We start from the raw sequence: 288,358 nt of genomic DNA, 5'->3' as shown, positions 1-288,358 counted from the left end.
GATAAAGTAGCGTAACAAGAACGGCTGGAGGTCAAGTCACTGGGTGGGTGTCCGTGTGGGGTAGGTGTGTAGGTATGTTGATATGTACAGTATAGCTAGGTATTATATAGAGTAATGTAGGTATGTTTTATGTTATGAAAATAAGGTAGTGTGTTGTGTACGTGTATTGTGTAAATGTATATGTATGTGTTTTATATGTTAAAAATATTTAAATTTTAAAAAAGGAAAGTGCGGAGGAAAGGTAAGCCCTTAGGCACAAATGCCTTTTGCTAGATTGCACCCCATATCTGCTTAATGGGATAGGCTTCTAAACATGAACATGGTCAATGGAGTAAGAGATTGCAGTCTTGACGACACAGCCTCCTTTTCCTGCACACACAAAATCCACATGTGCCTTCTTTTCTGGGTTGAGGCTATATCCCTCAACAGAGCTCAAATTATTTACTTCATTGGCCTAACGCTCCTGTTATAAAGGCCTTGCAAGGTCACCATTAAGCATTCTACCCTGATAGGTGCACAGGGGCTCCCAATTGGGCACAGAGGAGCAATTTTGCAGCATATCCATTAGACTGTGAGCAGGTGCACCTTGTAGTGACCATGACACACAGATCCAGAAAGCTCTGTCCTGACTGCCAGGAAATTGCCAAGTCGAGACCTTTGCACTGGGATATAAAGCCCAGAATGGCTTGGGACTCAGGTACCTGAGAGAGCATCTCCAGGTTGTTGTTATTATTGGCAGAAGATGTCCCTCAGCTTGCCCTTGGTAGAAGCCAGGACACGGGACTTACTCAGTGCTTTTTTTCTGGGGGTACTCAAAGGTATGCAGTATCACCATCCTTTTTTTTACTAGAAGAAAAACACTGGTTAAAAATGTGGCACTTGCTGTAACAACTTCATGGGGAATAGCCCTGAACCTACTAGTATAGACTGCAACAGTATTCTATTCACATGCTCTGCAGCAGTGAATCGCAGTCTTCCAAAGCAACTACTCTATTCCGAACTAAAAAATGGAAAGCGTAATGCTGGTGGTCAACAAAAGAGGTTTAAAGACTCTCTCAAGGCAAATCTTTAAAAATGTCGTATAAACACTGACAACTGGGAAACACTGGCCTGCGAGCGCTCCAGTTGGAGAACAGCCTTTACCAAAGGTGTCATGGGCTTTGAAGAAACTCAAACTCAGGACGCAAGGGAGAAATGTGCTTAGAGGAAGGCACGCTTGGCCAATCCACACCGTGATCAGCTCCCGCCCAGAAACCAATGTCCCCACTGTGGAAGGACATGTGGATCCAGAATTGGCCTCCACAGTCACTTAAGGACTCATTGTTAAAACAATGGAAGACAATCTTACTCGGCTACGAGTGATCGCCAAAGATAGACTGCAACAGACTTGTATTCTATTCACATGCTCTGCAGCAGAAAATCACAGTGCATGGCTGTTGGGCACAAAGGAATGAGAGCCAGTGTGGTTTAGTGGTTAAGAGCGGTAGTCTCGTAATCTGGGGAACCGGGTTCGCGTCTCCGCTCCTCCACATGCAGCTGCTGGGTGACCTTGGGCCAGTCACACTTCTTTGAAGTCTCTCAGCCCCACTCACCTCACAGAGTGTTTGTTGTGGGGGAGGAAGGGAAAGGAGAATGTTAGCCGCTTTGAGACTCCTTAAAGGGAGTGAAAGGCGGGGTATCAAATCCAAACTCCTCCTCCTCTTCTTCTTCTTCTTCTTCTTCTTCTTCTTCTTCTTCTTCTTCTTCTCCTCCTGCATCATGCATTCACTAAACATCTACCCCAGAGCTTTCCAAACTGTGTGTCGCGACATGTTAGTGTGTCGGCTGCAGTGTATAGGTGTGTTGCGCAAACGCTTCTCATGGGGCTGGAAAGGGGTTAGTTTGACCTCTAGTTTTCTAGTAAAAATGAATAACTGTGTCGTGAAACGATGCACGCCCAAAAAGTCTGTCGCCAACATGAAAAGTTTGGAAAGATCTGATTTACACAGCTCTTTTCTTAGGCTGCAATCCTACACATGCTTACCTGGAAGCAAAGCCCCACTGGAATTACTTTAGTGTAAAGAAGTTGAGGGAACATTCTTTCATATGTGGTGGACTTGTAAAAGGGTAAAAGAGGATTGGGAAATGATCCATAATAATTTGGGGGGGAATGTTTAAAAGTACTTTCCCCCCCAAAAAACCAGAGTCTTTTCTCAAAGAAACCACAAGACATTTCCACAGGCAGTGGCAGAGGGGCAGACACAAACACCCAGCTGGCATACAATGTATGGGAAAGGTCACCCTAACTTTGCCTTTAGTTTGGTCTGAAGGAAGAGGGACCACTGCCAATTTTTTAGGCCTACCGAAAGGATGACAAAGAAAAGGTTGCGATAACCCAGGATGATTTTCAAAACTAGTCAGCCTAAACTACTTATTTGCTCTCAGTTCATTGATTCTTTTGCCCTTGTTTTTTTCCCCTCTCTCAACAGGCTTCATGTAGAATTATCACTAAAGTATCCCTGGGAGACCTTGAGAAATACATTGTGTTCAGTCTTTTTCAAAAGCATAAAAACACTGGATTCTTTGTCAGTAAACACAGCACTGGAAATACAAGTGATGGGACTTGTACTCAAGTTTTGCCAAGCTATTTTACTTCCTACCGTCAGAAGAACAACATTCTCTCCAAGCACCCAAAAAAAAGAGAGAGGGGAGACAAAACACCATCACTGCACAGCGAATAAAAACATTTCGACCTTGAATGTAGATTTTTGGAGATGTTACGAAACTAAACCTTCTCTGAAGTATTAAGAGCATAAAACATGTCCAGGCTGACTTCTTAAGATTGTGCTTTCTCATTCTAGTGACTGAACGTGTCTTAAAGTTTTAGAAAGCGTTTAGATCCATCATGATTGGGAAAAGAAGTATCCAGGAAGTGGATATTTGAGTGCCTGTTTGAAGTCATAGTAGTGAGTGGAGATGATGACCTCAGACAAAGCAAACTGAAGGTCATCGTTTTGCTCAGTCCGGCAAATAAATTTCAGTTGAGAACCGGAGACCAGGGAGAAGATAAGAGAAACAAAGCATGTGAGGATTAGCACACAGCTACTTTCTGGCTGCGGCTCTGTTTTAAATTAAGTGACATCACTAAAGGAGCAGTTGAAATATTGTATTCCTCCTTGAGGAAGCAGAAGCTGTATTAAAAAGGTCATGCAGCACTTTGAAAACTTGAATCTAAACATCTTTTATTAAGGTACATTGGAGTCTCTCCCCTTTGCTAAGGAGCTCTCATACAGATGACAGATATGAGAGAGAGAGAGAGAGAGAGAGAGAGAGAGAGAGAATTTCTCAGGCCTTCCCGGTAGTGGCACCTGCCCTGTGGAAGGCCCTCCCAGCAGATGTCAAGGCAATAAACAACTATTTTACTTTTAAAAGACAACTGAAGGCGGCCCTGTTTAGGGAAGTTTTTAATGTATGATGCTGTATTGTTTTTAATATTCGGTTGGAAACCGCCCACAGTGGCTGGGGAAGCCCAGCCAGATGGGCAGGGTATAAATAATAAATTATTATGATTATGATAGATATAGATAGATCATACAGCTTTCTTTACATGTTGCACTTAACACTCTCTCTGCACACATACAAGTTGTTGTTATTTTTGTAAAAGAGTGTATACTTGCTGATTTGGTGTACACGGACGGTACACTTGTTGTTACTTGTAAATAACTGTGCACATGTATAGCCCAACTATTTGTGTGCAAAAGCACATATATTGTCCAGTCATTGAATGCAATGTGGGAGCACCCTGATCAAGATAAGAAATCAAGAAAGATATCTTTCAGTTCACACATTCAGTTGTGGACCAGACCATTGGTGGAGGGTTAATGGGGAGGGGCTAAAGGCAACATATATTTAAGCAGGGGGACCAAGTTCAGACATTTGAGACACAGCTTTCCCCCAGATGAGTGTATTTCAGGGCTGAATCCCAAAGCACTTCTTGAACTGAAGCCTCGGCTGCTAAGTCAGTCATGTGCTCCTGAAATAATTTAGCCTACACGTATTTTTGTGAGACAACCTCAGGCAACCTCTGAAGTCCATTTGACCTCTCATAAAAGCTCATTTTTAGCCACTCATTGCTAGGATGGTTCCTCTCTACACTCAGGGAATATACATACAATGCAGGAGCAATATTCCGGCTTTCCAAAACAAACTGGAGCTGTCAGCTTTTCTGAGGGAATCCAAACTCTGTGCTCCACATTTCTAAAGTTGTGCTCCCTTGCTAAATCCTCAGATCACTTGCTGCACATTGGAATGAGAATGGCATTGGAAATATGGAGATGGAAATACATACGGCTTTCTTTCATACCTCACAGCATAGCATGCCTCGCTTTCTTATGTTAACTACTGGTAAACAGATCTCTACGAAGGGCCTCGCCACATTCGGACATCCCTCTGCTCACAAGACAAAAATAATGAGGCCGGCTGCTTTTTGAATTTGCAGCTCTGTGTGCTTGTGGACAGAAAGAACTTTCTGTTTTTCAAGAAACGTTTCCCAGAATATTTGCTCAGCACCGGGAGTTAGCTGAACCCCTGTGTGTTTCTTAAATATGGAAGGAGGACAAGAAGCAAAAGATATACCAGGAGCATAAATAAGTGTGGTCGTGTATCATTATCCTACATAGCTATTTTGCATGCTGTCCTGACAAGAAAGCATGCTGCATTTTAGAATTTTGCCCTATCTGAAGCAGGCTGTAACTCCAGAAAAGGGATTAGGATAGAGACAAAAATAAAAATAAAAATAAAACTACAACAAAGCCATAGAGACCTTTCAGATCTCCTTTCTGTTACTTTTTGTTCCTGGAGGTCCCAGCTGAGGTATAATACAGACCACCTAGTCATTTTTCTGTGCTTCCTTTGTTTTTGTTTTCTCCCACATATTAAGAAGCCAGTGCAAGTATCCCAACATGCAAATACATTTTCACATTACCTCACAGAACTTCTTAATGGTGCTGTATGAGTCATGAGAGGTAGTGGCTATGCTTTTACAGCCCTTGAAGATTGTTTTTTAAACAATAATAGGCCAAAGGTTTAGACTGAAAATATAATCCATGATTCATCAGCATCTTGAGATACACTCTCATTTGGGGGGGGGGAGAGTTCATTTTGGACGCCGCCCTCCAGTTTTTTGCATTTCTTGTAACACAAGGAGAAGGAACATGGGAGCTGGTCCCAAATAACAAAACCACAGAACCACAGCTCTTGATGGATCTCATTCAGATCACACCTAAGAAGCAGCCAAGAAGCTCTGAAGAGTTAGTGGATTTTTTTCCCTGATTTATTGCTGTTAACTAATTGTATTTATGGTTTAATGTAAATATGAAGACCTCGTGTCCCAGGACCAGAACACAGCTGAAGATGAGAGGCCAAGAGCTGCAGAAAAGAGGCTGTGAGACATTGCCTGCACCCCATCCCAGTGGTGGAGGAAGCCGCTCGGGCGCTTGGGGCGGCACACCCAGGGAAAGGGCAAGCCACCCATAGGTGCAGGGTGCACCGTGGGGCGTCTGGAGTCTGCCTGCCTCCTCCCACTCAGCCGCCCTACAGCTGGGGGGAGGCAGCGGGCAGACTGTTTAGGCAGCACAGAGCCAGCGCATGCCCAAGCCACCATGTCACTCCCAAGAGAGGTGTGTGGCTTGAGCACACTGCAGGCCCCGTGGTGAGTGCTGCCTGGCATTTTGTCATCCCCCTCAGTGGTGACACCCGGGGCAGCCCGTCTTCACCACACACCCCTTCCTCCGCCCCTGCCTCATCCCCAAGGAAGCACCTTCTTTTCTGGGTTGAGGCTATATCCCTCAACAGAGCTCAAATTATTTACTTCATTGGCCCTATCAAGCTCCTATTATAAAGGCCTTGCAAGGTCACCATTAAGCATTCTACCCTGATAGGTGCACAGGGGCTCCCAAATGGGCACAGAGGAGCAACTGGCACTCTTTCTGACTAGATTCTTTGCTTCTTTCCTGACTGCCAGTAAGCTGCCAAGTCCGAGTCGAGACCTTGCCACTGGGATATAAAGCCCAGAATGGCTTGGGACTCAGGTACCTGAGGAACCATCTCCAGGTTGTTGTTATTATTGGCTGAAGACGTCTCTCAGCTTGCCCTTGGTGGAAGCCAAGACAGGGACACAATGAAGGGCATTTTCAGAGGCAGCATTCCATTTATGGAACTCCCTCCTGGAGGATATTCAGTCTGTCTCCATCACTGATACTTTTAAATACATTTTTGTTCATCCAGGCATTTGGATCATGCATGGTCCATGTTAGGAGAGCAATCCCATAGGCTATTACTGCCTCTGTTGCATTGTGTTGTAAATTGATGCTTTTATGCTTTACTGCACATGGTTGTCTTAATGTTTCCTTTCTGAGGCCACCTTATTGGAAGAAGGGTGGGGTACAAAAACATCAAATAAATATAACTGAAAGTGAGCTCTGTTGGATAGTCTCCTGACTCAGCAATGAACTCCCAATATGTCTCCTTCCAGGCTGCAACCTATATGATGAGCTTAAGGGTTTATCACTCACATTCAGGCCTCCATGACCATATATTGGCCAGCCTTGTGCAGTGAGTCCCCTGTTCCTCACAATACCCACCAAGTATCATAATAGTGCTGTCTTCCAGGAGCTTTTGAGGATTGGGCTAAAGTTGAGCAGAACATAGCATTGCAGCAATTACCTTTCTTTTCGAGCTTTTGATAATTATCTTGTATACATTCCAGAGAGGTGGCCGTTTTAGAAGAGTGGGAACACGGAAAGAGCTTTGTGGTGCCAGTGACTGCAGCTTTATCCTTACATCTTCAAAGCTGTATAGCTCTTGTTCCTGTGTGAGTTACCCCACACTACATAGATACCTGTATAAAGAAACCATTACTGGTAGCCTGAGGTATGAGATAAAAGCATTCCGCCTGCATTATTATTAGATTTCTTACCAGCCTTTCAACAAAAGGTTGAGAGGGAAGGGTTACAACAATAGAAAAGATACGCTCTTGGAAACAGTTAAACAATTTAAAATCAAAAGATAAGGGTGAGTCCTAAGAACATGCATCTCAGGTGTCAAAAGAGGTACAAGTTCAGCGTATGGCAGACAATGAAGGCTGAACCTTATCTTGGGACCAAGGTAAACAATATCAGGGAGCCCCTGGAGGAGGAAGTGTGGGTTCTCCATCCTTCAAGCCTGTTGAACATTTCACTACATGCATCAAGACTGGGTTCTAAGTCTGACCAAAGGACAGATACTGCCTTGTTCTACTGTTCTTTGTCATTTTATGGAATTTGTTAGCCATGTTGTACTACAGGTGAGAAAGGTGGGGTACAAAACAGAGTGGAGAAATTGATAGATAGACTGTTCCAACTTGTGTCTGTTTGTGTGTGTGTAACTTCTGATATCTTATCTAGGGCAAACAGAATATGAATTGATTGACCTACTACCTACAGCAGCAGGTTCAGCTCTACCACAATGTCTTTCCATTCTTTTTTCCCCAAAAGCAAAATTGGCAGCTTCAATAGTCAAGAATCAGAAAATCTTCATTCAATGACTCCTTTTTCTTTGTCCTAAGTAACAGTATCTCGTCATATTAAATACAACCATGATGGAGTTTCTCACCAAGGCACCAAGATTCTTTCAGCTCCTGAAAACTTAATATTTCTTCACCAGCATCCTTTGTGTTTCTTAATTAGCAGGCTTGGGGAAATGACCCAGAAAGAAAGAAAAATGCCCTGTGGCTTTTGCAATCTAGTTATTGGACATTCATGCCACCCTAGAATTCAGTATGTTCTGCTTCTACAATGAAGATCGATATACGTGGAGAAATGAATGAGGCACAGAACTGCTCTCAGTGGAGTCTGCAAGACCACTTCCTCATAGGAAGTCTTGCCTGTTACATATTTCTCCAGGACCTCAATAATACCCCCCTTGGAGTCAATCCTGTATAGTTTTGTTTGTTGCCCTGGAGGGAAGAATCATGTGATGATGACAAATGCTGTTCGTGGAGCTCAGTAAAGTGATAGGGCCTTGGATAACCTTCTGTGTTTTCAGAGAGTAGAAACCTGATGTTGTGGTAGCCTTATCAGCTGCTTTCTGTTCAAATCCCCAGTGGAGGACTCCTTTAGAGAGCTTGTTTACCAACACTGGATTGAACAGAGTCAGTACGGCTTCTTTCTATGTGCTCCACACTTCAGTACGAAATGACAGAGTGATGGAGGCAATTTGCCCTCTAAAAATTCCATGCAGAAATATTGATGCATGCCACACTTTGCATGCCAACTACAATCCTCACTGATGTGGCTTCACTTTGTTGTCTCCTTCTCAAAGCCCAAAATATTCCCTTTGGCAAGTCTCCTTTATCTGCAAAACATTGTTGTGAGGGTAGGAGTGGCTGAGAGCAAAAGGCTTCCCCCAGGCTACAGAGTAAACAAATACACAAATAAAAACACTGCTTATTACCATGTGGTTATGCAGATATGTGTCAAGGTTTTGACCGTTTTTTTTTGATGAAGGGTATTAATGAGGGAGGGGAGGGTAAAAGCATTGTTCTAAATATTTCAAATCCATTCCTGTAATATGTAGGAATATACTCTTTGTTGCACCAAAAGACAATTACTGTCCAAAGCAATGATTTCCTTTTAATTAAACAATCTCACCATTTTGCATTTTTACAATTCTTTTGAGGGGCCCTTTCAGTTCCATCTTCTGTTCTGGAGATTAAGTTTGTGTTGTGCTGGCATTCTCAAAACCTTTATCAGTGGATTCCTGCATCATTTGGGGACATCTCTCAATGCTTTGAAGTCATGCATGTACCCACTAAGCACTTTGAAGTAAACCTGCAAACTTCTATTTGTATGTGTGTAGGATTTGTGTGGGATACATTGTTTTATATTATATTATGATTCTAAATTGTTGTAAGCCATCTCCAATACAGTGATATCTTGGGTTAAGAACTTAATTCGTTCTGGAGGTCTGTTCTTAACCTGAAACTGTTCTTAACCTGAAGCACCACTTTAGCTAATGGGGCCTCCAGCTGCTGCCGCGCCGCCGCCGCACAATTTCTGTTCTCATCCTGAAGCAAAGTTGTTAACCTGAGGTACTATTTCTGGGTTAGCAGAGTCTGTAACCTGAAGCGTATGTAACCCGAGGTACCACTGTATTGCATATAGGTACTAGAAGGATGGAATAGAAATATCTACACAAGTAACATCAATTGACTACAAATAGGCTCACTGAAGATAAGGAACATGACTAACTTAAAGGTAAATGGACCCCTGATCATTAGGTCCAGTCGCGGACGACTCTGGGGGTGTGGTGCTCATCTCGCTTTACTGGCCGAGGGAGCCGGCGTACAGCTTCCAGGTCATGTGGCCAGCATGACAGCCGCTTCTGGCGAACCAGAGCAGCACATGGAAACGTCATTTACCTTCCTGCCCCCTATTTATCTATTGCACTTTGAAATGTTTTTGAACTGCTAGGTGGGCAGGAGCAGGGGCTGAGCAACAGGAGCTCACCCCATCACGGGGATTCGAATTGCCAACCTTCTGATCAGTTTAACCCACAGCGCCACCAGCGTCCCATGACTAAGTTAGGTCCATTAATTCCAATGGGTCTTCTATGAGTAAAACATAGTTGAATACCACCACTGTAACTATTAGTCACATAAATTCTTAAGAGTTATTATATTTTAAAGTGTAAAATTTGCAGGGTTGTTTTTTTTAAAAAAAGGTTTCTTTGGTGTGTCAAAGCAGGAATTTAAGAGATGAGTCAAAAGGCAAATGAACAAAGGAGTGGTTATTTTCTTTTTAAGTCATTGCTACAGTTCATCAAATACCCAAGAAGAATCATGCTATTTCAAAGCACTTTAATAAGCCCAATAAACTCAACTGGGCTGCACCAGGAGTTAATTTCAACTCAATATGCTGTGATGCTCTCCTTTATCTGGATAAAAACACAGTTCTTGCCAAACATCTGTGAAGGAAGTGACAGGTAACTGGTGCCATATTAGCATTCATAACAACCCTCAGAGTACATCTATCAAATGAAACTTTGAGGCAGGAAATACCTGTTTGCACTGCATAATTGTTTCCTGTGGCATGTTTGCTAGGTTTTTGCGCAGTTAAACTCTTTTCTCTTTATGACCACCACATAGAGACTGCTTCAAATGACCCCATGTGGCAAGTGTTACCACACAGTAAACAATTTATGTTTGGTTTAGGAAGGTTATAATCCAGACATGTGATCTTTGCCTTGGCTCCTAAATTGTACATCCATAAAAGGAGGAAGGGGACATTAATACGGCTCCTCCATCTCCCCACCACATAAATCATGTCATTCATGCCTTAGGGACCTGCACCTCTCAGGAGCATATGGGGGGCGGGAAGCAGAGGGGATTAAAAACCCTGTTCTGTGGACGCAAACTCAATTCCATTCCAGGAAGGAGGTTTAGCATGCATCTTCAAATCCCCATTATATTAAGAGATGATGCGATTCCTCTCCCCATAGTTCCCCAAACTGGTTCTGTCCTTTACCCCCCTGGCTTGCTGTAGTGAGAACTCCAGAAATACCACACATCAGAGGGAGGAGAAGCTAATCCTATGTATATGCATTGCCATAAATTAACTCGCGGGAGGCCAAGAGTCACAACAAGCTTAATCTCTGCTGAACTGACAGTCAGGCAGGAAGTCAAACTGCAAAGCTGGGAAGAGTTAAACGAGGGGCAAAGATCCTGTGAACCTCCATTTTTCGATGGGCTCCAGCTTCCATCAGCCTCAGCCAGCATAGTTCACGACCAGGGGTGATGGGGCTATAGGTCAACAACATCTGGAAGGCTACCAGTTCCTCATCCTTGAATTAAAGGAGCAGTGCAATGCAGGTGACACAGGAAGAGCAGCAGAAAAAACTGCAGATGCTTCCTATTCCATTGGATGAATGGGTTTAAACATAAAAAGTGAATCTCTGGGTTGCAATCTGGCAATATGTCCCCATGCCCATATTGTTACAGGTGCACACAGCGTAGAGAAAGCCACATTTTCTACATGGGAAACAGCTGCTTACAAATGGCTCACATAGCCATCTTAAGGACTGGTTTAAAGGAACTACAGTGGTACCTCAGGTTACAGACGCTTCAGGTTACATACGCTTCAGGTTACAAACTCTACTAACCCAGAAATATTACCTTGGGTTCAGAACTTTGCTTCAGGATAAGAACAGAAATGGTGCTCCGGCGGCGCTGCGGCAGCGGGAGGCCCCATTAGCTAAAGTGGTGCTTCAGGTTAAGAACAGTTTCAGGTTAAGAACAGACCTCCAGAATGAATTAAGTTCTTAACCTGAGGTACCACTGTACCGTGTTTTCTAAACTAGCTCTTAGAGATTTCTGAAAATGACTCACTAAATATAATGTTTTTCATTTCCTCGCATCAGCCTTCCTCAACTAGACAGCCTGCATATCATTATTTTTTACTATGACTTCCACTGTGCCTGACCATTGGCCATGGTTGCTGGGGCTGATGGGAGTTGTGGGAGATTGCCCTCCATACAAGGAAGGAGGACTTCTTATCCCCCCAACAGGTGGGGACAGTTAGGATGAGTAGAGGGGTAGAAGCTACAACTGGATTTTCTTGTGATGCTGCAGACCATCAAAAGAGGCTGCAAATCATTCAAATAGCCTTTAAAGGTAAAGGTAAAGGTCCCCCTGCCGGTACGGGCCAGTCTTGACAGACTCTGGGGTTGTGCGCCCATCTCACTCTAGAGGCCGTGGGCCAGCGCTGTCCGGAGACACTTCCGGGTCACGTGGCCAGCGTGACGAAGCTGCTCTGGTGAGCCAGCACCAGCGCAGCACACGGAAATGCCGTTTACCTTCCCGCTATAAAGCGGTCCCTATTTATCTACTTGCACCCGGGGGTGCTTTCGAACTGCTAGGTTGGCAGGCGCTGGGACCGAGCAGCGGGAGCGCACCCCGCCACGGGGATTCGAACCGCCGACCTTCCGATCGGCAAGCCCTAGGTGCTGAGGCTTTTACCCACAGCGCTACCCGCGTCCCTCATAGCCTTTATGTTTTCCCTATTCACATATTAGACAGGGGAAGAGGGGCAATGGCTAGGATGCATGTGGAGATCTAGGTTGTAGTGCCTTGCGCTCCAAGAAGGAAAAATGAGATAAAAAGGAAGACATGAATGAAATCCTGTACAAGCATCAAGGATGGACCATAGCTCAGTGGCCGAGCACATGCCGTTCCTGAGAACACTTACTTACTACACTTTTAAGTGATCGCTGATCCATGGCCATTTGATGTACCTTTGGGGATAATTAATTTGCTGGTGAAGAATTATCATTGAAACAGTTCATAATCCTGGAAGAACTGTTCTGTCTACTAATGTGCTCAGAGCTCCCTATTGTGACGTTCAGAACACCCATCATCTCACTGTGGAAAGGCATTCTGCCTCCGTTTCAGTGATCTTTGACGGTGATTTACCACTCCTACCATTCCTGTTCATGGAACATTTCTTTGATTCTTATTAATTTGTGACTCCATGCACATATTACATGCCTTCTGTTTACGAATTTTGAATCAGTATAGTGTTGTAAAAATATTGTCAGTATATTATTAGCTGACGTGTTGCTTGTTGTTGTTCAGAGCGTTCTGTTTTGCAACGCAGGGGGTTTTCTTTGGTGTTCCTGCTAACAATACAGTGGTACCTCGGGTTACGTATGCTTCAGGTTACATACGCTTCAGGTTACAGATTCCGCTAACCCAGAAATAGTACCTCGGGTTAAGAACTTTGCTTCAGGATGAGAACAGAAATCGTGTTCCGGCGGTGCGGCGGCAGCAGGAGGCCCCATTAGCTAAAGTGGTGCTTCAGGCTAAGAACAGTTTGAGGTTAAGAATGGACTTCTGGAACGAATTAAGTACTTAACCCAAGGTACCACTGTAGTAGGTCCAGTCCCTAGAATTTCCACCTAGGTCTGGGAAAGAGTGTCTGAAATGCTGGGAACCTGATGAAGACAGCGTGGGTAATACTGAACTAGAATGGCCTCACTCTGGTATATAAGGCAGCTTTTGATATTCTTAACCATCAGTTTATTCTGGCAAGGCCCCTATGTCTCTAACTGTAACATAACAGACATTAATGAAGAGATACCTTTGCCTTCTCCACGCTGGGGGAAAGTTCACTGGTTGAATTGCAGCCTGTTCTCCAGCTGTTGAAGGTACAAAAGCGTTGCTGGTAGGAAGCCGCAATCCTATGAATCAGCAACAGGCTGGGGTTTTCTGGAAGCCAAGTGTTTGCTGATCATTGCCCTGCCGTTGTCACCCCTTCCAGAAGCTAGCTGAAATAATTATAGTAGCAAAAGTGGGAAGGTGTCAAATGCTCTTAGAGTTTTTGGCATATTTCCCCCCATCGGCCTGATATATTCGGAAACCATATCTGGTAGGGGAAATGCTCCTGGAATAAAATAGAATTGCTGGCAGCAGCACACATGGAAAGAAGAGGGCTCTTAAAGGCAATTATGTTGCATAATTGCCCCCCAAAGAGGAATAAAGAAATTGCCGTTTCTCTGCCATCCGTTCTAGGACTTGCTGTGAAGAGCAGGGGGGAGATTTATGTAAGTGCATTTGGTAGATGTGAATTTGTGGTTGCAGTCTGTTTCTACTTCAATAGACGAGGGGGCTACGGCTGATTTAAACCAAACGCCATTCAGCTAAAATGACAAAACATTTTTGTCACCGCTGGGCCAGGCCAAAGCCTCACCTAATCTAGAATCCTGTTGTCACAGGAGCCAACCTAATGTCTATGGAGAGTCAACAAAACCGGGCCTGAGCACAGCCATGCTCTCCTCTCCGGTGATTCCCAACAACTGATATTCAGAGATATCTTGCCTCTGATATAGGAAGTAATATAGCTATCGCAGCTCATAGCCTTATCCTTCATTCATTTCAGCATTGCTGCAATTGCTGGGACATGGATGAGATGGGGCAAATTGCTCGTTTCTGATGGAAAGAACTAGCCCATGTTGTCTTGGGGCCTTTCCTTGCGGGGCTCCTGAAGATTTTGGAGAATGGATCTCTCAAAGTTAGCCTGGTCCTGCATAGAGCTTATGCAAAAGCCACACCGCAGAGAAGAGGATATTTCCATGATGCTTGCCTTGCCTTACACAGACGCCTTGGGCGAACAGTGCAAATTGTTTATGTGAAGACTTGTTTCCATATATGAAAGCAAAATGTTGCATTATTGTTATTATTATTAATTTATGACCCTGTAAGTATCTCCTCCACCATTGCTACAGTGTTAACATACTGTTGTACACCACCCCAGTATGAGATTCAACCCCGGTGTGAGATTCCTAGGGTTCATGTTTCCTTTGGGATGAGGGGCTGTGGAGACAGTGGTATCTTTAGCACAGGAGTAGGCAACCTAAGGCCCGGGGGCTGGATCTGACCCAATCGCCGTCTAAATCCAGCCCGCGGACGGTCCGGGAATCAGCATGTTTTTACAGCGGGTGGCGCTGTGGGTAAAAGCCTCAGCACCTAGGACTTGCCAATCACATGGTCGGCAGTTCGAATCCCCGCGGCGGGGTGCGCTCCCGTTGCTCGGTCCCAGCGCCTGCCAACCTAGCAGTTCGAAAGCACCCCCGGGTGCAAGTAGATAAATAGGGACCGCTTACTGGCGGGAAGGTAAACAGTGTTTCCGTGTGCTGCGCTGGCTCGCCAGATGCAGCTTGTCACGCTGGCCACGTGACCCGGAAGTGTCTGCGGACAGCGCTGGCCCCCGGCCTCTTAAGTGAGATGGGCGCACAACCCTAGAGTCTGGCAAGACTGGCCCATATGGGCAGGGGTACCTTTACCTTTTAGAATGTGTCCTTTTATTGAAAATGCATCTCTGGGTTATTTGTGGGGCCTGCCTGGTGTTTTTACATGAGTAGAATGTGTGCTTTTATATAAAATGCATTTCTGGGTTATTTGTGGGGCATAGAAATTTGCTCTTTTTTCCAAAAAATATAGTCCAGCCCACCACATGGGATGGTGGACCGGCCCACAGCTGGAAAAGGTTGCTGTCCCCTGCTTCAGCATATTTGCTTTACAGTGGTGCCCCACAAGACGAATGCCTCGCAAGACGAAAAACTCGCTAGACGAAAGGGTTTTCCGTTTTTTGAGTCGTTCTGCAAGACGAATTTCCCTATGGGCTTGCTTCGCAAGACGAAACGTCTTGCGAGTTCTTGCGAGTTTGTTTCCTTTTTCTTAAAGCTGCTAAGCCGCTAAGCCGTTAATAGCCGCTAAGCCGCTAAGCCGTTAATAGCCGCTAAGCCGCTAAGCCACTAATAGCCGTGCTTCGCAAGACGAAAAAAACCGCAAGACGAAGAGACTCGCGGAACGGATTAATTTCGTCTTGCGAGGCACCACTGTATTACATCCTGAGCCTATGATGGAGGCGTTCACAGAATCAACACCCCAAGTGGGCCCTGCTTCTCCCATAGCTTCTGCCTTGGTTTCCAACAGAAATCAGGCATGTTTCTGCCTCTGTGGCTTCCCAGCCTGCAGCTTCTAGCTTCTTGCTCACCTAACTCAACTCTCCACTCTGCCTTTGCCTTTCTAACTATCAGTGAGTCAAAGGAGAGCGGCCTAGCCATTTGTCATCTGGCACAGAAACACTTCCTTTGATATCTTAATGACCCAGGACCATCACCTCACCAGGAAGCTAGCCTGGCTATTCCATGAATTGAATCCATGCTGGATCCAGGAATTAGAAGGCGGCTCAGGAATACAGCCTGCCCACACCAATTCGTAACAATATCCAAAGTTGCAAAGTTGCAGTGCGTCAATAGGTTCAAGGAGGAGTCATTAAGTGAGTGACAGCCACCATGATGCAGTCCAGGGATAGGAAACCTGTGGCCGGTGGCATAGCATGGGGGGAACCACAGGGGCTGTTGCCCCGGGTGCAAAATTATTAGGGGACGTAAAATCGCAATACCTGGTGCTGCCTCAATACAGCCACACACTTCTGTCACTGGGCTCCATTGAAAACAGCTCCTCCTTGCGAAACAGAAAGTGGCTTCTCCAGACAACGGAACAACTATTCTTATCTCTGCGGCTGTAATCTTCTGGGTGAGGCAGTTGAAAGCACACGCGTACTCCTCCCATTTCCCTCTCATCCACCCACCCTTCCCCACGGCCCTGAGCACTGGCAACCCCTGATACGCCACTGCCTGTGGCTCCCAAGACCAGTGGTCAGGGATGATGGGAGCTGGAGTCTCAACATTTGAAATCCTAGTGTAAAGGGTTGGATTTGAACTAGTGAGAGTGCAGTTCGAATCCCCACATGGTTATGAAGCTCTCAGGGTAGCACTGGGCCTGTTACTATTTCTCAGCCTACTTTACCTCATAGAGTTGTTGTGTGTGGATTGTGGGGAGCAGGGAGAACAATGTACATTGTTCTGAGTCCCATTTGCATAAATATAATATGTAAATGTCAAAAAAAATCTAATGAAGAGAGATTACATTATGTATCACTGAGTCTTGATACATAATGTGAGCCCTGAAAGTGTGGCCACTATAATACATGGATGCCTTGGGGATCAAAATCTCTGGTAAAGTCTCTCTCTTTTTCGTATGAAACAAGGCACTATGTGTTTTAAAGCCAAGCAAGACAACCTGGGGGTTTTATACGGTTAAAAAACTATGGAGTGAATTTAGGAGACTGATTTTTAATTCTGAAGAGAACAGTCTGTACTACCCTATAACATGCACCTATAATTTAATTGTTTAGTACAAGTCATGCAGACATGGTTGTTATTATTTGCTGCTGTTGTTTTTAGAAGTTTGAAATAATGTGCAACTTTGCAAAAGACAATGTGAAGGACAGAGAACATATGGAACTCCCTGTATGAGGGCAACTGAGGTTGTGTTTCCATTGGGAATCCCAGTTTCCTCACCGCCAAAGGCATACATCCTTCTGAACACAGTTGTGTGGGGTAGATTTTGTCCCTGATTGATAGAACTGATCTAAAAAGCCGGGAGTGTTGTGGGTCTGGGAGAATCCAGTGGGACTTCCTTCAAAATATAAATAAATGTTCAGGATGCTGCTGCTGCAGCTTGAGGAAGGCTGCTGTACTGGAACATCAATTCTGCAATATATTTCAGGGGTGGAAAGGGGCCCCAACCCTAGCAAGTTTGGGGGCTGATGGTGGTTTTACAGTAATACAGTCTCTATTATTATTATTATTATTATTATTATTATTATTATTATTATTATACCGCCCTATACCCAGGGGTCTCAGGGCAGTTCACAGAATAAAATCAAGATATGAAACCATAAAATACATAATAAAAATAAAAACAACAACCCAATAACACCCCCCCACACACACACACACACACAGAAAACACATTTTAAAAGGGCATAGGAAGTTAATCGGATCAACCAAAGGCCTGGTTAAAAAGGAATGTTTTTGCCTAAAGGTGCCTAATTAAACTCTCCAAAACAGAATTGATGCTTTTGAATTATGGTGCTGGAGGAGACTCTTGAGAGTCCCATGGACTGCAAGAAGATCAAACCTCTCCATTCTTAAGGAAATCAGCCCTGAGTGCTCACTGGAAGGACAGATCCTGAAGTTGAGACTCCAATACTTTGGCCACCTCATGAGAAGAGAAGACTCCCTGGAAAAGCCCCTGATGTTAGGAAAGATTGAAGGCACAAGGAGAAGGGGGTGACAGAGGACGAGATGGTTGGACAGTGTTCTTGAAGCTACCAGCATGAGTTTGACCAAACTGCGGGAGGCTGTGGAAGACAGGAGTGCCTGGCGTGTTCTGTTCCGTGGGATCACGAAGAGTGGGACACTACTAAACGACTAAACAACAATAAAACCATCCAGGGGTCCTTTACCTTTACTTTTTTTCCCAAAAAGTAAAATTTCTGACATCCGCAAAGTTGAGCTTTCTTTACAAAGACCCTAACCACAGCTCAACCAGCCTTCCTCAACCTGTTTTGGCCTGTAGCTTCTATCTCCACTGACCATGCTGGCTGAAGGCTGGAGGAGACAAACTTCGCCATTCAGAGGGTCCTGGTGAACCATGGAAGAGCGGCTTGCGAGAGCGGATGAGAGCGTCAACAGAGATAGCCAGCTTTTAAAAAACCAGGTCAGGATTAGAATCTAGATAGCAAGTGTGTGCACATGCGCACAATTTAGACCAACGTCAGAAATGGCCAAGATGGCTGTCAGGTATACAGGCCAGGGAGCTGGAATGCAAGATCAGGGATACAGGGCTCACTAGCAGCAGTGAATTGCAATTGCATGGGACAGGAACATGACTGATGGATGGTGCTCATGCAAAGGGCGGAGTCTAAGGTGGAGAATTGCCATGCCCAACAAGGGGAATTGTACATAGAACTGGCCAGGCTAGTATCTTAAGGGTTAAAAAATGCATTTTGCTGGTAAAGACCTACAATCCTTAGTATTGCAGCTCTTGGCTTTTGGGCTCAACATACCTCTTAAGGCTAGCAGCACCTGTCTGGAAAGGCAGGTGTTGTTATGCTAAATACCAGAATAATCTGCTGGGGACAAAGAATTCCTCCTTAAACTGATTGTCTTTAAAAATGTGGGGAGAAAGTGAATAGTATAAGCAATAGATTTTATCAGAGTTTTTGCCTGCTGTGCACACCCGATCTCCTTTGTGGGACAGTGGGAGTGTATTGCACACACATGAAAGCAGTTTTTCAAAGAGACATTATTCTCCGGTGAGTGTGTCATTCTTTTACAATCCAAAAGCGTGCAAGGTATGTGGGTGGATAAAGGAAAAGCACATGCCTGTGGGAGGAGCTTGTGATTCCTCCGGAATTGAACAACCACCAATAAACCTGCTATGGAAACTCAACAATGAAAGGCGAACCACACGATACAGCAGCCTCCCTTGAAGCATTTGACAGCAGGTGAATGCTCAAATTCTTGCATGGTCCTAATAATAATAATAATAATAATAATAATAATAATAATAATGGCCATTTTAACTCTGCTCATAGAAAACCAGCATGTTAGCATCCTTGACACGCTAGTTCATTATATTCTGGGAGTAATCAGAAAATAGATCCTTCATGCCCCTGCAGATTAATATGATAATGGAATCAAAGATTTGTCGTGTTGGAAGGGACCCTGAGGATCATCTAGTCCAACTCCCCTGCAATGCAGCAATATGCAGCTGTCCCATATGGGGATCAAACCTGCAACCTTGATGTTATCAGCACCATGCTCTAACCAGCTGAGCTATCTGATACGGTCCAGGAACAGAAGCCTTGTGTTTGGCTTTCAGAGCCAATGGTATCTCCAGTGCTGAATGAATCAGTTCACCAATACTGGAGAATAGCAAAGTTGAAACGACATGTTCCCAGAGAGAAAGTGAGTGTGTATTTGTATTTAGAAGAGAGACTCAGAGCTTAATTTAGCTATGAGGCGCACTGGGTAGCCTTTGATCTGCCTTCCTGGATTGTACTGAAGATAAATGAAATGAGCCCCTTTGCAGATTGGCGTGTGTTAGGGGTTATCAACCCATTAATGCTTCTGTCCGTAAATTATTTCCATGTATTTATTTATATTATATAACACAATTATTTGTATCCCATCTTTCCATCAGCAGGCGCCCGAGGCCTTGATCTTGAAAATATGAAAAGTGAAATCACTGGCACATTTGATTACACCTCAAAGAATAAAATGAATTTATTGCACAAGCCTCCTTTAGACTGGTTCTTGTGGGGTTTTGCCACAGCTACTTTAACAGATTCACTGGATTTAGGACCCCATTTGTACACAGGCTGTTGACCTTTGTATGAATGCATCCATGCAGAGTACAATGCATAGATACTATCCAGACCCATCTCATTCCTGATTATATAGGTCATTAGACAGGCTCCCAGTAATATTATATATTCTGAACCTGAGACAGTATGTAATCTGACTGCACTTCTGCTGCTGACATTTGATGACCAGGGGATTTGAGAGCTGGGAAGCCATGAACTTAGTGAACCTAGCTTGGTTTCTTTCATGTGCCTGACCATAGCCCTCTAGCATACATCCAAGTGGAACAAAGGGACTTTGCCTGAACATGCACACCTTAGGATCAAACATGGAACTTGTGTGCATGTGTTTACATATATACATGCCAAATGCATAGCTGTCAACTTTTTCCCTTTTTTTAAGGGAAATTCCCTTATTCCGAATAGGATTCCTCGCAAGAAAAGGGAAAAGTTGACAGCTATGGCCAAATAGGAAGTGGGTGGCACTGTGGTCTAAACCAGTGAGCCTCTTGGGCTTGCCGATCAGAAGGTTGGCGGTTCGAATCCCTGCAACGGGGTGAGCTCCCATTGCTCTGTCCCAGCTCCTGTCAACGTAGCAGTTTGAAAGCATGCCAGTGCAAGTAGATAAATAGGTACCACTGCAGCAGGAAGGTAAATGGCGTTCCTGTGCGCTCTGGTTTCTGTCACAGTGTTCCATTGCGCCACATGACCTGGAAAGCTGTCTGTGGACAAACGCTGGCTCCCTCGGCCTGAAAGCAAGATGAGCGCCGCAACGCCATAGTCGCCTTTCACTAGACTTAACCGTCCAGGAGTCCTTTACCTTTTACCTTTACCTACATGCCAAATGAGAGCAGGGGGCTTGCAACTATGCGCACATATGCCCTATTTTATTCTACCCCTTTGGGGGACATATGGATGTGCACCTGGCTAAGATCATATTTGTGACAGCTACCTGCAGAGGTGCAGCCTTCAGTCTCTAGCCCACCATGTGCAGACTTCCACACTGGTGCAAAGACTGAATGTTCATAAACAGTGTATGGCATGGGTAGGCAAACTAAGGCCCAGGGGGCCAGATCTGGCCCAATCGCCTTCTAAGTCCGGCCCATGGACGGTCCAGGAATCAGTGTCTTCTTACATGAGTAGAATGTGTCCTTTTATTGAAAATGCATCTCTGGGTCATTTGTGGGGAATAGGAATTTGTTCTTTTTTCCCCCTTCGAAATATAGTCCGACCCCCCACAAGGCCTGAGGGACAGTGAACCAGCCCCCTGCTGAAAAAGTTTGCTGAGTCCATAGCTGTCAACTTTTCCCTTTTCTTGCGAGGAATCCTATTCAGAATGAAGGAATTTCCCTTTAAAAAACTTGACAGCTATGCTCTGGACTATGGCATCTAGCTCCAGCAAAATGAGGACTCCTGCTATGCAGAAAGTTGCCCTTATCTAGAATAGGATATGCATATGAGTAAACAGGATTACTTGATTATATCAGATGCTGGAATGGGAACAGCACACCCAAACTGAATGCCCATTCACATGCATTCAAACACAGACCAGGGTGAATTTGCAGTCTGTGTACATTCCAAGGTGCCTCTGCATACACATTCAGGCGCAGCCCTTTTGTTTGCACACAACTAGAGCTGCACTGGAGTCGGAATGCCTGAAAATTCCTAGGCACAGAAGAAGTCTATTCCCTGCAATGGTCTCCTTGGAAACCAAGCACAGCTCAGAACATGGTAGAACTTCCAGCATCCTAACACAGTCAAGCACTGGCCATCATTCAAGTGGTTAAGAAATCCATATTGTTGGGGATAATTCAGATGGAAACTTCCAGGTGTCAAAAAAAAAAAGGGCTATTTATGTATACCACTACTGCAGCCTGTGTTTTGTTAGCCCAAAAATGGAAAACGAGCAAAGTCCCATCTAAAGAAGAATGGCAACTTAAACTGATGGAATATGCGCAGCTTGCGAACTTAACATATAGAATAAGAGAACAAGAAGAACATACATTTAGAGAAGATTGGAAAACGTTTATTGAATATATGGTGGGAATTGTGTACACTTGAAAATGTTGGCAGCATTAAGATAAATTCAACAGTGTAAATAAGTTTTGATGGATGTACTAATGGAATACTGATTGGTTTAGTCTATGTAAAATATGCAGGGATTTATGTTATGCAAAATGAAACATGGAAAGAGAGGAAGGGAAGTCATTGATACTTTAAGGTTGTATGGCTGAAAACGGGTCCCAAAAGTCACAATGCAGTGGTGGGCCCCATGTCTTTTAACAGGGGTTGGGTGCCAAATCCACCCCCCATTTAAAATTAGTCTCCTTCAGAACAACTTTGCAATAGCATGGTGAAGGAACCATGACCTAATATTTGGGGAGCATTGTTCACCTTGTTAATGTTCTGTCCTATGCAGAAAGAATGGCTCATCTCAGCCTAGTTGGAAGGGAGGACATAGTAAACACAGGTGGAACCTGGGTGTGGTATTTCAGTTCCAAGAGATACTAGTGCCTCTGAAGGACCAGTTGCCATGACCCAAAAAGGGTGCCTACATTAGCTTTGCCATACCATCACCATTCCGAACTTGTTATTGGAATTGTGCCTGCCTCCTAGAATATTTCCCAAATATGTGCAGCTGAAGACTGTATGAGCCCACCCTCTAGCATGCATAGGCTAACTAAAAATTAAATCCCTCTCCTATGGATCTGCTTAAGCTACAGGAATGCAGTTAGTCTTGCACCCTGTCCTGTGAAACTCAAGCTACATTGCCATCATTATTTGGGCAGGGTGGTGGGTTTGTCATGTAACGTACTACAGGCTGGTGTAGTTATGTATTAAGTATTAACTGGATTTTGCCTTTCCCAGTTGGATAGCAAACCATATTTCCCCAACTACTAAATGCTAATATGAAAGGTCATCTGCAAGCATTAGAGTGGATTCCTGCAAAAGTCACAAATACATTCAAAGGTAGGCTATATAGTACAGGCTTCCTCAACCTCAGCCCTCCAGAGGTTTTTGGCCTACAACTCCCATGATCCCTAGCTAGCAGGACCAGTGGTCAGGGATGATGGGAATTGCAGTCTCAAAACATCTGGAGGGCCGAGGTTGAGGAAGCCTGCTGTAGTATGTGAGTGTGAAAGCCAGCATGGCATAGACATTCAGTTGAAATTTATTATTATTATTATTATTATTATTATTATTTACTTATACCCCACTCATCTGGCCAGGCCTCCCCAGCCACTCTGGGCGACTCTCAACAGAATATTAAAAACACAATAAAACATCAAACATTAAAAACTTCCCTAAACAGGGCTGCCTTCAGATGCAGGATGCACGTTCGCAACCCACAGCATTTGCAACCTGCAGCAGCGCATCTGCGCACACATGGGTTGCGATTCGGCGCTTCTGCGCATGCGCAAAGCGCAATTTAGCACTTCTGCGCATGCGTGACTGCCGAAACCCGGAAGTAACCCATTCCGGTACTTCCGGGTTTCGGCGGTCTGTAACCCAAAAAAAGCAACCTGAAGCGTCTGTAACCCGAGGTATGACTGTACTTGTTTCTTTCCTTGACATCTGATGGGAGGGCGTTCCACAGGGCGGGTGCCACTACCAAGAAGGCCCTCTGCCTGGTTCCCTGTAACCTCACTTCTCGCAGTGAGGAAACCGCCAGAAGACTGTCGGCACTGGACCTCAGTTTCCAGGCTGAACAATGGGGGTGGAGACGCTCCTTCAGGTATGCTGGGCCAAGGCCATTTAGGGATTTAAAGTTACAAAAGCAATAGCCACCATCCCCAAATCAAGATGACACCCAAACACAGATCATCTGCAGAGATTGTCACTATTACAACTGACACATTCGGTTTGGGGCATTTTTTCTAGAGCAGTGTTTCCCAACCTTTTTTGGGCAAAGGCACACTTGTTTCATGAAAAAAATCTCGAGGCACACCACCATTACAGCCCCGTGACGTCAGCGCGCACCGTCACGCCGGGAGGGACGCACGAAAGTGTAAGTTTCAATTTTTTCCCCTCCCCCTTGCCTTCCTTCTGTGTCAACCGCCAAAAAGCCAAGAAAAAAGCCAAGACTTTAGGGCAGCAGGTCGACACGGAAGAAGCTCCTACCTAAGGACAGGTGCGACGGCCGTGTCCTCTTCTGCCACACTTGGCAGCCCTGCCTCACGGTCGTGACTCCCACCCTGATTTCTCCCCGCAGGTCGAGCGGCACAGGCAGCCCAATGTGTCCAGCCCAGACACAAGCCCCGCTTCCCCACTCAATCTAGAGAGGACCCAGGGTAAGAGATCTGATGAGCTTCAGGGATAGCACTACAGAAAGCACCTTCATACCATTATCTGGAATTCTGAACAAGCAAGTGTGTCGTAGGATTAGGGCGCGAGTAAAATTTGGAGTGAACTGTCTGTAAAAAATAAAATAAAACATTGGTCTGAACTTGCTTCATTCTCTGACCTATTTTACAGGGCATCTTGCAATGTGTCTGAAACAATGTCACTTCGGGGCAAATAGTGCCTGGAATGTTGTTTTGCTTTCCTGCTTAGAAGAATGAAGTGTAACTTTTCTCTTGACAACTATAACTTGTGTACACAACAATTTGGACAAAGTGGGCAAGTTAGTTCTCTGATTATAATACAATATGCCTGCTTTGTTTTAGGGACTTGCTTCCATCTTATCGGCTCAACCGTTTATTAAGTTATTTGAGGCCATAGCTTATAGCCCATGCTTTGCAGAAAAGTTATTCTAGGATAGCCCGGAATACTGCCTTGTTTTCATGTGGTCCTTGGCTGAAGAACTGATCAGGTGAAACGTGCAAGGTTGCTGAGAAAGAGAGCTCTGCACATTGCTTGAAAATGCAAAGAGGACCTCTTTGCACAGAATACTCTCCATTTCTTTAGATTAAAAATCTAACACCTAATGCATGGCCTAAACTAATGAATCGGATGCAATCTTAAGCATGTTTATTCCAAAATGAACCATAAGCCCAGGAAATACCTGGTACTTAGCAGAAAAGGCTTTCAAATGATTTCAAGCCTCAACCTCTGTCATTTTCGAATACAGTGGTACCTCAGGTTACGTCGTTCCGGAGGTCTGTTCTTAACCTGAAACTGTACTTAACCTGAAGCACCACTTTAGCTAATGAGGCCTCCTGCTGTCGCTGCGCCGCCGGAGCACAATTTCTGTTCTCATCCTGAAGCAAAGTTCTTAACCTGAAGCACTATTTCTGGGTTAGCGGAGTCTGTAACCTGAAGCGTATGTAACCTGAAGCATATGTAACCCGAGGTACCACTGTGTAGCCGTTGACACAAAGCTCAGACCCTCCAAAAGTTCCTAGTTTCCAGGGACATCCCAGATTTAGAGAAGCTGTCCCGGTTTCTGATTTGATCCTGGAATGTCCCACTTTTCCTTAGGACGTCCCTATTTTCATTGGAGAAATGTTGGAGGGTATGAAAGCTCTACACAGAAAACTTGATTCAGTAATAGTTGATTACGACGTAGCTTGAGCACTTGTGTCAATTATCAACAGAGATTTCATTACAGCAAAGTTATTTCACTGATGTAAATAACTCCTGTTGCCATCACACATCCTTCGTATGGCATAGCTTCAGTAGCAAGTGCAGCAGAATGCGTTTACACAACCAACTTTTGCCTATAAGTTGTTGTGTGTATGATGAGGCCGTAGCCGACTCTTGTTGTGTCAACAGCAACACTGAAAGGTTTTGCATGGTCAGTGCCTCCTGCCTCTGCCATACCTTATACAGTTAAAGCAAATACCAAGAGGAACTATGGAATGTCATTCACATGACCACGCTTAGAAACAGAATGTTTCAAATTCCATTGGCTGGGCAGCAAATTATCTTTGTTCCCAAATGCAACCAGCCTTTCAGCTCTGAGCACTAAACAAAGGCATGGGCAGCAAGTGATATCATAATGTCTCAGATGCCTGTATCACAGTGTTCTCGTGCTGGACTGGGTGTGGAACTAAAAAGGCAACGTGTGTGCTACCAGTTCCCTTACAGGCATCGAATGCCACTTATGCCTTCGACAATATTCTTAACGCTGCCACTTGGCTGTTCTTTTCCTTCTGCAGCAAGACTTTACAACAAATGAATTATTGCAGACAAATGTGGCTATCCGATTCAAAACCAAGGTGAAATGCAAACTGGCTACTTTTTTTGCCAGAAATCCGAGTGACCACACAGACTACTTTTAGCAACATTTCCCCCCTTCCTTCAGAGAGGGAAAAAAAACCCCACTGTTTTATTCATTGAAATAGTGCATGTAGACAATTGGGAAACTGAAATGACAGCTTCTTTTGTTCCAGCATATGGCAGACAGACAAGAAGCCGACAGCTTGAGGCAGATGCAAGCTATTGGCACTCCATCTGCATATTTCCAATGCAATTGTGTCTGGGGTTTGAGGCTGAAAAGTCTGGATCTTAGAAAGAAAAAGAAAAAAATCTAGACTTGTACAGGGTAGAAAGTGACTGAACAAAATGTAACAGTCGCTTGTGAAATATATAGTTTCTCCCAAAACTTTTAATCATAGCCGTTGAATGTTAGAGGCAAGTAGCTTTGATACCAATGCTAAGCATCTGAAACTGTACAACTATTTTTGTGGTTTTTATTATTTCAGCTTTTAAATGATCAGCTGCCTAGGAACATGTGCTGTGTCTTTTTAAGTGCATGACAAAAGACCATTGCCCAGAACAGAGCTTATTAAACATGCAGCTCTTCAGTCTTTCAAGCTGTTGCGATAAACAGCTGTTGCCATGGGTTGGGTGAGAGGTCGAGTCATTTCAAATAGAAGTCATAGACCCTTTTGTCCAGCCAGCATCAGTGGCTCAGATATTTTCAGCTGATAAGAGATCTGTGGGCCACTCACATTGTAGTTTCGACCAGTAAATTTTTATTAAGCTCAAGCTTAAACCATATGCATCTTTTTGATGACAAACTTGCGTAAACCACAGAAAGGCAGCCCAGGGAAGTGTGATGATTTCTATGGCATACACATCAACCGTTAAGTGCCTCTGCCGGCACATGTTGTAGATAAAGCCACACGCAACTGTAAAGAACCCAGGCAACTGTGCTTAAGTCCACTTCAAGTGCACGTTACTGTGTGTTAAGATTGTGACCCAAGCATTGCTCCCCTGCAGTACCTTTAAGATGACTTCAACAGCCCTCTCCGCATTCTGTTTACAGCCCATTTATATATTTTACTCCACTGACTGTTGTTTTGGATTCTTCCCCCACCAGCTGGCAAGCAAGACCACCACCACAAGAAAGTTGGTTATCAAAAAATTTATTACAAATGTGTTAAGAATTTCAATAGCAGCATGAATTTCAGTTTAAAAGAATTATTGCAAGATTGGTTATCAATGCAGAATATAGTCCAAAAGACCTCCTCCGGTAGCTCAATCTGCATCAAAATCTTTGCAGAAATGCAATCGTACCAATGTCTTTTAAAAGTCCAGTCTCTTGGGGAAGGGGCTGGATGACCCCCGCCAGCAGTTTCTTGTCCATACCTTGTCCATTCCTGCCCTTTCAGCTATGTCCAGTTTTCAACTTTCACTCTGGCCTTCTAACATGAACATTCCACCTGACCTGGAAACCTGCCACAGTTTTTTTCCCCCCACTCTCTTTTTCTTCTGCTCCTAAAATAAAAACTGCAGTACTTCTTCAGCTCCACAGATATGCCAGCTTCTCCAGCGCTGCAGCATAGCAGAGAGACTCACTGGTGGTACAATCCACTCGCCTTTGCTTCTCTCTTTTTTTTTTTCTCCCCACAAGAATCCACCACGTGCTGTGTCTGAGCGACTTAATCCAAGCTGTTGACCGGGCTAATCTCCAGAATCAGCCACTCGCTGGGTTGCCCAGATGTGCAGCTCCAAGGTGATAATGCAACAAAAAGGTTTCAACCTCTCCTGTGCACCGGCTACGTCAACACCGTCACCATCACTCGGGCAGGGTGATGTTGGGCACCCAGTCGTTGACATTTCGACTCTCTTCGCAGAACAAGTTCAGCTTGTCTAAGGCTGGGTCTTTCCAGGCATCCTCATTGGGATTCTGCAATAAAGAGATCAAAGATACATGAGTGAATATCACAGTCCAAAACACAATACAGCAGGAAACTAAATCTGCTCACTGCTATGGACAATAAGGCAGGCTATATATATATGTCCGAAACTGCAACAACTACAGCTACTAAATCCTGAGGTACCAATGAAACACACTTTATGAGATGTGCTTCCTTGGGAATGGGCCACCGGCAGAAGCACTGAAATCATGTCAGTGGCAGCTATTTGCTGGCCTAAGGTTGCTCTGGCACTATTTTGCTATCCAATGTGCTGCCTCAAAGAGATTCACAGGAGAAAATCCTGCCCGATGCCCAAGCGTTAAAGACAGGCATGGCATGCTATGGTACTGCACAGAATAAAAGTGGGGCTTGCCCCTTACATGGCGCTGAAAACTCACCGTGATGAGGATGCAGTGAAGGTCTCTGGGCTCCCCGGCCTCCTCGCTGGCGCCCACAATCGCGGCCAGCTTCTGGATGTCGTTCACACGCACAATGTCAATGTCGTTCTCGCAGCAAAAGGCTTGGATGAGCGTGAAATGGATCTGCAGGGCGATGTCGCCCTCGTCTTCCTCGTCCGCGGCCAGCACGCAGAAAGCGACCGTGTCGGGATCACTGCAGAGAGAGGGAGGCTTGCGATTAGCCACTTTAAAAGCGGAGATTCTTGCAAAAAAATAAAGCGAAGAGCTGTGCACTTTCTGCACTCTCTTCTTCCCGCCCGGATTCCCTCCCTTTTCCCGGTGTTGCGCAAGGCATGCAAAACAACAGGCGCGGTGCAAATGCCCAGATACTTACACATTCATCAGTTTTGCGGATTCGTAGACGCCCGCGGTGAGGCAGCCGCGGCGCTGCGACGAGACCAGCAGCTCCTGCAAAGCTTTGCCGGCCTTCTGCATCCGGTTGCCGGTGGCGGCGCTGCTAGAGCTACTGCAAACGACAAGAAGAGGGCAAGTGCCGTCAGTCGCGGGGAAACCTTTCCTGGCTTGCATTCCCAGCCCTCCATCCATCCGCGGTACCCAACCCGCGCGCCCGCCTCCCTCCGCGCGAGACCCTTCCATCATAAGCCACCTCAACCACCACCCCACCTTCCCCATCCCGGGATGAGCCTCTGCCCGGCGGATAGTTACCTGTCGCTAGTTTCCGGCATCGTCTCCTGCCCGTGAATTTCCTCCAAAGTCATAATGGTCCGAGACAGGCAAAAAGCGGCAAGCCCCAAACAAGAAATGTTTCAACAACAGCAGCAAAAAACAGGCACCCAAAAAGTATCCACACAAAGGAAAAGGTTCTGCTCGGCGGCTGAAAGATCTCTCCCGGAGAAAAAGGAAAGCGATCGGAAAATATAGACAGCTAAGCACCGAAGCTCTCCGATCTCTGCTCCCTCTTAAAGTCCCCAGCGAAGTGTGAGCTGCCAGGAGCGCCGCGCGCCCTATTTATACGCTGCGGAGCTTCTGTGCCGGCAGCTGCTGGAATCTCGGCGGCGCTGATTGGCCAGGCTAGGGGTGTATTGTTATGCTAAGCAGGCGCTGGGGAGAAGCCGGCTCGTGCCAGGAGGCCACGTGGGAGACCGGGGGGGGGGGGGAGAGAAAGAGAGAGACCGTAGCCGTGGGGTGGAGGGGGACGGGGCGAGGGGCGAGAGGGGGATTACAATGCCTCAAATCTGCCACTGCTGCTTTTGTTGTGATGTTACTAGGCAGACTGCAGAGCCGGCGTGCTTGATCTTTTAAAAGGGGGTTGGGGAGGGGGGATGTTGCTTCAGTTGTGCATCTTTTTTGGAGGGATGCATATACATATATATATAGCTTTTTGCAAACTGTTGAAACAAAGAGAGCTTAAGCATCGCAGCAACTCCACTTGTGCGCAAAAATATAAGGCCTCGGCGAAATCATTTTACTGAAAATGCACCCCCAATGTGGTTTCTAGGAATCGCTCCCCCTGAGTTTCTACTTTTGCAGCTCACGACTGCCGCGCTATCTGCTTGAAAGGACTTTGGCCTTATTATTTTCATTTCATTTCTGCAGAGCGGACCCCCCCCCCCTCCCCAAGCGTGCCTGGCTGCCAGCAAACAAGGCACAAAGCAGGGGTCCTGCAAAGTTCACCCGGGCGAGGGGGGGCCCCGTCCTGCGCCTGCCTCCTCAGCTGCTGCGCGGAGCAGATTGTGGATGGCACACGCTGCTCGTTTGCATTTCTATGGAGAGGCGCACAATAGGCGAGGTCTGGCGTGTGGCAGTTTGGAGCGCACACAATCGGCGCTTTCTCCCCATTGCTGCACTGTCCACCTGCCACTGGGGCGCGGATTTGCTTTTGGCCGAAGGCGGCGGCGAAGAGGGGGGTGGGCTGGGGGGTGGCACACACAATGGCCTGGCTCTCTTGTGTCGCCCAATCTGTTCTGCTGATGAATGTCTCCACTGGCGCACGCTTCCAGTGTGCAATTGAATTTGGAGGCTTTCGAAGCACGCGATCGTCTCCTTTTCTCCAAAGGGGCCCCCATTCTTCCTTTGTTTTAACCCTTCCGAGACGCTTCGCTACATTGCGGGACACTGCCCCGGCGGCCTAGGCATGTGGCCAGCTTGGCCAGGCCAATCCGGAGTCATCAGGTTTGTGCTTGCTCCTGCCTGGGAGGTGCAAATGACCAGCAGCGCCCAGCTCCTTCTGACTTGCGCCACTTTCCCCCCTTGGGCACGCAGACTGTGCATTGCATTGCTCATAATTCCCCTTTCCAGTCAACCGCGCGTAATGTTTATTTTCTTCTGCTTTAAAATTCGGGCATCCTAGAATCCTCGTGGTGTTTCTCTTCCCCCTCGCCCCATGCGTAATTCTGGACGAGGAGCGCTACCTACTGGATGCTGACGAGCATCCTTACGGGTATACACTGCCGTGCGGGAAGATCCAAGATTTCTAAGCGGGGAGCGGTGGGGCCTTGCAGAACATGCTTGCAAGCCAAAGAAAGGGCATGTGTTGCGCGCTAATCCCTTTGCAAATTCTCTCCCCTCTCTCGGGAAGCCTGAAGCCGGCTTGTCCTGGCATACAGAGGCAGCTGCTTCTTGCATATTTTACTCTTTGAAAGGAGCCCGATGGTACTTGGGTGTGCGCCACCTTGTGGCTTCTTGGTGCTTTCAGCAGACCTTCCAAGTGTCCCTCTTTTCCCCTGATTTAGAAAAGTCCGTTTCTGATGTGATCCCGGAATGTCCCGCTTTTCCTTAGGACGTCCCTATTTTCACTGGAGAAATGTTGGAGGGTATGGAGTTATCCAACCCCTGAACCATCTGAAAGCAGCCCTGTATAGGGAAGTGGTTTTTTTTTAATGTTTAATGTTTTATTATGTTTTTATATATGTTGGAAGCTGCCCAGAGTGGCTGGGGCAACCCAGTAAGATGTGTGGGGTATGCATAGTAAAATCATCATTGTGGAATAAAAAGGTAAAGGGACCCCTGGCCATTAGGTCCAGTCATGACCGACTCTGGGGTTGCAGCGCTCATCTCGCTTTACTGGCCAAGGGAGCCCGCGTACAGCTTCCGGGTCATGTGGCCAGCATGACTAAGCCGCTTCTGGCGAACCAGAGCAGTGCACGGAAACACCGTTTTACCTTCCCGCTGGAGTGGTACCTATTTATCTACTCGCACTTTGACGTGCTTTCGAACTGCTAGGTTGGCAGGAGCTAGGACTGAGCAACAGGAGCTCACCCCGTCGTGGGGATTTGAACCGCTGACCTTCTTATCGGCAAGTCCTAGGCTCTGTGGTTTAACCCACAGCACCACCCGCATCCCTATTTTCATGGGAGAAAGGTTGAAGGGTATATTCCAGTTTTCTTGTGAGCCAGCTGCTTCCACACGCATACGAGCTTTTCCCCTTCTTTTGCAATGTCCACACGACGTTGTTGCCATCAAAATGCCGCCCTCCATTCCTCACTTTCTGCAGAAAATCTCAGGCATAAAAAGCCCTTCTGCCGTCAACAAACTTGCAATACCTGGATGCCTTGTTTACATTATTTTACCCTATGGCACCAGAAAGTAAACAGACCCAGAAGCACTTTACTACACACGATTGAACCACATGTTGAAACAGAAGTCAGCTAACTTGATCACATTGGAGCTTCATGCTGGAAGATTTGATCATCCATCTGAATCATGTGGCATGCACAGCAGCTGAGATAAATCTGAAAATGACGTAGGCATGGAACTCTGCAAATCTTCCATCCCTTAACTCTTAACAGAATAGAAAGCTCGCAGCACATCCAATGGCACTGTGTCACAAAAGGAAGTGCATTACATTTTCAAGGAGCTTGTAGGCTGTGGGCAAACATCCATATGCCAGGCTTCGTCATTAACAGGTTCATATCAGTCGACTTTGGAATTTTCCCTCGGAATTGAAAAAACACACACATTTCTCCCATTTTCATGTAGGAGTAAGATAAGGACATGTATCTTCCTTAAAGTGACTCAGTTGCGGAGGGAAGATCTTGTTCGATCTTGGAGCTGGCGACCCCGGCGTGATTCGAACAGATTGGAGCAGTTCAGCACCTCTTTCAGGGCTTATTGTAGAAAACTGCTGATATGGAATTGGCTACTTCCGACATCAAAAAAACAAAGATCATGGCCACTGGTTCCATCACCTCCTGGCAGATAGAAGGGGAAGAAATGGAGGCAGTGAGAGATTTTACTTTCTTGGGCTCCATGATCACTGCAGATGGTGACAGCAGCCATGAAATTAAAAGATGCCTGTTTCTTGGGAGAAAAGCAGTGACAAAACTAGACAGCATCTTAAAAAGCAGAGACATCACCTTGCCGACAAAGGTCCGTATAGTAAAAGCTATGGTTTTCCCAGTAGTGATGTATGGAAGTGAGAGCTGGACCATAAAGAAGGCTGGTCGCCAAAGAATTGATGCTTTTGAATTATGGTGCTGAAGGAGACTCTTGAGAGTCCCATGGACTGCAAGGAGATCAAACCTATCCATTCTGAAGGAAATCAGCCCTGAGTGCTCACTGGAAGGACAGATCCTGAAGCTGAGGCTCCAATACTTTGGCCACCTATCAGAAGAGAAAAGTCCCTGGAAAAGACCCTGATGCTGGGAAAGATGGAGGGCAGAAGGAGAAGGGGACGACAGAGGACAAGATGCTTGGACAGTGTTCTCGAAGCTACCAGCATGAGCTTGAGCAAACTGCGGGAGGCAGCGGAAGACAGGAGGTCCTGGCGTGCTCTGGTCCATGGGGTCACGAAGAGTCAAACACGACTAAACGACTAAACAACAACAACTTCCGACATCTTTGGCACATCTAGCCAAGAACCAGCTTGCATTTCTGCATTGCGTGAATTGATTTTCATCTTGGCCTTTTTGCACATTGCCCTCAGACATTTCGGAGAAGGGTGTTAAGTAAAAAATATCGGCATGATCTCGGCAATCTGCGTGTTTGTGCCTATGTAGCCAAAGGCACCAGCCAAGCAGGAAGCCTGGATAGCTCAACTGGTTAGAGTGTGGTGCTGATAACTCCAAGGTTGCAGGTTCGATCCCTGTATGGGACAGCTGTATATTCCTGCATTGCAGGGGGTTAGACTAGAATAGATGATCCCTTTCAACTCTATGATTCTATGATCAGCAGGATTTTTTGGGGGGGGACCCCAACGTTTGCAAAAGTACAAAACAAAACAAAAGCTGTGAGAAGATGTCCTCAGAGGAAGAACCTCCCCCCCCCTCAAAAAAGAGAACTTAATAAGAATAAGTTGCTCTTACTTTCTGGGAGGGGCAAGGTGATGGGGAGGGCAGAATGGTTGCGTGTACACTGGTGGCAGTGCTGGATTGTGCCCACTGGTGCACCAGCACCACGCCACCCTCTGGGAAAGCCCACCTGTTATTCCCAGTTTTCCAAGGCATACGGGACATGTCCACTGGGGCCTGAGCATGCCTAGTGACCACGGAAGGCTGTCTATTAGAAGGGTCATTCTGCTGCTCTGAGATCCCGCTGCAAACGCTGCACATACATAGAATCAAGAGCAGATTGCTTTGGCACCCAAAATCCTACACGTGCCACTCCCCCTCTTGGTCAGTAAGAATATGATATTAATACCTTTGATCACTATTCGTTGCCCCCTCGTGACAGCTGCCTAACGGTAGGGCCAGCTCTTTCTTCTGCGTCGACGCTACAGATTAGCTGATGGTGGATTCCACTTCAATTCAGAATTGGTCAGCAATAAAGTTATTGTACGGACATGGCCAGAGTCTGCTCCTCCAAGTTTCTTTTTTTATGGCTCCTCGTAAAGCAGATTTCCAGCTGCTCTTGTGAGTAGCAGCTCCTCTGTCCTTTGCTCATTCTTCTTTTGTAAAAGGCACATCTGTAGAGGCGAGCTGTGTGCTAGCGATTTTTAAGGGCAACAGAATCCATTTTAAACCATTAGCAATTTAGACCCATTTGCCCTCCTTAAAAGCATTCGCTCCTAATTTTAAACCTGTCAGAGCGAAAAAATTCTTTGATTTATTTATTTAAAAAGGAAAGAAAAGAATGGAGGAACTGTTACTGATCTTTGTCCAAGTAATATTTATAACAGAAGGATGCCCTCTTGAGGACAGAATGATAATTAACCCTCATCTCGTTTTTAGTGATATCCTCCTTCCCCTTTCTCACATATTGGGGTACCCGGTCCTGGCATTCACACTTGTGGGACTATCATGGGGGTTCCTGTTGGGTGTTTGTGTCTGACGCTCTGAGAGAGGGGCACTGTTAGGGTTCTAGGCAAGATCTGCTCACCAGGTGGGGTGGAACTGAGAGCACTAACCTTGCAGAAAGGAATCTCCTGCAGCCAATCGGAAGCCATGGAAGCCCCGTCGGATGTTCAGGTTCCAAAGAACGTTCGCAAACTGGAACAATCACTTCCGAGTTTGCAGCATTCAGGAGCCCAAACGTTCAACTCACAAGACGTTCGCGAACCAAGGTACGGCTGTATTGGTATATATTATTTCTAGGACTTCTGCAGGCATCCAAATTGTTTTCAACAGATGGCCACTTTTGCATGGCTTCAGCTATGTTACATGAACATAGTTTTGAATGTACACTTCCTATTTCAGCTGGGGAAAACCCCCTGAAAGTTAAGTGATCTGTGGATTAATAGGTTAGGGATGTAATCCAGCATTATTATCACTTTTTTCTGCTGGGATAGTCTTTTTAATGGGTCATGGTTTTTCAATATGCATTCTGTCATAATGAAACAAGAACTTTCTCTGTGTGTTTTTTTAACCCAGATGCTGGCGAGATGTGTGGCCCTGCCTGATTATAGATGGCCTCTCTCTCTCTCTCTCTCTCTCTCTCTCTCTCTCTCTCTCTCTCTCATATCTCCAGAAGACACTCACTAATGGAACTTTTATGGCGAGAGATGGACCCAACTGAGCAAACATAATGTGGTGACCTTTGCGAGCTCACTTTTGTGTCATCTGTTTTAGGTCAGACAAAGCGCACGCTCTCTGAGCAATCTGCCAGCTGCTCGGCCTAAAATCGAAGTGTGCCTTTCAAATCAGAGCCGCCACCCTTATTTTTATTTATTTCCCAACTGTCGAGCGAGGGAGAAGTCCAACACATTGCCTCATTTAGCAGTTGTAGCTAAGGCGGAGTGCTCTCTTTAGCTGAACTACTGGATGTGGCATAATTCGCTGTCTGTTATCCTCAGTGCTGTGACTGCTTTGGAGGAGTTCATGACTAAACATTAGAAAGCATCAGAAGCCCAAGGGCCAATGCACGTGTCATGGTACCCATTTTAAGCCAACTCCTAACAGCTGCCTATGCTGGACAAAGAGTAAACTGGAGCTCAGAACCAGACACTCCAAGTGTCCCTATTTTCCAGGGACAAACCTGGATTTACAGAAAGCAATCCCAGTTTCTGATTTGATCCTGGAATGTCCGACTTTACCTTAGAACGTCCCTATTTTCATTGGAGAAATGTTGGAGTTATGCGACCCCCGAGCCAGGCAGTGTGTCTCATCTGTCCTGAATCTCCCATTATTCCACTTCACTGGATGATCTCAGAGAGAGAGAAGAGCTATTCACACCAGGCATCATTTTATAAACCTAAAAATTATATAAACTAAATATTTCAGCCTTTTCTGAGCCATTTTGCTTGTTCATTTCTGAACCTTTTCCAGCAATATCTTTTTTGAAAGTTGGCCTGTGTACGCACAATATATTTAAAGCACATGATGTCGTTGTCCCCCCAAAGAATCATGGGAACTCTAGTTTACCCCCACAATTCTCAGCACCTTTCACAAACTTCAGTTCCCAGGACTCTTTGGGAGAAGTCGTGTGCTTGAAATGTATCGTGTGTGCACAGCCACCGAGAATGGAACTGTGCACAGCGTTCCAAGTTTGGCTTCACCATATACTGTACAGTGGTACCTCGGTTTTCAAACGTAATCTGTTCCGGAAGACCATTCGACTTCCAAAACATTCGAAAACCAAGGCACAAAGGGTGCTCTGTAAATTCAATTAAGATAATTGGGAGGGACTCAGCGGAAGCCGTTCGACTTCCAAGGCACGTTCAAAAACGGAAGCATTTACTTTCGGGTTTTCGGCGATCGAAAACCGAAACATTTGGCTTCCGAGATGCTCAGAAACCGAGGTACCGGTGTATTGGAATAAGGGGCACTGCAATGTAGACAGGTTTTCTTCCTTTCCTAATAATCTCTAGCATGGAATACCAGGTCACACATGATGTGTGGGGAAAACATTTAAAAGTCATTTGCCTTTCGAAAGATTTAGGCTGGAGATGCCAGAGCATTATGGAGAGGGAACGGCCTTCCTGGAGGGCGCTGATGACTGCTCCTATCCCTGGCCTGTCTCTGGCAATATTACCAGGGTCTGTTGCTCCTTGAACCAGCTGCAGCTGGTGTGTTTGCTGGCTTGCAGAAAACTCATCTGAAGGTGAGGTCGCAGGTGTTGCTCTAGGGAGTGAGGAGGGTTTCCTATCACAGAAGCACTCCGTTTCATGGAATGTGGCGACTGCAGAAAAATATTTGCTTGTCAAGAGTTCAAGGAGATCTTCCCAGAATGAGGACAGAGGGGATAACCAGGTCAAGGAAACAATGAATGAACAGCCACGGCAATGCTTCAGAAAAATGCAGCGAAACATTGCTTTAAAAAATTAATTCTTCTTTGATTTCTATCCTTTTCTAAGTTTAAAAGCTGGTAGAAAACAATCGTCGTTCTGTTTAAACTGATGGAATATGCGCAGCTTGCAGACGTAACGTATAGAACAAGAAGAACATACATTTAAAGAAGGTTGGAAAATGTTGAATATATTGGGAAAAACTGTGTACACTTGAAAATGTTGGCAGCATTAAAATAAATTCAACAATGTAAACAAGTTTTGATGGATGTATTAATGGAATACGAATGGTTTAGTTTATGTAAAATATGCATGGATTTATGATATGCAAATTGAACCATGGAAAGAGAAGAAGGGAAGTCATTGGCATTTTAAGATTGCTTAAGGATTTTTTTTAATTGTAAAATGGGAAACTTAATAAAAATTACACACACACACACACACACACAATTATCATCATTCATTGTTTTTCTCTATCTCAGGGTCTATATCTAATTTGATCACCATCTCTTCAGGTGCAAATTATCCATGGGTAGACCTCTTCAAAAAATTGGATTTAGGTGTTGATGACTTTGAAGAAAGATTATAACGTTTATTTATTTCTACACACTCCTTTTGTATCCTGCCTTTCCTCCAAAGATTCAGCAAATATAGTTCTCTCCACCAACCACTGCTCCACTGTCTCTTCATGGCAACTCTTGAGCTACTTTTGGCTAAGAAATAGCAACTGCTCCAAGATGCCCCATCCATTGAGGTTCATGGCCAAGTGGGCATTTGGACATAGGTCTCCCTGGTTCTAATCCAAGCATTGCACGGCAAAGAATAAATTCAAGAACTCTTGATTCGTGCACTGGGCTAGATCCATACTTGGTCATTCTTACAGCAGTGGAACTTAGGTTACTTGTGAAAACCATTGGTTTTCATGGGTCATGACTATCCTAAGTCCCATGGGATGCAGGTGGTGCTGTGAGCCTCTTGGGCTTGCCGATCAGAAGGCTGGCAGTTTGAATCTCCATGACGGGGTGAGCTCCCGTTGCTCTGTCCCAGCTCATGCCAACATAGCAGTTTGAAAGCACACCAGTGCAAGTAGATAAATAGGCACCACTGTGGCAGGAAGGTAAACGCTGTTTTCGTGCGCTCTGATTTCCCATTGTGCCAGAAGCTACTGTTAGATCCATCATGAGACGTCTGACAGCTTCTAATCACAGATACCAGCAGCCTTCAAACAAGCAAACTTGCCTTATCATCGCTCCCTAGCATCCCACTGCCAGAGGATTGCCTCCTTCCATTCACCAGTTTGCCTTCTCCAAGTAGAAGAAACCTGGGCAGTGCTGAATGTCACATCCATTGCCAGGTGTGTCCTACTGGAAATAAAAAAGTGTTTTCCCCTTGGCCTGCCCTTATATCCACTCAGTTAGCAAGGGCTTTTGTGACATCACAAGAAAGCCACAGCCAATGGCAACAGCTGGGGAGGCATCATCTTCATTGCTTTGAGCCTCACAATGGCGGGTGGAACTATTAGTGACTGTGTGCTTATTTATTCAGGACAAAGGTGGAGCTATGGTCTAAACCACTGAGCCTCTTTGGCTTGCCAGTCAGTAGGTTGGCGGTTGGAATCCGCACCACCGGACAAGCTCCTATTGCTCTGTCCCAGCTCATGCCAACCTAGCAGTTCGAAAGCACGCCAGTGCAAGTAGATAAATAGGTACCGCTGCAGCAGGAAGGTAAACAGCATTTCTGTGCACTCTGGTTTCCGTCATGGTGTTCTGTTGCACCAGAAGTGGTTTAGTCCTGCTGGTCACATGACCCAGAAAGCTGTCTGTGGACAAACGCCGGCTCCCTCAGCCCAAAAGCAAGATGAGCGCTGCACCCCATAGTCGCTTTTGACTGGACTTAACCTTCCAGGGGTCCTTTACCTTTTTTGAAAAAAATCCCATTGATTTCAGTGCATCTCCTTTAAGGCTGCGTTCACACTAATCCACTGGTAGCAAAGAAATGTCATTTGTCTTAATTCAGAATCATTCATGCTCATCCTCAACATGCTGCTTTCAATCTAGATTGATTCCACAAGGAAAAGTTACTTGACGAATGTCTGAAAAAACTCTGTTTGATATTCATGCCTTTTATTCAGGTGAATGAAGAAGAAAATGCTCATTGTAATCTTGCAGCATGCTGCCACACAAGATCACTCGGCGGCTGTGGGTACATTCCGCATTGCTAGACAGACACGCTGCGGCGTAATGCCAAATCAATCTGCAATGAGCTTTTATTTATTTTTTTGAATGATGCCAGGTTCTCAAGAAGCACTTTTCTTTTTTTACAGTTTTATCATTGCTTTATTTTATTTTATTTTAATTGGTTTTCACATATTACATTACAATACAGGTGTACCAAAGCCAACATCATTTCTTCCCCATCCCCCCATACATTTACATTTCTATTTCCTCAATCCATCATATTATTCTTTTCTCCTTCCTCCCACTTCCCTCCGCCCCCACTCGATTCCCTCCACATTATACAATTTACAATAATCTTTGCATTCTACAATCTTCTCAAATCATCTATATATTCTTATTATCTTTCCTTACTAATTTTTCTTCCATCCAGTACTTCACATTTTAATCTAGGCATATTAGCGTATCATTTTTTGAGCAATATTTTGCCAATATATTCAGGGGCAAATCTTTTTTGCAATAGATCTAGATTGTGTGTGTGGACTACATAGCCGGGGGGGGGGGGGGGGCGGAGTACCCAGTTGCCATTGATTCTAGAATAAAAAGCATGAAGATGTTTGAACTCCTGGTACAGAAAGTAAGTGTTGTTGGACTTCAGTTTCCGTAATCTTTGACTACTTGCCATTATATGAACTGGATTCCAAAAGCATCTGGGGGACCAAAGTTTCCCCATTCTTGAAGCAGGATTTAATACAATAGTTGTACAGTATATCCATATCCCTCCTTTCAGGGCCTTGTGAAAAGGGAAAGCCATACAAAAACGACACCTAGTGGTCACACTGGGAATTTCCTGGAAATTACTGTGCCTCTCCCTACCTGTTTGAACTTTTCACCCAGAGAAGATAAAACGCATCCATTCTTAAGGAAATCAGTCCTGAGTGCTCACTGGAAGGACAGATCCTGAAGCTGAGGCTCCAATACTTTGGCCACCTCATGAGAAGAGAAGACTCCCTGGAGAAGACACTGATGCTGGGAAAGATGGAGGGCACAAGGAAAAGGGGGCGACAGAGGATGAGATGGTTGGACAGTGTTCTCGAAGCTACCAGCATGAGTTTGACCAAACTGCAGGAGGCAGTGGAAGACAGAGGTGCCTGGCGTGCTCTGGTCCATGGGGTCACGAAGAGTCGGACACGACTAAACAACTAAACAACAACAACATTCAGAGTATTATTGGACTGCTCATCAGATGCAACCGCCCACTCCCATCCTTTTAGTCCATAAAGTGGGGAGGAAAGCATTTTATAAAGCAGGAAAGAAACCATTTTTAACGTTTATCAGATGTCCTATCAGGAATCTAAGGGCACTTCCAGACTGGTGTTCTGTTGCACGTTTATACAGCAGGAAGCATTTTAAGCTGTTAGTGTGGATTTAAACCAAATTTGTGGATTTGTACTGAACCATCAGTGTGGATGTGAACTAGATATTCAGTGTGGATGTGAACTGGACCACCTGCTTCTCTTCTCACTATATAATTCTTTTTTTTTTTTTAATTGAATTTATATACCGCCCTAAATTTTTTCGTTGGTCATCAAGACTTCATTATCATTCATTAGAGTCACTCAGTTCAGATACCGGTAGAGGCCTCCGCTTACGCCGCCAACACCTCATAAAATGTGGGAATTTATCACCCAGCCATTCAAGTTTCCTCTTGTCCAGTCATGAATCTCTCGCCAGTCTCTGATCCAGAACTTAACCCTTGCTGTCCCTGTGGAGCTGCTGGCTCGTTTGCTGCCTCTTCCTGTTCCTCTATGCCTGAAGACACTGCCCTTCCTTCACCAGCTCCTCCAGCTCCCTCCCCCTCAGGCACAGTGTCCTCTTCTTCTTCCCTGAAGTTCTCTCCCACATCCGGGGAACTCGAACTTACTGACTCAGCCCTGACACCATGGCAGGTTGCCAGGATTGGATAAGACAAGGAAAAGTCCTTGCCAAGTGCTTTTTATTCAATATTCACAGAGAGAGGTTTGGAAAGGCAGCCTCTTGAAATAATGGTGTCTCCACTGTTAGGAGTTCAGCCTACACTCGAGTAGGACCCTGGCAGAGACACATGCCTGACTGGCATGTTCCCTCCCGCCTGGTCAATCGTTTGGAAGCTTCAAAAGCTTTCTTCTGCCCGAACATCACAGCGACCGATGCCAACCGACACCGGCACACTTAGGGATCCGCAGAGTTTGCGCTGTTGCGTAACAGACCTCAGCAACTCAGCATTTTGGCTAATCTACTTTATTTACATATAAACACTCACGGAGCACTGCAACATGGCTCCCTCTCTCTCTAGCATCAGACAGCAAAAAGAAAAGAACAAAGGACAATAGTCCACGGAACACAGTAACGCAAACATCCTGTCTCTGTCACTTCCCACTCTGTGGAGTCAAAACATATACCATCATGTGATAGACAACAATCCCATGACTGCAATCATGGAGCAGGAATTCTAACATCCACTCCCTTCCTCTCTCATGTGTCTCAGCTACCGGTGCTGAAAAGTGCCCTCTGCCTTTGAGCTCCCTGCTCTCCTACTTTCAAGGCTCGCCAGACAGGGGGTCTGGAATGCTTTCTAAAGACAATGAATCTGTCAGCTGTGCTCCCTCTGGTCCTTCTTCTTCCTCCTCTCCCATTGTTTCCCAGCTTTCCCCCTCATCTGCCTCTGAGCTGTGACCTCCCTCAAACCCCTGTTGTAATTCTGAACTGTCTTCTTCTTCTCTGGAAGGGTCAGGCTGAGGAGGCAGTCTCCACCGTCCCTCCTCTACCCAGTCCCTGACAAAGGAACTCTGGACTACGGTACTTCGTCAGGCCTGGTGTCAAGGTCAGAGTGAATGCACGCGACTTTGCCCTCAAAGTGTTTTACAAATGAATGAATCTTTATTTGCGTCAGCCATCAGCCCTAGCAATAAAATAACAATACAAAGAATAGAAATAAAAAGTCCATTACATAAAACACATTTTAGGGTTTTGAATCAATAGTCAAATAGTGGCTCTTATTCTGATTGACAGGACGCGGATGGCGCTGTGGGTTAAACCACAGAGCCTAGGACTTGCCGATCAGAAGGTCGGCGGTTCGAATCCCTGCGATGGGGTGAGCTCCCGTTGCTCGGTCCCTGCTCCTGCCAACGTAGCAGTTCGAAAGCACGTCAAAGTGCAAGTAGATAAATAGGTACCGCTCCGGCGGGAAGGTAAATGGCGTTTCTGTGCGCTGCTCTGGTTCACCAGAAGCGGCTTAGTCATGCTGGCCACATGACCCGGCAGCTGTACGCTGGCTCCCTCAGCCAATAAAGCGCCGCAACCCCAGAGACGGTCACAACCGGACATAATGGTCAGGGGTCCCTTTACCTTTATTCTGATTTCCCCAGCTAAAGACCTTGCAGCCTTGGCTGTCACCTGCTCATCTTGATCTGCCAAGAGAAAGGACACTGTGGCAGTGGTTGGGCGGCCCAGAATGGGCAATAAAAGAGGAGTGATAATCTTATTCCTCAAGTCTTTATAAAGAGTGCAAGCCAGAAGGCCATGTGCCACCGATTCGGTACTGCCATCTCCACAGGGACATAAGCGTTTTTCGTGTGGAATCTGTTGGAATCGTCCCTCAAACGCATAATGGCAGGCTTCATGGTAGTGATGTTCTGAGGCCTGGAGCTTTCATTACTGCACTCATCACCCTGAAAAGGATCGCTGGACACCTAATAGAGAATGCAAAGGTGGCTGGCAAAGCAAGACTTTCTTCGCTGCCTCCACAACCACACAGAAAATATAATTATGAGTGAAGACTATAATTACAGCAGCAGAGTTTCTACCTTTATAAAGTGTGCCTTTAATGTTACAAGGTAGTAATTAAGCATTCAGGTTCACTAGAGCACTTCTCCAGGCTAGCTGGGGCCTGTCTGGAGACAGATTAGCCTCTGATGAATTGGGGGGGGGGGGGAATGTTTAAAATATCTTTTTCTAAAAATAACCCCAAAGCCCTTCTTTTAGGAATTTTAGGTGCCAAAATCCCAGTGGAGCAGAAAATACTATTTATGTATGCGACTGTGTGGATTATTGACCCAGAAATGGAAAGAAGATAAAGTCTCAAACAGAGAAGAATGGCCGATTAAATTGATGGATTATGCCGAAATGGCTAAAATGATCAGGAGAATCAGAAATTAGGAAGACCAAAATTTTAATAAGGAATGGGGGAAATTTATAAATTTATCTTAAAAACCATTGTAAAAATCGTTAGTAGGGTTGGAAGGAGGAGGGAAGTCCAGGAGGTTCGCTGGAATTTTGTTTTTGTGATGTATGTTGGATATGTGACTGTAAAACTTTGATTTGAAAAACCAAATAAATAAATAAATAAATAAGTGTGTGATGGATCAGCCTTGATTGCCCTAATCCAGGGCTTTCTTTTCTGGTAGGACTCAGAGGTACAGAGTACCAGCACCTTCCCCCAGCAGAAAAATACCTTGTGATAAAATAAATGGCAGGTGAGGAGAGTAAGCAAGTGGCCATAGCTAAAAGGGGGGCTGTGAAAAGCAGGTGGCCGAGGCGGCAGCCGAAAGGAAAAGGAGGCCCTTGTTTGGGGCTGCTCTCAGTCAACAGGTTGGGCCGTTCCCCCTTGGCTGCCCCGCAATGCGCTCTCTGGACACGCTGTCTGCTGTGCCGCTACTTCGTTGCACCGCGAGTGGCTGGGCAGCAAGCGCATGCGCTGCATCCCTTTCGTCTCTGCTCGCTCTTTCCATGTCTGTGGGGCAGGGCAGTGTGGAATGTAATCCATAGGTGCAGTCAAATGCAACATTCCTTATTTTCCTAGAGTGGGCACAGGCAAGGGGGGCACCCAGTTGGTGTAACTTCCTGTTCCGCTGACTGGAGCACCCTCCCCCTGCATGTGACCTGGGAGATGGGCGTGGCTCTGGCTGACTCCAAAAAGAGCCTCATTTTCTCACTTGCAGTCTTGTTGTTTTTCTCTTCTCTTCTCTTGCTTGCTGATCTTTTGCTGCCATTCTGCTCTCCTGATGCAGCCATTTTGTTGCATTAATGTAATTTTGCTGTCTGCTGGCTCTCAGCCACCAGCACGTGAGTTCAGTCTCCCTATGAGATAAACTCACAGTTTCTTTGTGTAACTACCAAGTAAAGCCTGCCTTTCAAGGACCATATCGTGAACTGAAATAAAGTGAGTAAACTTTTTGTTACTTTACTCAGAGAGACTCTTGTGTCTTTATTCTTTTAGGAGGATCACAGGGGACACCAGGAAATAATCTTAACTAAGAGATTCAAACGAATCTGCAAACTAGCTTCCAGCTATATTGAGGGGAATTTGCTCTGCTACATCACTTCACTAGTGTGAGTGAAGGAAGGATAATACTTATTCAATATATCGTTTCCTACCATCCTTAACATTCCCACAGGCAGGGGACAGAGTGGGGAGAGAGCCAGAGCAGGAGGAGGCAGCTGCCTCTGTTGCTAGAGAAAAGAGGCATTGAGTGTCGCTGTGATGGCCTGGGATTCGGACTCAGAGGCTGAACCTGACGAATCCCAGCCTGCACAGGAGTCCCCGCCTCCAGAACCAGTTGAGCCGGGGCTGGGGCTTGAGCCTGGAGGGTCCTCACCTGTGCTGGATCCTCAGGTGCAGGCACCAGCTGAGTCTGCTCTGGCTCCTGAGGTGATGGAGGACCCATTGCCTGCAGGTGCTCCACTCTCAGCCCCATCAGAGGAGGCTGAGGTTGCCTCTGGGTCCGGTAACCCTCCAGCCTATCCTGAGCTGCAGAGGCTCAGGGCAGAGAGGCGGAGGGAACTAAGTCCCCGCAGGAGGAGTGCTCGCCTCCAGGCCAGGAGAGGCGAGTCACCAGAGGATCGGGGCTGCCCTATGCCTCGGGGCAGATAAAAGCCAGCCAGCCCCAGTCCCAGGTTGCGTGAGCAACATTGTTGGTAGCCTGTTCCTGCCTGCAACCTGTCCTGCTCTTCTGCCAGAGTTCCTGACCTCACCCGACTCCCTGCCTTGGACCCAGCTTCAGCTTTGACAGCCTCCATACCGCACCCTCGACCTTGGAGTGGACCCAGACCTCGCCACACGGTTAACCCTTGGGACCAGCACAGGCGCTGATCTCCTGGTGTGGAGCCCTCTTCCAAGAGAGATTCAGCAGGCCCCCTCACTTTTGTTTTTCAGGCGTTTGTTGGATCATTATTATTTTTTAATGCCCATGGTGCAAATGTTTAGGCTTTTTGATCAGCCAATCATTTTAATGATTGTTGTTAGATTTATTCTTTATTTATTTTATTCCATGAAACGTATACGCTGCCTGATTGTAAAAAAAACACAACACCCCAAACCCTCAAAGTGGTTTACAAAAAGAGCAAACAATAAAACTGAGAAAAATCCGGGACCGTACTTTAAAACATACAAAGGTTAAAATAATAAAAGAGAGCTAAATCACTATATGTACAGTATTTGTGTGTGTGTGTGTGTGTGTGTGTGTGTGTGTGTGTGTGTAAGGTAAAGGATCCTTGGACGGTTAAATCCAGTCAAAGGCAACTATGGGGTTGCGGTGCTCATCTTGCTTTCAGGCTGAGGGAGCTGGCGTTTGTCCACAGACAGCTTTCTGGGTCATGTGGCCAGCAGGACTAAACCACTTCTGGCTCAACAGAACACTCTGATGGAAACCGGAGTGCATGGAAATGCATTTTACCTTCCCGCCACAGGGGTACCTATTAATCTACCTGCACTGGTGTGCTTTCGAACTGCTAGGTTGGCAGGAGCTGGAACAGAGCAACGGGAGCTCACCCCATCACATGGATTCGAACCATTAACCTTCTGATTGGCATGCCCAAGAGGCTCATTGGTTTTGTACAGCTAAATGTGATGGAAAAAGCAGTGGAAACATCACACTGATTCGAACCACCAACCTTCTGATTGGGAAGCCCAAGAGGCTCAGTGGTTTAGACCACAGTGCCACCCGCGTCCTGAATAAACAAGCACACAATCACTGATAGGTCCACCCACCATTGTGAGGCTCAAAGCAATGAAGATGATGCCTCCCCAGCTGTTGCCATTGGCTGTGGGTTTCTTGTGATGTCACAAAAGCACTTGGCAACTGAGTGGATATAAAAGCAGGCCAAGGGGAAAGCCCTTTTCTGTTTCCAGCAGGACACACCTGGCAATGGATGTGACATTCAGCACTGCCCTGGTTTCTTCCACTTGGAGAAGGCAAAGTGGTGAATGGAAGGAGGCAATCCTCTGGCAGTGGGATGCTAGGGAGCAAGTTAGCTTGCTTGAAGGCTGCTGCGGACGTCTCATGATGGACCTAACAGTAGCTTCTGGCACAACGGGACACTGTGACGGAAACCAGAGTGCACAGAACACCGTTTACCTTCCTGCTGCAGAGGTACCTATTTATCTACTTGCACTGGCGTGCTTTTAAGCTGCTAAATTGGCAGGAGCTGGGACAGAGCAGCGGGAGCTCACTCCACTGCGGGGATTCAAACCGCCAACCTTCTGATTGGCAAGTCCAAGAGGCTCAGTGGTTTAGACCACGGTGCATCCTGTGTATTCTGTATCGCATCTAGTTATACTGTATGAACTGGCAAGATACAAACGCTTTTATAAATAAATAAATGTTCAGGGGTATTCCTCACCTGCTGTAAATAGATCCGAGTTGCAGCAAGGCATTCTGTACAAAATAAAAATGCTGTCGGTATACTTTTCACCATTAGATGGCGGAGGAGCCCCAGGATTTTTCTCTTGCGAAAATTCATATGACCACCCATTGTGCATTGTTGGCGCCCTAAAGCAATGTCGTTCCAAATGAAGACTTGATTCCCTTTTCCCTTCCTAGCACCTTCAATAAGTGTTCAAAATATTTAATACTGAAATAACAACAACAATAACATTATTATTATTATTATTATTATTATTATTATTATTATTATTATTATTATTATTATTTCCCCCGTCCATCTGGCTGGGTTTCCCCAGCCACTCTGGGCAGCTTACAGCATATCTTAAAACAAAATAAAAACATCAAGCATTAAAATAAATAGATCTCCCAAATAATCTTGGAACCATTCAAGGCTTTCACTGATTCATAAAAATAGGGAGACCTAACCAAAGGGCATGGGCGTAGCCAAGTGGGGGAGGGCGTAGCTGTCCCCCCCATCAACAAAAATCAATACAAATGCATAGCTAACAGGGGTTCTGCCCCCCCCCCCCAACAAAAGGCCTACCCCTCCCTAACAAAAATCCTGGCTACGCCCATTGTCAAGGGGGAAGGAATTGTCCTTCAGTAACATCTGGATTGGGACGCGGGTGGCGCTGTGGGTAAAAGCCTCAGCGCCTAGGGCTTGCCGATCGAAAGGTCGGTGGTTCGAATCCCCGCGGCGGAGTGCGCTCCCGTTGCTCGGTCCCAGCGCCTGCCAACCTAGCAGTTCGAAAGCACCCCCGGGTGCAAGTAGATAAATAGGGACCGCTTACTGGCGGGAAGGTAAACGGCGTTTCCGTGTGCGGCTCTGGCTCGCCAGAGCAGCGATGTCACGCTGGCCATGTGACCCGAAAGTGTCTTCGGACAGCGCTGGCCCCTGGCCTCTTGAGTGAGATGGGCGCACAACCCCGGAGTCTGTCAAGACTGGCCCGTACGGGCAGGGGTACCTTTACCTTTACCTTTAACATCTGGATTCTGCATCCTAGATAATGATGGATTGCCATGTTGGTTGGGGCTGATGGGAGTTGGAGTTCAGCAACGCCCAGGGGCAAAACATCCTCGCCCCTTTTCCGTACAATAACAGGACATTCATTTTGTCGTCCATTTTGTAAACATATTGCGGTTGTTTGAAAGTTGTGCAAGAAGTTAATCTATTTTGTAAAGCATTGCTGTTCTTCAGATGCACACAAAAATGAAACGTTTTGTACGTGTTACAGATGTTTACCTACATAATTTAATCAAATGGCATTAAATCAGGCCAAATAGCCAGGATAGAAATCTTCTTGCCAGAATTCGTTCCCCCCCCCCCAAAGGAATCTCTGAGCAGTTTTCTGACACATTCCGCCAAAGCCATTAGCAGGCTACTCACATCCCAAGAGCAGTCAGAAAGTCTCAGATCCCTACAATTAGACGTAATCAACAGGTTTTATGTTCATAAAAATGTCTTAATGATTCTATGATTTCATTCTTTTGTTCTTGCAAGCCCAGCTGAAAATTATGTCATGTTATAAGATTATAAATGAACAGGAAAATGTTTTAATGTCTTTCAAGAACTTGTTTTAAAGCGGCTTTTTTAAAGAATTGCATGTTTTAAAACACAGCCCATTGTCTGGGATAAAAGTAGGTTGATAAACAGCTATCATTATATTGTACAGTTTCCATTTTAAAAAAATTAAGAAGTCCCTAACTGACAAGATGCATAACATTTGGCTCATTTTTTAAGGCGTCCCATTTTTTTGTTTCTGCTGTAAATATTCCCAATGCCCTTCTATCCACTTATCAATGAGACATCCATGTTTATAGTGGAGCATGTAATTCCCCAACCTTCACTTTCACCTGGGAATCCAGTTAATCCAATTTCTGTCCACTACAGCAGGAGTGAGCAACCTGGGGCTTCCAGGTGTTCCTGGACTTCAGCTTCCAGAAGCCCCAGCCAGCACAGTCAACGTTCAGAGATACTGGGATATCTGGAGGGCCACATGTTCTGTATCCTGCTCTGCACAGCGGACCACAAACAGTCTTTTATCATGGAAAACTAAACAATCCAAGCATTGACTTAGGCCTAGTCGGCAGATATAGGACTGCTTCTACATGAACATGAACATGAAATTTATTACGGTCAGAGACCAGCTTGTGAAACACAAATGGAACTACACTCGCAATAGCAAAACAAACATTTAAAACAATATACAGTGGTACCTCGGGTTACATACGCTTCAGGTTACATACTCTTCAGGTTACACACTCCACTAACCTAGAAAAAGTGCTTCAGGTTAAGAACTTTGCTTCAGGATAAGAACAGAAATCGGGCTCCGGCGGCATGGCAGCAGCGGGAGGCCCCATTAGCTAAAGTGGTGCTTCAGGTTAAGAACAGTTTCAGGTTAAGAACAGACCTCCAGAACGAATTAAGTACTTAACCTGAGGTACCACTGTACAGCAATGGATTTTAAGTTTAAAAGTGTGACAGGCATATAAACACATAAAAACTTTAAGACAGACTACCTTAGAGAAATGACCCAGAGTCGACCGTGGATCCGAGTTTGGGAATTTTCTTAACAAACTAGATTGAATCAGGGGATGGTCTGCGCCTACAGATCTGTGCTCAGAATCTGGCGACAATCCGGGTCGTCTTGTGGTCTTTGCCTAACAGGAGAAGATCGAATTTTTGCTTTCCCGGGAGGTCAGCAAGCCTCACCAGCAGGGGGTCAATGGTTTTTCTAGTAGCCTCATCGTAAAAGGGACATCTATAAAATATGTGTTCAGGGCTTCCTATATCCCCCAATGGACAAGTGCAAATTCTCTGGTCATATGGGACTTTTTTAAAGGATCCTTCCAAAACCAGCGAGGGCAGAGCCGAGCTTCTGGCAAGTGTAAAAGCCCTTATTGCATTTTTGGATACAATAACAAAGAGATATGCTGCTGGAGCAGCTATATCTCTCTCGATTTCTACAATTTTCTAGTCGGGGCACCTTAAGCAGTTCTACATGCTCCTGTGAAGGTAGGAACCATAGACACTTATAGCATACAAAATCTGCAGTAGCTTAGTGTCATTTTAGCACAGAATATGAACCTTCAGACAGCATATAGTTACATCACTCCATAGAGCAGTGGTTTTCAACCGATGTGCCGTGGCACCCAGGAGGGACTTGAATGGTGGCAGACCGTCCCAGTGTCCCTATTTTCCAGGGACAGTCATGGATTCCTTAAGATGTCCCTATTTTCATCGGAGAAATGTTGGAGGGTATGTGATGGTCAGGGTGCCTCGAGGAACACTGGTCCCCATCCCTCTTCCCTTCCTTCCCTTCTCAGATTTTTAAAAAACATGGCTTCCAAGACAAAGCTGGAAACTCCGACAGAGAAAGAAGATGTGCTTCTGGCCCTTGTGGCTTGCACTCTTTATAAAGACTTGAGGAATGAGATTATCACCCCTCTTTTATTGTCCATTCTGGGCCGCCCAACCACTGCCACAGCATCCTTTCTCATGGCAGATCAAGATGAGCAGGTGACAGCAAAGGCGGCAAGGTTTTTAGCTGGGGCAATCAGAATAAGGTCCACTATTTGACTATTGATTCAAAACCCTAAAATGTTTTGTTTGTTTTTTTTTTCTTTAAACAAATACAGGTAAATAGAAGCAAGCAAAATTACAAAAGAGAAATCTTTAATAACAATAATAGAAAAGGATACAAAACTACAAAAAATATCAAAATACATGGCATAAAACATGAGCTATTATGGGAAAGAAAAAAAGAAGGAGAAAATGAAAAAAAAAAGAGGTTAAAAAAGAGAAAAACGAGCCAAAACACAAGAAGGCTCATCTATTGTACACTTCCGTCAAGGTCATGACAGATCACTATTCTTATCAGTTCTCTCTATCTGCATTCCAGAGAATCCCTCCTCTTGGTATCAGGGAACATTTCCCTATGCAGTATTCTAAACATAACCAGGTCTTTATTGATGAACCCTTACCCCCAAAATAATTATTTAAACATTCCCATTCTTCTTTCACCATATTTTTAGGTTTATCTCTTATTGCATCTGTCAGCTTCACGAGCTCCAAGTACTCACACAATTTGACTACCCATTCATCTTTAGTGGGTATATTTTCAGCTTTCCCGTGTTTTGCCACTATAACCCTTGCTGCTGACGTCGCATACATAAATAACCTGATTTTGCAAAACCCTAAAATGTATTTTATATAATGGATTTTTAAATTTCTATTGTTGTTTTATTGCAGGGGTAGGCAACCTAAGGCTCAGGGGCTGGATGCAGCCCAATTGCCTTCTCAATCTGGCCCATGGACGGTCCAGGAATCAGCGTGTTTTTACATGAGCAGAATGTGTCCTTTTCTTTAAAATGCATCTCTGGCTTATTTGTGGGGCATAGGAATTCATTCATTCCCCCCCCCCCCAAAAAAAATATAGTCTGGCCCACCACATGGTCTAAGGGACGGTGGACCAGCCCACAGATGAAAAAGGTTGCTGCCCCCTGTTTTATTGCTATGGCCGATGGCTGACGCAAATAAAGATTCATTCAAAGAAGAAGAAGATGCGCTTCTCTACTTTTCCATGTATCTTGGTGCTATGTGATGCTGGTCGCCTTTGAAAGAGTGCTCCCTGAGTGTGCGCCTCTCTAGCCCATCTCTATGATCCTGGCTGCTGAGGGGAGCCTTGATTCACTGAGCCACTGCCCATTGAGGCTGTTTAGAAATCCTGCTTCAGTTTTAGTTTATTGGGTGCCACCTTACAAAAGCAACACTGAGCATCACACTGAGTGTGAGTGTCTGGAGGCGGTTGGAGGATGGATGGCGGCTAACAGACTGAGGTTGAATCCTGGCAAGAGAAAAGTACTGTTTTGGGGGGGCAGGAGGTGGGCGGGTGTGGTCCTGAATGGGGCAACTGTGCCCCTGAAGGACCAGGTGCGCAGCCTGGGAGTCATTGTGGACTCACAGCAGTCCATGGGGGCGTAGGTCAATTCTGTGTCCAGGGCAGCTGTTTACCAGCTCCATCTGGTACGCAGGCTGAGACCCTATCTGCCCATGGATTGTCTCGCCAGTGTGGTGCATGCTCTGGTTATTTCTCACTTGGATTACTGCAATGCGCTCTACGTGGGGCTAGCTTTGAAGGTGACCCGGAAACTACAACTAATCTAGAATGCAGCAGCTAGACTGGTGACTGGGAGAGGCCGCCGAGACCATATAACACCAGTCTTGAAAGATCTACATTGGCTCCCAGTACGTTACCGAGCACAATTCAAAGTGTCGGTACTGACCTTTAAAGCCTGAAACAGCCTCAGTCCAGTATACCTGAAGGAGCGTCTCCACCCCCATCGTTCAGCCCGGACACTGAGGTCCAGCGCCAAGGGCCTTCTGGTGGTTCCTTCACTGCGAGAAGCCAAGTTACAGGGAACCAGACAGAGGGCCTTCTCAGTAGTGGCACCCGCCCTGTGGAACGCCCTCCCACCAGATGTCAAAGAGAAGAACAATTACCAGACTTTTAGAAGACATCTGAAGGCAGCCCTGTTTAGGGAAGCTTTTAATGTTTAACAGACCACTGTATTTTAATACTTTGTTGGAAGCCGCCCAGAGTGGCTGGGGAAACCTATTATTATTAATTATTATAATTATTTATTTATTATTATAATTATTATTAGCAGGGCGGTGAATGGCTCGTAATTTTAAGAAAGCCCATTCAAAGCTGTGCTGCTTAAATTTTAATATTGATTGACTAAATGACAAAACAACACAAGTTTTTACCAGGTACAGGGGATTCCCCACATGTGTGCAATTGACATGAATGCTCCCACTTACACATATGCTGAAAATGGCACCCGAAAGAGGCAGGGGCAGAACGGGGGAATCCCCACTTACGCGTGTTCAAGTGATGCAGTGGCCCAGAATGGAAGTCCCACCTAAGTGGGGGTTCCCCTGTATTCCACAGGGGAGCTGCAGGGAAAAAAATGTGGTTGGTCAAGTACTCAAAAAGGTTGAAAACCTCTGCCATAGAACATAGAGCACACAAGTGTGACTTGATGTTGGGCACACCATGGAAATTTTACATAAACAATCAAGGCTTCCAGTGAAGTGGGAAGGGCATAGGGTTGCCATATTTCAAAAAACCACTGATCCTCTTAGGCTTGCTGATCGGAAGGTTGGCGATTCGAATCAGTGCGATGGAGTGAGCTCCCATTGCTCTGTCCCAGCTCCTGCCAACCTAGCAGTCCGGAAGCACGCCAGTGGGTTTGAGCCCCACATTTGGGAAAAGATTCCTTCATTGTAAAGGGTTGAACTAGATGACCCTCAGACCCTCATGGTCCCTCCCAAACTTGATTCCCTGATTCTCTGATTCCATGAAACCAATATCCCCCCCTCCCCTGGGTTCCATCTGTTCATGAATATCTACCTTTCACACATCACATTCGTCCACATGCAAACACCATTCTGCCTCAACCACATTTGAAACCTCCCATTTACTCACACAAACATATACCAACCGACATCCAAAAACATGACACCCATTCATGTTCGTGCCCTGGCTTCAATCCACAAATATCCACTGGCTTCTGTTGACTGTCTTCCAAAAGTGAACTTCGACCAGCCAACATCTACAAACATCAGTCTGCTTTACCCTTGTAGCCTCCACTGACTTCTGAATCCACCAACATCTGCCAGCTTCTCTTAGGTCCATCATCAGACACCCACCAGCTTCCAACCATGGATACCAGCAGCCTTAAAGCAAGCAAACTTGCCTTATTATCGCTCCTTAGCATCCCACTGCCAGAGGATTGCCTCCTTCCATTCACCACTTTGCCTCCTCCAAGTGGAAGAAACCTGGGCAGGGCTGAATGTCACATCCATTGCCAGGTGTGTCCTGTTGGAAATAAAAAAGGGCTTTCCCCTTGGCCTGCCTTTATATCCACTCAGCTGCCAAGTGCTTTTGTGACATCACAAGAAACCCACAGCCAATGGCAACAGCTGGGGAGGCATCATCTTCATTGCTTTGAGCCTCACAATGGTGGGCGGACCTATCAGTGATTGTGTGCTTGTTTATTCAGGACACGGGTGGCACTGTGGTCTAAACCACTGAGCCTCTTGGGCTTCCCAATCAGAAGGTTGGTGGTTCGAATCAGTGTGATGTTTCCACTGCTTTTTCCATCACATTTAGCTGTACAAAATTCCCCCCTAATGCTGTTTTTACACCTGAAAACCAGGACATGTTAGGAATTTTCCTGATGTATGGCAAGCTTACTAGCAGTTGTCATATCTCAGGGTTGGCACCCTGCTTCAGGACTACAGATATAAGCACCCAGTTCTAACCCCAGAGCTACAGCTGAGGATGCAAGAACCAGAGGGAGACACAGGAGCCCCTATTTTAGACTGGAACTCCAAAGCAGCTTCTCCATTTCTCACCCCAGGTAGGGAGAACACTCATAACCACAGCATGTATTTCTGAGCATAATTCAAAGTGTTGGTGTTGACCTTTAAAGCCCTAAACGGTCTCAGCCCAGTATACCTGAAGGAGCGTCTCTACCCCCATCGTTCAGCCCAGACACTGAGGTCCAGCACAGAGGGTCTTCTGGTGGTTCCCTCGCTGCGAGAAGCCAAGTTAAAGGGAACCAGGCAGAGGGCCTTCTTGGTGGTGGTGCCTGTCCTGTGGATCACCCTCCCGTCAGTTGTCAAGGAAATAAGCAACTACCTGACTTTTAGAAGACATGTGAAGGCAGCCCTTTTTAGGGAAGTTTTTAAGGTTTGATATTTTATTGTGTTTTTAATATTCTGTTGGGAGCTAGCCAGAGCCTTCCCAAAACCCTGGATTGCAGCTGCCAGTCAGAGTGGACAGCACTATGTGCTGGAGTCCGGGGGTCAGCAAACTTTTTCAGCAAACTGTCCCTCAGACCTTGTAGGGGGCCAGACTATATTTTGGAAGGGGAAAAAATGAACAAATTCCTAAGCCCCACAAATAACCCAGAGATGCATTCTAAATAAAAGGACACATTCTACTCATATAAAAACATGCTGATTCCCAGACCGTCCGCAGGTCGGATTTAGAAGGCGATTGGGCTGGATCAGGCCCCTGGGCCTTAGTTTGCCTACCCATGTGTTGGACCAATCGTCTGACTTGGTATAAGGCAGTTTCCTCTGCTGTTACTTGCTTGCAAGCAAAGGTGGATGAAAACTCTCTGCAGAGTTTTCCCTCACCACGTGGGATAAACAGGGATCAAGGTGGTGGGGATGGAGGCATTGGGGGGTAGGAGCAGTGTGTGCAGCCCCACAATGAGGCTTCCTGCTTAGGCACAATGCCTGAGCAAAGCTTTCTTGCAGACTTCAGTCTTAAATCTTGGGGTAGCTGGTGCAGGTCCTAAGCAGAATGCAAAAACTAGAATAGGAGCCAGCAGGTATAAACTTGCCCGAGGCAAACACACTATTTCTTGGAAGCAACAAAATATTATAGTTCCAAGACAGCCAGGTACCAGGTTCTATCATTAAAATCATTTCCTACCCCACCCATTGGGTGTCCATCGTGTTAGAGCCAGACAAAATGCAATTAAAGTATTTATTGCCTGAGGTGTCGGCCACACTTTGGCTAAGTCAACCAGAAGTGTGTGTGTGTGTGTGTGTGTGTGTGTGTGTGTGCTGAGATTTGCTGATTCTGCAAGGTCTGTTTCCCCCTACCAGTTGCTAGAAACCCAGTAGGGCTAACAGAGGAGGGAAGATAATATTGGAAAAGAAACTGATCTTGCTGTAGTTGACAGCATGAGATATATATACATATCTCTATCACAGAGACACACAAAGAGAGAAATAAAAGGAGGTTTCTCATCTGTCATAGCAGGTGCAGTTTGATGGCAATGAAAGGTGTTATAATGACTGCTCACAAATAACTTAAGTGACAGCTCTCTGTATTTATAAAACTACTTCTGTGCCACCTTTTGGAGCACAGCAACTCACAAAACCATAAAGCAATTAGAACTAGCAAAGGCAGTTTTAACATTAGCAATGATAACAAAGGCCAGTTAAAACAAAAGAAAAAGATGAGAATTAAGCAGAGATGAAAAGGTGAGTGCAGTTAGAGTGAAGAACTGGGACAAAGCACGTGAGAATTTATTATGGACGAAAAAGCAAGCCCTCGCTGTTTTAACAGGGTTCTGTAAATCTAGTCTAGACAAAGCTCTCAACATTATGCTGTAAAAATAATCCCATAATGGCACAGGATCAAGAAAATTCTTTAATGGGCATTTTCCATCTCTCCTTTTTGGTGACTCTGTGTTTTATTGTTACAGTCCATTAGGAGGGGTGGGGAGAACCTTGCAAAACAATGCATGTAAAATGTATGTGTGTCAGCACATATGAATGCTTTAAAAAATACTTAACATTTATTTTAGGCCAATATTTGAATTTGATATATGTTTTGATGTTTTGTTTTGGTTTTTTTAAGGAGAAGAAGAACAAGGCTTCAGCAATGAAGGGATGTCTCTCCAGAAGTGGATTTTACATTGTGATTATATAAAGTGCAAAAATTCTGTTTATATACTATTTTGTAGATGTTCTGCTTCCCGTTATGGAACCCCTAAATCAAGCATTTGCTTAACTGGAATGTTTTATTTGTGATGTTATTTAAAATAATATCGAAAACCAAAAAGGTTTATAAACAAGTGAATGGATGCATACAGCGGTACCTCGGTTTTCGAACGTCACCGTAGATGACCATTTTGGTTTTCAAATGCCGTAAACCTGGAAGTAAATGCTTCGGTTTTCAAACACACCTCGGAAGTCGGACATGCTGTATTGAGTTTTCTGTACTGAGGCTTCCATATTGAGTTTTCTGTATTGAGGCTTCCGTATTAAGTTTACGGGTTTCAAATGTTTCGGAACTCGAACAGTCTTGGGAAATGGACTTGGAAAAGGCAGCCCTTCAAATAGAAGACACCTTCAAACACAGTGGTACCGAGGCTCTCACACTTAATCCATTCCAGAAGTCCGTTCCAAAACCAAAGCGTTCCAAAACCAAGGCGCACTTTCCCATAGAAAGTAATGTAAAACTGATTAATCCGTACCAGACTTTTAAAAACAACCACTAAAACAGCAATTTAACATGAATTTTACTATCTAACAAGACCTTCGGAACAGATTAAGTTTGAGAACCAAGGTACCACTGTAGTCAATTTCTCATCTTTGTTGATGTTCCTTTTTGTATATATTCAGACTGAAGGCCTTCTCTGGTTTCTTAATCCCCCTGACTGACTACCCATATTCAGGCTTTTTTTTTGTTCCATTTCCTCTTTCTGCAAAGTTAAAGACCATGTTTTGGGCAACATAATGCCTAGAGAGATTTTCCTTTTTAGCCAACAACAACTTTTATATTACAGAGTTCTGGATCCCTTGGTTATTTTAGCAGAATCTTGTGGTTGGCCGTTTCCCCTTTTTGTGCTTCCAACATTTGCTGCTTCCATCTGTCCTTGCGTGTTGCAGGAAAGGAGGGTGGACTCGCTACAATTTCCACGTTCTCTTGGAAACTGCTTATCTTCCTTTCCCCCCTTTTTAAAATAGGTGCGATTGAAAGGTCAGACCCACGGCTGGTATAAATGGAGATTTGCCGGCATGGAGTCACATGGATTTCCATTAGCAAAAGATCTATCTGCCTTCTTGCAATTAGCCTAATAGAATCAGAGAAACGCTAATAGACACTTAGGTCATCATGCCCATCCCCGAGGGACCGAAGCCTGACTTGCTTTGTGCAGCCAGCCACCAGCCTGATTTCAAGCAATTGCAGGCATCCTCGTTCTGATCCGCTTTGCCTCCTAGCCTTTGATTTTGAGTGAATAATTTATGCTTGCTATATTTAAAGGAGGCAGAGGCTAAACCCGCCCCCCCCCCCATTCACTGAATTTGCAGACTGAGCAATCTTTGTATCAGAAACCTCCTCTCCTCCCAGGGGGAAGGAAAGTGGTTATTACCCACCAGATGACAGCCTTGCACTGACTGCCTTTGCAATGTAGTTGTTTAACATTGCAGGGTTCTAACTCTCTCCTAGCATATATTTTGGTCCCGCGTGCAGGTTATAATCATGTTAGCAAAGACAACTGCTTGCTGCTGAGGCACTCCCATCCCTGCCTCTGATCTGTGTCGGATGCCATCTGGTACCATCTGCAGAGGCCAAGTTAACAAGGCCAATTGCATTGCCTTGCATGCCACAGCAAGAACGGGGGATAGTTAGGCACACATTCCCTCAGAGGTGCGGAATTGCTATTGTAATGGTTGAGAGCCTTTGGGTATGACATCGAGTATGATGCCTGGGTAAAACTGCGGAATGAGAGTATAAAATTTACAGCATGTACCACCTTAAGAGAAGGGACGCGGGTGGCGCTGTGGGTTAAACCACAGAGCCTAGGACTTGCCGATCAGAAGGTTGGTGGTTCGAATCCCCGTGACGGGGTGAGCTCCCTGCTACTGCCAACCTAGCAGTTCGAAAGCACGTCAAAGTGCAAGTAGATAAATAGGTACCGCTCCAGCGGGAAGGTAAATGGCGTTTCCATGCGCTGTTCTGGTTCGCCAGAAGCGGCTTAGTCATGCTGGCCACATGACCTGGAAGCTGTAGGCTGGCTCCCTCAGCCAATAAAGCGAGATGAGCGCCACAACCCCAGAGTCGGCCACGACTGGACCTAATGGTCAGGGGTCCCTTTACCTTTACCTTTACCACCTTAAGAGAGAATACAATGAGAATGATGTATCGCTGGTACTTGACACCTGTTAAACTAGCGAGAATGTATAGAATGAGTAGTAAGACATGTGGGAAATGTAAAGATAAAGACGGAGATTTTTACCACATGTGGTGGACATGTGAGAAAATGAAACAGTTTTGGGAACTGATTCATAACAAACTGAAAAAGATATTTAAATATACTTTCCCGAAAAAGCCGGAAGCTTTTCTGCTAGGCTTGATGGGAGAGGAAATAGAAAAAGTAGGTCAAAGGTTATTCATGTATGCTACGACTGCTGCTAGAACTTTGTTAGCCAAAAAATTGAAAGTATCAGAATTACCAATATTAGAGGAGTGGCAGACAAAGATGGTTGACTATGTGGAACTAGCAAAACTGACCTGTAGGATCTGAAATCAGGAGGAAATAAAATTCCAAAGAGATTGGAGTAAATTTATAGAATATATAACTGTAGAAATTTGAAGACTCTGGCAGGAATGAAATAAATCTTATGACGTAGATAGGATTTGATACAATAAGAAACTGTGTAAAAGTAACTGAAGTAAGAAAGCCTGTTGAAGGGAGGGAAGGAAGTCAACGCTCAGCAGAGTGTGGGGAAAGAATGTGGAGAAATGACTGTTAAATTTCACTGTATTTTGTTTGCTTGTGTTAAAGGAAAAACCAATAAAAAGCGTTTTAATGGTTAAGAGCCATGCTCTGGACCAAGGGAGGTGATGGTGGGTGGAAGAAAATAAACCATCCCCAACGTAACAGAAAAGACTCTTCACGTACGCGACAACAGCTGCACGGATGCTATTAGCCCAGAGATGGAAAGATGAAAGGGTCCCTACCAGAGAGGAATGGCAAATCAAGCTGTTAGACTGCGCCAAAATGGCAAAACTGACTGGAAAGCTCAGGGATCCAGGAGACAAAAGCTTCAAGAAAGAATGGGAAAATTTTTATAATTGATTTAGGAGACCACGGTAAGCAGATGAAAACATTAGCAGGATTTTAATCTCACTTGTAATGTAACAAATACTATGGACGATATGGTTAGATTTAAAGTAGAGATTATGAAATAATATGCGTTTGAAAACGTTGACAATGGAGAGGACCCATAGAGGGAATAGGGGGTGGGGGGTGGAGTCCCGAGATTCAGAAAAAAACTCTCCATATGGATATTTACTTGATTTTGTTACAAACCTATTTTTGTAAACTCGAATAAAAATGATTTCAAAAAATAAAATCAACCATTTTAGATATGCGAGCTGATTTGATGGATATGGTTCAGATTACCAGCTATCCACAAAAGTGGGGTGGGGATGGAATTCAACTTAGCACGCCTAGGACACCCCATAGAATACGAAAGATGGACAAAACTTTGGAACAAGGACATAAAATTTTCAGCCTGTGTCAGACTTCGGGAAAATATGGAAAAGATGATGTACCAGTGGTACATCACCCCAACAAAATTAGCTAAAATGTATAAAACCGGGGAGAAGACTTGTTGGAAATGTAAGAAGAAGGAGGGAGATTTCTTTCATATGTGGTGGTCCTGCGAAGAAGTAAAAAGGTTCTGGGGGTTGGTTTATGATGAGCTAAAAAAGATCCTAAAGTATACCTTTCCCAAAAAGCCCGAGGCATTCCTTTTAGGAATGGTGGGGGAAGAAATTAAAAAAGACGACCAAACTCTCTTTCAATACGCAGCAGTATCCGCAAGGATACTTTTAGCACAGAGTTGGAGAACAGCTAACATTCCAACGATTAGCGAATGGCAGACCAAACTAATCGAATATATGGATATAGCAATGATGACACAGAAGATCAGACAACAGGAAAATACCAAATTTATTAATGATTGGAATAAATTTCTCTCATACATGGAATCGATTTTGGGAAATGAAAAAATCACAGTAGGTATATTATAAAAACCGTGAGGTAAGAACAATGATTAGATGAAGACACTGCTGAATGTATTATTGAATTATCGCTCGCGTCGTGGTGGTGGGAAGTCAAATAATGTAATAGATCTGTACAATGTTAGAGTGTATAAGCAGTAAGGAATTTAATTTTGGCTTTGTATACTTTTCTTTTCCTTTTGTTTTTGTTTTTATGGATGATGTATATATGTTTTTTTTTTAACTGTTGAAACATAATAAAGGTTGTTTTAAAATTAAAAAAAAAAAAAAAAGAATTCAACTTAGCACGCCCAAATCATCAAGTGAAGCTTTTCAATACAGTGGTACCTCTGGATGCAAACGGGATCTGTTCCAGAGCCCCGTTCGCATCCTGAAGCGAACGCAACCCGCATCTGTGCGTGCGTGGGTCGTGATTCGCCGCTTCCGCGCATGCGCATGACGTCATTTTGAGCGTCTGCGCATGTGCGAGCAACGAAACCAGAAGTAACGCGCTCCGTTACTTCCAGGTCGCCACGGAGCGTAACCTGAAAACGCTCAACCTGAAGCACATTTATCCTGAGGTATGACTGTACACAGAGGAGATGAGCATTATCACTGGTTAATATCTCCAAATTTGCTCTTACTCATGCAGGGTGCGGTCTTACAGATGCTATCACTGCGGGCCGTATTGTATTTCATTTGATTTTGTGGTCTTAATGATGTCTTACTGACATACGCTTGTTTTATTACTGATGCTGTTCACCGCCCTGGGCTCCAGATTGGAGGAAGGGCGGCACAGAACGCAAATCGATATGCAAATCGAACTGGAAGCTGCTGTTAGAGGCAGAAGAACTGACTGTGGAAAAAATAGATTCAGGTAGGTAGCCGTGTTGGTCTGACATAGTCAAAATTTTTAAAAATAAAATAAAAAAATTGTCCAATAGCACCTTAAAAACCAACTAAGTTTGTTCTGGGTATAAGCTTTCGTGGAAGGCAGCACATTGAGCCCCATAAAATGGAAGTCCATCAACGTATCTGAAGAAGTGTGCATGCACACAAAAGCTTATACCCAGAACAAACTTAGTTGGTCTCTAAGGTGCTACTGGACAATTTTTTAATTTTTTAATTTATTGTGAAAAAATAGTTGGCAACCCTAGGTACCATTGACACAAGGTGCCATAGTGATAAAGGCAGGGTATATTCTGTATTTTCCTTATGCCATTATTTGAAAAAAAAAAATTATAAGTTAATAAGTGCATCACAGGATTTAACAGACTGTGAAGTTGGCTGTGCAAACCTGTACATGCATACTTAGAGCTAATTGCCACTGAGTTCAATGAGATAATCATATATAGGACTGCAGACTAAAAACTATTATGCGACAATATAATACATATGTTGTATTCTGTTAATTGCCAGAATATATTTCTTACAGATGAAGGAATAGGTACAAGAACATTTTCAAAACGATGGATTTAATGCTTGAGGTGTGTGGTTGTGGTTGTTGTTGTTGTTTTACATAAGCTTGTTGTTGTTTAGTCGTTTAGTCGTGTCCGACTCTTCGTGACCCCATGGACCAGAGCACGCCAGGCCCTCCTGTCTTCCACTGCCTCCCGCAGTTTGGTCAAACTCATGCTGGTAGCTTCGAGAACACTGTCCCACCATCTCGTCCTCTGTCGTCCCCTTCTCCTTGTGCCCTCAATCTTTTCCAACATCAGGGTCTTTTCCAGGGAGTCTTCTCTTCTCATGAGGTGGCCAAAGTATTGGAGCCTCAACTTCAGGCAAAATACTATGCATAATTGCTGGAGACTAAAGCCCACAGGACTCAATGGGACTTATTACCAAGTAAATACACAGAGGCTTAGCCTGTTTTGTTTTACAAACTAACAGTGGAGGACTACACTCAGGTTACCGAAAGGCAAAATAAATAACAAAGCCATGAGGAGCATTTGAGGAAATTCAGAGTTATTCAAGTTAAAAGGGCAATTACACACACAAACACGCCCATCCTTTAGTCTGGCATCTGAGTGTAAGCACCCGCTTTCCCTATATTGCTATGGACTTTTAAACAAGATTCTTCCATTTGCTTTGAAGAAAACAGTTTTATAACTCCCTAGGCCTGACAAGGAAGTGAGTTCTTCAGTAACGATTTGTCAATTGCTTTTGAAGTTCTTCTTAACCTTCCCTCTTGTGTGAGAGATTCCATTTCAAACTAGGGGGGGGGGGGTTTGGTGGAAGAATCCTGACCTAATTTGTCCCACACAACCCTCATCAGAAAGAAGGAGAATCTTTTCTTTCATCTAGGGAAAGTTACCTGTCCATTGTCCCTGTCTTTCTTTCTTTTTCTTTTCTCCCTGTACATTTTAATAAAAATGGGTTTGTTTCATCATTCATTTCAATTAGGTTTCTTTTTGCACATTTTCAATTGGCTAGAATCCAAAGCTCTCCCTGTGGAAGAAAAAGGCGCTTCCATTTGATCTGGCATGGATGAGGAGAAGCACTGCTGATTTCCATCTCCCAGCTGCAGCCTCTTCAACTGCACAAGCTACTCCAAAGGATCTTTCCATTCAAGTGGAGTCTTTCTTTTGGGGGGCTGCTTTTGAATTATGGTGCTGGAGGAGACTCTTGAGAGTCCCATGGACTGCAAGAAGATTAAACCTCTCCATTCTTAAGGAAATCAGCCCTGAGCGCTCACTAGAAGGAGAGATCGTGAAGTTGAGGCTCCAATACTTTGGCCACCTCATGAGAAGAGAAGACTCCCTGAAAAAGACCCTGATGTTGGGAAACATGGAGAGCACAAGGAGAAGGGGACGACAGAGGACGAGATGGTTGGACAGTGTACTCGAAGCTAGCAGCATGAGTTTGACCAAACTGCGGGAGGCAGTGGAAGACAGAAGTGCCTGGCGTGCTCTGGTCCATGGGGTCATGAAGAGTCGGACACAACTAAACGACTAAACAACAACAAGCCAGAGAGTAATAAACTACCTCTTCCTCTTTGCATGAGCCAGAACCAGGCAGAGGGCCTTCTTGGTGGTGGCGCCTGCCCTGTGGAATGCCCTCCCATCAGATGTCAAGGAAATAAACAACTACAGTGGTGCCTCCGGTTACAAACGCTTCGGGTTACAGATGCTTCAGGTTACAGACTCCGCTAACCCAGAAGTAGTACCTTGGGTTAAGAACTTTACTTCAGGATGAGAACAGAAACCACACTGCTGCCCTATTAGCTATAGTGGTACCTCAGGTTAAGAACGGATTCAGGTTAAGAACGGACCTCCAGAACAAATTAAGTTTGTAACCAGAGGTACCACTGTATCTGACTTTTAGAAGACATCTGAAGGCAGCCCTGTTTAGGGAAGTTTTTAATGACCAATGTTTTAATGCAATTTTAATATTTTGTTGGAAGCTGCCCCGAGTGACTGGGGAAACCCAGCCAGATGGGCGAGGTATAAATAAATTATTATTACTATTATTATTATTATTATTATTATTATTATTACTACTACTACAGTGGACGCTCGGGTTGCGAACATGATCTGTGGATGCACGTTCACAAGCCGCAGTGTTCGCAACCCGCAGCGGTGCGTCTGCTCACACACAGTTTATGATTTGGCACTTCTCCTCATGCGCAAAGCATGATTTAGCGCTTCTGCACATGCGCGACTGCCAAAACCCGGAAGCAACCCGTTCTGGTACTTCCAGGTTTCGGCAGTCTGTAACCTGAAAAAACGCAACCTGAAGTGTCTGTAACCCGAGGTATGACATTATCATCATCATCATCATCTTTCAATTTGCACAGAGGAATTGAGGGATCCAAGTTGTTCTGCTTTGGTATAATTTTCCAAGGCTTGTCAATATGTGGTTTCAGCTTGCCTTGGCCAAGTGTGTGTGCGTGTGTGTGTGCGCGCGCACGCATGACTTTAAATGTATAGCGTATACTTGCAAAACATCCTGAAAGCGATACCCTTACTCTCTCCATGCCTTGATGTCGCAGCTGCATTCATTTCTCTAGCAGGCTCCAGATGGCAGAGGGGGGAAATTGAGTACTCCATAAAATCCAGAGCACTTGGAAAGTAATGACAAACAAATTACCCGCAACTCGTTCAGTGCCTATGGATTTGGGGAGAAGTTGCAGAAATGTGCAGCATTCCTCTGGTGGTGAGGTGTTTTTTAAAAAAATGTCTCTTTGAGACTCCTCTGAACACGTTCCACAGCTGATCATTAATGGCCCCCAAAGGCGGTGTTTTTGTACGTTCTATATTTGTCTCTTTCTCAGAGGCAATATTTTTCACCTCTGTTTTATTCATTATAAAAGCCAAGCCAGCATTTGCTTGTATACTTCACCCTTCTACGGTTTCTTCCCTAGCCTCAGGATATTTGGTTTAATTTAATGTGAAGCTAAGCTTAATTTACTGCTGAGAATTTCAAGACGTTTTAGACAAGAGATGTGAGCAACTTGTGAGGGCTGCAGATTTGTGTCTTTAAATGTGAAGGGAGTCTCAAAGAGTGAGGAGAAGGGAAGAGGGGAAGCTCACTTAGATGAAGATGTAATTTATTTATTTTTAAGCACCTGTGTTTTCTTTATTGTAACACCCAACACATTTGGAATATAACTACTTGTCATCATCACAGGCAGTAATCACTTCATGTCTCCAGAATGAGGATTTTCTTTCACGAGAGCAACTGACAAAGGAAATTTAGTAGGGTAGCAACGACTGCTACCTCAGGTAATGATTTAACATACTCAGAACATGTTAGGTGTGGTAAATGGGGTGCTTTTACAAAAATTTCCTCAGCTCTTTTTGTGGTTGGGGGTCTGAATTGTTGTTCTCCTGAGTTCACCTGAAATATACTCGGAGTCGAGAGTGGATTTCATGCTCCTTATTCAGCTCATAGTGGTGAGGAGGAATGGAAGTTCCCCCACAATATCTGCTTTATATTCATTATTTACACAATGGGCTGCACGTGATTGGCTAATTCCGGGATTCACCTGTAGGCCAATCAGGTTGCGGATTCACTTCCACCTGGAGTTGGATTGGGTGGCTCCTGCGGACCAATCATACTGCTGCTTTGTTCTAGGACCAAGTAGACGGCTGCATTCTGAATCCTATTGTTCTAGGACCAATCAGACTGTTGCATTTTGGATCCTATTCAACTCAGTACATAACATCACCCAACATCCATCACCCTTAATTTCCCTCTCACACAGCCCCTCCTATTGGAGTTTTAATGCTAGCCAGGCTCGCTTCCAATATTTGAGACTTAAATTGTGTATCTCGATTGGGGAAGGGCTTCAGGCGAGGAGGAGGCTGGAGGAAGGTTTGGTTTTTAAAACTTAAAATTTACTTTTAAAGCCATTTCAGATTTCACTGTTGGGATTTGACCTTGAGGCATAGTAAAAACCTTCGTTTTGGTAATGACTTTTAAGACAACCATCTTACCAATTTGCTCAAACCTTCTCAGTTTTTTAAACCCTCCCAAATTAACAGGGCCTATAATTAAGAGTGTTGGGAGGGAATAATTTGGAAGGCTGCAAATTCTCAGTTGTTGTTTTTTACAATGAAGCGTTAATTGAAAGAATTTATGTGGCAATTTCCTGCTTAAATTCATTATTTCCTAGGTATAATGATAACCAATTAGTCTGTTTTGACATTTAAAGATATTACCTGAAATGGGTTGGTAATTGTGCTTTCAGCCCAGGAATGGATGGATTAGGTTATCTCCACATTATCTTTGCACATTTTCCTTCACCAGTCCATTACTTCCCATTTCAGCATCAATCTGTGATATATATTTTTAATCTGTATGAAAATTTATATTTAAGTGTACATTTTTTAAAAAGTATTTTATCTCAAAATGTTTAAACCCGGAACTGTATTCAGAGAAGTATGAAATCTGAAGGCTACCAACCAACCAATCTGCGCATTAGTCGGGTTAGTAAAGATAAAGGTACCCCTGCCCGTACGGGCCAGTCTTGCCAGACTCTAGGGTTGCGCGCTCATCTCACTCTATAGGCCGGGAGCCAGCGCTGTCCGCAGACACTTCCGGGTCATGTGGCCAGCGTGACGAAGCTACTCTGGCGAGCCAGAGCCGCACACGGAAACACCGTTTACCTTCCCGCTAGTAAGCGGTCCCTGGGACCAAGCAACGGGAGCGCACCCCGCCGCGGGGATTCGAACCACCGACCATGCGATCGGCAAGTCCTAGGCGCTGAGGCTTTTACCCACAGCGCCACCCGCGTCCCATTAGTTGGGTTACTTCATATTGAAATTTGCAAAGATCAAATTCCTCAAGCATTCTTATCTCTGCCATCCTTCTTTTTGCTGGTATACGCACTGGGACACTGGTTTTGTATGAAACCAATTTTGAAGTTGATGTAGGATTCAAAGTCAAAGCATGTCCTCCATGCCAAAGCCATAGTAACCACCGAAATTTTAACTAGATCAGAATCCAGTGAACAGCTAGATGGCAAAGATAATAAATAGCCAAGTCCTCCCCTGAACTAGATGTTCAGAGGTGTACTCTCTCTAGATTCGGAGATTCCATCTTAGCTGTCAAAGCGAATGCCTTTCAAGAGACATAACCCATGAATCCATCTACTCCATTTTAAAAGCCATCTAAGCCAGTGTCCATATCCACATCTTATCGCTATGAATTCCGTGAGCTAATTGTATGTTGCCCAATCATGTAGGACTGTCTCCAATGAAGACATTCTCTTTGCGCCGAGGGCTTCTGCTTGTGCAATGGGACTTCCTCTCCCCACCTTCCTCCAATCTGCTCCAGATGGTTGGGGAAACCTTCACAACAACATCTGAAAGTATGCAAGAGGAGGAGAAGGGGAAGGTCCATTGCAAAACTGGAAGTCCTTGTGCAAATGGGAAACTTCATTGGGAACAGCTCTTGATTTCTTGTGCATGCACTAAGCTAGTGGTGTCCAAACTTTTTTCAAAGAGGGCCAGATTTGATGAAGTGAAGGGCCATGGGGGCCGACCAAAGAAGAGTTTGGATTTGATATCCCGCTTTATCACTACCCGAAGGAGTCTCAAAGCGGCTAACATTCTCCTTTCCCTTCCTCCCTCACAACAGACACTCTGTGAGGTGAGTGGGGCTGAGAGACTTCAGAGAAGTGTGACTGGCCCAAGGTCACCCAGCAGCTGCATGTGGAGGAGCGGGGAAATGAACCCGGTTCCCCAGATTACGAGACTACCGCTCTTAACCACTACACCACACTGGCTCAAAGGGACAATGGCTGGTGTTAATTCTGAACTTTTCCTTTGACTAAAGGCAAAGGCAAAGGTAACCCTGACCATTAGGTCCAGTCATGGACGATTCTGAGGTTGTGCGCTCATCTCGCTCTGTAGGCCAAGGGAGCCTATGGAAGAAGAAGAAGAAGAGTTTGGATTTGATATCCCACTTTATCACTACCTGAAGGAGTCTCAAAGCGGCTAACATCCTCCTTTCCCTTCCTCCCCCACAACAAACACTCTGTGAGGTGAGTGGGGCTGAGAGACTTCAAAGAAGTGTGACTGGCCCAAGGTCACCCAGCAGCTGCATGTGGAGGAGCGGAGATGCGAACCCGGTTCCCCAGATTACAAGTCTACCGCTCCTAATCACTACACCACACTGGCCAACCAAAGTTGTTGACTTTTTTTAGGATTGAAGTTGTTGAGTTTTTTTAGAGGATTGAATTTGTTGAGTTGTGTTTTTTTTAGGATTTTACCCCAGGAAATAAACTGCCACAGGGGCCAGATTAAACCAACCGGTGGGCCGGATTAGGCCCCCGAAACAGACTTTGGACATGCCTGCACTAAGCCTACTGCCAATCAAAAGACTAGGGAGCCCCAAGTTCTGATAGTATACTCTGAAAAGTACTAAAATTCTTGTGCCTCTCCCTTCACCTCAATGGAAAGACAATGGAAAGACAGCTTCCGACATGTTCTGTGTTTGGAATGATTCTTGATCATTGAATGAGGAAGCCTTTCTGAGCGGAGGACTTTTGTATATACACATTAGATTACCTGAATCCACAAGGAACTCATAGACCAGGGAGGACATGGGCTGTGAACAAGTCTGACAAGCTATTTCAGAGCTAGCAACCCAACACTCATCAATGAGCATCGTCGTGCTTTCTGCACGATCTCTCATTATGAAGACTTTCGGGGTTAATCCAATAGCACAAAGTGAAGAAGAAAATGTAAGACACCTTTTGAGCAGGGTCAAGGTGCAATGGAGACAGTACACACTTGATTTCACCCACAAATATCCACTATGGGTTTTTCGTTGCCCCACAAGTTTGACAGAGGAAGACAGAGAGAGAAAGACATTCCTCAAAATATGATTGTGGGTGTATTTGTCAGCATAGGAATGCAATCTAACTCTGCATCAGTTTCCAGACATGCAGCAGAACCTACAAGCTACAGATGCTTCAAAGAGGCACTTGTATGAGGGAAAACTGTACGAGTGGCAGGCTTGTCCTTTCCTCAGGGGCATAACACAAAAACATGTGATGTACTAAACCTGTTCCTTTCAAACAACTGGCTTCTTCTGTATCTTTCTCTCCCACATCGTTACCCCTTTCCCACACCCTTTTCTTGTTTACACCTATGTTCTGGAAAAGCAGCCTGCTCCAAATAGGTTGAGCAAAAACAGCAGGAGTTAAAATACACCCAGAAACAGAAGCTCCTTGCAGTTTGGGATGTTTCGTTAAGGTGATGGGGATGAAAATCTTCTGCTGCCTTTTGGAGGGGGGAGGGCAGTGCCAGATTTACATATAAGCTAAACAAGCTAAAGGGACGCGGGTGGCACTGTGGGTTAAACCACAGAGCCCAGGACTTGCCGATCAGAAGGTCAGCGGTTCAAATCCCCGTGATGGGGTGAGCTCCCATTGCTCGGTCCCTGCTCTTGCCCACCTAGCAGTTCGAAAGGACATCAAAGTGCAAGTAGATAAATAGGTACCGCTCTGGCGGGAAGGTAAATGGCATTTCCGTGCGCCTCTCTGGTTCGCCAGAAATGGCTTAGTCAACAGTGTTTGTGTTGGCTCCTATGATGTACATATTTTGTTATGTGCAAATGGCTTTAGATAGCTATTAGGTCCATAAATTACCATATAGCACATAAAGGTACCCCTGCCCGTACGGGCCAGTTGTGACTGACTCTAGGGTTGCACGCTCATCACGCTCAAGAGGCCGGGAGCCGGCGCTGTCCGAAGACACTTCCGGGTCACGTGGCCAGCGTGACAAAGCTGCATCTGGCGAGCCAGCGCAGCACACGGAAACGCCGTTTACCTTCCCACTAGGTAAGCGGTCCCTATTTATCTACTTGCACTTAGGGGTGCTTTCGAACTGCTAGGTGGGCAGGAGCTGGGACATATTCAGCACCAAAAACAGCGACAATTTGTTGTTGACAAATGACAGCTGGACATATAAAGGGCCCCATTACCTTCAGTAGCTTAGGGCCTCATCAAACCTAAAACCGGCCTGGAGGAGGGGAGGAACAATACCTAACATTTGGCTGTGCAACTGAAGCACACCATAAGAAGGGCCCTTTTGTACAAATATTCTGGTTTGTCTAAGCGTTGACTGTGTCTTAGTACACGGACCTAGCTTCCAGCAGTGGACACTCCCAGCCCAATTGGGAGGAGATTTGAATTGGACCTGGGGGCTTCTACCTGCAAGCAGATGAATGTATAGCTATTATTTGTTGCTCAGGGTCCAGGTGTTGTCTCCAAATGTTGCTTTCCCCCCCGCAGAGATTTTGCTTTCACTGTTTGAAAACTCTGTATTTTGTTCTTGAAAAAGTATAAGTCGTCCCTCAAATAGCATATCCATTGCTATTATTACCGCTGTGTGGAATGCAAGTGGTTGCACAACGGTCATGGGTAACTATGTGCTATGGTGTAAATCAGGGTTTCCCAAACTTGAGTCTCCAGCTGCTTTGGGACTACAATTCCCATCATCCCTGACCACTGGTCCTCCTAGCTTGGGATGATGGGAGTTGTAGTCCAAAAACAGTTGGCGGCCCAAGTTTGGGAAACTTGTAAATGGAGACAAGCAATGCAAATACTCCCTACCAATTCCATGCTTGTGCCATTTGATGATATTATTTTTATTATTATTATTAAAAAGTCTTTAGAGGCAAAACTCTTCCCCATTGTATTTCAGGGGCAGCCAACTGATGCTCTTCGGAAGTTGTTCAACTCCCATCAGTCCCCGCTAGCATGGCTAATGGCCAGGAATAATGGGAACTATTGTCCAGTATTATCTAGAGGGTACCAGATTGTACTGGACTGCTCTTGACTGGATATAATAATGACTGCCAATACTTTCTTTTTTTAATGCACTGTCACCCAGGGGTTTGCTAAGCTGAAGCAGTGCACATAAATGTTTAGAATAAGCATTTCATAACCTCTGCAACGTCTCATTCTTCCACGAAGTTTTTCCTTTGTGTTTGCTTGCTTTTAAATTTATTTTATTCCAATGATTAAAATGGGTTGAGCGGCAATACCTGCCCACAGTCTAGGCAGCTGCATTTTTCAAAAGCAAATAGGGCGTTGGGGACTATTGTGCAGCTTGGGCGCAGACTCCCTGATTTTCTGGATAACCACTTAAGTGATTTGAGGCCTTTTAAGCAGCCGTGGTTCTCAAATCAGGCAGGTAGCAGCAGATCTCTCTGTTAAGTAATCTGCCTCTCTGTGCAACAGAACCATCCTAGTGAAAAAGGCACGAGGAGTTTGCAAAGATCATTTACTATAGATACACACACAAACAGAACAGTTTCACATGTCACTTTGATTCACAGCCAGCCACCTGCTTATGGAAATTCCCAATTTGCACCGGCAACTGTGATAATATCTCCCAGCGATTAAGAAAACAAGAGAGCGCACAGCTCTCAAAACAAGAGGCCTGTTTCCATAATGGAATTCATGGGAGTTTCCCCATAAATGATATTTAATTGTTCTGTGTTGTTTTGCTGCTGTTCTGGCATTGCGGCCCGCATGTATTTTCAATTCTACATTTTTCTTTTCTGGCACAGAGTGGGTCTCTGAGTGCTGCGCTTTCTGTATGTAGATTGTGTGTGGTCCGCTGAGGATTATGTTCAAATCAGAATGTGGGTGAAACTGCTACGGAGATGAAAAAATCCTGCAACACTGAATATTTAGGATGCTGTCTAACAAAGAGTGATGGGTGAGGAGCCATAGCAGGGCTAGGAAACTAGAATAAAAAGGTGCTGTTGTTGTTTTTACTTTCTTTCAAATAAAAAGGGCATAATTTGAGTGAGGGTGCCTGTTAGATCAAAATAAAGGGATAAAAATGGATTTGTGTTACAGAAGGAGGAGGTTGATGGCTCCCAGCCATTATGTGCATATTCCAGACACTCCAAGTGTCCCTATTTTCCAGGGACATCCCTGATTTAGAGAAGCCGTCCCAGTTTCTGATTTGATCCTGTAATGTCCTGCTTTTCCTTAAAGGTAAAAGTAAAGGGACCCCTGACCATTAGGTCCAGTCGTGACCGACTCTGGGGTTGTGGCACTCATCTCGCTTTATTGGCCGAGGGAGTCGGCGTGCAGCTTCCAGGTCATGTGACCAGCATGACTAAGCCGCTTCTGGCGAACCAGAGCAGCGCACGGAAACGTCGTTTACCTTCCTGCCGGAGCGGTACCTATTTATCTACTTGCACTTTGACGTGCTTTCGAACTGCTCAGTTGGCAGGAGCAGGGACCGAGCAACGGGAGCTCACCCCGTCACAGGGATTCGAACCGCCGGCCTTCTGATCGGCAAGTCCTAGCTCTGTGGTTTAACCCACAGCGCCACCCGCGTCCCTGCTTTTCCTTAGGACGTCCCTATTTTCATTGGGGAAATGTTTGAGGGCGTGGAATTATGCAGCCCTCGAGTTGTCTGAAGGCAATCCTGTACAGTGGTACCTTGGTTTGGAACCGTTTTGGATTACAACTGTTTTGGATTACAACCACATCAAACCCGGAAAACCGTGTCCCTTTTTTTTAGATTACAAACCATTTTTTTTGGAGGTCCCATTGGCAAAAGCACACCTTGGGTTACAACCTGTTTTGGTTTACATCCGGACCTCCAGAATGGATTATGGTTGTAAACCAAGGTACCACTGTACAGGGAAGTTCTTTTTAAATGTTTTATTACGTTTTTATGTATGTTGGAACTTTCATGCAAATGAGGAACTGGGAACTTGGAAGCAATTCCACCATTGTAAAATAAGTGCATTTCCTAATACTTGAAATGAATCACCAGTCAGTTCCCAGTTGGGATATAAGAAAGCATCTGTTTCCATTCTGCCCTCCATTTGCATTGTTTCCATTCCACTGCAGTTCGTCTTCTGCCAACAGTTTGTTGTACTGTTTGCTGTAGCGAAATTATGTAACTTAGATAACATACCTACGGTCATTAATTGTGTGAATTACAGCCGTCACATTGCCATTATGTTATTCTACCCCGTTCATTTCAATGCAAAATACACGTCATTCAAATGGGTGGGAGTAATCAATTACCATATTTTTTTTGTGTATGACACGCACCCTTGTATAACGGGACAAAAAAATTAGAAAATGTGCGGCAATTGCCTGGAGTTGTTGAGCTTTCTTGGGGGAGGATTGCCCCCCTCAGAACTACCCATGTATAAGACAAGAGACAAGGTCAGTTTTTAAACATTAATTTGGCATCAAAAAACCTTGTCTTATATATGGAAAAGTATGGTACATATCTATTGTGGAATAAAAGCAACAACAAGAGTGAATATGGATCATATTTGTTGCATTGATTTCTGCTCCAGACACGTGACAAATATAGTAAGCTAACATGGGGAATTTCCACTTCTGTTTCTGTCAGAATTTGCCAACGTCCCTAGTTCCCAGACATTTGTGTGTTGTGGTTTTTAATGGCTTCTGAATGAAGGATAAGACAGCAATGACATTCTGACAGGCTTAAGCCAAAACACTTTTATTCAATAGAATAAATGGTAATAATGTTCTCCCTGTTCAAACTGTAGCCATCTGTTTTTGTATTATATATCTTACATATGATTACACAATATATATGATTATATATATCTTATATATGATTACTCAAATGTTCAAGTGACATAGACTGCTTTGGGCAGGATGAGAAAGCAGCTAATTCTCTGCTAAATGTAGAACAATTTCACTAATTAATGCAAATTTCATACAATGGCCCTATATAAGATTATTATCATCTTCCCATTACAACAACAACTGTCTGTTTCAGGGTGTTGAAATGGTTTTTATTTCATCACCAGCCTCACCCTCCCTCTTTGTTCTTTCAACATTTGATATTTGGATCACAAACACTCAGTAACATCATTGCAGATTTATAGTTCAGACTTAATAAGACAAAATACCTGCTGTGCACATATGGATGTATCTTGTGTGCCCATGTGAAGGCAGACTGCTGGTTGGCACAGATTTCAGCCATGTTGAGCATAACTATTTTGTATGTTGTTTTGCTGTGAGGAAAGATCTAGGCCTTAGAGGGAGACCAAATGTAGGCTGATATTTTTACATAAGCTTCAAATCAGTCTTCAAAAAAGATTAAACAGTTCTTGTTCGGAGGAGAAGCTGTTTCAGATGTCGCCACACCCAAAGGCCAAAGATGGTTTATTGGCAATATCCCCTGCACTTTGGGCAAATTGGATGCCACACACGTACACACTTGTGAAATACCTGCTGCGAAGCAGGAAAGACAAGTCATGTTAAAGAAATGAATTCCAAGGACAAGGATGATCATAAAGAGATGGGGGGGGGGGAGAGAGAGATATCTTGAGGTACAATCCCAAGGGCCATAGGATCTGATGGAACTGCTCTACATCAGCAGAACTTGAGATAACGCAACCAGCATAACAGTTATGGCAGCCGATGGGTTGAAGTGAGATAGGGGTTGCACAGGGGAGAAGAACACATATCACACATCACACCCTATATCAGAGGTCTTCAACCTTTCTTGAGTCCACAGCTCCCATGACCAACTACATTCTTCCTGTGTTACCCCTGTGGGGTTCAGGAGCCCAGTTATGTCACCCCTTGCCTGCAGAGCTGGCAGCCCTTCACCCTTTTTTGAACAACCTCCCTTGTGGTGGGTTCCTTCAGCCTCCTCTCCTCTCCCTTTTCCTTGGGAGTCCACCAGGCTGGTCTCTGAGCCACCACCCCCTGCCCCAAAGAGAGGTGCATCCTCGCACTGCCCCACAGGAGCCTGGGAAGAGGATGCCGTGAGATGTGGTACGCTATTTAATTGGGAGCAGATAGCGGGGTGAGTCCAGCTCATTATTAACTGGTGGTTAGTGGTGGGTCCGCTACAAAGGGCCAACCAGGAAAGTCATTTGATCCAGGGCATCAAGCCCAAAGAGGGCCTCCGTTTTGGAGACTTGCTAATGTTTTGACATTTGAAACGTTTCACAACTTGCTTTCATGAACATCAGACCCAATTGTGACACACTCTGTCGGCTTAGCGCTGCAAATTCAAACAAAGAAGACTTATGCTATGGTAAAAGGCATTTCTCTTTCGTTAACCAATTACAGATTTGTCACATGAGCTGTGGCCCTGCACGAAAGTGATGTTTTCCCCCTCAACAATTAGTACACTTGCACAGAAAAGTTGTACCCTCTCTATCTCTCTCTTGTGCCTTCTTTTGTTTTGTTGAACAGAAGTTATTATATACAGATATACCCAATTTTTCCCCAGCCACATTTGCTCCCCAAATCACCTACAGTGTACCTGCACAAAGGTACAATATAATTAGGGATATGTTGCTGTATGTGTGCATAAGCAGGGAGTCAGTCTTTTTGTATCCTGGGATGATACACAGTCCAGGTTCTTTTCTCCAGAGGGAGGAGACCAAACTACATGGATCCAAACTGCAAGAAAGAAGATTCCACCTAAACATTAGGAAGAACTTCCTGACAGTAAGAGCTGTTCAACAGTGGAATTTGCTGCCAAGGAGTGTGGTGGAGTCTCCGTCTTTGGAGGTCTTTAAGCAGAGGCTTGACAACCATATGTCAGGAGTGCTCTGATGGTGTTTCCTGCTTGGCAGGGGGTTGGACTCGATGGCCCTTGTGGTCTATTCCAACTCTATGATTCTATGAGACATAAGGAACTGCAGATGAACTCAGGGATTGGCTGAAAACAAAGATGCCAACCCACAGAAACAGCAGCTCGTCTGGATCTGCTGTGAATTAATCCACTTAATTTTGAGAACAAAATCCAGAACACTTTTAAGGGAGCAGGCAATCCTCAAGCTGACGGCAACAGTTAAAAAGCTTCTCTTTCCATATGTGTTAGTCTAAACCCAAACCAAATGGGAAAAAAATATTGGGATTAAGCTCTGAGATGCAAAACGTTTCTCAGGTGGAACAGAGTGGGTTCTCCTTCATGGAGAGCACGTGTTGCGGTGGGAGCAACCATGACATCCCCTGTTGCGGGGCGGGTTAGTTTGGATGGCCACGAATTTGATTGGGCCCCTCCATTGTTGCTGGGGGAAATTTATTGTTGCAATTTTATTGGATTGATGGGGGTGCTATATAGGTCCCTGTCGCAGCGTTGAGCTTCCTCTTTTCACTGCACACATCGGATTACCTGCCCACCCTCCTTTTATTTAGGGTTGTTCACGCTGACCTTGCTATGGCTGTCATGGAGTCATCTGCTTTGAAGCTGGTGCCATTTGGGTTTTGCCTACTGCGTAGCAAATCGTCACAACTTGTAAGGTTGTGGTTAAAAGTAAAGGTAAAGGGATCCCTGACCATTAGGTCCAGTCGTGGCCGACTCTGGGGTTGCGGCACTCATCTTGTTTTATTGGCCAAGGGAGCCGGTGTACACCTTCCGGGTCATGTGGCCAGCATGACTAAGCTGCTTCTGGCGAACCAGAGCAGCGCATGGAAACGTCGTTTACCTTCCCGCCGGAGCAGTACCTATTTATGTACTTGCACTTTGACGTGCTTTCGAACTGCTAGGTTGGCAGGAGCAGGGACTGAGCAATCGGAGCTCACCCCGTCGCGGGGATTTTAACCGCTGATCTTCTGATCGGCAAGTCCTAGGCTCTGTGGTTTAACCCACAGCGCCACCCGCATCCCTAAGGTTGCGGTTAGGCATTGGTTAATTTTTGGTTGGTGGAGGGGATGTGGTTGGCTGTGGCTGCCCCTCCAATGCTGTTGCTGCAAGGGTATTCCATTAAAGGAATCCAGGGGCTCGCCATCCTCTTGTCTGAATCCCTGGCAAAGGGCTAGGGCCACGCAAGAGCCCCTGGGAGCATTTGGGGAGAGGGGAGAGCCTGGCACCCAGCTTTATTCTCCCCCCAAAATTGTTTAGCCTTACTGACTTGCCTTACTGTGGTTGTCAGTTCTGTTCCTACCTCTAAGTGGGAACAGATAGTTGCTGACCAATGCCTAAGCAACCACTCACATACTTTAATTCAATAAAGTTGTGGCCAAAATTATGCCAAAACCAAAACAAAAAAATGATGTGTGAACTGTGTTTTTGTTTGGGGGTGTCTTGGGGGTCCTCAACACGCAACTACATCTTCTGTTTACTGCCATCCTCCTTTGATCAGGAGGCAGAACTCTTGGTGAATTAGGCATTTTGATGTAAACTCCCCCTTGCCCCCAGCAATCTGCTTAGCTTCTGCTGTAGTGAGGAAGAGATAAACAGAGCATTCAGCAATGTTAGACATGACTCAGGCCGTAATTGTGGATGATATGCTATCGTGATATTATACCATAGACCACCTCGGGGCATGGAGTGATCAGTTCTTAATGACTGCATGGTCCTTTGATGCCCCACGAAATGGTAAACGGGACTTTTGATAGAGCACGTAACTGGCCCCATGAAATATAGCGACTGTCTGCAAGGAAGCAACATGCCGGTCAGCTGATTCACACACTTTCATATGGAGTATGATGCAATGTGCAGCATTTAACAATCGCCCTTGCTTTAGACAAAATAATCATTCTTTGAGAGCGAAATTTCAGTAGCATACCAAAAGTCAGGATGTGGCATGTAAAATATCCGCTGGGCTTGGGTGTCTAGTCAGGGTATTTACAGAGGCTATAATATAATTCTGACATGAGAGGGAAAGGGTGGGAGGATGGAAGCAATGGAAGAATATTCAGAATATTCAGAAACAGCGGGAGACAGGGAAGGCCACAAATAAGGGCTTCGAATTGCTGTTTTATTGTATTGGCATTTTGAAAATCAATGAAATTTGGAAACAGGGAGGAAAAAACAAACAGTGCAAATAGCTGGAAAAACAAAGCCCAGCAATTGTTCACTTATATAAAGGAAAAAATGGTTGCTGGCAGCTATTATATCATTGGCAAACATTGCTTGCTTGTTACAGTGCAGCTGGGTTATACAAAACACCCTTATTACAGATGACAATTCAGGGTTGGGGCATTGGCAATTTAAAAAAAATCCTTATGAAAGTTGTGGCATATTATTTTATTTTGTAAAATTAAATGGGTGATTTTCAAACCTGTTTGGTTTATTTTTATTAACCTATTTCTTCTTTATCTTTGTTTATGTATTACAATATCTATCTATCTATCTATCTATCTATCTATCTATCTATCTATCTATCTATCTATAGCCTCATTTTTTCTTTTTCTTTTTTAAAGGCTGCAAAATACACATAGTCTCTGCAAGAAATGGAACCTGGCTCTCTGCTGCCTCCATGCACAAGCTACGTGTGACACTTTGAGTTCTCTGAAGGAAGAAAGGTGGGAATTTAGACAATTGTCTTCTGGAGGGAGTCTTGAATAAGTAAGGGTTGTCTCAAACAACAGCTCTGAAGCATAAGGGCTGGGAATTGATGGGAGTTCCTTGCAATTGGGATACTGTGATTTCCTTCCACATATCTCATCTGTGGCTCTAATATTTGCTCTTCCTGCTCCAAGGCACTTAAAGGTAAGGACCTCTGGACAGTTAAGTCCAGTCAAAGGTGACTATGGGGTTGCGCAGCTCATTTTGCTTTTCAGGCGGAAGGAGCTGGCATTTGTCCACAGACAGCTTTCTGTGTCATGTGGCCAGCATGACTAAACCATTTCTGGCGCAATGGGACACTGTGACAGAAAGTAGAGTGCACAGAAATGCCGTTTACTTTCCCATCACAGTGGCACCTATTTATCTACTTGCGGTTGTGTTCTTTTGAACTGCTAGATTGGCAGGAGCTGGGACAGAGCAATGGGAGCTCACCTTGTCATGGGGATTCAAACTGCCGACCTTCCGATCAGCAAGTCCACTGATAGGTCCACCCACTGTTGTGAGGCTCAAAGCAATGAAGATGATGCCTCCTCAGCTGTTGCCATTGGCTGTGGGTTTCTTGTGATGTCACAAAAGCACTTGGCAGCTGAGTGGATATAAAGGCAGGCGAAGGGGAAAGCCCTTTTTTATTTCCAACAGGACACACCTGGCAATGGATGTGACATTCAGCACTGCCCAGGTTTCTTCCACATGGAGGAGGCAAACTGGTGAATGGAAGGAGGCAATCCTCTGGCAATGGGATGCTAGGGAGCAAGTTTGCTTGCTTGAAGGCTGCTGGTATCTGATTGGAAGCTGGCGGATGTCTCATGATGGACCTAAAAGTAGCTTCTGGCACAATGGGACACTGTGACGGAATCCAGAGCACACGGAAATGTCATTTACGTTCCTGCCACAGTGGTACCTATTTATCTACTTGTACTGGCATGCTTTCGAACTGCTGGGTTGGTAGGAGCTAGGACAGAGCAACGGGAGCTCCCTCTGTTGCGGGGATTCAAACCACCGACCTTCTGATTGGCAAGCCCAAGAGGCTCAGTGGTTTAGACCACAGCACCACCCATGTCCCTTTTACCTTTACCTTTAACTTCCAAGGCACTTACTGCCTGCCCGTTCCTAAGCATTCTTGGCCATCCACAACCCTGAACATTGCGGTTGCTTACCATGCCAGGTAAAGATTCAGCTGTGGGAAGAACTACAGGAAGGCAAGCTAGAAGACAGGAGCCCTCCATTCAAACATTGTTTTCAAGCTAGGCGTGTAATAATCCTGCCCTATGAGACAATCCTCACAGGAATTCGGTTTCATGGTTCAATGTAGTAAGAAATTCTACTTCGCTCCCATCTCCACATTGACGATGGTTTCATCATTTCTAGCATATGGAAAGGCGAGGCAGCACCGGATAACTAAATAGAGAAGAGAGTATGGGAGAACTGGACCTGGAAAATATGTGAATTTTCCCAACACATTTTTATCAAGAATCTTCAGCAGGAAGTACCTTGGTATGTTGTAATGTTGTGTCTTCATCTAGTTAAGCAGCTAGAGCATTTTGTTCAGGATGCGTTCTCCAGGGAACATTCATTTACTTACGAGAATCATAACATGTATGAAAACAGAATTACTCATAAGGACACAACACGACCCCTGCTGGATCAGGCCAGTCACCTATCTAGTCCGGCATGGAACTGCATTTGCCATTTTACTGCCCATTCACATTCACTCAGTTTGGAGAGATCCTTTTGGAGAACTACACATTCCATTTTCATTTTAGCCATCCTAAACAATTTTGGTATCATCAGCCAACTTGGCTACCACCTTGCTTACCCCTATGTCTATATCATGTATGAAAATAACAACAACAACAACAACAACAACAACAACAACAACAATAATAATAATAAATTCCCCAGCCACTCTGGGTGGCTCCTAACAGAATTTTAAAAACACAATAAAACATCAAACATTAAAAGCTTCCCTAAACAGGGCTGCCTTCAGATGTCTTCTAAAAGTCAGTTACAGTGGTACCTCGCAAGACGAATGCCTCGCAAGACAAAAAACTCGCTAGACGAAAGGGTTTTTTGTTTTTTGAGCTGCTTCGCAAGACGATTTTCCCTATGGGCTTGCTTCGCAAGACGGAAACGTCTTGCAAGTTTGTTTCCTTTTTCTTAACACCGTTAATACAGTTGCGACTTGACTTCGAGGAACAACTCATAGAACGCGGTGTGGTAGCCTTTTTTGAGGCTTAAAGACTTTGGTGATTTTTGAAGCTTTTCCAAAACTTTCCCGACACCGTGCTTCGCAAGACGAAAAAATCGCAAGACGGAAAAACTCGCGGAACAAATTAATTTCGTCTTGCGAGGCACCACTGTAGTTGTTTATTTCCTCGACATCTGATGGGAGGGTGTTCCACAGGGCGGGCGCCACTACTGAGAAGGCCCTCTACCTGGTTTCCTGTAACCTCACTTCTTGCGGTGAAGGAACCGCCAGAAGGCCCTTGGAGCTGGACCTCAGTGTCCAGGCTGAAGATGGGGGTGGAGACGCTCCTTCGGGTTTACTGTTCCGAGGCTGTTTAGGGCTTTAAAGGTCAGCACCAACACTTTGAATTGTGCTCAGAAACGTACTGGGAGCCAATGTAGGTCTTTCAGGACCAGTGTTATATGGTCTCGGTGGCTACTCCCAGTCACCAGTCTGGCAGCAGCAGTCTGGATTAGTTGTAGTTTCCAGGTCACCTTCAAAGGTAGCCCCACGTAGAGCCCAGTGCAGTAGTCCAAGCGGGAGATAACTAGAGCATGCACCACTCTGGAGAGACACTCCGCGGGCAGGTAGGGTCTCAAGCCGGCGTACCAGATGGAGCTGGTTAATAAGTACGGGTCCGCTTTCTGTCATGAGAACTGTCCATTAATTCCTACTGTCTGCTTCCTGTTTGTTACTTAACCAATTCCGAATTCACAAGAGGACCTCGTCTCTTATTCCATGACTGCTAAGCTTAATCAGGAGTCTTTGGTGAGGGATTTTGACTCACAGTCACACCAGTTACAGCTGACCATGAACAATGAATCACCTAAAGCTTTAGTTAAATAGCCTGGTGATTTAAATTATGTGAAGGTTGGCGCTTTTCTTAGCACAAGCCTTGCAACATTTTTACAGATGAAAACGGGCAAACAGTGAAGCACAACAAATAAAGAAATTAACTCCTGAATAAGCGTTCAGTGCTGTTGCCCTTTTACGGTCAGGGAATTTGGATCTGGGCGATCTTCCTCTCCATGATTAGAAGGGCTGTGATCAGTATTTGGGCCTAGCATGTGACAACTTGTAAGTCTAACAAGCGCACAGAGGAAGGTAATCGCTGCTTGTGCAACTGAACTTGTTGAGCAAGTCACATTTTTAATGGCTGACCCATAAATTCTGTATGAATTTCCAAGGCCCTTTTCTCTTCATTTCCTATGCATGACTGAAAACCACTCTGCATTTTATGCCACAATAAAATGCTCTTTTATACTTTTAAATAGCCCGTTATCAAAGGACATCCCTGATCTCTATCCTTCCAGTCTATTCTTTATGAGTCTGTGTCTCATTCTTCGGAAGACAGAGCAGAGTTCCCAGCAGAGGTGTTTGTTGAAAATGTTTATTCAGAAAAAAAGGCACCCTTCGCCAAACTACCTGGTAGCCTTTTGTTCAATTGATGCTTGAGAGGTAATCAGATCATCCACGATTGTTTGCCCTTTTGAAATAACAGAAATCCAATAGGAGCAAGTGGAGGGAACGTTAAAGTCTCCCTACACAGCGGGTAATAATAATTTAAGAAACAACCAAAAAGCCTGCGAAACTCTATCCTTCAGGGAAGGATGACCTGGTTTCGCTTAGGTAAAAGGGATTCAGTTAACGGGGCAGCAAGTTACATCAGGTCTTCGCATGCATTTATAAACTGAGAAGGACAAAGATCATAGGCAAGTGAAATCCTGCCAGTAAAACAAAGGCGAGTTAAGAGAAAGGAACAGATGAAAAGGAAGTGTCTCGTTTCTCATTTCATTCATGGGATTATTTTAGACGATAACTTCTTCTTTTGTGGTTCAGCGGTTGGCTGGACAGATTCATTACAGGAACTCAGCTTTTGCAACAGTTCAAGCCCTAGTCAGTGGTGGCTGGTGCCCCATGGAACTGGGAGAGAAAGCATGGGAGTAGGGCTGCCGTATGTCCAGATTTTCCTGGACATTACTGGGATTTCAAAGTCGGAAGTGACGTCTGGGGGGATATTTCCGGAAGGCAGCGGGTTGTCCTGGATCTTCGCATACAGAAAATCATGTAACGGAAAATCACGGTTTGTTTAAAGTAAGCTCAACAACTTTCGGGTTTTCCTCTAAAAAACTCAACAATTTTGGTGGTTCAACAATCTTGGGGTCTTGGTTTTTACTTTACAGCAACACTAAGGTAGCGCGAGAGCCAATGACAAGCAGAGGCAGAGAAAATCCTCCTCCCTACAAGAGCAAAAGTGAGATTAAGAAGGAAAGATGCTAACAGCCACAGCCTCACAGCTGGTATAGAGGCAGGGAGGTTGGGACTGGCTGAGAGCAGCCTGAGGTTGGTGGAGCAGTGCCTTGCTCACCCGCAATTGACTCTAGGGAAATTAGAGAAGCAGCTGCAAGAACGGTATTACACAACACACTTTTATTTCTCTCCCCGTTCCATTCCTAAGGACTGCAGCACCAGTAAAGAAATGGGGCTTGACTGCTATGTCAGGGCACTCACAAACATGCTTAGCGTTAGTTACTAACGCCTTCGGAATCAATCCATCTTGATGCAAAGCACCGTTTCAATGCCTTGCAATGCAGAAACGGCCTAACAGTCTGAAAGCAATAGAATTCATTACTGGTTATTATGAAGTAGCAGAACATAAGTACATACCCTCCGACATTTCTCCCATGAAAATAGGGACGTCCCATTCCATACTGATAATTTTGCTATTTATACCTCACACATCTTACTGCGTCGCCCCAGCCACTCTGGGCAGCTTCCAACATCTATAAAAACGTAAGAAAACATTAAACATTAACAAAAATCTTCCCTTTACAGGATTGCCTTCAGACGGCTCGGAGGTCGGGTAACTCCAGACCCTCTAACATTTCTACAATAAAAATAGGGAGGGAGGCGCTGTGGGTTAAACCACAGAGCCTAGGACTTGCTGATCAGAAGGTCGGCGGTTCGAATCCCCGTGACAGGGTGAGCTCCCATTGCTCAGTCCCTGCTCCTGCCAACCTAGCAGTTCGAAAGCACGTCAAAGTGCAAGTAGATAATAGGTACCGCTCCGACGGGAAGGTAAATGGCGTTTCCGTGCGCTGCTCTGGTTCGCCAGAAGCGGCTTAGTCATGCTGGCCACATGACCCGGAAGCTGTATGCCAGCTCCCTTGGCCAATAAAGCAAGATGAGCGCCGCAACCCCAGAGTCGGCCACGACTGGACCTAATGATCAGGGGCCCCTTTACTTTTACCTTTAAGGAAAAGTGGGACATTCCAAGATCAAATCAGAAACTGGGATGGCTTCTCTAAATCAGGGACGTCCCTGGAAAATGGGAACACATGGAGGGTCTGTAAGTAGTAGTACAGAAAGGAGTAGGCATATATATTGAGGCAATGGACTCTTACGTAACAACAGTGCTTAATGTTGCCATGACAGCAGCAAGATTCCTAATTAATGTTGCTCCTGCTAAATGACAGCTTCAGGATGTCTTGGTCACACACATTTTAAGGGAAGCAGAAACCACAGAGGGACTGCAGGCTTTCCGTTAAATTTCCCTTTTTGTACCATCTCCCATGGTGCACCTCACCCCATCAGTTCTGGCATTTCTTATCTTCCATGATTGTCCTGATCTTGGGCCTCAGCCATCCCAAGTGTTGGTGTCAGGCCCTCTCAGAGGGCCCCCACCACAATAAAACCAAAAAAGGATAAAATACGTAAATGAAACAGAGTGGGGAAAATTGAATTATCTTTTTAGGAAATACGTCCCTGGCCTTTTTGTGTGCAAACACACTAATTATTGAGGGAAAACCTCAGTTTTATGCAATGTTGCTGTTGATAATAAAGCATATGACAAGAAATCTGTGTCAGTTAGCAACAAGAGTCATAAAATTCTCTTACCAAAATGCACCTCTTACTTGCTTCAATTTGCAGCTCTGAGCTGAGAGAGCATGTCACAATGTGGTCTGATGCTCATAAAGACAAGTAGTGAAACGTTTCAACTGGCAAAAAATTAATGTGGCTGAATCTGAGGCCCACTTTGAGCTTGAAGCCCCAGGCCAAATGGCCCTTCTGCCCCCCCCCTTTCTCCATCCTTGCTTTTCCAGGTTGTCCCATTCATTGCAGTGAAGGCAGCCGGTCTGTATGCTTGCACGCCAATGCGTGTGCAGGTGGTCTGACTGCTTCTGTTGCACTAACTGGGGCAGCCCCCATGGTTAGGAGTGCAGTGAGCGACTCATGCAAGCAGTGTGGGATGAGCTGCCCATTCACAGGGGCGGAGGAAAGGGGTCGGCAGGGGTGCCTCCCCCTGGGTGTCATCACTGAGGGGGGTGACATTCAGCGTGCCACCCGCCGGCAGCTCCCAAGCCTTCCCTGAGCCATCAGGGGGAAGGGGTGGAGCTGTGCCGCCTTGCCATAGCTGTCAACCTTCCCTTTTTTTTGCAGGAAATTCCCTTATTCCAGAGTCATTTCCCGCTGCTATCCCGGATTGTTAGATATCCCATAGACTGCCCCTGGGACAGGTGAGGCTGCTGATCCTTTATTTTCAAATCTGAAAGTTGACAGCTATGCGCCTTGCCGGTGGCCTTCCCCCCTTCCCCCTTCATTTTGACAGCTCGGGGGAGGCTTGGGAGTCGCAGGCGGGTGGTGCGCCATTGCCCCCCACTCCTGGGCTGCTTCCTGGGGGGGGGGGAGTCTCCTCTGAGCTGTCAAAAGGAAGAGGGAAGGGAGGAAGGGTGCTGGCAAAGTGGAGCGGTTCCCTCTTCCTCTGCACAGGAAGCAGCCCGCCGTGGGCGGCTTGCTCCGCCCCCATGGGCTGCTTGCCCCGCCCCCATGGGCACAGCATATGCGCCACTCCAGGTGCCGGGGCAGCTAGCTCCACCTCTGTCCATTCTCACAATACAGCAAGAACTACCTTGCGATCGAGGCAGCTCCAGGTGTGCTTCAAGGACAAAGTGACTGTGGCTCCATTCTGTCAATTGACAGCTTACATTTTGTACTTGCTGCTCCTGTGAATGAGCCACTGGCTAGAGAAGGGAAGGGGAAGGCCATAAACGGTACAGTGTTAACATGAGAATAAGAGCAAAATCGCAGTTCCTCCAGACCAGGGGTCAGCAAACTTTTTCAGCAGGGGGCCGGTCCACTGTCCCTCAGACCTTGTGGGGGGGCCGGACGAATGAACGAAAAATGAACGAATTCCTATACCCCACAAATAACCCAGAGATGCATTTTAAATAAAAGCACACATTCTACTCGGGTAAAAACACGCTGATTCCCGGACTGTCCGCGGGTCGCAATTAGAAGGCGATTGGGCCGGATCCGGCCCCCAGGCCTTAGTTTGCCTACCCATGCCCCAGACTGTCAGCGTTTTGCAAGAGGGATTGAAGCGCATAACTGAACTTTCGGTTTGTGCAATTAATTATGCCCTCTGCTAAAAATGGCAACGTAGCTTCTTCATTCACTTAGGAAACTGAGCGAATGTGTCACTTAGGGCCTCATTTACCAGCATGGCATTTGTCAAGGAATTACAAATTTGAAATTTTATGCTCGTCAGGAACTTATATGCTAAGCTTCTTTCTTTTTTTCTGGTCATGCAAAGTACCTGGTTCTTTCACATCATCATCCTTGATCTATATGCTTTTTAAACAGTGGTGCCTCGGGTTACATACACTTCAGGTTACATACGCTTCATGTTACAGACTCAGCTAACCCAGAAATAGTACCTTGGGTTAAGAACTTTGCTTCAGGATGAGAAGAGAAATCGTGCTCCAGCAGCGCGGCGGCAGCAGGAGGCCCCATTAGCTAAAGTGGTGCTTCAGGTTAAGAACGGACCTCCGGAACAAATTAAGTACTTAACCCGAGGTACCGCTGTATTCTTTGTCAGCAATGCCATCAGACATTTAGGGGCACCTCCCCCCATTTACAGGTGTATTTGGCAACATGCCATTGATGCAATAATAGTTTTGGATTGATATTGGAGTGTCCACAGATTATTCCAGTTTATCTGTTGTTTTGTGGTGATGTTGCGTTGTCACCACGTTTTTGCCACCTGGAGGGGCACCCCTGAAATCTAACGCAACCAAAAGGAGAACGAAAAAAGACCACCGCAACATTTGCAGCAGAAAATGTCACAGGATTTCAGAAGGAAGCTACAAGCCATGAACTGACAGGAAATGAAGCAATATGTCCACCCCGAAACACATGCAGGAGCCAACAGTATTGAAAGTGGGAAGGTGTATGACTGTCCCAATACCATCTGAGCAGAAATGAGAAAGCCAGTGTGGTGTAGTGGTTAGGGTGTCAGACTGGAACCTGGGAGACCAAGGGTTCAAATCCCCACCTGGCTGTGAAGCTCACTGGGTGAGCTTGGGCCAGTCACTGCCTCTTAGCCTAACCTACCTCATAGGTTCCATTGGGGATTAAAGGAGCAAGGGGAGAATCATGTACACCACCTTGAACTCCTTGAAGTCAAAGGAACTATATAAATGCAGAAAATAAACAAGTCAGGGGGTGGAATGAAGCGTGGAGTGGTCGAGATGCCTGTGACAGTGGGGCCATATGGCCAATCCCAACCCAGTTGCTTTGACAGAGTGAAGATGGGCTTCATGATGGGCTTTGCTGTTGATATGGCAGCAGGTGCACTGTTTGGCACATTATCTTGTCTCAGGTTTGGCATGAGAGGGCGAGAACTGATGGGTGGTGTTGGCAAAACCATGATGCAGAGTGGTGGAACTTTTGGGACATTTATGGCAATTGGCATGGGAATCCGCTGTTAATGTTACTTTTCTATCACGAAGACCAATACCCCTGCAAGTTGGAACTTCTGCTATGTAGTAGAATAAAAATCTCTGCACCAAGATTGAATAATCCATCAAAAAAATAAAAAATAAAAAATAAATAAACAAGTCAGAATATATGCAAAATATAATACAGTGGTACCTCTGGATGCGAATGGGATCCGTTCCAGAGCCCTGTTCGCATCCTGAAGCAAACGCAACTCGTGTCTGCGCGTGTCGCAATTTGCCACGTCTGCGCATGCGCGTGACATCATTTTGAGCGTCTGTGCATGTGCGAGCGGCGAAACCTGGAAGTAACGCTTTCCGTTACTTCCAGGTCGCCGCAGAGCGCAACCCAAAGCTACTTTAACCCAAGGTATGACTGTATAATCTTGTGGGGACCTGAATTGCTCTTCCCTTTTGCAAATACATCCGTACCTCGGAAATCAAACGCCTTGCGAGACGAACGTTTTGGCTCCCAAACGCCGCAAACACGGAAGTGATTGTTCCGGTTTACGAACGTTCTTTGGAACCCGAACACCCGTCGCTGCTTCCATGGCTTCTGATTGGCTGAAGGACTTCCGGAACGGATTCCGTTCGACTTCCGAGGTACGACTGTAAACAGTATATGCAGTCCCTCCTGCAAAAAGCTTTCTACCCTCAGTGCTGACTAAAGTTAACTTGCGTGTTTCCTTGTGCTGCTCTATGTTTAAATTTTTTAATTCATAGCTCTTACCGTGTGAGAGTGAAATGATTTTTGTGCGTGAGTAGGAACAGTCCTTACATTTCACTTTAATTCTATTTTCTGTTCTTAATTTATTTTCCTTCTGATGTTGTAGAAACACAGTATTTAATTAAAAAATATGTATGGGGGGGTCATGCCTTGGGGCAAAGGACTCCTCTGAACGCAACAGCAGATATGTTCAAACTGAACCAGAGTTGAATATTTGTTTGAGGTACTTATTCATGTCTACTTAAAAGGGTGTGCTTGGCTTCTAATGGTGTTTAATTACGTCTTGTATGATTTGGTCTCAAAACCACTCTGCAATAGCTCCTACCGTAACCTAAATTAACCAAGCTAACTTCAAGACCATGCGTCTGGATGACTCTGCAAAAAGAAAAAGAAAAAAAGAAAAAGCAGTGAATGACTGGTCTTCAGCCTGACCGGTCTGCTCTAAATTCTAGCCGTGATTAATCTTCCCACAAGCTTTGTGGTTTGCACATAAATATTTGGTAGTCAGTTCCACGTCACACATTATGAGCGATCTTGTCACTACTCACAGGACAGAGGCCGGCTGAGTCACAGAACAGAAGGGCCAGAGAGGCATGTTTGGATTTGATGTGCAGGATCGCAGCGCTCAGTTTTCTTTTAAGGTGCAACTCCTGACTGTACGAACAGACAAGATTCTGAATTAGTTAGGCTGTGCCAGCAGAGACCCTTCCAAAGAAGAAATTACAGCAACACAGCCTCAGGGCACATATCGACAGACACCGTTTGCAGATGTTGCAACAGCAGCACACCTCACTAAGTGCACCCTGGCATCTTCTGCAAACTCTCGTTCTTGCTATAAAAACACTAACAGTAATCCTCATGACACAGGTGATGTTAATTTGTTTTTCTATCATAGGAAGGGCCGTACGGCATGTGACCTACGAAGCTGAGCACAGGCCATCAGCTACATCTGCTGAAAGGTGGGTTTGGTCCCTGCCTAGGGCTGGAAAAGATAGAGGTTACCACAAAAATGTGGCTGGTTTTGTACCTTCAGCTTGGCAGGCAGGTCACATGCTGTCCAGGCCTGTTTTGCATCCGCCTCTCATGCACGATCGTTAGGCATCTGCAGGGTTTGCAATTAGCCAGGCGCATTTTGCACCTTGCTTTGGACCGCTTGCAACCAAGTGAAGATGCCTAGGGATCAGGATGGCTCCTGATGTCTCCACCATTTGGAGGTGCATGCCTGAGGATCTTTGGATGTTGGACTCTTTTCACACACTAACACCCCGTTCTGTAGAATGCTATCTGTTGTATTCTATCAGAACTAGCTAGAATCAATCACAGTCAGAACATCATTTGACAAATAAGACTTTAGAGCCATCTTGCCCCCAAATGGCAACGAGACATTCTGTTTCGGCGACTGCAAGAGGGTTTGGATTTGGATTTGCAACCTTGGTTTAAGTAGGGTTGCCGTTTTCCAAAAAAATGAAAATCCGGACACAAAAGTTGTTGAGCAGATGTAACTGGGCATTGCAAGTGTTTTAAATGGCTGGTGTTTGGTTGATTGCAATCCTCTTTGAGAGGCAGTCTTACCTGAAAAACAGTACAGAAGTCTTTTAAGTGAATGAATGCACACATAGAATCATAGAATCATAGAGTTGGAATAGACCACAAGGGCCATCGAGTCCAACCCCCTGCCAAGCAGGAAACACCATCAGAGCACTCCTGACATATGGTTGTCAAGCCTCTGCTTAAAGACCTCCAAAGAAGGAGACTCCACCACACTCCTTGGCAGCAAATTCCACTGTCGAACAGCTCTTACTGTCAGGAAGTTCTTCCTAATGTTTAGGTGGAATCTTCTTTCTTGTAGTTTGGATCCATTGCTCCGTGTCCACTTCTCTGGAGCAGCAGAAAACAACCTTTCTCCCTCCTCTATGTGACATCCTTTTATATATTTGAACATGGCTATCATATCACCCCTTAACCTCCTCTTCTCCAGGCTAAACATGCCCAGCTCCCTTAGCCGTTCCTCATAAGGCATCGTTTCCAGGCCTTTCACCATTTTGGTTGCCCTCCTCTGGACACGTTCCAGTTTGTTAGTGTCCTTCTTGAACTGTGGTGCCCAGAACTGGACACAGTACTCCAGGTGAGGTCTGACCAGAGCAGAATACAGTGGCACTATTACATCCCTTGATCTAGATGCTATACTCCTATTGATGCAGCCCAGAATTGCATTGGCTTTTTTAGCTGCCGCATCACACTGTTGGCTCATGTCAAGTTTGTGGTCAACCAAGACTCCTAGATCCTTTTCACATGTACTGCTCTCAAGCCAGGTGTCCCCCATCTTGTATTTGTGCCTCTCATTTTTTTTTGCCCAAGTGCAATACTTTACGTTTCTCCCTGTTAAAGTTCATCTTGTTTGTTTTGGCCCAGTTCTCTAATCTGTCAAGGTCATTTTGAAGTGTGATCCTGTCCTCTGGGGTGTTAGCCACCCCTCCCAGTTTGGTGTCATCTGCAAATTTGATCAGGATGCCCTTGAGTCCATCATCCAAGTCGTTGATAAAGATGTTGAATAAGACCGGGCCCAAGACAGAACCCTGTGGCACCCCACTAGTCACTCTTCTCCAGGATGAAGAGGAACCATTGATGAGCACCCTTTGGGTTCGGTCAGTCAGCCAGTTACAAATCCACTGAGTGGTAGCATAGTCAAGACCGCATTTTACCAGCTTCTTTACAAGAATATCATGGGGTACCTTGTCAAATGCCTTGCTGAAATCAAGGTAGGCTACATCCACTGCGTTCCCTTCATCTACCAGGCTTGTAATTCTGTCAAAAAACGAGATCAGGTTAGTCTGACATGACTTATTTTTCAGAATCCATGCTGATTATTGGTGATCACAGCATTCCTTTCTAGGTGCTCACAGACTGTTTGCTTAATGATCTGCTCCAGAATCTTCCCTGGTATTGATAAAATAATACATCTTAGTGGTTCTTAGTAAGAAATCTAAGTGGTGAATAGTTACGGTATATAGCATATTGCCTTCCTTTAACTCATTTAACATATTGCTTCCAAAATAATGTTGTGTAAGGCTGCAATTCTAACCCCACTTACCTGCGAGTAAGCTCTACTGAATTCCATAGGACTTACCTACTAATAGACATGGTTAGGCTGATGATGCAAATAAACTTTTTACGAGAGTGACAGGATAGGTGTTATCATTCGGGATATTTCTTTTCTACTTGAAGCAGTGTTTGAAACGCCCATTGTTCTAGGAGCATTTTGCAACAGGGAATCTCATTAGTGTGAGCAGTTTCTGAGCTCTGGGCACAGTACCGTGCCTAAGATTTCAGATTAAAACTGTGCATTGGAAGGAAAAGGGGACCTTTTTTCTGCCTCCCCACTTCCAGCTACTCTGGAAGAAGACTGAAGAAGAGACCCTCTTAAGAATATTAGGGGGCTAGGCAGAGGAAGGACTAGACCATGTGAAAAATGAAGATAATATTTTAGCTGCAGTTCATTCATTTTCAGCTTTGTATTCTTGTTATAAAAAAGCGTGCCTAGACATTCCGTTGTTGTGCCCAAAACCTTGGTTTAAGGTGCTATTTAGCTCCTAGCTTTCATATCTCAGTTTCTAATGCTGTCTTGAAGTAAATATCTAGCATTCAGGAAGGGAGCAAGAGACCAACAGGGCAAAAGACATTTATTATTGCCTCCTAGTTTGCGATCCACTTTTAAAATTCAGGTGCTTTGAATTACTATAATGCTTTTTAATAAAAAATGCAAATGTCCACTGTTTTTCAAACACGCCAACTTCAAGCTCTGCAGCCAAACTAGGCATCACTGATGCTAGTATTTTCTCATATTGTGGAGGAGAAAAAAAAGTAGACACATATATCAGCAGTTAAGTAATCTATAATGCAAACCAAGTGGCCATTGCAGTCCTGCAAAATGAGCATGATGGCGATCGATAGCTCATCAGCAGATCAGCAAAAACATCTTTGGTCATAAACGTAGCATCTCACTCTGCTGTTTCCTACCCACGTACTGTCTGCCCGTCTGAAGGATGTAATTCAGGTTCTGTGAATAGGGCTTCCATTACAAAATGACATAGATTGTAGCTGGTTTGCTCTGACGTATCTGCAGTCTGCGGAAGGAAGAGGTGATAAACTGGTTTCCCCGTTTTTTCACATGGACAAATTTACATGGATACATGCTGTGAAATGACACTGATTATTTTTCTCTCTTCTAATTTCTGTGCTAAACACTCATTTACAGGCCATTTATTTACAAGTTTCTGCACAAGTGGTCCAATCGTTTAGAACAACACAAAACACCCACAATGACATGCAAAATTAAGAATGCGATTAACAGCAAACCCCCGCAAAAGATGAGCTTTATTTATGATAGCAATCGTCAGCCCAGTGCAATGATTCCTGAAGATACTACCAGCCCCTGTTCTTCTTTATACTAATAAATGCTCAACTATCCTGAGCTGACACAGTCATATAATCATTCATTGACTGATAAACACAATTAGCAGCAGCTGCATAGAAGAGAGGCTGGCTGTATCATCCTTTAACTGTTTCCTTTCTGAAAGTTGGAAGAGAGTTAGGTGTGACAAAGTGATGTATCCCTTTATTGTGCATGAGGGACTGAGGGAAAAGTGCATGAGCAGAAAGCAAGGCAGTGTGGTACAGTGGTTAGGATCTGCTGGGGAGTCTTGGGTCAAATTCCCACTCAGTCACAAAGCTCACCTTGCCTCTGACATTTCTTTTCAGCTTAATACACCTCACAGGGGGGTTGTGAAGATAAAAGGAAGGGACAACGGTACCCAACTGAGCTCTTTGGAAGAAAGGCAAATAATAATTTATTTACTTTATTTCATAAAATGTATACACTGCTTGATTATAAAAAGCAACAGCCTCAAAGTGGTTTTTAGGTAAAATTCTAAGAAATTGCTTGAGAGCCGGCAAAACTACAATGTCCAGATTTTTCTGTCTTCTGGTTTCCAATACTGTGATTTGAAACTAATGCCAAGGGCAGAGACCAGTGGTATTTCAAATTGTTTTGCCCATTTCATGAGCTTTCCACACTAAAAGGTATTATTTGAATATAAGGGGATAAAACTGCTGATTACATTGGAATTGACCCACCAAAATGAAAGGCTAAACCATTAATCAACTATAAAAATGAATGTATTCCCTAGAATGTTATTTTTGTTTCAAACAATTATGGTGATTGACAAGACAGATTGTTTCAATGCATGGCAAAAAGATATTTCTAAATATATTTGGCAAGGGAAAAAACTGAGAATAAAATATAAAATATTGATAGATGCAAAAGAGAGAGGAGGTTTCTCCCTGATGGATATGAGATTATACTATGAAGCATCTTGTCTTTGTTGGTTGAAGGAATGGATGACATTGGAGAATTTACATATTCTAGAATTGGAAGGTCATGATAAAAATTCTGGTTGGCACATTTATCTATGGTATGAAAAGGTGAAAGTACATAAAGGATTTACAAATCATATAACTAGGAAAAAATTGTATAGAGTATGGGATAAATACAAAAATCTATTAAGAGGTAAAAAAGCCACTTTGACTCTCACTGTTGAAAGCTATAGTGGTAAAGCAAAAGAATATGATAGAAGGGTGGACAACTTATAGAAATTTAAGTAAAACAAGAGGGAGGAGTGTATAAATTAAAAGAATTTGAGGAATTATCAGGAAAACTAACAACATGGATACAATATCATCATTTGAATGAAGTATTTAAGAAAGATAGGATACGAGGGTTAGGGGATATATCACAACTGGAGAGAGACCTGTTGGAATGTAATGTAAAAGTGTTGTCTAAAATGTATAAGATACTACTGGAATGGGAGACAAAGGATGAGCAAGTAAAATCCTCAATGATACATTGGGCAATAGATATTGTTCATAATATACATATGGAAGCATGGGAACGATTGTGAAATATGGATATAAAATTTACAGCATGTTACGGTCTAAGAGAAAATTATATGGAAATCATATATTGATGGTACCGCAGGTGGTGCTGTGGGTAAAACCTCAGCGCCTAGGACTTGTCGATCGCATGGTCGGCGGTTCGAATCCCCGCGGCGGGGTGCGCTCCCGTCATTCGGTCCCAGCGCCTGCCAACCTAGCAGTTCGAAAGCACCCTTAAAGTGCAAGTAGATAAATAGGGACCACTTACCAGCGGGAAGGTAAATGGCGTTTCATGTGCTGCGCTGGCTCGCCAGATGCAGCTTGTCATGCTGGCCACGTGACCCGGAAGTGTCTGCGGACAGTGCTGGCTCCCGGCCTATAGAGTGAGATGAGCGCACAACCCTAGAGTCTGGCAAGACTGGCCCGTATGGGCAGGGGTACCTTTACCTTTACCTTTTTAACACTGAGCAAATTGGCAAAAATGTATAAATCCAAATCAAAGTTGGAAATGTAAAGAGAAAGGAGGTTCTTTTTTTTATATGTGGTGGTCTTATAGTAAGGTTAAAACTTACTGGGAAATGATATATAATGAATTGAAAATTAATGGATAAACCAATATTTTGCAAAACACAAAACAACCACCACCCATACTTGCAATCAAATCCTACCTAGAACAACCAATGGGTGTGATGATACATCTTTAAATTAGTTTTGCTTCATGCCTCCATCATTATTCCTTTCATCACTATCCTCTCTCCTGCACTTCATTTCCTTCAGTTTATACAAGAAGTTAGACAAAAAGAGCAAAAGTTTTTTGAGACCTTTTATGTGGGGTAAATAATTTGCATGGCTATTTTACTTCTGAAGCAGGAAAGGGACACACATTAAAATGCAGAGTGTTGCTCAATATAACAACAAAAAAGTGGGATTCTTACACCTCCCCCTTACGAAAAACAAGTCATCATCAAAATGATGAACTGTTTATGGAAAACTGGAGGCCCTTTTTTTACTATCTGCCACAGTATTTTAGTGATATCGTGAGCAGGATTCAAGATAAGAGAGGCAGCAAAAAAGATGTTCAGAAAGACTTTAGCAACAAGTATAAATAAATCAGCAACCAAGGATAAGAATAAAAACATCAGGGTGAGAGGGAGGTGAGAAGTCAAAAATAAAAACAAAAGTGAATGCTATATTGCTATGGTTCACCATTGGTGGTCCAGGGGGTCTGTGACACCCTTCACATAACAAAAACTACCATAGAGTTATCATAAATTTCAAAAGTAGGGAGTCCATGGCTTGGCTTTTGAAAAGCAGGGGATCTGCAATCCTTAGCTAACTGGGAACCACAGGTATATTGTACGCGAAGTAAACTGGTTAAAAACCTTTGAAAATTTAATAAAAAATATTACAAGAAAAGAAAGCCACCTCGGAGCTTTGCGGCATCCATTTACACCAGTGGTTCCCAACCTTTTTTTGGCTATGCCCCGCCTAAGCATCTATAAAATCCTGATGAACGCCCAGGGTTGGATTTAGGTTCGATGAGGCCCTAAGCTACTGAAGGTAATGGGGCCCTTTATATGTCCAGCTGTCCTTTGTCAACAACAAACTGTTGCTGTTTTTTTGTGTTGAATATATGCTATACGGTAATTTACAGACCTAATAGGTATCTAAAGCCATTCGCACATAACGTCTATTTTATCCAAGTAATTGTTGAACTGAAATACAATTAAGAAGTATATTAATAGTGAAATAATTATTAAGCTCTAACTTAAAATGATTTTTTATTCAGAACAAAATAATGCAAACACATTGGCATTTGGCAATAACAAGTTCCTTTAGAAACACAAATTACAAAGACTCATAATCCAGTGTCTAGAAACTTGCTATAACATGAAATAATAATAGCAAAGCAGTGATATATTAGTTAGCAGGCGGGGCCCTTTACTTACACCATAGGAGCCTACACAACACAAAACACTGTTGCTGTATGTTGGTTTTATTTGTTTTTATTTTGTTTTATTTGTTTATTTTATCTGTTTGTTTGTTTGCTTTATTTATCTTATATTTTGGAAACGTACATCCATTTTTTTTTCCTTTAATTGTTTTGGGGCCCCCAAGAGAGTGGGGCCCTAAACTATAGCTTGTTTAGCTTATACCTAAATCCGGCCCTGTGACAATAATAATTCTTATTATTCAAAAAGTGAAGTCCTATTCACGTGGAGGATGCCTAAAAGGCCATTCACTGTTAAATAACTCATTCTCTGATTGCCCCCCTTTAAAAAATCAAATTGCTCCCTGTGGGGCATGTGCCCCGCGTTGGGAACCACGGGTTTACACCCTGATGTTGCCCAGCAGCGTTGATGCAACCTGTTCCAAAGAAAGGCCAGTAGCACGCGGACAGAAAATGTGGAAATCGGTGTGTGTCCCAATCTTGGAGGGCTACGTGTGTTTTGTATGTTTTACGCCTCGGACGTCCAGGTTTGCCTCTGGCTTCCGAGAGGAGGGCGCATGTGGCGAGGTTGGGGAAGGCGCACGTGGAGAGATTGGGGCAAACGAAGCGCCTCCCTGCCGCGGCGGGCAGAGCAACCAAACGCAGGCAGCGCCGCCGTGCGCCTTCCCTTTCTTCCTTTCCCCGACGAGCTCCAAGCTTTTGAATCTCCCCGCCCCTCGACGCCGGCCGGGGCACCCCCGGCCCCTTCCCCTGGCTGGCTGGCTGGCTTGGCTGGCTGCAGAGCAGGAGCGCGCCTCGCCGCTGCGCTGCCGCTGCTTCTCCTCCCTCCGCCGCCATACTGCGGGGCAACCCAAACTTGTTACACACTGGCACCAACTCCTCCTCCTTCGCTGGCCGCCCCCGTTGCCATTCCCATCAGTTGCTGCTGAGCGCGCAGCGAAGGGCCCGCGAACCTGTTCCTGGGGATCAATGCAACAAAATAGCAGAGAGGATCAAGAAGTTGGAGAGCAACAGCAGGTAAAGGGCGCTTGCTTCTTTTTTCTGCATGCTGCAGCGGATCGCGGGAGGCGGGGAGGGAGGAGGAGAAGGGGAAGGAGAAGGCGGCGTGCGGGAGGAGCCGCCGCCTCCGTCTTCTGCAACCCCCTTCGGATCCGCTGGAGGATCTCGGGCTCGGAGGAAAGAAGCGCTTCTTCTCCCTTCGCAGGTTTGCAAAGACGGGGCTTTTTTGGAGAGAGGAGGCGGTGGTTTTTGCGCGGGGAGAGGGCGGCGCTGGAATGCGACTTGCGGGGCTTTGCTGGTGGGAGCGCAAGGGCGAGCTATGGACGCCGGTGGTTGCTGGAGGAAAGGCACTCTCTCCTCGCTGTGTTTGTGTGTGTGTGTGCATGCGTGTGTTTGGGGATAGGGCGAGCGGCGAGCCCATCACCATCGTAATCGCTGCAGTCATAATTCTTCCGATCGGGAGGCGGGGTGGTGGTGGTGGAAAGGACCGGGGCTGTGCGTCCGGGGCTGGCGGGCCCCGGGAGGACTTTATTGGGGTCTCGATCGACGCCGCTTGCCGCTCCGGTGGGCGCGCAGGGAGTGGTGGGCGCCTTGCCATCGCGGGCTGGGGGAGGGATACAGGGGGGGAACTGGCGTGGCGACGGCTGCCTATCTCCAGACCCCCCCATACGCTAAAAAAGCTAAACACGACCCCAAACCGTTTCGCCGTCCAAAGGTAACATGGGTTTGGACGCGGCGAGAAAGAGACGGCAGCGTGGGCTTGCTCGTTTTGGACGTTTTGCATTATTTCAGCGTTATTTCGCTGCATCGCTTCCACCCAGCGGCTCCCCGCTCGGGCGCTTTGCAGCCGGAGTGCATGCATGCTTGCATCCTCTGCAACCGGTGTCTAACATGTTCACCTGCCTGCGCAGACGCTCCGGTGAATCCGCCTCGTCTGCCCGACGCCCTCTTAATTTATTTTTTTTATCAATGGGGGCAACGCAGCCTCTCTTTGTGTGCAGGCTTCAAGGGAAGAGGTGGGCTTCCACTATTGCCCTGTCATGATTTAGGGGGCTGCGTCTGTGTTTCTTCCGCCTGGTGGTGGTGGTTGGTGAGGACGTTTAAAAGGTCTTTTTTCCCTGTCTCCCCGGTGAGATTTTACATAAGGCTGAAGGGAAGGGAAGGGGCCTTTTGCAATAACGGAGTTGCTGTGGAAAGAACTGAAGGAAGGAGGGCGTGGGGGAGAGAAGAATTAATCTGCTAAACTTTTCCCTGGAAACGGATGCAATATCATTAGCTTTCCATTTTAATCCGGGTTGAGTGGCTGCTGTCTTGCCCCTATCATTAATGTTTATATTTATGGGGAAATAAGTTGCCACTAGCTAAGGGAATTAAAAAATAGCCGCTGCTTATGGGCCCGGACTGACCCAGTGGAAAATAACCAGTGATGCTCTGGATAGTTTCAAAAAACAAAACAAGAACCCCAGTGCGGTTTGACAGGTTGATAAATTTCCTCTCCAAATCTGTTGACAAGTCCTCCCTCAGAAAGCTACTTCCCTGCGGCAGTATAGAGTGTTGTACATCTTGTTCAATGGAATAGGGGTAGTAGAACTATCCTCCTGAAACTGGGGTGGGCAAGGAATCTTGAGTCTGTGTGTCTTCGGGTCATGGACAGAGCATTTTGGAGAAGAGGATGTTGAGTGGGACCGCAGTGCACCTGTTGTCTCCATGCGCCTGTCCTCAGTTGGGCTCTCCGTGATTGCCAGTGTAAACATGGAAAAGATACAGGAGCTGCCCCCCCCCCCCGCTTTTTGATAAATCTAACACTGCAGAGAGCTCCCTGGGGGCTATTTCTGAGCTTAAACCTGCATGTGTATTTTCTTAGCATTAAGTCATTCAAAACTTAATTCCGTGTATACATACGTTTTTCAAAACATTATCTTTTGACCTTAATGGGTTTTAAGACAAACCCTTTTCAGTGAAGCCGTGTTGTTGTTGTTTTAAAGGCATGGGCTGAGATGACATCAGGTGCCCTTGGGCAGTCCCTCATTCCCTCCAAACTGGTTCGAAGTGGGATGCTTCTCTCCTGCTTTCATGTTATTTGGGACTGTGGTCTGAAGATACCATGCAGCTTTCATGTGTAGCTTTCATGTTGGGGTTTTGTGCTTCACAAATGGGTGTGCCCGTAGCAGAGTAATATTACACAATTTATTATTATTTTTAAAAAAACACCACAATAAAAGGGATGCATGATAAAAGGGTTTTAACAAGTGGTTGGCGCTATTATATGCTGTTGTGCCATGGGATGGGCAGATGGTGAGAGAACCTTCTTGACAGCAGCTTCAGAGGACACCCAAAATTCACTGACTCCGCAGTGATACTACTGAGTGACAAGAATAACATTGGGCGGAGAGTTCCTCCTTGGAGCCCTTTTTCCTATTAACATGAGTTTTTGGGATAGTACATCTTCCATCTTAGTCAGGTTTAGGGATAGGCGACCTGAGCTAGGGTGCTGTGTTTGTGGGGAGAGGCGTGGGGCTGTGTTCTCACCATTCTTCTCAACAGCCGAGACCCATAGTGCAAACCATTCACTGGCAGACCTGGCGACACGGACCTGCCTAGCTTGGTTTTTATGTGTGCAAATTTTGCAGGGTCGCTGTGCACTCACATGATGTGCATGTCAGGTTCATGCATGCAAAATTATATTAATGAGGATAAATCACCCAGGAAAACTGTGCATCAGAACTGTGAAAAGGGCTGCAAATGCAACAAAAAAAATGGTATTTAAAAGTTGAATAGGTAGAGGAGGAACCAAACTCCTTGCATGGGCTCAACGTAGCCTCCACCCTTTTCAGTAAAAATCTAAAGGCTGTCTGTCTCCTACACTTCTAGAGATGTATGTACACATTATTTTCCCCAAGGATTAGACTATTTCAGCCAGCACTTCAAATCCCTGCAGTCTTATCACCTGATGGTCTGTCTGTTCAGGTGGGCCTGATAGTGGAACAGTACAGTGGTACCTCAGGTTACAGATGCTTCAGGTTACAGACTCCGCTAACCCAGAAGTAGTACCCCGGGTTAAGAACTTTGCTTCAGGATGAGAACAGAAATCGCGCGGCGGCAGCGGGAGGCCCCATTAGCTAAAGTGATATCTCAGGTTAAGAACAGTTTCAGGTTAAGAACAGACATCCAGAACGAATTAAGTTCTTAACCCGAGGTACCACTGTAAATATCTCTCTTGTCTATGTAATCCAATTGCAAACTACTTAAGAAATTGTAGATTACCCCATGCAATTATCCATTGCTGCTTTTCTTTCCATTATCTTATCCCTGCTCACATTTTCCTCTGATTTCTATTTGGACTGATTTTGCATTTAGCTTGTGCATATAAAGTTCTTCTGTGCAGTGAAGGAACAAGTCAAAACGGCACTTCTGCTGAATTTTAATCGGGTGCATTTTTTAATTAAGACGTCACATAGCCTTGTCAGTACTAAGCTTTCTGCTTTATCTGAAAGGCAGTGATTTTTCATATTAGAAGGCTTTGATTCTAGGTAATAGCAATAGTGCCCTTATGAATGAAGAATGTTTTTGGATTGAAACTAATTTTTGCTGTCACTGTCAGTTTGGTCATGTCAGAAGGGCCAGCATGCAAGTGGTTCTGTTGTTGCAGAGCTGATTTCCCGACTGATTTGATAAGAAGGATAGTTTTCCACTATGAGGGGGAAACCAGAAAGGCACAAGTTGTGCTGCGTTCCAAAAATGTAAGACAAATGAAACATTTTTTGATTGAGAAACAAAGCTTGCCCTGGACATTGAAAGAAAGATGCTGTTCTTCTGCTATTTAGTCACAGACCATGCCTTATTCCCTGATAATATTCTCTGGAACACAAAAGGTATTGCAATATTGAAGCTTCTTTAACTTCTTGTTGTCCTACAACATTGCATTCCATTCCTTAATCAGATTTCTCTGTGCTGTTTCCAGCAATGTTATGTTTGAGAGTAGCACTCAATAGAAAAATTACCCTCCCCCGTCATGCTTCAAATAGCACCAGGCCCATGGGTAGTGAAGAGAGGGTTAAAGTGAGCTGTTTGATTTTCTGAACAGGAGATTAAATAAATCTCCTATTACAAATGCTCATAGATGAAGAACAAAATACCCTTCCTTTGTTTGCAGATCCATTTTCAAGATGCAATATCTAATTCTCTCTCTGTCCTCCTTCCCCCTTGTGTATGTATGGTAGCGAACTTAATTGTTATTCAGTAGGCATCCAACAGAGCGGACGTCTTAAATCATTAGCATGAGTTTCATCAGAGCCAAATCCAGGGGCTTCTGGAAGTTGGGCAACAAATCACCTACCTGTTGATTTACCTGTTGACTAAGTCTGCAGCTGTGCAGCGCAGCGAAGGTGCAGTTTATGAAAGTTTCATGTTTTTATTAATAGGCACCTAACGCACATGGGACGCGGGTGGCGCTGTGGGTAAAAGCCTCAGCGCCTAGGGCTTGCTGATCGAAAGGTCGGCGGTTTGAATCCCCGCGGCGGGGTGCGCTCCCGTTGTTCGGTCCCAGCGCCTGCCAACCTAGCAGTTCGAAAGCAACCCCGGGTGCAAGTAGATAAATAGGGACCGCTTACTAGCGGGAAGGTAAACGGCGTTTCCGTGTGCGGCTCTGGCTCGCCAGAGCAGCGATGTCACGCTGGCCACGTGACCCGGAAGTGTCTCCGGACAGCGCTGGCCCCCGGCCTCTTGAGTGAGATGGGCGCACAACCCTAGAGTCTGTCAAGACTGGCCCGTACGGGCAGGGGTACCTTTACCTTTACTTTAACGCACATGGATTGTGAGCTAGAGACTGATTGCATGGTTTGGGGATAGGATGTGCTGCTTATGCACGGCAGTTAAAAAACTCTGGTTCCCATAGGGTGATTGTACAGAGGCTGCTTATTTTGCAACCTTTCCGATGTTGGTGCAGGAAGGTTCTGCACCAGTTGTTTTTTTTCAGAGCCCATGTTGTGTTTCTAGTTGTTTAACGCACTATGGCGCATCCTGTGAACTTCAGGCCTTAGGCAAGCAGGAGAGGGAAAAGTATATGTCACAGTTTGAATTGTGCCGCCCTTGTGAGAAAGAAAAGTGGTTGCGATCGAGATACGGGAGCAGACTTGGAAGGTAGCATTCTGGGGATGGAACCTATTTAACTTGGTTCTCAAACTTAATCCGTTCCGGAAATCCGTTCCAAAACCAAAGCATTCCAAAACCAAGGCACGCTTTCCCATAGAAAGTAATGCAAAATGGATTAATCCGTACCAGACTTTTGAAAACAATCCATGAAACAGGAATTTAACAGGAATGAGTTTTTCTATCTAACGAGATCATTGAGCCATAAAATGAAAGCAATAAACAATGCACTGCAGTCACACAATCAATCAGTAGCTGAACTGGGATTCACACAGTCACAAAAACAAACAAAAAAGAGCCGCAAAAACAAAAAAACGCAAAATAAATAGCAGAAACACACAAACCTCAGCGTAACACTCAAAACGGAAGCGTAATGCTCAAAACGGAGCACATTTGGCTTCTAAAAATGTTCACAAACCGGAACACTTACTTCCAGGTTTGCAGTGTTTGAGTTCCAAGTTGTTTGAGTACCAAGGTGTTTGAGAACCAAGGTACCACCCTATATGACTTCAAGAAGATTTCATAGATGTTCCAGCTACTTTATTACGATGGCTACGGTTGCAGTCCTAATGTGCACTTAGGTGGGAGTCAGACTAGTTAGAATCAGAAGGCCTTTATTTTGAGTCACATGTTTCAGATTGTACTGCATAACTGAAATCTTAAGTATGCTTATTAGGAAGTGAGCCATACGGACCTCGGTGGAATTTACCTCCAAGTATATCCCAGGCTGATTTACGGTTTGGACTGACTACCCAAACAAAAGTGAAGAGCACTTGTAAGGACTGTTCTGGTGTAAATACATCTACAATGGTACGTCGGGTTACATACGCTTCAGGTTACATATGCTTCAGGTTACAGACTCCGCTAACCCAGAAATAGTACCTCGGGTTAAGAACTTTGCTTCAGGATAAGAACAGAAATTGTGCTCTGGCGGCGTGGTAGCAGCAGGAGGCCCCATTAGCTAAAGTGGTGCTTCAGGTTAAGAACAGTTTCTGGTTAAGAACGGACCTCCGGAACGAATTAAGTACTTAACCCGAGGTATCACTGTACCAGCATTTGTAGAAGTCAATTGCACCCCACCAACACTGACTCAGATATATAAGCTAGGTGCCAAATGGCTCCTTTAACCAAGGGAACAGTCGCCAAAACAGAACGTCTGGTTGCCATTTTGGTGCAAGACTGCTCTACAGTCTTGTTTTTCATATGATGGACTGACTGTGATTGATTCTCAGTTAAACATCTGGATAGTTCAGATGACAACCTCAAGCTAAGTTAAGGGTTTTGAGAACCTAAAAGAAGAAAGGCCACTCAATTCAGGGACAGTTCCCATATATATTGTCCTATTCCTCTTTTTCTTAATGGTGACTGCTCCTGCTCGGGTTGCACAGAAAAAGCGTTTTGGTTCCAGAAATTCATTCCAAATGTGCAGATAAAATATAACGGATAGAATTCTACAGGATGTGGTATTAGTGTGTGAAAACAGTCCAGATTCAAGGATCCACAGGCATGTAGCTCCAGATCAGTGTTAGAAACTGAACTATGAAAGTTATATGGCACCTTAAACCCAAGTTATGGGCACAACAATGGAATGTCTAGGCACACTTTTTTATAACAAGAATGCAAAGCTGAAAATGAATGAACTGCGGCTAAAATATTATCTTCATTTTTCACATGGTCCAGTCCTTCTCCTGCCCACCCCTCTAATATTCTTAAGAGGGTCTCTTCTCCAGTCTTCAGAGAGTAGCTGGAAGTGGGGAGGCAGAAAAAGATCCTCTTTTCCTTCCACTCTGCAGTTTTAACCTGAAATCTTAGGCACAGTACTGCGCCCAGAGCTCAGAAAGTGCTCTCGCTAATGAAATTCCCTGTCTCAAAATGCGCCTAGAACGGGGATCAGCAACCTAAGGCCCATAGGCCACAAGCAGCCCATGGGGGTCGTTTAACCAGCCCATGGGCCCCCGCTGCCCACTTGGGGACCCTTGGTCGGTCGGCTCCCGTGTGCCGCGATAAATGGGCGTGGAGTAGAGCGGGGACCGCCTTCTGTGACGCTAGCCGGCTTCCCATTGGCTCCAGGAAGCTCCTGAAGCCAATGGGAAGCTGCGCACGCCTCCTCCACGCCAGAAGGAGCGCCACAAATAGCGTTTGCGCATGCATGCACGTTCACACACACACACACACTCCAGCCCACCACAGCGTCTGCGGGTCCGTGAACTGGCCCAAGCCACAAAACTTTGCCAACCCCAGGCCTAGAACAATGGGAGTTTTAAACACTGCTCCAGATGGTGGAGATGTCAGGCGCCATACTTGGTCACAAGTACAGTGGTACCTTGGGTTAAGTACTTAATTCGTTCCGGAGGTCCGTACTTAACCTGAAACTGTTCTTAACCTGAAGCACCACTTTAGCTAATGGGGCCTCCTGCTCCTGCTGTGCCGCCGGAGCACAATTTCTGTTCTCAACCTGAAGCAAAGTTCTTAACTTGAGGTACTATTTTTGGGTTAGTAGAGTCTGTAACCTGAAGCGTATGTAACCTGAAGTACCACTGTAGTCAAAAGCCAGGTGCAAAATGCGCAGGGCACCTGGCTAATTTTGAACCCTGCCACTGGCAAGTCTTCCACAACTCCATGTTCCAGGAATTGGATAGTCCTCAACCGTGATGAGATGTGAATTGCCATGAGGTGTTTGGGTGGCTGTCCTCCTTAGTTTGGGGTGTGTGTGTGCTCTTTTTAGTCATACAGCTCTTAGGATCAATTCTCCTATCGGAATGGCTGGGAGAGCAGAAAAACTATGAAAAAAGGTGATCGTTGTCAAAGTGGCTAAGCCAAATACTTCTGAAATTCATAACGCCTCGTGTTTTGCCCAGAACCTATTTATCCTGCTTTGCATGGGAAAAGAGTCTAGAGGGTGAGAAAATAACATTTCATAACAGAAAATACCCATTTGTGGTGGTGTAAAGGGAACTGTTGGAGCTCAATAGTATCCCACATGTTTACGCAACCCCTTTACAAACCTGAATTATTTAAGCCTTTGCAGCCTGAAGTCTGATACACTTTGTCTGCATTGCTCTTAACTTCATTATAGATCAAGCACAGACGTCGCATGCTTTCTTGCGCTGGACCCAGCGCTCAAAACTTCCATTGTTCTACGTGTGTTTTGCGACAGGGAATTTTATTAGTGCCACCAGTTTCTGAACTCTGGGTGCAGTACGGCGCCTAAGATTTCATTATTGGGGGTGGGCTGTATACTTCCGGGTTTTGCCACATGTGCAGAAGCGCTCTATTGTGCCGCATGCGTGCGCAGAAGTGGCGCCTCTAGATGTGGACTTTACGGGGTACATACGGACCCCCGGAACGAATTAAGTTCATATCCGGAGGGTCCACCGTAATATTTCAGCTACAGTTCATTCATTTTCAACTTTGTATTCTTGTTATTTAAAAAGTGCACCTAGACATTTCTAGGTTTAAGGTGCCATTTAGCTCATAGCAGGGGTCGGCAAGGTTTACCTTACCTGGGCCGGTTCACTCCAGCGGATATCCCTCTGTGGGCCGAATCACGCCTGTGCGCGCCTGCGATTTCAGGCGTCTGTGCAGATGTGATTTTTGGCGCCGTGGAAGTGAGTCCCTGTGCCGTGCTGTGCCGGCTTAGTGCAGCGCGCGGGGGCTCACCGAGTGGGTGGCTCGGTTCGGGGGCGCCTTGTGGGCCAGTTAAACGACCCCCATGGGCCGCTTGTGACCCAAGGGCCTTAGGTTGCCTACCCCTGGCTCATAGCTTTCATATCTCAGTTTCTAACACTGCCTCAACCATTTGTACCGTGTCCTTTCTTCTAGCAGATCAGGGTGACCAGGTGACAGCAAAAACTGCAAAAAAAAATAAAAAATAAAAAATAAAAAATAAAAAAAATTAGCAGGGGCAATTAGAATAAGATCTATTATTTGATTATTGACGTAAACCCCCAGAATGTATTTTGTATAGTTAAGCTTTTACCTCTGTCTTCAGTGCATTGTGTTTTATTTTATAGCTATGGCTAGTGGCTGATGCAAATAAAGATTATTCTGATTCTGTAGAGGCAAATAGGCGGACTGAAGTTTTGCAAGTATTTTTTTAAAAACATGCTCACAAAATCCTTTTAGAGATGTTTCTGCAACCCTAAAATACATATAGAATTACAGAGTTGGAAGGGACCCCGGGGGTCATCTAGTCCAGGGGTCAGCAAACTTTTTCAGCAGGGGGCCGGTCCACTGTCCCTCAGACCTTGTGGGGGGCCGGACTATATTTGGAAGAAAAAAAATGAACAAATTCCTATGTCTCACAAATAACCCAGAGATGCATTTTAAATAAAAGAACACATTCTACACATGTAAAAACATGCTGATTCCCGGACCGCCCTTGGGCCAGATTTAGAAGGCGATTGGGCCGGATCCGGCCCCCCAGGCCTTAGTTTGCCTACCTATATTCTAGCACAACATTTTCAATGCAGGAAATTCTGGAGTATCCCAATAGATGGGTGCGGGTGGCGGTTCTTTCACGCGGTGATAATGGGGCACTCAGATTTTATACCGCCCACGCCAGCCCTATGGAAGTTCTTTCCATGTGGAAAGTCCCTAATGTTTGTAGTGGCCAAAGTGCCGAAACAACTACTTGTGTGTTAAAGGCTTTCTCAAGTGTTCCTGCCTTGCAGAAGGAAAGTAAATGAGATACATGGAAGTGAGTCCAAACTTCTGTGCCTGCTGAGCTTAGAGCCATTGGCAGCACCCTTGCAAACAGATAAATATCTAACTGCAGAATTGCGTTTTTGTTTTGAAAACGGAAAGAGACAGTTGTTAGCATATAGGCTAGCATGTTTAATTTTTAAGAACTTCACTGAAGTATTTCAAAGTATCTTTAATCGTATGCATACCATGAATTGTGCATGTGTTGATCTAGTTTCTCCTAGGGTTGGCAACATAGCTATTTTGAGCAGGTTCTGTTGGCAAGGCGCTGTTCTACCACATCCTGCCGGGGCTACAAGTGCCAGGGGATGTTATGGTTTCTTCTGTGTACATTCTTGGAAAGATGGAGTCTATTATTATTAGAGACTACTGGTTGCTGTTAATCCTTAAGTAGACATACACTTTTAAAAGTGTGTTAGGATAAGTTTCCTGAACTCAGAGGCATTTGATTTCTGCTTAGGCAGCACGTGTTTTGAACCCCTTTCAACAAACGTCAGAATATCTGCCTGCCTTCACCCTTAGGTGGCCAAATACTGTTCTGCTACCTGGACTAACTGAGCCATAGAAATTCCCCTCATCTTTGCTTATTTGTTCCTGTATTGGTTAGAAAGGCATAATTTCGACAGCTGTTCCTAGATTTTCAGGTTTTTCCGTAACTAACTTCTTGTCTTAAGTAAAACTGATTTATGACTTTAGAGGAATCACATACGAAAATCCCACACTACTCCTGCCCAAAGTATTTTGCAAACACTCTTTGGGTTAGGGCAGAGCTCTCCAAATTGTGTGTCGCGACACGTTCGTGTATCAGCTGCAGTGTGTGGGTGTGTTACACAAATGATCCCTGTGCGTTAGTTTAACCTCCGGTTTGCTAGTAAAACTGAATTACTGTGTCGTGAAATGACGCATGTCTAAAAAGTGTGTCACCAACATGAAATGTTTGGAAAGCTCTGGGTTAGGGAAATACTGACCATTTAATGTTAGTAGCCTTTAGTGTTGTAATGTCTTGCCACAATTTGTTTTTTCTTCATCTCCTTTTTGCATGAAAAATCGACTATGCATTACCACTTATTAAGCTTGCAGGTGACATGCTGGCGGTTCTAATAAATGTGTGGCTTTTTCTGGCTGCCATCTATACCAGGTATAGATGCATCTATACCAGCGGTCAGCAGACCTTTTCAGCAGGGGGCCGGTCCACTGTCTCTCAGACCTTGTGGGGGGCCGGACTATATTTTGGGGAGGAGAAATGAATGAATTCCTATGCCTCACAAATAACCCAGAGATGCATTTTAAATAAAAGAACACATTCTACTCATGTAAAAACATGCTGATTCCTGGACCGTCTGCGGACTGGATTTAGACGGCGATTGGCCTGGATCCGGTCCCTGGGCCTTAGTTTGCCTACCCATGATCTATACCAGTGTATCTCCATACTGTGACATTCTCTGGCACAAAATAGTCAGCATAGTAAAATGACGCGCGATGTTGGAAAACCGAACATTTTATGTAGTTCCAGGTTTTGTTGTTGCTGTGGCCATATTGTGTTGAGCACTATGGGTAGCAATCAGTACCTAAAAAAATTCAGAATTGAATTCATTCCCGCTCCTGCCCTCCTTTCTTGTTAAACACACACAAAGAGTAGCTGATGTCAGGAATATCTCACCCTGCTAGGATTTTCTACCCATACCCATACTTGTTGCTTTGTTTTGCTGTATTGAAAAATTGGCCTTTGCCCACAGCTAACATGCTCCTAATCCAATAGCTGACAAATATCAAACTTGCGCCAACTATAGATTGGCATTTGTAAGATGCTTGGCTGCAGGGTTCAAAACTTATCGGGCACATTTTGCACCCAGCTGTCGCCCACTTGCAACCAGATGAAGATGCCTGGGAGCCATAACGTCTCTACCATCTGGAGCTCTGGAGATCCTTGGATCTTGCCTGTTTTCACACACCAACAACATACCCAGTAGAATTCTACCCGCATTAATTCATTTGCACAATCAGAACGAATTTCAGGAAGCCAAAAGTTGTGTTGAAAAAATATGACTTTCAAGCCGTCTGGCTTCAAAATGGCAACTAGACATTCCATTTTGGCGACTGCAACCCTAGTTTAAGGAGCCATTTGGCCCCTAGCTTATATATCCGAGTTTCTTTTTTCTTTTTTAGTATTTTTATTAAACAATTCAACGTAACAGATTATCAGCCCAAATAATCAATTATTTCCCCCCCTTTTTCCCGCCCCTCCCTCTCCCCCCCCCCCCGGTTTCTTTACACATATTGTTTTCTGCATGTTATAAAATTATACATATCCTTGCCTTGTCTATCATATGTTCAACTAACAAATTTGTGGATGTTTATTCAAAACCTGCCAGGAGTCCAGATCATTTTGTTGTCTTTTTAGGTAATTTGTAAAAAGTTCCCATTCTTCCTTGAAGTCACAGTTGTCCTTATCATGCAGTTTGTATGTCGATTTAGCCAATTCCACATAGTTCATCAATTTTTCTTGCCATTGTTCTTTTGTTGGGATTTTCTCATTCTTCCATCCTTGTGCTAGCAAGACTCTTGCTGCTGTTGTAGCGTACATAAATAAATTCTTTATTTTTCTTGGCAGGTCTTGTCCTACAATCCCTAATAAGAATGCTTCTGGGTTTTTTTTACAAAAGTCATTTTAAACATTTTTTTCCAATTCATTATATATCATTTCCCATTTTAAAAAAACTTCTCTACATTCCCACCACATATGATAAAAAGTAGCTTCTTTTTCTTTACATTTCCAACATATACGTTACCCGGTTTTGTATACAGTGGTACCTCGCAAGACGAATGCCTCGCAAGACAAAAAACTCGCAAGACGAAAGGGTTTTTTGTTTTTTGAGCTGCTTCGCAAGACGATTTTCCCTATGGGCTTGCTTCGCAAGACGGAAACGTCTTGCAAGTTTGTTTCCTTTTTCTTAACACCGTTAATTCAGTTGCGACTTGACTTCAAGGAGCAACTCATAGCACGCGGTGTGGTAGCCTTTTTTGAGGTTTTTAAAGACTTTGGTGATTTTTGAAGCTTTTCCAAAGCTTTCCCGACACCGTGCTTCGCAAGACGAAAAAAATCGCAAGACGACAAAACTCGCGGAACGAATTAATTTCGTCTTGCGAGGCACCACTGTATTTTTGCTATTTGTGCTGGTGTGGTATACCATCTGTACATCATTTTCATATAATTTTCTTTCAAGAGAGAACATTCTGTAAATTCAAGATCTACCTTCCCCAGTTTTCCCCAGTGCTCAAATTGTATATATAACCGAGTTTCTAACACTGCTTGGCTGTAGGTAGGACAAACTACCTACATATAGTATGCTACTTCCAGCTCCTAGATTTCCCACAGGGCAGGGATGGTAAACCTGCAGCCATGATGTTAGATTACAACTGCCATCAGCTCAGTTGGCATGGTCAGTAGTTGGAGATGATGAGAGTTGCAGTCTACCCCATCGGTACTGCAGAGACACTGTAAGGGTATCTTAGTCTTAAATGCTCCTGCACTCCTTCTCAGTAGTATTCCCTGTTTGTCCTTTCAGTAGTAAACCTGAAGGAGCGTCTCCACCCCCATCGTTCAGCCCAGACACTGAGGTCCAGCTCCGAGGGCCTTCTGGTGGTTCCCTCACTGCAAGAAGTGAAGTTACAGGGAAGTAGGCGGAGGGCCTTCTTGGTGATGGCGCCCGCCCTGTGAAATGCCCTCCTATCAGAGGTCAAGGAAATAAATAACTGACTTTTAGAAGAAATCTGAAGGCAGCCCTGTTTAGAGAAGTTTTTAATGACTGATGTTTTAATGTATTTTTAATCTTTTGTTGGAAGCCGCCCAGATTGGGGGGGGGGGGTATAAATAAATTATTATTATTATTATTATTTCATAGTTAAAATCTTATCAGTGCCTCAAATAAGCCAAAGTGAATAGACAGTTTTTGCAACCTGACTTGCGGTTTGTCTTAAGGCTGAAAGGCAGGTTGTAATTTCAAATTTATAACTACAGAAACACACACACGTCTTATAGCTACAAGCACCCTGATGGCCTAAATCTGATAGACTTGCATATAATGAGTCATACAGATTAGAATCATGCAAATCAAGCTATAGTTTAGATAACCTATTAAAGACAAAAGAGCAGAGCTGTATTGTCTGGGGTTTTTTTTTTAGCTGGCACCTCTAACCTTTTTTTTCTGTGTGTGGTTTATCAAGGAAAAGATTGGTTTGCCTAACACTTTCCCTTGCTTTTTTTCTTTTCTTAAAAAAACCAAGCTTCTTTCTTAACACTTCAGTAAATAGGCGTTTTAAGCCGCTCCTCTGAGACTTTTTCTAACACTTCCTCAGCTATCAAACTTTCTACAGGAAGTGGGTGTGGGGTGCAAACAACCTTCAAAAGGCAGTGAGTTCTGCCTTCTGTTGTTTAATTGCTCTTTTTATGAGCTTCACATCCCTCTGGCAAAGGGGCTCAGTCCAGTTCCTTCGCTGTCTCACATGCAATAGAACGCCAGTTATTTTAATTGTTTTATTTACAGTGGTACCTCGGGTTACAGACACTTCAGGTTACAGACTCTGCTAACCCAGAAATAGTACCTCGGGTTAAGAACTTTGCTTCAGGATGAGAACAGAAATCGTGCTCCGGCGGCAGCGGGAGGCCCCATTAGCTAAAGTGGTGCTTCAGGTTAAGAACAGTTTCAGGTTAAGAACGGACCTCCGGAACGAATTAAGTACAGTGGTAACTCGGGTTACATACGCTTCAGGTTACAGACTCCGCTAACCCAGAAATAGTGCTTCAGGTTAAGAACTTTGCTTCAGGATGAGAACAGAAATTGTGCTCCGGCGGCATGGCGGCAGCAGGAGGCCCCATTAGCTAAAGTGGTGCTTCAGGTTAAGAACAGTTCAGATTAAATACGGACCTCCGGAACGAATTAAGGACTTAACCCGAGGTACCACTGTATTTCAAAAAAATGCTTTTCAGAAAACTATGAAAAAAGTTATTGCCGTGGGCACGTTGTTTTGCACAAAGCAATTTGGTTTTTGTTTATTTATTATTTTTAAAAACATAAGCTTGAGGCAGCCCAGAGCAATCAACAAAGAAATGCAAAGTATTTTGTTTGGGACTTAGGAGCTGGTTCACAGGTGTGTATATCAAAACAAACATAGGGTCAAAGTAGGGATGCTCAGGCCTTCAAGACTACCTTTTGCCTCTTCTGTTGTATTTTTGCACAGAGATTTCAGCACCATTTGCTCTCCGCTGCACCATGTAGCCTACTGTAAGTTAAGCTCATTGCAGAAGCCCGGCTTGGTGGTGAATGAAGAAGACCCTGTGTAAAGAGCAGCTCTTAATTTCTCAAGGAGCCTTGGCTGTCCAAGACTTTGCTGCCATGAGTCACGAGGCTCTTCAGACAGGTTGCTTTAAGATGCCCATTCAGTTCCCTCCAGGTGTGCAAATCGGGTCCTCCCTTAAAGAGGGAACGTATTGCGGTGAGACCTGGACAACCGACACCCTGTGTTGTGGGTGGGTACAAGTGGTCAGCCACAACACCCGATTGGTAGGTCCCTCGAAGCTGCGTGCTATCTTGCCAATGGGACATAGTCTAAATGGTTCAAGGGACCTATTTATGCCCATGCACGTGACCCAGAGCTTCCTCTTTCGGCACATGCATTCGGAACACCCAGCAACTCTGACCTCCTAAAGAAAAGCTCAACAACCTTGGCCCATCCAAAGACAATGGGTAGATCACCGCCAGTTTTCTGATACTGTGAGTAGATCACAGTCTGTTGGAAGTTGGACGTCCCTGCTATATGGTAATTTATGGACCTAATAGGTATTGAAAGCCATTTGCCCATGTTGCCATGCAACCAGTCCATGCAGAATGTAGGCACACTATACATTGGTACCTCGGGTTACATACGCTTCAGGTTACAGACTCCGCTAACCCAGAAATACATAGACCAATAATTATGAAATTACAGTGAGGTTTCATAAGTTAACTGTTTATATTTGGACAACTTTTCTGCTGTACTTTGTTGGAAGGAGTAAAACAACCATTTCCTTAATAACAATTTAAGCAATTTATTTCACTGAAACAATAACTTCATAGCATATGTATCCATGTTTACTGATGTGTAACAATAATGGATGTGTAACAATTTTTTTAAAAAAACTTAGACTGAGTTTTAGTACACATGAAAAATCCTTATTTCCTGATGAATAGCCTTTGGACTATAATGTAACTTAAATAGAAAACTATCTTTAGAAAGATGTTTCCTCCCAAAGTATTTTATTTTTAAAATCCGATTTAAATTTTTATTTATTTATTTATTTTTAAAATCATTGATTTTTATCCACCCCGGTAGAAACTACCCTACAGAGGTGAAGTTTACCTTTGTTGCTCCATGCACTGTCTCTGTCCCAGCCCATGTGGCCCTTGGAAGCTTGCCCAGAGAGAATTCGGCCCTCAGACTCAGAGTGTGACCCCACCCTTGTACTATGCGTCTTAAGTGATTTGATCCTGTGCTCTACTGTCCTTGTTCCAGTCATGGAACATGCCGTGAAAATGTAACAGGGATTTCAGTGCATACATTAAATATAGGATGGGGAGAGGAAGGCAGGGATGTGTACATTTTCTTTCCTTAATGTAACTAACAGCAGTCCTCCTTGAAATTAAATTACTCATTTTCATGTTTCCAGGAGCGAACCCACGGTATGTACATATCGAATGGCATTAATTCTACTTAAATCTTCGTTATAGAGCCGCTGGACTTTGACCTTAATGCTCCGCTTAGCCCCCTGGCAGGCAGACAAAACAACTAAACTGAAAGCCTGAAATTTGAGTGTTCGAAATCCTATTTCGGATGATGGGTGTAGTAGCTCCAGAGAGCTAGAGGAAAGGAGGCGTGTAAACAGTTGGCTATAGCGTGGAAGAGAGAGAATCTAATGGCAAGTGTGCCTGAAGGAGCGTCTCCTTCTCAGTAGTATTCCCTATTTGTTTTTTCAGTAGTAAACCTGAAGGAGCATCTCATCCCCATTATTCAGCCTGGACACTGAGGTCCAGCGCTGAGGGCCTTCTGGTGGTTCCCTCACTGCGAGAAGCCAAGTTACAGGGAACCAGGCAGAGGGCCTTCTCGGTAGTGGCACCCACCCTCTGGAACGCCCTCCCACCAGATGTCAAAGAGAAAAATAGCTACCAAACTTTTAGAAGACACCTGAAGGCAGCCCTGTTTAGGGAAGCTTTTAATGTTTAATAGGGCATTGTATTTTAGTGTTTTGTTGGAAGCCGCCCAGAGTGTCTGGGGAAACCCAGCCAGATAAATTATTATTATTAGGTAAAGGTAAAGGGACCCCTGACCATTAGGTCCAGTCGTGACCGACCAACTCTGGGGTTGCGGCGCTCATCTCGCTTTATTGGCCGAGGGAGCTTTCGGGTCATGTGGCCAGCATGACTAAGCCGCTTCTGGCGAACCAGAGCAGCGCACGGAAACACCGTTTACCTTCCCACCGGAGTGGTACATCTAGACTGGCAGGAGCAGGGACCGAGCAATGGGAGCTCACCCCGTCGTGGGGATTTGAACCACCGACCTTCTGATTGGCAAGTCCTAGGCTCTGTGGTTTAACCCACAGCGCCACCCGCGTCCCTTATTATTATTATTATTGTTTTATTGCGCTTTTGCTTTAATGCACTTGGTAGATATGGCTGCCTATGAGAGCGCGGATGCAGCTGCTCAGGAGCCCAGTTATGTCAACCCTAGCTTGCAGAACCGGCAACCCCTCTCCCCTTTTCAAACACCCTCCCTTGTGCAGTGTTCCCTCAACATCCACTCTTCTCCCCTCTCTTTGTGAGTCTTACGGGGCAGCCGCCGCCACTGCCTCTGGTTCTCTGAGCTGTCTTGCCGCCCAAAGAAAGGTGCCTCATGAAAGTGAAAAACTTCTGGGAAATGATATATAATGAAATGAAAAAGATGTTGAAATATACATTTACTAAGAAACCAGAAGCATTTTTACTTGGCATTGTAGGGGAGGATATTAACAGACAGGATTGTAAGTTGTTTTTATATGCAATGGCAGCAGCAATAATACTATTGGCACAAAAATGGAAGCAAGAATTGTCGATGAAAGAAGAATGGCAAATGAAATTAATGGACTATGCAGAATTTGATAAATTAACAGAAAGGATTCGAAATCTGCGGGATCAGAGATTCTTAGAGGACTGGAGTAAATATTTGAACTATTTGAAAAGCAATTGTAATAAACAGATTACGCTAGTAGGACTGCAAGAAGTTCTGTAAGGAGCACTTTGTGAAATATTGCCAGGAAGACTTTGAAAAGAATTATCAGTTAATGACAATTAAAAGTAATAGAGAAATTAAGAAATGCAGAACAAAGAAATGTGATTTCCGGCGCCGCGAAAGCAAGCAGAAGGCCATGTCTTTAGTTGCCAGCACCTCTGCTTAGGTCTGCATAAGACCACTGTGCACTCAATTTATTTGCAAGATGAAAGCAGACTCATTTTTATAGTACAGTGGTACCTTGGTTCTCAAACGCCTTGGTTCCCAAACACCGAAAACCCGGAATTAAATGTTCTGGTTTTAGAAAGTTTTTCAGAAGCCAAACGTCCGATGCGACTGTCGGCTATTGTTTCGGAGGCGCCTGCACCAATCAGAAGCTGCGCCTTGGTTTTTGAACATTTCGGAAGTCAAACGGACTTCTGGAACTGATTAAGTTTGGGAACTTTTGTTTTAGCTATTTATTTTGCGTTTTTGTTTTTGAGGCTTTTTCGGTTAATTTGTTTTTGTGACTGTGTGGAACCCAGTTCAGCTACTGATTGATTGTGTGACTGTGGAAATGGATAAAAGCCCCCATCCAAACAATGACTATCATAAGTGCAAGTAAGGAAAAAAAATTATTTTAATTTTTATCATCTACAATACTGTCTTATTTATTTTATAGTACAGCACATTGATTATTGCTTTCATTTTATGGATCAATGGTCTCATTAGATAGTTAAATTGCTGTTTTAGGGATTGCATTTTTAGGGATTGCTTTTAAAAGTCTGGAACGGATTAATCCATTTTGCATTACTTTCCATGGGAAAGCATGTCTTGTTTTTGGAATGCTTTGGTTTTGCAATGGACTTCTGGAACAGATTAAGTTTGAGAACCAAGGTACCACTGTACAATGACAGCCCTTTCTAGTCTGTTGTCAAATTTAGGAGTTCCTACTCGCTTGCACAGATTTGGCCCAGTCATATGTCTTGTCTCAAGCCCAGCCATGCCATACTGGAAGTATATTTGCTCATCTTAATTTGTGTCTTCCAGTTCTCATTTGTGGTCATTGATCGTTTTTTATGAGGTGTTTCCTTGTTCTGCACATTTTACTATTAGTGGATGTTTGCCAGTGAAACAAGTGTCTGCATCATCCAGATTTTGCATTTATTTTTCCTACTTTAACACGATAATAGGAGGAAATGTTCAGATATGGTTTCTCAAGGGACAGCTTAAGAACAATGCTGTTGTGCTGGAGGAGCAAGGCATCTTTTTCTACTCGATCCCTGTTTTTCTTATCATGGCGGTTCTTTGCAGTTCATAAACCTGGAATTATTGAGTACAATCGGGTTGTTTTTCAATTTCTTCATCATTTAGTTGTGGGAAAAATAATTTTCATGTATTTAATAAGCAATTCCAGTCTAATACTCATGGGTGCTCTTAAGTATTTCCAAGAATTAGGTAAATTATTTTCGGCATATCAGATCAGCTTCACAAGTAATTGAACCAGATATACCATAATACCTCAGTGAATGTCCGACTCGTCTAGCGTCCATTCCGGCAAACATCCGCGGCAAACCCGGAAGTACAGGAACGGGTTACTTCCGTGTTTGCCGCATGCGCAGAAGTGCTAAATTGCTCTTCGCGCATGCGCGGAAGCGCAAACCGATCCATGTGCGGGTGCAGACATTGTGCTTTGCCCTGCATCCTTTTCAGCTAGCGGCTGGGGCTCCGGAACGGATCCCGGTCGCAAAACAAGTTACCACTGTATCTGAAATAAAAATCAGCAGAGGAAGATTTTGGGAGAAATTAGACTCATTGTAGCCGGAACACTGATGCTGTTACGTAACACTGATGCTGATGTTACCCATTCCTGCTGGAGTTCCCACATAATTTCTCTTCTTAAAGTGAATTCAGTTTGCAGTAGTTTGCCCTAACTGGACATCAGTTCACGAATACTGTATTAATTGAAGGGTATTTGCTATTTAGACTATAACTTGCTCTAATTAACTGATTGCCCAGAAATCCTACCCGGCTCCTACTCATCTGAAATATTCAGTTCTGCATATAGGTCACACCTAAAAATTGGTACTGGGACTTAACAATTTAAAATGCATTTTCTGTGCTGCTTTCCAAGTACTTAGAAACCATTTTTTGTTCTGTATATGTATTAAATTCTGTGTACATTAAACATTTTCCTGTATTTTAATATTGTTTACATGTCACCCCTGGTTTAGACTCTTATACAAATCCTGCATACATGGCAATATATTTGCCAGGTGGGGCACATCACATTTTGTTGCATCACATTTCTTTCTCACTCTGCAATCGAGTATGAACTTGCATATATTAGCATGGATTTCTGGCAATCCTTGATAACTAGCTTAAAATGGTGAGCTGTCTTACGAATGCTCGGTAGGTTTTTTCTTTCATTGCTTGTTGCGTTGTTGATTTCCCTTCCTGGAGGTGAATACAATGCTAAGGATTCATTTGAATTCTAGACACGGTAGTTCCATGTCACGGAGCCAGGATCCTTCCCCAAGGGAAAAGGTGAAAGTGCTTCCCATCACTCACCTTCCCTGCCAGTGATTAGGGACTGACATTGACTACTTCCAGTGGGAGTGCCAAGGAGTCATTTTCAGCCAGAAAGAGGGTAATTGTGATACAGTTCCTGGGAGGGGGGACGACGAGAAACTGACAGAATGAAGACCAATTAAACTCTTTATTCCCTTCCCTACAGGAATACAGCGAGTCCCATAATAAACCACTCTCTGATCTTCACGGTGAGTAGTTTTATGGTTACTTCCTGCAATCTTAGGTTCACTTACTTCTGCGCTGAACTCAATGAGACTTACTCCGGAGTTAAAAGAGAGAGAGCGCATAGGATTATGCCATCGGCCTGTGATCCTCGATACAGTCACTTGTAATAAATGCCCCTTGAACTCCACAAGACCTGCCACCAGGTAAAAACGTACTTTGGATTGGCAAGACCCAGTGAGCGTACGGTTATTGTATTTACTTTTAAAATTATTGATGGCTCGCCAGATATTGCGTAATAATATGCAAAGCGGAAGCAAAGTGCTGTTGCCCTTACGGATTCACTGTGTGTTTTCACCTTCCTTTCCCAGCGTTGGCTTTGTTTTGTTTTAAAGAAAGTAATATTGATCTCAAATCCAGTTTAGGCTGCATGGGATTTAAAAATGCGGCTGGCTTTAGAATGCTGTCATTCTTCTCTCAAAGGACTTTCCACTTGACAGCAAATCTCTCGCCGTTGCCTAGAACCACGGAAGGCGTTTTTTGTTTTTTGTTTTTTGCTTCAGACTGTGTAAACAATAGTGTGAGACCCTGCAGTTTCTTACTGTACGAGAAACTGAAGGCATTGCTTATTTGCGTAATTCTGCTTGAGCAGAGCGATTGCAAGAATCTGTTCCTTTTTCTGAAGAACCGAATGAGGCTTTGGAAGCAGGCAGCCATATGCAAATCAAGGATACAAGGTTCAGTGCATTCCAGCACATTTAAGAGTCCCTGCGTGACTTGCTTTGCACTCTTGAACTACAGTAAACAAAACAAAAAAAAAGCATTAGTTTTAACAAACTTGTAATCCCATACACACTTACCTGGGAGGAGCCTCATTGAACACAGTGGGGCTTACTTATAAGTAAACATGCATAGGTTTTCACGGTCTGCTCAAGCATGAAAAACGTGCCTACTAAATGGATATGGCCAAAAAAACCAAAAGTCTTACAAAACAGCTGGGTTTAGATGGATTTCATTTTCAATTACAAAGATTCTTCAGAAACAGGTTAAGATGTGTTTGTTACTTGGTCTGCATACATCTTTAAAAAGAAGGTGTTTCCTTCCTAGTGTTTTTATCCTTCATTCGTCAGTGATCTTATCTTCCTTTTTATTCAGTAAAGCGTTGAAGAATCTGTGTCAGTGTAAACTAGTCTGTGTTGAGGAGCCACAAACTGTGACTAGAGGGAGGGTTTGAACTGAGCAATTCTGTACAGTGGTACCTCGGGTTAAGAACTTAATTCATTCTGGAGGTCTGTTCTTAACCTGAAACTGTTCTTAACCTGAAGCACCACTTTAGCTAATGGGGCCTCCTGCTGCTGCCGCGCCGCCGGAACACGATTTCTGTTCTTATCCTGAAGCAAAGTTTTTAAACCTGAAGCACTATTTCTGGGTTAGCGGAGTGTGTAACCTGAAGCGTATGTAACCTAAAGCGTATGTAACCCGAGGTACCACTGTACTTGCATTATGCTGGGTCCATAGATAAGTGTAGGGACAAGCGTGGCGTTGTGGTCTAAACCACTGAGCTGCTTGGGCTTGCCGATCAGAAGGGTGGTGGTTCAAATCCCCATGACGGGGTGATCTCCCGTTTTCTCTGTCCCAGCTCCTGCCAACCTAGCAGTTTGCAAGTGCGCCAGTGTAGGTAGATAAATAGGTACCGCTGCGGCGGGAAGGTAAATGGTGTTTCTGTGCGCTCTGGTTTCCGTCACGGTGTTCTGTTGCACCAGAAGCGGTTTAGTCCTGCTGGCCACATGACCTGGAAAGCTGTCTGTGGACAAACGCCGGCTCTCTTGCCCTGAAAAGCAAAATGAGCACCGCAACCCCACAGTCGCCTTTGACTGGACTTAACCGTCCAGGGGTCCCTTACCTTACCATAGATAAGCCATTGTTACACTGGCAGAATGGCCAGTGAATCCTATCCCTGGAGTGGAGCAGGGAAACATCCGAGAAGAAAATACAAAACTAGAAAAACAATAGATATGCCTTCAACATCCCTGGAAGAGCCACTACAATTCACACACAATCCACATGCATAGGCAGCTAGTGATTTGTAGCAATTGGGACATGCTCCTAGCAGGCCTACAGTGGTACCTCGGGTTAAGAACTTAATTCGTTCTGGAGGTCCGTTCTTAACCTGAAACTGTGCTTAACCTGAGGTACCACTTTAGCTAATGGGGCCTCCCGCTGCTGCCGCGCCACCACCGCACAATTTCTGTGCTCATCCTGAAGCAAAGTTCTTAACCTGAGGTACTATTTCTGTGTTCGCAGAGTCTGTAACCTGAAGTGTATGTAACCCGAGGTACCACTGTACTTGCATCACAGCACATGTAACATTGGCCAGGGGTCCCTTTACCTTTACCTAAGTGTCACGTGGACAGAAGCCACAGGAGGAGCCCTAGTCCAATGGAACTCTCCCTGCCTCTCCCTGCAAACATCCTGGAACAGCAGGGCTTTCACACATGTACTTTGCCTTCAAACATTCAAAGGAGGGGGTGGAAGGGGGAGGTGTTGGAGTGGAAGGCATGTTCCCACCCATTAGCAGTGGGTTGAAGAAGAGACACGGGGGGGGGGGGATTTTGAAAGCCTTGAGAAGGTACACCTTCAAAAGCGCCCCCCCCCAATGCTTCTCCTTTCTGCATTGCCAGGGGTTGGGCCGTCAGTTGTGCGGCAGGAGCTCACCTTGTTGGAACATAGAAGCAACCAGCAGCCTCACACACAAAATTGGGATTCCTGGAGGGCCATGTTTGTTCTGCAAGCCAGAGGTTTTCCCATCCCTGCTGTAGGACCTAAGAGCCCTTCAGCTTGCAGAACTTGAGAATAGGACTTCTCCCAAAAATGCAACGGCATTAAAAAATAATAATTGTCAGATGATGTCTCTAATCCAGGGGTAGGCAAACTAAGGCCCAGGGGTCGGATCTGGCCCAACTGCCTTCTAATGCGTCCTTTTATTTAAAATGCATCTCTGGGTTATTTGTGGGACATAGAAATTCGTTCATTTCCCCCCCAAAAATATAGTCTGCCCCCCCCCCATGGTCTGAGGGACAGTGGACCGGCCCATGGCTGAAAAAGTTTGCTGACCCCTGCTCTAATCCAAAACGGAAAAAAGATGTGAAAACCATAATGAATAAAATCTTAATCATAAATCACTTTTCTCCATGTATCAGGACATAAATGGGTTGTTGCTGTTTTAATAGAGGAATGTTTATAGGAACACGTGAAAGCTTTTTAGGTTCTATCCCTCTATTAGGCAATTATTGCTGTTAATGACTGTCAATCCGTCCCCAGCCTGTGTAGCAAGCTTTGAGTAGCTAGTCTTCTATCCTGTGGGTCTGTGGGAAGTGCTTCTACTGGTTTATGTGGCAGCTCATGCAGAGCTTGCAGACGCACACTGAGTAACCAGTGTGAGCCTTTCTATTTTTAAGCGTGTTAATTTTAGTACACCTTCGTTTATATGTGGCTTGTTGAAATGTATCTCTAGCAGCGGGGCTAAGCCTGCACAGCGATGATACTAATCGCACAGGTAGAACTACTTAGAAAAATAAAACGCCATCCTTTGGGGATGAGGCGAATAGAGTATTCTAACGAAAACCGTTTTCAGAAATAAAATTCTGCATAATTTTGTTTCTTGAAACACTGTGACTTATTATGAGCTAAGTGTGGTGTCCTTAAAAAAAAAAAAAGCTCTGTACGTTTCAACAACTGCATGGCAGGCAGAACTTTATTCGGAGATGCCGTGATGAAGAAAGCTTCATTAACTTAAATTCTGTCTTGATCAATGGCATTTGTATGTGTGTTACTTCCCCTACTCTTTCACATTTCCTTAGGAAGCCCTAGCAGCCCTCAACTTGATTTTAAATCAATCCAACCCGACTATAATTCAGTTAAGACATTTGGGCTCTTCTTTGGGTATGTGACATTGGCTGTTAGTGCAAATGACACAAAAAAAGAAGAGTCGCCTTTTGTGACACATGCACTCCCCAGCCCTTGTGGAGAATCTAGATTCATCTGTATGCCAGTTAAAAACTGGACTACTTAGCTCTTTGATGGACTGTATTTGATTAGGCCAAGGTATTCGGGCTCAAGTGTGGCTCACTAATATTTGTGTGATCATTAAGCAGTAGGCAATGCAAGCCCTGTTCACTTCGTACATGTATTGAAAGCTTGCGGGCAGGGGAATGCGTTCTTGCCTGCTGCTCCTGACAACCACTTGTTCAGTAGAAGGTGTGAGAGGGCTCTGGGGACATACAGCTATGTGTGCAGAGGTTCTTCCGCATGGTTTGGAATCTGCATTCTCAGGTGTACTGAGAGCACACACTCCTATACAGTGGATGCTCGGGTTGCGAACGTGATCCATGCGGGAGGCACATTCGCAGCCCGCACCGCTTCATCTGCGTATGCACAGGTTGCGATTCGGTGCTTCTGCGCATGCACAAAGCATGATTTATCGCTTCTGCGCATGCACGACCGCCAAAACACGGAAGTAACCCATTCCGGTACTTCCTGGTTTTGGTGCATCCGTAACCCTAAAAAACGCAACCTGAAGCGTCTGTAACCCGAGGTATCACTGTAATTCATTTTATGCCTTCTGCTGAAAATGTGGAAAGGTTGGGGTCCAGTGGTTGTGATCGTACTTCTCCCTCTACGTATTAACTTGTTTAATGATGATGATGCTGATGATAAGAAGAAGAAGGACCCCTGGATGGTTAAGTCCAGTCAAAGGTGACTATGGGGTTGCATCACTCATCTTGCTTTTCAGGCCGAGGGAGCCAGTGTTTGGCCACAGACAGCTTTCTGGGTCATGTGGCCAGCAGGACTATACTGCTTCTGGTGCAACGGGACGGGACACTGTGATGGAAACCAGAGTGCACAGAAATGCTGTTTACCTTTCCGCCGCGGAGGTATCTATTTATCTACTTGCCCTGGTGTGCTTTTGAACTGCTAGGTTGGCAGGAGCTGGGACAGAGCAACGGCAGCTCACCCCGTCATGGGGATTCAAACCGCTGACCTTCTGATGGGCAAACTCAAGAGGCTCAGTCGTTTAGAGCACAGCGCCACCCGCGTCCCCTTGTTTAATATGCACATACTCAAACCGGGGCTACGAAAAGAATATTGGGTGGAGGGGCAAAATAGGGCAAAACATGGAAGCGATGCATTTGTGAATTATGAACCATCTCTGCAGAAGGTGAGCAAATTACATCCCTTAGTTCAGAATATGTGTCTTTGTTTTTTGGGGGGTGTTTTGTTTTTTTGCTCAGGTGCCTTGCAACAGTAGCATTACAAGGGAGATATGAGTAAGGGGGACTAACAGGAAATAAGTCATTTTCCTGTCTGCTTCACGGTGAAAGCAAATGTCTCTGTCCTTTATTGTATTGCTTAGTCACACAATATTACCTGTCCAAAGGGATGAATTGTTTTGATTTAAGAGGCTGGTATCCTGAGGGTTTGTAATGCCTGTGGGCATGCAGTCTTCTTGATAGCTCATAGCTTTTGTGAATAGAGAGAAGTTGATTTTCACCCCAACATCCTGCCCCCAAGCAATTTTAAATGAATCCCTGTCTCGTGATGAATGTGTCATGCAGCTGTTCCATCTTTCTGCCTGAAAGCCATGAATATAGTTGAAAACTGCAGGCTTCAGCATGTGACCTAATCCTTTGGAGTCGCAGACATTTTATAATCCTTTTGAAAGTCCTTAGAATTTGAGTTATAGCATTTGTGCTAGGGTGATGATTTATAGATACGGGTGCACCTTGTTAGAGAAAACAAACATAACACCTTGTTACCTTTCCCACTGCAATACTTTTTTCTTCAACAAATGGGGTGCAAAGACAGGATTAATCTCTTCAGGAAAATATCGAGCATGTACATCAGGGGCCAGCAAACTTTTTCAGCCAGGGGCCAGTCCACTGTCCCTCAGACCTTGTGGGGGGCCGGACTATATTTTGAAAAAAGAAGAACGAATTCCTATGCCCCACAAATAACCCAGAGATGCATTTTAAATAAAAGGACACATTCTACTCATGTAAAAACACGCTGACCATTGGCGGGCCAGATTTAGATGGCAGTTGGGCTGGATCCGGGCCCTGGGCCTTAGTTTGCCTACCCATGATGTACATCATTTTAGAAGAATGTTTAAGTTGCTACATGTGGCTTTGTCAACAGCAATATAGACACTTCCGTGTAAAGTTCACCTGCACAGAGAATAGTGTGGATATTTCCCCCCAATATGGAGATTAATTCCATGTTAGAAGCAAACACCCAAATTCATACAATGAGTCTGCTGTAGAGTTGGATGATGAGATGAGTGTCCTAGGTTCAGATCTAGCTCTGAAAGTGAGCCGCAATTTTTAACCGCCCACCTTATGCTAAAAATGGGATAAGCTGTCCTTACCTGCGAGCTGGCTGAGTGAGTCATAGGGAATTCCAGTTTGAGTAAAGGGACAGCCCCTTAAGTCTCTCTGACTTACTTTTTGGCTTATATAGTTTGTGAAAACAACAAAAATATACAAATATTGGGGGGAGGAATCGAACAGAAGCTATGTATCCTATCAGCCAGGAGGTAAAAAAAACCCTAAATATACACACAAAAGAAAACCCCGGGACAGCGACAAAACCCTTTTCTTTTAATAGATACCCGTTGAAGTTTCTGCTAACTATCAGTTGCGAACTGCAAGATTTGCAGTGGCTGCCCAAAGGTTGAGGTACATTTTAATGTAAAGATGTACTTGGGTTGATTCTGTTCTTTAATATTGGATTAGTTATATATATATATTCTGTGGTTGATATGACCATGATGGTAGAAACAGCAATAAACTGTGACAGTTACTAGCAGTAGTGGCCCTTAAATATTTTTCACTTGTTGGATTTTCTAAGCGTCCTGTAAGTCAGGGAGAAAAATGTAAATTTAATTCTTCCACCCAGGGGGAAAAATAATAATATTTTCAGCAGTCTAAATGGGCCAGACAGCTTGCGCACTGGGCATTTTATTATGTAGACAGAGTAGCCATTGTTCTTCCCACGACGCCTGTGTTGCTTCAGTCTATATCAAATAATGCTCCCAAGAAGCATTGTGAAAGTAATGATTCCCCTTTGAAAGAATCCCCAAACTTTGGGGGGATTATTCTATCATTTGGTTTAAACAGGACCAGATGGGCTTGTAAAGCACAGCATGCCAGAGCGAGATCCAATAGTACATGCTGGCTTTGGTTATGAAAATGGCTTGTAAAATACTGCTCACGTTGTCGTCCGATCACGTTAGCTTCCATTAGTGCAGGCGCGGAAGCAGCTAAGATCTGGACTGCATTTTGTTTAGCTTCTCCTTAGAAAGCCAAGAGAATTTTGTTAAAATCAGTACTGTCTAAATTAATACTGGCCTCCTGAGATATTTTTCCAAGCCAAGAACAAGGAACTCAACCCAATGGGTTTATTTGGAAGCAAAATCCCATTTGATCTTACTGGTTCTGCTTTCCAGTAACGTAGCTGTGACCCGCGCCCCCCCAAAACCCCCCCTACAATTGACTTGTAGTTCCATTCCATGCTGGGAATCAGGATGTTAAATATTGGTTTTAATAACTTGATTCTAGCAGGCATTGGCTGAGGCCAAACATCAGGGGTTGTCTTCCTTTCTGGATGAATGGGCACATTTTGAATTTCGATAAGAGTTCTGGAGGCACCAGTCAAAAAATGGCTGCCATGGAAGGGATGTGCATAACACAAAATTGCGGAGAAAACCACCCCAACAACTTTGTGCTTACCATGGGGAGTCAATTGTGTCCTGCTGGTCCTAGGTAAAAATGATAAACAACCCCTGGATGATTAAGTCCAGTCAAAGGTGACTGGGGTTGCGGTGCTTATCTCGTGTTCAGGCCGAGGGAGTCGGTGTTTGTCCACAGACAGCTTTCTGGGTCATGTGGCCAGCAGGAGTAAAACGCTTTTGGCGCAACGGGACACCGTGATGAAAGTCAGAGTGCACGGAAACACCGTTTACCTTCCAGCTGCAGTGGTACCTATTTATCTAGTTGCTCTGGTGTGCTTTCGAACTGCTAGGTTGGCACGAGCTCACTCCGTCGCGAGGATTCGAACCACTGACTTTCTGATCGGCAAGCCCAGGAGACTTAGTGGTTTAGACCATAGCACCACCCGTGTCCTGAATGAACAAGCACACAATCACTGATAGGTCCACCTGCCATTGTGAGGCTCAAAGCAATGAAGATGATGCCTCCCCAGCTGTTGCCATTGGCTGTGGGTTTCTTGTGATGTCACAAAAGCACTTGGCAACTGAGTGGATATAAAGGCAGGCCAAGGGGAAAGCCCTTTATTATTTCCAGCAGGACACACCTGGCAATGGAGGGCACTACTGGAAGTCTTCACAGGTGTTATGTACAGTATCTGGTGCCACGATCTGTCTTCCAGGTTGAGGTCACAGCTCCTTGCACTGTGTCCTGAAATCTAGCATCAGTGCAATGAATTTGTGCAGGGCACATGGATGAAAGTACCGTATTTAATGTTGCCTAAGACTGGTGTTTCCCAGTAGTGATGTATGGAAGAGAGCTGGACCATAAAGAAGGCTGATCACCAAAGAATTGATGCTTTTGAATTATGGTGCTGGAGGAGACTCTTGAGAGTCCCATGGACTGCAAGAAGAACAAACCTATCCATTCTTAAGGAAATCAGAAGAACACTGGAAGAACAGATCGTGAAGCTGAGGCTCCAATACTTTGGCCACCTCATGAGAAGGGAAGACTCCCTGGAAAAGACCCTGATGTTGGGAAAGATGGAGGGCACAAGGAGAAGGGGACGACAGAGGACAAGATGGTTGGATAGTGTTCTCGAAGCTACCAGCATGAGTTGGACCAAACTGCGGGAGGCAGTGGAAGACAGGAGTGCCTGGCGTGCTCTGGTCCATGGGGTCACGAAGAGTCGGACACGACTAAATGACTAAACAACAACAACAAGACTGGTGTGGCTCTGTGATGCCTTCATCACTTCTCCTGCTGATGTCTCTCTGTTCGGACTGCAAGTACTTTTGACTGGCAATCAAGGCTTTTCTCTTAGGCCTAGGAAACTTGAGAAGCTTGCATTCGGAGCAGAGTTGGGCAATCTGTGGACCAAGAGTTGCACGTGGCCCTCAGCCGAATCTCATGTGTCTGGGGGAAACTGAGGAAGGGAAGTGGCTTCAAGGAGAGCCGAAACAGAAGGACTGTAGGAGGAGGAGGGAAGCTTTCTGCAAGGGCAGAAAGGGGAGGCGGAGGCAAGAGCCAGGCAAGGAGAGGGTGGAAAAAACTTGTTTGTGATTCTGGCCCATTCACTACCATAATGACAGGTTACCTTTGAAGTAGGTGACCTTAGAGAGAAATACACTTCCTCACCTCTTCTTGGGGGGCTGTTTTGAGGAAGCTTGCATGAGTGGTTCTTGAGGAGTTCTTGGAATTAAAATATGAGAAGACTTGTTGTTGGGGAAATAAATGTCAGTGTGGGGCTGCCGTTGCCTGCTTTCCTTGGAAATAAAGAGGGTCTGAACAGCTTAGCTCACTTAAAAGGAAGTTGCTTTTAAGTGCCATCAATGCAAATAGGACGGGAATGCACTCTGAGTTAGGCCATTTATAGGGAGAAGCTCTGCCAGAGTGCTGTTTTTGTGGAAAGGCAGGATGTAAATTGGTGTGAAACATACAAACATTTTTCTTCCTATTGCTTGCATGCTTTTCCTGTTAGACTTTCAGCCTTCCTGTTAGAACATTGGCACTGAAAGAGAAAGAATATATGGTGTGAGCCAAATTGATTTGCTTCTAAAGCAAAAGCATTCAGCTATGGCTTTGCCACTAAGAGGTTTTTATAGAGAGTAAAATAATGTCTCTGCCTTCTCCCTCCAGTTATTTTTTTTTAATTTGCAAAACAAGTACAAACTATATGCTGCAAATAGTCTCTGGCTGATTTCACACAAAGACTGTCAGGCTTCTACCAGGGAAACCTGGATTCAGACACCATCTGGACCTTGAAGTTCATTGAGTGGCCTTTGGAGCAGGGATAATCCGTAGTAGTATGTCTCTCTAGTAATTTTACTTGTGCAGATACAAGGGAAAACACATAGGTGCCCTATTACCAATTTCATACTAAAAATGTAAACCTGCCTTTGTGTTCTTCAATTCCTGCTTCTCGCTGCAGCACTTATCTGAATGGGAACTTTATATTTTTCCTTGGGCTCTTTGGCTGAAAGTTTGGGATCAAAATGAGACAAATGGAGGAAAAGTCATGTTCAGATTTATGTAAGAAAGGCAAGACAGAGCTGTTCCACCAGGCCTTTGGCCAGGGCACAGCCTGACTCCCTCCCTCGTCAATCTTCGCGGAGCTCTGGCCCAATGGTTGCCAGTGGCTTGAATTAATTAATTTTATAATGAATGATTTTAGAGTGTTGTTTATGCTGTATTTTTGTACTGTTTTATTGTTGTTAGCCGCCCTGAGCCCGGCTTCGGCTGGGGAGGGCGGGATATAAATAAAATTTATTATTATTATTATTATTATTATTATTATTATTATTATTATTATTATTAGTGAGTCCTGTCAGTTTCTGCTTGTGCAACGAGCCCCTGCACACCCCACCCTGAATTTGGCTTGAGGGGCTGGGGAAATCCATGGAACAGGAGAAGGGATATGGGGATATTGTTCCATGTGCTATCGATCACCTTGCATGGTTGAATTCCCCTTAAAATTCTTATTTGTGATAGTGTATGTCTAGGGTAGTTTACAGAAGGATCAAAACAGCATAAATGTGAATGGGGAGAAACAAAGTTGTAGTGCGCTAAATAAAAACAGCAGCATAAATAGCAGTATTAACATTGCATCTAAAATAGTGTATTTGCCTGGTGCTGAGGGCAATAAAACAGGTGCTAGATGAGCCTCACTGGGGTGCTACCACTGAGAAGCCCCTCACTTCTCAGGGTAGCCACTAACTTTACCTTGGACAGCAGGAAAAGCTGCAGGAAGAGAATATATTAATGGAAGGGAAGTATATACAGTCATTCCTAAATGGGCTTCCGAATGATCGAAACCCGGAAGTGTTTGTGTTTTTGAAGGTTTCTTTGGAATCCGAACGTCCGTTCCTGCAGCCAATCAGAAGCTGTGCTTTGGTTTCCAAACAGTTTGGAAGTCAAACGGACTTCCGGAACGGATTCCGTTCGACTTCCAAGGTACGACTGTATGGAGAAAAGTGGTTCTTCAGTTGTCCTGGTCCTAGGCTGTGAAGGGCTTTAAACATCAAAACCAGCACTTTGAAAGCAATGCAGTTTACATCTTACAGGTCACAGCATGCAGTCCCCGTTAGTACTGAATGCAGTTTCTAGATTACCAACATCTCTAAGGCAGTACTGCATGTAACATATTGTAGTAGTCTAACCTGGAGGTTACCAGAGGGTGGATAACTGAGACCAAGTCACCTTTCTGAAGCTCTGCAGAGTTTACAGTGCACCTTCAGAATGGAATCTATATATTAAGACACATGCCATCTTCAGGCTTCTTCGTAATATTCACGCTTGACAAATACAGTGGTACCTCGGGTTACATACGCTTCAGGTTACATACACTTCAGGTTACAGATTCCGCTAACCCAGAAATAGTGCTTCAGGTTAAGAACTTTGCTTCAGGATGAGAACAGAAATCGTGCTCCGGCGGCACGGCAGCAGGAGGAGGCCCCATTAGCTAAAGTGGTGCTTCAGGTTAAGAACAGACCTCCGGACGAATTAAGTATTTAACCTGAGGTACCACTGTATTACCATCACAATTCTATTCTTATCACCGTTGCCTTTGCTTCTCACAATTTTAGTGTGAGAGGGATTCCTGTGCTATCACTGCTGAACAAAAAAATATTTTTCATTTCCCTTTCTAAAGATATCTGGCAGTGCCCTAATGCTGGATCATATCCCGTGTAAGCTTGTGATGCATATAAAACCAGACTATAATTTGAAGTTACATTAGAAAGCCCTGGGCTCACACGTTCCTTCAACACCCTTTCCTCCCTGAAAGTTTAGCGCCTTTGCCCTTAGAGCTGAATTATTATTAAACTGTGGTCCATCCGTACCGGAATCCCAAACCATGGTTTTTTTTAATGGTGTTTGCAATTCTGCCTTGGAGGGTGAGCGCAAACTCATTTGCTCATTTGAATGTAAGGACAAAATGTTGGTTTCTGATAAATGGGAATTTGGTGAGCGAATCTGTGTGCTGGGTGGGGACAGACGGAGTCTGGGGTCCAGAGGCGATTGGTCATTTAACACCAAAACCATAAAAAGGGGGGGGGGGAGCAAAAACCCTTGCCCAGATCCCTTCCAGTATCTGAAGGAAATGTGGATTTTTAATGGCAGAGGGGGAGGGCGTTAAACTGTACAATAACTTGTACAAGATGGAAGACAAAGAAAGGGTTCTCTAATATTTATCTGAGGCTGACATCCCTTTTTAACTGACACTCTGTTGTAACAGAGCCTTTATAATTTTCCAGTCAGTAATTTCTGAAGCTAGCACTTTAAAGCTTCAACTCATGCAGCTCTGACCTGCTGTTCTAATGGAGAGTGGTTTTCAACAGTTTTTAAAAATGTGTAATTTCCCTCTAGGTTGAACTTGTCTGTTTTTAATTTGCAACCTTTTAATCTAATTATCTGTCAGCCTGCTGGCATCAGCTGTCCTCTCCCCGTACGGATTTTAAAAGGTCATGATCAGCGTTCTTAATTTCATATGGAGTGGATTTCTAAGATCCTAGTGGCATTTCTTTGTTTAGTCATATTCCCATTTACTGCTGTTGTTGAACAATAGGAATTCATACTCAGCAGTTTTGTTGCTGAAAAGCTTGTATTATTCATCTTACTTGCGAAATGATTATTCTTTATGGTAAAGCTTTGGGATTAATCTCATGTAAAGCTGGCACTCTCCAGAAAACCTTAAATTCAGTTAGTAGATGTAGAAATGTATTGCGCTGCAGTTAAAAGGTGATCCTGAAAGTCCCCTTTGTGTATTCTTAAATAACACTGTTTGGCACTACAGTCCTGTGCATGTTAATTGTGATAATTTCCAAGGAAAAGGCTTTCCAGATGCTCTCCAGATGCTACTATAGACTCTCATCATTCCTGACCATTGGACTTTCCCTCTCAGTAGCATACGGAATGCCCCAGGTTCCCCATCCCTGGTCTAGCAGATAGGTGTGACTCTGTTTAGGATTGTACATGAGAAGCTCAGACCTGTGTAAGTGCCTGCAGATGGCTTCTCTTAAACTAGCAGGCATTTTGTGTGATCTTATATAGTGGTGCCTGCCAACCTAGCAGTTCGAAAGCACCCTCGGGTGCAAGTAGATAAATAGGGACCACTTACAGAGCGGGAAGGTAAACGGCGTTCCGTGTGCTGCGCTGGCTCGCCAGATGCAGCTTTGTCACGCTGGCCACGTGACCCGGAAGTGTCTCCGGACAGCGCTGGCCCCCGGCCTCTTGAGTGAGATGAGCACACAACCCTAGAGTCTGGCAAGACTGGCCCGTACGGGCAGGGGTACCTTTACCTTTACCTTTATATAGTGGTACCTCGGGTTAAGTACTTAATTCGTTCCGGAGGTCTGTTCTTAACCTGAAACTGTTCTTAACCTGAAGCACCACTTTAGCTAATGGGGCCTCCCGCTGCTGCCGTGCCGCCGGAGCACAATTTCTGTTCTCATCCTGAGGCAAAGTTCTTAACCTGAGGTACTATTTCTGGGTTAGCGGAGTCTGTAACCTGAAGCGTATGTAACCCGAGGTACCACTGTACAGTGGTACCTTGGTTTCTCAAACATCTTGGTACTCAAACAACTTGCAGCCCAAACACTGCAAACCCGGAAGCAAGTGCTCCAGTTTGCGAACTTTTTTTGGAAGCCGCATACGCTCCGTTTTGAATGTTATGCTTCCGATTTGAGTGCCGCACTTGCGTTTTGAGTGTTACTCTGAGGTCTGTCTGTTTTTGCTATTTACTTTGTGTTTTTGTGGCTCTTTTTTGTGTGTGACTGTGTGGAACCCAGTTCAGCTGCTGATTGTGTGACTGCAGTACATTGTTTATTGCTTTCATTTTATGAATCAGTGGTCTCATTAGGTAGTAAAAAGCATGTTAAATTGCTGTTTTAGGGGTTGTTTTTAAAAGTCTGCAACGGGTTAATCCTTTTTGCATTACTTTCTATGGGAAAGCGCACCTTGGTTTTGGAATGCTTTGGTTTTTTTAAAAAAGATATTTATTAAGGTATTTTAAGAAAGATACATAGAAATACATAAAAAGTAAAACAATACAAAACATAAAACAAAAAGAATATAGAAAACATAAGAATCCCTTTAAAGTTCTAAATTTCTTAACCCTGTTTCTTGGCTTCCCCTCACCTCCCTTCCTTGTGTTCCTGTTTACCATCAGCGTCAGCAAATTCCTACTTCCTAATCTCATTGTCTATTAAAATATTTAAATAAATCTCATTTCCAAACTTTCATCCCTATTACATCCCTTATTGCATCGTCTTAACTTATTCACTAATGCCCTATTATTTTATATCTCCCATCATTTTAACATTGGTTTTGGAATGCTTTGGTTTTGGAACGGGCTTCCGGAACAGATTAAGTTTGAGAACGAAGGTACCACTGTACTGGTTTCTTGTTCTTCCTCCCTTGCTTGATTTTCAGGGGTTGCTAGTTCAGTGTGGGGTTTGGCGCAGTTTCCCACTGTGGATGAGATAGTGTGGCATGGCTTTTATGTGCCGTCTGGGCTAGAGGCTTTTCCACATTCATCGTTGAGCGCATTCTCACATTGCACCCCATGTGTGGTGCAGGTTGCAAATGGGGCAGAATTAAGCTACTTGTCACCGCTGGTAACATCCAGTAGCGTTGAACGTCTTGCTGTGCCCTGCGGGCCACAGGAACTGGATTTGAGTAAGCTTTCAGTTATATAACAGCTCTTGGGTTCCACAGGGTTCTTAAAGGTAAGAACTGTTTGGTTGTGGTTCCCGCAAAGAACAGTGCAGGTTTGTATACCTATTGTTTGCAGGGAGCAAGGGACTTATTGGTGGCAAGTCTTGGCCTCATCGCATTTGCCACATTTACACTGTAAGATGGCAACCGGCACCACATTTCCCTTACACAACGACCTGCCTTTCCTTTCAGTTTGGGAACATATTGCAGAGGTCAGGGGAATCCATTCACACTCATACGTTGCTACGAAGTTAAACGATAGGTGTGGTTAAGTGTCTTGCTGACATTTACTGCAGGTAAAAAGGTAAAGGTACCCCTGCCCGTACGGGCCAGTCTTGACAGACTCTAGGGTTGTGTGCCCATCTCACTCAAGAGGCCGAGGGCCAGTGCTGTCCGGAGACACTTCCGGGTCACGTGGCCAGCGTGACAAAGCTGCATCTGGCGAGCCAGAGCCGCACACGGAAACGCCGTTTACCTTCCCGCTAGTAAGCGGTCCCTATTTATCTACTTGCACCCGGGGGTGCTTTCGAACTGCTAGGTTGGCAGGCGCTGGGACCGAACAATGGGAGCACACCCCGCCGCGGGGATTCGAACCGCCGACCTTTCGATTGGCAAGCCCTAGGCGCTGAGGCTTTTACCCACAGCGCCACCCGCGTCCCTGCAGGTATCAGCACATTAAATTTATCTTCAGAGTGGAAACATCTGACCAGCCCTTTTGAAACGTACTTGGCTGATATTTGTGTGAGGTGATCCTTTCCTACTCACTTCATGTGAGTATTGTTGGATGTGCGTAGTAGATTTGCATAGGAAATCTCTGAAAGTAATTACAGGGCCACGCAACTTTTTCTGTTGGCGCATGCAAGGCTGAGACAATGCTTCTTCTTACTTTCTAAAACGTCTGCCATTGTTTCACGATTCTGGCAAAAAAGAAAGAAAGTCGGAGACATAATTAGCATGGCTAATCAAATAGGAAAACAATGCCAGAATGAACTTAAGCTTGTCATTTATGTCAGAAGGTGGGAAAATACCGGTTAAAGCGAGTCCTCTTTACTCCAAGAAATGTGTTTTGTGTCCCTTAATAACTTATAATTTGCAATAGGTTGGACTGTATATTTGAACTATGGAGAAGAAAATACTTAAAAACAACAACCCTCTTTTCCATAGCTAAAACGGTCAAATGTTTAGAACCCTAATAATGCATTCTAAAGGATTTATATATTTATTTTATACATACATACATTTATATCCCGCTTTTCCTCCAATAAACTTAATTTCCCCCTCCCCATATATCCTGAAAACAATCCTGTGACGTAGGTTGGACTAAGAGACAGTGACTGGCCCAAGATTTAAACATGTGGTGATGCTCTGCTTTTGCAACACACTGGGTTGAGTCGCAATGGTGGCAAAATGCTGCATATCATTGTGTTGCATGTGGGACTTGCTTCAGTGCTGGTGTAGCAGCTTCTTCTGGCAGCCCTGGCCAAGGGGGATAGTGCAGATCACCTTTAAAGGCCAGCCAGATCTTTTAGCAAAAGCCTACATTGGTCTCCATTTTGGGAGAAGACTTTAGAGAATGATAGTTCTTGCAGGAAGATCTAGGACGGGCCTAGATGTCTACAGTGGATGTCTCCTGTTTGCACTGTCATTGCGTAGTTATATCAGTTGACCAGCTACATTTTCCCTCTCCCAGTCTTCTAACAAAATGTTTTAGAGTTTTGTGATGAAACAATACTATATGGTGCTGGAAGGAGGTCCCATACCATGGCACCAAGCAGAGAGTCTCCAGTGAGGAAGGGCTGTAGGTCAATAGTAGAGCATCTGCCTTGCATGCAGAAGGTGTCAGGATCAATTCCTGGGCGCCTCCAGGTAGGACTTTTGAGAAACCCTGCCTGAAACCCTGGCGAGCTGCTGGCAATCATTGTAGAAAATACACTGATACCTTGGTTTACAACCATAATCCGTTCTGGAGGTCCGGTTGTAAACCAAAACAGGTTGTAACCCAAGGCGCGCTTTCACCAATGGGGCCTCCAGAAATAAAATAAAATGGTTGTAATCCAAAAAAAGGGACATACACTTCAGGGTTTGACGTTGTAATCCAAAACAGTTGCAAACCAAGGTACCACTGTACTGAGGTACAGTGGTGCCTCACAAGACAAAATTAATTTGTTCCGCAAGTCTCTTCGTCTTGCGAGTTTTTTGTCTTGCGATGCACGGTTTCCCATAGGAATGCATTGAAAATCAATTAATGCGTTCCTATGGAAACCGCCTTCAGACCAGGTCCGGGGACAGTCTGTCCCCCGACTTCTTCTGAAGGCTGGGGGGGGGGGAACAAGGGCTTTTCTTCCCACCCCCAGCATTTTAAAAAACCCCGGGACAGCAGAGGACTTCTCCGCTGTCCGGGGCGATCTTAAAATGCTGGCGGGCGGCATTTTAAAATCGCCCCGGGACAGCGGAGGACTTCTCCGCTGTCCGGGGCGATTTAAAAGCCCCTGGGAAGGCAGGCAGGGGGGACAAAGACTTTTGCCCCCCGCCAGCCTTCAGAAGAGGTCCAGGACCTCTTCTGAAGGCGGGCGGGGGGCAAAAGTCTTTGCTCCCCGCCCGCCTGCCTTGAAAAGCCTTCCGGGACAGCGGAGAAACGCAGCGCGTTTCTCCGCTCTCCCGGGAAGGCAGGCAGGGGGGAACAAAGACTTTTGCCCCCCGCCGGCCTTCAGAAGGTGTTCCTGCCCCGCGGCCCGGCTTCGGAGGAGCCTTCCGAAGGTGGGCGGCGGGAGGAGGTGTTCCTGCCCCACCGCCCGGCTTCGGAGGAGCCTTCCGAAGCCGGGTGGCGGCGGGAGGTGTTCCTGCCCCGCCGCCCGTCTTCGGAGCATCCTTCCGAAGGTGGGCGGCGGGAGGAGGTGTTCCTGCCCCACCGCCCGGCTTCGGAGGAGCCTTCCGAAGCCGGGCGGCGGCGGGAGGTGTTCCTGCCCCGCCGCCCGGCTTCGGAGCATCCTTCCGAAGGTGGGCGGCGGGAGGAGGTGTTCCTGCCCCACCGCCCGGCTTCGGAGCATCCTTCCGAAGGTGGGCGGCGGGAGGAGGTGTTCCTGCCCCGCCGCCTGGCTTCGGAGGAGCCTTCCAAAGCCGGGCGGCGGCGGGAGGTGTTCCCGCCCTGCCGCCCGGCTTCGGAGGAGGTCCGAGGACAGTGGGGAAGACGCTCTGCGCTTCCCCGCTGTCCCGGAGATTTCCCTATGGGCTTTCTTCTTGCGAAGCAAGCCCATAGGGAACTTCGTCTTGTGAAGCGCCTCCAAAACAGAAAACCCTTTCGTCTAGCGGGTTTTCCGTCTTGCGAGGTGTTGGTCTTGCGGGGCACCACTGTAGATGGACCATTGTTCTGACTTGGTATGGGGACACTTCTGTGCTAAATTTGCTCCACAAACCTTGCCGATTACACCTCTGTAGAGCAAGGGCATCTTCTAGGCAGCCACAGCAATCTGAATATAGCCAACACACACAGCAACCTGAATATTGATCTCAGAAGTTGGTTGAGACAGGCCAGAGCTTGTATGACGGTTAGCATCCAAGTCCCGTTCGCCGTGCAGAGCACCTTGTCTCGAACCGTAGCCCCACAGACCTGGCCTCACCCTGCAGCAGGTGATCTTGCCTTCTGTAGTTCAGTGGTAGAGCATGCAGGCGCTTCCAGAGTCCGTTCCTGGCATCTCCCTGTAGGACTGGGAAGGACCCCTGTCTGAATGCCAGAGAGCTGCTTCCAGGCATTGTAAACAGAGCAGAGAAAGATGGACCATTGGTCTGACAAGGCAGCTTCTAATGTTCCTTTTATTTTCTCCAGCCCTTGACCACCTCACCTGCCTGCCTTCGAAGAATGTCACCTATCTCATGTCCGTTTGCGACTTGGCACTAGAACTGGACTTCCAGTTGTGCATCATCTTGGAGCTTTGCCAAGGCCCGACACGTTTTCTCTCTCTCGCTAAAGGTTTTTGCATTATTTAGCTTGCTTTTTCCTAGCCACCGCTTCCTCTTCTGAGACCCCGAGAGCTCTCCTGTATACTTGCTCGTGACACACAAACCATTGCAGGGCTCCTTTCTGTCTTAAGAAATAAATTAGTCCTGTGGAATCCTTTGCACAAAACATCCTGACTATGTGCAAAGCTTGTCATTGCCACTTTGGACATTGTGGCACAATATTTGCAAGGTATGTGTAAAACGGATTTGATTCACAAATCTAAAATTGCTGGGAAATAAGCCACTGTTTCATTTGGATTCAGAAAGCCCTCACTCGACCTATTTTTAAAATTCTTTTTTTTCTCCTTTTGCATAACCAATCTTTAAACAGTTCAAACATTAAGATTGGAGCAGTTTACTTTAGCATAATTTTAGTCAAATTTCCAGCCACGCAAATAGACCAAAGGATATTTTATAAAGAAGACTTGGCTTTCAGAAATGGAAATTCCTTTTTAAAAAACCTTATTAATATTTATAACTAATAATTAGATGCTACAAACCTCATTTCATAAGTGAGATGGCCACAAATTCCTATGTACAGGCAAAAGTATTGCTGATAAATTACAGAGTTGGGATGTTTCCTTTCCCAGTTACCATAAAAATGCCCTGTGGTGTTACGTCTCATGAACAAGAAATACTTCGGCACTTTAAATCTTAAGTGGTGAACCCCAGGAGACATTTATACTCTAAAGTATCCCCTTTCACAGCGGCTTTTTGTGAATAAATTAGGTATTTCTGTGCAATTTACCTTGACAATTACTAGAACAGGCAGCTGTATTGAAAAGGAAATTCCATCCATTTCATTATAAGTTTCAGAAAAGAAATGAGCTTAATTGCTCAGGTCAAATTGCTTATTCGGGTTCCCGCCCCCCCTTTCTGTCAGAGGAACATGCAAGTGTTGTCAGAGTTGGGGTGTGTGTGTGAGTCCTGATACATTTTGTTATGCATTAGCCTTGTCTTGTGGGAAATAATGTTGAAATGAAAGGTAGGGGGGGGGATTCCCCTCACCTTTCTCCCCTAAGAATAGATAGAAAATAAAATTCCTCAGCTATAACCTCAAAGGATTACGACCCAGTTTCTTTAAAAGTCTATAATCTTTGCAAAAATGGTGCTGGGAAATATACAATACGTTAATGCAAGCAGGTCTTAAGGCATTTTGAAAAATCATCATTTCATCTCCATTGTGGGCTTCCAAATGCAGTAGTTCAAAGTGGGAGGCTTTAATATTTCACAACCTTTTGGCCTTCCTCAGTCTTTTATTAGCAGTACAGTCGTACCTTGGTTTTTCAAACGCCTTGGGAGTCGAACGTTTTGGCTCCCAAGCAATCGAAAACTGGAAGTGATTGTTCCAGTTTTCGAACGTTCTTTGGAACCTGAACGTCCAACGTGACTTCCATGGCTTCTGATTGGCTGCAGGAGCTTCCTGCAGCCAATCGGAAGCCGCACCTTGGTTTCCAAACATTTTGGAAGTTGAACGGACTTCTGGAACGGATTCTGTTTGACTGCAGCCAATCGGAAGCCGCACCTTGGTTTCCAAACGTTTTGGAAGTCGAACGGACTTCCGGAACGGATTCTGTTCGACTTCCAAGGTACCACTGTACATGCCTAATTTATCTAGGAGGATAACCATTTTCAGATATCCATGCAGACGTCTGCAGTGTTTAGGTGATTAGTAAACACTATTTCTGAATGAGTCACACTTCGCTATTCTGACTGCCAGCCTGAGCTTAAAACACCTGGAGTTAGTCGGTCCACCCGACATGCCAGTAAGAAGCTATGTGCTGTTTCTGCCTGTCAGGTTTCCTGACCGAGACGGTGAATCATCTGCACTGCCCCACTTTGCAAATTTACACCCGTAAAGGGTCAAACAGGCATTGCATCAGAATGGAGTCTTGGTGTGGTCGTGCTTAAGAACTGTTTCATTGGGGCAATGATGCTTGAGCGTTGAATCACAAGGTTCAATTCCTGGCATCTCTTGGTAGGGCTTGGGAGAGAATCCTGCCTGAAATTTCGGAGAGTCACTGCCTTTCAGTATTGTCATTGCTGAGCTAAATAGACCATGGTCTCAGTGAAATGCCTTTTCCCGTGTCCACTCTTTGTCTGTCTGGGACACACCTGAAAAGATACGGGGAGGAATTTAATGCCATGCTAAGTTGATGGTTAAATCGGCACAAGCATTTTGGTTTGCCAGATGAAACGGCCCCTCTCTCCTGTTCTGAGGGTTCTCGCAGAACCCCTGCCCCCAATTTCAGGGGCATCATGGAGAGAGGAGTGGAGAAAGCCCCATTGTGCACACAGAAGACCTTGTTGAGGGCTTTTGCCGACGGGACTCTTTAGGCCATGGGTAGGCAAACTAAGTCCCAGGGACTGCATCCGGCCCAATCGCCTTCTAAATCTGGCCCGCAGACTGTCCAGGAATCTGCGTGTTTTTACATGAGTAGAATGTGTCCTTTTATTTAAAATGCATCTCTGGGTTATTTGTGGGGTATAGGAATTTGTTCATTATTATTTTTTCCAAAATATAGTCCGGCCCCCACAAGGTCTGAGGGACAGTGGACCGGCCCCCTGCTGAAAAAGTTTGCTGACCCCTGCGTTAGGCGAATCCCTCCCATGACTTCTGATGACACAACCGCCCATTTTGCACACCAGATTCCAGTGGTTGTGTCTCAGTAGAAAAATGTCTTTAAGGTGGCAATCATGTGTCCGTTGTGGCATGAACTTTTGTCACGTACAATCATCTCTGTCAAATTGAAAGCCACTCCCAGACTGTTCCTTGCAAGGGTTGTGCCATAATAAATGTGTTAGCCTTTAACATGCCACGGGAATCTTTGGTTGTGTAACATGCTCATTCTTTTCTTACTGTACAACCATCTGAGTAGTCTAACGCCTTGGCTATATTTTTGCTTTAAGAGGCGTGATAGTAGATTCAAAGAATCTTTTGAATGTGCCTAGCTATCATGTGGGACGCGGGTGGCGCTGTGGGTAAAAGCCTCAGCGCCTAGGGCTTGCCGATCGAAAGGTCGGCGGTTCGAATCCCCGCGGCGGGGTGCGCTCCCGTTGTTCGGTCCCAGCGCCTGCCAACCTAGCAGTTCGAAAGCACCCCTGGGTGCAAGTAGATAAATAGGGACCGCTTACTGGCGGGAAGGTAAACGGCGTTCCGTGTGCTGCGCTGGCTCGCCAGATGCAGCTTTGTCACGCTGGCCACGTGACCCGGAAGTGTCTCCGGACAGCGCTGGCCCCCGGCCTCTTGAGTGAGATGGGCGCACAACCCTAGAGTCTGTCAAGACTGGCCCATACGGGCAGGGGTACCTTTACCTTTAGCTATCATGTTGTGGTCACTTGGAAAATAAGTGGGGTAACCCTCAAATAGTATTTTTGGTTTGGATTTATGACGTATATAAGACCAGACAAGCATCAGTGGGTTAAACACTCTGAATTGCAGTGTAGTGCAAAGGGCATTGCTAGCACATCGTTTCCATCCTATTTTGTGGGGAGAGGCTGTTTTTGGACATGATGAGGCTTGACTATATGCAGTGAGAAATGCCTGGAGGGGGGGGAAAAATAACGCTCTTAAGGCTGAATATGTGACGGTGCAACATTTTGAACTTTGAAGTGTTGTGTGTGACCTGTGTGATAAAACCAGGTCTGAAAGACGAATAATGTTGAGACTTGCAGAAATCAGATTGCATGCTCAAAGTGTTCAAACTTGCAGTTTTGTGGCGGCTCATCAGAGGCCGATAATTTGTATTTGATTCTGTGCCAAGCAGATTCCCCCCCCCCCCCCGGAATGAAATCCACCCCATACAGAACCACTAGGAACTTCTCAGAGCTAGCATTTGGACAGGGACAAAAAGGAAATTTGTTGGTAGTTTTGAGCCTCAGGAATAATACCCTAAACCAGGGTGGGGAACCTCTGGCCCATGGGCTGCCAGGCCTCCTCATTTTGCCCAAACCACACCCCACATACCCAGTGCTTGAGACCATACAATGACGACCAGCTGGTGGTTGGGTCTTCACAAGCCCCTTTCAAAGCGCTGGGCAAGTTAGTGCTTTGAAAGAGGTTTCTGAAAATACCTGAGGGCAAAAAAGGCCCATCCGTCTGTCACATTTCTCCTGCGAGAGGTGGGGGAGCTAACATTATGCCCCACCCAGACCAGAAAGGTTTCCCACCCCTGTCCTAAACAAATAACTCTAACCACCAAGCCTGACAGTGTAGACTTGCATGTTCATTCTTGATTTTGCTCAAGTATTCTTACAAGAAGGTAAGACATGGTGTGCATCCAGCTCAAGTCATGTTCGGAGCAGACCCACAGAAATAAATGTATCATAAATCAGTATGATGAACTATAGAAGTATGATATAGTTTACTTACTTTGTGTAGAAAAGGACATCTTCATGCCCTGCTACCACAAAGGGAGTCAACCTGCACGGGCTGAGGGATTTGTGTGTTGGTTACATTTCCATGCCCCCAACCCTCAAGAGAGCATGTCGCCTGAAACCCTGGAGAGCTGCTGCCAGTTAGAGTAGACAATACTGAACTAGATGGCCCAATGATAATGACTTGTAAGGAAGTATTCCTAACGTAGACACAGCCAGAGGAGCCCTGTGATACGCTCTGTTAATGCAATGATAAACACATCTGGGCGATTGCAGGTTTGAGTCTCTCTCCAATGTGCAAAACATCTTACCTCTCCCACCGCAGGCATATGACTATACAACAGCAACAAGCAAGGAACGCTGTGGTTCCTACTTTCATTTACCCACCCTATATTCAGATTCTCATATATACACACTAACACCCAATTTTATAGTTGGACATACAGTGGTACCTCAGTTTAAGAACAGCCCTGTTTACGAACTATTTGGTTTACGAACTCCGCAAAATCAGAAGTAGCGTCCCGGTTTGTGAACGTTACCTCAGTCTAAGAACAGAACCTGAACCAGTGGCGGGAGGCCACATTAGGGAAAGCGCATCTCGGTTTAAGAATGGTTTTGGTTTAAGAACGGACTTCCGGAATGGATTAAGTTTGTAAACCGAGGTACTACTGTATTGCAAAATAGGAACAGACATGCTCTGGAGGTTCTTAGGAAATTTCCCGGCTTTCTTCAAGCATAGTTTCCTCTTGACATCTGGACAGAAACTGTGGTTTGATTTCTGAAGTAGAAGCCAAGATATGGAACCAGCAAACAATCCTGCTTTGTAGATATAGATTAAACCCAGTTTACAATACTTTGGCCAGCTCATGAGAAGAGAAGACTCCCTGGGAAAGACCCTGATGTTGGGAAAGATGGAGGGCCCAAGGAGAAGGGGACGACAGAGGACGAGATGGTTGGACAGTCTTCTCGAAGCTACTAGCATGAGTTTGACCAACTGCGGCAGGCAGTGGAAGATAGGAGTGCCTGGCGTGCTCTGGTCCATGGGGTCACAAAGAGTCGGACACGACTAAACGACTAAACAACAACATGGTTTGGTCATAAATGGAAATGGAAGGTTTCCATGAATAAAAAGAAGATGCTCACCTCTTAAATTGTGTTCCTTAGCTGTGTGCATTTTAAAGCATTCAATGAGAAGCAGAGGCCCTGAGCTTGTATTGTACAAGGTTCTTGCCACTATTCTGCGGGAGCGATGTGCTTAGCAGGCTCCTAATTGGATCCCACTGGTGTTGCCTGTTCAGTAATCCAGATAACTGCGGCCTCAGTATTATCAATATTGACATTATAATAATAATAATTTTAATAATAATTTATTATTTATACCCCGCCCATCTGGCTGGGCCTCCCCAGCCACTCTGGGCGGCTTCCACAAAAACCAAAAATACAATAAAATCACACGTTAAAAACTTCCCTGAACAGGGCTGCCTTAAGATGTCTTCTGAATGTCAGGTAGTTGTTTATCGCTTTGACATCTGCTGGAAGGGCGTTCCACAGGGCGGGCGCCACTACCGAAAAGGCCCTCTGCCTGGTTCCCTGTAGCTTTGCTTCTCGCAATGAGGGAACTGCCAGAAGGCCCTCGGCGCTGGACCTCAGCGTCCATTAGTGCCTCTAATGTTTTTAGCTAGGAGTTCTGCAGCAGTGTAATTTGTCTGCGGCAGTATATTTTACAACTGTACTTCAACTCACCATTCCAAAGAAGAAAAATATGGCATACGTTTCTTTAAATTAAAAAAATTCCAGTCTCTTTCCCACTTAAAAATAGTGGGATGGGGGGAGTAAAATGTTGCTCCCCCCCCCAACTTTCACTTCTGTACTTCCAGGAGGTTTTGAATTTACAGAAAAAAGAACTTCAGGGATCATTATAGATTCCATTTATTAACCATACCCTTGAATAGAAGCAATCATATTTCGTATTGTTTATTCCCAGATTAAGTGAGTATAGGATTGAATCATTTTGCATTCAAACATCTAAATAGGGCATGTTTTGCTGATGTTCCTCCTCTTCTATACAGTGTTTCAAACTGGAATTCAAACTTCACAGCACTATAGTTCCTCCTGAATTTGTTTGTGCTCCTTCAAATAGTGTACCACTGGGCTTCAAGTAGTCTTAGGAAGAGTAGCGTTGTGGTGGAGTAAGATGGCTGACTCCCTTTAGGAATCAACTTGCATGCTTCCCCTCAAGAAAAATAGGAAGAATTTAAGGTTCATTTTCTGAAGCAGATTCCCCTTACCTTTCAAGGTGTGTGTAGGGCAGGTTTATCTTCTTGAAAGTGCTGTTGTATTTTGTTCAGATAATAGAGCTTTTTTTAATGGGGGGAGACATCTATATAATTCTGAAAATGCAAGTACATGTGGAAAAGCGGCAACAGGAAATGTCAAAGGAAATTATTAATGTACCCAAAAAAGACGGAATGAATTGAATTTCTGTTCTGCCTTTCTCTTATGCTTTTGTCAAGGGTGGAAAATTAATCTTCCTTGTTCATACAAAGGCTGCTTTCATTTAAATCAAGAGAAACATGAATGGCTTTTAAGGAGCAATTAACTTTCGCTATCACTTAACTGTTAATTTGCTTTAATTAAACAAAATCAATATCCTTAATGTTTTGCTGCTTACAGGAAGCAGGCTCTTCGGACAACCTGACCTTAAGAACCTCTGCCATCTTCCTCCTCCGTATTTATTTATTTATAGCTTTGGTTCATGTGTCCGGAGAAGGAAAACCGAAAGCTATCTTTGTAGCTTCTTTAGCCAAGCAACGCTATGTCTTGCTCTTCATTCTCTCGTTTCTCTGGAAGACTGCTGGAAAACAGGAATAGAAAGCGAGGCATGCCCAGCAGAAACATTTCACGACTTTTGTTTCTGAAACTTGAAATGTGACTCTAGCACCCATCCACAGATAAATGCGAAAGATGCACAACTTTAGTGCATCCAGTGTTGAGCGCCACTGTGCGAAGGGTGAACAACTCCAGCCAAATATAGCAGAGCATCCCGTTCCACGCTTTACAAACAGCTGGCTTTTCCTGTGACTGTTATTTATAAATTGTATGTATGATTGTGTGAGTGTGCTGATATTATAATGTATTTTTTACCTGCTTATGCTTTTATTTACACTGTAGGTTGCTCTGAAACCTTTGTGTAATGTGCCAAATAAATAAACCCAGAAGCTCAGGGCTGTGTGTCACTCCAGTTTTGCCTTGGCTCTGTGGTGAAAACTGACCAGTGCCAAGCATACTTGTGCATGTGTGTCTGCCCATACAACAGAGTTAAAAAAAAGTTGGTGTATTGGGGGGAAGAGAACGAGGGCACCATGCAGAGAAGAAGAGTGATGACCGTGAGTGACTTGTGGCTTAGAATGCAAAATTGGGAAGAGTGGAGCCTCTTTCTTCCATTGCACCGATTCACATGGGTTGTGCAGTGTGAAAGGAGATAATGCATTCTGACAGATTTATTTTTGGCTCCTTATCCCTGGATAATTTGCCAGGGAACAGCTTCTCTGTTTTCCCAATTGTTTTGAATTTCTGCTGAAAAGCCTGGGAGCTGTGTGTTGTGTGTTGGAACATACTGCTTGCAGTTTTGTGCATTTGCTGATTGTAAGTGCCAACAAGAGCACCGTGAATATACTTACTCCTTTCCCTTGCTTCTATTATGTGCATTGCCGTTAAACTTCCAATTACTGATCTGGCGGTGTTTATTGTGCTGCAAACGATTCACTCAGGAACATTCCTTCCATGGAGAGGATGAAATTATTGGGAGGAAGTGACTTGTATTGTCTTCTCCACCTCCAAGGAAGCAGGAGTTGATGGCAAGTCAGATCAATGGTTTTCAGCTGTGCGGCGGGCCTCACTGTTTAGCAGTGCTTGTTGTTGTTTAGTCGTTTAGTCGTGTCCGACTCTTCGTGACCCCATGGACCAGAGCACGCCAGATACTCCTGTCTTCCACTGCCTCCCGCAGTTTGGTCAAACTCATGCTGGTAGCTTCGAGAACAGTATCCAGCCATCTTGTCCTCTGTCATCCCCTTCTCCTTGTGCCCTCCATCTTTCCCAACCATTAGGGTCTTTTCCAGGGAGTCTTCTCTTCTCATGAGGTGGCCAAAGTATTGGAGTCTCAGCTTCAGGATCTGTCCTTCCGGTGAGCACTCAGGGCTGATTTCCTTCAGAATGGATAGGTTTGATCTTCTTGCAGTCCATAGGACTCTCAGGAGTCTCCTGTAGCACCATAATTCAAAAGCATCAATTCTTCGGTGACCAGCCTTCTTTCTGGTCCAGCTCACTTCCATACATCACTACTGGGGAAACCATAGCTTTAACTATACGGACCTTTGTTGGCAAGGTGATGTCTCTGCTTTTTAAGATGCTGTTTAGGTTTGTCACTGCTTTTCTCCCAAGAAACAGGCGTCTTTTAATTTCGTGGCTGCTGTCACCATCTGCAGTGATCATGGAGCCCTAGAAAGTAAAATCTCTCACTGCCTCCATTTCTTCCCCTTCTGTGCTACCACCATACAAATGTATAGTAACAAATAATTCAGGAGTGGGTCCTAAAGTACCTGTTCGAGTTAAAGATAGGATCCCGATTCTGAAAAGGTTGATGGCTACAGAGTTTATTGTTGATGGGGAACCTTGGGCCCGTGAGGGGCTATTTACACCTCCCAGACCTCCAGTTCCTCTCTTTGCATGGAAAAGTCCAAACCATGCCCTGTCCTTCTCAGTGTTAGAAATACAGATATATAAGAAATGCAGGTATATAAGGAGCCAAATGGCTCCTTAAATCAAGGTTGCAGTCATCAAAATGCAATGTCTAGTTGCCATTTTTGGGTAAGATGGCTCTAAAGTCTTATTTTTCAAAGGAGTCAGTGGGAGTCAGACTAGTTAGAATCAGAAGGCCTTTATTTTGAGTCACATGTTTCAGATTGTACTGCATAACTGAAATCTTAAGTATGCTTATTAGGAAGTGAGCCATACGGACCTCGGTGGAATTTACCTCCAAGTATATCCCAGGCTGATTTACGGTTTGGACTGACTAAAAAAACAAAAGTCAAGTGCACTTGTAAGGACTGTTCTGGTCTAAATACATCTACCAACATTGGTGTCAAATGCACCCCACCAGCACTGACTCAGATATATAAGCTGGCTCCTTTAACCAAGGTAACAGTCGCCAAAACAGAATGTGTGGTTGCCATTTTGGTGCAAGACTGTTCTACGGTCTTATTTTTCATATGATGGACTGGCTGTGATTGATTCTCAGTTAAACACCTGGCTAGTTCAGATGACAACCTCGAGCCAGGTTAAGGGTTTTGAGAACCTTAAAGAAGAAAGGCCACTTGATTCGGGGACAGTTCCCATATATATTGTCCTATTCCTCTTTTTCTTAATGGTGACTGCTCCTGCTCAAGCTGCACAGAAAAAGCATTATGGTTCCAGAAATTCGTTACGATTGTGCAGATAAAATATAACAGATAGAATTCTACAAGATGGTGTATTAGTGTGTGAAAACTGTTGAGATCCACTGATCTCCAGATGGTGGAGATGTCAGGTCCCATCCTGGCGCCCGGGCATCCTCACTTGGTCACAAGTGGTCGAAAGCCAGGTGCAAAATAAGCCTCTTGCCTGGCTAATTTCAAACTCGGCTTCAGGTGCAAGGCAGGCAAAGCCATGACGCCAAATTCACAAGGAAGAGCAGGGACCGTTTAAATGCACTCCTAAGAGGATACAGGTGGTGCTGTGGTCTAAACCATTGAGCCTCTTGGGCTTGCTGATCAGAAGGTTGGCGGTTCGAATCCCTGTGACGGGGTGAGCTCCTGTTGCTCTGTCCCAGCTCCTGCTAACCTAGCAGTTCGAAAGCATGCCAGTGCAAGTAGATAAATAGGTACCACTGCAGTGGGAATATAAACGGCATTTCTGTGTGCTCTGGTTTCCGTCACGGTGTCTCGTTGTGCCAGAAGTGGTTCAGTCATGCTGGCCACATGACTCGGAAAGCTGTCAGTGGACAAACACTCCCTCAGCCTGAAGCAAGGTGAGCGCCGCAACCCCATAGTCACCTTTGACTGGACTTAACCGCCCAGGGTTCCTTTACCTTTACCCTTCATCTGCTTGCTGCAGTCTGAGATGAGCTCTCCAGATAATGTTTTCACCAACATCCGCCAGCTTCTGTTAGGTCCATCATGAGATGTCCACCAGCTTCCAACCATGGATACCAACAACCTTTAAGCAACCAAACTTGCCTTATTATCGCTCCCTAGCATCCCACTGCCAGAGGATTGCCTCCTTCCATTCACCACTTTGCCTCCTCCAAGCGGAAGAAACCTGGGCAGTGCTGAATGTCACATCCATTGCCAGGTGTGTCCTGCTGGAAATGAAAAAGGGCTTTCCCCTTGGCCTGCCTTTATATCCACTCAGTTGCCAAGTGCTTTTGTGACATCACAAGAAACCCACAGCCAATGGCAGCAGCTGGGGAGGCATAATCTTCATTGCTTTGAGCCTCACAATGGCAGGTGGACCTATCAGTGATTGTGTGCTTGTTTATTGAGGACACAGGTGGAGATGTGGTCTAAACCACCAAACCTCTTGGGCTTCCCAATCAGAAGATTGGCAGTTCGAATCCCCGCGATAGAGTGAGCTCCCGTTGCTCTGTCCCAGCTCCTGCCAACCTAGCAGTTCAAAAGCACACCAGTGCAAGTAGATAAATAGGTACCTCCACAGCGGAAAGGTAAACAGCATTTCCATGCACTCTGGCTTCCGTCACGGTGTCCCGTTGCACCAGAAGCTGTTTGGTCCTGCTGGCCACATGACCTGGAAAGCTGACTGCTTTGCCTGAAAAGCGAGATGAGCGCCGCAACCCCATAGTTTCCTTTGACTTTACTTTACTAACCAGGGTTCTTTTACCTTTACCTTACTGCCGAGTGAAAATTGCATTGCAGTCTGCTTCTCATACTGGTCCTGTGTGATATATCGATATATCACCCAGGCCTAATAATCATACTTTCCCCCATGGACTCTCAAAACATCCCTCACCAGCCTTGAGGGATATCCATCACCAATTAGCTGCAAGCCTCCAGAAAAACTAGTTTTACCAAATTATTCCCCAGAGACCGGCTAGTAAGCAAGAACAGGTCATGACCTACATAACACCCCACATAAAATTCCCATTGTTTTGCTATGCAGCACACTGCTCTGGAGTGGTAACCTATACATTCTGCGCTTTCAGCATGCAGTACTGAATAGATGTAAGTTAATTAAAAAGATGTCCCTTTAAAATTTTCTTTCACAAAGCAGCCACAAAGCTGGGTGGGTTGGTGTGATGTGACCTCGCCAGGAAGAAGTGGAGAAAGTAGTTTATCGCTAGGCAGAAGGAGAAGAGAGAGGACTGCTTCTGGAAAAGCACCAGCAAAAGTTGGGGAAGAAAGCCTGAGGAGAAGATTTCTAGTCACATTTACCTCATGCCTTTGTGGTTTGAGAAGGGACACCGAACAAACCAGAATTAAGCCAGGATGCTCAAATGACAAACCATAGGTAAAGGGTCCATTAGGTCCAGTCATGGCCGACTCTGGGGTTGCGGCGCTCATCTCGCTTTATTGGCCGAGGGAGCCGGCATACAGCTTCCGGGTCATGTGGCCAGCAGGAATAAGCCGCTTCTGGCGAACCAGAGCAGTGCACGGAAACACCGTTTACCTTCCCGCTGGAGCGGTACCTATTTATCTACTTCCACTTCGTGCTTTTGAACTGCTAGGTTGGCAGGAGATGGGACCGAGCAACGGGAGCTCACCCCGTCGCAGGGATTTGAACTACCGGCCTTCTGATCGGCAGGCCCTAGGCTCTGTGGTTTAACCCACAGTGCCACCTGTGTCCCACGACAAACCATAGCTAAAGCAAATTTGTAAGCTAACGACCAATCACTGTTTCAAATTGTGGTTTGTTGCAGAAAAGCAAGCCATAGTTTGAATGTCCAAACCTGCCCTGGGTAACTAACCATGGCTTAGGTGCAAATGTCGCATATGGGAATTTTTTCCAAGTAAATATGACAGGATTAAGCTTTAAGAGCCCACCCATATGGGACACAGGAGATGTACATTCAGGATTTTCTGTGTGGATTAAACTAATTAGTGAGCCCATGGAGATAGAGAAAGTTTGTGCTTGGGAAGAGCATAATTAGTCTTTTGTCCTTTTCCCATTCCAAAATCCCTCCCCAAAGTTAGTTACAGTGACTTTTACTGTTTCCCCTTTCAGAGGTGGTTCGTTACAGAGGGAGAAACCTGTCTTTCCCCCCTTGCGGAGCTCATAAAAAGCTTGGGGCAATTTCGACTGGGGAAAGGGTTGCCAGAGTGGCACCTCCTCATTCTTCAAAGTGGCTGCCTGGGGATAATAGCTAGTAAAAACAACAGCAAAGCTAGCTACCCATGGGAGATCCTGCTCACAGAAATAGCCAGTTGAGTGGCTCGCCAGTAGCTGATGTGTGGCACTCGAGTGAGGAGAGTGTATTCCCGCTCTTAGCTTTTGGCATCAGGAGGTGGCCGCGCAGAAGCACAGCAGCCGACAACATAGCAGTTCCTGGTTGCTGAACGGATAGTTGCCCTGCTGAAATCAGCAGCCTGCGCAGGGCTAAGTGTCCACTCAGCAACTGTGTGCAATAGATGGTGCTAATTGTGGCCCACCAAACTGTTTCAGCTGCCACCACTGCTTATGCTATGTCTTGTTCAGCCCTAAAATTAGTTAAGTGCAGTGCCTACATTGGTGCGTAACCTTTCTGTAATAAGAATATTTATTTTAACCCCAGTCGAGAAACCCACAATTTATATGCTCCTGCAACCGGGGGGGAGGGGAGGAGGGTTGTGGTGGGAGCAGTATAGAAAGCAATATTTTGGTGCCTGCTATTGAAAGGGTAGAATTGTACTGTGCATATGCAACGAATTCCATAAACTCTTTTGACCCAGACGCCACATGAGCTACTCTTGCTGCAGGAGGCTGTGCTTAATTACAATCAATAAACTCTACGTTCGGAGAAAGGAAAACGACCTTGTGTTGGATAGCTATACCACTGACCCCATTATTACAAAATGACCCCATCATCACCCAGATATCTTTGGATGCCTAGACTGCTGGCGTCTGTCATCCTTATTAATGTTAGGTCTTTTAAAACTGCAATTTTAAAAAAAGATAAAATGTTTTAAAGTGTTGATGTTCGCTTTGATATCTATTTGGGTGTATTTCTTTTCCAAGGCATTGAATAAACATAATCAGCGCTAATATATAATCAGTGGACTGCAGTGCACAGATTTATTCCCTTGAGCTGAGAACAATGGTGGGGTGTCAGCAGAACAATGCTCCATTAATTTCAATGAACCTGGCTCAGGTCCAATTTATATTTGCAGGTGGACTGCATTGGGGCAGAACCTCGTGGACAGCTGTTTCTGTAAAGCCGTTTCCCAAGTGGGTTATATGCTTTTTAAACCTGCCAAAGCCACCACTAGTTTCAACAGTTGGATCTGTGTGTGCTGCTTGGGGAGAGGTACTTCACACACACACACACACACACACACACACACACACACACAGAGTTTGTTGTGCAGAGCTGCTGCTAGTGGCTTTTCAAGCGTCCACCCACATTGCTGCCTGCAAATTGGGTTACAGATGCAGTCACAAACGATTTAGAATTAAATGACTAAGCCTCAGATTTCTGCGCAATCCTCTGGTGCAGCTGTGAGGACGGTATTGAAAGCTTTCACGTCTGATTTCAATTAACTGCAGATTGCATCATGTCCAATTCCTATAGTCAATTTTAACTGTGGTACAGTCGTACCTTGAAAGTCAAACGAAATCCGTTCCTGAAGTCCTTTCGACTTCCAAAATGTTCGGAAACCAAAGCGTGGCTTCTGATTGACTGCAGGAAACTCCTGCAGCCAATTGGAAGCCACAGAAGACCCGTCGGATGTTCATCTTCCAAAAGAATGTTTGAAAACCGGAATAGTCGCTTTCGGGTTTCGATCGTTCGGGATCCAAAACATTCGAGAACTAGGCTGTTTGACTTCCAAGGCACGACTGAATATTGAAACAAGCCAGCTTCATAAACCACAGCTTGAAGTTGATTTGTTTCATAAACCAGGGGTAGGCAGAACTTGTGGAATTCATTTATCTTTACTAGAATCCGAAGATGGTTGCAAAATAGTGACTCAGGATGATAGATAAACACTTAGAATTGGGGAACAGGGTGTCTGAATATATGCTCAGGCTAGGAAATTGTTTTTGGTACCAGAACTGAACTCATATAGGCTTCTCACTTTGTGAATTGTTTGCAGTTTGGAGGCAAATGCTCGTATATAACCTGAATTTAATATGTACATAGCATGATCGTCCTCGTCCTTCTCGCTTTTTGTGTTTTGGAAATCTCATCTAATAAAGACTGGTAGCCTCGTTAGACATCTGGGCTGAATTACATCTAACCAGCTTATCTGAGCAAATGTTTCCACCAGTTCACGCAGTGGAATTCTAGCTACAAATCAATGGCATTCTCCTACAAAGATGAGCAGCTTACAGTGGTTATGATTAAACAAATTCACTCTGCTTATTCTAACTTTTGGCATCTGCCCACAAATGCAGAGAGAATTGCCATTATGTAGGCTCGTGTTCGGTTGTTTATAATTCTGGAAGTAATTTGTGTTCTGCATTTGAGTCTGTTTGGGCAGTGGTGAAAGAAAGCATTTTTTTGTTTCAACTGGAAATGCAGGCTGTATTTTATATGCATCAACCACTGAGCAGTTCTTTTTGATATGCATACTAATAAAATTTCATTATAGTTTAGTATTATATTCTAATTTCTGAAGAGTTCAGTGGCACAGGTAACCTAAAAAGTCACGGAAACTTTTCAAAATATTAGGTGGTTTGCCTTAAGTCCTTGCATACCAGATACCTAGGAATCTCTTAAAATTTTCAGGCTGCACTGAATATGTAGTTTCCCTGAAAATAATTGTTGCATTGTAAGCTGTTAAATATTTTATAAATAAACTTGTTCTTACATTCCTGATGAGCATTAGCAAAAGAGCTTTCTTGATCATACAACCTGTTTCAAATCCATGAACAAACATCGAATTTCATAAACGTTGACATAAGATACTTTTTCAGGGATACCACACTTGGTGATTCAAGATGCCTTTGTTTGGTTTTGCTGTTTATTCCCTGCTAAAGTATGTAATTATAATCAATTTATTTGGCTCTGTGTGACAATAATTGGAAGACAATGGGGATTTTATGTTGCTGGCCCTGACCCCATGCTTCTGGAATTGATTTCAACTTCTGAATATACACAAGCGCCCACACAACCATGTCAGTTGATGCAGCATCTAGCCAGCAGTGTGACCTTTTCTCATCTGAATTTTAGGTACCTTTGTGCAAAGATATCAGTGTTAGAAACCAGTACGAATGACTGGACAGTAGCGGCTATTTCAGGAAAAACACAATTTGTCACTCTCTAGAAGTGTTGGAAACATGATATTTTGGATCAAGAAGGAAGCAGCTGGTTACCTAGCAGAACGAATTGAAATGAAGAGGTGTGGCAGGCAGACTGAATGAATCCAGAGGTTTACTAAACTTCCTAAGAATTATGTAGCGAAGATTCTTTTGTGCTTGCATAAATTTGGCTCTGCGTGGAAGTAAATAAAGGAGATCGTCAGGCTAACATGGTTATCCCATACAGTTGGATAAATTGCACATAGAATGCACATTATTAATTGTGCATTTAAGTTAGGCGTTAGCGAATGGCAGCCTCTGGGTCAAATGTGGTCTTCAAAGGAGTTCTGCCAGTCCAGATGCCAAAGTTGGCTAGAGTTGGTACTTAGTTCTTTTGCCATGGCAGCGAGCCCTTTCCAAAAAAAAAGAGTTGCTGTCGAGCAAAACTAGTTTTTCACTAGGGAAAATACTAAGTGCTTGATGCAACAGTCTGGTATTTTTATAATAAAATTATTAAATTCAAATGTCCATGTTGCAAGTAAAGCAATCTCTTGCACTTTTGTTCCTATTGTTCTTCTGCTGCTTGGCTTTCCATTTGACACTTCCTTGGTCATCTTTTGCTATTATTTCACTTCGCCTTGTGTCTTAGTTTCTTTCTTTTCTGCTGTAGGCTACATAACAGTTCTTTATTTCTCTCCTTTAAAAACTTCCTGTGATTTGATGCTTTCACTTCTGATTCTTCTTTATAGGATTCCTCCCTTCCCCCCGTGTGTGTTTTAAGAAAAGCAACAAAAAATGATATTCTCGCCCATTTGGAACGGCGATTGCTTGTTTTAATAAAGGTGCTGTGATTTATTAATTACAGATTACCTTTGCAGAGTCCAATCTTCCCTGTCCAAACTTCCCTCTTTGTGTCTCCTCATTACTTCATTTGCCAGCAGTTAGCCTCTATTGCAAGTGCTATACAAATAATATTTAACAAACAGTGATGTACAGTTGAAACATTTCAGGTGCCTTATTTATCCACATTAAAATATCCTTTTAGTAACAATGATTTGTTGCCAACTGCAAATACAGTGTTAGTCAAAGCTTGGCAGTTTCGAAGTTTCTAGCTTTTCAATGCACGTAACCCCCCCTCCCCAAAAAGGGTAAATTAGATTACTTTCTGGGACATCAGATTTTTTTCCTGATGCAAATCACCCTAGTTTTCCACTGCAAAACTTCTTTTCACACATCACTGATAACAATAGTAGCAGTGGTGATGTGGGGGTGGATTTATTCCTTGAAGTGAACTCCCCACTCAGAAATGAGTCACTTTCTCCTGTGTAAAAGGGAGACAAGCTTCTGTTCGCAGCTCGAAGGAAGTGTGAATGAAGCCAGGAGCTTTGCAGCAGGAACCATTCGGTCTTCTTGTTGTGAGATACTTTTTCCTTCGAGTCCCCTGAAGAGTTCTTTTTTTTTTTTTAAAAAAAAGAGAAAATTCTCTTATTGATATAATGGGAGATTCTTTGCTGGCTAAGTGGCTATAATTGCCTGGGTATACTTAAAGGGCTGCCATTCAGTGCTAGAAGGTGCCTTTTATGCGGAAGATGCTATTTTGGTCTCTGGCAACAGCGGCAGAGCATACGCCTTCGCTGTCTGGGACAGACATGTGGGGCTCACCCCCGAGGGGTATGGGGTATGGTTACCAGACGTCCCTGTTTCACGGGGCACAGTCCCCAGATTTACAAATCTGTCCCTGGACAAAATCTGTCCCCGGGATGTCCCCGGATTTATATTTTAAGTGATGTAGATTTATTAGTAGGGAATGACTGTTGTGTGACTGGTTCAATGGCACAAGACACATCATAGGGGACTTCCGGCGAGGCAAAATGGCGGGCGCCACGGCAGTGGGCAGCTCCTGAAGCCAGCCAGAGCCAACTGCGCTACCAGGCTGGCTCCAGGCTGCTGATACTGCCGCTGCCATTGCCAAGGGGGAACCGGGGACGCCCAGCACGTCAACTGGGGGAACCGCTGACCTCCCCACCATCGTGGCGCGGTGACTTGCTTCCGTGACACCGAAAATCGCATATGCACAGACACAGATGCTGAAAATTGCGGGCGGGCGCATGATCCGACCCATGGAGGGATCTCTGTGGGACTGATCCAGCCCAGACAAGATAAACCTTCCTGACCCCTGGTTTATTGCTTTCATTTTAGGGATGGATGGTCTCATTAGATAGTAAAATTCATGTTAAATTGCTGTTTTAGGGGTTGTTTTTAAATGTTCGGAATGGATTAATCCATTTTGCATTACTTTCTATGGGAAAGCGTGCCTTGGTTTTGGAACGCTTTGGTTTCGGAACGGACTTCCAGGACGGATTAAGTTTGAGAACCAAGGTACAGGATCTTGGGGGGGTAGAAAGGCTGGGGAAACTTCTGCCTGGGCCATGGAGCGCTGCAGTCAGTCAGTGACCTCCCAGTGACTTGCCCAGGGCTTAATACCTAAGCTGGGATTTAAACTTCACCCTCCCTGATCGAAGGCCAGGGCCCAGTGTAATACACCACACCCAATCCGGTTACGGGGACCGTGTGTGCAGCATCCTTTTTGTGAATGTGATAGCTCATCCAGAGGATGATCTCTGCACAGGAACTTGAATGAACGGAACAAAATATTAGGGCCCTGGATTGATAGCTTGCATTTAGTTTGAGCAGATAGCTTTTAAAGTGCGAGTAGCTGGATCGCCATCGCTAAGCTTAGCTTGGCACCGCCACCTTTTGCTTTTAAAAATGCGGTGTCAAGCCACATTAACAAATGGCCTCCAATCCTGTCAAGGGCATGCTGGAAATCTTGAAAATGGGGGTCGTTGTAAGTGCAGCAGCGTAATGGCTAGCAGTCAATTTGCCGTGATGCTGAGGGCAGGCTTCTAATCTTTTAAGCAATATCGGAGCTAAAAATAACTTGTTTTATTTTAATTTTTAAAAATGAGTTCAAGCTAAAAAGCTTAATAGCAGAATACCATAAATACTTAAAGTCCCCCCCCCCCTTCCCTTTCTTGAGCAATATATAGAACATTAGCTTAGTTCAGTCATGGAAGAAATGGTTTATTATGACAAAAACCTTACACATGCTGTGAGGTGTTCAGAACAAGCAGCTCACCAAAAAGGTTCTTTTGGTTCCTACAGGAGCTACAATGCATTTATTTCAAAATCTGCCCTCAGGGTGAACCTAAAACTAATAAAAAGTTTTTGTGTGTGCGCGCTCTCTCTCTCTCTCTCTCTGTGTGTGTGTGTGTGTGTGTGTGTGAACAAAGCTAAAATGAAGCCTGTGTTTTAAAATGATTTAAACTTCTGCCTAATAAATGATAATCGACAAATGAGCCAGCGGATGAAAGGTTTCCTAGCAACAAGTGCTGGGAGAAATGGCAGTCTGGATTTGGCTGGTCTTTGTTTTCTAGGTTGAGTTGGTGTCAGAGCCCAGTTCATGTGGGAAGCTGGTTTGTTTGCAACTAGTGCGAAGAGAAACACGGCTTGTTGCATGTGGTAATAAGGCATGCCAATGGTTTGGGGGGGGGGTTATGTGACATTTCATGTGATTACTATAATTAGGCCAGCTAATTCATGTAAAAGGGAAATAGACATCTTTCTAATATGCTAAGAAGTGCTGGTGTGGTGCTTTTTTTATTCCAAAGGCTCCTTGCATCTGCTTTCTGATACTAGGAAAAGTATTGACCTGAGTCCTTGGGGTGGAGAAGACTTCAAAAGTTGGAAGGCACACATTTAAAAACTTGTCATAAATTTATGAGGTGGTTTGAAGCTAGTTCATTATTAATTTCGCTACTTGCATTTGTAAAAAACACCTGTTACACCTATTCAAAAGACGAAGTGCGCAGTCTGGTTTCTCATGCAAAAAACATTATCACGAAATTTAAGTGTGGCGCAATTCAAAACACAAATCCTTCATTTCCTGACTCTTTAGATATGTCTTGACCTTGCTGTAGAAACAGGTGTTTGCAGATAGCAGCTTCTATATGACATCATCTGGATTCATAATTCCGAGAAGAGGGATTTGAGGGGAAGCGTTAGCAGGATACGAAACAAGGAGTCTTCTTTTTCTCTCCTACACTACTCAAATTGGACTGGGAAAGGATGAGACTCTGCACAGTGGCAGCCAAGGCTGCTCTCCACATGTCCCGGCCTCTTGCTGAGAAGGAGAAGGTCAAGGTAGCAGGAGCTATTCATGGTGCAGACTCACTCAGCAACAGAACCAGTCCTCCAATGCGCATGCACCCAGCTCCCACAACCTTCCTTGACCTTTTGGTTAGCGGCAGCGATGTGTGTTGTTGGGAAGGCAGGAGAGCAATGCAGGATTCCCTGGTCCTGAATGGGGTAACTGTGCCCCTGAAGGACCAGGTGCTCAGCCTTGTGGTCATTTTGGACTCACAGCTGTCCATGGAGGCACAGGTTAATTCTGTGTCCAGGGCAGCTGTCTACCAGCTCCATCTGGTGCGCAGGCTGAGACCCTACCTGCACACGGACTGCCTCACCAGAGTGGTGCATGCTCTAGTTATCACCCGCTTGGACTACTGCAACGCGCTCTACGTGGGGCTACCTTTGAAGGTGACCCGGAAACTGCAATTAATCCAGAATGCGGCAGCTAGACTGGTGACTGGGAGTGGCCGCCGGGACCACATAACACCGGTTCTGAGAGATCTGCATTGGCTCCCAGTACGTTTCCAAGCACAATTCAAAGTGTTGGTGCTGACCTTTAAAGTCCTAAACGGCCTCAGTCCAGTATACCTGAAGGAGCGTCTCCACCCCCATCGTTCAGCCCGGACACTGAGATCCAGCGCCGAGGGCCTTCTGGCGGTTCCCTCATTGCGAGAAGTAAGGTTACAGGGAACCAGGCAGAGGGCCTTCTCGGTAGTGGCGCCTGCCCTGTGTAATGCCCTCCCAGCAGATGTAAAAGCAATAAACAACTATTTTACTTTTAAAAGTCATCTGAAGGCAGCCCTCTTTAGGGAAGTTTTTAATGTTTGATGCTGTACTGTTTTTAATATTCAGTTGGAAGCCGCCCAGAGTGGCTGGGGAAACCCAGCCAGATGGGCGGGGTATAAATAAATTATTATTATTATTATTATTATTATTATTATTATTATTATTATTATTATCCCAGCCACGCTGTCCTGCCGGCCTATTGACTGTTTGCGTGTCGAGGTCCCCAAGCCACCCCAGCCACACAGAATTTCTGTTTAAGGTTTTGGCATAATTTTGGCCACAACTTTATTAAAATACAAAATTTGAACTGCCAACCTTCTGATCGGCAAGTCCTAGGCTCTGTGGTTTAACCCACAGCGCCACCCGCGTCCCTCATGCCAGTTCATGGCATAGCGCAAATGAGGAAACATGCAGGCTCTCTTGGAGAAGAGATAATGATCACTTTGCCCTTCCTCAAGTCATTCTGCTGCTGAGCTGGGCTCAGCCATCACAAACCACAAGCTGCAACCAAAGGGTTTTTACAGCTCGTGATTTGACTGGGAGAGCTAGCCTAGGTTTGGACAGCAGCCAAAGCCAAACCATGGGTTAGGTCAGCACAGCAGCAGAAGAGCTAAAGGACGAGAAAAGCAGCCATTGCCTCCTTTCTGGTAGGCCACATATTTGCAGTTTACATGTGACCTGAGTGTTTTTGCTGTGCTGTTTTGTTTCTCACTTTCTCAAGCAAAACTGGACTGTGCACCTTGAAACTTGAAGCTCTAGTAACCAGATCTGCAGAACCTTCTGAGTTTGTGTTTGTGAGTGCGAAAGAATAGGCTCAGTACCTGTCCCTCCTAGCAGAACATGGGATCAAGGCTATCAGCACCCTTCTATGATGCATCTGTGATCAGTTCTCAGTTTTCTTTTCCCCTCCCTGTCTTGCCATATCACTTTATGCATGAAACACACACTTGTAAGCATGACTCTTAATAGTTATGGCAGCAGAGTTTTGGGATATGAAAATTCTTTTTATCTCCTTTTCATATGTGCCTCTTTTTTATCACCAGCTTGTCATAAATGGCTCTTCGCCCTGTATTTCATTTTGATTGGGTGGGGAAAAGCTCTTATTAGGCTTGGCAGGAGTTAAAATCCATGTAACACCAATGAGGCTGCTGTGCAAGTAGAGCTTCCATTAATCCCCACGCAGGCATGCGCTTGCACAACTTGATATGAAATTTGAAGTGCATGTATTGAAAGATCTGCACCTGGGTTTGTGAACAGAGAGTTATATGGTACAAAAATGCAGTAGATTTCTGATACCCAGTTATTAGCATAAAGGTCAAAGTGACCTATACTTCATGCCAACCCAAAGCTTTGTGTGAAGGAACAAACAGTCCTGTCTAAAAAGTGTTTTTCTACGTTACTCCTTAATTGAACTGATGCATTTAAAACACGACCCAAAAAGTATTTATAAGACATGGCAGTACAGGTTTGTTTCACAATTTGCTCTCTGTGATTCTGTTCTGCTCTGGGCCTGCTGCTAAAAAATAATGGCGTTGAATTGCGTAACGAATCCCCACAGTTTATACAGATTTCCTTTCCACTCCCTACACACACACACACACACACACACACACACACACACACACACCAATTGCTGTTGTAAATCATTCCTTTCTTTTTGCAGATCAAATTAGCTGAGTCAAATTAGCTCCAGTCCTAGGCACCTTTGGACTGTAAGCTGCTTGGAGCCAGGGACCTTGCTCCAGTGACATGGGACCTAAAATTTCCCAGAACTTTATTTCTTTAGGGAAATCTTCCGTTTCTATATGTTCATTAGTAACAACCAATGGATGCCAATTGTAAATAAATATTAGACAAGTTTGACCATTTCACTGGTTGTTTTTTTAAGCTTTGTTCACTAAACACAAATGCATTAAACATTCTAAATCATATCACTTTTCTGATGCAGACTGAAACAAACAAATAAACAAATGTAAATTACCTTCAATTTGCACAGGAAGGCTTTTTGGCAAATTTTGCAATTCAAAAATTTCCAGCAAACTCACATCACTGTTTAACTCTTGTGTTACTCTGCGGTGTTTAAAATGCTGCAGAGCAAATGTATGGCTGAATGCCCCAATCTAGGTGCAATTACAGTGGTACCTTCTGATCGGCAAGCCCAAGACCACAGCGCCACCCGCGTCCCTTAAAAATTCTTTAGGCAACCTTAATGTACTTACACCGAGAGTCCCATTGGAAACCAATGGAACAAGTTAAGCTGTGATTGAATATACATGCTTTTACTTTCAGTAGGACTTATTCACCACCATTTTTGGCTAGACTGGGACCCATAACAATAATTTAAAAAAATGAAACAAAGTTAGCACACTCAGGAGCACTACTTCACCCTGGTTGTGGCCAGGACAGCACCGTTTGACAAAAGAAGGCACACTCATTTATTTATGTATGAGGAAGAAGGGAATCTCTTAACGGTTGTGTTGCCTGCCAGTTGCCGCCCTGTCCTAGGACCTTACTAAGAAAAAGAACAAACATGGGACATGTAGTCAAAGCTATGGCAGTAAGGATTTCTGCACCGCACAACAATTTTGCATGACTCTGAATCTGACACTTCCCATAACCAACCCACAATGTTTGCCTTGCACGATGTCTCAGATGTGTTTGTGGTACCACAGATGGAGAATTTGTGCCGGCGTGTCAAGCCTTCTTAATTATTTGTTCAGTGGCCATTGGATTGATTTGGAAGACAGGTAAAATGCATTAAAATGGTTTGGTCACTCAGACATAACTCATTCCTGTTTCTGATCTGGGCTCCCTTTCAAAGCACAGGCTGTTAAGTGAACCCCCCAAAATCAAAGTTTTTTGCTTCTGAGCGCTGATATGTTGAGTTGGCTGAATGTGGCTGAATTAATGTTTCCAGAAGGATTTGGCCTCAAGGGAATTGTTCATTCTTACTTCATTGGTAGCATTAAATTTGATTGTTATATAATGTGTATTCATTCTTTGGAGATATTAGAAAGACAACAGGTTTGCAGCTTTTCCTGAACGTTCCCCTGTATTCTGTTTAGCAGTAGTCTTTCCCCGCTGTTGTTTGTTTTTATAAGGAGGGCGAAGCCTCCTCAGGGTGCTTTTCCTTTTAGTTTTCTTCCTGTTCTTTGCTTTTGCCTTCAGAAAAAGATACAGAGCTTTTTTCTGTGGAAGGGAGGATGAAAAACAAACAAGGAGGCAGATCTTCAAAACTACCTTTGTTTTCTTTTCGTGATTGCCACGATGCCACACAAACTTTTTAATATAGAGAAGAATGTTCTTGCTAAGTAGTCATATTCCATCATGGAAGGTTGGCACAAGAAAAGAATGCAAAACATCCTTGTCTGTCTGTCTGTTGCCTTTATGTAAGGTGGACACGAGGGCAATCTCTGATGATGTTCTTGGGCCGCATACCAGTGGGTTCGACTTGTGCTGATCATGGGTGAGGCCTGTCAAGGAAGGCATGTACGGAAAGAATAAGGTTCATTTGAGCACATTGATTTTAACGGGTCTGCCGTGTGTATGACTGCCACATACCATTGAGTACGTTTTTGTGGAATGTGGCGGATGGCGGCGAAAAGAGAAGACGTATGGGGGCGAAATCCTGCCTGCCCAGAGTCTCTGTCTGAATCTGCCCTACTTTTCTGCCAATGGAAAAAAAAACACCTCCATTTGTCCCCAGACCAGGGCCAGCATGTGTCACTGTCCCATCCCCACCAAAGCCTTCCACACCTGGGTTGTGCGGCAGGTGCCAGCTGTCAGTTTGCATTTCTTAGTACAGAAAGTATTGATCTGATGTGTAGAGATCTTTCCTAGTCTAATTAATTCAAGGGGGTTTGGGAGGCTTCTCTGTGTGAAAGAAGCAAGCAGAAGGTTCATGATGTTTGGGTTATTCCTTCAGAGAAGCTGAGTGCAGCTGGCTTAAACTGGTCCTGTTATCTCTTCTGTCAAGGTCATGCGGAATATAAAAATAGGTCAGAAGGAGGCTGGGTTTTACTTTCTCTTTCTGTCTTTTCCTTCTGGTGTGGTGTTTTGTACATAGTATGCTGAGTGTTAAGGTTTAGACTTCTTATAAGCTATTGTAAGTTTAAGTTAAGTCTGCTGCAACTGGATTTCTTATGGACAGTGCCAATCCTGAATGTGTCGGATTTGTGATCATTATGCTCATTTGCCTTCAGTAGCAGTAAAGCTCTGCTGGGTGAAATACAATTGCCTCTGGTCTATTGTTTGGGAATCCTGCAACATGTTTAAGTTTTTACTCTGCTAACTATATGCTGGAATCTGCTCTGGATATATATATATATATATATAATCAGTTTACAATAAAAATCTTCCAATTATTAACAAATCAAATCACATCAAATCAAATACAATACAATATCACCAATTATATATTCCAAATTCAAATAATTTCGGGGGACTCCCCATGTCCTGCTTTCTAGAGGCAATATCTTTTGTTTATATTCTGCTTTCTTGCCTGTTGGTTCCAATTTCCTAATTCTAATTGTCCATCTTCATCTTATCAGTCTGTCACTCTCCTGTATGTGACTCAAAATCTTGTTTTAACAGATCTTTAGATCTAATTAGCATGCAGGGGGCTTTTATTCCATATTTTCCTTGTTGGTTTATTTTGAAAAGTGGATCAATATGGAGTTAGAACTCCCGTGACACCAGCAAGATCTCACGGGGCGCACGAGATCTCGCGGGAAGCTGCCGCCCCTTCTCCATTGGAGGCAGCGGGGCAGGCAAGACACTTGCAGGTGCACCGCCTCTTGGTGTTCTGCCGCCCAAGGTGGATGCCTCAGTCTGCCTCATGGTCAGGCCAGGCCTGCTGCAAGGTTTTTAACAGAATTGCCTTTCACTTGCCTCGGAAAAGTTGTGGTGTTCATTAGTATTCTCTTGCTGTGGTTTGCCCATATGGTTGGACTGCAGTGACATGCCATGACAGAACAGCAGTTGAGCAAGTCGCTATGAAAGCCTCTCAGGCAGGAGACAGAGAACCACTTGACGGCCGTTTTAGGTCCCAGGGTCCGATGCGATAAAAAAAGAAATAGTAGCCTCACCACACAGTAAAACCCTGTGGTTATTTTTACAGTTAAACCTATTGTAAAAATAAAATAAATAAAAAATGGAAACGGGAGTGTTAAGTTAATAGGTTTAAGTGTCAAGGAGCATATTACTCACAGTAGACCGAAATGCAGGCTTTGTGGTTTAGCATTTCATCCCCTGGCAGAAGTTTCTTTTCACAGATGTTCTCACTTTACTTTCATGGTTAAGCACAGCGTGCGCAGGACAGTTCTGTGGCTACCATTTTTAGAACGGTACTTGCAGTAGTAGCCAACACATACGTACATATTTATAGTTAGTGAGTTTTGGGGCTGCAAGCCTTACGAGGTCGGTTATGCCGGTTTTATTGTTGCATCCTCTGTGAACCTTAAAATAAGTTTGCCTCAACAAAACCCTGTCGTTTCTGACCTAATAGACCCTGCAGTGGCCTCTGTTGTAAGGATGCGGTCGCCTAACTATAACTGTTGGAGGTGTGGATTCCTCTCCAACTTACTCTGCCATTGCCCCCTTTGGGAATTAAGTTTCTGGAACCATCCCATGGCTCATGAGCTATGGAATCTCCGGGGCACAGCAAAATGCCTGATATTGGAAGATTTTTTCCCCACCTTCGACAATTAAAGTGCATTGCAAACTTGCACTCTCTGTCCTTCGTCAAGTTAGGAGAACTACACTGGGAATGTGAAAAAGGCGGCTATGTAACTTTTTGATCTGCCTTCACTAAAAGTGAATTAATGTGACACAGATACTGGTTCCCCTAGGAAGCCGCCACGAGATTATTGCAAAACAATAAATAAGTTTGCCAAATTTTCCCCCAAAATTTGCATATTCTAGAGGATGTGTTCAGTATTAAGTTTCCAGTGTTGGGGGGTAGGGGCTGTTCTTTCCCCAATGCCTAATTTCCCCCAGAGCTTTTATTTTGGCAGGGTTTTGAAATTAACAAGCACTTAGATTTAGCGGTTGGATATTTGCCTGTGTCTCCTAGTAAGGAGGCATAAACAGGAAGCAGAAAGAGAGAGGTTTATAAATGCTTTAATTGCATCTTGGAGTATCTCTTACTTTTATATATTTGGACGCTTTGAACATTCCACTGCAAAGTTGTAATAATTCCAGCTTTTATAATGAATCTAGAGCGTTGTTGTAATTCATATAACAGAGCCTCAAGAAAACTTAAGTTTTCCTTTGAAGATCACTATTATGCTCTTCTATTTCAGTTGTTCCAGGCTTCCAGTCATTCATATTCAAATGGATTTCCCCCACTCCCTGTTGGTGTGATGCAGTTGCCAAAATAATTAGCGGTTTGTTTTTCTTCAGTGATAATAAGCTGTGTGATTGATCACATGACCTGAATATCTACAGTAGCCTTTGCCAACCTGGTGCGTCCTCCAGTTGTTTTTTGGACTACAACTCCCATCAGCCCCTGCTAGTATAATAAATATCCACACAAACTGGCACCTGATTAAAATGGTGCTTACCCAGGATTTTGCTAGTATCTAAATGGCTGATTAAATTAGTTTCTGTGAGTGTTCTTACAGCTGGTTGTATGTGCTATTACGAGTTGGCTTTAAACATGAAACGTCTATAATTTTGCACACACATGCAACTTTCAATCACAGCTGTATTTTTAAAATATGCTTTACATATAAATGGATTAAGGCTGATGGGAATTGCCGTCCAAAATATCTGAAAGTTGATCTACAGCAGAGTAACGGAGAACTGCTAGGTGCATCTAAAAGGACAAAGAACAACCACCCTCGTGTGGTGAAAAATCTCGGCGTTTATATTTTATACTTTTTAAAGCAAATTAAATCTTTATAAGTTATGAAGAGATTTAAAGTTTGGGGTAAGTGTGCGTGAGAATTTCCCATACACCTGGTTTGTTCACCTGTATATAGGACCAATGCGCTGTTGACTCCCAACTCTTTCTCTCCTGCCTCTAAATCCAGTAAAAAACGTTCAGTATCCAGATCTGTGTTGTTAACAGCGGACTGGATGTCAGTACAGTTGCACTGTCAGTGAGTAACTCTCATCTGTTGAGAACAACACCAGGCAGGGAGCAGGGAGCTTCCGCGGTAGTTGTTACAATCAAGGCAATCACCTTTCTTCTTATATAGAGGGTCACAGTGCTGGAGTCGTGCATGTTTTGTGGCACAGATGATTTCCCCCAACACTGAAAGACAAAGCCATGGAGGTGTGTCCTAAGGGAGGAATTGAGGTTGGTTTCAGCACTTTGGTTGGGATTCCATCCTGTCCTGAGGCTTTGCCACCTGCCTAGAAGTTGATAGCATCCTTCAGCTCTTCAAGGGGAGGAGGGACACCCAACTCTTACAAGACAGGCAGAGTCCGGATGATGTCTGTTGCAGTCTCTGAGACCATGGTTTCTTTATGCAAGTATAGTTCTTGCTGGTGCTCTGCTCATTGGTTCATCTGCTTGCTGCAGATGGGGACGCAGGTGGCGCTGTGGTCTAAACCACTGAGCCTCTTGGGCAGGGGTCCCCAAACTAAGGCCTGTGGGCTGGATAAGGCCCAAAGGACTCATTTATCTGGCCCACTGCAACCCCCACCGCCCGCTCTTACCTTGCTGCGTTGCACGGTTGCCCACTTCTGGGTCGGAGGAGCACTGGAAATAGCTTGTGCGCATGCGCAAGTGTTATTTCTGGTGCACATGCAGGTTGGGGGAGGCCCGTGCACATGCGCACAAGCTATTTCCAATGCTCCTCCGACCTGGAAGTGTGCTGGAAATAGCATGTGCACACATGGGCATGCACTCCCCCGCCCTCCGGCCCGCTGGAGACACCGGCCCGAGGCACGGTAAGTTTGCTGACCCCTGCTCTTGGGCTTGCTGATTGGAAGGGTGACGGTTCGAATCCCCACAATGGAGTGAGCTCCCATTGCTCTGTCCCAGCTCCTGCCCACCTAACAGTTCAAAAGCACACCAGCGCAAGTAGATAAATGGGTACCTCTGTGGCGGAAAGGTAAACAGCATTTCCATGCGCTCTGGCTTCCGTCATGGTGTTCTGTTGCTCCAGAAGTGGTTTAATCATGCCAGCTACATCAGCCAGAAGAAGAAGAAGAGTTTGGATTTGATATCCCGCCTTTCACTCCCTTTAAGGAGTCTCAAAGCGGCTAACAATCTCCTTTCCCTTCCTCCCCAACAAACACTCTGTGAGGTGAGTGGGGCTGAGAGACTTCAAAGAAGTGTGACTAGCCCAAGGTCACCCAGCAGTTGCATGTGGAGGAGCGGAGACGCGAACCCGGTTCCCCAGATTACAAGTCCAGCGCTCTTAACCACTACACCACACTGGCTCCCTTGGCCTTTCTGTGAACAAATGCCGGCTCCCTTGGCCTGAAAGCGAGATGAGCTCCGCAACCCCACAGTCACCTTTGACTGGACATAACCACCCAGGGGTCCTTTACCTTTACCTACCCTTCATCTACTTGCTGAAGTCTGAGATGAGCTCTCCAGACAATGATTTCACAGATGCCGTTTTCCTGACAGTTGCCCCAAAGCCTGTCTTCATGCCTTCGTACATTTTTTGAGTGTTGCTGCTGTCAGCAGCGAGTTGGAATGCCCTGACACAGCTTTAGCCAGTAACCATTGGCGCTTTCGTCTGGCAGTCCGCTGGACGCCACTTCTTTAGTATGAACTTCTGCGAAAAGCGCCTGTAGAGAAATGTGGAAACGAGGTATGCGGACTTCTGAACAATCATTCATGCAAATCACAAAGAACGAGTGGTTCATCCATCACTACCTCAGAGCAGTTGACTATTCCCAAGCACACACCTCTCCCTCCAGGCGGACGTGGCTTAAAAAGGGATAAATGAAGGGTTTTATTTGGAGTTTATTTGCAACATGTCGTCTTGGACGGCCTGAGATTCATTTCCCAGTGTGCTTATATGTGTAACTGTGTCAGAGTTACTGGCACGCTGTGAATAGCAATTTATTTCTACAGTTTTGATTCCTGGGCAGGCAGGAAGCCAATGGCTGATATTAAGTGCTGGAAGGCCAGCTCTGTGTGTTATAATAGAGTTCTATCCTCCCTTGCACTCATTTGAACTGAGGGCAGCGTTCTCAATTCATAGGCTTGGCATTGGGGGAACGATTGCTGCCACAGGCACATTAAAGTTAATATATAGTAATCTCACAAATGACTTTTTAGTAACCATCTGAGATAGTCTAGATGGAAATAGCCTTGCTGGTCTTCTGCATATCAATGAAGCACTCTTTACTGGTCTATTGCACGACTTGTTTCTTGCAAGGGTACCCAGCCCTGTAAGAACTACAGAATATACAAAAATGGCATAGATGTTGGTGGGTGCTGCTGTTTGCCATTTATCATGTCATAAACTATTACTGCTGTTAGCTTAGCCCAGGGTGCGTAGACTCAAATCGTCTATGTAGGTTGTTTTTGGTTTTTAAAAAAGGTCTTGTAAAATCAGCTGCAATAAACATGCAATGCTGCGTCAGGTGGGAGGATTTGAGATGAAAATACGAAGCCTATCTAGGGCTGTGGGAGTCTCTCATTTGGTTCTTCTGCAAATGTTTTTCACTTAGTTGTAGATTGCTTGAAACATGGAATTTGAAGTGTGTGCAGTTTTCAAGGTTGCCAAACTTTTTTTTTTTTTTTTTAAGGCAGCACAGCTCCTGGTCAGGAACACCTTGATACAAGACTATATATATTTCTTTGTGGGGTTGTAGGCTTGGAGGAAGATGTGACTGAAATTTCTTGCGAAAGTACATTTGATGTGGCTAACCGTGTTTAAACACCTGCGCGCATATATATATATATAGAGAGAGAGAGAGAGAGAGTAGTTTTGTGGCAAGAGTGAACGAGTGTTTGTAAAAGTACGACTGAACAACAAATGTATTGCAGAATGCCAAAAAGATCTTGTATTTTGGTGAAACCAATTTGAGTTCTTTGCTTGTCATACTTTCTTTAGAATTGTCTTTTGAGCTATAACTTTTCAGTAGCATTGCTGAGCAAGAGTCAGAGAAGCAAGAGTAATCATTCAGTAATCTACAGACTGTAAACTTCCATTGTAAGTAGAGCTTTGTCTTGCAAATCAGATGTTGGAGGTATAAACTGCTGATTATATCCTCAAACAGCAACAGAAGCAGCATAACATTTAACATTTTCAGATAATGCTAGCACCTCTGTGTGTGTGTGTGTGTGTGTAGTGTGTGCTGTATGTGTGTGTTGTGTGTGTGCTCGCGTGCACATAGACACTTCAAATTTTGTTCATAATTTACAGTGCAATATGCATGTCTGCTTGGAGTAAGTTTTATTGTGTTCACAGGAAAGCGGGTATAAGATTGCAGCTGGGTATAAGATTGCAGCCTTAGAGAGGAAGCACCTTCTCCTCTTGGTTTCTAAATTACTGGTTGCATTTGATGGGACCCAAAAGGAGAGTAACCAGGGCAAAGTTTCTTAGCAAGACGTTTCCCTTCTGAAAAGCTTCCCTGCATTCCTTCTCCTGCTTCTTTTTCGGTCTTCTTTGTTCTTTGAGCTCTCTATAACACTACAGAGTTAAATCCTCTGGGCAACAGCTGTTTCATGCCATTTATAACCAGCCCTGTCATGAATTAATGCAACTCGATACTATTGTTGACTATCCAGAAAGCCTTGGAATACTTAACGGTGTGATTATTTCAAAAGCTGAGATACCTGTGTAATAGCTGCAAAAGTGCTTTGATTCCACTCACCCCCTTTTAAATCTGTTTAAAAGCCACCAAGGCTGGGGGAGGGGATGTTAAAGTGTGAATTAAGCATTTGCATTCCCTAAAAGCAGCTTGGCAGAAAAAGCACCCTGCACTTAATATGGCTTTTGCTACATTAGATCACCACAGTGGCGGCTGACGATTCCACTTTGCCTGGGATTTCTCCCACTTGAAATGAACTTCCAACTGGAATTAATTTGAGTTGGTAGAGGAATTGCTATTGCTTTTATTGGGCGCAGGCTTTCATCATACTGCTTTCTTGCCCGCCTCTCGTTTCATATAAGTACTAAACATTTGGCAGCTATATCTTGTCACAACTGTAGACTTGTCAGATTTACGAGGCTACTAACTTTGAATGTAAATATCAAACGGTACGGCCTACCCACTAAGCTGTGTCGTGCTTCAGCTTTTATACACCAGAAATGGTTTGTGTGTGGTACCAGTGACAAATTAGTGGTCGGCTGTGTACAAATGCTGCCATTTTGGAGCCCTAAAAATTATTTCGGAAGACGTTTCTTATCTCAGAACTTGAATATCAAAAACCCTGTATTAAATAAGATTGTCAAGTTGCACCAGTGTGGGGCTTCATTGAGGTTATTCACCTGTGCAGAATATTATTTATTTATTTATTAAATTTGTAGATAACCCTATATCAGTGATGGCCAAACTTGGCTCTCCAGCTGTTTTGGGACTACAGTGGTACCTCGGGTTAAGTACTTAATTCGTTCCGGAGGTCCGTTCTTAACCTGAAACTGTTCTTAACCTGAAGCATCACTTTAGCTAATGGCGTCTCCCATTGCTGCTGTGCCGCCGCTGCACGATTTCTGTTCTCATCCTGAAGCAAAGTTCTTAACCTGAGGTACTATTTCTGGGTTAACGGAGTCTGTAACCTGAAGCGTCTGTAACCTGAAACGTCTGTAACCTGAAGCGTCTGTAACCCGAGGTACCACTGTACAATTCCCATCATGCCTAGCTAACAGGACCAGTGGCCAGGGATGATGGGAATTGTAGTACCAAAACAGCTGGAGGGCTAAGTTTGGCCATCACTGCCCTAAGTCTCAGGGCGGTTCACATCCTTGCACATTGTGAATTGAACCCATCGTGCTTCCCAATGATCTGCATGTAAACTGGGACCTTGCCAGAGCTAATACAGGCTGCATTTTATTTGTGTATCACTCATATTTCCAGTTTCTGCATAGCTAGGTGGGGAACCCGAGGCCCTCCAGATGTTGTCATACTAGGCTGTCTTGCATGAATTTTCTAGATCAAATTCAATCGGTTTTTAAGCCTAGTACTGGCACAGAAACCTCTTAGGTTGCTCTACAATGATTACCAGATGGGCAGGGTATAAATATATTATTATTATTATTATTATTATTACCTCTTTTGGGAGAGAGACGGGGATTGTGTCCCTTTTCATAACCTACAATTTTTGTTTGTTGATGTTTTAATCTAGTTATTCAACAACAAAAAATAGAATTATATTTTAGGTTGCTTGTATAATGCTGGTTTTAAATGGACGTACATGTTTGTTTTAAATATTGTAACTTGCTTTGAGTTGCTGTGGCACAAAAGTGATGAATAAAAGTTATTAAATAATAATATTTTTTTGTTTTCTTTAACAGTACTGAAGATTTCTGGGCTACCTTGCTGGACCTCATTTACTATGCCATAAAGAAAACAGATACTTTAAAGAGTTAACTCCTGGGAAGGAAAACAGAAAAAAAAAATCCAAATGGTGACAGGTACTGTATTATATCATCTTTTCAATTTCACTTCCATCCTCCCCCCTTTGTGTGTGTTAATACTACACACAGATCTCTCAAAGTAAGTTAATTGATGGTTAATTGATGGTTAGGAGCTTTCAGTGGGGATTCTTTTTACCTTCCCGCTGGAGCGGTACCTATTTATCTACTTGCACTTTGACGTGCTTTCGAACTGCTAGGTTGGCAGGAGCAGGGACCGAGCAACGGGAGCTCACCCCGTTGCGGGGATTCGAACTGCCGACCTTCTGATCGGCAAGCCCTAGGCTCTGTGGTTTAACCCACAGCGCCACCCAGGTCCCTTATATCACTTTTACCCCACCCCAAATTAAGTTGCTGGTGATCTTTGCCCGGTAGAAAGAAACTTAGATCCAGATTCTTCCAACAACTTGACCCTTAGCACAGTGAATCTTGCAGCTTAATTTGCTGTTAAGTTTACTGATTTACAGAGTGGATTCTAGCCAGCTTCTTATTCTGTTCATTTTTCCCCCTGGTGGCTCTACTGATCTACATTTCCCCTTTCCCCCGTTTTTTGTTTGCATATCTTTAAAAGTGTTCATTGGCTCATAGATAGCGCTGTGAAATGTATGACTCAAAAACCCCTTTTTATTATTTCAAGAATCATAATAGTCCTTTACTTCTCTCTTTAAAAATAAGCAAATCTTTGTGTTAGAAATGTTTTTGTTGCTGTGGTAGCGATACAATAATGAACCTCAACTGGGCTCTGTGATGTTAATTTTATGGGACAAGCACTTTATGGATTCTTCTGCTTTGTATACCCCACCCCACCCCCCAATCCAAGTAGTCCATAGTGCAGAAAAGGATCTGCCATTGACATTGTCAACTGACTTGTCTTTTCTTTTCTGAAATTTTTTTACTTGACTTTTACAATTTAACTACAGATAACAAATTATTTGCATAGATCATAAAGGTTTCATGCATTTTACATAACTAATGCTTATCAGTTTACATTAAAACAATCAAGCAATAATATAATACTGGTTAGAGGAGATAACATTTTTGTGTGAACCTCTTTGATATTTTTTCTATAATGAAGTGGTATATAGATTTTATGAAATAAACAGACAAACAGCAGTAGACTCTACCATAGTTTCACAGTAGAATCGCCTGGTTAGCTGAGTTTTCTGATAAACTGGGTAACTTTCTTCACTGCAGAAAACTTCTTATGTGCATGTATTTTTGGTTTATCATGGAATGGCTTTTTGTGCAGTTGGGTTGAAAAATTTGGGCACAATACAATCCATTGCCACAGTACAAAGTCTGATTTGGAAGGAAGGAAAATGGGGATGGGGTTGGGGACGCCTTTCTCTTTCAGAATGATCAGTAAACCAGTGTCACTGGCATTATATGAATGCTAATTTCTGACCTTTTTTCTCTAGCAATGAAAAAAATGTTTCTTTTCATGTTGAAGTTGCATATTATTTCTAATACGAACAGAATTTATATTACTACAATTGCATATTATAACTAATAGAACCTACCTTCCTTGATGTTTTCTATTACAACTTGTAGTTGTGGTTCTTTTTAAAACCCAGCAATAATAATAAAGTGTTTAGGTAGGTCACTTAAGGACCCCCCCCCCACACTCCAAGATCAGGGCATGTTCCACTTGTGAATCCTGACCAGCCAGTTGTATGGCAAACCAAAATATTCTTAGGTACCTCAATTCATCTGTGGTGGCATGGCAAAAGTGGTGTTTTTAAAAAACAACAACACATTTTTGTTTTGTTTTTTACTTCTGGGAATCAGTGTCTTTAAAGTTGCAGGGAAGCAAACTAGTACAATGTGAATGTCTGGAATGAACCAGGTAAGGGAGGGGTAGGGGAACTTTCCTAAGAAAATGAACAGTAATTTCATGTGACAGATGAAAAATACAGCTTCTCTTTCTGCCAACGGAAGCCGTTCAGCTAAACATCATGAAAACTTCTCTGTCTGTGTGTATTGAACTTTGTACTCCTCAAACAAGCTATTTGTGGCTTTGACAACCATATAATTAAACAATTATAGAGCTGGAGTTTCATTCGGTAAAATAGCCTGCATAGTCACTTGTCTGGAAAGGCTGTAGTACTTGCACAGTAATGAATGACTTAAAGAATATTTCTCGGCAACTAATGTCTGTCAGGATGCGATGCTTAACTTGAGACCTCTTAACCCATCTTGACAGGCATCTCCCCAAGAACTCTGAGGCCCTTGTTGCAGGACTTTGCACTCTGTAAATAGGTATGGGAGCATGTTGTTTTCTCTGTCTATTATCTAGCTTCTTCCATTGCCCTCACAGCATGTTGAACCCTGCTGCTTAAGGAATGATTGTTGAAACACTCCGTTAACTCTTAGGAAGGCTAAGGCTTTGTTTTTCTGAATGGCGAAAGGCCAGTGGTCTTGTTTAGCAAATATTGAATCCACAATGGCAGTTGTCTGCCACTGCCTCTAAATTACTACCAGCTAATTGCAACTGCTATTTCTCTTGGATTGATAGAAAAAGATAGTTGGATGGTTTTGAAGTAGCACGCAGAACGACTTCCGGGCAGAAATGGTTGTAGTGCCATTTTCAGAGTCTATATCCCTGCGCATCTCCTTACAGCTAAACAATACTTTTGCATTGTTCATACATTGGGCAGCCTTCACCAGTCACTTGCCCTCCAGGCCACTCCTAACATCTCTAACCATTGACCATGCTGGCTGGGCTGATGGGAGTTGTAGTCCAAAATATTTAGAGGGTACCAGGGTGGTGAAGGCTGGCCTAGGACCACCTCCAGGTTCTTTTGGATGATAGGCACGTGACCTCCATACAACATTGTTTCTCATTGCATATGGCTACTGCTTCACTTTTCTGTCACCTCCTCACCTGCCCACACCTTTTTGGTTACATGTTCAATCAGCCATGTCTGCATAACAACGTCTGTGTAGCATGTCTGTGTAGCAATGGAGCGTCAGCCCAAGAACGGATGGTGGCCCACAACAGCAAACAAGATCTTTTTTTTATAAAAGGGTGGTCTTCAACCATAACCAGACACTGGAGAGACCTGTCAGGAGTAAGCATGGGCCAATGGTACCAAATAGTATGGGAAATAGCCCTACTAGAAAAATTAACCAATAAACAGAAACTGACACGGGGACAAACAGAAGAAGACGCCTCCCCTTTATCACATACACAGCCCAACAAGACATGACAATAATCCACCAACAGCAAATAAATCAATATGGCTAACCTGATCCAAAACACCCACCCACCCCACTCACACACAAAAACAAAGATCATCACAGCCAATCACCAACAAACAACCACACCCTAGGCCAGGGGTCTGCAACCTTTAAGACAAAAAGAGCCACTTGGACCCGTTTCCGAAGAAAAAACAACAACTGGGAGCCGCAAAACCATTGCGACATTTAAAACAAATATATCCCCGGAGCCGCGATCTGACAGCGGGCGGGAAGGTGACGTCGGGACGGTGCGTGACTAATGCACGCACCGCCCCCATGCGACGTCACAGCCAGTACAGCGCCCGCCACAGTGAGGAGTGTCGGGGCGCACAATGCGCCTCCTCCCCTCGCTAGTATCCGCCCCGGAGCTGCGGCAAAGATGTAAAAGAGCCACATGCGGCTCCGGAGCCGCGGGTTGCAGACCCCTGCCCTAGGTCAACCCCCAACCTCTCTCACCACCAAAGGAACACAAGTGAACAGCAGAGAACAGGCACAAGTAACGCTGACACCAAACCCTACATACATTAAGCAAAATAGAAACATCGCCACCCGATCCCACCCCCATCCATCTTCCCCCCTCCCCCCCTTTTCTTCCTAATGTCTCAACAAATGAAACTGATTTGTAAAAATGTTACATGGAAAAAATACGAGAGACATTACACATACTTCTGTAAAACAATAAAAACTTTAATAATAATAAAAAAGGGTGGTCTTCAAGGCAGTTGACTTTTCTCAGCTGTTGAACCAGCAGCACTACACATAGCCAGCTACTGGGCAGATTCTATTAAACTTCATTGACGCGTGTTGCCAAGATTGTTGGCTTGGGGTGGGCAGACTGTGGAGCTTCTGCAGGTTCCAGGCTTTGGAGCAGACCCTTGTCTCAACACTGTCATTTGGATTAAGACTTTGATGTCAAGTAGTGCAGAGGTGAGGAGAAGTAATTAACTGGTGGAAGTTTAATACTGAAATAAGCAACTGATTGTTGGAAAAGGTTGCTGTAAATCAATCTTCATTTTTGCCCACTGGGAGAGAGAGAGAGGAATCGATCTAACGCAAGGCCTGGTTCTCACTGGGATGGTAAAGCTGTGTCTGGGATATCCATTGTTTGGAGGAGGGTTCAGTCATAGAGTCTTCAAAATGCATGAATGTTTTTCCATACAAAAATGAGTCAGGTCTTTAAAACCTCAGTGGGCTACCTGTGGCCATACAGCATAGACAGAGGGCTACCATCTCAGAATTAGGGCATACTCTAGTGCAGAGACGTCCAACTTCCAAGAGACTGTGATCTACTCCCACTATCAAAAAACAAAAAACAGGCAGTTGGGTTGACCAGAGTTTTTGAGCATTTTGGGGAGAGGATCAGCTTTTTTTGTCAGGGTGAACCTGCCCTAAATATGGCTAATGATTTTGATCTATAAATCCCTAAAGTGTATTAAAAAGACCAAATGCTCCCATATGAACCTATCTGGCTGTTAAAGTCTTCTTTAGAAGCCTTCAAAAGTAAGATAGTTGGTTACCAGTAGCAGTGCCTGCTCTGTGCTGGTGCGCTGTTTGAAGTCTATTCTATGTAAGTCCATATGAACTGGCACATAATCTGATAACTTCTAAACCACCAAATTAAAATGATGTTCATGTCAGGAGCTCAATTTATACTCAAGTAGGACTCTGGTAGAGACACATGCCCAACTGGCATGTTCCCTCCTTCCTGGTCGATCGTTCGGGAGCTTCAAAAGCTTTCTTCTGCCCAAACATCACAGCAACCGACGCCAAAAGACACTGGCACACTTAGGGTTCCGCAGAGTTTGCGCATCATGCGTAACAGACCTCAGTAACTCAGCATTTTGGCTAATCTACTTTATTTACATATAAACACACACAGGGCACTGCAACATGGCTCCCTCTCTCTCTAGCATCAGACAGCAAAGCGAGAAAGAACAAAGGACAATAGTCCCACTTCACGGAACACAGTAACACAAACATCCTGTCTCCGTCACTTCCCACTTTGTGGAGTCAAAACATATACCGTCATGTGATAGACAACAATCCCATGACTGCAATTATGGAGCAGGAATTCTAACAGTTCACACAGCCCCTAAGTGGTTGATAAATTAGGTTCTGTTACAGCTCCGACTACTATTGGCAAATTCTGTTATAAGTTGTTTGTACATGTGATACTGTTTTATATCTGTAAGTTTCCCTGAGAACTGGACTTGAAAGGTGGTATATAAAATATTTTGGCCGAAAGTGCTTGAAAATGCATGGAGATGCGTAGTTGTACCAGTTATGAATCAGCAACATTTTTACAAACACATGCATGTTTTAATGTAGGTTGTAAACTGCCTTGAGATTTCCCCCCTTAAAAATATAGAAGTGAAATGAATAATAATAAAAAGAAGAAGTTTTAAACTATTTGCTGCATTTGGAATGATGTAGATAGATTTTTATATGGGGCTTGTGTCTAAACAGCAGCTTTAAATTAACAACCTTAATCTTCATTTACATTTGTTTCATACTCACCCAATTCAGCATGCTTTGTTTGCAAGCGAATGTTGCTACTTAATTGGAAACAAGCGCTGGAAATGGGATGCATATTGAGACACACCCATTTTCACAAAAGACCCTTTCAGTAAAATAACCATGCGTTTAAGGCATGATGGAAGCATTCCAGATTCTCTTATTATCTGTATTCGCATAACTGTAGCAGGCAAAAGACCTTTTCCTTAGCAGCCAAGTGGAACTGGATGTGAAGCGCATATTCTTGGCTTTCTGCCCCAGATCGCATCAGTAGGGCTTGGTGCGCATACCTGAGAAATGGTACTTCCGCATCCCCAAGGGGCACATTAAACGAGCTCTTGGCAGAGAAATGGTTTGTCGGGTGGATTTTATTAAGCAGCAGCCAACTGTCGGATTGAATGCTTAAATTGTATTGTTTACTTATGCTGCAGATATGCAGTATTCTTTACAGGCAAAAGGGTAAATCTGTTGGAATCGGGTTCTGTTCCTTGATTGGCTAGCCACAAATCGTGCACGGCCATGTTTCTCGAAGCCAGAGCACACCTGCAGGCCAAGCATAGGCCCTGCAAGTTTCCTCAGACTGGGGCCAGTTGAGAATGCAGGCGGGAGGAGTGTTGCGTTTTTTAATACCCCCACCCCATCTCTGTTTCGAAAATTACTTGCACGCAGAATGCTAACATGTAGAAAAGCCAATATCTGCTGCTGCTTCTTCCAGCGATTGGGTAGAATCAGCTTCCAGTGCAGAATGGTGAGGCTTGTGTACTCTTTTGGTGGTGTCAAGATCCCAGTTGTAATCTGTATAGGATGTGTGATAGAGCTAAATATGAAAGGGGTTTGGCATTGAGAAAGTGGCCATTTTTTCTTGCTTTCCCATCATAGCTGAAGCAGAGTTCATCCAATGAGATTGATTGGTGATAGATTCAGAATGCACAGAACAAAACAACTACTTCCACTCAAAGCATTAATGGAGAGCCAGTGTGGTATAGTGGTTAAGAGCAGTAGACTCGTAATCTGGTGAACCGGGTTCGCGTCTCCGCTCCTCCACATGCAGCTGCTGGGTGACCTTGGGCCAGTCACACTTCTCTGAAGTCTCTCAGCCCCACTCACCTCACAGAGTGTTTGTTGTGGGGGAGGAAGGGAAAGGAGAATGTTAGCTGCTTTGAGACTCCTTCGGGTAGTGATAAAGCAGGATATCAAATCCAAACTCTTCTTCTGCTTTTTAGGGCAGGCACGCCCAACTCCCAAGAGACTGCAATCTACTCCCAGTATTAAAAAAACTTGCAGTGATCTACTCTTTGGAAGGAGGAGGAGCGTGCGTAGGGTGGGTGGATTGCCCAGAGTTGTTGAGCTTTTATTTGTTAACTTTCAGTAAACTTTATTTAATCCCATGATCGATAAGGATCCCATGATCGACCAGGATCAGCCGGGAATCTACCAGTAGATCGCAATCTACTGGTTGGACATGCCTGGCTTAGGGAGTTCACCACCACAGTGGTGACGGCCATTGACTTAGATGGCTGTAAAGGAGGATTAGACCAACTCATGGAGGATAAGTCTACCAGTGGCTAAGTAGCTACAATGGCTAAATGGAACTCCGGTTCAGAAGTTTGAAATTCCAGCTGCCGAGGAAAGCCCTACCTTGGCTTGTGGACTTTCCAAAGGCATTTTCTTGACCTCTGTAGAAAACAGGAACCTTGAATAGACAGACCAAGAATGGAGAACCTTTAGCACTCCAGATGTTGTTGAACTACAACTCCCATCATTCCTGACCACTGGCCATGGTAGCTGGGGCTGGTGGGAGTTGGAGTGCAATAACAGGGACCCCCATTCCTGAAACAGATGGGCTTGTCTTGCCTTATTTCAGTTGAGCTCTTGAGCTACTCCTGCATGAAACCAATGTAAGTTTCCCTAATGGTGGCCATTGCATATCTGCCACCCATTAGTATTTTGTTCAAGCCACAGGACGGTATTTTTAAACATAACATTATGTCATAAATTGACTTTAGCAAGTGCCTTTAAAAATAAGAAGGTCTGGCTTGTGTGATTGTGTCCCCGCCCCCCGACTTTGGAAGCTGTTATATCATTTTTTAACATAGTGTTGCTGGCTGCACCAGCTGTATGTTCTGGTGACACATACTAATTTCTCTCGGCACAAAGATTATTAGTGCTGCCATTGAACCAGTGTGAAAGAATAAATATAAGCATATTTTTGGAGAGAGAAATATACACAGTCCCCATCCATCTGTCTGATTTCTAATTATGTGAGGCAGGTGATTATATAGTGTAACAGAATTCCTGTCATAAAATTATCCTTCTGTTGGGTGTCTTTCTAAGTGATCGTCTAAATGTCTCTGCTTGTTGCAAATAGAACTTCGAGTAACGCTCATTCTTTTTGGTTTCTTTCTTCATGTTCACTGCAAGTCTGTGTGTCCAACCTCATACATGTAATCTTTTGTTTAATTGTGTAGTACTATCAGTTTCCACCAGAATGGAGTGATTTCACAGATTAGGGCACTAGACTAGACATCTATCCACAATCTCCTCTTATCTTCTTGTTGATGGTAACAGCCCCTCCTGTCTGCACGAAGTGCTCATTATACCCATTACAAAGATCCTCCTCATTGATGCTGATGCCACCTATAAAAGCCCAACTTGAGGGTTCGAGGCCACCATTCCTTTCCTCAAAAAGAGTTTGGGCGAGGAAAAGAAATAAGTTTATCTCTCTTGGTCTGGGGCAGAAGTGGAAACAGCGTCAAGGATGAGCACTTTCAGTCTACCTGTGTATGTATTTTGTCCCCCCAACATACAACATGCATCTTAACAACAGCAGCAGCAACAACAACAGCAACAACAGCAGCAGCAGCAGCAGCAACAACAATTTTATTATTTATACCCCACCCATCTGGCTGGGTTTCCCCAGCCACTCTGGGCGGCTCCTAACAGAATATTAAAAACACAATAAAACATCAAACATTAAAAACTTCCCTAAACAGGACTGCCTTTCCTTGACGTCTAGTGGGAGGGCGTTCCACAGGGAGGGCGCCACCACCAAGAAGGCCCTCTGCCTGGTTCCCTGTAACCTCACTTCTCGCAGTGAGGGAACTGCCAGAAGGCCCTTGGAGCTGGACCTCAGTGTCCAGGCTGAACGATGAGGGTGGAGATGCCCTTTCGGGTATACTGGGCCGAGGCTGTTTAGGGCTTTAAAGGTCAACACCAATACTTTGAATTGTGCTCGGAAATGTGCTGAGAGCCAACGAAGGTCTTTCGTTTATCAGCACTTTCCCTTCTCATTTTCTGGTGCTGCTTTGCAGCCTAAACCAGAGCTGGGTCAATTGTTCTTTCTGGGAAACTGCCACTGCCACCAGAAGTGGAGTTGCAGCCCTTTGGCTGAAAAAGTTATCCAGCCCACCTCATACAGTCAACCCATAAATACTACCCAAACTTATACTAGTCAACAGAGACAACAAAATCATGCTAGGGAGATTGCTTCCAGGGTGGGTTGGAAGGTAGTATTAACTCTAGGTGTCCCTCGTCACCCTCCCATCCTCAGATATCAATCCCAAGTGTAGACTCTAGAGAGAAAACAGAAAGCAAAGTAAGTTGGGGAAATGCCTTCACAGGAAACCATACTGAGCTAAGCAAAAATAAGATTATTGTTGAAGGGTTAGCCATTGGGTTTGCTTGTTTGCTTGCCCTTCATTTAGCTAGATTCAACTGTTTCATGTCTCTGCAAGCAACGGTAGGAGCGACTTCTCTCCTTTCACTCTAGTCATGATTTTGGAAAGAGGAATTACAGTCGTACCTTTGTTTTCGAACAGCTTAGTTCTCAAACATTTTGGCTCCCGGACGCCGCAAACCCGGAAGTGACTGTTTTGAATTGCAAACTATTTTTGGAAGCTGAAAATCTGATGGGGCTTCCGATTGGCTGCAGGAGCTCCCTGCAGCCAATCGGAAGCCGCGCTTTGGTTTCCGAACATTTTGGAAGTTGAACGGACTTGCGGAACGGATTCTGTTTGACTTCCAAGGTACGACTGTATATGAAGTTTCCTGAGTTGCTGCTGTATGAGAAATTGGCCTCTGTGCAGTGCCTTATCCCATCAGTACGCCACTTTTTTCCTGAACAAAGGTGCAAACTTATTAGTTGAAATAGTCGTTAAAATAAATTGACTTTATACTTCTTAGAAGTATACAGGTACAGTTCCAGCAGCACCTCTGGCATCTAAAGAAGTAGGACTGTAGTCTATGAAAAGATACGCTGTATAAAATAAGCACTACTTGTCTTTGGCTTCAAATAACAGTAAATGGCTATTCCAATATACTATTTAAGGAACACACACACGAACACGAACAATTCTCTTATTTTAGAAAATAATGCATTGAATAACTTAATATTTGCTCAGAAACACCGAGTGTAAAAGATAATGACCATTTACTAGAATTCCAAGTGATCAGAATTTTAAAGAAATGAGGGTTGGCAGTTACTAAGCAGAAGAATGCTCCCTAAATAATGGGAAGTACGATTGTTACAGCTGGGAATTACAGTTCTAAATATTCATAAATTGAGAACTAAGCAAATAGCGAAGCTTAAGTAGTTATCAAGTATTATTAAAATGGGTCACCCAGATGGACGCAGTAGGATTATCCTGGTGGAATATTAGATAGAGCCAGGGGTGGCTTTCAATAGCTGTGATGACTTGTCAACCTTGATTCATAAGCTCAGAATTGCAAATACAGAGCTCAGTGCAGTCCAAAATAGGTATACGTCCATGCATAGAAGACTGCCACAGGTCATGTCAAAAGAAGAGAACACAGAAGAGAAAATGGTAGGGTTTTTAAGAGAAAAAAAATCCAAAACAAACTCTGTCCCAAGTTCATCTGGTCTGTATTCACCTCCAGTGAACCACAGTGAAACTGTAAATCTCCTATATATATTAGATACAAGGCCCAGGAAAGGTATTGGTAAGCATCTGTCTTGATGTCAGGATCCCTCGGTGCTTATTAGTTGCCATGGTTACATTCTTCCGCTGGCTCACCTTTTATGTAGACAGAAAATGAGAAATTGAACTGGAATAGCTCGAACAAAGAAGTTACATAATTTGCCCAGACACAATAAATCTAGCTGACTCATTAAAGCTGCCATCCCATATATTTATGCACCTGTGCTGACTTCCTGTTGGTCTCATGCCTAGAGTTCCACTGAAAGGTACTTGGTTGAAATAATTAGAAAATAGGGACAGTTTTGCATGCATTCAAACACAAGCCTGTTCCATACCATTATCTGCAGAGAATGGGCGTGCAAAACATTCAGCTAAATGCATAGCGCTGTCTAGAGTCATATACTGAATTTGCGAATTTGGTGAAATATACCAAAAAATTGAATTCAGTAGATTATAGCGCATTTGGCAATTAATTTTCAGAGTTGCCTTTCTTTTTAGAAGAGATGGGAGCCACAGTTCAAATTCTCACTTAGCCACAAAGCTCATTTCATGACCTTCAAGATTCCCACCCAGATGGGAATCTAAGACTCTGAATGCTTCATAGTTTTGAAGTATATCCTGGGATTCATACAACTCCTACAGAAAGCCCATGGGTTGCACAGAAACGTCTCAAGCTGCCTGCAGCCGAAACCTCTGCATGGCAATATATAGTTCCATTTGAGTCTTTTGTTAAAATATTTAAAATACACCTTGAACTTCAAAAATGCAACGTCTCCCTTCCATATCCCCAAAACGTTTGTCTATAAGTATTGATATGACAGATATAAATCATGAGAGCTCATGGAAAATTATGGTTGTTAATAGCTTCCTGTGGCTATTTCTGAAAATGAGCCACTGCTTCCTTTTATAAAACCAGAGTCTTTGCTGTGGGGACGTTTCTTAACAAAGGAAAGAGTGTAGCTTGGAAATCATTAGCCACTGTGAAAATCTGACAACTTCCTTCCTTCTGCCTTTTATTTCTGCAGCTTTATACACCAACCCAACGGATCAGAAGCATGTGCTTAAGAAGTAGAGGTTTTGCTGAGGCTCCTTCTAGAAATCTTTTCCGTTCTCTGCTGTGGCAAATGCATGCCTGCTGGGGGAAGTGATCTGTCAGATAGCAGGCATTCGGAAACACCCTCGCAAGGAACGGACGGCTCGTGCGTTTAGTATGAAGATGCACATGTCTTCGCAGACCCTCTGAACTCCAAAGGCGTTTCTTCTGCCAAATGAACTTTTGCTGCTGTGGTTGCCCATCTGCATTCATAGACTAAGGACACTTAACATGGCTCTTGTTCTATATGGGGCTGTGAGTTTATTTCTTGGGATGGCAGCAGCGTTTGGCCCAGTGCCCCGGATTACGTGGGAACACAAAGGTAAGAGCATAGCTTATGGTAAGGATAGTGTTTCATAAAATAAAAGAATAGCAGTTCTGTACTTTGCTGATACAAAATCCTCCGTAGCAGTAGATTAAAGGCTTGTTTTACGTCGCCATACAGTATTGCCCAGGGTTTCCCAAACTTGGGTCTCTCACTGTTTTTGGACTACAACTCCCATCATCCCTAGCTAGTAGGATCAGTGGTCAGGGATGATGGGAATTGTAGTTCAAAAAACCACGTTCGGAAAACCCTGGTATAGCCAATGCAAAATAGTGTTGATATCTGCAGAATTGGCACAGCAAGTCAGTGGAATAAATGGGAGTGGAAGACCTACTCAGAACTTTCTAGCAAGAGTTGGAAGTCTGGCATTGTATAGTAAACAACATTTTTTTTGCTACCGTTGCATTTACATCTTTGGTTACTCCTTGGCATTTAATGAGGAGACCTTGAAGAACAACTACCTCATTGTTAGTTACCAATTATTGTTTTCCTATGCTTCCCTGTGCCTCACAAGGAACCATTATTTTTTGGATTGACTGAGTAGCTACTTTCAGAAGCAGTTGGCACAGTGGACTGCTGCTTCCCTGCCTCTCAGCAACAGCATCACTGCCACATATAAAATGGTTGGAGGACAAGTGGTCAACCACACAGGCCAAGCCAAATCCTGAGCTCCCACCTGTATAGTAGGGCTGGTCAGTGTCAAGTTTTCAACATTGTGATGTATTGCCCAGCAAACTTCGCGATCTGGCGATACCAGTATACCTGAAAGAGCGTCTCCACCCCCATCATTCAGCCTGGACGCTGTGGTCCAGCTCCGAGGGCCTTCTGGCGGTTCCCTCACAGAGAGATTACAGGGAACCAGGCAGAGGGCCTTCTCAGTAGTGTCACCCACCCTGTGGAACGCCCTCCCATCAGATGTCAAGGAAATACACAATTATCTGACTTTTAGAAGACATCTGTAGGCAGCCCTGTTTAGGGAAGTTTTTAATGTTTGATGTTTTATCGTGTTCTTGATATTCTGTTGGACGCGGGTGGCACTGTGGCTTAAACTACAGAGCCTAGGACTTGCCAATCAGAAGGTCGGCGGTTCGAATCCCCGCGATGGAGTGAGCTCCTGTTGCTCGGTCCCTGCTCCTGCCAACCTAGCAGTTTGAAAGCACATCAAAGTGCAAGTAGATCAATAGGTACCGCTCTGGCGGGAAGGTAAACGGCATTTCCGTGCGCTGCTCTGGTTTGCCAGAAGCGGCTTAATCATGCTGGCCACATGACCCGGAAGCTGTATGCCGGCTCCCTCGGCCAGTAAAGCGAGATGAGCGCTGCAACCCCAGAGTCGTCCACGACTGGACCTAACTGTCAGGGGTCCATTTATCTTTACCTAATATTCTGTTGGGAACCACCCAGAGTGGCTGGGGAAACCCAGCCAGAGGGGCGGCGTATAAATAATAAATTATTATTATTATTATTATTATTATTACTACTACTATTACTACTACTACTATATCACAATGTTCAAAACCCTGCCTTCTACTACACCGCTTCATCTCTGTGAGGAAGCACCCTCCTGCTCCTCAGCTGAGCAGGAGATGGATTAGGGCTACTCAGCTGGGGAGCACGAAGCCTCCTGCCCCCCAAGTGAGGGAGCCCCATGCTTCTCTGCCTTGGAAGTGAGCTAGAGAAGTATCGGGGCTCCCTCAGCTGGGGGATGGATACACTTGGAGCCCCCACCTCGCCGCTGGCTCACACGAGCTGGCGGCGGGTTGGGGCCTCTGCAAGACAGCTTGGCTGAGGCAAGGGCAGCCATGCGCTCCTCAGCCGAACGGTTTAAAGAAGCAGAGGGAGGAACAAGCTGTATTGGCGCCTTGATGATGCAACTTGTTTCTCCCTCTGCGCCGGCATGAGGGCAGAGTGGGATGGTGGCCTCGCTCAACGGTATATCGCTGGTGAAACGGCCGCTGTGTCTGAGTCCCTCTGCTACCAGCACCTGCTGTAGGGAGTTGAGCGATGGCAGCTTCACCTGCGATACACCGCCATCGCGTCTGCCCCTCATACTGGTCCTGAGCGACGTATCAATACATCACTCGTGGGCCTGCTGTTCACCCACACAACCCTGTCCTTGCTGTTGTCCCACCCTGGTCAGCAGTACCAAAATTGCTGTTGGGAGAGTGGGGCCACAGCACCACCCCATCGTGCCAATTCTTTCTGTCTACTCAACGTTACATTTTCAAAAAAAGGAAAAGGCCGCCATTTTGAGCTCCCCAGCATCTCACATCGTGAAATCCCTTTGGCACCTAATAAAGCGAATTAATTACGCCTGCATATCTCCCCCTGCCTCCATCTTCAGATTGTGGAATTTGGGTGACAACACGGTCATTGTTTCTTCCATCTTCCTCCCAAGTTTTGATCATCTTCCAGCCTGATGAACAGATACGGAAAGCTCACATAGATTTTTGGCATTTAGGTTGGTCCTAATAAAAGCCATTATCATTCTGTGGCTTCTGCATATCATTTGACTGTAGGGCCCCCTCAATTTTTTCATTGTTTCGCACTCAGGAAGAACCCCATTTCAAATATTCCAATGACCCTTTCTACAATCCTGGCCTCCAGGGCAGCGAATTTGCATTTGCTTAAGCTTTTGGATTGCTTTCTCTCCCTTCAATTTCACTAATGTCCAGTCATTAGGTTGTGCCACTTTAGTTAACGATCTCAAAATCAATGGATCTAGGCCAGGATTTGAAATCAAGCAACTATTTAGTCAATTGTAAATAAAGTTTGCCTTGAAATGAATGCATTTTGAATTAATGTTTGCCTTAATTGTATTTTAACAGAAGTTCATCTAGTATATTTTCAAGAGCCCGAAATATTTAACTACTCAACTTTGTTGCTAAGTGAAGATAAGGATGTTTTGTACGTAGGAGCTAGAGAAGTGATCTTTGCGCTAAATGCATTGAACATTACTGAAAAAAAGCAAGAGGTAAGTATGCAGTTTTGTATACTAAATATTCATGATCAGCAGCCCAAGCCCAAACATACTGTGTTTTTAGCTGTGCTGGAAGGTGCTGAGAGTGGCTGGGGAAACCCAGCCAGGTGGGTGGGGTATAAATAATACAATTATTAATTAATTAATATTTAATTAATTTAAACATGCATGCTCAAAGTAATAGGATTCATTCCTCTCTTAACTATAGGAGTGCATCTGAATATGCATTGTTGTAGGGCTTCAAAATGTAATCCCCTTGCTACATTCATGCTTAAAGCTAGAGAGCTGCTTTTACCAGGTGAAACCTGTCAGCCATTTTCTAGCTGCGTAGTCTTTAATATGCAAGTTCGTTTTATATTATTGCTTTCCTGTTGCTTATATTGTTTTCTCAGTTTGGGAAATGGCTGGATGGAAGGGGAGTGGTTGTCATTTGCCCAATACAGTGGTACCTTGGTTCTCAAACTTAATCCGTTCTGGAAGTCTGTTGTTCCAAATGTGCGCTTTTCCATAGAAAGTAATGCAAAACGAATTAATCCATTCCAGACTTTTAAAAACAACCCCTAAAACAGCAATTTAACAAGAATTTTAGTATCTAACAAGACCATTAATCTATAAAATGAAAGCAATACGCAATGTAAAGTAAAGGTAAAGGGACCCCTGACCATTAGGTCCAGTCGTGGCTGACTCTGGGGTTGCGGTGCTCATCTCGCTTTATTGGCTGAGGGAGCCGGTGTACAGCTTCCGGGTCATGTGGCCAGCATGACTAAGCCGCTTCTGGCGAACCAGAGCAGTGCACGGAAATGCTGTTTACCTTCCTGTCAGAGCGGTACCTATTTATCTACTTGCACTTTGCCGTGCTTTCGAACTGCTACGTTGGCAGGAGCAAGGACCGAGCAATGGGAGCTCACCCCGTCATGGGGATTCAAACCGCCGACCTTCTGATCGGCAAGTCCTAGGCTCTGTGGTTTAACCCACAGCGCCACCCGCGTCCCCAATAATCAATGTACTATACTGTAAAATAAATAAGACAGTATTGTGGATTATAAAAATTAAAATTAAATATTTTTCATACCTGCACTGATGATAGTCATTGTTTGGATGAGGGGCTTTTATCCATTTCCGCACGCGCACAATCAATCAGTAGCTGAACTGGGTTCCACACAGTCACAAAAACAAATTAACCGAAAAAGCCTCAAAAACAAAAACACAAAATAAATAGCAAAAACAAAAGCGCCAAACTTAATCCGTTCCAGAAGTCTGTTTGAGTTTTGAAATGTTTGAAAACCAAGGCATGGCTTCTGATTGGTGTAGGGGCCCCGGAAACAATAGCCGACAGCCTCATTGGACGTTCGGCTTCCGAAAAACGTTCGAAAACCAGAACACTTACTTCTAGGTTTTTGGCATTTGGAAACAAAGGTGTTTGAGAACCAACATGTTTGAGAACCAAGGCACCACTATAGATTGTGAACAGTTCCTACGCAAATCCAATTCATGGGAAGCACAATGAATAATTTGAAGTTATTTACTGTAATCTTACATATGTGCTTAAGGTTCTCCAACTCCAGTACTGCAGGTGTGTTTGGAAAAGTCCCATTTCCAAGAGAGCAGAATTATTATTATTTTTTTTAAAAAAGAGGTGTATAGCTGCTTGCATTTGCCCCAGGATGGCTTGGGACGCCGTAATATTAATTGCTCTTTGTGGGAGCACTGAAAAGGTCCTTTGATTTGTTCTTACCCTGGTTCTGTTTTCCTCCAGGTGTTTTGGAAGGTCACAGAAGACAAGAAGACGAAATGTGCAGAAAAGGGCAAATCCAAACAGGTGAAAAGAGTTTGTGGCTTGTCTCTTTATCAGCTTGACTTTCAAGAAAGTTTTTTTTTCTCCTAGTAGTATTGCAGAAGTAATTAATTTTCCATGCCCCTTTAATTAAACCTTCAGCAGAGTTAATGTGTCTCTTTTGCTGTGTTAGTTCCTGTAAGTCATGATGCTGAACGGTTGTGTGTGCATGTATGATAAAAAACGTAGAGCTGATAGTTTGCCGCACGGTAGTGCTGCCTTCTTCCCTCCTTCTTCAAATGCAGCAGTACCAAGTATGAAAAAGAGCCAACCTCTCCCATAACTGCAAGCAGCCTTGGCTTTCTGCTGCAACATATTTGAAGAAGCAGTTCATTGATGGATGAGCTTATTTAGCTTTTCTCCTTGTTGCTGTTGCTTTAGATCAGGCACGTCCAACTCTCTAGAGACTGCGATCTACTCCCAGTAAAATAAAATTAGCAGTGATCTACCCGTTGTCATTGCCAAGAGTTGTCGAGCTTTCTTGGGAGCATAGACCAGAGTTGTCGAGCTTTTTTGGGGGGGAGGATTGGCAAGAGTTGTTGAGCTTCTTTTCGGAAGGATTGGCAAGAGTTGATCACACAACAACCTGCAGTTATCACTCCTTCATCCACAAAGCAGCTGCATAATGGAAGGCAAGGTTCCACAGCGATGGGACAGACTGCTGGGGCCAGGGCAAGGCATGCTCAAACAGTAGAACACAGGCAATCCCTTTTTTAAATCCTAAAGTTGACCTGGAGCACCCTGGCAATCTACCTGTCAATCATGGTCCACCAGCTGAACATGTATGCCTTAGAGCAGGGGTGACCAACTCTCAAGAGACTGCGATCTACTTTCAGAATTAAAAACTGGCAGTAATCTACCCCCGTTTTGGGGGGTTTCAGCTCAAAGTTGTTCAGCTTTTTTGGGGGAGGAGAAAAGCCCGAGGGGGGCAGCTATAAATTGTTGAGCTGTTTTTACAGAGGAGGGAAAAAAAACCCTTTTTAGGGGTTAAAATAAAAACTTTTTTGGGGAGGATAAAGGCAAAGGACAAAGGGGTAAAGTCACTCACAAAAAGATCGCTATGAATGAAAACGAGCACAGAGAAAGATCCGTCTTCCCTTCCAGAGATCAAATAACAATGGAGGGAGGGGCGAGGCGGGAGGCAGGAGTCAGTTTTAGCGATGCTAAGGAGAGCAACCGCGATCTACCAAAACTTCGCGGGGATCTACCAGTAGATCACGATTGACCTGTTGGACATCCCTGCTTTAGATCATTGGTCCTGAACTCTGCCTCACCCCCGACCACTTGACCAAGGCTGAAGGTCTCGACGGACCACTTACTTACTTTTCTGCCTCTCGTAGGAATTCTAATGTCCTGTGCTAGATGCTATATGGTTTTAAATTGCATTTTTACAAGCACTCTGCTAAACACCTGTATGAAGTTCAGTTCATGGCCCACTGGTGGTCCGTGGACCAGTTTTGAAACCCCTGCTTTAGAGAAAAACAAGCAGGGTTTTGAGTGAACTTTCGGCCATGCTCAGACATCCATAGCCAAAATATGAACAACCTGTTGCATACAGCCCCTTTAGCAAACACAAGAAGTGTTCCATTAACCATGGTTTTCCGTTTTGCCAAAGCTCTGAAACTATGGTTAACAGCTTCTGAACAAGCCAGGATGTTAAGGAAACTTAAAACCATGGTTTACTATAATGGCTTGTTCTGAAGACATCAACCACGGTTTCCTATTCAAGACGAAACAGGAAACTAGTTAATGGGACATTTCCTCGGTTTGCTCACTTGTGCAAGAGAAGAATAAAGCAGTTGCATCCATGCACAGCTGTGAGTATCGTTCATATCTCTTCTAATTAAACCAAGACTTGACTTTGTTTGTGTGTATAGGTCTGAAGCCATGCAAGTCGCTTACAGGGTTTCTTATTCTCATTGCACTTTCTGAAATCTCAGTATTTCCCTCCTCCTTTTCTCTTTTACAGACAGAGTGCCTTAACTACGTCCGTGTCTTGCAACAGCTGGATGATACTTCACTTTATGTATGTGGAACTAACGCATTTCAGCCCATCTGTGATCATCTGGTAAGCGGGAAGAACACTTTTTCTTTTAGGGGCAACTGCAGAAGCAGTTTTCCTGAACTGGGTGATGAAAGGACACAGACATGTACATAAGTTTTCCAACTTTTCTGTGTGACTGACATCCCTTTTGTGTCTCTCCCTAAATACTCTGATTCCCTTCTCTGCCTGTCTTGTCTCTGTCAGCTCCTGGCTATGCCATAGCCTCATAGTCTTGAATACTTCAGAATGAAGTCCTCCTTCTGTTTAAAAACCCACCTCTGTCTACCTTCCATGTCTCTTGACTCTCCCATCGTTCTCCTTTCACTCGGACCTTACTTTCTTCCCAAGAACAGGATTTTTGACGTTAGACTGTGACCTTTCTTGTCTCCCTTATCTGTAAGTCTGTCTATCATCTTTTCCGCAACGTTGCCAGAATTTGTCCTTTCTTGGCCTTGCCACAGCCAGCTTCCTTATTTACATATTAATCACTTTCCAGTTCCATTAATGCAATTTCATTCTTTTAAAAAGCTTATCTTCCATCAGAATAGTTCCTTACTGTTTTGGCTAGTATACTGGCACTTTATGGCAAGAGAAAGCTTATTCTACTCTCAGCTGCCACCTATACACTGGCTTTTTCTCATTTCCATTTTCCTGGAGACATTTCTGGCACTCAAGAATTCTTCATCCAACTCAACTGGCCCATATCTCGGCGCATGTATCTGTTCATGATTAAACCAGGAACTTTCCCATTTAATTCGGACACTGTGGCACCCCCTTCAGAACAATATTAAACTAACTTATAACTGTGATTTAATAGATCAAAGCTGGTAACCACAGTTTCCCAATTTGTACAAATTACAATGGTTATTTTATTTATTTTATTTCTCCCCATCTTGTGCAAATGTACCACTCGGGGAAGCTTTTGACATTTAAATACACAGTTTCAGAAAACAATTAGGCCGATTAGTGACTTCCTGGTTTTAATGGTGCACACCTCAATAGAAGGCACAAAGGCATTTGCAGGTGAAAGAGTCATGCATAAAACTGCTTAATCAGCCAAGAGAAGATGGTCCAAGTACAGTCACTCTTCATGACGCAATCTATTTTATTTCTGCTGCTTGCTTGACCTCTCTCTTCTTTTCCTAGTGTCTGTCTGTCTGGCTATCTAAACTGTGTTGTCTTCCTACCTCCATGTTTTCCTTCCCTTCTGCTGGCTCCTCTGTATGTATTAGCACACCAGGATAACACACCGAAGTCCTCATTTGTTTCATTCCTCGTTTGTCCTCATTTGTCATTCCCCACAATCCCATGGTATCCTCACATATGTTTCAGGGGACAACTTCCATGCATATGTGCCTGTATGTGCAATGGGAGAAGTAACAGCACCAGGTTATAATTTTTTTTTAAAGGCAAATACAGTGGTGCCTCGCAAGACGAAATTAATTCGTTCCGCGAGTTTTTTCGTCTTGCGATTTTTTTCGTCTTGCGAAGCACGGTTTCGGAAAAGTTTTGGAAAAGCTTCAAAAATCACCAGTCTTCAAAAACCTCAAAAAAGGCTACCACACCGCGTGCTATGAGTTGCTCCTCGAAGTCAAGTCGCAACTGTATTAACGGTGTTAAGAAAAAGGAAACAAACTTGCAAGACGTTTCCGTCTTGCGAAGCAAGCCCATAGGGAAAATCGTCTTGCGAAGCAGCTCAAAAAACCAAAAACCCTTTTGTCTTGCGAGTTTTTCGTCTTGCGAGGTACCACTGTACTTTGTGTTACAGAGACTTTTCCTATGTCACCAAATCATAATCTTTGGCACTTTGCGCTTTATGGTTTTATTAATTCATTCGTATAGCAATATCATGCCGCTGATAAATAAATATTTTGTTTAAAAATATGTACAATCCAGCATTAATTAAGCACAACCTTAATTTCATCTCATTGGAACTGCCACAGGCTTTAAAGACTTAAGTCTCTCCCCCCCCCACCCCCAGATCACAAGCATTATATTTTGCACATTTCTTTTATAAGTGCCTACTTCTTATGCGTAACAAAGGGACAGAGGGCTGATTCTCACAACTATTTTCAGCTTCGTTTTGATGTGTAGAAATCATTGTGTACTGAACCAGGCCCGTAAATTGCCTCAGCATATCTAAAGGTTGAATTTCACCCATCTGTTGCTTAAGTCATGGGCCTGAATGTAATAAGCTGAAATCTGGAAACGTCATGTAACAGTTGCGGTTATTCCACCAGGTTGACTTTATAATGTAAAAGAGAGAGCTGAAAGTGGTTGCATGAGTTTATATCTCTAATCGTACTGAAAGGGTTGGTTTGAAGTGTTCAGAGCTATACAGTGGTACCTCTGGATACGAATGGGATCCGTTCCAGAGCCCCATCGCATCCTGAAGTAAACGTAAGACGCGTCTGCACGGGTCGCGTTTCGCCGCTTCCGCGTATGCGTGTGATGCCATTTTGAGGCTCTGCGCATTTGCAAGCGGTGAAACCCCGGAAGTAACGCGCCACTTTACTTCCGGGTCGCCGCGGAGAGCAACCTGAAAACATTCATCCCTAAGCTACAGTGGTGCCTCGCAAGACGAAAAGAATCCGTTCCGCGATTCTCTTCGTCTAGCGGTTTTTTCGTCTTGCGAAGCAAGCCCATTGACAGCTTAGCGGATTAGCGCTACAGCGGTCTAGCGGCTTTTCGCGATCAGCTGTTAAGCGGCTTATCAGCGGAACAGCTGATAAGCGGCTTAGCGCCTTAGGAAAAAGGGGGGGGAGCGAAAAAAACCCGCGGGGACTCGCAAGATTTTTTCGTCTTGCGAAGCAACCCCATAGGGAAATTCGTTTTGCGAAGTGCCTCCAAAATGGAAAACCCTTTCGTCTAGCGGGTTTTCCGTCTTGCGAGGCGTTCGTCTTGTGGGGCACCACTGTACTTCAACCCGAGGTATGGCTGTATGCTGAGTTGTGGTTGTGGTTGTTTGCATTCCATGTGGAAAGTAAAGAAGAGGTTTTTAAATTTGTTTTGTAGAACCTGACATCGTTTAAACTTGTGGGTAGAAACGATGATGGCAAAGGAAGGTGTCCATTTGATCCGGCACAAAGTTATACATCAGTTATGGTTGGTAAGTACAAACCTCCTGCTGTTTCTGTATCTTGTTATAGGAAGAACTGGCATCCAAAGAAGACCCTATGCTTAAGTACTAATATCTTGAGTTCCTTTTTCTTGAGCCACTCCTATTTACCCCAGGATTTTGTTAAAAGCTCCTCTTCCCATTATGACCAGACACATAATCTTTGTCAGCCATCTTGTCCTCTGCTTCTTAAACTACCAAATTTGGTTAAAAGCCATTTGAACCAATGTCATTTGGGTCAGCACTAAATGCCCATCCAGTGGAGTAATTTTTGAATTAAATCTTAATAATGGTACAGTGGAGACCGTACACAACAGGTAATTTGACTTAGCTCATTGAACGTAGAGAGGGAGGAGAGGTGTGTTGGAGCCTGGCAGCTGGGAATATAGCAATATAGTGCAGGCCTTCTGCAAGCAGGTGTCAGGCAGGAGGGAGAGGTTGGGAGGGGATGGAAGATGTAATAGGAGGAGCGTATGGCATCATTCAGTTTGAAAAAATACTGCTAAATACTACTATATATTTTTAATCCATGTAATCCTTTGTTGCTGCAAAGATGGGGATCTTTACTCTGGAACGTCTTACAACTTCCTGGGAAGTGAACCAATTATTTCAAGGAACTCGTTGCAAAATCCTTTACGGACAGAATATGCAATTCCTTGGCTTAACGGTAAGATCTGGAGAGGGAAATAAACATTTGTTGGAATGTGCCTAAAATGTACTGTCTAGTAATCTCTTTACCGAAATAGCACCCCTTTTGTACGTTTCCAAAGCCAGAAAGATCTCTTTCTGCTGCCATTCCACAAGAAATACACAATTGTTTCAGTCTTCTGTCTGGGTTGGAGACTATACGCCTCTTGAAATAACAGAAATTGTAAACAGCTTAGGTTTAGTTCATGAAATCCATTAAAGCAGCTTGAAGAAACTGTGTTGTGGTTTGGTTTATCCTTTATTTGATTTTCGATTATCAGGAGACTTTTGAGATGCTCTTAAAAGGGGTTGGGGGGGGGGGAATAACAATGCAATATGGACTAACAACCCCTTCCTGTAAGTCAGTGCTGAATTGTAATAACTTAACAGGATTCCTTCAAGGATTATTCCATAAGAGCAGTGTTTGTTCTTTATGTGGCTGTCTAAATACTTGCACCAAAAATTCAAGGAATTGTAGAGCAGATTTCTCATTTTAAAAGTGTGTTTGGATCTTGATCTCAAAAATAGCTCTTTTGGAATACAAATTTTCTTGAAGGGTTTGTGAAATATAGAAATTGTAATATTTGCTACAGTAAAGACCTAGTTTATCATATACTATTAGGACCAAGGAGCAGCTACCGTGCGTGTATATAAAATGTCCACAATGAGTAATTAACAGGAAATATTGAGAGGTGGGGAAAATTATTAAAATTAAGCAATTTTGTATTTCACTTCTCTAGAACCAAATTTCATTTTTGCCGATGTGATAAGAGCTGACCCAAACAGTGCCGACGAGGATGACGACAAAGTGTATTTCTTTTTCACTGAGGTTTCTGTGGAATATGAATTTCTTGGCAAGCTGATGATTCCAAGGATAGCCAGAGTTTGTAAGGTGAGAATGAGCTCAACCATTTCCCCATTGTTTCCTTATAATTTTGGGGTGAGAGGAAACAGCACTCTCACTGTTTTGTGTGCTAGCAGTCCCCCCCCCCCAATCACTGTAGACCAGATGTGCAGTTTATATTTCAAGATGTCCAGGCTTACAGAGAGATGACTTGCTGCTCTGGCAGTGGGATCCTCTACCAATTAAATTTGAACTGGCCAGTCGCAGCCAAGTTAAGGGGCGGTACTTTTGAGGCGTACCTGGCTGAACCACAGCTATCACTCAGGTCTGTCCTGTGTATTTTAATAGGCTGCTTCCAGCAGCACAATTGGCAGTGGACATCCCACTTGCTCACCTTACATGTTATGGCCCTGCCCAAAGGTAAGCGGGCAGTGCATGGCCTTGCTATGGAGTTACTCTGTCACTCAGGGGACGCGGGTGGCGCTGTGGTCTAAACCACTGAGCCTCTTGGGCTTGCCGATCAGAAGGTTGGCGGTTGGAATCTGCACAACAGGGTGAGCTCCTATTGCTCTGTTCCAGCTTCTGCCAAACTTAACAGTACTAAAGCACGCCAGTGCAAGTAGATAAATAGGTACCACTGTGGCGGGAAGGTAAATGGTGTTTCTGTGCACTCTGGTTTCCGTCATGGTGCTCTGTTGTGCCAGAAGCTACTGTTAGGTCCATCATGAGACATCCGCCAGCTTCCAACCACGGATACCAGCAGCCTTCAAGCAAGCAAACTTGCCTTATTATCGCTCCCTAGCATCCCACTGCCAGAGGATTGCCTCCTTCCATTCACCACTTTGCCTCCTCCAAGTGGAAGAAACCTGGGCAATGCTGAATGTCACATCCATGGCCAGGTGTGTCCTGCTGGAAACAGAAAAGGGCTTTGCCCTTGGCCTGCCTTTATATCCACTCAGTTGCCAAGTGCTTTTGTGACATCACAAAAAACCCACAGCCAATGGCAACAGCTGGGGAGGCATCAGCTTCATTGCTTTGAGCCTCACAATGGTGACTGTGTGCATGTTTATCTGGGACAAGGGTGGTGCTGTGGTCTAAACCAATGAGCCTCTTGGACTTGCCAATTGGAAGGTTGGCAGTTTGAATCCCCACCTTGGAGTGAGCTCCTGTTGCTCTGTCCCAGCTCCTGCCAACCTAGCAGTTTGAAAGCACACCAGTGCAAGTAGATAAATAGGCACTGCTCCGGTGGGAAGGTAAACGGCTTTTCCATGCGCTCTGGCTTCTGTCACAGTGTCCCGTTGTGCCAGAAGCAGTTTAGTCCTGCTAGCCACATGACCCAGAAAGCTGTCTGTGAACAAATGTTGGCTCCCTCGGCCTGAAAAGCGTGATGAGTGCTGCAACCCCATAGTCACCTTTGACTGGACTTTCCCATCCAGGGGTCCTTTACCTTTTACCCAGTGCTTTTTTTCTAAAAAAATGTTAATGGGTACTCTCATTTTCCTACTCATATTCAAATACTGCCCCTCAATGAGGTCAAACTTTGATTCACAAAATGTTTAGGGGTAAGCGTCCCCCTAGAAAAAAGCACTGCCTTTACCTTTTTTACTCTGTTGATGATATTTGGCGCCAGGAAGGAATTTGCCTCGGGACAAAGTGGACCACATTTGAAGGTGTTACCTATTTCACAGCAATTGTCACAGATTACTGGCAGATAAAGTCATTGGCATGGATCCTTGGTCTAAGCAGAACAGGTGGCAAGGAGACTAACTCCCTTCCTTATCAAGAAGTTTAGGTAAAGGCCTCTAGGGAGAAGGACTCTGTTCGAATGCCCTGACAGGGGCAAATGGGCCATAGAACTCTTCAAATGGCATCCTGGAGAGATCAACCACATTTAATGTGTGTCATGGGAGGGATCCTTAACCCGAATCAACCCTGATAAAGTAATTTGCCAGCAATTGGGTTGGCTGATTCAGGACACATCCCCAGTGCCTATGCCAAAGCAATGAACAAAGTTGTGGCCCTTTCAATCCCAAGATGTTGTCATGTTGTTTATATTGCTTCCCCGCCCCTTGCCCTGGTGGTTTGGGTTCACTGCGTATATCCCTCAACTAGCATGAACAGTGCAGTCTGCATGGTTCTGTGTTTCCTTTGTGCGTCCAGAGCTTTTTCTGTGGAGGAGAGTCTTTCCCTTCCTCAAGATTTAGACAGTGCTTCCAACAGAGCACCGTAGCTCCAATCCCCGAATGTTGGATGCTTCCATGTGGACATAGCTTTAGCGAGACTTCAGAAGAAGAAAAAGGATTCAAGATTGCATTCTGCATTCAAAAAATGGTTCATTCTGTGTCAGTAAGGGAAACCGAGTTGCTCCCATTATTAGATGATGGTGGAAATTAATTTTCTTAGTTTTAAAAAAAGAGAGACTAAGAACTCTTTATACTCTCCCGCTTAGTTCGCTTCACGCATCACTCATAAGCTGTCGATTGAATTCTAGCCATCGTAATTTCAAGGGAAGCTGGATGCCTGAGCTATGCCAGACGCATTTCTAAAGGGTACCAGACAAAGCCAACATTTTTCTCACACCAAGAAAATTTCTTGCTTGACTGTGATGTGACAGGTGGCTAGCTGCCACAGCCTGGAAGAAAACGATTGCAACCAGCCCTAATTCTGTCGTTCTCATGCCTTTTAAACATAATAGTAGCTGCCTGGCTTCGGGGGAAACCTCTTGATGTGAAACAAGGTTAAATTTTTAAAAACATTTGCAAAATTTCCAGAAACATTTACTGAGCATGCTGCCTGCCATAGATAGATAGATAGATAGATAGATAGATAGATAGATAGATAGATATCTCCAGGGGCAGTGAGGTTGCATTTTAAAACCAGATGCTTAAAAACTCAGTGGATGTAATTAAGCAACAGAACCTGATACACTCTGCAAGATTTATGAGATCTCAGTAGTTTGAAGTAAATCAGCTTTGGTGTGGTTGTGATGGTCCTCTCGTCTGCTGACTGTCTGTCATTGCTTTTAACCGGCACTATTGCAGTCAAGGGACGCGGGTGGCGCTGTTGGTAAAAGCCTCAGCTCCTAGGGCTTGCCGATCGAAAGGTCGGCGGTTCGAATCCCTGCGGCGGGGTGCGCTCCCGTTGCTCGGTCCCAGCGCCTGCCAACCTAGCAGTTCGAAAGCACTCTTAAGTGCAAGTAGATAAATAGGGACCGCTTACTAGTGGGAAGGTAAACGGCGTTTCCGTTTGCGGCTCTGGCTCGCCAGAGCAGCTTTGTCACGCTGGCCACGTGACCCGGAAGTGTCTCCGGACAGCGCTGGCCCCCGGCCTCTTGAGTGAGATGGGCGCACAACCCCAGAGTCTGGCAAGACTGGCCCGTACGGGCAGGGGTACCTTTACCTTTACCTTTATTGCAGTCAAGTGACTGGGTTCTCATTCTTAATGATTTATGCAGAGCTATATATAGATTGGAGGAGGAAAATATGTGCATTTTTTGTTACATAGGAAAATAAATTGCCTACCATTACTTTGAAACCGCCTCAGTGAAAAATAAAATCCTTGCTTACCTCGAATGCATTTCATATTAAGACATCTGCTTTCTTCGAAAAGTGCAGACATGGCAAAAGTTGGGAGAGCACAGTTGGTATTTTAATGCTTAATGTATATTTCACCCATAAGAGGCTCGCACTTAAAATTCATTCTTTGCTGGATGAAGGTTACATTTTTAGATTGGTAAGCATGGCTCTTTCCACTGTGGTCGAAGGGAGCCCACTCATTAGCTGATCTCCAAACTGGCGTTTGCTCTATTTTGGGGAGGTGTAATGCTGACATTGGGTAGATTTGGGCGTTCCTCCCATAAGGCGGGTGGCGCTGTGGGTTAAACCACAGAGCCTAGGGCTTGCCGATCAGAAGGTCGGTGGTTCGAATCCCTGTGACGGGGTGAGCTCCTGCCAACCTAGCAGTTCGAAAGCACATCAAAGTGCAAGTAGATAAATAGGTACCGCTCCGGCGGGAAGGTAAACGGCGTTTCTGTGCGCTGCTCTGGTTCGCCAGGAGCGGCTTAGTCATGCTGGTCACATGACCCGGAAGCTGTACGCCGGCTCCCTCGGAAAATAAAGCGAGATGAGCACCGCAACCCCAGAGTCGCCTGCGACTGGACTTAACGGTCAGGGGTCCCTTTACCTTTAGCTATAACCAGAACGGTGGCACTCTCTTCACAGGGATAGCTTCTGCAGCAGTCCCCAGACCATGAATGTAACATGTTGTCAGGGACTGGCCGGACAATGAGGAATGGTGGGAGCTGCAGCTGGAGAACCCCCTAGGGGAACCTCAGAGGAGGAAGGCTCAGAGCCAGAGGAGTGGTGGTGGGACATGGAAGAAAGGTCAGAGGCAGGAGTGGGGGGCAGAATGGTTGGATGCTGAACAAGCAACAGGCTTGAGTGAGAGGGAGGAAGGAGAGGCAGAAAGCACTGCAGACGTAGGACAAGGCAGCGGAGGAAGAGGTGTGGGGTTGAGGCTGGAACAGATTCACGGGAGCCTGCCAGTCCTACTGTATTCAGCTCCTTGACTCCAAGGGCTTAGAGACTTCTGCATGTAGCAGAACAAAGAGTGCAAGAAGTCCCGTCCCCTTACAAAGTTTAAGACTGCCAGGAAAAGAGCTGGATGGGGAACAGACTTAGGGGGAAGTGGGAGGCCCAGATCATCAGTTCTGGCAACTGCTTTACCTGGGGACAGTCTCACCGTAGGTTTCTCTGTTTGTATTATGTTTCCTTGGGAAAAAAGAATCAACTTTACTGTTCTTCTCGGAGTCTCTCTGCTGATTTGCAGCTGAATCAGCTGACACATGAATATTGAGGCCCTAAGTGTGTGCAGTTTATGTCCAGGAGTGGAGACTTCTCCACACAGTGCATGGTTAAAGGGTGGGATTTGGTCCTACAAGAGGTGGTGATGGCCACCTACTTGGATGTTTTCAAAAGAGGGCTAGACAGATCCATGGAGGATAAGGCTATGTTCTGCCTCACCTGTGGAAGACAGGGCTTGCTGATCGAAAGGTCGGCGGTTCAAATCCCCGTGGCGGGGTGCGCTCCCGTTGCTCGGTCCCAGCGCCTGCCAACCTAGCAGTTCGAAAGCACCCCCGGGTGCAAGTAGAGCACACCCCGCCACGGGGATTCGAACCGCCGACCTTTCGATCAGCAAGCCCTAGGCGCTGAGGCTTTTACCCACAGCGCCACCCGCGTCCCTTTTTATATGTGCTAATAGTAACCTCTTAATGCTAATCTCAATCCACCTTGTTTGGCGAATTTGTCCATACACGCTATACTTGAAATATTGGTTGCAATTATTCAGTTTAATGTAGCAGAATTCTGTATACTCTGGAAAAGGCATCTGCTTACTTTTGAATGCATTTTTCTTTTAAAGGGGGATCAAGGTGGACACAGAACTTTACAGAAAAAATGGACATCCTATCTCAAGGCCAGGTTGCTTTGCTCTGTACCAGAGAAAAATTTATTTTTCAACGTTGTCAATGATGTCTTCATCCTGAAGACTCCAAGTTCGAAGGAGCCAGTGATCTACGGGGTTTTCTCCCCACAATTGTAAGTAACGCTTGAAGAACACTTGGAAGTGTTTGTTTCTGAGGAAGTGTGAAACAAGTTGCTGATTTTGGTTTCCTTGGGGTGTGTTTTAAGGAACAACGTTGGGCTATCAGCTGTTTGTGCCTACAACATCTCGACAGTGGAGGATGTTTTTGCCAAAGGGAAGTACATGCAAATCGCGACTGTTGAGCAGTCCCACACAAAATGGTTGCGATACAACGGAGAGATTCCTAAACCCCGGCCTGGAGCGGTAAGTCTGAATAAACTGAGGGCTGGTTACGATCCTGTTCATAATAAGCAAATGTTCATGTGCCACATGCACTCATTCAGGGCCTCTGGGCCCCCTAAGTTGTGCTAATCCCTTCCTGGCAGATGGAGAGGACCAGCACAGCAGGTGTGTGATGCCTACACAACCCAATGCCGGTAATGGTTTCTCCCATGACATACTCCTCTTTTACAGTTTGCCACAGGAAGCTCCTTGCAAACACACCCATAGAGAATATGGGTTGGCTAGTTTAGTCGGTTGCTATTTTAGATTTGCAGCTTCCTCTGTCCCCTAGCAGCAGGTGTTGGGGTGCTTGCCAGCGGCCTCATTCACATGTTCCTGTGCGGTGTGGATGCTTCCAGGACCTCAGCTTGCATGGCATGAGTCCCACAAAGCTATCAGTGTAAATGATAGCCCATATGTTTTGAACCAATCCTATTCACGCAAGGCAAATTGTTCCTTGGGGTGGGAGTCCCAGGCATGGTTAGGAGTGACCTGAACCATGTGAGGAGGTCTTCACACTTAACATTCGGCTGCAAGCTACTTACGCAATTCAGAATCCGGTAAGAAAATGTGCTGAATAGTAAAATCTGAATGCAGTCTACAGTGGTACCTTGGTTCTTGAACTTAATCCGTTCCGGGAGTCCGTTCGACTCCTGAAACTGTTCGTAAACCAAGGCGCGGCTTCCGATTGGCTGCAGGAGCTTTCTGCACTCAATCAGAACCCACACTGGACGTTTGGCTTCTGAAAAAGGTTCGCAAACCGGAACACTCACTTCCAGGCTTGTGCTGTTCAGGAGCCAATTTGTTCGGGAGCCAAGCTGTTTGAGTACCAAGGTGCTACTGTACACAAAACAACTGCACTATGCAAGAAGACCAAAATACATGTAATTTACCTATAAAGATATTTGCATTCCATCATCAAGATATATTTTAGCCACTGAGAACAGAGATGTTCTTCCACTTCAAGATAAAGTGAAAGCTTGCACAAAAGAGTACTTGCACGGTTTAAGACAATTTTATCCACTTCTGGGAACCTCCTTGTTATGTTTTTGCCATACATGGCTGTTGCTTCATACAATCAGATAATGTTTGAGACAAATGCCAGAGGCCTCCATGGAAGGAGACTGCACAAACTTCGCAGGCGCTTTGCTTATTTCTTGATTGTCAATGGAATGAGCACACCTCTGCTTAAAAGAAAGATATGAATCTGGCTTATCCCACGGTGAATAAATACATATTTTAAAAGGTAGCAGCTGTAATGTTTTTATTTTAAATGATGCTTTAACTGTTTTAGAACTGCTTCCCTGTCTTGCTTATTAGTAATCTGTTGCTCTTCCTTTTTAAAGCCCTCATTAATCATGTGACATACATTCTTCTTGGGACAGTGTATAAACAAGGAGGCCAGAGCAGACAATATCACGACTACGCTCAACTTACCCGACAAAACCCTGCAGTTTGTCAAAGACCATCCTCTGATGGATGACTCTGTGACCCCAATTGGAGACCGGCCCCGACTGGTGAAGAGAGATGTGAAGTATACACAGATTGTGGTAGACCGAGTCCAGGCCCTGAATGGCACTTTGTATGATGTCATGTTCATCAGCACAGGTGAGTTTTCCGCACTCTGAGAACTGGACGACATCGCACTATGATAAGGTGGCTTTTCAGCTCATTGAGCCAGTCTTGTGAGCTACATATTTGTTGCAATTCAGAGCATCCTGGATTCTAAGACTGGCAAAAATTGCCTGTGAGATAGGGGCTTAACACCAGCCAACTAGTTTGCTAACACATATACCGTATTTTTCGCTCTATAGGACGCACTTTTCCCCCTCCAAAAATGAAGGGGAAATGTGTGTGCGTCCTATGGGGTGAATGCAGGCTTTCGCTGAAGCCTGGAGAGTGAGGGGGGTCGGTGCGCACCAACCCCTCTCGCTCTACAGGCTTCAGGAAGCTATCCGCTAGCCGTGGGAGACCCAGCTCTCCCACGGCTAGCGGAGAGCTTGCCGGCACCCAGAAGCTTGGGGCGCGCTGAGCTCAGCACGCCCCAAGCTTGGGGCTTCGCACAGCGCTCCGCTAGCCGTGGGGCGCTTCCCCCGCCCCAGCCCCGCACCTGGGGGGAAAATAATTCCCCCCCCTTTATTTCCCCCCAAAAAAACTAGGTGCGTCCTATGGGCCGGTGCGTCCTATGGGGCGAAAAATACGGTATTTGCAAATCAGAGTCCTGCATTTTAAACCTTTGAGGCTCCGAAATGGCCCAGGACTTCGATACGTTTATGACTGCCTCTTCCCATATAAACCTTCCTCTACACCCAGATCTCTGAGCTTCAGCAGCTTGGATACAAGAGAAAAGGCCTTTTCAGTCATGGCACCACTGTTGTGAAATTCCCTCAGAATTGCTCACTTTTTATGTGGTAAAGATTTTGGTAATGGCTGCTTAGTGTTGCTACCTTAGTTTTGTTTGCATGTGGTTTTGTTTAATTGTGTAGTAATTGTTTCTGTGACACCCCCCCCTTTTTTTTTAAAGCAATTGTTTAATTGCCAGTTGTTAGTTGGCTTAATTTTTCTTTTCAAGGAAAGGTGGATTGTACTTTTAAAAATAAATAAATGACTCTATCAGACCAGCATTGTAATTAAATCATTTAACATTATGTTGATTTAAGAACAAGTTGAAGAATAATTTCCTCACCCAAGTATGACATCTCTCAGGCGAGCATTTATGCATCACTCTTAGCTTGTCTACACTTTGAGTAGTCCATAATGTTCCAAAGCCTTGGGTCCCCATATATTTATGGACCACAGCTCCTAGGTTTGCTGTTTGCCATGCTCTCTGGGGCTGAGGGAGCTTGTACCTTAAACGTTGTGGGATTCCAAGGTTGGTCTAAAAAAGGTTGGTGGTTAACCAAAAAAAGGGGGGGGGAGTTTACAGCCAAAGTATAAGAATCAAGCACATGTCCTGGTAGCAGACTGCTCAGAAGGGGTGAAACGACTGCAGTTTAGGAGAAGAAATGGAATTAAAGGATGAAATGAAAGTTGGATAGAGAATGAAAATGCTCAAGGTTGGGTAGCTGTGTAGTGAAACACACAATGAAAGGCACGAGGGGAAGGAAGCAGGGGCCTTAGGGTGAAAACATCAGACTATGTGTGTGTTGGTGTTGTATTTTGATTTTTACATATACCAAAGTGTGGCCCTTTTGTTTCAGACCGAGGAGCCCTTCACAAAGCCATTGGCTACGAAAACGGAATGCATATCATTGAAGAAACGCAGCTCTTCCCAAACTTTGAGCCCATTCAGACTCTGCTACTTTCTTCGAAAAAGGTAGGACTGAGTAAGAATTTGGGCTGGGGGCGAGAGAGAGATACCAGAACAGCAAGAATACCCAACCGTGCCATTGGGGTCGAGTGGAGGGAAAGCAGCTGTTGAATTCAGTCATTTCTGCTGGGGGTTTTGTAGCCTGTCCTGGACTGTCCCAAAGGCACTGTTCCTGCGAGATGCTAAAGTAAGTTGTAACTTTCCCCCCCATGTTCTTTCTGCAGGGCAAGCAATATCTCTATGCCGGGTCCAACGCTGGAGTAGTCCAGTCTCCTGTTGCATTTTGTGACAAATACACTAGCTGTGTGGACTGCGTCCTGGCAAGAGATCCGTACTGTGCTTGGAATCCCCATGCCTCACTCTGTGTCGATATCTTCAAAGAGAGGGAGATCGAAAGGTAAAAGCACTTAGATGTTTGCTAATTACAGTCATACCTCATGTTATGTCCGCTTCATGTTACATTCTTTTGGGTTACGTCCCGCAGCGACCTGGAAGTACCAGAAAGGGTTACTTCTGGGTTTTGCCACATGCACAAACGCACAAAATGACATCATGTGCAGACGTGGCGAATTGCAACCTGCGCGTGTGCAGACGCGGTGCTGTGGTTTGCGTTCTTTTCATGTTGCAAACGGGCCTCTGGAATGGATCCCGTTCGCAACCAGAGGTACCACTGTATCACCGATGTATTGCAAAGTAGAGGAAATGTATATATTTATGTGGGTCAACTAAGGAATGCAAAACTCTCCCTCTCTCTCTCGCTCTCTGTGTATTCTATAATTGCAAGAGCACACTGTAGGCAGAAATTGGTACAAAATGCAGCACCCTGAGAAGAATGCTCTGTAGCTTTCCTTGTTCCTCTTGCAATCCTGTTCATGTTTACTTGAGATCCTTTGAACTCAGTTGAATTCGCACTGAAGTAAACAAGCATAGGATTTTCACAAGTCATCTTTCTTGTTCTAAACAGGTACCACATGACATTTCTAGTGTGTGGGCAATCTTTGGTGAAATCTCAAAAATCTGTAGGGAGAAAGAGAAGTGATTTCTTAAAGTTCCTGCTGAACCATGGAGTGCAGAGTTCTTTGCCACTTAGCATAACCAAGAGGGGCAAAGTAAATAATGCAAAATAGATTCGTGCAGAGTTCAGGCTTTTGGGGGCATAGGCATTTACTTAAAAAGCAGCACAGAGAATGCACAGCCCACACGCTGCAACTTTCAATTGTCTTTCAAAATCAACATAATAATTAATGTATACCAACAGAATCTACACATTTTTTTACTTTACGTATGAAAAACACATGGTCCCATGAAGGGCTCTTTGCTGGAGCTAAGCAGGCCTAGAATATAAATGTAAGAAATGTAGCAGGCCTGGAAGACTGGTGGACTATAAGTGTCAGAAAAGAAGTTCACAAACATAGGCTCTGAAAGAACAAATTGCCCAAGTCAGAACACCCCTGGCTAGATGCATATCCAGCTGTTCATCTTCCAGCGAACCTGCCTTACTGTTTTCAAAAAACAACAACAACCAGAAGCTCTATAGTTACAGATATTTTGTCATTGCAGAGCATACCGGTATTGCAACAGATAACTATCTTCGTAATCATTGTTTACCGCATCTTCGTATTGCTTTTATATATTTATTTCATGGTTTTTAAGCTGTACTTGGTAAAAACACTCCGGGTGGCATACGTAAAGCCAAAACAAAGATAATGACAGCTTCTCCCGGATGGGAGCGCCCATTTTGTCTGGCCCCAGGGGAAACGGTGGGAAGAGGCTGATGATGAAAATGGTGGGAATGCAGACTTGTTGGCCGGCCACATTGTCCACAGCGGCACCCTACTCTCTAGCCTGGCAGCTGAGTGTGGGTTTACTGGGAGCGTGGACCAGCATGGCGGCCATTTTGCTCCAGTCTGCAGCCGGGTTTTAAAAGGGACGCCCATAGCTGTTAAGAGCAATGGCTTCACTTTTTCAAAGCCTGGGGAAACGAAAAAGGTATTTGGCACCCAAAGGACATTGAAGTAGGCACCAGGTAGCCTCTCTGAGGAGCACAGCCCACTGCTGGAAGGCCTGTTCTTCCTCACCACCACTGCCTGTATTTTATTAATTATTAATTTTTATTGAATTTACCGCATTTTTCGCTCCATAATTCACCTAATTTTTAGAGGAGGAAAACAAGAAAAAAAATATTCTGAATCAAATGTTGTACTAAACTATTGACTAAACTACTGGTATATCAGAATAATATTTCAACCATGTAAAGTGAACAGCAGTCAAAAGTGGCATTAAGAGCCATCATCACTATCAAAGAGAGACTTTATCCCCTAGTAAGGGGGGCAGACAATGGAAATATATGAGCTTCCCACAATGAGTCCCTTAGTTCTATGGACTGTATGGTTTGGCCCTACACAATTATTTTAATAAAGCCAAAAGAAGTGGGACTTTCTTCCTTTTTGTTCATTGCAGAATTCTGGGGGCTTTCATATGGGGGAGAAATCTGATTCAATTCCCATTTAAATTCACACCTACTTAATTCACACCTTTGTACACAACACAAGGACCAAACCACAGCCGCCCTTCAAATTTCACATTTCTGCAAAGGAAGGCACTACTGTCCTGGCAAGACCAGTGGCGGAGGGAGGGTCTTGTGTGGCGGCACGTCACCTGTGGGACGTCGCCAACGCGAGCGTCATCCTAAGGGGGTGGTATACACGTGCGCGCACCCATCCCAGTGGGGCGGCCGAGCGTGGGGGCAGAGGGATTACACGGCTCCCACTGTGCTTGCGTTACACTCGTGTAAGCGGCTCCTGTCCCGCTTTGCTGCTTTAAAGCAAGCCCTCCTCCGTGCAGCATTCGCTTCATAAGACACACAGACATTTCCCCATACCTTTTAGGAGGAAAAAAGTGTGTCTTGTGGAGCAAAAAATACGGTATATACTGCCCTCTACCCGGACGTCTCAAACAGAACAAAAGTATCTCTGAGAAGGAATTTGGGGAAGCACCCCAACTGATGATCTCAGGGCCCATTTCTGCTGTTCATAATGTTATTCCAGGGCTCCCTACAAATCCCCTTGAGATAATCTCCTTAAGCATCCTCAGGAAGCTGGGCACGAATACCAGGCCACTACAGGAGTTGCCTACTAATAGCACCCTAGGCTGACAGCTGCAGTACACAGTATTAGCAAGTCAAATCATCGCCTACTTTCCACCACTCCTTCTCTCTGGCTTACCAATTAGGTGGGACGGGTCAGTTTCCCATTGCAGCAGGCAGGCTGTCAGCAGCACCACGTTATCCCTCCCTACCCAGTGGTGTGCGGTCAGTGGACTGGAAGTGGTTGCCGAGACCATGTAACACTGGTCCTGAAAGACCTTCATTGGCTCCCAGTACGTTTCCGAGCACAATTCAAAGTGTTGGTGCTGACCTTTAAAGCCCTAAACGGCCTCGGCCCAGTAGACCTAAAGGAGCATCTCCACCCCCTTCGTCCAGCCCAGACACTGAGGTCCAGCTCTGAGGGCCTTCTGGCGGTTCCCTCATTGCGAGAAGTGAGGTTTCAGGGAACCAGGCAGAGGGCCTTCTCGGTGGTGATGCCCTCCCTGTGGAACACCCTCCCATCTGATGTCAGGGAAATAAACAACTTTCTGACTTTTAGAAGACCTCTGAAGGCAGCCCTGTTTAGGGAAGTTTTTAAAGTTTGATGTTTTATCGTGTTTTTAGTATTCTGTTGGGAGCTGCCCAGAGTGGCTGGGGAAACCCAGCCAGGTGGGCAGGGAATAAATAAATTACTACTACTACTACTACTACTACTACTACTACAGCGGTACCTCAGGTTACATACGCTTCAGGTTACATACGCTTCAGGTTACAGACTCCGCTTACCCAGAAATAGTGCTTCAGGTTAAGAACTTTGCTTCAGGATGAGAACAGAAATTGTGCTCCGGCGGCGCAGCAGCAGTAGGAGGCCCCATTAGCTAAAGTGGTGCTTCAGGTTAAGAACAGTTGCAGGTTAAGTACGGACCTCCGGAATGAATTAAGTACTTAACCCAAGGTACCACTGTACTAGGGGACTAGGCTAGTTCCCTGAATGTCCCTGGTAAATTTGGAGTATTGAAGTATTAAAGTCTGGCGCCTCCTTCCCAAAGTCTAGAAAGCTTCTGTGTGGCTTCGTAAAGGGAAGCACGATACTCACACACGTGATATCGGGATGTCAAGACATAACACGTGTGGTTCTAACTTCCCCTATGAAACATTTCACTGCCAAATGCACAGCAGCTGTTAGCCTGAAAAAAATTGTGGGCTGTTCTTTTTCTAGATCTTTCTTTCGCCTCCATGGGCACAATTAATACCAGATATCCCAAGCACACACACTATAGGAGAAAGGTATTAGAAGATTGCAGATATTTTACATGATTTTGCCCATTTAAAGGTGTGTAAAGAAAGCTACCTGGCTTCGGCACAGATTTGGAGTCAGCAGACTCAAAATCACTGCCATGTCTGAGAAGTGTTTTTCCAAAAGGGTTCCTGAGCAGCGGCTTTCCCAAACTGTGTTCCAAACTGTTGCAAACACACACAACTTGTTTGTTTAAATAAAGGGTCTGTTTGTCACTTTGTGGAATGCTGCCCTTCAGCAAAAAGGTGATCCGACGGCTTCTGCGCTCCTTCCTCTCCCTCTCTCCTGCGTCACTTGTTTGGATATTATCAAATCCTGCCCGTGCCGCCTTTCCAGGCATTTGGAGGGAGGCAGATAACAGATTTGCAGGTGGGAAGAGATTTGCACCCAGAGGGTAGGGTGGGTAGACGATGGTAAATGTATTGACTCTCTGACTGTCTCTTTACTTTTGTAGGGACTGGATTCAGAATATTAGTGGCGATGCTTCTTCTTGTACTGCTGGTAAGCGTTTCTTTCTTTCCAAAGGAGGTGGGGAAATAATAAAGTATAATAAACATTTGGGCTGAGCTCCTCCACAGAATTGCTTGGTGCGATATCTTAACACTTTTATTTAATGTGTAGCTTTTTGTTACAATAAAAAAACCCACACCTTTTTATTTTTGGCTTGTTTTTACTTTACTTTCCCCCCTCCACCCCAAAAATAGGGCCAATTCGCAGTCTGTGGCCCCCTCACATGTGCCACAACTGTTCCCCAGATGTAACCTTTCCTCCATGCCACAATTAGGCTTCAAAAAAGTCTTCTGTTGGCTGAAGGAGGCTTCTCTCAGGAGAGGGACGGAGGGGCAGGGGGCCAGAACTCAGAGAAGGCCTCTGAGGGCACATCTTGGTGACCCCTCTGTGAGCTGTTATTGTAATTACTTGAGGAAATTGCCTTTTATACCCTTGAATTGTCATGGGGTTTATGAAATCAATACAGTAGTACCTTGGTTTTCGAACGTCTCGGTTGACGGACATTTCGATTTTCGAACGCCGTAAACCCGGAAGTAAATGCTTCAGTTTTCGAACATGCCTCGGAAGTCAAACATGCCACACTGCTTCCGTATTGAATTTTCTGTATTGAGTTTTCGGTTTTTGAACGTTTCAGAACTCGAATGGTCTTCTGGAACGGATTATGTTCGAAAACCAAGGTACCACCATATTAATGTCTAATGTAATGTTTCTGGCTGAAAATACTTTTGGGTGTGCCTTCCAAAAGGACAAGTTTTGCATGCCCAGAGATGATGCCTCAAGCCATTGAGTATCATCACCATCAACATATTGATATCCCACCTTTCTCCCAAGTTGGGATTCAAGGTGGCTTACATTTAAAAACATTATAGAATAGAAACATTAATTTAAGCACATCAGGGCACAGTTAGAATCAGCAGTTAAAACAGTTTGTGCTGACAGCACGCCGCTGATCAGTATCACTTGCTCTTTGCTTTCCAAAGGCCTGTCTGAATAGGAGAGAAAGAAAACTGGCAGAAAAGAGACAGTCCAGCTTCTCTTGAGACACAGAAAAGGCTATCTCTTGTGTTACCACTAGGTGTGATGTTGATGGGAGCAAGAGAAGGCACTCACCCAAGGGTCTTAGCACCCAGGCAGGTTCACACATAACCAGCAATTTGAATTGTGCCTGGAAATGGACCAGTATCCGGTGAAGTTGTTTTAAACGAGGGAGTAACTGTGTTCCCTGTAACCAACCTCAGTCAGCAGTTTGGCTGCAACAACGCGGTATTTCTTGCCATAACAGCACATTTTCTGCAAAGAGTTGCTGTTGCTATTGCTTCCATATTAATGAAAAAAATATGGTGTGAATACGTTGAATAGAGATTCTGTTTTATTTATTTATTTATTGGGCTGTTAGTCAGTTTTTTTAACCAAAGAGAAAGCTGAAAAGCAACCTAGAATACGAAAATTGAAACCAGTACAGAGTTAAACCAAAAAAAAAGCTAAAAGGAGTGATATACATAAAAAGGCATTGACGTCTACTAAAAGAGACCCACACTATCTAAAGACCAAAAGCCTGTAAAGGTTTTTTGCCTGGTGCCTAAAAGTAGCCAGTGATAGTGCTAGGCATGCTTCCCTGGGGAGAACATTCCATATGTGGGGAGCCACCACCAAAAAGGCCTGGTATAGTAGAACTCACAAGTATTTTCTTTGTATTGGGCACATGATCCAAAGCTTCATAGACTCACAGCTTCTTATGGTCAAATACTTTCTGGCTTTGTCCACCATGTGTGAGTTACTGAAAGCTCTGTTTGGCAATCTCTATTGCACACATGGAACCCTGCCAGACTCGGAAGATACTATGGTCTCAGAAAGCCATAGTTTGGCTTACTGTGTTGTGTGAACCAGGCGGTTGTGTTTTCTTGCAAAAGAATTTAAGCGCAAAGCAGTATTTCAGATAAAAGGTAGTTGCACTTAAATATTTCAGCAATGTTTATGACTCTTCGGATCATTCATTTTTTGAGGTTTTGCACTTTCTGGGTTTGGGTTTTTCCCCCTGGCAATTTCATGTGTGCTCATTTTCTTGGGATGAGCCTATGTACGCAGTCTTTGTTCCTGTGATGACTGAACATCATCATTTAACACTTAAGGCTTAGAGCAGCATTCATGTGTTACTCCCCTCATCCCCGTACACAAATCATACGCTAATCGCACAGATTTCTCCATCTTTGGAATGCAGCAGTTTAGCAAGCAGTTCCAGAGATACTTAGGAATGCCACCACTTTATCCTAGACAAATACATATCCATTGTAAGCTGTACCCTGTGTTGTTGTTTCAGGCTAGCGTGACACGTGTTGTGAGCTGGTAGTTTTTCCCCAGTATATGCCTGCATGGCTGAATTGGCCTGCTCCCCACACCGAAAAGAAAACTCATTTCTGTTCTCGTTTACATTTATTTTGCTGTTCCAGATAAAGTAAGAGAGCATTATCTGCAGCACACTTTCAAGCATGGCAGCACTGCAGAGCTAAAATGCTCTCAGAAGTCCAACCTGGCCCAGGTGGTTTGGAAATTCAAGGACGATGTGCTCAAGGTGGAAAGTCCGAAGTACCGGCTGCTGGAGAAGGCGCTGCTGATCTTCAATTTGTCCGAGGGCGACAGCGGCGTCTATCAGTGCCTGTCGGAAGAAAAAGTGAAGAACCAGAAGTTCTCGCAAGTGTTGGCGAAGCATGTTTTGGAACTGAGGAAAGTCCAGCACACCACGCTGAGCCCCACCCAGCCAACCACACCGACAGAACGCAACGCGGAAGCAGCCAAAATGCCAACTGTCGCAATCCAAGACTCGGCCGCTCACATGTCCACCTCCCCGGTGGTACCAGTCACAACGTCCAGGATAGTGACGAATCCCATTGTCCCCACCCTCATGAGCACCGCACCTGACGTCGAGCTCTTGAACTCGCCCCCCGAGGTCTCTGCAAAGACCATGTTTCTGAGGTCCAACGATAACTCCCTCTTGATGTTCCTCTTCCTCTTCTTTTTCGTGCTCTTCCTGTGCCTGTTTGCCTACAACTGTTACAAAGGGTTTCTGCCGGACCAGTGCCTGAAGTTTCGTTCTGCTATGTTGCTTGGGAAGAAGAAGCCCAAGGCCGATTTCTCTGACTGTGAGCAAAGCGTGAAGGAGACCCTGGTGGAGCCAGGCAGTCTCCTGACCCAAAGCGGGGAGCACCCAAAACCGGCACATGACACGGGATACGAGACTGAAGCAGACTATGGAAACGGCCATGTTCAACACGATGAGGACCATTCGCAGTCTTACAAGGAAGTCAAGGACAAACCTTTTGATGTCAAGTGCGAACTGAAATTTGCTGACTCGGATGCTGAGGGGGATTAAAGGAGAAAAACCCCACCTCCCCTAATGAAAGTACTGTCATTCTGAACCATTTGTTTTCGAACATAAAACATTTTAGATGTGATAACTGGGCCAGAAAGGGCTACGTGTTCTCAGCTTTTTTTAAGTGACACTTAAAAAAAGTGTCATTTCACACCTGGATAGAGCAGAGAGAGATCTCGCATTTTCTGAAAACGGTTCTGTTACACACTTATTTCTTATGTGTTTCTTCTTTATTTTAAATGGCCAGTTACGGTTTCACACGGTGAGCTTCTAAGCTGCCCTCCCCCTGCTCCCCAGCCAAGGATAATTTAACACTTGCGCATACTGACTATTTTGATTAATCCCTCTTTTTCATAGAAGGTAAAATTAACTCTTGTTGCAGAGTCATACCAAAAAGGATTTCAGTAGCTCCTGCCTGCACGTATTTAACTGCCATTAAAAATCTAATTTCAGTTTAATTCCAAATTGGAAATGATGTTTAGTTTATCAGATTGGTAAATAATAGCCTTTTTGTCCAGATTGGGACATTTCTTTGCATCTAGTGATTTTAATGCATTTGTCTGGTAGTTTTAGCTGGTGAAAGAAATGTTGGATCTTTCCAAAACTGTTTGTGTACCTTTTTAGAATATGATGTATTCTAGAGTTGCATAAGGTTCTCAGGGATAAGCTTCGGTTAATTGTCTCTCTCCCCCCCCCCCTTTTTTTTTAAGAGGCGTTGATATGGTAATCATTTTGAGAGCTTAATGTTCATTTTTGGGTTGTGGGGAGTTTAGCTTTAGAAAAAAGATGTTAAAAAGATGTAGTTGGACACTGCCACATTAACTGATTTTATGGAATTGTTTTAAGGTTTTAAAAAGTGGATTATTGTGGACAAACAGTAGTCACTGAACCGCAGCAGTGTGAGAGGCTTCTGTTTCAGAGATACAATGCGGACCTTGGCAAACATGCAATGGACCTCTCAAAAGAGACTGTTGAGGATGTCATGCATTTTGTAACTTTCCCCCACAGTTTGGGAAGCAATAGGGCTCCAGCCTCTCTCACCCCCATAATCAACTTTGCCAAATATTTTCACTGTTTCTTCACAACTTCCACCAATGTTTTCCAAAAAGGCAACTGGAGAAAAGAAACCAGAGAAGAGCAGAAAACTGCCCAAAGGGTCGACCACTTTATCTCTCCTGGGACTCAACAACGGCACTATTTGTCTGTAAAACTCCTTTGTGCTGTACAGTTTTTAAAAATCCTTGTCTCTCGCTGTCTTTTGTGTCTCATGTAAATATGGTTAGAAATAGAGACGACTGAGTAGGCAACATGTCCCAAAGTCCTTTTCTTTGTTCCTGTTGAAATATTTCCCCAGCACACACCTTAGATGGTCTTAGTGTAAACTGTTCTAGATTTTGTATGGTTCATTTTTGCTTTTATTTTTCTATTTTTGATTCTGTATATATGAAAAAAATAAGGAAATAAATATTGAAGTTCATTGTATTTCATCCTTGTCCTTGAGCAATAATAACTTGTCTTAAAAAAAACCCAGAAGCTTTAGAGGGTTTTCTCGCTGTAAGATTTGAACAGGTGTGATTTCCTGTATTTCAAAACAGAAATAAGAAGGAACTTTCTTTTGATTAAATGTTCACTGCTCATTTCCCCCCTCCTTTGCAAACTATTTCTTTGGCATGTTCTTAGAACTTTTTTCCTTAGTGCCCTTTTCTTCTTCTTTTTCCTTTTCTGTCCTCCTCTGCCACAGCTTCATCTCCCATAACTTTCCCTCCTACTGGTTCCTCCTCTTTGTCCTGTATGGAAAGTGACTCACGTCCTCCATCCATCAGTCCCCAGCCCGATGTTTGGTCTAGCGCAGATTTGGCCACAGTCACCTTGATGCCACCGTTCCTAAGTGACCAGATCCGGCACGTGGGTGCCCAGACCACCTTCTTCCTCTTCTGCCAAGCTACGGGTAAGTCGGAGGATGCTGTTACCCATTCCTGCAGGTTGCATTCACCAAATCGCATTTGCTTTAACTTCTTTTGTGCACGAGCCCAGGGAGTCAAATGGCAAGAGAGGTCAGGGCGTCAAAAAGGTTTGTGTTGAGGGTGGGAAACTGCGGTCCTTCCTCCCATCACAGGCAGCATTGTTTGGTGGCAAAAAATGAGGGCGTAGGGTCTCCCCAGGCAGCAGAAATCAGTGTTGTCGGCTTGGAAGGGCCTTACGCATCCTTTACGCAGGTTGTGCACACAAGGTTTAAAATCAGCCCTTGTAACAACTTCTCTTACGTCAGTCATTAGAATCAGTCCCCAATGTCTTTTCCTTCGTACGTGGCTACAGGAAATAGGAGCATTACCGCAACTTTAATGACATTTCAGAAACATTTTCCAGATCAAAAAATATTGCCAAACTTTGGTTTATTTGTGCTGTATATTTGAGAGCGTCTTTTTCAGGAATTTTGTATTTACAAGTACAGTCTGACCTCTACTTACGTATCCCTCTGGATACAGAATCTTCGGGTTACGGCCATGGCAAACCCGGAAGTGTTTACGTCCAGGTTTTGCCGTGTGTGTATGTGCAGAAGCACGCCTCTATTTACATAATTTTCGGGGTGCGAACTGACCCCTGGAACGAATTAAGTTCATATCTGGAGGGTCCACTGTACTCACAATTTTAATAAACTGGCTTATGTCAAATATTGTCTGCTGGAGTTAACCATATTAAGGCTAAAGCACTGGTTTTCCATCTAGGAATCAATGCTGTGTTGATGTATGTCTCCCGATCTGTGTTTAAAAAAATCATGGGTTGGTGGGATATGATCTTTAGTTTTGGTTCTTTAAATAATCCAGCTCTTTATTTAACAGTTCTTCAGATCTACACTTTTCAGGATAGGTATGCAATTTCCAAGTAAACCATCTCACCATTCTTTCACCACCAACTCCCGTCATCCCTAGCTAGCAAGACCTGTGATCAGGAATGATGAGAATTGTAGTCTGAAAACAGCTGGAGATCCAAGTTTGGGAAACACTGGTTTAGGTGATTTTCCTTTGTTTGCTTGGAATACAAATCAGAATTTTGGAACATGGCAATCCAAACAAAGCTATAAAACCAAATTCTTTAAATGAATAGAATGTACAATTCCATTGCTGAACAACATGACCTCTTGTCCCTTCAAACTCCAATCTCATTAAATGAAATTTTCTGCCATTTCTATATTCATCTTGCTTGTGACCTTGGAATCTGTGTTGAAGATTTATCCCATAACTCGGCTTGCTCTTAATATACCAAGCTGATGAAATAAATAAAATGTTGCATCCCTGTAGCTGTTGTGTGTCTTCTAATTAGGCCAAAGGGCTTAGCACCATAAGTACATTGGTAAGAACTGCCCTTGGGCTGCTTAATGTGATTTATTATAGATCATCAGGTGCCGCCATGACTTAGTCCTGCTGGTTATCCAGCTGATCAGATTACAAACGTAATGCTGCTTCTTGTCTCCTCCCAGGTTCTATTTGCAGTTGTTTGCTTGCTCATGGTGATTCAATCATATTACCACTTCCTGCTACAATATAAGCATATGGACACTATTGTTGAAGTTCTGCTTGATGCTTTCTATGTGTAATGGTGTGTGTGGAACTGGTATTGCAGAATGGTTAGAATCGTTAGATGTTTCCCCAAGTCAGGACTCTCCACGGCCTGGTTCACCTTTTCCTGGATTTTCCAGGGTCTCCTCTTCTTTGGCGATCACTCGTAGCTGAGTAAGATTGCCTTCCATAAACACGGTTTTAACAATGAGTCTGTAAGTGACTGTGGAGGCCAATTCTGGATCCACACGTCCTTCCACAGTGGGGACACTGGTTTCCGGGCGGGAGTTGATCACGGTGTGGATTTGCCAAGCGTGCCTTCCTCTTAGCACGTTTCTCCCTTGCATCCTGAGTTTGAGTGTTTTCAAAGCCCATGGCACTTTTGGAAAAGGCTGTTCTCCAACTGGAGCGCTCGCAGGCAAGTGTTTCCTAATTGTTGGTGTTTATACTACATTTTTAAGGGTCTAGCAAACTCATGACTGTGCAAGGGTTGAGACGTTGCACAAGGGAAGTTAAAATAATACACTCTACTAAAAATATTTTTTTTAAACACCTGTAGATTCTATCACACCAAAGGAAGTAGGTTGTGTGAGTCTTATCTTGGGCAATGGGAATGTTGAATATTGTGTGGATCACACTCTTTTCTGCATCTGCACGGCAAGAAACATCTTATCTATGCTATTCTCCTTCTTGTGATTCAGTTTGTAGATACAGTACAGCGGTAAAGGTAAAGGTAAAGGTACCCCTGCCCGTACGGGCCAGTCTTGACAGACTCTAGGGTTGTGCGCCCATCTCACTCAAGAGGCCGGGGGCCAGCGCTGTCCGCAGACACTTCCGGGTCACGTGGCTAGCGTGACAAGCTGCATCTGGCGAGCCAGCGCAGCACACGGAACGCCGTTTACCTTCCCGCTAGTAAGCGGTCCCTATTTATCTACTTGCACCCGGGGGTGCTTTCGAACTGCTAGGTTGGCAGGCGCTGGGACCGAGCAACGGGAGCGCACCCCGCCGCGGGGATTCGAACCGCCGACCTTTCGATCGGTACCAAAGTTGTACCAAACTAAACATAGTACAAAAGCACATCTGATATTTGACGTCAATGGGCCAATTTCAGTACAGCGGTACCACGGGTTAAATACTTAATTCATTCCGGAGGTCCGTTCGTAACCTGAAACTGTTCTTAACCTGAAGCACCACTTTAGCTAATGGGGCCTCCTGCTGCCGCTGCGCCGCCGGAGCACAATTTCTGTTCTCATCCTGAAGCAAAGTTCTTAACCCGAGGTACTATTTCTGGGTTAGCGGAGTCTGTAACCTGAAGCGTCTGTAACCTGAAGTGTATGTAACCCAAGGTACCACTGTACTGAAATTGGCCCATTGACGTCAAATATCAGATGTGCTTTTGTACTATGTTTAGTTTGGTACAACTTTGCTTCGTTGGTACTTCCCTTCTTCCCCCTTCTGATAATAAAAGTATTTCTCCTCCCCTCCCCTGTCTTCCCAGAGATCTAGTTAATTATTTCTACAAGGTCTCGTTTAGAAGAACAAAAACCCTTGCTTCATCAGCTGGATTTCACAACTTTAAGAATTGCAAAATGTAGCTTAGGATACACATCCAGTCTTGCTCTGAAGCAGCACAATTTCAGAAGTATGCCAAGGACGCGTTAAGATACTACGGCAATTTCAGACTTTTCTGAGTGCTTTCTCCAGCTGCTGTGACTACAAAAGCCAGAGAAGAGGAGCAGGGCTTCCTTCGTGTAGGCACAATGCAGGCATAAACACCAAGCACAGGCTGACAGCCTGCATTGCCGACGTGAATTGAGAAATGCAACATCTAAACTTGCTCTTAAATTCTGATTTCCTCCATAAACTTGTTCAGACTCTGTTCAAAACTACATTTTAAGTGAATTTGTTTAATGAAGGATTAGATAAGTCTAAACGGGCACATTTTCTGCCACCAGCTGTTGCAGCGTTCTTGCTCTTAACATACAACAAGATGTCAGCAAGTCCCAACTGTTGTTGAACCTTGAGGTCAAAGAGCATGATACACATTTTATTTATAAACCCATGCATAAAAACAACTAAGGTTTTTATTTTATTTTATTTGAAGTGTTTGCATCCTGCCTTTCTTTCCAAAATGATTTGCATTGAGAATTAACGTCAGCGTAAAAAACAACAAGAAGATGGGTAAAAGTGTAAGAAAGCAAAAATAAAATCAAAGTGTGTTGATTGGGAAGCATCTGTGACAGACACTCATTTTCCTCACTACGCCTTGTCTACCAGCTAGTTGTCTGGGCGAGTGAGCAGACATTAGCAATGGCAAACTGAAGGGAGAAAGGCTGCATAGACTTGTCTGAGGGACCCCCAAAACCTGGTCCAGTGGACTGGCTAAAAAACTAATCTCTAAACCCAGATAGCAAAGAGTCCTTGGAGAACTAGATTCTAATAATAATTCAGTTTGACAGTAAAATCAGTCTCTGCCACAGATTGGAAGGTATGCAATTTAAGACTACTTTTTCAGGTTCTTGGGGGTAAGTCAGGATGAGGAGTTGGGAAAGCAGACTTCTGAAAAAGAACTGGAGTAACTTCTGCATGAGGAAGTTCTGCCTCTTCAACCATTGGATTTCTATGAGAGCATCAAGCATGTGTAAAGGTAAAGGGACCCCTGACCATTAGGTCCAGTCGTGGACGACTCTGGGCTTGCGGTGCTCACGCCGCTTTATTGGCCGATGGAGCTGGCGTACAGCTTCCGGGTCATGTGGCCAGCATGACTAAGTCGCTTCTGGCGAACCAGAGCAGCGCACGGAAACGCCGTTTACCTTCCCGCTGGAGTGGTACCTATTTATCTACTTTCAAACTGCTAGGTGGGCAGGATGCTCTTTCAAACTGCTAGGTGGGCAGGAGCAGGGACCGAACAACGGGAGCTCACCCTGTCGCGGGGATTCGAACCGCTGACCTTCTGATTGGCAAGTCCTAGGCTCTGTAGTTTAACCCACAGCGCCACCCGCGTCCCCCCCAAGCATGTGTAGATGCAGGTAATTCAGTAGATACCATATCCACAGACTTCAAACGAGCTTTTGATAAAGTCCCTCAATAGAGGCTCCTGAGTAAGTCTGGCAGACCTTGGACAAGACGTCAGACGCCTGTTATAAGTCAGTAATTGATCAAAAGAACTGGAAACACAAGGGAAGAGTTAAAGAGTCTTCACAGTGGAAGGAAATAAGCAGTGGCGTCCTCTGAGGGTACAGCAAGCCCTTAAATATCAGTTGCTAGGGAAGAAATGGAGGAAGCTTCTAGCCTCCATCTCTCCACACTTCCAGAAGCAGCAGCTGGCTGTGGGTGGATGTTTCATCTGATCCAGCGGAGTTCTTTGCTTCTCAAGTCTTGTGTTTTCTTATCCTGATTTATCTGTGCAGTTTCACATTCCTGAACGAGGCTGTGGCAACTCTTCCCGGCTTGCTTGTGGTTTATAACATTCACAAAGCAGCTTATCGTCAAGAGAGATCTGATTCCTCCTTTACTTTTTGCAGAATAACAAGCAATTGAACAAAGTAGCTCACTGTGCAAAATCAGGTTACTTTTTCATTTTGTTTCTTTTAAGATAGGGTGTTACTCAGAATACACAGTATCAGCTAGGATTCTCAGCCAAAATTCCGAAAAGGATAGCAAGAGGCAGAGATTAAAATGGAACTTCTGCATGGTCTGAAACTTGCTGATGGGGCCGTCTTCCTCCTTGCAGAAATGTAGCCATAAGCTTTTCTCATCCTGTGAAATGCACCTTAAAACAAAACAAAACTACAGCGGTACCTCGGGTTAAGTACTTCATTCGTTCCGGAGGTCCGTTCTTAACCTGAAACTGTTCTTAACCTGAAGCACCACTTTAGCTAATGGGGCCTCCTGCTGCTGCCGTGCCGCCGGAGCACGATTTCTGTTCTCATCCTGAAGTTCTTAACCTGAAGCACTATTTCTGGGTTAGCAGAGTCTGTAACCTGAAGCGTATGTAGCCTGAAGCGTATGTAACCTGAGGTACCACTATACTTTTCAGCAGGTACAAGTGACCTAGACTTCACACTAGTCACTTCTTGACTTTGCCTGGTTTTCAAGAAAGCTCTTCCGTACTGTTTTAATTATCAGTTTCAGCTCGTAAGGCAGATGACTCAAAAGAGAATTTAGCCCCTAAATCCACTTCTCTGATCATTTTTTCTCTCGCTTCTTTGTGTGGAGTCGTCATTTCAGTCCCTGTCTAGGATTGTGAATTCTGGATTCATTGAACTGGTGTAAGAATCTGATGTTGCAACTCTTGCTCTTAGGAATGTGAGATGGACAAAATAGTGGACTTGTGGCATTTCTTGTAAAAATCAAGGCTCTGTAGGTCTGGTGTGGGCCTTGCATACCTCCAATTCCATGTTATCTGGTTCTTTTTCTTTCTCTAAATATAGACTTCCTGGAGAGAAGGAACCTTCTGACATGGAATATAAATAACCATTTGGAAGAAGGTGGCCAGGACTGGCCCAATCGGAATGCAGATTCAAGGGCATACCTAGGGGCCGGGTAGGTTGGCCCCTGCCAAGGGTGAAAAGATCTTAAGAGTGGCCAGGAGCACGTCCACAAGCTCCCCAGGCCACTCTGCTGCTCTGGGAGGCTGGGCAAGGCACATAGTCTTCTCTGGGTGCCTTGGTGATGGAATCCAGTCGCTGGTGTTGGCCATCGCAGCAGCCCTGTGGGGCCCCCTCCCCAGTGGGCCAGTGGTACTATTAGAAGTGTGGGTGGAGGGCAAGAGAGGGCAAGAGTAGCAGGAAGAGGAAAAAGGGAGGGAGGATGGAGGCAGAAGGGAAAGCAGCCAGCAGAGGGAGGGAGTTTAGCAGACAGACGGATGGACTGACGAAGGAGATGGGGAGGAAGGGCAGAGCAGACCCAACCCCAATGGCTGCAGAGGAAGTCACTGGTGGAGCACAAAAGGAAACATGGTCTCTCCCGGCTTTGGAGGTGCCAATACAGCTCTTCGCCAAGGGCACAAGGGAGCCTGGGTCCACAGAACGATACCATTGTCTTTGGCCGTGGGCAGCAAGTTTGACCCCTTTGCTCGCCTCATTGTTAGCCTCCAGTTCCACCTTTTTCTGGTGCCTTCAGCTATCCAGCAAGGCAAGGGTCTCTGCCACACACACACACACACACCCCACCTCCTCAATGAGGAGGGACCGAGGTGGCCCTTCCACAGAGTGAGGAATTCTGAGTGCAGGATCTGGAAGAGAGCGTGTTTCCCCACTGTGGCAGCTCACGATGGTGATGGCATTCACAAGGCAGTCTCTGAAATACGATACCCACAGTTCCTCACTCTGCGAAAGGACCTGCTCGCTGTTCATCAGGAGGGTGGGGAGCAGCAGCAGAACTGCAACAGCAAAAAAAGAACAAGCAAGTTAGTACAGTGGTACCTCGGGTTAAGAACTTAATTCGTTCCGGAAGTCCGTTCTTAACCTGAAACTGTTCTTAACCTGAAGCACCACTTTAGCTAATGGGGCCTCCCGCTGCTGCTGCGCCACCGGAGCACGATTTCTGTTCTCACCCTGAAGCAAAGTTCTTAACCTGAAGCACTATTTCTGGGTTAGCGGAGTCTGTAACCTGAAGCCTATGTAACCTGAAGCGTATGTAACCCGAGGTACCACTGTACTGGAAATACTGGCCATGTTCTACCTCAAAGAGATACAATCTCGTCCAGTGCCTGATTCCACACAGACCAAGGCCAAAGCCTATTTTTAATGCCTGGGCTCATTCATTATTTCCTGCGCAATAAACGGCCGGCAAGCATCTGCTGTGCAAAGTGTTTTCCTCCCCGCTCGGCAATCCGAGACTGTCATCGCACATCTGGAGGTGGGCAGCCAGGGAAGCTCGAGTCCAAGAATCTCTCATTAGAAATCCAGCGCGGACCACAGGCCATCTCCCCCTCGTGCTGGATTTGGCAGGAGCTGACACGGCAGAAGCCCCTTAATGTTCCTCAGTTATCTCAAGCCATGGCCAGGCACAGAGCCTCCTGTGCCAGTTCATTAGGATGTTTGCTTGTGCATCTCTTCCCCACGGAGTCGCAGGGTTTCCTGAACGAGAGTTTAAAATATTTCCCTTTAAAACGTTTCCCTTTAATACGTTTCCCTTTAAAACGTTTAAAGAGAGATTGCATAATATAATAATAATAATAATTTATTATTTATACCCCGCCCATCTGGCTGAGTTTCCCCAGCCACTCTGGGCGGCTCCCAATCGGTGTTAAAAACAGTACAGCATTACATATTAAAAACTTCCCTGAACAGGGCTGCCTTAAGATGTCTTCTGAATGTCAGGTAATTATTTATCTCTTTGACATCTGATGGGAGGGCGTTCCACAGGGCGGGCGCCACTACCGAGAAGGCTCTCTGTCTGGTTCCCTGTAGCCTCACTTCTCGCAATGAGGGAACCGCCAGAAGGCCCTTGGCGCTGGATCTCAGTGTCCGGGCTGAACGATGGGGGTGGAGACGCTCCTTCAGGTATACAGGACTCAGGTATACAGGTATTCAGGTATTGCAGTCTCTCTTTAAAAAAACTTGGGTCCTGATTTCTTCCTTCTAGTTCTTTCCCTGGGTTTCTGAACAGCAGCTTGCAGCCTATCCTGCAATTGCATGAATTATCCCAAACATCACCTGGATATGGGCATGCCTTTGCAGGATCACAGGGAAAACACTTCCTGCCCACCACTTAAGGGATCTGCCATGGCTTGCCAGTTCTCCCTCCTGCCTGGGCGACAAGAAGCCATAGCAAATGCTTGCTTTGCATGAAAGGATCTTCAAAGTTATAGCGTTTCAAATCCTTACGCGTTCAGCTCACAGCAAAGCTCAACATGGGGGAATTGTGCCAGATGTTGCATTCGTTTCCGAGATTAAATTTTACTGTGGTCACATACGCACTTTTCATGCTTCTGGAGCCTCCGTCTAGCAGATTTCCTTTGTGACAGAAAACAAAATATATAATACATCAACAGACGGACAGATAGTTGTTATTAAAATCTCTTGCTGTTGACAACTTTATTAGGAATTGGCGATAGGGTAGTCTTGGTTCAATTATTTCCCCTGATGGACTGTGATAAGCACCAGTGGAACCTGACGCATTTTTATTAGGTTGGCCCAAATGTCTTCCGTTTTGACATGTGGAGGGGCTATAGCTCTGGGGGATGGCACTTACAGAAGACCCCACATTCAGTCTCCAGGTAGGACCAGGAGAAACCTTGGATAGCCGCTGACGGTCATTTTAGACAACGCTGAGCTCTGTGGACCATTGGTCTGGCCCCTATGTTCCTTTGTGTGCCACCAGAATGGTGATCACAGCTAATGTCACTGAATTGGTACCCAATTGAAGATTTCCGCAGCCCAACAGCAATTCTCTAAGCTCTTTATTCTTCCTGGCAGCTTACCTGGCAGTCGTACTTCGCCGCTACTCACATCTCTCTACTTGATTTCCATCCTTGATAATCTCATTTTCAGCGACCTTCAGGGAGACCTCATCTAAGATTAGCTCCAGAAATAGGACAGGCAGTAAATTAATTTGAAGGATGGCGTTGGCCGCCTCTTGGTTTATTCTGACTTGAAAAGCTTTCGTTAGGTGATTTGATATTACCTTAGCTGGGTTTGTTTTGGCAAGAGGAGTTACTTTCTGGAAACATGGAGTTTTACAGCAGAAGGCTCATTCATCTGCACTTCTGCTGAGTCCAGTGTTATTACTAACCCAAGGAAGCTTTTTATATGAATCATAATAATAAATACCGTTAGTTAAACTCAGAGTAGACCCTCTGAAAATATTTGAAATTAAGGGCATTGTTTTCAACAGGTCTGCTGTGGGTACAACTGATATTGACTATTACCCAATAGTAGCAGGAAGTAGATAATCTTCAAGCATTCAGTATTCCGCAAGCCTTCTTGGATTCCTGGAACAATACACAGGTTTAACCAGTTACCCCAACACGCAGTCATTCATTAATTTATTTTTCAGTCTCCCTAGACTTGGATCCACATGGAATTCAAAGTTCTCCATGAACCTTGACATTTCTGAGGCTTCCAAAATCCAAGTCAGCCTAGCAGCAGCAGGTGGGAGGAAATTCACCACCTGGGGGGGGAACTTGGTTGTGTGAATTGGTTCTCTCTTCTAAGGACAGCTTTGTGCTGTGCAGTGGCGGAGGCTACTGGGCTTTGGTGGCGACTCCCAAGAAATTAATGTCCACTGGTTCACCATGTAGGTTAGCTTGCTAGAGTGTGCTTTCCTCAGCACCTCCAAAGGAATGTTTTGCAGTCGCATGAAGGTGGCAAATGGGTCTGGGGGAGAGAATCTACTTGGCAGGTCTCTTGTCTAGTTGGTGAGCTGTGGCACACAAAGGACTTGTGGCAGCAGCCACAAGTACAATTGTACCTTGGTTTCTGAACAGCTTAGTTCCAGAATGTTTTGGCTCCCAAAACCGCAAACCCAGAAGTGACTGTTCCGGTTTCTGAACTATTTTTGGAAGATGAATGTCCAGTGGGGCCCCTGCAGCTTCCGGTTGGCTTCTGGAGCTTCCTGCAGCCAATCAGAAGCCGTGCTTTGGTTTCCGAACATTTTGGAAGTTGAACGGACTTCCAGAACAGAGCTGGAACGACTGTACACAAGTCTCCTTAGCCTGAGTCTCTTTCTCCTCCCCCAGCCATATTGCCAGAGCTTCAGCTAGAGAAAGTGCCATGCCCTGCAACAATGGGGCTGGTTTTAATAGTGTTCCTTTAAAGGGGGTGATGTGGGGTGGAGGGAGAAAATAGGTACAACAGAGATGCCACTAAAGACATCTTTTCCTGGAACTGGCATTCTGACCTGGCCTGGAACATCCTAAAGTGCTCACCTGCATCATGTTACAAGATGAAACATAGCAATACCAGATGTGCCTGGAACTGTGTACAGGGGTGGGTGAGTCACCTGGTGAATACTTTCAAACATCACAGGCCCAACAGAGAGCGTCTGCCACAGAGAGGCTGTTTTTTTTGTGCTGCCTTCACCACACAATTAGCATCAAGTGGAAGAGAGAGAGGAGAGGAGTGCTCTTACCTGACCCCTCCAGTGGTTGGAGGGTGAACACTTTTGTAGGCTCCACATGTGTTTTAGAAGTCTGATTTCCCAGGGTTGTTACTCTTGCAGAGAAAGGAACGTCTGTCCTGTAATGCCAGCAAGGTGTGCTCTCAAGTCCAAGGGGACTATGGGGTTGCGGCGCTCATCTCTCTTTCAGGCCGAGGGAGCCAGCATTTGTCTGCAGACAGCTTTCCAGGTCATGTGACCAGCATGACTAAACTGCTTTTGGCACAATGGGACACCGTGACAGAAACCAGAGTGCACGGAAACACCATTTACCTTCCTGCCACAGCGGCATCTATTTATCTACTTGCACTGGCGTACTTTCAGACTGCTAGGTTGGCAGGAGCTGGGACAGAGCAAAGCGAGCTCACCCCGTCACACTGATTCAAACCGCCAACCTTCTGATTGGGAAGCCCAAGAGGCTCAGTGCTTTAGACCAGAGCTCCACCCACTTCCTTAATAAACAAGCACACAATCACTGATAGGTCCTCTTGCCATTGTGAGGCTCAAAGCAATGAAGATGATGCCTCCCCAGCTGTTGCCATTGGCTGTGGGTTTCTTGTGATGTCACAAAAGCACTTGGAAGCTGAGTGGATATAAAGGCAGGCCAAGGGGAAAGCCCTTTTTTATTTCCAGCAGGACACACCTGGCAATGGATGTGATATTCAGCACTGCCCCGGTTTCTTCCGCTTGGAGGAGACAAAGTGGTGAATGGAAGGAGGCAATCCTCTGGCAGTGGGATGCTAGGGAGCGATAATAAGGCAAGTTTGCTTGCTTGAAGGCTGCTGGTATCCATGGCAGCGGTCTCAAGATGGATCTAACAGTAGCTTCTGGCACAATGGGACACCATGACAGAAACCAGAGCGCATGGAAATGCCGTTTACCTTCCTGCCACCTATTTATCTACTTGCACTGGTGTGCTTTAGAACTGTTAGGTTGGCAGAAGCTGGGACAGACAATAGGAGCTCACCCCATTGTGCAGATTCCAACCGCCAACCTTCTGATTGGCAAGCCCAAGAGGCTCAGTGGTTTAGACCACAGCACCACCTGCACCTAGGGTTTACCCCTAGGGAGGAGGAACCTTTCCCCAATGTGCCTTAACAGCACAGACACTCAAGTAGTGTTCAACCAAGGGAGGCAGGGAGTGAATCATGTCAGCTACCCCTTTCCCCCACTTAGGAGGCTTTGTGAAATGCCAATTACGTTGATGGCGCTGTGTGAATAATAGCAAACAGGATGATAAATCTGATAAGTAGGGGGCTGTGTACTTGCAAAATATAATTGCATTAAGAGCCTTGAGCGAATGGAAGAAATGTAACATAATCCTATACAAATCTACTCAGCGGTATGTCCCATTGTGACCAATGGGATTTAATCTTGTGCGCAGGTTTGCAAATCCAAATTGCATCTGTGTGGGGGTTCCTTATGGGGGCTATGCCTGAGGAAGAGTTGTCGTTCCGCTGTAGAGCATCTTCTTTGCATGCAAAAGCTCCCAAGTTCAGTCCTTGGGCAGAGAGAGGCAACGTGTCCGAAATCCCAGGGAGCCACCATCAGTCAGTGTAGACAATATTGTGGAAGATGGACTCAGAACCCTGATAGAAAGCTCTTAGTAGTGAGTCACCAAGTGGCCAAACTCACTTGAATTCTTTGTTTTTCACCAGAGCTGCATAGAATTTTACACTGAGGCAGCTGTCTCCTGGGTCAGATACTGATTCCATGTGGAAATAGCTATAGGCCGGCCTTTTTTATAGAGAAGGTGCCTGTCCTGCAAAACTCTGGAAAACACACTTACAAAGTCTCCGAGTTCCAGATAGGTTATTTCTTCCTTTCCTTTTGTGCATTCCTGTACTTTCAAAAAATAAAATTCTGACAGCATATATTCTTCTCAATACCTTCTTATCGATCCCAATGTACTAATTATTTTGTGTGCCTTTTAATTGACACACCCTATAACTTTTGACTTCTTTGATCCTTCAAGCATCCAGGAGGAGGAGATAAAGTGGAACGTAAGTATTCAAAATGTTTTGTTTGTTTCCTTGACAGACTGTAGAGACCCTTGCGATCCAAACGGGGGCTGCCGGTTTAATTGTGGATTACAATTACTGAGGTCATAACTGAGGTTGAAATGACAATCACGGGAAAAGGAGCAAAGCAGCGCAGCTAGCACTTACTCTCTCACCCCCCAGATTGCCTGTCCACGATTGGGAAGCCACCAAAAAGATTGTAGGTTGCCGAAGTTATCTGCAGGCTATATCGGAACAGATTGTTTCTTTTGGGTAGCCTGCTTGGAAAATGAGTTGTGTGAATTATACGTTTTGACCGGCTTCCAAGAAGACTGACGTTTTGGAAATAATATTGAGATAATAGTGTCTTTAGAATTGCAGAGCGGTGGATTTGGTCCAGCATCTTCTTCATATTCTTCCCCCTTCCCCCCACCCCAATCTGCAGATTGTATTAACCCTCTGCTTGTATATGCACACATCTCCCCAATAGCTTCCTGTTCCACCTACTGCTATAAACGGGCAATTAGGCAGGAGTTTACAGAGTACTTTGGCCTATGTGTTCAAAGCACTTCCGGATACTTTGCTGCTCCATGTCATGTGATCTGAGAAGTTCTCTCCATGATTTCTTGCAAATGCCATAGATTGTGTTGGCGGACAACACTTGAATCACACGCAGTCATGTGACTCCCAAGTTGTCAGGGCATTCTGCTATGTATCTGTGCAGTGTGCTTCATTGACACAAGCATGGCAGCTCTCCTCCTGCGGAATGGGCCTTGCCATGGTCTCAGTTAAAGGGCTCAAATAAAAGGATAGCTAGCCACAGCAACGTGATAGTATGTTTACAAGCTGGACCAAAAGCATCACATGAAAGAGGAGTGCATGAAAAGAGACCAGTGCTTTGAAGGGAGAAGTGTTGCATCTCATTATAAAGGAAGAAAGAGATGAGTTTCCAGGTTCAAAAAAGGGTGTTTTTGCTAAAGTGCAAAACGCTTCCATTTCCATTTCCTAGGGAGAGTTGGAAAAGTTCCACAGCTGTTGAAAAAGACAGTGAACACAAGCTATGCTTGCAAAAGAACGAACAGGAGTGTGCTCCAAGGGTCAGCATTGTTCCTTTGCGCCTATATATACCTGAAGGAGCGTCTCCACCCCCATCGTTCAGCCCAGACACTGAGGTCCAGCGCCGAGGGCCTTCTGGTGGTTCCCTCACTGCGAGAAGTGAGGTTACAGGGAACCAGGCAGAGGGCCTTCTTAGTGGTGGCGCCCACCCTGTGGAATGCCCTGCCATCAGATGTATAAAGAACTATACAACTTTTAGAAAACATCTGGAGGCAACCCTGTATTGGGAAGTTTTTAATGTTCAATGTTTTATTATCTTTTTGTATGTGTTGGAAGCCGCCCAGAGTGGCTGGAGCAACCCAGTCAGATGGGTGGGGCACAAATAATAAAGTAGTAGTTGTTATATTATTATTATTAGCCCGGAGTGCTTTCCATCAGCTTCGGCTGGTGGCCCAGCTACACCCCTAACTGGACAGGGATAGCCTAAGTACTGTTGACTATGCTCTGGTGACCTCATGGTCAGATTACTGCAAAGGGCTGCCTCTGAAGACGGTTCGGAAACTTCAGCCAGTGCAGAATTCAGCATCCAGGTTGCTCACCGGAGCAAGACGGTTTGAGCATATTACACTGATCCTGGTCCGACTGCACTGGCTACCAATTAGTTTCTGGGCCCGATTCAAAGTGCTGGTTTTGACCTATAAGGCCTTAAATGGCTCAGGACCGCAATACCTCAAGAACTGCCTCTTTCCTTATGAACCTACCTGGACCCTGAGATCATCTTCTGAGGCCCTTCTTCGTGTGCCTTCTCTAGAGGTCCGGAGGGTGGCAACATGAAAAAGGGCCTTCTCTGCAGTGGCTCCCCGTCTGTTGAATGCTCTCCCCAGGGAACGTTCCTTTTTAACCAGGCCTTTGGTTGACATCCTATGCCCTTTTAAAATGTGTTTTTTTTTGGGGGGGGGCTATTGGGTTGTTGTTTCTATTTTTATTACGTATTTTGTTGTTTTATATATGGATTTTATTTTATGAACCACCCTGAGACCCCTGGGTATAGGGAGGTATATAAATTTAATTAGTAGTTGTAATGGTTCTAGGGGTTGCTCGTGTGTAAGTTGCCGCCACTCCTGGCTAGGTTACCTGGTTGAACCCTTTCTGTCTGGACAGCCTCAAGCTTCGTGGCTGTCTCAGTCGCTGGCAGAATCCGTCAGTGGGCGTTTCTTGAACCTTTTCCAGCATAAAAGTTCTTTGACGCCAAGTCTCCTCCTACTCTCCCTGCACAGAAGTCTCCTGCGCAGGGAGGGTGTGGGCAGCGGAGTACCCGTACTCTCTCCGCTGGTCTCTGGTGAAGAGTCCTGGAGCCTCCTCTCCGATTCCCCCATCTGCCCCCCTTCTCCACTGGTGTTACGCTGATTTCCTTCCCCTGTAGATGGGCTGCCTCTCTCCCTACTGGGACCCTCTCCAGCATCCCTCTGGAGCCTTCCCTCCGCCTCTAGCTCCGATGGCAGTTCCCTGACAGTAGTAGTAGTATATCATGTGACATCAGGTGAATGGTAGGTGGGTGTGTCTGGGAGAAAATGGCCTCATGGACCAAACGAGGAGTCCAGGTGAGGCCTCGTCACCTGCAGTTCCCAATGCCTGCTTTAAAAGGACTTCGTGTGCCATCTGTCATAATAATTAGCCAACTGCAATTTTCCACAGGGCCCAGAGATGCATATTTTGTTTGGGGGAAAAATGGGCAGAAAATGGAAGCGTGTGTGAGCCAGCAGACCCAGGCTCTGGCTGATGGAAGACGGCATCTTCTAAGCTGGGTGAAAGATGCTATAGTGCAAGATTCGGAATACTGCTGCCGTGTGATCTCCAAAGCTGGAACCAAAACCTCCATATCCTACATCACTGTTGAAGGTAATGGTGCGACGTCGAGGAGTGACGTGTTTTGGGAAATTTAAGCAGGCAGAACTTCAGATCTGGTGTCACCTACAAAGGCGGCATTAACCCAGAGAGGCGCAAGAATCCCTCTTTATTTTGATTCACTCCCTTTTGTGAGATACAAGTTAGTGGCACTTAAAAACACAGACTCATTTTGTCACAAATCATTGGTTGTAGTCACAATAGAAGGCAGCAGAGGTTGTGAACTGTGGGAAAAGCTGGAATCCTAATGCTGGGCAGTTTAATAGAAGCAAACACACTGGTCCACGCATATACGCTCTTGAGGGTAAAGGGACACCAGACCAACTCTGAGGTTGTGGTGCTCATCTCACTTTATTGGCCGAGGGGGCAGGCGTACAGCTTCTGGGTCATGTGGCCAGCATGACTAAGCCGCTTCTGGCAAACCAGAGCAGCGCACGAAAACGCCGTTTACCTTCCCACCAAAGGGGTACCTATTTATCTACTTACACTTTGATGTGCTTTCAAACTGCTAGGTTGGCAGGAGCAGGGACTGAGCAACGGGAGCTCACCCCGTTGCGGGGATTTGAACCGCCGACCTTCTGATCGGCAAGCCCTAGGCTCTGTGGTTTAACCCAGTGCCACCCGCGTCCCATATATGTGCTCTTACTATCACCCAATCCATTCTATATGTGAAACTCATATTCATCTTCTTAGGTTTTGCAAGCTGCACAAGAGGTGACTGCCATTTGCAGGGGTGGGCTATGTGCCTGTTTGTGCGTTCCCTGAAATGTTGCCGTGCTGAACGAAAGTTTTGGTTTTCACAATTGCTACTCGGGTATGCTAAGTATTGGAAAAGGTCAAATGTTTAGGAGGGAAGTCCCAGTTATGGCACTTTGAAATGATCTTTTTAAAGAAACCAGTGCTTGAATTCTTAACAGGTGCCAGCTTTGTCATTTAATTGCTTACTGTTTGCAGGCAGCAGCTACCAGGATACCTGGTCAAAGGAATTTGCTAACTGGAGAAGCGTCGTCAGCGAGCATGACAGAAGGATGGAGAGCTGGAAAAAAACTTGGGTAGGTGGTATGAAACAGGCAAACACGTACCCACATTTTGCTGCTCAGTTTGGAGAAATTTGGTGCTTTGCATTTGAGGTCTGTTACCTGGCCAAGAGAAGAAATCCTTGGCATTTTTGCACTCTGACTATAAAGTGTTAATATGCACGCACATGCGCCCCACAATGGTTTGGAGATCGCAGCGACTATCAAACCCAGCATATCTCTTGGTAGTGGTTTGTTGCAGCCTGGCAGACCAACTTCCCCCTTTCCTCTTATCGCCACATTTGATTCCGATAGCTAGAGTCATATGCTCATTACACATCAAAGATGATGGGGGGGGGGGTTGCTTACACAGCCATGCTGAGATGCGAGACCCATCAGAGTGACACATACAGCTGCTAAAGCAATGCTCCCCACTAGTCTTCCTGCCTGATCTTACATGCCTCTGGTGTTCTTGACCAAAAGCATCACACACACCAAGGCAGTCCCAAGAAAGGAAGCTGGCATCTGCACCAGCCCCCTCAAGGCATACTGTTACTTCTCACAAATTGCATAGTTCAGAACACAGCTAGAGCCTTGCTCCATGCTTGAACAGGAAGGCCCCATACCCCAGGCTTATGAGACGGTAAGCACTGAAGCCTGCAGCCAGTCCAAATTTCCCTGCTTTATGGAAGATAGACCTTTCCCAGAAAAGTTTATTGAGGATCTGTACTTTCTCATGGACGTCCTTTTAAGATAAATTTTAGATTTCCTAAGCTGCGCTTTATTGCTTTGCACACAGCAGTGAGATACCAATCTTCAGTTGTTCTTTCCACCACGCCTCTCTTTTCTGAGCAGAATTAACAGAACTGCTGACAGTTTTCGTCAGTTCTGCTGGGCTGAAATTTACTGGAAAACAGCGATGAGGCTGAATAAGGTATTACAGTGCAGTGCAAATTATGGAGAACGTGCAAAGTCTTGATTATACAGTTGATAGCTCGATTATCAGTGGAAAATGAGATTCGTAATTTAACTACTAAGTTCATAGAAAGCGAAGTTTGATGTAGACTAGTGGCACGGGAGAATTAAAATGCTTTTTCTCTGTCCCGATTCATTCTTATTTAGGAAAGCTGCAATCGGAAAGGCGCAGTATGAGAAGCAGGAAGTGGTGGCTGAGAACTGGAAACAGCTTACGATGGAAGAGCCCTTTGACATTTGGCAGCACAGCAGTCTCTTCGCTGCTTTGAAGAACACTGCTTCCTATCTGTTGTTTTGCGACTGACTTGAACAATATATATATAACAGTGTGTTGCTATTAGACTCATCTATCTCCACCATCAAAAGGAAAAGAATGAATATATGAGGTTTGGTAATGTGTTGTTTATAAACTCCACAGCCCTGACTTTTGTCTCAGCCTGTTAAACAGGCCATGAATACTGGGTCTCTTGTGCTTCGGCAATGGGCTATAGTAAATTAAATTTCACGACTGCATAGCATCAATTAAAATATTGTTAATGCCGACTGCAAAGCAGGTGGCTGAAGGCTTTCAGCCCTCTGTGTTTGTACACAGAATCAATTTCCCCCAAGGAGTGCTATAGAAACAAATAGTTGCGACTTTCCCAGAGAATTCATTTGTGCAAATACAGTTTCATTGGGGCAATTCTAACACCTACATTGGCTGGTCAGTAGGGCTAGGTGATATCTGGCTTTCAACATTGTGATGCACCACCAGCTAAACATCACAACGTACTGGCTTCGCGGCTTTTCCCACATTGTGATTTTTGCACAACACACACGCATATACACACCATGATTCACAATATATTGCCAGGTCAAAAATTGCAAAACCGATGTGGCGATGCGGGCTTCAAAGCAGTTTTGGGTGATGTATTGATATATTGCCCAGTCCTACCGGTCACCTCACTTTCCTGTGAAACTAATGGTAAAATAGGGACCACCTGACTGTAGTGAACTCCAACTTCCATTAAGTCCATCCAGTAACCACTGGTAACCGAAGATGGGAGCTGTGGTCCAATGTCTAGGAGGCTGCTACAGGTTTCCCATCTCTGAGCTAAAATATATAGCAACCAAAACCAAAGCCTAAGAAGTCTTCCACTGTCGCAAAATACCTTAAAAGAACAAAACCAAACCAAAAAACACCTACTTTCACCTTTAAACACAAATACTCATCAAGTTAAACTTGCGTCATATGACAGAGATAAGTGCATACCAGATCTGAATGCTCAACATTGTTTACATTTCCCTTTCACAAGCATCCCCACCCACTCAAACTTCTTCTTATACAGATGTCAAAAGGAGAAACAGGAAAAATATATATATTGGGCACGAGCATTTTTGCCGAGCAAACAAACTGGTTTGGATCACGACGCTTGGTGAAAGTGAGAAAGGTTTGCTGTTTGATTGTGATTTAATGTTTCATTAGCTGAAATGGGGTCAGCATTTCGACAGAATTGTTACAGGGCAGATGGCAGCTTGTATACTCCCAACGGCGCTGCCTACTTTTGCAGGATAACGCCAGTGATTATCGTTCCTTGTTATGAATGAACGTGCCAAGGCAGCTGGACACACATGCCAAGCCTAGAGCTCTCCCTGAGAAGTGGTCTGTGCCCCCCCACATCTAGTTTTAAATTGTGCCTTTTGTTGTACTAGCAATATTCCACATACATTTGTGGTAAACACTTGCAGTTATCCACTTCTCCTGTTAGAAAGCCAAGATCTAACAACACAAATCAAACCGGGATGGAAACAATTGCTTTCATGATCAGCGAAAGGCAATGGCCGCGCTGTTGCAGACCAAACAGTAGTATGAGCCAGGTCAAATTCAACAGAGAAAGTTCTTCACATCACACTCCTGTACATATCTAATTGGAAGGAAGTCTCAAGAACTTTCATAGAGCTTACTCCCAGATAAATGGGATAAATTGCAATTTCCGTTAACCAGGCTTGCTGGACATCTTTGCCCACTGCTATTGTGTAACACTACCGCCAACCCTCAAAATAAGTTTCCACTATTGTTTCAAGTAGTAATAATGTGCTGCTTTCAAGTGTTCCGCCATACACTTGTCACAGTTGGGTCACAGGATATGAAGCCGGCTGACACATTTTATGGTAGCAGGTTTTGTTAAATGACGTATCCAGGCTTTGAGTTTTAGGGGAATTAAAGCTGGTCCTACAAATACAGTGGTACCTCGGGTTAAGTACTTAATTCGTTCCGGAGGTCCGTTCTTAACCTGAAACTGTTCTTAACCTGAAGCACCACTTTAGCTAAAGGGGCCTCCTGCTGCTGCTGCGCTGCCAGAGCACGATTTCTGTTCTCATCCTGAAGCAAAGTACTTAACCTGAGGTACTATTTCTGGGTTAGCAGAGTTTGTAACCTGAAGCGTATGTAACCCGAGGTACCACTGTAGTTAGCCAAATGCCCTTGCTAGTGACCCTGCTTGGTATAACCACCAAGTTGCGTAGAGTTGCAAGGGACCGCTAGGATCATCTAGTCCAAACCTCTGCAATGCAGGAATCTTTTGCCCAATTTGGGGCTTGAACCCACAGCTTGGAGATTAAGAGCCTCATGCTCTACTGACTGAGCTATCTCACAGCTTCCAGCACCGCCTATCAGTTACCTGGCACTAAGGCACTGCCTGGCAACTGGCCACAGGTATAGGCCAGGAGAAATCAGTGTTCCCCAGTCCTGTCCTTGAATTTTAACCTTGCAGAATGTGCTTTTTGAACGAACATCAAGTCTCTTGCTTTAAGTCTTACGTAAAAGCCACACTATGAAAAGGGCAAACAGCACCTGCTAAGTTCAGTACAGTAGGGGAAGAAACCCGATGTTACTGAATTACAAGAATGGACAAGAAAAGTGTCCATCTTAAAAAATAAAAAAAAGACACACAAGATACAGCGAAAGCAAAAACGGCCTTTTGGTCCCCGCAATAAAAGTCTGGCCACAGTACCATGAAAGAACACCTATTACTTAAGCACAAATGTTATGTTGTAAGCCATTTAGCTTTGTTTTACAGTTACCAAATAACCCAAGCTGGCTGAAGACATAGAAAAGTTCGGGAAGGCACAGTACAAAACGGTCAGCGAAGGACAGGAGTCCTCCAAGTCTCTCTGGCTGGAATTATGAGCAGCTGAGCATGTTTGGGAGGAGAGTGCCAAACTCCTCCACAGCAGTTGGTGCTCCCGGCTGAAATCAAAAGCCCTTTGTCACTGTAGGCGGCCTGATGATAGCCCAAACCAAGCTTTCGCCCCATGCCTCTCACCTTCCAGTTCACGTGGGGTCAAAAATGTTGCTATGCCAAAGTGGAACCTGAGGAACAGTAATTTCTCAGTACTTCCCTCTGTTATATTATTGTAAAAGACAATTCAGTTTATGATCAGTCTTCTTAAATGGCATCGCATGTCATCACAGTTCTTTTTTTGTTAACCGTTTTCTTCCTGGCATCTTTTTAGGGACTTTGAAGAAATTAGTTTTAAAAGTCTTCCATACTTCCAAATACCACTTATCAGTGTTTAATAAGCAGCTGAATGCTCTACTAGGTGGGCTTATATTTGAAATAAGCCTATTCTTTCTTTTCTTTTCTTTTCTTTTTTGTAATAGGCTTGTCCATAATAGTTGATCTACACAACAAGTTGCCCTATTATCATTATTATTATTTACTGAATTTATATACCGCCATTTACCTGAAGGTCTCAAGATACCCCTATGGTATCTGCAACCCCATCAAAGCATGAAACTGTGGGGCGTTGCAAATTTTGTAAAGAGGCTCTACAGCACTCTACTCTTATACGTAGAGAGAAAGATAACATTAAAACAAAAAAACACACCTTATCTGAAAGCAACCTCATACGTGAGAGCTTTGACCTGCAATTACACAGGGTTATATTGAGAAGTGTGAGCTAGGGGCTGAGGAAGGTGTACACTGGGCACACAACTTCTAATCGCAGGTGGGGGGAAATAAATAAATGGAGAGCGGAGAAAACCTGCCATTTCTTACTCTCCATTTATCCCCACCACCACCACCTGAACACCCAGTAGGTTTTCCTTGCTTAGCTGGCTCTGGGAGCAGCCCTGAGCCCTTTTGCAATGTCCCCAGAGCCTGGCAAGCAAGCATCCACCTCACCGGTGGGTTGTTCCAGGGGTCTCTGCCTTTGTTGCAGTTCCCTGTGGACCCCCAGAACTGAACCTTCATGTAAGTGCACATTGAAACAGCAACCACTACCGTATTTTCCCGTGTACAACATGCCCTCATGTATAAGATGCCCCCTATTTTGGGGGACTAAAGTTTTTTTGGGGGACGGGAAATGCCGAAAATCACTCAACCAACAGACAAGACGCTACCAATTGCACATGCAACATAACCCACCTAGCATCTGCCAGCTCGCCGCAAGCAGCCACAAATCGCACGCACAATTGCCGCAGCAGCAGCCGCCGATCCAAAGCAGCCATTGCAGCAGACGCCATTCACCCACCCAACTGCAGCTTAAAAGCTCCTGCTCGCGACATCAACCAAATGCCCAGGCCTCCTCTGCACTATCCGTGTATGAGACGACACGCCCATTTTTAACATTCTTTTGCTGTAAAAAAAATCATCTTATACACTGAATAGTACGGTATATCTGCTAACACAGCAGCTGGAGAAAGTACAAAGGCGACGGTCATTGTTTCCTCTCTCCACCCTCTCCTTCACATGGTCGCAAAGTGAGCTGCTCCCATAGATGATGAGGCAGCTCATTGCCTAAAGCCAAGTTCACAAGTGTAACTGGTGAGATCTTTACACACAGCAGAGGCCGGCATCATGTACTTGGGCTTAAAGGACTTTTCTACGGCTGGAGGATAATCTAAATAGGTCCGCTTCCATCATTCTACTAGCACAGGCCACCAACTTCAGTGCAGGAGGAATGAAACCACTGCCTTCTCCAGCATCAAAGAGCCCGCAAGCAATCTCAGAAAACCCTAAGGTACCTTTAAACAACCAAGTCAGCAGTGGGCTGGCTTTTTAAGGTTTAACAAACCACGTTTCTAGAACGGCACGTTCCATTGTGATTATTTGCCAGGTACAATCATAAGACAATTTTTTAACATTATAAGCCATATTGTTTGGATAATTAATCATAGATAATTTAGTTATTTACATATCTATATATACATACACTTAATTTTTTGGAATTAAAAAAAAAGTCAAATAAGGCCAAATAAGGTAGTCTTGATTTACTGAGGTTCTTCAAAACCCAAGGTCAACATTTCAGAAGTTGACTATTTTTCCAGCTCCAGTGTGTATGGGTTATACTCCTCTTCAAGCTTCCGCTTCCAGATTTTAACTAGGAAAAAAAAAATGTATGAAGGTTAGCGTTACATTTTTTTTCAGTCTAACAAATGCAAGGACAGCTATGGGGATGCAATGCTTTGTTTGCACCACAGCCTTGAGAAAACTGCATTTGGAAATGCTTTCATAGACACTTTAAACCTTGGAATTGCTTTATCAGGCACTGAGATCCCCAAACGCTTGATAATTCAAGGACTCAAGGAGTAGCCTCCTTACGCAGGAAACAAGATAATCTAGGCAGCGGAACTGGGCCAAGTTTAAAGAAGGGGAAGGACAGAGGCTCCATGCGATAAGAGCTTTGCTTAATTTGTTGTCAACCATCAGTTATCTATTTTGTATTGCTTTTAGTTACGCTCTTCTATGAAAGAAAGCATAAGCTAGAGAGCTCTGTCAAACTAACTTTTATAATGCCCGGTCGAATCTATTGTTTGAAGCAAAGTGTATCAGCTGAAATTAGAAAAGAGCATGCAGCTAAGAATGGAAGCTGTAGAGGGCAGCAAAGCGAGATGAACAGCCCCATATGTTCCATGACACAAGAGAAAGGAACAGCTCGCTTTCACTCTCTCTCCGAGACACAGACAAGCAACAGTCAGACTGGCAGGGCTCCATCTGAAAACAATCACACGGTAGCTCAGTGGCTCAGCGCTCTGAGCCCCAGAACTCCGGAAAGATCAGTGAAGGATTTATCCTGTTGTAGAGGAAGTGCGATGCTCTCACAAAGTGATGTTTGGCATCCGCAAAATAAACATGGTGGTTGCCATCGCATCAATATTTCCCATGACTGGTCAAATGGAGCAAAACGATAAAATAAAAATATTTCGACCCGTATGAAGAAAAAGGGAAGAGTCTGTAAACCAGAAGAATCACTGGCAGCAGGTGCAAAGAAATCACGTTCTCAGCTGGAGGTAGCTTGGAACTGAGGTAGATTTCTGCAGGGGGATCCTACAATGTTGATTAAGTTTGGTACCCAAAGATTATGGATGGGCAAGAATGTAGGCAGGCCTGAGAATGTTTACCATAATGCCAGCCTTCAATACAACAACTGAGGTGGACAAAGCAACACCTGTTTTGCTTGTCAGGTTTGGTTTCCCCAGACAGGCCAATAGTAAAGGTAAAGGTAAAGGTAAAGGTACCCCTGCCCGTACGGGCCAGTCTTGACAGACTCTAGGGTTGTGCGCCCATCTCACTTAAGAGGCCGGGGGCCAGCGCTGTCCGGAGACACTTCCGGGTCACGTGGCCAGCGTGACAAACCTGCTCTGGCGAGCCAGCACCAGCGCAGCACACGGAAACGCCGTTTACCTTCCCGCTATAAAGCGGTACCTATTTATCTACTTGCACTTAAGGGTGCTTTCGAACTGCTAGGTGGGCAGGAGCTGGGACCGAACGACGGGAGCGCACCCCGCCGCGGGGATTCGAACCGCCGACCATGCGATCGACAAGCCCTAGGCACTGAGGTTTTACCCACAGCGTCCCTAGACAGGCCAATACCATTTTCTATTTCCCTCTCACACACACTCCTTTGCATATGGGTATCATAGAGCTCCCTGCACACTGTGCTGGTCACCCACCCCAAGAGGCCTTGCTACAGCAATTTCATAGCCAGAAGCGACTGGTTGAGGGCAGTCACTCATATTTATGTGGCCAAAGTCACTGAACTCGGCAACACAAAAGGCAACACACATGGATGTGAGATTGTTCCTTTTTTTTGAAGCGAGCAAAGTTAGCACCAACATATCTGACAAATCAAGAAAGACCAGAAATTAAAGAGTTGTGTCAGACCATTCATGTTCCAAAACCAGGGGTAGGCAACCTAAGGCCGGGGGGCCGGATGTGGCCCAATCACCTTCTCTCTCCGGCCCGCAGATGGTCTGGGAATCAGTGTGTTTTTACATGAGTAGAATGTGTCCTTTTATTGAAAATGCATCTCTGGGTTATTTGTGGGGAATAGGAATTCGTTCATTCCTCCCCCCCAAAAAATAATATACCTTCTTTCCCCGAAAGTAAGACATCCCCCGAAAATAAGACCTACTTCCAGTTTTCCCTCTCGCTGTAATATAAAGCATCCCCCGAAAAGAAGACCTTCCTGATAATAAGGCCTCCGCCGAATATAAGGCCCCTGAAGTTACTGTAAGGCGTCTGACTCCTCTGGACCGTAGCAGCGGATGCCGCCGCACAGCTCATTGATTGGCTGCAGCGCAGCCGGAGCTGTTCAGGCAGTGCGAGGTCTGTTCAGGCAGTGCCTGCTGCTCGCTCTGCCCTGACAGAGTCTGGCTGACTCACAATTAGACAATAAATGTGTACTGTATTCTTCTTCAGGGAAAAATAAGACATCCCCTGAAAATAAGACCTAGCGCATCTCTGGGAGCAAAAATTAATATAAGACACTGTCTTATTTTCGGGGAAACAGGGTAGTCCGGCTCACCACATGGTCTGAGGGACGGTGGACTGGCCTATGGCTGAAAAAGGTTGCTGACCCCTGTTCCAAACAGTCAAGATGGCCGATTAATACCAGAGAGAAGACTGCCCACATTAAATCACGCACACACACACAACTCACTGTAATTTGGGACATCCTCGTCAGACTCTGGAAGGGGCACTTCGCCAGCATCTAGTGGACTGGGCTCTCTACAAAGGGTTTTCAAGTTTGCAGAGTCACTTTCCTTCTCTTCTTCAGCTGACTCTTTCTGCAATGCCGCAATCATTTCCTTATAGGCCAGCCTCGCTTCCATTGTCAGCTCCACCATTTTGTGAAAATAGTCCTAGGGGTATAAAGGCAGCGAGAAACTAAGATCGGATTTTGGGTTAGTGCTTCGCCAAGCTTTCAGCATTTTCTCCACAAACCCAAGAAGATAACGTGCTCCACAATTTTATTTCACATGAATGTTGAAAGAGGAAAAGATAAAAGATTCCAAAATTGTTGTTCAGTGGTCCCAGCAGCAGAACGTTGTTGAGGAATTATTTGTCGATTTCCCCCTAAGCTCTATTTGTTCAGGTAACTGCGCTCAAACTTGCAGAGGGTGATGGGAAGGGCACTAGCATGAAAGTAAATAGAACACCTCAACAAGGCTAAGGTGATTTAAGGACACTGTGCTCCCAGACAATTAAGGGTGGTTAATATTTTTAAACATTTCAGCATTAGCTGCCAAAGACTTTAAAAGCTTCTACAGTGGTACCTTGGTTCTCAAACGCCTTGGTACTCAAACAACTTGGAACCCAAACACTGCAAACCCGGAAGTAAGTGTTCCAGTTTGCGAACTCTTTTCGGAAGCTGAACGTGCTCCGTTTTGAGTGCCACACTTCTGTTTTGAGTGTTACGCTGTCTGTTTTTGCTATTTATTTTGTTTTTTTGGCTCTTTTTGTTTTGTTTTTGTGACTGTGTGTTCAGCTACTGATTGATTGTGTGACTGCAGTACACTGTTGATTGCTTTCATTTTATGGATCAATGGTCTCGATAGATAATAAAATTCATGTTAAATTGCTGTTTTAGGGGTTGTTTTTAAAAGTCTGGAACGGATTAATCCGTTTTGCATTACTTTCTATGGGAAAGCGCACCTTGGTTTTGGAATGGACTTCCGGAATGGATTAAGTTTGAGAACCAAGGTACCACTGCATTGAAACTGAAGTGCATAATGCAGAACAGGGGACAACGGCAGCTTTCGCACAACTCACCTGAGCGCCATCGTAACTGAAAATCCCCACCACACTGACTGGCACGGCTTTGTTCACGCAACGCCCGAGAGCTTTGCGATTGAGAGCAAACACAAATGGGATGTTCTGTTCACAAGCGGAGTCAATGATGAGATGCAGAGTCTCATCCAACCCACCTGGGGTAAAACAAATCAGAGGATTAAAAGCATCAGAACTGGTCAATTTCATTAGCATTGCTGGCAAAAGGGCCTCATTCACCCAGATACATCTTAAGAGAAAACCAGCATTGCTTGTTCTTCAGCTACACCCCTCCACCGGAAATCTGATCTGCATTTGCTTCAGTTCGCCATACTTTTAACAGAAAGGGCTCACCCTTTGACTGGATTCTTTCACAGTTGGGGGAAATGATGACACATTTCAACTTCTTCAGCTTCAAGTGTTTCAGGACTTCTCTGAGCCCCATAACAAGCCGGCGCTTCGTCTTGGCCTTGACTGGGTCTTTCTGATAAAGGCGGTCTTGGAAGCGCACCAACTCTTTCAAGAGATCTGTTACGCAGCTGTCAACCTCTTTGCTGAGAACTTGGGTGCAGTAACTAAAGAAAGAACCAATTGTTTCAGAACCAAGGGTCTGCTTCTCCCCACGTTCCTTTCTTGCTCATCCACTCTATCCAAAGACACACACACACACAAAATTAGCAAACTATATCCAGAAGTAGGGACGCAGGTGGCGCTGTGGGTAAAAGCCTCAGCGCCTAGGGCTTGCCGATCGAAAGGTCGGCGGTTCGAATCCCTGCGGCGGGGTGCGCTCCCGTCGTTCGGTCCCAGCGCCTGCCAACCTAGCAGTTCGAAAGCACCTCCGGGTGCAAGTAGATAAATAGGGACTGCTTACTAGCGGGAAGGTAAACGGCGTTTCCGTGTGCGGCTCTGGCTCACCAGAGCAGCGATGTCACGCTGGCCACGTGACCCGGAAGTGTCTCCGGACAGCGCTGGCCCCCGGCCTCTTGAGTGAGATGGGCGCACAACCCTAGAGTCTGGCAAGACTGGCCCGTACGGGCAGGGGTACCTTTACCTTTACAGTGGTGCCTCGCAAGACGAAATTAATTCGTTCCGCAAGTCTCTTTGTCTTGCGGTTTTTTCGTCTTGCGATGCACGGTTTCCCATAGGAATGCATTGAAAATCAATTAATGCGTTCCTAGGGAAACCGCCTTCAGCCCTCTTCTGAAGGCTGGGGGGGGGGACAAGGGCTTTTCTTCCCACCCCCAGCATTTTAAAAAACCCTGGGACAGCGGAGGACTTCTCCGCTGTCCGGGCGATCTTAAAATGCTGGCGGGCGGCATTTTAAAATCGCCCCGGGACAGCGGAGGACTTCTCCGCTGTCCGGGGCCATTTAAAAGCCCCTGGGAAGGCAGGCAGGGGGGACAAAGACTTTCGCCCCCCGCCCGCCTTCAGAAGGTGTTCCCGCCCCCCCCCCGCCCGGCTTCGCAGCAGCGCTATGAAGCCCGGCGGCTGGGGCAAGTGTTCCCACCCCCCCCCCGCTTCGGAGCAGCGTTCCGAAGCGGGGTGGCTGGGGCAGGTGTTCCCGCCCCCCACCCGGCTTCGCAGCAGCGCTACGAACCCCGGCGGCTGGGGCAGGTGTTCCCGCCCCCCCCACCCCGCATCGGAGCAGCGTTCCGAAGCGGGGTGGCTGGGGCAGGTGTTCCCGCCCCCCGCCCGGCTTCGCAGCAGCGCTACGAAGCCCGGCGGCTGGGGCAAGTGTTCCCGCCCCCCCCACCCCGCTTCGGAGCAGCGTTCCAAAGCGGGGTGGCTGGGGCAGGTGTTCCCGCCCCCCGCCCGGCTTCACAGCAGCGCTACGAAGCCCGGCGGCTGGGGCCAGTGTTCCCGCCCCCCCCACCCCGCTTCGGAGCAGCGTTCCGAAGCGGGGTGGCTGGGGCAGGTGTTCCCGCCCCCCACCCGGCTTCGCAGCAGCGCTACGAACCCCGGCGGCTGGGGCAGGTGTTCCCGCCCACCCCGCATCGGAGCAGCGTTCCGAAGCGGGGTGGCTGGGGCAGGTGTTCCCGCCCCCCGCCCGGCTTCGCAGCAGCGCTACGAAGCCCGGCGGCTGGGGCAGGTGTTCCCGCCCCCCCACCCCGCTTCGGAGCACCGGGAGAAGCGATCTCCCCGCAGCCCCTTGCTTCAAAAGAGGTCCGGGGGCAGACCTCTTTTGAAGCAAGGGGCGGTGGGGAGAAGCGATCTCCCCGCCGCCCCTTGCTTCAAAAGAGAAGACCCGCTGTCCCCGGGGCAAGCTTCGTTTTGCGAAGCAAGCCCATAGGGAAATTCATCTTGCGAGGCAACTCGAAAACGAAAAAACCTTTCGTTTTGCGAGTTTTTCGTCTTGCGAGGCGTTCGTCTTGCGGGGTACCACTGTACCTTTATCCAGAAGTAATTAGCATGTTTGTGTCAGTACGCCTTTCAACCGATGTCAGCGACTGGGCTCAATAACTGGTTCTGCCCCAACGGGGCTAAGCGACTGGAGCACTTTCAGAGACCTTCCAATCCTGGAAAGGAGGTCCCAGTGCCCTGGACCCACAACTGTGCACTGTGAGTACCAGACTCATGTAGAGTATAAATAACACGGAAGCTAGCTGTGAAGCATAACTCCATTTATTTCTAATAGCTACTACAAACTAAAGAACTACTGGCTTGCATGAATGTTACAGCTCCCACTCAGCCATCTAGTCACTACATAGATAAGAGACTCTCCACGCACACAGTCAGGCAGTCAGGCAGGAGCAGAAGAGTAGAAGAGCAGTTTCTGCTCCCTCCTTTCTCAAAACATCAGATCAGGAGATTCTGTCAATGGGAGGCGTTAAAATATCAACAGTTTGATATTAGAAGGTCAAATCAAATTTTATTAAACGGTCACAGACCAGGTTAACTCGTACAGCTAGTCAGCGAAGCATAACACCAGGAAAAAACAAAGGACAATTTCAATACAGATTAGGCCATAACAGCAATTTGAAATTAGACAGCATAAATAAAATTAAGTATTTGCCTTCGCCTGCATATTGACATTGGAAAGCTCTTGTTTCCTGCGCCTAATAGCGGCTACACAGAATTTGGCAACATTGATCGTAATTTCAGGAACCTTATCTTCTACCAAGGCTCTCATACGTTGGGGTTCTGGTACATTTTTAAGCTTTTGTAGAACTGGGGCAATAAAGGTCAGGCGTAGATCCTTGTAGTAACTACAGTGCAGCAATACATGCAGACTTGTTTCCACTTCCGATGAGCCACATGGGCAAACACGTGACTCATATGGTTTGCCCTCATATCTGCCTAGCAGCAGGGCAGAGGGCAGAACGTTAAATCTGGCCAGGGTGAAGGAGTGTCTGTACTTAGGTATTTGTAAATCAGCCAGATAATTTGCGGGTGAGAACCCTCTTCCAAAGTCTCTAATTGTGGCATGTTTATCCATTTTGCCCATATGACATTGCAGCTCTATGTCCCTAATGCGTTGGAGCACTTGACTTCTGGCTCTCTCATATCCTGCCGCTATCAAGATCTGCGGGGAGAATCCCAAGCTTCTTATCTTTTCAAACAGGGAAGCTTTCCAGGTAGAATGAAAGGTGTCTAAGAGTGTTAAAGGAGCCAAACCGGCCGGGAAAAAAATAAGTTTTAACCAGTAGTGTATCTTTAGAATCCACAACCGCGCGTTAACGGGTGGTTGTCCAACTTCTAAGCGGACAGCTATATTAGATACACAGGGGGGGATCCCCAATAAACACCGATAGAATTTTGTTTGAAATGCCTCCATAGGCGCAAAATTTTTAAAACTGCAAACCTGGGATCCATAAGTGAGTTGTGGGAGTATTTTTGCAGCAACAACCTGGGAGGCCGCCGGAACGTATTTACCCCCTTTCCCGTGAAAAAATCTTGTAAGGGCTTTATTGGCCCTTCCTGCGTTGGCAATGGCGTTTTTCATCTGTTGGTGCCACGAGACCCTTTCCTGAAAAGTTATTCCCAGGTATTTGAAAGTTGCTACCTGGTCAATAGGATGTCCATTAATTCTCCATTTGTGTTTCCTTCTTTTTTTTGAAAACACCATAATTTTAGATTTGCTATAATTTATTGATAGTTGTTCCGCTTGACAATAGTCAGCAAGTGATCTCAAAAGCTTCCTCAAGCCAACGCAGGAAAAGGAGAGCAGGACTGCGTCGTCCGCATACAGAAGCACCGGGAGGGGCATACCTGCCAGTTTGGGAGGGTGGGCATTTTCTTTCTCCATATTTACTGCTAAAGAGTTGATGTAGAAATTAAATAGCATTGGCGCGAGGACACATCCTTGTTTAACCCCATAGTGCGTTTGGATTTCTTTAGTTAGATGGCCTGACCGGTCGCATCTTACCCTCACCCTGGTGTTTTCGTATAGACCACGGATAAGGCGTAATAAGCGCTTGTCTATGTTTGTAGCGCCAAGCTTTTCCCAGAGTCTGTCCCTTGGTATTAGATCGAAAGCCGATTTAAAATCCACAAAAGCTGCATATAAAGACCCCCCTTTTCTAGAGTATTTGTCTGCCAGGTGTTGAAGGATAAGAGCCTGGTCTATAGTTGAACGCTTTGCTCTAAAACCAGCTTGAGCTTCTGATAGAATATGCTCTCTTTCCATCCACTCCACTAATTTATTACATAGATGAGCAGCGTACAGTTTGCTAATAATACTTAATAGACTGATTGGTCTGTAGTTAGCTGGCTCAGTTCTGTTTCCTTTCTTGAATATTGGAATGATGATGGCTAAACCCCAGTCCTCAGGGATAATAGCCGCTTGATTTATACTAGTGAACAAGGCGGCTAGCACAGGGGCCCACCATTCAACATTTGCCTTAAGAATTTCTGGTGGGATATTGTCAGCACCTGGGGCTTTCCCTGATTTAAGAGATTGAATAAGGCCAATAATTTCTTCTGTGGTTACAGGGGGCCATTCCTTGCCAAATTCATATTAGAAGGTCGAAAAATCCACGTGTGACTAAGGGTCAAAAACCTTCATGTAAACACATTAGGATATAGGTCAGCAAACTAAGGCCTGGGGGCCAGATTAGGCCCAGCTGCCTTCTGGATCCGGCCCGCAGACGGTCCTAGAATTGCCATGTGGATCACCAGTGCGTGTGTTCTTTCCCTCTCCCTTCGTCTACCTCACACGGTGGCACCTCCTCCCTCCCTCCTCCTGGCTTCTCCCTGCCCTGCCTAGAGGAGGAAGGGGGCTGGGCTCTGTTGGTGCCAGCAGCAGCAGCGCTCAAGCTGCTGCCATTTTAAGCAGCCCCTCTCCGGAGCCCTTTCGCACGCCGCTCATCGTCCCTCCGCCACAGGCAGCCCCTGCTGCTCGCAAGACACAGGTAAGCAGCCACCAGGGCTCATGGTGCTCTTGCATCATTCTTTTCCCCAAAATATAGTCCGGCCCCCCACAAGGTCTGAGGGACAGCGGACCGGCCCCCTGCTGGAAAAGTTTGCCGACCCCTGCATTAGGGTATCACATTCAAACTGAGAGGCACCCCACTAAGCTCAACAACAAAAATGCATGGACAGGATTGGTATGACCAACACCAGAATAAAATGTAAAGGTAAAGGTACCCCTGCCCGTACGGGCCAGTCTTGCCAGACTCTAGGGTTGTGCGCTCATCTCACTCTAGAGGCCGGGGGCCAGCGCTGTCCGGAGACACTTCCGGGTCACGTGGCCAGCGTGACAAAGCCGCATCTGGCGAGCCAGCGCAGCACACGGAACGCCGTTTACCTTCCCGCTGGTAAGCGGTCCCTATTTATCTACTTGCACCCGAGGGTGCTTTTGAACTGCTAGGTTGGCAGGCGCTGGGACCGAGCAATGGGCGCTTCCCCCGTCACGGGGATTCGAACCGCCGACCTTTCGATCGGCAAGCCCTAGGCGCTGAGGCTTTTACCCACAGCGCAACCCGCGTCCCACAAACACCAGAATACTTACTCTCTAAACCTTCGGCTGTGGATTTTGGGAAGGTTGGAATTCAGCTGTGTTGGGACAGGGGAATTATTCGTGGATCCACTCAATGCTGTACATTCCAGTGACATGTCTGAACTATCTTGGGCTGCAATTGCAGGGTCTGTAGGGGCTTCATCTGCGCTTTCTGAATCCAAAGGAAAGTCAAATACAAAAGGGATTATTTTTGTTGAAGAGGAGCTATTAGAAACCTTAGGAGCTTGTTTCAGTTTCAGCCCAGGGTCAAGATGAATGGCATGAAATAAATGTGCTTAAAAAAAAGAAGAAGAAACCCTGAACATATATGAAGGGATAACTGCAAAAAGGACAGACAAGGCCCTGGCCTAGGACAGTTAGGCTGTTTTTACAGATATCCATTTACAGTTTAAGCAACTTTTAGATTTAGGGGGAAACAACAGCTAGACCACAAAAGAGCATGGCATGCCTTCCATATTTATGATTTGCAGTTTAAAGTAGGCAGAATGTCAGTAAAAAATTCTAATAACTACACAAATTATTCAATACTACTAGAGAGCTACTCCAATGATAAATAGGGTCGCATGCACTGTTTTGACCACAGGGCTTAAAAATGCATATTAAAAACATACAAGCAAATCATTACACAATGTAGAGCAATACATGAAATAACGGGATTGAAGCCAATTGCGCAGAGAACTCTCTAGACAGCTATTTCTGCCAATGGCAGGCAAAATCTCCCATAGGATGTTGCAGCAAATAAACTGGACAAGGCAAAACAAAGGAAGAGGTGTCAGCCTGTGACTTGGCAGACCTTTCCATTTCAAACTTCCACTTCTTCTGAAAAGGCATTTGTTCAGGAGGAAATTCAATCCCAGTCCCAAACAAGAATACTCCGTTAATCTTTTGGAGGTTTAAAGAATAAAACGGGTAGAGAACAACCCCAGGTTTCGTCTTGGTTACAGTTTGTAGTGGGAAAGCTTTGCCATGAATCTGAGGTTCAGACAACATGCTAAGCCAAACCTAGGCTCAGTGCAGCAGTAAAAAGGACAGGAGAGGAGAACAGTGGGTGTGATCTCTTCTCCAGGAGTCAACGTAGTCTCACTAAATCATCATTTGAATTGCCATGTGTTGCAACTAGCTCATTTTCACCTTTATTTTACATTACTGTGGCAGCTGCATCTCAGAAAACACTACTGCAACAGCTGTCCGGCAAGATGAAGTGTTGAATTTTTCAACTTTCGAATTCCAAAAATGAGGGATGCTAATAAGTTGTAACGTGACTTGGGAATTCAAAAGATGTTTTGGTAAAATTAATATAATGTAGCTTTGCTAAATTATATACACATGAGAAACGTTAACGGCTACATCAGAGGCCAAGAAGTAAGTTGGCAGCTGATGTCCAAGAAGTAATCAAAGCAATACTTGATTAAACTAGTTGATTAAATTTATTACTTTCTAATGTCGTTTTATGATTACAAGATAATGTAGGCTTAGTAGGGTATGTTTTATGTGGAGAAACTATTCTTTTTTATAGCATTACCTAACATTTTCATAAGATAAAATTCTTTGGTTTTCTGAGAGCAGTTTATGCACTTTTTAATCACAGATTTACCAAACTAAATGTTGTCCTGTCACAAAAATAATCGCAGATTTGAATTCCTCATACCCAAAAACCAATTTTTAAGAACCCTCACTGAAGAAATTTGCAAAAGCAGCATTTCCCTGCTTAGATATCCCCTGGTCAGAAATGAAAACGAGCAGCACCCCTGATTCAAGGGGTACCTGGTTTGGTGTCCTCAGAAAATGTCTGATTCTCAGTCATCTCAGAAGTTGCACCCTGCTGGACAGCATCACTCTCATTTGGTATCGCCGTCAGTTCCAAAAGGTGCTGCTGTTTCCGCTGTTCTCTCTCTTTCAAAATAATCTGAAAAGGAAACACTTCATTGCAATATAGTTCCCAGACAAAGTTCTTTATTTCTGAAACACTTTTTTGGCACATATGTATGTGCTTTACAGCCTTTAATGTTTACGTTTCCATGGGAGGTGGGAGAAGGCTTTATTTAATTTTAAGAGTGTGGCAATTTTGAGTTATCATTCAATTCGCTTACCTGCGGCAATTGCTTTACACCACTGATAAACCAGGTAAGTTGCTACTGCATCTCCACTTATAGCCATTTAGGGAGAGACCTCTTTCAAAAATTAAATTGATGGGAACACTCTTAAAATATTCTCCTTTTTAAGTTTTGTTCTAGTTCATATAAGCAATACATGACGGTTCTACTGGCAGACTGAAAGGTGGGTCACATGAGAGTGCTAGTGTAGAAAACATTAATATAATCACTGCAAGCTATCCTTTCAAATCACCTTTGGGCTGTTCTAGTCTTATAAGGAATGGATTAACCCCAAATTAGATCTGCTCACTTCCCTCCCACCTCTGGGATTAGATAAGATTACATAGTTTAATTAGTCCTCTCCCACAGCAACAATCTGAAAGTACTTCACACTTTTTCCATTTTTTTTTTAAAATAAAAAAGACAAAGTTATAGCCAGGCACAAACCAAAGTAAGAAATACCAGTCTGGCTAAATTCTAAAAGGCAAGAGCTACACTAAACTTTGATAAAGGATTATTGCTTGTTGTACCTTTTTGAGCGACGTTGGCTTCTTCGCTTTAGGGACTTCTCTCTGCTTTCCTTTCTTAACCAAGGGCGCACTCGAGTCCAACGGGTTATGTGGGGTCTTCCCTTGGTTTAATTGCTGACTTTTTGTTACCGTCACGGGTTCCTTGGAATGCAATGGTACTGCGCTACCAACTAAAACAAAAGCAAACCTGCTATCAGGTGACAATGGCCAAGTCTGAAATCCATACTTAACAGGAAGCAAGCATGATCAGTATCAATTGAGACTCTTCTGAACAAATATGTTTAGGATTGGAGCATAACTCGGTTTTAGCACTCAGCTCAGCACACAAGCTACACAGACAACCAGGTATACATATAAAGAATGCATTCCTTTCCTGATTCAGCACATTACAAAGTGTGCTTAGCTTCGTCAGTGTGGCTTTCAATTTCAGCAGGTCTGTACTGTGAATGCTGCATTTGTGTAAAATACAGTGGTACCTCGGGTTACATATGCTTCAGGTTACATATGCTTCAGATTACATACGCTTCAGGTTACAGACTCCGCTAACCCAGAAATCGTGCTTCAGGTTAAGAACTTTGCTTCAGGATGAGAACAGAAATTGTGCTCCGGTGGCGCAGCAGGAGGCCCCATTAGCTAAAGTGGTGCTTCAGGTTAAGAACAGTTTCAGGTTAAGTATGGACCTCCGGATCGAATTAAGTACTTAACCCAAGATACCACTGTACCTCAATACTTAGATCTACTATAATCTTTAAATAAAACAAGCAGTTCTTATTTATCTATCTGAAAAATACAGTAAAGGTAAAGGGACCCCTGACCAATAGGTCCAGTCACGGACTCTGGGGTTGTGGCACTCATCTCGCTTTACTGGCCGAGGGAGCTGGCGTACAGCTTCCGTGTCATGGCCAGCATGACTAAGCTGCTTCTGGCGAACCACAGCAGCGTACGGAAACGGAAAATACAGTACAATATGGCAAATACTCGGGAAAGGTCAGTGGCAGATCATCTATTTTGCATGCAAAAGGTCCCAAATAGGGCAGCAAAGTTCTGCTGAAACTCTGGAGAATCGCTGTCAGTGTCAGCTAGCTAGAGCAATGGTCTGAGTCAGTATAACACAGCTTTTGATGTTACTGAAAGTATTCAGTAGTAAACAGTCTGGTTTAGAATTCTTTCTGGACAAATGCTACAGAATTCTCTGCGAATTTCTTTCACCCATGTGTTGCTCTCCTTCCAGAATGTGCTTAAGCCGAACCCTTGATATCACTTATTGCAAGCAAAGCAGTTTTGTAGTTGCATTGCATGGACGTAACACTTAGAGGAATCATTAAACATTAGCACTTTATCTCAGTGGAGACATCTGCTCCATTTATTCTTTCCCAAAGTGCACTTCAGATCTGTGAACAAAGTCTGACATGATTTATTGTGGACAACTTGCATGGTACATTAGAAGTGGTTACACAAACCCTTTGCTGATTTAACAGCTGTTTTATCCTCCACATGGATGCATGCCATCTTTTGACAATTTCTATACTGATAGCAATCTAATTCTGTGAATACTGAAAAATCCATAACACTTTAAGCACTATTTCCCCACCACTTTTGGAAAGCAATGGTAAAGAATTTCCATCAGCATAACTTTATGTGCTATTATACAGACTGTGATTAGCAATGGGAGCTTCTGCAGTACACTTTGTATTGTAATTGGACTTTCTTAGATGCTGGATGAGTAGAACCTTCCTTCAAAAGATAGGCTGTTACTTTGAAATGTGGACTTGGACTCCAGACTAAGGCTTTCAAAGTATAGCATGTAAAATCTGACAGTTACCTATTTATAGCCAATCATTTTGATAAGACACTCTCCCAGCTATTGAATTACAAAAAAACAAAACAAAAAAACAACCTGTAGAAACTGACTATCCTTAATTTTCATAAATAAAAACCACCACCTGAGAAAAAGCAGAAGAGAAATCGTTACACTTCCACTAATCTCTCCTAGACATCAGTGTGTTCAGGAAATTGCAGTTCATCTTTTTTATTTTACTTCACAAAGCTGGCTTCTCTTTCATTCTGCCAGAACTTTTCCACTGTACAGTGGTGCCCCGCAAGACGAATGCCTCACAAGACGAAAAACTCGCTAGACGAAAGGGTTTTCCGTTTTTTGAGTCGCTCTGCAAGACGAATTTCCCTATGGGCTTGCTTCGCAAGACTAAACGTCTTGCGAGCTCTTGCGAGTTTGTTTCCTTTTTCTTAAAACCGCTAAGCCGCTAATAGCCGTGCTTCGCAAGACGAAAAAACCGCAAGACGAAGAGACTCGCAGAACGGATTAATTTCGTCTTGCGAGGCACCACTGTAGTGAATTCTTGCAACGTTTAGCCTACCTCAGGAGATGGCCATTAAAAAAAGAAAGAAAAAAAGGTACTCTGAAAAAGCATCATACAATGAAAGCACTCTCAAAACTTCTACCTGAAAGCACCACAGGCTTGGACGGTTTCGATTTTTCCGAATATTGTTTTTGTTCCAAAGCGGCCAGCATCCCTCCCAAATCGAGCTGCACAGGATCCTGACTCTTCTTTCCACTGCTCTTGGGCGTTTGCTGCAGGAGAAGAAAGGGAAACACGTTTCTTCCCCCTTGGTCTTGCATTTTATCTAGTGAGTAACGTTTATGTGCACAGGATTCATTCATAAATATTACTTTTGTTTTGAAGCAAGCCAACGTTAACGTGGAAAGAACAATTTTACCTGCATTTTCCTTTTTTCTGTTGGAGTGGGCGGCACTTGCTTGTGAGCTTTCCTTGCCAATGACGTGTCTGAATTGGGAGCCACCAATTCATTTTGAGGAGAACCAACGAGAGACTCAAACCCAAATTCCCTTGTTCTTCCCTTTGAAGTACAGAAATACAAGACAAATGTGTACATAAAATATTAAGAAATAAAGAGAAATCAGTACGCTAGGTTGTTAGAAAGTATATTAAATGTACGGTAATAATTATAAGTACATTCAAAATCACAAATGACAACTATATCGGGAAATGATGGGAAGTCTATATATTTATTTTACTTCAGTTTGTTGTTGTTTTATTTTATTTTATGTACCAATATATTTTAGCTTAGCTGATATCTAAGTGGAATTAGAAGGTCAAATTAACATTCTAAGTTAAACTAATTTAAGAGAATATATATATATAGAGAGAGAGTGAGTGTATGTATGTGTATGTGGGCAGTTAAATCTGTAATGACATTAATGAATTTCAATAAAGAATGTTTTCATTAAAAAAAAATACAAGACAAATGCTATGAACAAACAAAGAGATGTGCGCAAGCTACACTCAGATAAATATCTCAAGGGGAAGATTTTTTGAGTTTCTTTGCTGCACAGACCCACCACTTTGACAGTAGCCAGGTTCTACAGCAGAAAACAAGCTCTAGCAGTAAGGACTTCACATTTCAAATCTCAGTGTGCTCTAGAATAGCTGCAGCATCACACACAAAATTTAAAGAGGTCGCAACATTAAAATGTGGGGACTTGTTTTGCCACCCTCACGTTCCGCGCCCCCTTGCGAGTCACACTAGGCTTTTTTGCCACGCCGTAATCTAAAATTTGATAGAGTGGCTGAGTTCTGAAATGGCTGAACAGTAAGGATTCCCAATAAGGGAAAACAAATGGGGAAGGTTGACTAGAAGAACAAGGTAACTGAAGGTGCCTTACTTCAATGTGCTCCTTGGTAAGTGGCGTTGAACAAAACTGCTTTTGAGCGGGCCTGTATTTTTTGTCAGTAGCAGCTGCTAGGTTTGGAAATTCTTCAACGTCCTGAGGAAATGGAAATAAAGTGTTAACTTAGGCAACATTACACCATGCTATATACACACAATTTAGATTAAAAGTGGCCTTCTGCACTTCAGCACCCGGCATAGCTGTCAACTTTTCCCTTTTCTTGCAAGGAATCCTATTCGGAATAAGGGAATTTCCCTTTAAAAAAGAGAAACGTTGACAGCTGTGGCACCCCGGACTATTTGATGTGCTAGCATTGCTATGCATCCTTCATATTCTAGATCAGTGATGGCGAAACTTTTAGAGACCCGAGTGCCCAAACTGCAACCCAAAACCCACTTATTTATCGCAAGGTGCCAACACGGCAATTTAACCTGAACACCCAGGTTTTAGTTTAGAAAAAACAACTCGCACATTAACATCTTTTGTCTTAAAAGAAAAACACAATAACAGAGCTTTCAGTGATACAAACATTCTTTTTACTGAAAGGTAAAAGTTTGCATTTGGCATAGTAAAGGTAAAGGGTAAAGGGACTCCTGACCATTAGGTCCAGTCGTGACAGACTCTGGGGTTGCTGCGCTCATCTCGCTTTATTGGCCGAGGGAGCCGGCGTACAGCTTCCGGGTCATGTGGCCAGCATGACCAAGCTGCTTCTGGTGAACCAGAGCAGCACACGGAAACGCCGTTACCTTCCCGCCGGTGCGGTACCTATTTATCTACTTGCACCTTGACATGCTTTCGAACTGCTAGGTTGGGAGGAGCAGGGACCGAGCAACGGGAGCTCACCCCGTCACGGGGATTCGAACTGCCAACCTTCTGATCAGCAAGTCCTAGGCTCTGTGGTTTAACCCACAGCGCCGCCCGGGTCCCTACCCTGCATTTGGCATGCTTTTGAACAATTAATGTGATTTTTGCTGTTGTACGCATGCTGATAATTTGTCTAACCTTGCTGAACTCAAGGCGGCTCACTCCCGAGTAGGAACAACAGACTGGCGGGAGGCCCTGGCGCATCTAAAGTCGACGCCTGCTCAGCCCCTCGCTCGCCAGGGTCACCACGGCTCCAAATGCACCCGAGGGCAGAGCAGGAAGGCAGGTCGGGCACAACTGACCTTGATGGTGGGGAGGCAGAACCAGCCCAGAGGCAGCTGTTAGGTTTGGTTGCGGTGGCAGATGGGCTTGGTCGGTGACTTGAGTAGCGGTGCCGCAGGCTTTGGGCAGAGCGGCAGTTTCACGGCGTGACCCCAAGAGTGAAAATGGTGCCCTAGCAGCACTGGGACCATGCTGGAAGCAGTCAGGGCCTAGCTATGGCCCTGCTGGGGCAACGGTGCATGTGCCCCCAGAGAGGGCTCTGAGTGCCCCCTCTGGCAGGCGTGCCATAGGTTCGCCACCACTGTTCTAGATCTTTATTTTTTTAAAGAAATCAAACATTTTATATTGATATGCTTCTCTCTTCTCATCGATAAAGGGGGGGGGGGGAGAGAAGTTGCTGGAAAACCACATACGACCCCTGAATTATTTGCGACGTGTCTGGAAGCAAAGTTCTTAACCCAAGGTACTATTTCTGGGTTAGCGGAGTCTGTAACCTGAAGCGTATGTAACCTGAAGTGCATGTAACCCGAGGTACCACTGTATACACAGCACTGCAGACAGTAATCAGAAAGATGACGAAAAGATCCCTGCCCTGTGAAGCTTACAATCTAACAGCAGAGGAGACAGGAAAACAGCAACTTTCAACTCTTAAGTCAGATATACTAGTGTAGGGGTGGTGCTTTCCTGATGTTGTTGGACCCAACTCCCCCCAGGCCCACCCATCATGGCCAATGGTAGGTAAGGGTTGGTGGGACATCAGAGAAGCCTTGGGGTCACATCACTAATCCTCACTTGCAATACAGGTTTTTAAAAAATGTGATCTGGAGGTGCATTATGCCACGTGGATTGTTAAATGCAGTACAGCCAAGGTGGACTTGTTAGACCTTATGATAATCTTTCAAAATGATTCACTGTCCTATTTGATAGATAAAGAGAGACACTGTGTCTGAGCACCAAGCATAGGTACGCCTTAATATCTGCAACTTCAAGTTGATACACAGTTTGCTTAATGGCCCATACACAAAGCTTTTGATGCAACCAGAAAACCAACTTCAGTACCTCAATTCTTGGAGGTTCTTGGACTAAAGTGATTTGGCTCTGAACTTTCTCTTTCTTTTTCTTCTTCTTCTTTTTCTTCTTCTTATCTGCCATTTCTTCAGCTTCATGGTCATTAGCATTCCCTCTTGTTTCTGACTATTGCAAAATGAGTAAAACAAGACAGGATTTTGAAAAGTTACACTCAAGCTCGCATAGCAATGAAAGCTAAAGTTAAGACACTAAACTGACGGAATACAAACTCTATCTTTTTCTCATAAGCCTCTGTTCTGGAATTATAGGATATGAAAACACCCCCTAATATATCTGTCTGTCCACAAAATCTTTGTTCTGTTCCCTAAGGTCTGTTTTGTTACTGTCTGTTTCAGATTGTTCAAATTTCCACTCAGCCATGAAGCTCACTGGGTGAACTTGGCCCAGTCACTGCCTCTTGGCCTAAACTACACCACAGGGTTGTTGTGGTGATTAAATGAAAAAGGGGAGATCCATGTGCACCATCTTGACCTCCTTGGAGGGGAAAAAATGGGATATTCAATCAATCAATCAATCAATCAATCAAAAGTACCACCGGAGGGCCGGGAGACTTTCTGGAGAGGGGAGTAATAAACTTTAGTGCAGATAGCCAAAGGCTTTTCCAAATCTCATATCTATCCATACCACAAACTAACATACAGTGGTACCTCGCAAGACGAATGCCTCGCAAGACAAAAAACTCGCAAGACGAAAGGGTTTTTGGTTTTTTGAGTTGCTTCGCAAGACGATTTTCCCTATGGGCTTGCTTCGCAAGACGAAAACGTCTTGCAAGTTTGTTTCCTTTTTCTTAAAACCGTTAATACAGTTGCGACTTGACTTCGAGGAGCAACTCATAGCACGCGGTGTGGTAGCCTTTTTTGAGGTTTTTGAAGACTTTGGTGATTTTTGAAGCTTTTCCAAAACTTTTCCGAAACCGTGCTTCGCAAGACGAAAAAATCGCAAGATGAAAAAACTCGCAGAACGAATTAATTTCGTCTTGCGAGGCACCACTGTATAAAGTATAGTGAACACTGAAATTGTAAATAAAAATATGTCACACATATATATTTACATGCCATATTTACTGCACACGAAAACTCAACTCAGTTAACATTGTTAAGAGTAATAGAAAAGCTGAAGAGAAATCAACTAAAAGAACAGAAAACTGCCATGTGATTTGAGAAGCAAGAGATTATTAACAACAGGAGTCAGAGCAGGTTCAGTGAAGCGACAAGAATGGAATCCAGATTAAAAATTATCTAAACAGAAAGCAAATTAAGGCATCAAATAACATGTTCAAGAACATTCAAAAGGAAGCGAAACACACAAAAATAAGACAAGCAGAAAAAGAGTCAAAAGAAGCTTGTTTTCCACCCCAAAGTGGGAGAAACGTTATAGTAAGAAGGGTAAATGCAAGAGGAATGTGAAAAGTTTAAAATACAAGCTAAAAAGGAAGAACAGTTGGAGCAAGAGATTTTAACTATAAAAGGCTGGAAGACAATCTAGGACAGAAGAAGAGCACAGAGCAAGATCATGAACTGAGATACAAAGTATAAGTCCTTTGGAAATGATCAGGAAAGTGGCTAGGCACAGTGCAATGAGGAAAAAGAGAAACTCAGGTATATATATAAGAAACTTTAGCCTCTAAGAAGTGACTGACTCAAGAGAAAGAGTGAAGTCCAATGGACATGAAGGGTGCTACAGCGAATTAAGGATTTAAAAGAGAAAGGGAGAAATGATGTTTGTTCTTTCTGTCCCATAAGACCATTTTCTCTCAATATATTATTTTTTCAAATATATCCATTAGGGAGTTGAGTCTGGGACTCTGGTTAGCTGCTATTCCTAAAGACAGTAACAGAACAGTGGTTTGGAAAAACCATCATCCTACCTTACGATCTTTGGGAACATCATCTTTTCCTTTACTGCCAGAATTATTACCGGCTGGAACTGTAGCTGGAGTTGAAACAACTCTCTTGGGAGTTTGCGACAGTACCGTGGCCCAAGACACAGCAGGCCAAGGGGACACCTGAGAAACTGATGTTAGACAGAACAAACTATTCACTGAATGAGACAAAGACAAATCTTTAGTGGGGCTGTGCCAAATGTTCACAGGGTTTTTTCCATTACAAAAGGTGCAATTTTGAGAGATATACAATAAACAGCAACATTCTATATTGATCTTTCAAATGTAGCTATTTGAATGATAAAATATTGGCCCTTTTGCTTTGATGTATTATGTGTTGAAATCTAAAAAAAACAATTACTTCGGTCCAAGATTTGTACGACACACTTCAAACAAATGTTTAAACAATTACTTCAAAACAGCCCAGACACTCTCTAACCTGCAAAGGATTTTCTTCAGCCAGAATAACAGGGTTGTTGCCAACTAAGTCCTACTCAATAGTAGACCCACTGAAATTCATGGGTGTGACCGACACCCATGGTGGATCTTCTTAGAACTTAGCTGGATACATGCCAATACCTTTTCTCTACCCTTTCAAAGCATGCTTAGGCTGAAGTTTGGACTTTAGACCTTAAGTGAACAGAATGCTATATCAACAGTAAAGAAATATTTATTACTACAGAAAGCCCTTACCTCCAGGATCAGATGACGAACTTAACGGTCTTGCTGGGAAATGCTTTTTCAGAGTTGTTTCTCCCTAAAGTGAATATTGCAGTCTTTAGCACAAAAGCAAGGCAGCAATCTGCTCTGTCTCTCTATCTAATCCATGCAGCAGTCAAAAGATCAAAACTTGTATTCAACTTCCTGGAACAGAGCTCACAATTGAATTCTTTACCTCGGCTCCTAAACTTACAAGTATCAATAAAAGATATAAAAAGTTCTTCCAGTGGAGGTGCGAAAACCTTTGTTTTCTTCAAATAATTTACCAAAGCTGAAACTCATCTTTAAAATTGTGACATAGTTCATCTTCAGAAAAGAAATTCAAATAAAATATGGGGGGGGGGTGGGAGTGGAGAGAATTGGAACTACCTTATTTGTTTATTGGATATTATATTTCACCAAGTCACTAAAAAATGCCTTGAAGGAAAGACGTAGCCTGGCTTTATCCATATGTTGCTGAACTTTTGTTTTACAAGAGGCTGATTCAAATGGCCATCATCTTGCACTTATACACACTAGAATTCATGCTTGATCAATAGGTTCTGGGCTTCCCAAACAACATGTACTCGGCAAGGATGATTTTTAACATTTGCTAAGTGCCTCCTGGCAGAGGGAATATAAACCACACTGGATTCATGCACAAGATGTACTGATCTCACCATGAGGGAACTACAGAAATTACTGCAGGGAGAAATAGCACCATGAGTCACCACTTGCAGGAATTATTCTAGAAACAGGTACAAAATCTAAAGATTAAAAAAAAGAAAGAAAATGAAGTACCTTTATGCCCTAGGAGGTCTAACCTTGCCTACCTCTCTCTGTAGCCCAAAATGATTTCTTGTTCTATTGTTCCTTCATTGGGTATAAAAGTCACCAGAACAATAATATTATTGATGACCTTTCGGAAGATTATCTGTTAATGCTACAGGGGAGAAATGATCTTCAGAATGATATAGGATTGCCTTTTTAAGAAAAGGAGAACAAGGACTTACAAAACTAATAGGACAAATAGCCTTTAGGAAAATCTGACTGACTGGTAAAGAATTCAGTTCTAAAGCTAGTCTAACATGTAACAGGACGTGCTAATACTGAAAAGAAAATGTGTCTATTTACTCTTGCACATTTCCCACAATTTTTAAACATGCATACATTGTTCAGGCAAGTAGCTTCATATTAACACACTATCATTCAGCATCTAAGCCTATGAAATAGCTAACCTCTTTGGTTATCAGAGCTGAAACGGCTGGTTTTCCTGGAGGTTTCGGAGGCAGCTTATCTCCTTCAGCCGAGCCCAATGGCCCCCATGCACATTTTTTTATATCCAACAGATCACTACTTCCCAAGCCTTGCAATTTTGGAAAATCCGAGAGGGTAATTTCAAATGCAGGTTCCGGAAGACACTCAGCAGCTGGAATTTGCTTGAACTTCCCATTTGCTGCTTTAATGGGCCTGTCTAATATTAATATATATAAAAAAAGAGTTTATATGCAAAGTAACGTATTTATCCACGGTATGTAAATAGTTTATTGCTTTTAGTAATCATTACACATCATACAATGCTTTTTAGCAAACAAAATATTTATTTACTCTCTCATTCATACTTGGATTCTGCTTCACATCCCAGTGAGAGCACAAAAGAGCGAACAATATTGCACAAGCATAAAATAATGAAGTTAACAATATCTTAACCACATATAATCAGTAAGTGCTGATCAATAAAAACAAACTGGGTAAAAATGATACACTCAGCCGGGGACGGGGGGGGGGGGGGGCGTAGCTACAAAACTAGCAAAAGTCTTGCACTTTAATCCAGTACAGTGGTGCCTCGCAAGACGAAATTAATCCGTTCCGCGAGTCTCTTCGTCTTGCGGTTTTTTCGTCTTGCGAAGCACGGCTATTAGCGGCTTAGAGGCTTAGCGGCTATTAGCGGCTTAGCGGCTATTAACGGCTTAGCGGCTTTAAGAAAAAGGAAACAAACTCGCAAGAACTCGCAAGACGTTTCGTCTTGCGAAGCAAGCCCATAGGGAAATTCGTCTTGCGGAACAACTCAAAAAACGGAAAACCCTTTCGTCTAGCGAGTTTTGCGTCTTGCGAGGCATTCGTCCTGTGGGGCACCACTGTACAAGTTTTAGAAATATGCCACTTTCGGTCTGGATTTGGCCTCCCGAGAGAGGTTCCTCTTGCCCACTCTCCTACAAAGACCTTTCTTTTACATAAGGCCTTTGCCTTAAAACATTCAACCAATATGTCAATGAACTTTTTCCTGTTGCATAGCTCAAGGACCTTCCAACTCTCTCCTCTTCTTGCACGGCCCCTAAACCTGTTCTGGGTGTCCCCCCCCCCAAAAAAAACACCATTCTGGAGCAGATGAGGGGGCTGAGCAGCAAGAGGACAGCGGGGAGAATGCAAATGGAAATAACTGTCCTAATGGAACGAGTGTACTGGGTGCCAATGAAAATTACTCCCAGGCATACATCCACACTGTATGTAATTGAGTTTCGTTGATTGTATTATTGAGGCTGCTAGCTATCTTCAAGAAAGGTAGCTTTAAAAATAAAAAAAAAAGTGTTGCGAGACACAAAGCAAATCCTTTTAATTGCTAAAGGGTATGCAATATTTTGGCGCTGTGGGTTAAACCACAGAGCCTAGGACTTGCCGATCAGAAGGACGGCGGTTCAAATCCCCTCGACAGGATGAGCTCCTGTTGCTCGGTCCCTGCTCCTGCCAACCTAGCAGTTTGAAAGTGCAGTATTATCATGTGGAAAGTGCAAGTAGATAAATAGGTACCGCTCCGGCGGGAAGTTAAATGGCGTTTCCGTGTACTACTCTGGTTCGTCAGAGGCGGCTTAGTCATGCTGGCCCCATGACCCAGAAACTTCTACTCACAGCAATGTACAAAATACTGCAATTGTTACGGTAGTACCTGATTTAATAGGATTTCTTCCATGCAGAGCTGTGTAAGATGAACTCTCTGTGGATCCATCAGGTCTCTTACCCTCCCATTTGGATTCATGGTCTTTCGATCGCCTCTGTACAAAATAATAACACCACCTTTCAATCTTTTTAAAAAAGGGCTTAATTTTTCATCTCTATATCTATATTCCAAACAAAATTTTAAAAATTCCTTCCAGTAGCACCTTAGAGACCAATAAGTTTGTTATTGGTATGAGCTTTCGCGTGCATGCACAAGAAGTGTGCATGCACATGAAAGCTCATACAAATAACAAACTTATTTGGTCTCTAAGGTGCTACCGGAAGGAATTTTTTATTTTGTTTTGACTACGGCAGACCAACACAGCTACCTACTTGTAACTAGATCTATAGTCCAAATTACATCAGAGCAGAATTTCAGTACACAAACACTAAAAAGTAGTACATAATGGTATCTGTTGCAAAAGGAATTTTTTTTATCTGTACAATTTTTTTTGTGCCATTTTCAAAGTCCAGATACAAATAATGTTAAAGTTGTCACTAGAGATGCATTAAACAACCATGGAAGCATTGGTAGGAGCTTCTCTTAGCTATTATCCAATTTCCTGATAAATTCAGGGTTTCGGCTAACTTTGTCTAGTTCCTCTAGGCATGTGCTCCTAGCTTATGTATATCTTTCAGAAACCCCCCCCCCCCCAAAAGCCACTCCCAATCCATCTGTTGTGCCATGGAGAAGTGCAGATCATTCAAAGCAGAAAGGGTGTCCTCATAAATTGCTGGTCCACTTTTCATTTCCAGTGCAGTTTTCTCCAAAACGCACGCTAGGAGCGTATCTGATTATGACAGCCAATTCTTGCTTCAGCTCCTGAGCATTTTATAAAACTCACGTTTCTCACGAACTGTTGAGTAGCAGAGGGAAAACTCAGGCCTGCTACTTCAACAGGGCTATGTTTCTGCAGCAGGGTATTTGCTAGACTAATGAAAGATGGCCAGGCTGCTCCCTGCCTTGGATAAGGTTTCTTTTGTGCCCAAGCAGACTGTTCCACTAGAATCTGCAGAGCTGCTCATGTTGCACACAAACCTGGGCTATGAAGATTTCACTGAATTTTAATAGCTAACAATTTGTTTCAGCTTTATAATACTAGCCAGTATCCTGTAGAGACCGTGACCGCTGTTTGGTAGAGTCAACCCACCCACTCCCCATACAAAGAGAATCAGAAGCTAGTTATGATCAGTGCACAATCACTGAATATCCCACACAGATCCCTAGTAACCATAGGCACTGGCAGGGACCAATGAAAGCTGAAAGACCCAATGTGTGGGGGTGGGGAAATGCTGGGGGGGGGCGGGCGGTGTACTCCACCTCTTTGAAAATGGAGCACTAAACAAGCCTGCTATTACTGCAATCCAGTGACTGATGCAAGCTGTAGCAAGACAGAAAGGCGTTATCTACTAGGCTGTCTTCACTTACCTGGCAAAATGCTGCAGCCTCTTTTCGGATATGAGGAGTCTGTTTGCCAGAGTCTCTGTCCTGTTTCGAAGAGCTGTAAAGCTTAGGGCTGTTGTTCGGACACTGAAAGTTGGTAACTGCATATACATTTGGTGCAGCATTAACTGAATAAGGAGAACTGGTATACTCCCCAAGCGAACCACATCCCATAAGGCTCTGAGATCGATATTGAGAATGAGAGGTGGCAGTATCCCAGGGCGCATCTTGAGTATGTGTCTGTTGTCTAAATTAAATAAACATATTATTATATTTTTAGTGGGACACATGACAAACATGACAAGGTTTGCAAGGAAAAATATAATGTAAACGAATGCTTAGGCTGTAACAGAATTTATCATATGATTACAAAACAAATTCTATTTAAGCCATAAGCATAATAACCCATTTATTTTACTAACACAGGAACCCCAAATCTGCCTTGGAGGGGGTGAAAATCTCCCTCTGCTCAACTCTGACAGCTTCCCCACCACCCCTGGAGGTAGGGAAAGGAAGTCCTGCCATCAAGGAACTTCATGCAGTCACCCGAGAGCTGGGTAGAAGCTGGCAGCGATCAGCAGAAACCCACAAAATGAGGGTGGGGAGGGTGAGAAAAGTGGTTCCGGGGGCCGGCCCTGCTGCCCATCACATGATGGCAATAGGCGTGCTCCAGGTTTCTTCACTGTGCCAGCCTGGGAGCTGGTACAGGGAAGGGGCAATATTTTCTTTCCCACTTTCTGCGCTGACTGGTGCTACTCCAGTCACAGCCAACCAGGCGTTTGGATTGCAGCCCAAGCAACCCTTTGAGAAACAGTAAGCATAAAATGGTAGTGTTCAAAATATGTGGTGTAAGGCTGATCTGTTAAAATCAGAGGGGCACGCATCAAATTTGGGGTATGGAACGTCTTCCCTAAGCTGCAAGCAATAATATAATGAAAAGGTGTACATTATATTCAAAAGGTGATATCCTATTGCTGATCTTAGTGATGTTGTGCCAGTAAAAAAGTAAATGGACCCCTGACCATTAGGTCCAGTTGTGGACGACTCTGGGGTTGTGGTGCTCATCTTGGTTTATTGGCCGAGGGAGCTGGCATACAGCTTCCGGGTCATGTGGCCAGCATGACTAAGCCGCTTCTGGCGAACCAGAGCAGCACACGGAAACGCCGTTTACCTTCCCGCCAGAGCGGTACCTATTTATCTACTTGCACGGCGTGCTTTCGAACTGCTAGGTTGGCAGGAGCTAACTAATTACAGAAGAGCTAGAAAGAAATTTTTTTGCAGATTCTCCTTCTCCCAAGAAGTCTCCAGTGCCCTTCAAAAATATGTCCTGGGGGTGGGTCGGGGAACTGCTCCCCTTTCACAATAATTAACTTTTAAAAGAGCATGGTTTTGCCTATGGTGATTAAATGGTAGACTATATTTTTTAAATGGAATTTTTTTTAGAAATCCCCAAAAAGCTCCATTGCTTCCAATGAAAGTCAATTAGCGCCCCACCATCCCAGGTACTTGAAGCTATATCTTAATCACACACAATTTAGAGCACCATGTTGCAAAAGAGCACACTGCATTCTGAGCCTTTAGAGCTTGCTTTAGGTATATGTCATAGAAAAGCATGGTAGCCATATGACTACTGTAGAACTTATGATACACCTCCCAGGTATGCAAGCCTTAGGGGCTCGGACTTCTATCACACAGACAAATAACCCCATTTATAAGGTAACATGATTCTACACCCCACCAAAGAGCATGGTATTATTACTACACAATACACTGTGTTTTGGGGTCTGTTCTTGGGGAAAGTACTGCAATTGATTTAATTTGTTCAAATAAGTCAACCCCCTACACATCCTCGGCCCTCCAGATGTTTTTGGCCTACAACTCCCATGATCCCTAGCTGGCAGGACCAGTGGTCAGGGATGATGGGAACTGTAGTCTCAAAACATCTGGAGGGCCGAGGTTGAGGAAGCCTGCATTAGACATAAAATTATTCTTTCTTACAGGAGAAAAAAAACTGAGCAATTGCTGCTCAGTTATAGTTATTTAAATAAAAAAGGTAAAGGTACCCCTGCCCATACGGGCCAGTCTTGACAGACTCTAGGGTTGTGCGCCCATCTCACTCTATAGGCCGGGGGCCAGCGCTGTCCGCAGACACTTCCGGGTCACGTGGCCAGCGTGACAAAGCCGCATCTGGCGAGCCAGCGCAGCACACGGAACGCCGTTTACCTTCCCGCTAGTAAGGGGTCCCTATTTATCTACTTGCACCGGGGGGTGCTTTCGAACTGCTAGGTTGGCAGGCGCTGGGACCGAGCAACGGGAGTGCACCCCGCCGCGGGGATTCAAACCGCCGACCTTTCGATCGGCAAGTCCTAGGCGCTGAGGCTTTAACCCACAGCGCCACCCGCGTCCCTAGTTATTTAAATATATGATTGCTAATATGCGGATTTTAGATTACTAAAAAAAGTTGCCAGAACAAACCCCCAATATGTATACCCAAAACAAAAAGGACACTTTAAAACTGTGCAGGTACCACCTTCCCACAAAGCAGCAAAGAGAGATGGCTTTGAGAGCAAAATACCAGTTACAGTAATTCCACATGTAATAAAACAAATGTTTAGGGATCAAAAGCCCAAAGTCACCATCATCTTTGAAATGTGTCCCATGAGAGGTGGGTTCAATGTTGTGGCCTAAAACATTGAATGAGCTTACCCAATTAATGACCAAAATGCACTTAACTTGCCAAACAGCTAAGGCATCTAAATTAAAGACTTAGGTACGTTAACAGTCCCCCAAGAAATGAGACATAGAAGGGTACATACTTATCCACTGGTGGCTCTTGAACATATGGGTAGCATGTACCATAGTATGTAGGAAAGACACATGCTTCTGAGGGTTCTGGCCATGCCACTGTTACTGCCGCATATTTGGGGACAAACGGTTTGACCTCTGCTGATAACTTGATGCCCTGAGAAACAAAATGGGTTTTGGCTACATGCACTTGGAGATTAACCAAAATAAGTGAAAAGCCCCATCTATGTGAACCAAACTGTCACACAAGAAGGAAAAGCTGGTGCCTCGTTCTTCCGCTCAACCAAAACGAGTAGGAAAAAATGAAATCTGTAACAGAACACTGAAAAACGCACCAAGAATTTTAGTGCTTAAGCAAACTGCTGCTTCAAGAACAGAAGTTTCATTTTATTTTTTAATGTAAAAACTCTGAGAGTATCTGGCTGCAGCACATGCAACATCTCAACTTTGCATTTATAAGAGGGGTGGAAACTAATCTCCATTGATGACAGCAGCAGAAAATACACTATAGGCAGGCAATACAGATGCAATGCTGGTTTAGCTATTAAGAATGATTAGGAGACTAGAAGCAGGCTTCAGGCTCATGCGCACCCTCCTGGCCCCAACTTCTCCCCTCCCATGCAAGAATTTCTCTCTTAGACACACACATGCCTTTACCCAGGTTCAGCTTCTTGGTGTGAAATAATGCTAAAGTTGGGAAAAGGGAAGTACAGAGAAGTATGAAAAAGAAGAAGAGCCTGCTTCCCACTCCCAATACCATCATCCTAATTAATGACCAACTAGCATCACATCTGCACTGGCCCTACAAGAATCTAAGAGAAAACAAAGCATTCAGCTGACAGTCAAAAGTCTGTTGACTGAACACCCTCTGGTGGTTGTACTTGCATTTGAAACAGAGGGACAACTGGACACTAAGGGTAGTATTAAATGGTAGACCTACTCAAGTGTGGGCCCATTGAAGCCAATGGCCATTACTAACTTGGGCTCTTGAATTTCAATGGATCTACTTTGAGTAGGACTTAGTTGAAAACAAGCCTAAAGGTTTCGTCCATAATATGAATAGTTGTGTTCTGCAGCTCATTAAAAAGATGGTTGACCAGAATTTTGGCAAACGTACCCTAATATAATAGAAGAGAAATAGAAACTGTGTACATATTGTTGCACAAATGCCGAGTTTACTGGACACCTTATTATATTTGCCTGACCTATTTGTATTATTACATCAGGAACGAGTGTTCAGATTCTACAGCCAAAAAATATGTTAGAATCACAGATTTTAAAAACTTTGTAAAGCAGCACCTGCCCACCACACAAAATATATATACCACCCATATATAGGGTGAACTTGTGGCTTCCCAATGTTGCTAGACTCCAACTGGCACCATCCCCAAACACTGGGCATAGTGGTTGGGGCTGCTGGATTCTAAAGTCCAACAACCTCTGGCAGCCACAGGTTTCCCACTATTACCATTAGGGTAATGCTATGGTTTTAATTATACAGAATTTAGGTTTATATAATGGCTAAAAGCTACTTCATACAGAGTCAAGATTATTGGTCCATCCAGCTCAATATTGTCTACACACTGCCAGGATGCAGCTGCTTCGGGCAAAAATAGTTCCGAGCCTTACCTGGAAATAACAGCTATTGAATCAGGGATTTTCTGCATGCAATATAAGTGTTCTACTACTCGCCTTCCTTACTACGGACAGAGATATGGAATGGCCCCAATCCAGCTGTTCCTCAGCAAAGTGAAACTAAATTAGTCAAGATTAAGCTTTCACAATTGATTTCAAAGCAAAACTGCAAATTGTTCATTTTTTTTGTTTGTTAACCTGGAGGTAGGCTGTATGAACTCTGTATTGATTTGTAATGTTTTGTTGGGTCTCTGGACCGTAATAAAGATAGTTGTTGTTGTTTCTATCGTATCATTTAAATAGGTAAAAACAGGACACTTCTACTCCAGTCTGAGTGAAAAACTTTGATTAACTGCATTCAGAAAAGGAAAATATTTGAAGCTATTCTGCAAAGCACACATGGACAAGAGCTGGAGTGTATGCAACAACCTATCAAATTCCATGTGAAAAACAAGATTTTACTACTTCTCCCCATGGGAACATTCATCTCTAGCAAAGCAAAAATAATGTGTAATCCTTGAAGCTACTAGGCATAATCTGACACGAAATTCGTAACAAAATCCTAGTTATCAAAATGGGTAATTGCTTCTAAAAACTTAGGCCATGCTACAATAAAGCAGTAAGCATTTGGACAAAATTGCACATTACATATAAACAAATAATAGTAACCAACTATTTTTGCTTAGTTTGCAAAGCCTAGGGTGGTGTAGAGGAGTGAAAAGAGCAGCTGTGGGAGGTGCTTCTCTTGCTACCATTTTTCTGCTCCACAGCATTTATCCTCTTTCGATGTCTGTAAACTATATCTGCACTGAAAGGAAAGCACTAGCACCCAAAACTGTCATACTTCTGGGAAAGAGGCCATTTCTGAAGGAAGCAAAAGCTGCTTCCCAAACCAGAGCCTTGACCAAGTTGGTTTGGTTCAAATCTATTTGGCCAAACAGTAATGTTGGGTTTCTGTAACCGTATCAAGAAAGGTGATGTTTTTGTATATGTACTTTATGTGCACAAAGTGCTACAATAGTTTATATTGTGTTCTTCAGAAGAAGGTTGGTATACAAATAAAATAAAAATAAAATAAAATAAGTTGATGACCAGGACACACGACGCAGCCAGTATTCTTAAAACAACGCAGCCAGTATTCTTAAAACAAGCTGCTGGTGCCCTGAAAAGAGAATGGTGGTGGCAAGCAGAAGAGAGGTAAGGCTAAACCCCCCCCCCGGGGGGGGGGCAGTCCTTTTAAAAAAAATCTGACAAATATACTCAACATTGCACTTTTTGGACGCCAAAAAAAAAAGAGCAAAAAGTTTACAGTGCCTTCTTCCGATGACAACAGCAGAATACATGCTATATCAAATATATAATTATTATTTCCTGAGCACCACTTGGGAAGGGAGGCTTGTTTTGGAATCTCTGGTGTTGCTGTCCCTCATTTTCCTTTCTGCAGAGAGAAACAGACTTCTTTCGGGGTGATTGAGATTTTTTTTTTTTTTTAAAGGGCATCTCCCTCCCCCCCCCCTTTTTTTTTGTTTTGTTTGTTCAGGCCTCCTGCCAGGACCTGAGCCATAGACACACACGTTAAGCGAGAGCAGGTTCAGCGGAGCCACCAGAACGGAGAGCGCCTTTGCCTTTCCCCTTCCAGGACCTCTCCGGCCGCCGTTTACATAACAACCAGCCGCGGCGCGCGGGGAGGCTGGAGGGAGCCGCTCTTTCGCCTTCCGTTCTCCACAGCCCCGGCCTCGCCGCCGCCGCTTCCCCGCCTTACCTCGCTGCCCGCTTCCCTCTCTGAAGACATGGCGCAGGTGGGGGGGCGACAAAAGGTCAACGCCCCACCAACGGCGGCTTCCACCCTGCCCTTCTACCACCGGCCCGGCGGCGCGCACTAAAGACGCGACGGGTGCGCGACGCGAGGGTTGAACTCGAGAGGCCAATCAGCAGCCGCGCCCCAGCTCGCGTGATCCGTCGCCATGACACCAGGGGCAAAAGGGAAAGGCCGGCGTAGCTCGACCGAAAGCCTGTTTAGCGTCTCCAAATGCGGATGATGGGCTGCTGTGTTCATAATAATGCAGCCAGTTTTTCCACGCTGCTTGGCATGGTTTTATTGTTTATAAACGAATAACGGAGAGCAAGGAAGGGAAGTGCTTTCAGCACATCTGGGTTGTATCAATACACCTTATCAATATTATCGACCCATTACCTTGATTCCTCCAATGAAGAAAATAGTTGGAATAACAAAACAGCTGCAATAGGAAACCCGTGCATTATAACTTACCAGATTCAACTAGGAAGTGGGTTTCATGTATATGCAGAACTTTATGTCTCATTATCCAGTATTTTGAATGTTTTTAGTCATACTTTGTGCAGTTGAGGTGGCATCTGTGTTTACAATTGCACCAAAAAAATCAATAAAAAGCAATGCAAATAACTTTTTATGTGTGTCAAATATTTTCTAATATTTGTCTCATAATTTAATCAGTTGTCTAATGGACAGTCATGACTTACTTCTCTCCGCATGTAACCACTACAGTGAATACAGACACCACTGTCCTGTTTCTTATCTAACATTATATACTATAAAAAAGGTTTTAAATCAATTTTAGCTTCACCATATAGGCAGTGTGTACAACAGAAATTTTGCAGCTTCAATCTCTTGCTAGCTACAAAAATGAGCAATCTATAGATACAAAAATGTTTATCATTAGTAATGCTGTTTTAATAGAAATTATTTTTCTGTAAGAATTTTTACCCATAGAAATTATATATAATTTTTATGGGTAAAAAACATACACATACATCCCTATTTTTTATAAAATCATTTATACTCCGCATTTTTTGATGTATCCCACCCAAAATGTCTTACAACAAAATACATTGATAGCAGCTGTATAAATAATATTCTATTATTAGGGCAGTTTTAAACAATACAGAGCTATCCTTTCAAAATTGCTCACCAAGATAAAGTATGAAACAGCCTAAAAATAATTTATAAAAACCTGTTAAGACTACTGCAGAAGTACATAGCCAAACAAGAGTTTGTGTACTTTGCAGTGGAGCCTTTTATATACTGGCATATATATATACTTTTATATACTGGCATATAAAGCTCAAAATGGCTTTGGACTTCCTAACTACAGAGCACCTACCCCAATGTCAACCACCTTGGACCCTACATTCAGTACTTGAGTTTAGTGGTGCCACCACTAGGGGCTGGAATTGACCCAACTGCCTTTTCAGTGGTAGCTTTTCATCTGTGGCAAGGCATGCTTCCCTCAGTATTTGGCTTTCAGTAGGAATTTAAAAACATTCCGTTTACCCAGGCGTTTGATGGCTGTTCCTGGCACTCCTGAAATCACTGGTCGCATGTCTATTTTTATAATGCTTTTTTTAAAAAAATTGATTTGTTCACTGCCTTGGACTCATTTGGAAGGGTGCAATGTAATTAAGTAACAGTAAACTGTACAGCTGCCTGCTTTATTCCTGTCATGCCACACCAGAGATGTATAAGGCTGTAATACTAAACATACTTACCTAGGAGTAAGTCCCATTGAATTGAATAAGGCTTGCTTCTGAATAGACCTGGCTACAACTGTGGCCTAAATCAACAGTTGAATTCTCACTGCATTTGTATGGGGCGGGGCGTGAAGGTTGCAACACCACAGTGACATAGGCAAGAATGAAGCTGGATTTTATAGCACTGCCATTTTGAAAATTACATTAGGAAAGGTATGTGATCTAGCATTTACTTAAAAATATATCCTTGTACAACTAAAAATAAAATTCAATTGTCTTCAGAATATCTTATTAGTATATTAATTTTGGTGATTACTGAATGCTTTGAGAAGCAATGTGGATGTGGTCATTCTGAGAGCAAGCAAGGTACCTTGCAGAGTGTGGCATTGGTGCAGAATTAAGCTTCCTAAGAATCTCTTGCTTTAATTTGTGGTAGAAAATATGCATTTGTGTCTGTACAAAACACACTCAACTCGTTGAAGTCAAAGTGATTCAACAAGATTTCCACCTTCCAATAACTAGCAAAACCAGAATGGCAAATCTGCTATATTACCATAATTTACAGGGGGAAAATGGAATCAGAATTTTTCATAGACACAATATATTGATCTACATTTAAAAATAAAATAAAATGTTGTACATGAGCAACAAGTAATTCAAAGGGGAACATGCTCCAGGTAATTGCCATGTTTTAGCATCACATTAAACATTTCCTTTGATGGGACATATGAAAATAAGACTCCAGGTTAAAAGAGGCAATAAAACTTGGTCTATAGAGTTCTGGCTAATACTTAAAAATAACTTTACTAGTTCATTGAGACTGAACAGAAACTTCATGGAGAGCTGATAATGCAAATCAATACTGTCAATTTAAACCACATTTATCTTTACCTACCAACTACAGCCATAATCAGGAGTGAATGACTTCTGACCACCCCAAGTAGGCAGCCACAATCTGTTTGCTGTGGCCCTGCAGTAATAAACATGCTAGGCAAATGCCTTTAGACAAGTCAGCAACCATCCCCTAAACTTCAACCTCTGGGGCAGGAAACTGGGGATGTATTCTGCTATTCAGTGCAGTTTGACATGGGTAAAAGCATCTACCAAAGAATGAACTTGGACCTATTGCTATCCCCCCTCCTTTACAATTGCTTCCTATTTCCTATTATCCCAACCTGGCTCTGAATAAAAAGACACACTAGTGGAGAGCAGCCATGACCAGCTGCTACTGGAGAGAGGTGGGAGCCAGGCAGCTCATTACAGGATCTTTGTCTTAAGCAGACCTGTACAGAGCTGGATGAGGGCAGTAGATCATTCTTATTCGCACTCACCTGAGCCATTAAGCCTGTTTTTTCCTTCTCTTGTAAAATGATTCTAGCAAAACAAACTAGGTAAGTGATATAAATACTACAAACAAACCTCTATATTATTGTCATCAATTGTATTGCATTTTATACACAAAGTACCAATAGATGGCTTTTATAATGTGGACATAGGTAAACTAAAATCATAAAATGCATAGATTTAGCATTAAAAATATGTTTATTTCAGCAGCTGAAAAGCCACAGGATGAATTGCTTCAACAGTTGGAAGAAGCTTCATTACTAAGAATAAAAAGGCACAGATCTTTGAAGATTTTTATAATCAACACATTACATGAAAGTTGTGAACTTTATTGAACAAAACTGAAAAAATCAAATAGGCACTTTTTAACTTGTTAAGTGAGAATTCAAGACCATAGCAGCCTACTTTGCATTTTACTGAGCTCTGTTGCTGTGAATAATACAGCTCATGCACAGGTAATGACTTGTTTGTATATTTTTCTTAAGTATTCACTGAATACTACCAACATATATACATTTATACATAAAGTTCCAGAAGCTTAGAGAGGCTGTTCATTTCTGCTGGCCTTTTGGAAGTGGTCTTCTAAATAGAAGGATGTGTGGTTCTGTAAAGAGAAAAATAGAAAGTTTGTTTTAAGTCTGTGGCCAGATATCCCACTTAATGGCCGATAATATAGGGTTTTCAGTAAACACTTTCTGTCTAGCCCTTGCTACTTAATGTATGAAGTGACTTTGTCCCTCTCCCACGTCAAGACATCCTAAAAGCTTTACAGAAAGTATTTCTGGAATAGCTTGTTAGGTAGAGATGTTCTTTTTTACCTGGTTCATGAATCATGTAGTGGACCCAGCCAAGGCTTTGCTGAACACCAAGTCTTCTCCATTCTTCTTCAGTCATTAGATGAGTTTTTGGTACTTGCTTTGACAGCTCTCTTGGCAACATCACATGCCTGCCAGGGACAGAAAACACACAAACTCACATTTATACAGCCACAATTAGTTCTGTACAACTTGTAAAGAAGCTTTATGTCAGACTCCATAGCATTTGTGAACTGCTTGAACATTTAAGTTTCAGGCTGGACCTCTGCCTGTGATTTTTTATTACTATAATAGCTTAAGTTGAAGGAACAGCACTGTAGGTGTTCTTTGATATCTACTTTAGATTTTTAACTCATTTTAGAGAAACCCGGCAGCTTGCTATGCAACAAGAAAACTCAGGATCAGGCGGCTTGTAAACTTCCATTTGCTTCTTGCAAGCTGCATCCATGCAGGAAACCCGAAACAAAAGTCGGCTCTCCCACTACTGGGCAATAAATATCCTAACTGTGACTTTTATGGTGTTATCTGCAGGCACTTGCAAGTGTCCCTATTTTCCAGGGACATTCCCAGATTTCCAGAAGCTGTCCCAGTTTCTGATTTGATCCCGGAATGCCCTGCTTTTCCTTAGGATGTCCCTATTTTCATTGCAGAAATGTTGGCAGGTATGGAGTGAAGCAACCCCGGAGCCAAGGAGATAAGGAACTAGACAACCTTTAGAAGACATCAGAAGGCAGCCCTGTATAGGTTAAGTTAAAAAACAACAACTTAATATTCTCTTTTGTTATATAGTCTGTTGAGAACCGCCCAGAGTGGCTGGGGCAACCGGGTCGGATGGGAAGGGTATAAATAATAAAATTATTATTATTATGGAATGGGACGTCCCTATTTCCGTCGGGGAAATGCTGGGAGGTATGCCACTAGCAAGACGCAAAGTCAACGTTGCAAAGGCCAAAAGCTAACATACGGAAACGAGCCTATTGAAATGGCCGTGGCGGTCGGCCCCAGAGACCCTGACCCAAACACCCCAAAATCGGTGGCGGATTTTAGGCCAGCAAGTTACCACGGGGCTAAAATGGAGCGGCGGGGCGGCGGGACAGGGAGCTGGGTTCGAATCACGCGCACGCCGCCGCCGCCGCCGTGGAGCAACAGGCGCTTCCCTCCGCGGCGCCAGCCCTTCCCCAAAAGGCCTGTGAGTGAAGCGGGCAGGCGCAACGGCCTCCTCCGGCCTCGCCCCGCGCCGTCCTTTGTCCCGAGGCCGTTCCCACCCCCACAGCCGGCGGGAAAGGAGGAGGGAGAAAAACAGGCCCGCCGTTTTCTTTTCCCCCCTCCCCCCGTTTCCTGAGGTACTGGGAAGGAAGTCTGGGCGGGAAGAAAGGAGGGAAAGCGGAGGGCGGCGAGGGACGCCATGAAAGAGCGGCGGGCCCAGCGGCAGCCTCGTCAAGCGAAGGGGCAGGAAGAGGCCCACCGACCCCGGACACCCCCCCCCTGCCTCCCTCACCGGTACTCGTAGTTCTCGTCGAAGTACTTGTCCGAATAGTAGATCTGCTTGTGGGCCATGACGAAGGCGACGATGATGGCGGCGACCACGGGCGCCTCACGGAAACCGCCCCCTTCCTCTCTCTCCCTTCTCCCACCTCAAGCAGCGGCGGCGGCGGCGACGACGGCGGCAGCGCTAAACTAACTCGCCCCTTAAAGCCAGCCCACCCGCCCGCCCGGACTCGATTTGAATCGCTCAGCTCGACGCTGATTGGGCGGCGGAGGGCTAATCGGGGCGCGCGCTGCCCGCGTGACTGTCGCGGGCCTGTGGGGATTCGGTTCTACGCCCCGCCCCGCCCCCCCCTCTCTCTGTCTGTCTCCTCCCCGGAAGGCCGCCGCGAACTGCGCGTGCGCGCCCCACACTCTCCTGGTCTGGGCGAATTCCGTGTTTAACTTGGGTGGGGAGTTTGAGTTTCTTCCCCTCGCGCCCCCCGCCCCCCCATTGCGCGCCGCCGCGGGAGCGCGCTTGGGTAGTTTCCCCTGTCTGTCTGGAAGGGGTTGTATTCCTGGCTACCTCCTTGCACAGCGATCGAGGTGCTGCTGGAAGCAATTTATTTTATTTTAATTTAACTTAATTTAATTTAATTTATTTTGTTTCGACTACGGCAGACCAACACGGCTACCTACCTATACATTAATGCGTTCATGATATTTGGGTGGCTTTTTCGGCACCCTTTTCCGTTGGAATTGCAAACAGCGCAGAGCTCTCTGCTTACTCTGGAGTAAGCCCGCTTTGAATTCACGGAAGCAAACTCCCACCGGGTATTAATGGCAACCTATATCGCTCCTGGCCGTGTGCAAAGTTTGCTAAACCAGTGCTTTAATTTTCTGTGCAGTTTTGCATATAGGGTCTCTCCCCACCCCAAACTATTTCTAAACTGGAGGCAGTGGCTCTTGCACAACTAGGATGGAAGTAATTTGCATTTGGTGTGTCATGGATTTAAAGCATTCCCCCCCACCCCGCCCCGCTTGCTGTAAACATTCCCATATAAAGACAGTCCCTCCTTGCTTGGTATTCAATCTGAAATATATGGCACAAAGGGGAAAGGGAGTAAGAAAGGGAGAAAGGGGAAACTTGTCCCTTGCTGAGGAGACGAGAGCAGACAGCAATTGCACACAAATCACTGGGAGTTGCTTTATGTATAGACTGAAGTTTGTTCCCAAATCCCACTTTCTTATTTGCAGTTTCTACTTCTCAGTAAAATATTTTTAAAAAATTCTTCCAGGCCTTTGAATTACTGAGTTTCAATATATTGTTATTTTTTAAACAGACTTCTGGATCATCTGCTTGTTTTGTTTTTTAAAGGGTGCCTGATTGATCTTGAATTACTCTACAAGCCCCAGTGTGTTCATGACTGGTCCACGGGCCCCATTTGTCTGTGACATGGCATCAAGCAAAGTGCCTCCTTCACTCACACTGGAAACAATAGAAATAGGGCTTTAAATTGTCCATAAAAAGCCTTTGAAGCATCCTAAATACTATACCAGACTACCTGATAGTCGCTTATGGATGCTGATGTCTCATTCAAAGGTTCACCTGGGTGCAGAAATGCATTCACCTCAGTATGCACACTGGAGAAACAAATAGAAAAAAGGTCAGATAGACATACTCCAAGCTAAGGGAGCAGCAAGAAAAATGTCTGTCAAAGTAAGTGTAAAGTAAGCCCCTCCTCACACAATGTTGGGAAATACCTGGAGAATACCAGTTAATCCTGAAGTACCACATGTGTGTGGAAAGTGCAAAACAAAAACTGTTGCCTGCCTGAATTCAAAAAGTATGCCGGGCTTGACTCACTCTCTAGCCAAAAAAGAAATAGGCACAATGTTTGCAAAGTGTGGCAAATATAGGCTGTTAGACCAGGCAGAGGGCCTTCTTGGTAGTGGCACCCGCCCTGTGGAACGCCTTCCCACCAGATGTCAAAGAGAAAAACAACTACCAGACTTTTAGAAGACATCTGAAGGCAGCCCTGTTAAGGGAAACTTTTAATGTTTAATAGATTATTGTATTTTAATATTCTGTTGGAAACCGCCCAGAGCGGCTGGGGAAACCCAGCCAGATTGGCGGGGTATAAATAATAAATTATTATTATTATTATTATTATTATTATTATTATTAACAATAAAGTATTATTATTATCATCATCATCATCTCAGTATTAAGTGCTGTCAGTGTGGTCCCCTTGCCTCTAACCATCCCGGCGTGAATGGACTACAATGTCAAGTAAGTTTAAAAGCTTTACTTACAGTAATCAGAGGTCTCACTTGCGTATCGTTCAATGCCACATCAGAAACTACACAGCTTAGGTATTCTTGGTTACAAAATACAGAAGCTGGAATCAAAGACATGATCTAAGTCTGGAGCCTCACCTTCAGTTACATGGTTCAAGAGACAGCGGGGTGGGGAAGGAGGGACAGGAAGCAAACCTTACTTCCTCTCTCCTTGGAGAAGAGGGGATGTGACATCACAGAGTCTACTCTAGAAATTTAGAAGTCTGTGGTCCTTAACCTCTTCACATACTAACTAGCACTGTTTGACTGCAAATCCCTCCCCCCCAAAAAATCTATAACGTCTTAAATGTGCCTCTGCCTGGAAATCTGTAATTCGCCTCTCCTCTCTCAGCTCATGCACCTAGGCCATTTTATTCTGGAGGGTCTTTTGATTAGAAGGATATATTTTTAGGAGGGGAAGCTGCCAGGGGTTAGAGGGATCAGAAATGTAACCTTACACCAGGGGTTGGGGAACCTCAGGCCCAGGGCCCGGATGCAGCCCTCAGACATCTCTCATTGGCCCTTGGGACTCTGCCAACACCACACAATCTCTCCCTAGCCCACACCCTATGGGCGCTTTTGCCTGGCTGGAGTGTGCCCTGGAACTCTGAAAATGCCTATTGCTTGGCAGGATGGAGGATAGAAAGGGATGTGCAAGTCTATGTAGCCTGCCGTGAAAAGGTAAAATCTTGCATTCATGACTCTGCACACTTTTACTTCTGATCCTGCTCTCCACTGGCGCATGTGGCCCTCAGAAGCTAGCCTAGAAGACAATGTGGCCCTTGGGCTAAAAATGGTTCCCCACCCGTGCCTTACATTCATGCCCTTTGAGCGGCACTTCTCTAGGCTTAAGCCTGTGTAGGGAAGTCCCTCATTCAAACCTTTCTTCTGTCACAAACTCACCAGGACGCCATGCCAGAGGGAGGAAATAGTGTTCCCGACAGAACATCTAAGCAAACCAGTCCAGAAGAGCCCTCTCTAGCATTACAAACAATGAACTTCCAGAGAGTACAATAAATACGTTTATTAGTCTTTAAGGTGGCAAAAGGCCATTTAGCCAATGGGTTGGAATCTGCTTTCTCGACTACTAGCCCCTTCTCAAAATGAGACATGGTGTGCTTATCTATTTGTCAGGGTGTTGTATTTCCTATGGTCTTCTTATCTTGTCTGAGCATTGTTTGCATCTGATTGGTGTTGTGTTTACAGTACTTCCAATGCCTTAGTGTCACTGACTTGATAATAAATGTAAAGTAATTTCCAGGACATTAGCCATGTCATTCTTCTGCAAAGAAAAACAACAAACAGTGCTGCAGCACCTTGAAGATTAATTTATTCTGACATAATGGCTTTCATGATCTATCACTTGTGGATTGAAACATATATATGTATTTAGCACGTTATATGTGTTAATTGGCTTACCAATGCCAGAATGTCTGTGCCATTGTTGTTTAAGCCGGAAGTGCAACTGAATTGAATACATATCCCTCACCTGTGCTCATCTAACTTGCCCTTCATCTTCCTTTCAGAAATTGGTTCCTGGTCCAATATACATCGCCTGGGAGTCTTCAGATAAAGCAAGGCACATAAATATTTGGAAAGCAGTCATTGTTGACCTGTTCTGTACTGGAGCTGGTAATTTGGAATTTAGAATATTTCCCCCTTAGTAACTACTTTCCTTTAATTAGTGCAGAATTTGATGGCAGAATAGTGCGGTACTCAATTTTTCCTAATTCTGATTTTTTTAGATTACCTATTGCAGTTCCAGACTCTGGCTGTATACACACCGTGCATTTAAAGCCCATCAGGTCCCCTAGAATGCTGGAAACAGTAGTTCACCCCAGCACCCTTAACAAACTACAATTCCCAGGATTCTTTGGGGGAAGTCATGTGCTTTAAATGTATAGTGTGCATGCAGTCACAGTAAAGCAATGCAATGACACCTTCCTATGAATCTTGAAGTGTTATATCCCCAGGATTAACATCAAGGGCCCAATAAGCTTTGTGTATTCATCAGAACCAGTCATCATTTGTATGTAAAAGATTATATTCATAATTTTCTAGTTACAGTGGTGTAAGTCTTCCCATAATTGTTAAATGTAGAGCATGATGGCTGTGCAGAAGATACCTAAACAGAAAGAGGAAAACAAAACAAAGGTCCTAACTAAAAAAAAAAAAGTTCAGCACTCACCTTTGAAAGCATTATTCACTGTGCTAAAAACAAACAAACTCAAAACCAACCAAAATGTTTGTCTTTTTTCAGGTCTATGAATGGTTTGGGTTCAACGTCTTACATTCTGTTTAGATTATGTAATTTATATATTTTTCAAATGAGGAGGCAGATGAAAGGGAACAGATGGTACCAAGGTTGGCGATTAGTCCAACAGCTTCAAACTGGCTTTCTGTAACGATGCTGCGTGAAACTTCCAAAAGATTGAATTTGTGTAAAACTAAGCAAATACCGTGGTGCCCCGCAAGACGAATGCCTCGCAAGACGAAAAACTCGCTAGACGAAAGGGTTTTCCGTTTTTTGAGTCGTTCCGCAAGACGAATTTGCCTATGGGCTTGCTTCGCAAGACGAAATGTCTTGCGAGTTCTTGCGAGTTTGTTTCCTTTTTCTTTAAGCCGCTAAGCCGTTAATAGCCGCTAAGCCGCTAATAGCCGTGCTTCGCAAGACGAAGAGACTCGCGGAACAGATTAATTTCGTCTTGCGAGGCACCACTGTACTACATAAATAGACTACCATACTTATGTGCAGTATACGCACTCTCTTTGCTATTACTTTCTCATCATGTAACATTGAAAAATACCACTGGAGGGCTCACCGATCCCATTTTACAATGCCTGGTTGTAGGGCAATATAGCTAACAATCTGCCCGTGTGCAGCTCAGTCCTGTACATGTTTACTTAGGCTGCAGTCTTATGCACATTTGCATGAAGGCAGGTTCCATTGAATTCACTGGGGTTTAACTTCTGCATAGACATATATATAGGACTGTACTGTTAGAAGTACTGCTAGGTTCATAGGATTCCAGAGAACTGCAGCCTTAGGAAATAATTACTGCCTTTACTTGAATGTTTCTTCCTCTGCATTCAGACAGGCTCCGGACGAGACCGATAGCGGGTCCAATGGTCAAGAACGTTTTATTCCCTGAAGGAGAACTACATGAAAATGATTTACAGATGGTATTTAACTCCGAGTAGACTTGCTAAGGGACACGGGTAGCCCTGTAGGTTAAACCATAGAGCCTAGGACTTGCCGATCAGAAGGTCAGCGGTTCAAATCCCCACAACGGGGTGAGCTCCCGTTGCTCGGTCCCTGCTCCTGCCAACCTAGCAGTTCGAAAGCACGTCAGAGTGCAAGTAGATAAATAGGTACTGCTCTGGTGGGAAGGTAAATGGCGTTTCCATGCGCTGCTCTTGTTTGCCAGAAGCGGCTTAGTCATGCTGGCCACATGACCCGGAAGCTGTACGCCGGCTCCCTCAGCCTATAGAGCGAGATGAGCGCCGCAACCCCAGAGTCGGCCATGACTGGACCTAATGGTCAGGTGTCCTTTTACCTTTTAGACTTGCTAAGATGTATAAGACTGAATCAGATAAATGCTGGTGATGCAATGAAGTCAAGGGTACATTCTTTCGTATGTGGTGGACCTGTAAAAGGATAACAGAGTATTGGGAAATAATTTATAATGAATTGGGGGGGGGGGATTAAAAGCACCTTTCCAAAAAGACCAGAGTCCATTTTGTTGGGGATAATTCAGATGGAAATTCCCAGGTGTCACAAAAAGGTTATTTATGTATGCCACCACGGCGGCCCGTGTTTTGTTAGCCCCCAAATGGAAAATGAGCAAGGTCCCAATTAAAGAAGAATGGCAACTTAAACTGATGGAATATGCGCAGCTTGCGGATCTAACATATAGAATAAGAGAACAAGAAGAACATTCGTTTAAAGAAGATTGAAAAATGTTTATTGAATATATGGGGGGAAATTGTGTGCACTTGAAAACGTGGGCAGCATTAAGATAAATTTAGCAGTGTAAATAAGTGTTGATGGAAGTAATAATGGAATACTGAATGGTTTAGTTCATATAACATATGCAGGGATTTATGCTATGCAAAATGAACCCTGGAAAGAGAAGAAGGGAAGTCATTGATATTTTAAGGTTGTTGAAATGAATACTCTAAATTGTAAAACAATTTTTTTTAAAATAAAAATGAGAGAGAGAGGTTTCTGCACATGCTGTAGAGGGAAGTGAGGGGCAAAGGGGCTCATCAACCTAGGAAGGTAGCCCATATTAGAGAAAGAAAACTGATCCTAAACATCCATTGCTTTGAAGGTCAAATCCGTGTCCAGGGCAGCTGTTTACCAGCTCCATCTGTTACGTAGGCTGAGACCCTATCTGCCTGCGGACTGCCTCGCCAGAGTGGTGCATGCTCTGGTTATCTCCCGCTTGGACTACAACTAATCCAGAATGCGGCAGCTAGACTGGTGACTGGGAGCGGCCGCCGAGACCATATAACACCGGTCTTGAAAGACCTACATTGGCTCCCAGTACGTTTTCGAGCACAATTCAAAGTGTTGCTGCTGACTTTTAAAGCCCTAAACGGCCTTGGTCCAGTATATCTGAAGGAGCATCTCCACCCTCATCGTTCTACCCGGACACTGAGGTCCAACGCCGAGGGCCTTCTGGCGGTTCCCTCACTGCAAGAAGCCAAGTTACAGAGAACCAGGCAGAGGGCCTTCTCGGTAGTGGCGCCCTCCCTGTGGAATGCCCTCCCACCAGATGTCAAAGAGAACAGCAACTACCAGACTTTTAGAAGACATCTGAAGGCAGCCCTGTTTAGGGAATCTTTTAATGTTTGATGTATTACAGTATTTTAATATTTTTTTTGGAAGCCGCCCAGAGTGGCTGGGGAAGCCCAGCCAGATGGGCGGGGTATAAATAAATTAATAATAATAATAATAATAATAATAATAATAATAATAATAATTGCTAGATATCTTCAGGAGAAGAAAAGACTAAGAAGTAAAGCCTACACATATCCAGAGTGGAGTCCCTAAGGTGCTTGGATAGCGCCTCCTTCTAGCTGTTGCTGCAGCTAAGCTGATGCCAAACGTATTGCTCTGTTTTCCTTTGGAGTATATCAGCGAGGCTGAGGGAGCGGGGGTGGGGTGGGTGTTTTGTTGTCTGGGCAGCCCTGGACTACCATACACACTGCCAAGGCTTGGGTCCCGGGAGGGTCATTTTATTGCTGCTAACACAGCAGTTGGACTTCACCGATTGTCACTGCATTGTCTCGTGAAGCAGACAAATACCAACGGTAGGGTACTTGAAAGCTTGTTTGTTGAAGGTTTGTGCAGAGGTTATGCAATATCGTGTCAAGTAGTCAGTGCTGTTTTTCTAGAAAAAGAGGTGCCGGAACTCACCGTGAACGCCTCCCTTGTGCTCTTATAATGGCCGTGGTACCCACCTGAGAGTTCCAGTGAGTTCCGGCTGAAAAAAAAGCCCTGCAAGTAGTTGTTATTCCACACTTCCCAGTGTGTTCCCCATCACTTTCATTACCATAAAAAGTTTGATCTAATGTGTTTTTTGGAAGCATGTTTGTTGTGAGCAGGGCCAGATTTAGGTTCGATGAGGCCCTAAGCTACTGAAGGTAATGGGGCCCTTTATATGTCCAGCAGACCTTTGTCAACAACAAATTGCCGCTGTTTTTTGTGTTGAATATATGCTATATGGTAATTTATGGACATAATAGGTATCTCAATCAATTTGCATATGTTGCCATGCAACCAGTCCATGCAGAATGTAGGCACCCTATATCTAGAAATGAGCAAACCAGGGATATTGGTAGCAGGCTAGCAGGCGGGGCCCATTACTTACATCATAGGAGCCTACACAACACAAAACACTGTTGCTGTATGTAGGTGTGATTTTATTTGTTTTTTATCTTATATTTTGGAAATGTACATTCAGTTTTTTCCCCTTTAAATTTTTTGGGGGCCCCCAAGAGAGTGGGGCCCTAAGCTATAGCTTGTTTAGCTTATATGTAAATCTGCCACTTGATGAGAGCAGCAAGTCCACGTCAACTGTTCAACCTAAATCTGCTGACATAAGTTTGAATTGGACCCCACTGGAAGCCTAGATGTGTCCATCGCTGGCCCATCCATGAGGCAGACTGAGACAGACACCTTGGGCAGCGAAACCAATGGAGAAGCAGCGATGGTGGATTTCAGGTTCTGGTGAGAGCTCATGAGAGCTTGGAGGGCTCTCTGAGATCTTACCACTGCTTCTCCTGGCTTCTCTGGTGCCACTACCACTGCTGCCAAAGAAGTGAGGATGCAGAGGTGTCTCCCAGGATCTGGCGAGATATTGCAGGGCTCTTGTGAGAACTCACCAGAAGCTGCTGTTGCTTCTCCTCACTTTTCTGGTGGCACCATGGATGTGCTGTCCACTCATTGGGTGGACCCACTGAGCACAATTCAAAGTGTTGGTACTGACCTTTAAAGCCCTAAACAGCCTTGGCCCAGTATACCTGAAGGAGCGTCTCCACCCCCATTATTCTGCCCAGACCCTGAGGTCCAGCGCCAAGGGTCTTCTGGCGGTTCCCTCACTGCGAGAAGCAAAGCTACAGGGAACCGGGCAGAGGGCCTTCTCAGTAGTGGCGCCCTCCCTGTGGAACCCCCTCCCATCAAATGTCAAAGAGATAAACAACTACATGACATTTTGAAGACATCTGAAGGCAGCCCTGTTCAGGGAAGTTTTTAATGTGTGACATGTTAATGTATTTTTAATCTTTGTTGCAAGCCACCCAGAGTGGCTGGGGAAACCCAGCCAGATGGGCAGGGTACAAATAATAAATATTATTATTATTATTATTATTACTACTACTACTACTACTATTGTTGCCACCAGCTAAGCAACGAGAAGCAAGCTGCAGAGTACTGTCTTTCAGCCCCCCAGTTGAGTTAGGCAGTTTACACACCATACATTTACTTCCCTTACTTGGTTAAGGGTGCTGGGAATTGCAGCTGTGTGACGGTTAAACATTGAAGTCAGGTGCTTTCAATGTAGGGTGTACGCAACCTTAAAGGGTAGCATTTTAACTTTGAGCCTCAGCTTCTTTGCTGTTATGGGTCTTTTCAACCAGGCCTTTGCCTGACTTGATCTACATCAGGCTTCCTCAACCTCTGCCCTCCAGATGTTTTAAGACTACAATTCCCAACATCCCTGACCACTAGACCTGCTAGCAAGGGATCATGGGAGTTGTAGGCCAAAAAAGATCCGGAGGGCCGAGGTTGAGGAAGCCTGATCTACATCCTATACCCTTTTTAAAAATGCTGGCTCTTTGGGGGGTTTTATTTATTGGGTTGTTGGTTTTGTTTTGATTTTATGTATTTTATATTTTATGTGAAATGCCCTGAGACCTGCGGGTATAGGGCGGTATAGAAATTAAATATAAGAAGAAGAAGAGTAGTAGAGTGGCCTGTGAAGAAGAATAGGATTCAAACTGAGCTTCCCCCTGCCCTGTTTTTGGCACCTCCACTGGTAGAATTCCACCAACAGTGGGGATGCCCTGGTATACCACTGACATTATGCCCGCATGAGGCTCTTAGGCATAGCATTTGTAGCTTAGATCCACTAGCGCTCAGGAATTATTTCAAATTCCAAGGTGCTACCATTAGCATAAGGGACGCGGGTGGCACTGTGGGTTAAACCACAGAGCCTAGGACTTGCCGATCAGAAGGTTGGCGGTTCAAATCCCCGCAACAGGGTGAGCTCCCGTTGCTCGGTCCCTGCTCCTGCCAACCTAGCAGTTCGAAAGCATGTCAAAGTTCAAGTAGATAAATAGGTACTGCTCTGGTGGGAAAGTAAACGGCGTTTCCGTGCGCTGCTCTGGTTCGCCAGAAACGGCTTAGTAATGCTGACCCGGAAGCTGTACGTCGGCTCCCTCTGCCCATAAAGCAAGAGGAGCGTTGCAACCCCAGAGTCGCCCGCGATTGGACCTAATGGTCAGGGGTCCCTTTACCTTTACCATCAGCATAAACTGAGCATTGGATAGTTTCCTTAAACACATATACAGTGGTACCTCGGGTTACATATGCTTCAGGTTACATATGCTTCAGGTTACAGACTCCGCTAATCCAGAAATAGTACCTTGGGTTAAGAACTTTGCTTTAGGATGAGAACAGAAATTGCACAGCGGTGGCGCGGCGGCAGCGGGAGGCCCCATTAGCTAAAGTGGTGCTTCAGGCTAAGAACAGTTTCAGGTTAAGAACGGACCTCCGGAACGAATTAAGTGCTTAACCCGAGGTACCACTGTAAAACAAACTCTAACCCCTCATTTCCTTCTGTCATTTGTTTTTCCACTGGCTTAATTTCGGCTTGTCTTTTCCCATACTCTTTAGGTGACCTGTCCTCAGGTCAGCCACCCGCCTCACAAGGCTGTTGTGAGATATCCCACGTACAGCTCCTTGGCGGAAACGTCGGGACATGAGCTCCAATATGTCGGGATATGAGCTCCAATATGTGACGTGTTTGAAAGATGCACAGCTCCAGCAAACCTCCAGGGCACCTTTTTCAACTTTGGGGTCCCCAGATGTGTAGGACTACAACTCCCATCATCCACAGCCAGTACAACCAGTGGTCAGGGATGATGGGAATTGTAGTCCAAGAACATCTGAGAACCCAAACAAAGGAAAGCAGCTCTACAAGAAAGGGAGTTTGCAGTTGTGAGGCAGCCTCTAAGAACATCTCTCGACGTGCCTCACAGACGGTACGCTTAAGAAGATGTTCTCAGTTAATCCTCATGTTTACGATAGCAGAGAGGACAGGACCCACAGTATGTTGGGTTGAAGCTGCTAATAACCAGTGCAGAAAGTGGAGAGCTGGCGTAAATTGCTCCTGATGACTCATGCTTGTCAGGAGGTGGGCTACTGCGTGAGCTTCTGGTTGCACGTAGAAAACGAACATTGCTTTACTATGAAAAACACGAAGCTTTTTGTGTGTGTGTGTGTGTGTGTTGGGGGGGGGGTCAGATCCAGAGGTATGCCATTTTCCTGTTTCCAACTTTCCCTATCTCTTTGTCGTTATCCAGCGGGAGGGTGTCATTTTGGGGTTTGGGTTGATTTTGTATTACTTTAGATTTGAAATCTATCTAAGAACAATACAGCACTCATTTCAATTTCAAAATAAAATAGGTTTATAGTTTATAGAGCAGGTTTAGAAGCCCAGAAGCTGGAGTTTCCCCTTCCTACCACACGTTCTGTCTCATTCGCACATGACCAGCATTACTTAAAAAGAGTAGATAAATGGAATTTGCTGCCAAGGAGTGTGGTGGAGTCTCCTTCTTTGGAGGTCTTTAAGCAGAGGCTTGACAACCATATGTCAGGAGTGCTCTGATGGTGTTTCCTGCTTGGCAGGGGGTTGGACTCGATGGCCCTTGTGGTCTATTCCAACTCTATGATTCTATGAAATCACACAGGGGTTCCACTGGTGACAGAAAAAAAGGCTCATTTCTTCATATTTAAAAGGATGGCTTTGGATTCTAAGTCTGCATAATGAGAACTTGTTTCATGGCTGCCTCATACAGGAGAGGGGGGGGGAGTTGGAACCTGGGAGTTTGGGACAGAACCGCCCCCCCCAAGTTTTAGTTTCCCCTGCCTGTCTGTTAATCTCAACTTTGCCCTCTTCTGACTGGAGGCATGCAAGGTTGCTTATACCCAACACACTCATCAAGGTAAAAGGTAAAGGTAAAGGATCCCTGGACGGTTAAGTCCAGTCAAAGGCGACTATGGGGTTGTGGCGCTCATCTCGCTTTCAGGCCGAGGGAGTCGGTGTTTGTCCACAGACAGCTTTCTGGGTAATGTGGCCAGCAAGACCAAACCACTTCTGGTGCAATGGAACACTGTGATGGAAACCAGGGTGCGCAGAAATTGCATTTACCTTACCGCTGCAGCGGTACCTATTTATCTACTTGCACTGGAGTGCTTTCAAACTGCTAGGTTGGCAGGAGCTGGGACAGAACAACGGGAGTTCACTCCATCGTGGGGATTCGAACTGCTGACCTTCCGATCAGCAAGCCCAAGAGGCTCAGTGGTTTAGACCACATTGTCACTCAGCATTGAGAGCAATATTTGAATGTTGTAACCTTACTGAAAGCTGCTAAGCCAAAAAAACAGAGCTTATATCCACAAATGCAGTGCGGAAGACATACAGTCACACATACAGGAGGCAGCTGAGATTCGAGTTATCCCAACCAATACCTCGTATGATAAGCCATGCTGAAGCAACTCTCATCTTCACTAACCCACAGGGAGAATGGAAGGGGAACACCTACAATGCCATCTGAAACCTCCCACCCACAGGCCCACGTTGCTATGGCGACATTGCTAGCCCACTCACATCAAGGCAGCAGTAGCATCACCTTGGGCGAGACAGGATGTTAAAGTGGGCGGGGAGCACAATGAGCATTTATCTTCTCGTGCAGGAGAAAGAAACTCGGATGTGCTTCTCGCCCCAAGGTTTCCATTCGCGGAGACACCCAAAGTAAGCGCACATTAAAACAACAACAACAACAGAGGAGTAGCCATGTTAAGACTTTTGCAGCGAAGAATTGTGTGGCACTGCAAAAGATCAACACATTTATTATGGCCGAAGCTTTGGCAGGCCATAAGACTCTTGGGTGTTGTTCTTTGCACACAAAGAAGGCACACAGCGACCACGGTATAAATAGGAAGTACAGTGGTACCTCGGGTTAAGAACTTAATTCGTTCCAGAGGTCCGTTCTTAATCTGAAATTGTTCTTAACCTGAGGTACCACTTTAGCTAATGGGGCCTCCCGCTGCCGCTGCACGATTTCTGTTCTCATCCTGAAGCAAAGTTCTTAACCTGATGTACTATTTCTGAGTTAGCAGAGTCTGTAACCTGAAGCGTCTATAACCTAAAGCATCTGTAACCCGAGGTACCACTTTACAAAGTGCTAGCTGATGCATCTTAATGTACAAGACAGCCCTAGATGTGAGCTCTCAGCCTCTCACCCCCGAAAATGGATCTCGTATCCTGATTGCCATGACGCAGGTGGCGCTGTGGGTAAAACCGCAGTGCCTAGGACTTGCTGATCGTATGGTTGGCGGTTCGAATCCCTGCGGCGGAGTGAGCTCCCGTCGTTCAGTCCCAGCTCCTGCCCACCTAGCAGTTCGAAAGCACTATCAAGGCCCGTACAGGCAGGGGTACCTTTACCTTTACCTTTATCCTGATTGCCAGAGGGCTTTTGTTCCTTAATGAGTGCTTTGATAGATCCAGCTTGTGCTTGTCGTGTAACCGTTGTCCTGTATAAATTACAGAGCATATTTTCTCTATTGCTTCCTGCTTCACGGCTGTTGAAGAGACCGGAGTTGACTTTGTGTCAGTCAAAAAGTAATGCTCAAAATAAAATCCTTTCACACAGTGCTATTCTTCTAGGAAAAAGGGTGCCGGAACTCACCATGAAAGCAAGGAACTTTCAAAATTGTGATTTGCCTCAGTCCATTCTACACTCTCAGAACCAGTGGCGTAGCGTGGGGGGTGCAGGGGGGGCCGGCCGCACCGGGCGCAACATCTGGGGTTAGGGCAAATCCATAGGTTAGGGGGCGCAAATCCACGGGTTAGGGGGCGCAAATCCACGGGTTAGGGGGCGCAAATTACTTGCCTTGCCCCGGGTGCTGACAACCCACGCTACGCCACTGCTCAGAACCCTGCCATCTTAGGACCAGATTTCATGTCATATGCACATAGAAGTAGCATGGCAGATTACCTCCCCCCATAGAGTTGGAAGAGATCCCAAGTGTCATCTAGTCCAGCCCCCTGCAATGCAGGAATCTCAACTATAGCATCCATGACCAACCTCTGCTTCACCGACCGAGGGAGTCTGTTCTACTGTTGAACAGCTCTTAACGTCGGGAAGTTTTTCGTGAAGGAATCTGCTTTCTTGTAACTTGAAACCATTGGTTTGGGTCCTGCCCTCCAGAATAGGAGAAAACAAGCTTGCCCCATCTTCCGTGCCACAGCCCTCGAGATATTTGAAGCTGGCTATCATATCTCTTCTCAGTTTCCTCTTATCCGGCTAAACATACCCAGCTCCTTCAACCGTTCCTCATAAGGCTTGCTTTCCAGGCCCTTGATCATCTTGGTCGGCCTCCTCTGCACACGTTTTAGCTTGTCAATACCCTTCTTAAATTGTGGTGTCCAGAACTGGACACAGTATTCCAGATGTCATCTGACCAAGGCAAAATAGAGCAGCACTGTTAATTCCCTTGATCGGGACACTATTCTTTTGCTGGTGCGACTTAAAGAGCATAAGCTTATTTTGCTGCTGTATCACATCGGTCCCAGCGCCTGCCAACCTAGCAGTTCGAAAGCACCCCCGGGTGCAAGTAGATAAATAGGGACCGCTTTCTAGCGGGAAGGTAAACGGCGTTTCCGTATGCTGCGCTGGCTTGCCAGAGCAGCGATGTCATGCTGGCCACGTGACCCGGAAGTGTCTCCGGACAGCGCTGGCCCCCGGCCTCTTGAGTGAGATGGGCGCACAACCCCAGAGTCTGGCAAGACTGGCCTGTACAGGCAGGGGTACCTTTACCTTTACCTTTATCACACCGTTGACTCATGGTAAGCTTGCGGTTTACTAGATCCTTTCCACACGTACCACTGGCAAGCCAGGTGTCTCTCATCTTATATTTGTGCAGCTGGTTATTTTTGCCTAAGTGGGGAACCTTACATTTGCCCCTATTGAAATCCATTTTGTTAGTTTAGGCCCGGTTCTCCAACCTGTTAAGGTCATTTTAAATCCCAGTTCTGTCTTCTGCGGCATTAGCTGTCCCTCCCAGTTTGGTGTCACCTGCAAATTTGATGAGCATTCCCTCGATTCCTTCACACAAGTTGTTTATAAAGATGTTGAACGACAACAGGCCCAGGACAGAACTCTGCAGCACCCCACTTGTCGCTGTTTTCTTGAGTGATGAGGAAACATTAGGAAGCACTTTTTGGGTTTGGTCAGTCTGCCAGCTACAAATCCACCTAACAGTTAACTCATGCAGTCCACGTTACCAGCTTCCTTGCAATATCATGGGAGACCTTGTCAAAAGTCTTACTA

The 288,358-nt window shown here is 44.7% G+C and overlaps 4 protein-coding genes, 1 long non-coding RNA gene and 1 pseudogene across 16 annotated transcripts; 3 read left to right on the top strand and 3 right to left on the bottom strand.

The window, feature by feature from the left end:
• Positions 1-27,087: 27,087 nt before the first annotated feature.
• On the bottom strand, positions 27,088-29,287 carry GADD45G (growth arrest and DNA damage inducible gamma). The gene is made up of 4 exons (XM_028749121.2): positions 29,002-29,287; positions 28,670-28,801; positions 28,276-28,489; positions 27,088-27,867 (listed from the first exon to the last, which is right to left on the bottom strand). Exons 1-4 carry the CDS (start codon positions 29,052-29,054, stop codon positions 27,757-27,759), a joined length of 510 nt encoding a protein of 169 aa, XP_028604954.1. The 5' UTR covers positions 29,055-29,287; the 3' UTR covers positions 27,088-27,756.
• Positions 29,288-86,960: 57,673 nt separating this feature from the next.
• On the top strand, positions 86,961-87,305 carry LOC114606478 (reactive oxygen species modulator 1 pseudogene; annotated as a pseudogene).
• A 9,145-nt stretch (positions 87,306-96,450) lies between these two features.
• On the top strand, positions 96,451-231,167 carry SEMA4D (semaphorin 4D). Of its 11 annotated transcripts, XM_028749559.2 has the most exons (20): positions 96,452-96,854; positions 117,703-117,745; positions 169,966-170,085; positions 181,802-182,191; positions 185,020-185,165; positions 186,928-186,990; positions 188,975-189,073; positions 192,065-192,158; positions 192,721-192,834; positions 193,595-193,746; positions 199,117-199,292; positions 199,386-199,542; positions 200,946-201,168; positions 202,761-202,876; positions 203,095-203,267; positions 207,707-207,753; positions 212,871-213,077; positions 228,543-228,746; positions 229,707-229,804; positions 230,891-231,167. In XM_028749559.2, exons 4-20 carry the CDS (start codon positions 182,101-182,103, stop codon positions 230,918-230,920), a joined length of 2,190 nt encoding a protein of 729 aa, XP_028605392.2. In that variant the 5' UTR covers positions 96,452-96,854; positions 117,703-117,745; positions 169,966-170,085; positions 181,802-182,100; the 3' UTR covers positions 230,921-231,167. The 11 variants fall into 11 exon arrangements, with proteins under 11 accessions (XP_077792178.1, XP_028605392.2, XP_077792179.1 ...); XM_077936052.1 differs by lacking the exon at positions 230,891-231,167 and having other exon boundaries at positions 96,451-96,854; positions 229,707-230,611; XM_077936053.1 differs by lacking the exons at positions 212,871-213,077; positions 230,891-231,167 and having other exon boundaries at positions 96,453-96,854; positions 229,707-230,610.
• A 4,815-nt stretch (positions 231,168-235,982) lies between these two features.
• Positions 235,983-267,683, bottom strand: SECISBP2 (SECIS binding protein 2). Of its 2 annotated transcripts, XM_028748152.2 has the most exons (18): positions 267,526-267,683; positions 264,140-264,285; positions 261,309-261,570; positions 259,830-259,935; positions 258,124-258,359; positions 256,880-256,943; positions 256,172-256,317; positions 254,275-254,409; positions 252,064-252,165; positions 251,097-251,237; positions 250,821-250,950; positions 248,361-248,530; positions 247,502-247,643; positions 245,729-245,888; positions 240,133-240,353; positions 239,782-239,936; positions 238,670-238,871; positions 235,983-236,107 (listed from the first exon to the last, which is right to left on the bottom strand). In XM_028748152.2, the coding sequence occupies exons 1-18, from the start codon at positions 267,553-267,555 to the stop codon at positions 236,043-236,045; spliced, it is 2,613 nt and encodes an 870-aa protein (XP_028603985.1). In that variant the 5' UTR covers positions 267,556-267,683; the 3' UTR covers positions 235,983-236,042. The 2 variants fall into 2 exon arrangements, with proteins under 2 accessions (XP_028603985.1, XP_028603986.1); XM_028748153.2 differs by lacking the exon at positions 264,140-264,285 and having other exon boundaries at positions 267,526-267,670.
• A 3,110-nt stretch (positions 267,684-270,793) lies between these two features.
• Positions 270,794-273,109, bottom strand: CKS2 (CDC28 protein kinase regulatory subunit 2). The gene is made up of 3 exons (XM_028748156.2): positions 272,928-273,109; positions 271,433-271,560; positions 270,794-271,218 (listed from the first exon to the last, which is right to left on the bottom strand). The coding sequence occupies exons 1-3, from the start codon at positions 272,984-272,986 to the stop codon at positions 271,166-271,168; spliced, it is 240 nt and encodes a 79-aa protein (XP_028603989.1). The 5' UTR covers positions 272,987-273,109; the 3' UTR covers positions 270,794-271,165.
• Positions 273,110-275,332: 2,223 nt separating this feature from the next.
• LOC114606207 (uncharacterized) lies at positions 275,333-279,690 on the top strand. Its single transcript, XR_003708796.2, has 3 exons — positions 275,333-276,865; positions 278,328-278,416; positions 279,568-279,690. It is a non-coding gene; the product is annotated as an uncharacterized LOC114606207 (long non-coding RNA).
• The last annotated feature ends 8,668 nt before the right edge of the window (positions 279,691-288,358 follow it).

The sequence above is a fragment of the Podarcis muralis genome, chromosome 11 (genome assembly GCF_964188315.1).
Source record: "Podarcis muralis chromosome 11, rPodMur119.hap1.1, whole genome shotgun sequence".
Taxonomy (NCBI): domain Eukaryota; kingdom Metazoa; phylum Chordata; class Lepidosauria; order Squamata; family Lacertidae; genus Podarcis; species Podarcis muralis.
The sequence above is the reverse complement of the archived record's forward strand: the minus strand, read 5'-3'. Positions and strand labels throughout refer to the sequence as shown.

What these genes read in the sequence shown, in the direction of transcription:
- GADD45G (XM_028749121.2), bottom strand. Translation starts at nt 29,054, where the DNA reads ATGACTTTGGAGGAAATTCACGGGCAGGAGACGATGCCGGAAACTAGC. An exon ending in ATGCCGGAAACTAGCGACAG is followed by an intron (nt 28,802 to 29,001) that starts GTAACTATCCGC and finishes TGTCGTTTGCAG; the next exon opens with TAGCTCTAGCAGCGCCGCCA. An exon ending in TCCGCAAAACTGATGAATGT is followed by an intron (nt 28,490 to 28,669) that starts GTAAGTATCTGG and finishes CTCTCTCTGCAG; the next exon opens with TGATCCCGACACGGTCGCTT.
- SEMA4D (XM_028749558.2), top strand. Translation starts at nt 182,101, where the DNA reads ATGGCTCTTGTTCTATATGGGGCTGTGAGTTTATTTCTTGGGATGGCA. An exon ending in AGCCCATCTGTGATCATCTG is followed by an intron (nt 189,074 to 192,064) that starts GTAAGCGGGAAG and finishes TTTGTTTTGTAG; the next exon opens with AACCTGACATCGTTTAAACT. An exon ending in TGCTACTTTCTTCGAAAAAG is followed by an intron (nt 202,877 to 203,094) that starts GTAGGACTGAGT and finishes TTCTTTCTGCAG; the next exon opens with GGCAAGCAATATCTCTATGC.
- SECISBP2 (XM_028748152.2), bottom strand. Translation starts at nt 267,555, where the DNA reads ATGTCTTCAGAGAGGGAAGCGGGCAGCGAG. An exon ending in CACAGCCGAAGGTTTAGAGA is followed by an intron (nt 240,354 to 245,728) that starts GTAAGTATTCTG and finishes TTCTTTCTTTAG; the next exon opens with TTACTGCACCCAAGTTCTCA. An exon ending in TCAGTTACGATGGCGCTCAG is followed by an intron (nt 238,872 to 239,781) that starts GTGAGTTGTGCG and finishes TTATACCCCTAG; the next exon opens with GACTATTTTCACAAAATGGT.
- CKS2 (XM_028748156.2), bottom strand. Translation starts at nt 272,986, where the DNA reads ATGGCCCACAAGCAGATCTACTATTCGGACAAGTACTTCGACGAGAAC. An exon ending in GACGAGAACTACGAGTACCG is followed by an intron (nt 271,561 to 272,927) that starts GTGAGGGAGGCA and finishes TGTCCCTGGCAG; the next exon opens with GCATGTGATGTTGCCAAGAG. An exon ending in CTACATGATTCATGAACCAG is followed by an intron (nt 271,219 to 271,432) that starts GTAAAAAAGAAC and finishes TTCTCTTTACAG; the next exon opens with AACCACACATCCTTCTATTT.